Below are 288358 nucleotides of genomic sequence, written 5' to 3'. Positions count from 1 at the left end.
CTCTGTCAAAAAGTATTCTCACCAATGTGACTGTCGTCATGGGGCTGAGGGGGTGGTAATTGGTCAGATTGTAATTATTCTCCTCTTCGGGGACTGGACATAGTTGAGGAATTTTCCACGTTGTAAGGGAGATGTCAGAGTTGGAGCTGGAATGAAACACCTTCCCCAGGGACACGGCTTGTTGTGCAGCACAAGTCTTCAGTCCTGTTGCAGGGATGGTGTCAGGGCCGATTGCCTTTGTCGTATCTACTGTTTTCAGCTGTTTCCTCATGACTATACAGCAAATCGAATTGCTTGAAGACTGGTATCTGCGATTCTGTGGGAATCATGATGAGTGTGAGGTGGATCATCCAGTCAACACGCCTGGCTGAGGATAGTGCAGACACCACATCCTTGACTTTTTTCACTGACGTACAGAGCTGTTCCGATATTTAGGATGAGGATATTTGTGGAGTCCTCTCCTCCAGCAAATTGTTTCATATTCCATCGACATCTATGTTTGGATTTGGCAAGACGGACAGAACTTAGATCTGATCTGTTAGTCTTGGGATCATTTCCCCTCTCCATCAGACATTAGTTCTGCTGGTCGGAATTTAACCAGTTAAGTGTGGTAGCTTTAATGGGTTGTCAACAGGTTTAGGTCCACGTGATTCCGACCCTGCAATGTTCACCCACACTCATCACTGAACCATGGATCGGTTTGATGGTAATGGTAGACTGATGAATTATCCTCGGGATAATGTTACAGATTGTCGTTGAATACAGTTCTGCTTCTGCTGCTGCTGTGGTCTACAGCATCAAATGATAACCCAGTTTGAGTTGCAATATCTACAATTCAATTCTACTGTCTGTCCCCCAGTTCACACCGAGACCCATTCACCCATCAGCCCTGTATTCTGTACCTAACCTGGTTTCTGATGCGGTAACACTTGCATTTTAATATTCTCATTCTGCTGAGGGCCTCTCCCTAGTGTCACGCCTCTAATTTGTTACTTTAATTCAATCTATTTAAAGTAATGATCGAAATCATTTCTCTTCCACAATGTCAACTTCTGTATTTGAAGTGAATGTGTCTCCCTCTGTTTTTCTCCCTGACCGTGATTAAGAACTCTGTAGTGTCAGTGATGCCAGACTTATGTAGTTTCAGAGTCAAGGAACTTGTCACCATGCGTTATTGTTCAGTCCCCAGTGTATGGCTCTCCATGTTAGACAGGATGTTTGAACATCTTTGACATACTTCTTTGGAAATTGTTCAAAAACAGAAATTGCTGAAGAAATTGCTGAAGATGTTGCAGCATCTTCTGGAATGAATGCAGTGTTAAACTTTCAGGTCCAGTGACCCTCTACAAAGCTCTCAGTTTCTCAAGCAATTTTGTTATTTTTATTACAAGTATCCATAGTTATTTGTTTTGTGAAAATTTTTCTGTGCCTATTCATTTCTGGAGAAACTCAGCAGGTCTGTTAGCATCTGCAGAGACAGTGAAACAGCGTTAGCATTTCAAGCCCAGTGTGACACTTCTTCATAACTGAAAAGCATTGGAAACTTGGCTTTTTAATAGCTTTCCAGAGGTGGGAGATCGGTGACAGGGAAAAGAGGGCGTGGTAAAGATAAACCGGCTTTTAGCAGTGATGAATGATAAGATGATATAAAATGGGTTTAAATTAAGGTGTGAATCGGGAAAGGGGTTCTCTCTATTGAGTGTAAGATAAAGAAGACACAATCACGCAAGGTCATAGGGAGGCCAGGAGGGAGAATGTTGACTCTGTGGTATTATAAAGATCTGGCCATAAATATGTTTTCACTGTCGGAATCATCACCTCGTTTAGACAAAGGCTATCGAGTGCTTGGCTTCTTATTGGCACTAGTAAGAGTTTCATGCTGCCTTAATTTTGTAATAGGGAGGAAAAACAAATCACAGTGTGAAGTTTGATCGAAGTATTGTTTATCTCTCATGTTTACTATAGTTTCAAATTTGCAGTATTTATCTTTAAATGCTTGTTCTTAAAGTTAGTATTGGGTGGAGGGTTGAGGGATGACATTATAGAAGTTTCTAAAATCATGAGAGGTATGGATAGGGTGAGTAGCCAAGGTCTTTTCCACGGGATGGGGGAATTCAGCTGTAGAAGGCATAGGTTTAAGGTGAAAGAGGGAAAATTTACAAGGCACGCAGGAGCAGTGTTTTTACACAGAGGGTTGTGTGGGTATGGAATGGGGCCAAAGGAAAGCAGCTGGGATGAGCATAATTTGGAAAACCTTGCCAGCATGGACATTTAGAAAAGCTTCACGCAGGTTCAGAGTGGTTTGGTGAAAGGGAAATTATACGTTGCCCTGTAAAATCATGCAAAGTATTTCTGGAGATGTCTGAGAATGCAACAAGCGGACTTGATAAAGGAGATCTGGTAGAAACCAGACTTTCTAGAGATTTTCCTCAAGGTATTACAGAACAAAAGTTATTACACAAGACAGAAGCTCGTAGGATGATGGAAAATGTATTAACATGTGATGATGATTGTTAGAAACGAAAATCGCTTCTCAATAATCGCTCTAGACAAATTCAGGAAAACAAAGTTTTATTAGCAAGTCTGCAGAGTTGGGCACCCTTCTGAGAAAAGGCGCCCTGAGGTTTACAAAGTTTCTCATTATATACAGCACAACTCCCTCCCCTCTTTGGCTCTAAAGAGTCACGAGGTTCACATTCTAAACCGTCAGTATTTTTTTCATTCTGCACCCTTGTCACAAAGTCTGCAGCGCGAGTTGTTTTTTTATTACCCTGTAGACTTATCGGTCAAGGACTTATTCTTTTCTGTCTGTGTTAGTGGTCTTATCAATCTGTAGCAGATGTCTCTTGAGTTGTTTTTCTATCCTGCAGTCTTATCAGTCAAGGACTTATTCTTCACTGTCTGTGTTAGTGGTCTCATCAATCAAGGACTTGTTTTTTTACTCTGCTCACAAAATGTCAGCATTTGCAAAATTTAAATTATCCCACTTTTAAGTATACAAAATGTTCTTACAAAAGAAGCATGTCTTGTCCTTTATTATAGAGAGGCCTGTTTTACCCCAACCCCTATGGCTCTATTCCCCTTAGTTTTTAGGGTCATGCACATTTTAATTGTTTGAACCGAAATCGCCTCTCACAATGATTGGTTAGCACAAAGCAATCGGAGAGTCAGGATCAATGAATCTTCATGATAAAGGTGTATCTGCTGGAGGACCACAGCTATCAGTCCGATGGCATCAGTTATTTACACTCTATACTGATAATCTGAAGGAGGGAGCTGAGTGCAATATACATCTGAGTTTGAGGATGACACTGAGAATCAAAAGGCAGGCTGTTATTTAATGGAGTGCGCTTCCAGAAAAAGAACAGTACAAAGGGATTGGAGTGTTCCTGTGTATGAAACATAAAGTCAGCATGCTGGTGCAGCAAGTAACCAGGTTGGTACATTAGCTGGCTTCCAGGGATGAAAGGGCTGTGATATTGAGAATCTCTAAAATGGTGAGGCGATTATTCATTGGGGTTTAAATGAATGAAGAGTGATACTGCTGAAAATTACAAGACACAGAAGGGATTTGAGAATGTAGATGTTGAGAAGTTGTTACCAGTCCTGAGTGGAGTCTCGAACTCGAGGACATAGATACCGAATATGAAATATCAATTTCTATCTGAGATACAAAATGATGTCTTCTCTCAGAAGGTAGTGAATGCCTGGAATTCCCTAACCCAGAGAGGTGTGGAGGGATACAAGGAGTCGGCAAGAAAATGGAGTTAGACCTGGAGTAAATCAGCCATGTTCGTATTAAATGACAGGGAAATCTTGAGGGGTCGAATAGCCTACTGTTGTTCCTATAAATTGATTTCACATGATATGCTTTTGCAAAGTAACTGGTTATTTTCCCCGAAGTTGTGTTGTGTAATGCTACATTTGGGTGAGCAGAGGATTTGTTTGAGTTAACGCTGGGTGGGGTATGGGGTCTGTATTCACAGTAAATCTGGGTCTGTAACACGACCCACATCTGAAGCAGACGTTGCGGAGAGGGGAAGCCTGGGAACAGGGTATAGGGGTGTGTGTCTCTTCCTGACCCAGCCTGGATTTTCCAAGTACATTTCCAAAACTGCACCTAACCATCGGAGTGGCCTCGATCTGCCACTGTGTAGCAGTTCCAAAGGGCTGAATGGAACTTTAGAAGACAGTGGTGAGGCACAAGAGCGGGCCTTTCGGTCCTTTGACACTACTCCACCAGTAAATAAGGTCGTGGCTCATCTCATTGTGGTCGCAGCTACACGTTTCTCTCCATGCACCATTATCCCTGATTCACCTGTCTATGGAAAGTCAGACGAAGCTAGCCTCGATATAATATAAAGATTCTGCCATCCCAAACTTCGGGGAAAGAGAATTCCCACTTGAATGAATTCCCACTTTGTGATTTTATTCTCACTCCAGATGTGACTGAGGATGGAGGGTGTCACTCTTTCCTTTTCCATTCCCACTCTTCCACTGTTCACAACAAATTTTAAATGTAACCAGGTTGGTGACGTCGCCGATGATAAAGGTCTCAGACTGGGTCAGGTTCAGTGATAAGAACAAGTCAGGCAGATTTCTTTAGTCCGCCACAAGTTACTAACAGAACTAACGGAGGAGTATGATGGATCTGTGGGTAGCACTGCTGCCTCACATCACCAAGGAGCTGGGTCCAATTCCAACCTCGGGTGAACCTCTATGTGGAGTTTGAACATTCTCCCCCTGCCTGTGTGGGTTTTCTCCCAGTGCTCCAGTTTCCTGCCACAGTCCAAAGATGTGCAGTTTATAGTGGAATTTCAATAGTGCCCAGGGATGCGTAGGTTAGGAGGGTTAGTTATGGGAAATGACGGCTTACATGGATAAGATTGGGGGGGCACGTCCAGTTGGGATGTCGCTTGGTGGGTCAGTGTGGACTTAATGGACGGAGTGTCCTGCCTCCACACTGTAGAGGTTCTATGACAATGACAGCAAATTTAGGCTATGCAAACATCCAGTGGGTATATACCTGATCCATTCTTCTCAAGGTCTTGTATGCAGTTTTCTCTCATTCCAAGAGTAACCTGTTAAAGCCTTCATAATATAAGCCTTTCACCCCAGAAACCGTGAAATGAAATATCTCTGAACTGCTTCCAATGTAATTATATCCTTTCTCAGATAAGGAGACACAAAAAACTAATCTCACACTCAGATCATAATGTTTATAATGTCTTTATAATGTCTTAGGAACACTCTTTCCCACGGAGCAATGGAGGCAGAAATGTTGAATATTTTTTTGAGGCACAGATGGAAGGTTCATGAATAACAGAGTCAAGGATTATCGAGGAATGGGCAGCAATGTGCAGAGTGGGGGAAAATGTAGACAATGGTATCTAATGACACAGCTTCAGAACCTCCAGGAATATCATGTAAAATGAAATGATAATATCGATAAAATTTTAAGGGTGAATACAAAATGGCAATGATCCAGTAGGTCTGCTTTGCTGTGCTCTGTATCAACACACGGGCAAAGTGTTTCTCTAACCCACCCCATCCCTGGCATTTAATTAAAATTCAACACTAAAAGAGCGATAGAATCTTTACCAATCCCGTTTTGTCGAATGGAAATGACAAAACACGGGAAAGGATCGAGTAAGTCCCAACAAGCGGTGAACCCGTCAGAAGCCTCCCGCCTCAGGCGACTGACTGTGTGGAGTTTGCACGTTCTCTCCGTGTCTGCGTGGGTTTCCTCCGGGTGCTCCGGTTTCCTCCCACAGTCCAAAGATGTGCAGGTGAGGTGAATTGGCCATGCTAAATTGCCCCTAGTGTTAGGTAAGGGGTAGATGTAGATGTAGGGGTATGGGTGGGTTACGCTTCGGCTGGGTGGTGTGGACTTGTTGGGCCGAAGGGCCTGTTTCCACACTGTAAGTAATCTAATCTAAGTAATCTAATCTAATCTAAAACATCGAGCATACCTGAGGCTGTAGCTACAACCCACTCTGCTCGTTGAATAGACCCAGTTCCTCACCAGGCCTTGGTCACTGTGTTCATCAAGTTACGTGAAATGATTGAAGCCATGATTGAAGAACCGTTCAGCCGTGGCTACAGCCGCTCTCAGCCGTGCTCCAAAAACGTGAGCAGCAACTTGCCAGCCTTGGAAACAGAACAGACGATGTCAAGGGCCGAACTGCAGTGACAGAGACCGTGATCGATTCCTCTCGGGAGAGGTTCCACGCCCATGAAAACAGGTCTGCATCTTAACTGAAGAAGATGACGACCTCGAGAACAAGGGTAAGATGAAGAATATTCACATCGTCGGTTTGCTGGAGTGGACAGAAGGTGGTCAGCTGGTGAGTTTTTTCAAGAACTGGCTGCAGCGATTCCTTCACTTCAAAACTGAGGAGAGACGGGTGAAGAGTGAGAAAGTTCATCGGGTTGTGGCACGGAAGTCAGACTCAGACCAACGCCTTCATCCTGTCCTTGCACGATTGCACAGTTAGGGAGACAAACAAAGACTGATGGAATCTTTCAGAACCCAGGGGTTCTGAAATCCACTGGGGTTAATTGACAAGAGCTCCAGGATTATGTTCTTTCAGGACTTTTCAGCGGCGGTGATTCAGGAAAGAAAATCTTTTGATGATATCAAGAGAAGAGTAAGGGAACTTGAGATTCAGTATTCCTTACAGTTCTCCGCTGTGTTCCATATTGTTTTGAATGGATCCTTGAACCCGTCTGACTCTCCAGAGAAAGCGAAAACTTTTAAAGTAAGCTGGATATTTAGATAATCATGTTTCAATCTTAAGGAAATTTTCTTTGATTTTTCTGCTATTAACCAGTGTTAAATTATAGCTGGGAATGGGTTGAGTACCCATTTTTAACTTCCTCATTAGTATTACTTCTTTTTTTCTTTCTTTGCTTGTGTCTGGGTTGCAGCTCAAGCTGGAGGGTGTTACAAAGGTAGTTGTGATGACTAAGTGCCGACCGATTTTTGTTGTTAATTGCCATGGATTCCATATTGGTAGTGGGCACAAGATAAAGTTTTGAGATATGTAAGCATGCCCAGTGGGCGGTGGGGGGTAAATTCTCCAATCGAGTGTCATTAGCATTTTGGATTTTATTTCGTTTTTTGGTTTTTTATGTTTAGCTTTGGAAAGTTTTGAGAGCTTGTTAGTTGTAGTAGTTTTAGTTTGTACAGTTTTTAGGCTCAATGAGTCTTTTTTTCATTCATTCTCAGCGATGTGTAATTCGATGTGAAACTCAAGGGTTGAAATGTTGCTACAGTGTGTTATGGATAATGATGGGCTTAAATGTTGTACCTGGAACATTAAGGGGAGCCATCTGCCAGTCAAGAGGAAAAATGTACTTTCTAATCTTCAAAACGAGAGAGTGGATGTTGTCCTATTGCAGGAGATGCACCTTGATGACAAGGAACATTTGACGTTACAGCAGGGCGGGTTTGATCGGATTTATTTCTCGTATTTTAATGCTAGGAGTAGGGGAGAAGCCATACTAGTGAAGAAGAATATTCCATTTAAATTACTAGATTGTATTAGACACTCACGGAAGGATCATCATTCCCAAAGTCTTGAGCTATGGGAAATAATACAGTATTTTGAATGTTTATTGCCACCCAGCGCACCCTCTTAAAATCCTGGTAGATGCATTTTCCAAATTAAGTTATGTTGCATCGTGGCACATGATTGTAGAAGGAGATTTCAACTGTCTTATGGATGCACGGTGGACAGAATGTCCAAATGTCCCCCAATACCCTTGTTATAATGTAAGCAATTAATGGATTTGTGCGCAGAACTAGAGCTGGTGGATGTCTGGAGGCAGATCCCCATCACAAGGAGGGATTTTATTTTCTCCTTTAACCCGCACAAATGGCACATGAGGGTTGATCTCTTCCCCATCCCTGCAACAATCTTAGATTCGGTGGCATCCTACACAACTGGGAATATTACCCTAACATTCCTGCCCCAGAAGTAAGATAGAAGTCACATAAGATTATATTGTATGCAGATGAGGGTCTTATGTTTTTGTCAAATCCCACAGTTTCGGCAGCTCACGTGATGCAATGCATTAATTCGCTTATCACCTTTTCGGGCTATAAGATTAATTTTACACATTTGTGGCCTTCTCTGTGGGAGGTCTCAGGGAAATACCTTATGTTGAAGGCAAATTCTGGTTTCCTTTCAAATGGTCACGGGGGTGGTTTCCCTATTTCATATATTCATTACATCCGTCTTTGATCATTTTTTTAACGTGAACTATGTCCATTTGTTTGACAAAATTAAACAAGACCGTCAAAGATGGGAGGCACTTCCAACATCCTGGCGAGGTCGGCGAGCTGTTCTGAAAATGAATGCCTCTCCTCATTTACTATACCCCGTGTGAATGCTTGAACTATGGGAAATAATACAGTATTTTGAATGTTTATTGCCAACTTGTGCACCCTCTTAAAATCCTGGTAGATGCATTTTCCAAAGTAAGTTATCTTGCATCGTGGCAGATTATTGTAGAAGGAGATTTCAACTGTCTTATGGACCCACACAGATATTTCCCAGACAGATATTTTGGAGACTCAATGGCTGATTTATCTCTTTTATTTGACACTATAGGCGACTCTTTATCAAGCTAACCAAATTGAAACTACCCCACAGAGTATGGGGAGTAGATCTTCCAGATTAAAAGCTATCAATTAAGCACTTTATTATCCTATGTTAGTGTGTGGACCACTGAGGACTTGGTGTCAATACGGTTAGATATTGAACCCTCTCAGACAAAGTGAAACCTTACTAGTCTGTTGTTCTTAGACAAAATGACAACATTTATGGAGTATTATCATAACCCAATGATTATCAATAAAGTTAAAGCATGAATGCCAATGCGTCAGGTCAAGGGCAATATAGCCAAAATCATGTTTCTTACCCCTATAATTGGTATACCGAATTGTCAACCGGGGATAATGGATTCCATGTTTAAACTGTGGGAAGCCATGGGTGTAACTTGCTTGAGTGATTTAGAATTAGTAGAATCCCTACAGTGTGGAAACAAGCCCTTGGGACCAACAAGTCGACTTCGACCCATCCAGACCCATTCCCCTACCATCCTATATTTAGCCTGACTAATGCTCCAACCTACACATCCCTGAACACTATGTGTGATTTATCAATAGCCAATTCATCTAACCTGCACATCTTTGGACCCTGGTGCTGTGAGGACGCAGTGCTATCTACTGAACCACCACGTATTATTTTAAAGAGAAAGAATGACATCATTTGATCAAATAACTTGTAAGTATGGACGACCTAGTAGAGGCCTCTTCTGTTTTTTTGTCCAGATCCGAGATTTGATTTTTAAAAAACATACCTTTAACAGACTCTTACAGATCCGATAGAGAGAAGTGGGTGCTTATTGCTTAGAATACACTCTCTGTGAGTACCCTTTTTCATTAGTTGGAGTTTGTCCCCTCAGACAAGACTGTGCAGCTTTGGGATGGCTGCGAGAGAGAGTTGGGGATTCCGAACAACTCGGAGAGATTGAGAGGACATTTGTGAAAATGCTCGAATGATTTTGATCTGTAATAGGACCCATTCCATGCAGTTGAAAATTCTTCATTGGGTCTATCTGACCCCAGATTGTCTCTCAAAATGCACAGTGGGATTATCTTCAGCATGTGGTAAATGCAGAATGACTACAGGCACTCTTACCCTTGATTGTTGTCCTGCTGCAGTCTTCATATATATTGGAGCACTGTGTTATGTGTGATAGAGTAGGTATTGGGGACTGAATTGGAGATGGACCCGGTTTTTCTTTTCCTGGGCCTGCTCAGGGAACCTGACGCAGATGCACACGAGGAAAAGCATTATATCCTTACTTTCTGTGCTAGGAAACATGTTCTGTTGTGTTGGATGTCTAAAAACCCTGGGTCTGTTAGGTCGTCGTAAGTTCTTCATGGAGAATATCCCTTTGGACTTTCTCACTAGTATGGTACATCAAAAAAAAACAGATTTTCATAAGACATGGCAGCCCTTTTTGGATTACCACGATGCAGGTTTATCTGTCACATTAAGAAGGGCTTTTATATATTGTCTTATGAATCTAATATCCAATGAGAAACAATTATGAACATAAAGATGCGTATCAGTTAATGCTCTTGAAGAACGAGAGCTATCGTTTTGTTATGCTGAGCTGTACTATGTATTCATTATTTATTTTTTATTTTTGTTTTTCTTCCGTCCATTTAACGTTTTTAACTTGTTTTGTATGTACATGCACATGAGTGTAATTCTGTTCAGTTATTTGAGTTGTGTTGTTATTGAGTTATTATAATATTAAAAATCTCTTTTCAATAAAATTATTTTTAAAAATTAAAATGCTAACATTGATGGAATAGAGTCCCAAAGAACTCTCATTAGAGAGACCACTTATGCTGGTTTACCCTGAGGGTCACCACATCTCGGGTGATGGGGTGAGGTTGAGGTTGAGACAGCTTCCCCTTCATGGTAACCTCTGTCAGTGTGAGGAACTGAACCGGCGCTGCTGGCCTCCCTCTGCAACACAAACCGGCCGTCCAACGAACTGACAGAACTGTTACAGACAGAAACAGTCACATGCAAAGGGCAAGAGAAACTTTCATAAAAATGAAAATGGCAAATTCTGATAACGGTCAAGATAACGGCTGAGGGCAAGATCGTTCTCTGCTCGAAATTGTATTTTATAACAAGACATGTTTAGAAGCTGTCTTTGATTTAATATCATTAAGGTGAGTCAAGTGAAATAACCAGAATTACTAAGTGTGATTGGAATCTATAACCATAAAATAAGTGTAGATTTCTTGCTTGGTCTGTGTAAAGCATGCTGACCATCGTATGAAAGTATAAAGGAAATGGAATATATTGTTAGTGCGTTCCATGGGAAATGCCCTTGAACAGGTACTTGAAGAGAAATGGGGTAAAAGTGCCGGAGTGCCGTCTGGTCAATCATGATGGGTGGGAGAATCGGGCTGGTATTGAATGAGAGGGACACCATGGGGTGGGGTAGGTAGCTAATGAGGTGAGTTCGATAAGAGAGCACCAGGAAACCAGCTCAGCTTCGTCCAGACAGTCCCTCTGTCACACTCAACGAAAATGAAACTGAGACAAATTACTGTTTTATACAGCTCAATGTAATGAAGATTCTGCAGTCCTTCCTCCCTCCCAGTTACAAAGTTGCAGGACAAACGCTCATTCAAAACTCTCCATCGCCTGAACTCACACTAATATACCATTCACTGATAATTCTTCATAATACTGACCCGTGTTGCATGATACTGTCGAAATGTCTTCACTTCAGCATTCTGAAACTAGTGAACATATCTTTCCATGACATTTTTTCTCGCTCTCCCCCTCCCTGTCTCTTTCCCAAAACACACGGATTTACAGTCACACGGTTCTACAGACGGAAACAGGCCCCTTCGGCCCAGATGGTCCATGACGAACAAAATGTCCATCCACACTCATCCAATTTCTCTGCCCTTGCTCTGTATCCCGCTAATCCTTTCCTATCTGTGTATTTGTCCAAATGCCTTTTCAATGTTGTTATTGTACCCATCTCAACCACTTCCACTGGCAGCTCACCCCATTAGTATACCATACTCTGTGTAAAAAAGTTGCCCCTACGGGTTAATTTTCATTTTATTCCTCTCGAAACATTAACGGATGTCCTCTAGTCCTCGATTCCCCAACCTTGCGAAAAAAATTCAAGTGTTTAACCCTATGCACGTCTCTCATAATTTGATAAGATCTACACTTCTTGTTGTGGTTCTGTTCGCCGAGCTGGGAATTGTTGTTGCAGACGTTTCATCCCCTGTCTAGGTGATATCCTCAGTGCTTGGGGGCCTCCTGTGAAGCGCCTCTGTGATGCTTCCTCCGGCATTTATAGTGGTTTGTATCTGCTGCTTCCTGTTGTCAGTTCCAGCTGTCCGCTGAAAATTCTGCAACACAATTTCCCAGCTCGGCGAACAGAACTACAACAATGAACACCCGAGCTACAAATCTTCTCACAGACTATCTACACTTCTTTAAGAACCCCCTTCAGTTTCCTAGGCTGTAAAGAAATAAGTTCTAACCTGTCCAACTTCTCCCTATAACTTAAACCCTTTAGCCCAGGAAACATCTCTGAAATTTCTTCTGCACTCTTTCTAATTCAATAATATATGTTCTATAGCAAGGTGAACAAAACTGAACCCAATACTCCAACTGCAGCCTTACCAACTTCCTGTATAATTGCAACATAACGTCCCAACTTCTATACTGAATGCCTGTGTGCCAACCGCCTTCTTCACTGTCCTGTGTATCTGTGACCCAAATTTCAGACAACCGTGCACCTAATCTCTAATGTCCTTTGTTCCACTACACTCCTTAAGGCACTCTCGTTCATCATTAAACACCTACCTGGATTTCACTTTGCAAAATGCAAGACATCACCCTTGCCTATGTTAAACTTCACATGATATTTCCCAGCCACTTCCACTGCCGATTAAGGTACTGCTGCAATTTCTGGTAATGTTCCTCATTGGATCCCTTCTGTTTTAGTGTCATCTGCAAACTTACTAACCTTGCGTTGTGCACTCTCGTCCAAATCATTGATATAGATAACAAACAGCAATGGGCCCAGGACCGACCCCTGAGACACTCCGCTAGTCACAGGCCTCCAGTCCGACAAGCATACCTCCACCATAGCCATTTGCTTCCTAACGCCAAGCCAATTGTGTTGCCAATTTGCCAGATCACCTTGGAGCCCATGCGATCTAACCTTCTCGATCTGCCTACCATGTGGAACCTTATCAAAGGCCTCACTGAAATCCATATACACTATGTCCATCACCCTGCCCTCGTCAACCTTCCCGGTCACTTCCTCAAAAAACTACGAACAAAATTTGTAGGGCATGATCTGCCATGCACAAAGCTATGCTGACTTCTCCAAATCAAACTCTTTCTTTCCAAATGCATACACATCTTATCTCTCAGAACCTTCTCAAGTGGATTACCGAAAACAGATGTGAAGCTTACTGGTGCATACTTCCCAGGCATTTTTTGCAGCCCTTCTTGAAGAAGGGCACTCCATTTGCTACTGCCCAGTCGTCCGGGACCTTGCCCCTGAACTGTCTTCTCTCGCCTCTTTCAGTGTTCTTGGATATACCTGGTCAGGACCAAGAGATTTATCTGACTTTATGCATTCTAATATGTCCAACAGCACTCTACTGTGATATTAACAGTACCAAGATATGACAACTAACCCCACCAAAGGTCACAGATCTTCACGAAATTCTTCATGGTAAACACAGAGGGGAAATTGGGGACCTTGCCCATCTGTTGTGGTTTTACACATGAATGCCCACTTTGCATTTTAAGGCACCCTATTTTCTCTCTAGTCGCTCTTTTTCTTTACTATACTGACAGCACATCTTTGGATTCCCTACTTTTCTCAGCCAAGGCAAGTCGTACCCCGTTTTCGCTTTGCTGATTTCCTTCTTCAGTAAACTCCTGCATCCCTTGGGTCTCTCCAGAGATTCCATTGATCCCAGCTGCTGAACCTGAGCCACGCCTCCTTTTTGCTGGTCAGAGCCTGATTATCTCTTGTCATCCAGGGTTCTCTCTTCCTACCTCACTTTCCCTTCACCCTCACAGGAACATATAGACTTTGAACTTGAAATATCTCACTTTTAAAAGCCTCCCACTTACCAGAGATCCTTTTGCCTGGAAACAAGCTACTCCAATCAACGTTTGCAAGTCCCTGTCTAATTCCAACAAAATTCGCCTTGCCCCAAATTAGAACTTGAATCTGTGGACCAATTCTGTCCCTGCCATAACTGTTTTAAAATTAATACAATCCAATCACCAATCCCAAAATGCTCCCCACTTTACCTCCGTCCCCTATCCTGCCCTATGTCCCAACAGTAGGTCGAGTTTGTCCCTTCACGAGTAGGACCCTCCACATGCTGCTTGTGGAAGCTTTCCTGAACACACTTAACTAATTTCTTTCCATCTTAGTCCTTAAACCTCTGGAAGTCCCAGTCGATGTTAGTATAATTAAAATCACCTATTATGACAACCCTATTGCTCCTGCAAGTCTCGCCAGTCTCCTTGCATATTTGTTTCTCTAATTCCCATTAATTATTTGGAGGCTTATAGTGCAACCACCATAACATCACCAACCCCCTTTTACTTCTTTGCACCATCCACAAAACCTCACTGGACATTATCTCAGTTATTTCATCTTTAAATACTGGAGTGGTATGCGCCTGAGTTGGAACTATTGGTATTTAAACTGTTTCAATTTACATCTCTCCTTCCCAGTGATTTTCACACCCACAGCACCCTTGTCAAGGCGCAATGGAGATACAGAGCTGTAAATGGATGGGAGCTGCACATCCTGTCACTTCCAGCATCGACTGCAAGCTTCCCCACACTGGGCAGTGATCTAACACAGTGCTGAACAATGCAAAAACCTGGGGTTATATATGGATGAACCAGTGCAGACTGCACAGTTCCTCCCGCTGGACATTTAGCCCAGTATTATAGATCAATTATTGGTGTGGGCTGAACAGAGTTCAACTCTGGATATTGCTGGGTTGCATTCAGCAGTTCGCTAGCTGGATCTACACTGTGCTCCATCCTGAATATATAATGGATGGGCCGGTTAGGTGAGTTGGATTGCGAATGTGAGAGAACTAAACTTCTGGCAATGCCTTTATTTTGTGTTTTCATTCTTGTGATTGGACCCTTCAAATCCTGACTCCTCAGATGAGACCCGACCCTCTGGATGAGTGATGGTGACTGTTGTTACAGCATCCGAGTCGGCAACATGGCCAACAAATGGAGCAGAGGCTGCAGAGAAGGGGGTCTTCGTAAAATGGGATGAGGAAATCACCATCAGATGAGCCATGGTCTTAGTGAATGGTGGGGCAGGATTGTGTGGACTACGAATGCAATTTATTCATATATTTCTGTTTGTTAGAGGCAAACTCCCCTTCTCTCCCAGTGCCCAAAGCTGGTGGGGAGTGAGTCACCTCCTGCTATCCCTGAGTAACAGGATCCTGGGGACTCACAAGCCTCTAGATTTCCCAGTGATGGTCTCGAGCAGTTGAGTGACTGCCTCCTGTTCCTGTGTCCCAGTCTCGAGCAGTTGAATGACACCCTCCTGTTCCGCTGTCCCAGTCTCGAGCGGTTGAGTGACTCCCTCCTGTTCCTGTGTCCCAGTCTGGAGCAGATGAATGGCTGTCTCCTTTTCCTGTGTCCCAATCTCAAGCAGTTGAATGACACCCTCCTGTTCCTGTGTCCCAGTCTCGAGCGGTTGAGTGACTCCCTCCTGTTCCTAGGTCCCAATCTCAAGCAGTTGAGTGACTTCTTCCTGTTCCTATATCCCAGTCTATAGCAGTTGAGTGAGTGCCTCCTTTTTCTGTGTCTCAGTCTCGAGCAGTTGAGTGACTGCCTCCTGTTCCTATGTTCCAGTCTCGAGCAGTTGAGTGACTGCCTCCTGTCCCTGTGTCCCAGTCTCGAGCAGTTGAGTGACTGCCTCCTGTCCCTGTGTCCCAATCTCGAGCAGTTGAGTGACTGCCTCCTGTTCCTATGTTCCAGTCTCGAGCAGTTGAAGGACTGACCAAACAAACTGACTGACAGAATTCAGAACCTGAATAGCCTCTTCCTGTTCCTGTGTTATACACTCAAGAGTCAACAGAGTCTCAGTGATGTACAGCACAGAAAAAGACCTTTCGATCCAGTCGTCCATTCTGACCAAATGTCCTAAATTAATCTCGTCCCCCTTGCCAGCACTCGGCCCATATCCCTCTAAACCCTTCCCATGCATGTACCTATTCAAATGCCTTTTAAATGGTGTAACTGGACCTGCCTCCACCCACCTCTTTTGGGTGCACAGTCCATAAACACAGCAGTCTCTCTTTGAAAGTGTTGTATCTCCTTTTCCTTTATAAATCTTTCTCCTCTCACCTTAAACCTTTGTCCTCTAATTTTCGACTCGCCGATGCTGGGGTAAAGAAGTTGACTGTTTACCTTATCTATGCCCCTCATGACTTTATAAACCGCTATAAGGTCACCCCTCAGCTTCAACACTTGAAAATAGTCCCAGCCGATTCAAACTCTCCCTGTAGCTCAAACACTGCAACACCTGCAACATTTAAAAAAATCTCTTCTGCACTCTTTCTAGTTTGACAACATCTTTCCGACAGCAGGGAGACCAGAATTAAAGGCAATATTACCAAAGTGGCCAAATCAATGTCCTGTACATATTTAACATGTCACGCAAATACTTCGACTCAAAGCATGCACCAATAAAGGGAAGATCACCAAGTGCCTTCTTCACTGCGCTGTCTACCTGTGATGGCACTTTCAAGGAACAGAGAACCTTCACCACAAGGTGACACAGTACCTCAGTGGCTAGCATTGCTACCTCACAGCACAGTGATCTGGGTTTAATTCTATCCTTGAATGAGTGCCTGTCTGGTGTTTGCACATTCTGTCCGTGTCTGCGTGAGTTTCTTCCGGGTGTTACATTTTCCCTCCACAGTACAAAGATACACAGGTAAGGGGTAGATTGGCCATGCTAAATTGCCCCAGGTACCCTGGGATGTGTAGGCTAGGTCAATTAGCCATGGGAAATGCAGGCTCGGGGGATAGGGTAGGGGTGTATCCAGTGGGATACGGTTCCGAGGGTCGATGTGGCCTCGATGGGCCGAATAGCCTCTTTCCTCCCTGTAGGGATTCGATAATTTCAATGGAGTTTTCTTTGATTAGCCACTTTTGACAGGACTTGACCTACATGTCTTGCCCTGATTTATCTTGCAAAATGCAACACCTCACATTTATCAAATTAAACTCCATCTGCCACCGCTCGGTTCACCTAACCAAGTTTCCACTGTGTTCTGAGATATCATTCTTCACTGTCGACTACACCACCTAATTTGGTATTATCTACAACCTTACTGATCATACTTCATATACTCAAATGTAAATGATTTGTATCAGTGACAAAAGGCAGTGGACCCACTATTGATCTTTTTGGCACGCCACTGGTCACAGGTCTCCAAGTTTAATGAACAAATGTCCACTGTCACGCCCTGTCTCCAATATTCAAGAAAAAATTGGATCTAAATGGCGAGCTCTCCCGGGATCCCAGGCAGTCTAACCTTGTTAACCAGGCTACCATGTAGAACATTTGATGAGAAAGTGAGGACTGTAGATGCTGGAGATCAGAGCTGAAAATGTGTTGCTGGAAAAGCGCAGCATGTCAGGCAGCATCCAAGGAACAGGAGAATCAACGTTTCGGGCATAGCCCACAGTTTGGTTTTCTAACTGAATTCCATAAAGACAACATCCACTATCCCGCCTCATCAATCATCTTCATCACTTCCTCAAAAATTCCACCGAGTCAGTGTGACATGATCTCCAATGTACAAAGCCCTCTTCAGTCCTTATCGTTCCAAATGCATATACTTCCTTTCCCTCAAAATCCCCTCCAACAATTTAGCCACCATTGACGTCAGGCTCACCAGTCTATAGTTACATGGTTTTTCCTTCCTTTCTTAAATGATGACACTACGTTAGGAGCCCTCCAGTATTTTGGCACCTCACCTGTGGAAATCAATGATACAAATATATCAGCAAAATGCAGAGCAATCTCTTTCGTAGCTTCCCACAAACTTGTGCGATATAACTGATCAGGTCCCAGGGATTTGTTCACCTTTATGTGTTTTAAAATAGAACATAGAACATAGAACATAGAACAATACAGCACAGAACAGGCCCTTCGGCCCACGATGTTGTGCCGAACTTCTATCCTAGATTAAGCACCCATCCATGTACCTATCCAAATGCCGCTTAAAGGTCACCAATGAATCTGACTCTACCACTCCCTCGGGCAGCGCATTCCATGCCCCCACCACTCTCTGGGTAAAGAACCCACCCCTGACATCTCCCCTATACCTTCCACCCTTCACCTTAAATTTATGTCCCCTTGTAACACTCTGTTGTACCCGGGGAAAAAGTTTCTGACTGTCTACCCTATCTATTCCTCTGATCATCTTATGAACTTCTATCAAGTCACCCCTCATCCTTCGCCGTTCCAACGAGAAAAGGCCGAGAACTCTCAACCTATCCTCGTACGACCTACTCTCCATTCCAGGCAACATCCTGGTAAATCTTCTCTGCACCCTCTCCAAAGCTTCCACATCTTTCCTAAAGTGAGGCGACCAGAACTGCATACAGTACTCCAAATGTGGCCTAACCAAAGTCCTGTACAGCTGCAACATCACCTCACGACTCTTGAATTCAATCCCTCTGCTAATGAACGATAATACTCCATAGGCCTTCTTACAAACTCTATCTACCTGAGTGGCAACCTTCAAAGATCTATGTACATAGACCCCAAGATCCCTCTGTTCCTCCACCTGACCAAGAACCCTACCATTAACCCTACCAAATGACCAACACCTCCTTGTATACAGATACTTTTCAAGCTATCACTATACATTTCTTCATTCTCTTGCTCTTGTAACTCCCTCCACATTAAATACTGAGGAGAAATACTCGTTTCATATCCCTCCCATCTCTTGTGGTTCCACACATAGGTAGCCTTCCTGATCTTTAAGGTGCCCTATTCTCTCCCTAGGTAATCTTTTGCCATGAAAAGATTTGTAGAATTTCTTCAATACCTCGTTAACCCTATTTCTAATTTTTGTGGCCCGATTTCCGAGTTGACTATATACTTACTGCCCTTATACTCCTCTGGGGATCCACTTGATCTCAGCTCTGTTTACCTGACATATGCCTCCTTCCTTACCTTGACCAGAGCATCAATATATCTAACCATCCAGCACTCCCTGCACCCACCAGCCTTGCCCCGCTCACTAATAGGAACACGTTGGTCCTGGACTCTCTGAAACCAGGTTTTGATGGCCTTGCATTTCCCAACCATCCCTTTACCTGTGAATAGGGTATTCCAATCAGCCTTTCACAGGGCTCGCCTAACACTTTCAAAATTGACCTTGTTCAAAGTTAGAACTTTAATGTTTGCATCAGGTCTTTCCTATTCCATAATAAAAGTAATATTTATGTGTAACAGACTTGAATGTTAAATAAATACTTCCTGCCCCTCTGTAATAGGCTCGAGAGGCGGAATGGGATTCTCCTCTCCCTGTATAAAAGCCACGAGACTTTAAATGATACATCAACCCCTGGATTACGAGCAGCCAATAAACTTTATCTGATGGAGGTCCATCCCTTCTCGGTTACAGAAACAAATGTACTCCAGGTGTCATCTCAGTGACACCTCATACAGCTGCAGCGACAAATCCTTTCATTTTGAATGATTTTGTTGGCAAAATGTACTAATATTCCAGCGTTCCACCTTTTCAAGTAGCAACAGGCTAATATGGACTGAATGGCCTTCTCCTATCCTTCTGTAAGAGGCCCATAGGGACAGAATTGCTTCGGCCTGTTCCTGAGCAGTAGTCTCAGTGCTCTGTCTAAAGGTTATGAAAGGATTTGAAAACAGGGCATTTAAAACCCGGAGTAGCCTCACACTGGTCAATAAGTACCATACTGAAGGTTGAGGCATCTAGAAACATGCCCATCCGTCGTTATTTTTTATGCAGCCGATCTGTTATTTTATTTCTGCCTCCTTTCATAAACAGAGTGAAACATATATAGAGCCCTGCAGTGTCCTGTTAATGCTCTCATATACAAGGCCAAAAAGATTTAAAAGATTTAAATGTTTATGGTCCATCCCTCAGCAACCCTCATCCATTCCATCCAAACACAATAAATGTTCCCTTTTATAGTGATATGAAAAGTGATGTATGGAACTGGTGAACTGATCCTACTTGTTCAGTGACTGTGATGAATGCCAGTCTCCATGGATTCTAATCATCCCAGTGGAGGGTTTCCCTCTTTCAATCATAAATGGGCGCCGTTCAATGTGTTACCCCATAACATGAGCAGAGCATCACCGACAGCACTGACAGGGATCAGCAGCTCCAGAGAAAAGGGGAGGAGAGATCAGAATCTGAGAACATTAGACTGGAATGTTACAACAATGGATCAGAATCTGAGAACATTAGACTGGAACATTTCAACAATGGAACAGAATTTGAGAACATTAGACTGGAATGTTCCAACAATGGATCAGAATCTGAGAACATTAAACTGGAATATTCCAACAATAAAAAGGAGTTTGTGCGATTATGTTTGTTATCTTTCTGCATTTGATTGGTTGCCATTATCATTGCAGATCTATTACATTCTTCGCATTATTCAATATTTATATTATCCCTTCCTGGCTATCGTTGGTGTTCCTGGTAAGTGTCACTGTCCTTTTTTTTCTATAAACTTGTTATGACTGATTTTCTGTTCTTTCATATATTCTACACTTCTACCCACTATTATTGTTCCTGTTGAAATTCTGAATCCAGATATTCACCATCCAGACCACTACTAACTACATCAATGAAGGTGTTCAATTCCTGTCTCCCTCTGCTCTGGCAATGTTACTCATGGGTCTCTATGTTGAACTACTCAGTTTCAGCGGAGAACGACAATTTATTGTATCATGGCCTTCGTTATTTAAATATTACGAGCATGGAGGTCAATCTCCACTGTTCTGTTTACAAACTCCACTTCCTTCCACTGTTTCCATCCCATTCCTGGCCAATATCTGCTGCTGAAGCTGACGAGTCACAACTGTGGGTGATCCCTTTGACCATGAGCTGATTCCTGACACCATTCCCTGACCATTTCTAACTTGAAATACTCCCCACTCCAGAATATATCTAAATGGTTTATTCCATCTGCTGTTTGAACCTTGAGCTATGAAATACAGTCTTAATGAAGCTAATAATCTGCTGCTGATGCTCCCGGCTTCAAACCTGCCAAAGCAAATCTGATTCGACCTCACACCAAAATCCCATCCATCTGTCATTCATGTACACGCCGATATATATTGCTGTTTTTTCTGGCAATACCTTTATTTTGACATTTTCAAACACTTTATCTCATCTGTCCATGAAACTTCTCTCATTCTCTCTCTGTCGATTATCCAAAAGCCTGCCAGTTGTTCATGTTTAAAATAGTTTCCTCCATGTGCGCTTCTTCTCAAACAATGAGTTTCGCATTCAACCACGCCAATCGCGCACACACACGGACTCTCTCTCTCTCACTCTGATGACCACACACACACATACACACAAACATACACACACACACACACACACACACACACACACACACACACGCAGAGAGAGCAAACCTTCCCGCTGGAGACGGTAATCTGATGCGAGTATAGTTAGCATGATAGTAAAGTTTGCAATACTCTCTATGCTGGGAAGATAGTGCCGTTTACTGAGCAACACACTAGCATGGTGTGCACAGCTCTCCATGTTGGGCTGTCATCTTGTCCCAGTTTATGTTGTTTGTGGTGTTCTGTGAAGCAGATTCAGAATTTGATATAACAAACCATTTCAGCCGATCTGACAATGCCTTTATTCAATGTTCTCATTCTTGTAATTATATTCTCGAAGATCTCACTTCTCCAGTTAGTCCCAATGCCCTGTCTTTTTCCGCATATTCCACAATCTCCTCCCAGTTAATTAACTGTCTTTTTTCTGTCTTTAATGTGAATCTCTCTGTCCCTCTGTATCATTCCCGGGCCTTGGGTTTTGTCTCCCTAGTGTATCGAGTGCTGGCATTGTGTAGCTCAGAAATAATGAAATGGCGTGTGTCAGGCTGTTTTTCACTTCCCAGTATGTCCCATGTGATTGCCCATGGAGAGGCGTGTTTCAGAAGTTATGAGACACATCCTTGTAACTTGGACTGTACCTGTATTTGCCAACTCAGGTGACCTTGCGATCAGTAACACGGGGAAGCTCATTGAGTAAAGTACCAGGCATCTAAATTGTGTGACAGTGCTGTCACGGTTTTTTAAAAAAGGTTATTTCCTCTTTTCTTAACAAGAGATCTTAAAGTCCAAACTGCCTACTGTAAACGGCTCAAGTAAATAACTTTTAGGGTTTTAGGGTTTTTAATAAATAGTAGTAACAATGGCCAGCTCGCACAGACCAGGCTTTCTCGTTCTTTTTCCTTACCAGGTGCTTGTGTCCCAGAAGGGTTGGAAGTTTTAGTAAATTATCCCTAGCTGCTGTTCTCTCTGAAGCTTCACTTGATGCTGTTTCCTCCTGGATTGGAGAACTGTATGTCTGAATGCTCCTTTTTACCATGGAGTGTGTTTAGGTGATGTTAGTATATTGGAACAGTTCATTTGTAGAAGGTATTGTTTCCATTATTCAGTTAAGGTTTCCAATAGTTAAGTTATTCTAAAATCCTCTTCATTTTGTATGGATTATGATTAGAGTGTTTAAATTATTATGTTTTAATTAATGGTGAGTGGTTCGGCGAGTAGCATCATATCTGGAAATTCCACTTCGCATCTGCCTTTAAAATAAGAAAATGTTGGCATCCAAGCTACGTTCTTGAAATAGTTTGAGGCAGTCTGGTTGGTCTATAACAAACTGGGGACTCTTGTCTGGTTCTAAATCGATAATACCATATTGGGTGTAGAATTCCAATCCCTACAGTGTGCAAACAGGCCATTCGACCCAACAAGTCCACACCGACCCTCCGAGGAGTAACCTACCCAGACCCATTCCTCTACCCTATTATTACACATTTACCCCGACTAAGGTACCTAACCTACACATCCCTGAGAACTATGAACAATTTACCATGACCAATTCACCTGACATGCACATCTTTGGATTGTGGGAGGAAACCAGAGAATCCAGAATAAGGTCATGCAGACACTGGAGAGTATGCACCGGGAGACTATTGGGTTCAAAGGTCGCGTATGGTAATTGTTCCGGATGTTGAATTCGTTTGGTTTAAAATGCGTTTTGTGTATAAAGATTCTTTCAGTCACTGAGAGTTCTCTGGGTGTGGAAAAGTGAAGTTGGGGGGTTTACAAAAGGTAATGAAGGCAAATATGTAGGAATTGGCAGACAAGCTGGAGTTGGGGTTGTGTTTGTCTGTGAGAAAATGAGAGATAATTACAGCTATAGCTCAGCAATTACATTTGGTGAAACTGCCATCAGACTCTTTGGAAATGGTTCGAATTCAATTTCAAATGAGGCACCTTGAACATGAGAAGGAATTGAAACCATTTAAATTAAAATGAGAAGTAGAAATAAAAGAAAAGAAAATGAAGAAGAAAGAGAGAAAAAAGAGAGAAGAAAATAGAGTTTCAACTTCAATATTTAGCAATTAGAGAGGAAAGTTGACATAAAAGGCGGAGATGAAGGTAGACGGCAGGCTGGATGAGGAGGATAGTCAGGATGAGCCACCCTTTAGGAGCCAAAGGCTTGATGGGGATCTGTTTAAGTATGCCCCAGGCATTATCTAAATTTGATTAGAAGGATGGGGAAGCCTTTTTAATTTCATTTGAGAAAGTGGCTAAACAAATGCAGTGATCAGTTACCGTGTGGACTTAGTTGAACCACACAGAGCTGATAGGTATTTGCATCCCGAGTAGTAGAGGTATCTGGCCATTGTGGGGTGGTGAACAAAGCCATCTGAAATGCATATAAGCTTGGGCCAGAAGCCTACAGACAGCGTTTCTGGAATGCAAATCAAGCTGCCTCATTAAACGCACATTGAGTTTGAAAGAATCAAACAAAGTAATTTTGAAAGGTGCGGAAGGGCATTAAAAACAGAGCAAAACTATGGCACACGTAGAGAGATTCTTCTTTTGGAGAAGTTCAACAATTCACTTCCTGCAGTCGTGAGAACTCGTGTGGAAGAGCAGAGAGTTACAATGGCAAGATTAGAAGCTGAAATGTCTGATGATAATAATTTGGTTCAGAAATCAAAGTTTGGTTTCTGTGAGAGATTGAGAAGAATGTGCGAGATCTTCTTAAAACATATCCCTGTGAGAGTAAGGCTTACTTGCCAAGGCCAGGAGTAGCAGGTAAAGGGTTTTCAGCATTAAGAGACACAGAAGCATATAATTCTTTAATGCTGAGACATGAGGAGCTATGTCATTCAGAAGGACTATTGGAGAGATGAGAAGTGCTCCATTATGTAATCAGTGGTTGGAGTGTCCAGTAGAAACATCAACAAATTAATTCCACAATGGGGAAGGAGGCCTTGAGCTCAGTGTTGGCATTACAACATTTCAGCATTTAAATTGCCACTAACATACCTGAGACAAATCTTTATCACTGATCGTGACCCCTTAACATTTTTGGAGACGTTCAGGCCAAAAAATACCAGTCTGTTGCGATTAAAACATTTACCTGTGAAAGTAAGGTTTATGAGTATAGGCCAGGAGTAGCAGGTAAAGAGGTTAGAGCATTAAGAGGTACAGAAACATGTAATTATTTTATGCTGAGAAATAAGTAGCTATGTCATTCAGAGGGACTATTAGAGAGATGAGAAGTGCTCCATTATGTAACGTGTGCTTGGAGCGTCCAGTGGAAACATCAACAGATTTATTCCACAATGGGGAAGAAGGCATTGAGAAGGTGTTGGTGGTACAACATTTCAGCATTTAAATTGCGAATAACATACATGAGACAAAACTTTATCACTGATCGTGGAACCTTAACGTCTTTTGGAGAAGTTTAGGGAGAAGAATACCAGTCTGTTTCAATTGAGCTTATTATTGCTGCCATTCAATTTGAAATTATACAGGTGACAGGGCGAGAAAACCTAAGTTTTGACACATTCTGGAGACTTGGATGAAGAAAGACAAAGGCATTCTATGGCAGGAGTAAAATGTCTGAAATCTAATCTCGTTGAGAACATTTATATACTCAGAGTCAATATAATATATATGCATTGCAGTCATAGAATCACAGAGTCAGAGAGATGTACAGCATGGAAGCAGACACTTCAGTCCATCCCGTCCATGCAGACCAGATATCCCAACCCAATTTAGTCCCACCTGCCAGCACCCGGCCCATATCCCTCCAAACCCTTCCTATTCATATCCCCATCCAAATGCCTCTTAAATGTTGCAATTGTTCCAGCCTCCACCACATCCTCTGGCAGCTCATTCCATACACGTACCACCCTCTGGATGAAAAAGTTGCCCCTTAGGTCTCTTTTATATCTTTCCCCTCTCACCCTAAACCTATTCCCTCTAGTTTTGGACTTCCCGACCCCAGAGAAAAGACTTTGCCTATTTATCCTATCCATGCCCCGCATAATTTTGTGAATATCTATAAGGTCACCCATCAGCCTCCGACGCTCCAGGTAAAACAGCCCCAGCCTGTTCAGCCTCTCCCTATAGCTCAAATCCTCCAGCCCTTGCAACATCCTTGTAAATCTTTTCTGAACCTTTTCAAGTTTCACAACATCTTTCCGATAGGAAGGAGACGAGAATTGCACGCCATATTCCAACAGTGGCCTAACCAATGTCCTGTCCAGCCGCAACATGACATCCCAACTCCTGTACTCAATACTATGACCAATAAGGGAAAGCATACCAAGCGCCTTCTTCACTATCCTATCTACCTGCTACTAATAAAGGAAGATTAGGAGGTCTAAAATGAATCCATCTTTGTATAATGATAGATCATTTTATTAAAGGTGGAGTTGTGAGGATGCTATCACTATAAAAAGGTTATTTTCTCTTGTTTTTTTAAGAGACATTTTAAAGGCGGAGGTGCCGAACTGCTGTCTGAACACAGTTTAAGGAAATAACTGAGGAGGCCTTTAGGTTTCATTAAATGGTGGTAACAATGGAAGGGCAGTGCCCAGCTCTCCCAGACCAGGTTTTCTCGTTTTGTTTTTAGCTGCAGCATTCAGAAGCTGCTGGAGATCCCAGCAGGGTTAGAAGTTCCAATACATGATCCCTAGCTGCTTTTCTCTCTGAGATGGTTGTTGATGTTGATTTCTCCTGGATCAAAAAACTGCATGTAAGAATCTGTATTTGAATATATCTTTGTGCCGAGTCGTGTATACCAAGAAGGTACGGTATCTACTGTTTGTGTAATTGTTCGACATATAAGCTATCCCAAAATGTTATTTTCTTTGATTGTATTTTTACTAAAGCATTTGAATAGATTATGTTCGGCTAAATGTCGAGTGCTTTGACCAGTCAGAACATATCTGGGAAGCACACTTCACATCTATATTCAAAATAAGGAAAGGTTTGGGTCTAAGTGGCCTTCTTAACATATTTTACGGGGATCTGGTCTGGTCCACAACACTTGTAGCCGAGGGGTTTCTGACTGACTCCTGTTATTCAAAAGTTAGTGGAAGTGCTGGGGATGGTGTGCTGGAGCTTGTGCTGTGAGCTGCCTCGGACATTCAGAGATTTGGTGGCCCAACTTTGGTTGGAGCCTGGGGACTATGGTAACACCATCTGGATGTGTAACATGAACACCAAATGGAACAGAGGCTGCAGACAGGGAAGCTCTGAAACCACAGAGTGAGTGTGTGTGGGGAAAGGGATCTGCTGTATCCACCCCGGATTTTCCAGGAACAGCTTCCCAAGCTCCACTTAACCCAGGAGCAGAGTGTGAGGGGACCCTGACTGAACAAGGACCTGGTCACAGAGCGGTGTCACCTCCTTAAACACGACCCACAGCTTCACGCCAGGGTGAAGACGGTGCTGCCAGTGGCTGTTAGGGTCACAGTTTCATTCAGCTTCTGTGATCCGAAACTTTCCAGGCAGGACGAGGTGACAGCTCCATCATCTCCCAATATCTCAACATCAATGTCACCATTCGGTGACAGAGGATGTATATGGTGGATGAGGTCAATACATTGCTTCTCCCTCAGCGGGAAGCTGCCAGGTGTATCCTTATTTTCCCAGTATAGTGGGATTCCCAAGATGTACATGGTATCCGCAGAGTAGCCATTACATGGGGAGAGGTAGAGGAACTGAAGGAGCTCTCACTCTATTAATGTTAAAGTGTGTACATGTACATTACATCATGTTGGTGAATACCCCTATCCTGAAAGCAGCCACAGTTCCTTCATTCAGAAGCAGGCAGCCATTCCCATCGTCTATGGGTTTCCATGTCGAAAGGAATAATTGTGTCTTGGATAAAAGCCGTCCCCTTGATACACGTTTCAAAACACCATCCCCACCACCAACCAACTACAACAAAATATTCCATGTGTACGGAGAGCAATGGGGTCACTTGCAGTGTCAAGGAGCAGACGATCAGGGATGGAGCAAAACCTCCCATGTCTGAACGGGTCTGAGTGAACCCCCCAGTATACAGTATCATTAAGTCCTGTAATCCCTCTCCATTTCAGTAACATACTGCCTTCTATTACTCCTGTAAATGAAATTACAGGTTATATTTTGTTGTATTGCACCTGCCAAATGATTATCCATTGCCTTTAACTTTCTGTATCTATTTGCAGACACTCCACCCTCTCTTGATAATTTAATCTCTTGCTTATCCAAGCGACATCACGAAACTCAGTATCTGTATATCTGTTCCAACCTCCTGATCATTGATATAGATTGTAAATAGTGGAGGACCCAGCACTGGTCACTGTGTGACTCCACTGGTGACGTTCTGTCAAACTGATTAAGACTGACTTATCCGGAGTGCCTCCTTCCTGTTTGATACACCGTCCTCCCCCTTTACAGTGTCACACGGTCGAAATGCTGAGTATGGACGAGGAGCATCAGTCAGGAATACAACCCCTCGAATCTGCTCCGCCATTGAATATAATCATGGCTAATGTCATCGCGGCCTCTGTTCCACTTTCCTGCTATCTCCCCATCCTAAGATACCTTCTTTGCAGGAATCAGTTGAAGGAACCATCTCTGCACTCCGTCCAATGTAACAATACACCTTCTTCATTGAGTAGAAAAAATCTTTACACACTACTCCAATGTGATCTCACTATGATCCTGTACAAGAGGTAGCAAAATATTTACCAGGCTGCTGAAAGGTTCCCACCCAGTTTAGAGTAGTCTCAGCTCTCTAGGGTAATACACAGCATTGTTGAAAATCATTGTCCTTCTCTACTCCACATGCATAACGGGAGATCTGGAGAAAATCTCACAATGATGCTTGAGAAGAGCATAAATAAAGTGGCGAGATGACCTCTAACATTAATTTTAATTAGAATCTGACCTTCGGGGAGGTGTCAGAGTACTGGAGAACAATTAATACCATTCCACTTCACAGTAATCATGATTTGGAAATGCCGGTGTTGGACTGGAGTGTCCAAAGTTAAAAATCACGCAACACCAGGTTATAGTTCAACAGGTTTAATTGGAAGCACACTAGCTTTCGGAGAGCTGCAACTTCATCAGGTGATTGTGAAGGATAAAATTGCAAGGCACCGCATTTATAGCAAAAAATTACAGTATCATGTAACTGAAATTAGACATTGAAAAAGACCTTGATTATCTGTTGAGTATTTCATCTGTTCGAATACCATGATAGTTTAGCTTCTTCTGTGTGTAAATCAAAAAAAAACTTTTTAAAAAAGTTGCATTCTAAGGTTAACTGTAACAATTGGGTTAGCTAGACAATATGTCGAAGGTGTTAGCACCCTGTGTTCTCTGTCTACGCCATGATGTTAAGATCAATTCTAATCTAAAAAGTCAGATAACAGAGTTTTACTGTATTCATGCAGTTTTTGAGCAAAGTACAAAAGTAACTCTGCAAGTATAAATTCACCCCCCAAAATGTATGTGTGCCCCCCTGTGGGTCTTTGTGTCTGTCTGTGCGTATGTCTGTCTGGCTTGGGGGTTGTGAGTGTGAGGGAGTTTGTATATGTGTGTGTAGTGAGTGCAGTGTGCCTTAATTATGTGAGGGGGTGCACGTGTGAGTGTGAGAGTGTGTGTGTGTGTGGGGTGGGGATTTGAGAGTGTCTGTCAGAAAGGATATATGTGCCTGCATGAGTGTAGAGTGGTCTAAATCTCTGAGAGGATGCATGTATGAGTATGGGAGCATGTGTGTCTGTAAGGGTGTGTGCGAGTGTCTGTGTGCGTGTCTGTGTATATGTGTGTCCGTGTGTGTGTATGTGTGTATAGGAGTGCCTGTGTGTGTGTGTGTGTGTGTGTGTGTGTAGGTGTGCCTGTGTGTGTATATAGTGCAATGGTGATCACCTGTAATGTGACATGAACTCAAGGTCCAGGTTGAGGCCCTCCCTATGGGTACCGAACTTAGCTATCAGCCCCTGCTCGACCACTTTTCGCTGTTGCCTGTCCCGAAGTCCACCTTGGAGGATGGTCACCCGAAGGTCCGAGGCTGAATGTCCTGGACCACTGAAGTGTTCCCAACTGGGAGGCAACACTTCTGGTCTGTTGAGTGTTATGCGGTGCCCAATCATCCATTGCTGTAGTCTTTGCTTGGTTTTCCCAATGTACCATGCCTCAGGGCATCCTTGCCTGCAACGTATAAGATAGACAACGTTGGCTGAGTCACATGAGTACATGCCACGTACATGGTGGGAAGTGTCCTCACATATAATTTTGATACCCATGTCTACATTCTGACACGTCTTGCAGCGCCTACCGTGACAGGGTTGTATGGAGTTGTCCTGAAAGCTGAGCAGCTTGTTATGAACAATGATCTGTTGGAGGTTTGGCGGTTATTTAAAGGCAAGCAGTGGAGGTGTGGGGAAGGTCTTGGTGAGGTGCTCATTCTCATTGATAATGTGTTGCAGGTCACGAAGAACATGGCGTAGTTTTTCAGCTCCTGGGAAATACTTAACAACGAATGGTACCCTGTCGGTTGCCACAGCAAGGAACCATAATGACCTCCTCAGGAGACAGACACGTGCTGCAACCGACAGGGTACCCTTCATTGTTCAGTAATTCCCAGGAGTTGAAAAACTTCACCATGTACTTCTTGACCTGCAACACATTATCAATGAGAATGAGCACCTCACCACGACCTTCCCACACCTCCAAAGTTTTCCTTTAAACAACCGCCAAACCTCAAACAGATCATTATTCATAGCACATTGCGGGGCTTTCAGGACAACTCCATACAACCCTGTCACGGTAGGCGCTGCAAGACGTGTCCGATTGTGGACATGGATACCACCATTACACGTGGGGAAACCTCCCACCATGTACGTGGCAGGTACTCATGTAACTCAGCCAACGTTGTCTATCTTATACTTTGCAGGCAACGATGCCCTGAGTCATGGTACATTGGGGAAACCGAGCACAGGCTATGGCAATGGATGAATGGGCACCGCACAACAGTCAACAGACAGGAGGGTTCCCTCCCAGTTGGGGAACACTTCAGTGGTCCAGGACATTTGACCTCGGACCTTCGGGTGACCATCCTCCAAGGCGGAATTCGGGAGAGGCAACAGCGAAAAGTGGCCGAGCAGGGGCTGATAGCTAAGTTCCATACTCATAGCGAGGGCCTCAACCGAGACCTTAGGTTCATGTCACACTACAGGTGACTACCATTTCACTATACACACACACACACACTCACACCAACATAGAGCCACTCCTGTACACACATATACACATGGAACACACACACTCCCACACTCAGACATGCATCCTCTCAGAGACTTAGACCACTTCACACTCATGCACACACATATATCCTCTCTCTCATAGACACTCACAACCCACACCCCAGACACACACACATGCCCACACTCAAACATGCACCCCCTCACAGATTTAAGACATTCTACACTCACTACACATATATATACACTTTCTCTCACACTCACAACCCCCAACCCAAATAGACACACACACACACAGACAGACACAAATATCCACACACACACCAATTGTTACATTTAACCTGAGAAAGCAACTTTTAATTTTTTTTTTATTTACAAATGAATGAATTGAAACTATCATGGTATTCGAACAGATGAAAGACTCAATAGACAATCAAGGTATTTTTCAATGTGTAATTTCAGTTACATCACACTGTAAATTTTTGATATAAATTCTGTGCCTTGCAATTGTGTCCTCCACAATCACCCGATGAAGAAGCGACGGTCCGAAAGCTAGTTTGCTTCCAGTTAAACCTGTTTGACGAGAACCTGGTGTTGTGTGATTTTTAACTTCACAGTATGGGTAGTAGAGATAGACCAGGGAACTATAGGCGAACGAGTATTAAATCACTGTTAAGGAAACTACTGGAGAAAATACAGAAGGAGAAAATTGAGCTCCAGTCAGAGTAGCAAGGTTTGATCAGGGATAATCATCATGATTTTATCAGAAGAAAGTCACATCTAATGAATTTGATTGAATTAGTTTGAGGAGGTCGTTTATTTAGTTTTGCAGCAAGGTCTTTGAGAAAGCCCAATATGGGAAAATTTAAAATAAAATAAAGTCTCATGCAATCAAGGCTAACATGACAAGTAACAACGAAAAGTTTCTTAGTGTCAGGAGACAGAGGGTGGTGGGATAAGGCTGTTTGTGTGACTGGTGACCAGTGTCTCCTGGTGTACCACGGGGATCAGTGCTGTGTCCCTTATTATTTGTGGTATTTATAAATGGTGTAGATGTGAATGAAGGGGGTGGGTGAAGGGGGTGGGGTTTGTGATAAGTAAGTTTGTGTTTGCCCGGTTGGTTGGCAGTGAGGAGAAAGGTCTTATGTTACAGGAAGATACAGATGGAATGGTCAGGTAGTCAGATCAAGGGCAGATGGAACGTAACCCTGATAAATATGAGGTGATACACTGTGGAAGAAGGAACCAGACAGGGGAGTGCTCAATGAATGGCAGCATATTGGGAAGCTCAGAGGGTGCTTCTTCACTCATCACTGAATGGGACTGAGCAGGACTAGTTAAGAACTGGACCTTAGGTGTAGCGTTTATCAATCGGGGCATAGATTATAAGAGCTATACAGGGCTTTGGTTAGGCCAAGATGTAGTACTGCATGTAGCTCTAGAAGCCACTTAAAAGGAAGAATATGGTTGTACTGGATGGTATGCAGAGAAGATTCACCAGGATGTTCCCTGTGATGGAGCATATCAGCTATGGAGAGAAGCTGGCTAAGCTCGGGTTGTTCACATTGGATCAGAGAAGGCTGAGGGAGATGTGATTCAGAAGGAAAAGATTATGAGAAGCATGGACATGGATGGGTAGACAGCAGCTGTTCCTTTTAGTCAGAGAGTCGAGAACAAGTGGGCACACTTCTAAAGTGAAGTGTTTGAGAATTAGAAGGAATTTGAGGATTCTCGTTCGCCCAGAGGCTGTTGGGGTCTGGAATGCACTTCCTGAGAGCGGAGTTATCACAGGTAACCTCACAACCATCAAAAAGTCCTTGAACGTGCACGTGGACGTGTCATAACATTCCCTGCTATGGGCCTGGCGTTGGAAAGTGGGACTAATATAGATCGTGCTGTAGTTCTGTTGGTCTATGCTCTTGTGAGTGTATGGTGTGGAAGGTCAATTATGGAGTAGCTAAAGGCAGAAATTGTTGGGTTTCTGAAGAGTATATTCACAAGGGTTATAAGAGTGAACTGTAATAGCTTGTCAAATCATATCAATGTGAGAAGTATGAGAAAACAAGTGCGGATTCCTTACAATCTGAAACCAGAGAATGGGCAAAGGAGAACAGGGAAATGGCAGTACTATGAAACTTCAGTTCTGTCTTCACAGAACTTTCTAACAATACGAGAAAAACCAAATCGGGTGTGGAAAAGGGTTCTAGAACATGGAACATAGAACATAGTAAATCAAAGATTTCGGAGAAATTATTGGGACTGAAAGTAATGATCAGAAACAACAGTAACACGGAGTTAGGAAATGGGGATTATGTTTGAGAAACGGTCTGGGAGACAAGTATTTTGTTTTTCAGGAAAATTTTGGGAAAGCTAATTTGCAAAAGTGGATTGGGGCGAATATATGGCCATGTTTCTAGAATGGGACAGCTGGGAGGAAACAGTGAATCGAAATAAACAGACTCATCAAGCAACAGCCTGACATTGTCTGTAAGGTACGATTCAGTGAGTATGACTATATCCCAGACACACCATCACCTTCCCCGGATATTTCCTGTCTCACCAGCAGAAGAGACAGAGAACAGCCAGGGAATTCCTAGAGGAATGGCACTCATCCTCAGATTCAAACATTAAGCACATCGACATGGACCCAATATACCAACCACTGCAGCGGACAGCTGGAACTGACAACCGGAAGCGGCAGATACAAATCACTATAAATGCCGGAGGAATGATCACAGAAGCGCATCACAGGAGGTCCCCAAGCACTGAGGATGTCACCTCGATAGGGGACGAAACATCTGCAACACAAATCCCCAGCTCGGCGAACAGAACCAAAACAACGAGCACCCGAGCTACAAATCTTCTCACAAACTTAGAACAGACACAGCAGAAGTGGCAGCGCAATCGGATACAATTGGAAAGGAATTGCTCTGGGAGTCCTCAACAGTGAATCCGTATCCCATGAAGTCTTATGGTGTTAGTTTACCTTTGTGAAAGAAAACCTCCTGCTGATTACGATGTACCAACCTCCCTTAACTGATGAATCAGCACTCCTCCATGCTGAACAACACTTGGAGGAAGCCCTGAGCGTAGCAAGGACACAAATTTGTACTCTGGGTGGGGGATTTCAATGTCCACGACAACGTGGGGCTCAGCTGCAGCATTACTGATCGAGCTGGTGGGGTTCTAAAGGATATAACTGCTAGACTGGGTCTGCCACAGTTGGTGAAGGAACTAACAAGAGGGAAGAGACATATTTGACCTCATCCGTACTAATCTGCCAGTTGCAGAAGTATTTCTCCATGACAGTATCTGTAAAAGTGACCACCGCATAGTCATTATGGAGACAAAGTCACACCTTCACATTGAGAATAGCCTCCATCATATTGGGTGGCACTGTCTCCGGACTAAATAGGACAGACTTCGAAGAGATCTAACAGTTCAATTCTGGGTTTCCATAAGGTGTTGTGAGTCATCAATTGTACAACCCCATGGCCTGGCATATCTCCCTTGCAACAATTACCATCAAGCCAGAGGATCAACCCTGGTTCAATGGAGTGTGCAGGATGGCAGGAGCAGCACTGGGAATACCTGAAAATGAGGTGTCAGCCTGACGAAACCACCACACAGGACAACTTGTGCGCCAAACAGCATAAGCAATCAGTAATAGAGAGAGCTATGTGATCCCAAAAGCAACGGATCAGATCTAAGATCTGCAGTTCTTTCACATCTCGTCGAGGAATGGTAGGGACAATCAAACAAGTCATTGGAGGAGGAGATTCCACAAATATCCCCATCCTTAATGATGCAATAGCCCAGCACATCAGTGCAAAAGATAAGGTTGATGCATTCACAACAATCTTCAGTCAGAAATGCTGAGTGGATGATCCATCTTGGCCTCCTTCAGTGTTCCTCAGTAATTCAGTTACCAGTCATCAGCAATTCCATTTAGTCGACGCAATGTCCAGAAACGGTTGTAGACACTGGATACTTCAAAGGGTACATACGCTGACTACATTCTGGCTATAGTACTGAAAACCTGCGCTCGAGAACTTGCCACGTCCCTAGCCAAGCAGTTCCCATACACTTGCAACAACAACATTTACCTGATTGTGTGGAAAAGTACCCAAGAATCTCCTATACATAAAAAGCAGAACAAATCCAATCCAGCCAATTACCAACCCATCAGTCTACTCACAATCATTAGTAAAGTGATGGAAGGTGTCAGTCCTTTCAAGCAGCACCTGCTCAGCAATAACCTGGTCAATGACGGACAGTTTGGACTCTACCAGAGCCACTCAGCTCCTGACCTCATTACCTCAAACATGGACAAAAGAGCTGAATTCCAGAAGTGGGGTGAGAGACACAGGGCTTTAAATCAAGGCTGCCTTCGACCAAGTGTGGCATCAAGTGGCCTTAGCAAAACTGCAATCAATGGGTATCCGGGTCAAACTCCTCGCTGGTACGAATCATACCTGACACGTAGGAAGATGGTCATGGCTGATGAAGGTCAGTCAACTCATTTCCAGGACAAGTCTGTCGGAATCCCTTGGGCAGTGGCTTAGGCCCAAGCGTCTTCAGGTCTGCTTCATCAATGGCTTGCCTCGATTATAATGTCAGAAGCGGGGATGCTCGCCAATGATTGCACAATGTTCAGCAACATTTGTGGCTCCACAGATACTGAAATAATCCATGTCCAAATGCGACAAGATCTGGACAGTATCCAGGCTGACATGTGGCAAGTAATATTGAAACCACACAAATGCCAGACTCTGACCATCACCACTAAAATACAATCTAAAAACTGCCCCTTGGCATTCAATGGTGCTACTATCACTGAATCCCCCAGTATCAAAATCCTGGGGGGTAATCATTGCTCAGAAACTCACTGGACTCGCCCACAGTAACTACAAGAGCAGGTCAGAAGCTATGGATACTGCGGTGAGTAACTCACATCCTGACTTCCAAAAGTCTGTCCATCATCTACAATGCATTAGTCAGAGGTGTTATAGAGTACTCCCCATTTTCCTGGATGATTGCAGCCCCAGCAACATGAAGAAGCTTGATACCATCCAGGACAAAGCAACGAGTTTGAGTGTCGTTTCATCCACAATGCTCCACCATCAACGCCCAGCAGCAGCAGCAGTGTTTTACTAACTACAAGTTGCACTGAAATGATTCACCAAAGATCCTCAGACACCATCTTCCCAACTCATGACCACGTCTATCCAGAAGGACAAGAGCAGCAGCTGTATGGGAACACCACCATCTTCAAGTTCCCCTCCAAGCCAATCACCACCCTGACTTGGAAATCTATCAGCGTTCCTTCACTGTCCTCCTCCTTTACCGGTGTTTCTGTGTAGTCTGTGGGAAAATTGTCACAAACTCTCAGATGTTAGGAAGGAGGTCTCTGCAGGGGCGACAGGATTGTGTTTACCGTCCCTTTTCCAATACCGAGGCTGCTGCCGGGTGTTCTGTCTAGTTTTATCCTTTAAGACCTCGGATTAGTTTGATACAATAGAGTGTTTTGCTTGGCCGTTTCAGAGACCATTGAAGAGTTTATCACATCTCTGTGTATCTGGAGTCACTTTTAGGCCAGATCAGGAAAGCACGGGAGATTCACTTCCTGAAAGTCCATGGGAGAAGCAAATTCGTGTTTACAATCGACATTGGCTTCAAGGTCACTGTTACTGACACCAGATTTTGCATCTTAATATTTTATTAATTATTTTTAATTTCCAGAATCTGCCAGAGCATTTGTCTGGTCTGGATTAGTAATCCAGCGACATCTCCACATTAGCACCATCTCCGCATGGGGACCTATCAGAAACCACACTGTGCAGGTTATTTCTGTGCTGCTTGACTACTCTGTCAAAAATAACTCCCACCAATTTGTCTATCGTGACTACTGAGGCAGTAGTAATTTGTCAGATTGTAATTATTCTCCTCTTAGGGGACTGGACATAGCTGAGTAATTTTCCTCATTGCCAGTGAGATATTCGAGTTGGAGCTGGAATGAAACAGCTTCCCCAGGGACACGACTTATTGTGCAGCACAGGTCTTCAGTCCCATTGCAGGAATGGGGTCAGGGCCCATTACCTTTGTCGTATCTACTGTGTTCAGCTGTTTCTTCATCTCACGTGCATCGAATAGAATTGATGAAAGACTGGCATCTGTGATTCTGCGGGCATCATGGCGATGATGAAGTTGATCGTCGACTCAACACTTCTGGCTGAGGATCGGGCAGATATTACATTTTTGACTTTTACACTGATGCGTTGGTCTGTTCCATTATCTACAATGGGGATGTTTGTGGAGTCCTTTCCTCCAGTCATTTGTTTAATGATCCATTACCACTTATGACTGAATGTGGCAGGACTGCAAAGCTTCGATCAGATCTGTTGCTCAGGTGTGATAACATTAATGGGTTAGCATCAGGTTTAGGTTCACATGGTTCTGACCCTGACATGTTCACCCACAGTCATTACTGAAACATAGATCGTGTTGATTGTAATGGCAGACTAAGGAGCTTATCCCTGGGCAAAATGTTACAGGTGGTGGTTGAATAGTGTTCTGCTTCTCCTGCTATTGTGGTTTACAGCATTCCGTGAATACGCAGTTTTGAGCTGCAATATCTGAAATGCAATTCTAATGTCTGTCCCCTAGTTCACATCGAGACTCTTTCACCCATCAACCCTGTACTCAGTGACCGACTCTGGTTTCTGATGTGGTAACACTTTCATTTTCATATTCTCACTCTGCTGAGGTCTTGCTTCTAATCTGACACAATCCATCAAAAAAAACTAATTTTAATTTAATTGTTTAATTCATCTGAATCTTTTTCCTTGAGTAATACCATCGTCTGTGTTTAAATTGAATGTGGTTCCATCTGTTTCTCTCCCTGACCATGATTAAGAGCGCTGTCGTGTCACTGATACCGGCCTTATGTATTTTCAGAGCCAAGGAACTCTTTGGATTCCCAATCATCTTCACCACATTGTATGTTTTTCTCATTTGTTTTGATGCCTTATCACTCATGGCTGGCTTGTCCTCCCATGAGTACATTTCACCCTTTTTGGGAGAGTTTCATATATCCTCTGAATTATCCAGCATAAATTCCTGCCATTGCTGCTCCATGGTCATCCCTACTCGGCTCCCCTTCGAATTTACTCTGGCCAGTTCCTTCCTCATGTCTTTGTTGTGACATTGCTCAGTTATAATCACATTACATCAAAAAGAGAGCAATAGATATAAACTGAAAGAAGAATTTTTGAGAGATGGGACATAAAGAATAATTGGCAAATTTCTTAACTAGATACAAAGAGAGAACGAGAGAGAGGATATAGACAGGAAATGTGAAAAATTAGAAAACTAGATTATTGAAAGAAGTAGATGTACATCCCTCAATGTTTTGGTAATTCCAGTGTGCTGTAGTCCTTTGTACAGTACATGTACAACATAGGAATCTGTTCAAATGCTGGGTCTGATGCCAGAATTTTAATCTCCAATAATACGACAGACACTAGCTTTGGAAAGAACCCAGCAGGCCAATATACTGAATTCCCTGTTGAAAATGGATTAACTGAAGTACGTTGCGATACCACAAGCAAGAATTTAAAACACACTTCCTGATAAGAATGAGAGTATAGTGTAGAGAATTCCAGAAAAAGGAGGGAACATTGAGAGAAGGGGAACATATCACATTAGCTGAGCATGAAGTAATGTTTCATCAATTTTATACATCATGTGCATCATTTTTTGATAACTGTGTCTCTGTTATTCATTTAGAATGTGTTGTGCACACATGAAAAATATCTGCACACACACTGATTAAACAATGTATACAAAATCATTTTTTCGACATTGAAATGGTCCTGTTGTCATGCTACGAGGATGCATGAACACCAACTGGTCACCAAAAGACACGACCCACTATCACTATGTTCCATAATACAGAAAAGGAAGGGCACCATTTTGACTGTAACAACACACACATACGAAGACACGCCAGGACGTTCTTAGAGGAATGGCATTGTAACCAGAAGTCCATCAGTAAAAACATCAATTTATATCCTATCGACCTTATCTTGTAATAAAGAAAACTGGAAATAACATCACCCACCTTAAGAAACTAAGGCCTTTTAATAGAGAGGCAGGACATACCACCAGCATTTCAGCGGAGATGCTCACTGATGATGTCACCTAGTCATGGTGACGAAACGTCCGAAAGCAAACCTTCAAGTTCAGCGAGCTAACATGCATACATAAAAATTGTTATTTGTAATTAATTAGTGGAATTTAGGAGTTCTCTGTCACCCACGTTTCAAAAGATTATGATGTGAGATTAGCGTTTCTGGGTGTGTGGTTTTAATTAACAGAGGGGTTCGACATTGATGTCATAACAGTTTGGGGCCTTGCCATATGGGATTTGGACCGACTTGAACAGATTTGGGGTACAAAAGGTCCCAGCAGATTCCAACACGTGGCAATTATTGAACTAGATCTTCAAATAAAACCGGTGAGAAAATTCATTTAACTCTGTTAACTTGTGGTCGGTTCAATTAAAACTGAGAGAAATGGCTTTTAACATTACTAAAGAGGTTCCCAAGTTTGCCAAAGAAGTTTAGAAAGGCAGAAGACGGAATATATTTAGAATTAGCAAATAAATTAGAATTGGGTTTAACCAGGGACAAAAGGAAAGCTTTAATTGTAATGGAGATGGTCAAGTACTTTGGTGTGTGAGAGAAACAGGCAACTGCAGTAGAGTTAGAAAAGACTTAAATAACAAATGCACGGTTTGTGAAAATTTGTAGCTCAGGTTGAGTTTTAGGGTGTAGGTTTGCTCGCTGAGCTGTAGGATTGATATCCAGACATTTCATTACCTGGCTAGGTAACATCATCAGTGGCGACCTCCAAGTGAAGCGAAGCTGTTGTCTCCTGCTTTCTATTTATATGTTTGTCCTGGATGGGGTTCCTGGGGTTTATGGTGATGTCATTTCCTGTTCGTTTTCTGAGAGGTTGATAGATGGTATCTAGATCTATGTGTTTGTTTAGGGCGTTGTGGTTGGATCTATCCTGGGACAGGCTAAGCAAAGACATGCCAGAGAATTCCTAGAGGCCTGGCACTCCAACCATTTGTATTTTCACTCTTTCTGACATGTTACTCAAGAGCGAGATAATTTGTGGAATTAGGACAGAAATTAAGGTTGGGGACAGAAACATCAAGATTGGAGAACTAACAGTAAGAGTGAGTGACAGAGTGTCAGTCCCAGGAATACAGTGTGTTCTTGTGAATGATTTAATAGGATCCAATGTGGGAGAGTCACCCCTTGTGGTGGAGAAGTCAAATAAAAACTAGGGAACTGAGGAGTTAAAGGAAATATACCCAGGAATTTTCCAGACTGTGTAGTAACAAGATCCCACTGTCATAAGCAGAATGGACAAACGAAAGAAAAAGACAAAAGAGTTGATGTTCAGTTAACTGACCCCCTGTTTGATGTAACGGTGCAGGATAAACCTGAACGTGGAGAAAAACGGTAGGTTAGTGCAGAAGGGAAATGGGCCGAAGTGCACCAGATTGTGTTATTGGTCGCATACCGTGTTACGGGTAGCACATCAACTAACTGCAGGTGGTCACCTAAGTTTACGGAAGACTGAAGATAAACTACATAAGCAATTCTAGTGGCCTGGAATGCACAAGGACGTGGTTATTTTTTGTTGTACATGTAACACATGCCAAATGGTAGATAAGTCACAGGCAGTAATAAAACCAGCACCTTTGTTGCAAATTCCTGCATTCGAAGAAGCTTTCACGTGGGTTGTGATTAATTGTGTAGCTTCCCTTTCTAAAATAAAAATAAAAGAAACCAATATTTGCTGAGCATAATGGATGTGTCTATCAGATTTAAAGAGGCAATTCCATTATGGAGTGTTAAGGCAAAAAGTGAAGTGCAGGAGTTGGAAGCTTCTTTTACTCGCTGTGGGCTCCGCAGAGAGATTCAGTCAGACCAAGGGTCTCATTTTACCGCTCAGCTGTTTTAGGAAGTCATGGATAGCTTAGACATACAGCACTTTAAATCAAGGGCGTCCCATCCTGAATCCCATTGAGTATTGGAAAGTTAGCGTCATACGCTGAAGACCATGTTAACATCGTACTGTCAGTATTGGCCAAATGATTGGGACAAAGGTGTCACATTAAATTGCTTATCATCAAAGATACCCGAAATAAATCTACTCAGTTTACTTCCTTTGAATTAATTTTCGTACATGAAGTGAAGTCTTTTGAATTGAATTAAATCTAAATTGACAGGACCAAAGTCGGAGATCTCACACTTGGACTATGTATGTGAGGTGAGGGAGAGATTAGATGGAGTAGGTGAGTTAGCGCAACAGCACCTGAAGAGGGCACAGCATTGAATAAAGCAGATATAAAACTCTGAAACAGCGGAGAGTGAAGCAGGTAGGGATGACGTATTAGTAGTTTAAATAATGCTCAGGATACCAGAAGCCAACTGAATTTGAATATTATTGTTCCGACACCTGGAAAGCAATCAAATTATGAGAATTATTGTACCATGGGGAGGATATAAACCCAGCATTTTGAACACTAGGGGAAGAGCCACTGCCATCCAACAGCAGAGTAACTGCTGCAGAGCAGGAGTGCGAACTGTCCCTCTCAAAAGCACTCTCTATCAAAGATACATGTTCATGTGAAACCGACTTGCAGTAAAACAAAACGTGATTTGGGGATCAGCGGCTGGAAGAATGAACACAACGGGGAAGATAGAGACTGTGTGGTCTTGAGATTGCAAGGTTTAATATGTGGGTTGGTAGAATAGCATATTTTTATGGAGTTGGAAACAGATAGTAAGTTGCTAAGAAAAGAGGGTCTTGTATTTTTGAACAGCTGTTGTTTAGTGTTCACTCTTGACGTTAGCAAACTAATTTGTGAATGTTTGTTTAAATAGTGGAAGTAGGAGATATGTGTCACTCATATTTTAACAGATTACGAGGTGAGGCGAGCTTTTCTGGGTGTTTGGTTTGAATTAACAGAGAGGTTCGATTCCACCTTGTAAATGTCCATCCAAGCTAACCCCATTTCCCTGCAGTTGGCCCATATCCTTCTCGTCCTTTCCCATCCACATATTTACCCAAATGCTTTTTAAATGTTGTTAATGTACCACCCTCAACCTCATCTGCTGGTAGCTCATCCACGTACCAGCCTTCTGTGTAAAGAAGTGGCTCCTCAGATTCCCTTTTATTCCTTCCCCTCTCAACGTAAACTGATCCCCTCTAATCCTTGATTCTCTAAAGTTTGGAAAAAGACTGAGAGCATTCGCCCTATCCATGCCCCTAATGATCCTGTGCAGCTCTATAAGGTCCCCCCTCAGTCTCCTACACTCTATTGGAAAGGTCCTAGCTTGTCCAACGTCTCCCTATAACTCAGACCATGGGGTCCTGGCAACATCCATGTTAATTTCTTCTGCACGCTTTCTAATTTCATTAAATGCTCCCTAATACAAAGTGACAAAAACTGAACAGAATGCTCCAAGTGCGGCCTTACCAAAGTTCTGTATAACTGCAGCATAACTTCCCTACTTCCATATTCAATGTACGGCCTGTTGAAAGTCAGTGTGTCAAATGCCTTCGTCACTGCCTTGCCTACCTGTGACTCCACTCTCAGAGAACCTTGCATCTGAACGCCAAGGTCTCTCTGCCCACTACACCCCTTAAGGTCGTCCCATTCACCATGAAACTGCTACCTTGAGTTCAGTTTCCAAAATACAAGACACCATGCATCTATATTAAATTCCATTTGCCATTTCTCGGCCCATTTCCCACCTGATTAAATTCCTGCTGCAATTTCTGATAAACTTCCTCACTGATCACACTACCAATTATATTAGTGTCATCTGCAAACTGACTAATCATGCCTTGTACATTCTCAACCAATTCATAGATAATAAACAGCAATGGACCCAGCTCCGGTCTGACAAGCATTCTTCCATTAAACCCCCTGCTTCCTACCATCAAGCCAACTGTGTATTCAATTGGCCAGTTCCCCCAGAATTCCACGTGATAGAACCTTCCAGAACATGTGGAAACATATCAAAGGTCTTACTGAAACCCATAGAGACTACGTTTACCGTTCGGCCCTCATCAACCTTCTTGGTCACTTCATCACCAAACTCTAACAAATTTGGGAAGCGTGATCTCCAACTCACAAGTCTATGCTGACTGCTCCAAATATAAGTAATGGGTGTAAGTAATGGGTGCAGTCAATGGTATGCTGTCCTTCATTGTAAGATGATTCAAGTTCGTAAGTAATGCCATCTTCCTGCTGTTGTAGAGCCTTGCTGAGAGAGTGGTTGGGACACTCTCTACAGATTTGATCTCCTTTGTACCGAATGATCTCCTTACCACAGACACGCATGATGGTATCACGAGGATAGAGTGAAGAAGCTGAGTGTTTAATCAGTAGAGCTTTGAAAGAAGAAGAAATGGTGATGCTAAACACGAGAAGTGGCAGCGATCACTTATTTCCAAAAGTCACATTGATCGGGTGAGAAATTCCATACTTTACCCAGGATTGATTGGTTTGATTTATTGTCACATGTACCTCAGTACAGGGAAACACTTTATTTTTGAGCAGTGGAAGCAGGTCATAGTAAGCATGGCCAGACAGATCATAGGGTGGAAATAGACTTGGACAGAGTAAGGCACACAGGTTACACTGAATAGGACGTGCACTAGACAAGATCAACACGAACAAGATCTGCATTATTTGAACTTAGAGAGTCCATTCATCAGTCTAACGTGACTTTCCTAATAGTTTATATGCCTAAATTAACTCGCCCCTCGTTATTGGGCAGTCGGCGTGTAAACCCTGTACTCAACGTCATGTTGCTCACAATCCCCAACAGCAGCCACAATACCTTCCATCTGAAACAGGTAGCCATTCCCACCAGCTTCCGCCCTACATAGAGAACACCAGGCTGTCTTTTCAGAGATGATTATTGCCTTCTTGTGACTTCAAACAAGATGTATGGCTTCCCTCCTCACCACTGAAAAACTACGTTAAAGTCCCACGTGTGTATCATGACTGACGGAGCTACGAGGAACAACGTGGAGCAGTCTGTCTGTGCAGCCTCTGCTCCACTTGGTCATCATGTTAGAGCATCAATTAGGAGACAGCGAGGACTGCGGTTGCTGGAGATCAGAGTAGACAGTGGTTTGCTGGAAAAGCACAGCAGGTGAATCGACGTTTCCGGCATAAGGTATTCATCAGGAATCAGTATCAATTACCTCATTCTGCCCCTTTGTAAGTGCATTGAGGTGGGAATGTCCTCCTACCGTTCCTGTGTAAGTGAGTCAAGGGACTGAATGGCTTCTTCCTAGTCTGATTGGACAGGGCCAAAGGCCTGACTGGGTTATCCCTGGTTCCTGTTTAACGGCTCGATGTGCCGACAAGTGTGATGATGCTGCAGCTTTAAGAGGTTATTTTGTTCTGGTTTCTTTTAAGCGAGAGATTGAACGATCGTTACAAAGCTGGTTAGTTAAGACCACTTGAGTAACAGCTAGGGAGGCCTTGGGTTTATTTTAATGCAGCCTGAATGAGTGTGATAAGCTCTCACATAATAGGATCTCCGGGTTTTGCTTTGTCAGTAACATCAGAAACTATTGGGGTCTCCACAGAGTTGGAAGCTTCAGTGACTATCTCCTGGCAGCTAACCTTGCTGACATTTCTCTTGATGCAGTTTTTAATTTCTGGACTGGAGAGATATTTGTGACATTCTGTGTCTGAATTTTCCTTTTTGCCAAGGGCTGTGTTTAAAGGATTTTCCTATATTGGAACAGTTCATTAGTAATAGTTGATGTGGTTCTTTTCGCCCAGATGGGAACTTGTGTTGCAGACGTTTCGTCCCCTGTCTAGTTGACATCGTCACATTCAATCAATAAGCACATCGATCTGGACCCAATATACCGGCCAGTGCAGCGGACAGCTGGAACTGACAACCGGAAGCAGAAGATACAAACCACTATATCTGCCGGAGGAAAGATCACAGAATTGCTTCACAGGAGTCCCCCAAGCCCTGAGGATGTCACCGAGACAGGGACGAAACGTCTGCAACACAAATTCCCAGTTCGGCAAACAGAACCGCAACAACAAGCACCCAATCTACAAATCTTCTCCCAAACTTGAATTAGTAATAGTTCCTAGATCTGTTATTCTGTTAACTTGTCCAATAGAATTACGTTATTCTGAATTCCTCTTTCTTTGGTTTTATTTCATCTTTCGTGTTAAAGTAAATGGCATTTTGCATCACACCGAGTAGTTTGACCAGTCACTCTCTATCTGGAACCAACAGTTTACATTTTCTTTAAAATAAGAAAACGTAAGAGCCTCGGCTACGCCTTCAAATATTGTTGAGGAGCTTTTGTGCGGTCAATCACACTAGACTCCTTCTCTTCATGAGTAATAGGCTGGAGGCACTGAATGGGCTGTCCCTGTCCTTCTCCAATAGTGTGAATGGGCCGAATAACTTACTCATATTCCTGTGAAACCAGCGTGAGGTGCGGAATGAACTCTTATTTTACTGGGGCAATGTGCAGTGACAGGCAATCTTTTTACATGAATGTTATTGACTCTTTAAAAGCACAAGCCTCAATAGAGTTTGGGTCCTGCTGCACATGGACACAGACCAGTTCAGGACCTGACGGGGGCGTCAGATTATTCTAAACATTGTGGAATCTTCAGTGACCATCCCCACTTCTGATCTTATGGTGGGAAGGGTGAGGGTGGGGAGACATTGATGAAGCAGCTGAAGATGTTTTTGAAGAGGAAGCTACCCTGAGGATTTCCCACAGAGGTTAACCGTGGACTGAGATGATGAACACCTTCCTTTGTGCCATGTTTGACCCCAAACACTGGAGAGTTTACTCTGATTCCCATTAAGTCCAGTTTTGTTAAGCTCCTTGATGTCAACAGAAGGCAACCACTGCCTTGATATCAGGGCCAGTCATTTTTACCGAAACCCTTGTGTCAATCTCTTTTGTTCGTATCAATAGGCCATGATAAAGGAGCATGAAGTGTTTTCTTCAAACAGGTGGTATTGAATGTTAGGATTTCTCTCCTCAAGGGTGTTCGGGGAGTTAGATGACTAAACGTATTTGAAGAGGAGGTAGATGGATATTGACCTGTCAGAGAGTTGAGGGCTATGAAAAATTGAGTATGAAAGAGGATTTGCGAGCAAGAGCAGATCAACCACGATCTTAGTGAAGGACAAGACAGGCTTGGGGACTGAACGCCCTGCTACTGTTTCTGATGTTCTCACGTTCTGTAATTGGAAAGTTAGTGGGTGTAATTTTCATGCATGTGCAATTACTGCATATTGCAGTCAGGAGGCCAGAGGATTCTATGATCCATCACTGGGTGAGGTATGGGGGCTGCATTCACAATGAATCTGGGTCTACAACATGATCAACAAATGAAACACAAGTTTCAGAGACGGGAAGCTCTGTAAAGAGAGATGACGGGCCTCTTTCATACCCAACCTGGGTTTTCCAATTACATTTCCAAAATCACTTCAAAGCGTGGTGACAGCTCTGAAGGGCTGAATGGTCTCCTCTGTTTCTATGCACCAGGTTATAGTTGTAAGTAGCCTCCAACTGCCCCTGCCTAGCAAGTTTGAGGGGCTGAATGGAACATAGGAACATGGGACTGAGGAGCAGGAGTGGGTCATTAGATACTTTGAGCCTTCTCCACCAGACACTAAAATTGTGGTTGATCAAGTTATGGTCTCAGCATCACTTTCCTCTCTGTGTTCAATTATCTGTGCCTCACTTCCCTGTCAAATAATTAACTAACGCAGCTTTGAGTCCATGAGAACATAGAAGCACGATTAAAACTTCCAGTGAAGAGAATTCCGTCGTGAAAGGTCCTTTCAGAATTTTTCATCTTCCCTCTTATAGAATCAGAGAGTCATGCAGAACGGAAACAGACCCGTTAGTCCAATCTGTTCACTCCGATCAGTTATCAAATCTGATTTAGTCCCATTTGCCAGAATTTGGCCAATATTCCTCCTTTATCAGAGACTTTTTAAATGTGTTATTGAACCCCCTTTGACCACTTCCTCTGACAGCAATTTCTGTACACACAATACTCTCTGTTTGAAACGTTTATCTTCAGGTACCTTCTAAATCATTCGCCCTCTCGCCTTCAACCTATGCCCTCTTGTTGTGGACTCCCCTATCCTGGGATCAGAACATGGCTATTCAGAATATCCATACCCCTGATGATTTTATAATCCTCTATTATGTCACCCCTCAGCCTCTGAGGAGAAAGCACCTCAACCTAATCGACTTCTCCCTGAAGCTCAAACCTTCAGTTCTGGAACGTCTGTGTAAATCTTTTCTACAGACAATCGAATTGTACACAGTATTCTTAAAATGGCCTCACCAACATCCGGTACAGATGCAACATGCCACCACAACCCCTATAGTTAGTGCTCTGACTGATTAAGGCAAATGTGCCAAATGTGTTCTGCACCAGTTTGTCTACCTGCGACTCCACTTTCAAGGAACAATGTACCTGCAGCCCTATGTCCCTTTGTTTCACAACACTCCCCAGGACGTTACCATTAAGTGCATAACTTCTGCCCTGAAATGCCTTCCCAAAATGCAATTTATCTAAATTAAACTTCATCTGTCAGTCCTTGCCCCTTTGTCCCATCTAATTGTGGCCTCGTTGTACTCTGAGGTAATCTACGACACCACCTTTCTGATGTAATCTGTAAACTTACTAACTTTCGTCCCGATATTCACATCCAATGATGAAATGCAGTGAACTCAGTACTGATTCTTACAGCACACTGCTGCTCACAAGCCTCAAGTCTGAAAAATACCCCTCTTCCTTCAAGCCAATGTGACTAGCTTCCCCTGTATCCCATGTAACTGAAACTTACTAATCTGTCTGCCAATCGGAATGTTATGAACACCTTGCTGAGGTCCATATAGACAATGTCTACCAAACTGCCTTCATCAATCTTCTTTGTCATCTCTTCATAAAACTCAATCAAATTAATGAGACATGATTCCCCATGCAGGAAGCCACGTTGACTACCCTGATCAGCCCTTGCCTTCCCAAACGTATGTCAATCCCATTCCTCAGAATCCCCACCAACAACCTATCCACCACTGACATCGGGCTCAGTGGTCAATAGTTCCCCAGCTTTTTGGGTCACTGTTTCCTTTTCTAGTCCCACTCCTCCACTGCTCGCAACAAATGTTAAATGTAACCAGTTTGGTGATATCAGTCTCAGACTGGGTCAGTGTCAGTTTTAGGGACACGTCAGGCTAGTTTCTTTAATCTGCTAAAATAGCACGTTTATGATCCAGAGCAATGTTACTCAAACTACGGGGGAAAGATCCTCGATGTTGAGCCGACCGAAGCCTACCTACCCTACACTAGCTCAATAACCTCCATATGCTTGTCCAATGCCCGCTTAAATGACCACAAAGAGGGAGAGTCCACCACTGCTACTGGCAGGGCATTCCATGAACTCACAACCCACTGAGTAAAAAATCTACCCCTAACATCTGTCCTATACGTACCACCCCTTAATTTAAAGCTGTGTCCCATAGTAACAGCTGACTTCATACGCGGAAAACGGTTCTCACTGTCAACCCTATCTCAACCCCTAATCATCTTGTGCACCTCTATCAAATCTCCCCTAAACCTTCTTTTCTCCAATGAGAAAAGCCCCAAGTGCCTCAGCCTTTCCTCATACGATCATCCTACCATACCAGGCAACATCCTGGTGAACCTCCTCTGCACTCGTTCCAATGCCTCCACGTCCTTCCTATAGTATGGCGACCCAAACTGCACACAATACTCCAGACGAGGCCGCACCAGAGTCTTATATAACTGCAACATGACCTCAGGAATCCAGAACTCAATTCCTTTCCCAATAAGAGCCAGTACACCATATGCCTTCTTCATAGCACTATTTACGTGGGTGGCAACTTTCAAAGATCTGTGTACATGGACACCAAGTTCCCTCTGCTCATCCACACTACCAAGTAGTCTACCATTAGCCCAGTAATCCATCTCTTTGTTACTTCTACCAAAGTGAATGACTTCACACTTAGCTACATTGAATTCCATTTGCCACCTTACTGCCCAGCTCTGCAACTTATCTATATCCCGCTGTAACCTGCCACATCCTTCTTCACTGTCCACAACTCCACCGAGATTCGTGTCATCCGCAAACTTGCTCACCCAGCCTTCAAGCCCCTCCTCCAGGTCATTTATAAAAATGACAAACAGCAGTGGTCCCAAAACAGATCCTTGTGGAACACCGCTAGTAACTGCGCTCCAAGATGAACCTATACCATCAACTACTACCCTCTGTCTCCTTCCAGCCAGCCAATTCCTAATCCAAACCTCTAATGCACCCACAATGCCATACCTCCGTAGTTTTTGCATTAGCTTGCCATGGGGTACCTTATCGAACGCCTTGCTAAAATCCATATACACCACATCTACTGCTTTACCCTCGTCCACTTCCTTGGTCACATTCTCAAAGAATCAATAAGCTTTGTGAGGCACGACCTGCCCTTCACAAAACCATGCTGACTATCCTTGATCACATTATTCCTATCCAGATGTTCATAAATCCTATCCCTTACAATTCTTTCTAAGACTTTGCCCACAACAGAAGTGAGACTCACTGGCCTATAGTTACTCGGGCTATCCCTGCTCCCCTTCTTGAACAAGGGGACCACATTCGCTATCCTCCAGTCTTCTGCCACTATTCCCGTAGACAAGGACAACATAAAAATCAAGGCCAATGGCTCCGCTATCTCCTCCCTAGCTTCCCAGAGGATCCTAGGATAAATGCCATCAGGCCCAGGGGACTTATCTATTTTCATCCTTTCCAGTATTCCCCAGACCTCTTCCCTACGTACCTCAAGGCCATCCATTCTAATCACTTGTGACTCAATATTCACATCAGCAACAGTGTCCTGTTCCTGAATGAATACTGACGAAAAGTATTGATTTAGTGTCTCACCAATCTCCTCCGCCTCCACACACAACTTCCCACTACTATCCTTGACTGGACCGATACCTACCCTAGTCATCCTTTTATTCCTGACATACCTATAGAAAGCCTTTGGGTTTTCCCTAATACTACCAACTAAGGACTTTTCATGTCCCCTTCTCGCTGCTCTTAGCTCTCTCTTTAGATCCTTCCTGGCTACCTTATAACTCTCAATCGCCCCAACTGAATCTTCACGCCTCATCTTTACATAGGCCGCCCTCTTCCCTTTCACAAGGAATTCCAATTCCTTATTAAATCACGGCTCCCTCACAAGACCCTTTACTCCCTGCCTGAATGGTACATTATTATCAAGGACACCCATTAGCTGTTCCTTGAACAATCTCCACATATCATTTGTGTTCTTCCCTTGAAGCCTATTTTTCCAATCCACGCATCCTAAGTCATGCCTCACCGCATCATAATTTCCCTGCCCCCAGCTATAACTGTTGCCCTGCAGTGCACACTTATCCCTCTCCATCACTAGAGTAAAAGTCACCGAGTTGTGGTCACTGTTCCCGAAGTGCTCACCTACCTCCAAGTCTAACACCTGGCCTGGTTCATTACCTAGAACCAAATCAAGTATAGCCTCACCTCTTGTTGGCCTGTCTACATATTGTGTCAGGAAACCCTCCTGCACACATTGGACAAACACCGACCCATCTAATGAACTCGAGCTATAGCTTTCCCAGTCAATATCTGGGACTCTTTTGACTCCGTCAAAATATTTTAAGAAGGCAGCCTGGACACTAACGTTTCCTTTTTTACGACATAGATGCAAACTGTTTGTTCCAGATGTTGCAACTGGTCAACCCACTCAATGTTAAGCAAAATGCAATCCATTCAAATGCTCCAATTAAAACACAATCAAAGAGAAGAACAATTGGGGAGAGCTTCTCTACTGGAACAACTATGCAAACAATAGATACAGTGCCTTCTACTAATTAACTGCGCTAATACGGAACATCCCATAAACATACCCCCGGCATAAAGATAAATTCAAACACAGAATCTTATGTGCAGTCCTCCAATCCAGGAAGATGCAACTTTCAGAGAGTTTTCAGAGAGAATAGCAACTGGGATCATATAGTGAAACTTCCACCCCTTCTGGAAACCCAAGCAGCCTCTGAATGCTGCAGCAAAAACAAAACGAGAAGACCTGGTCTGGGGAGTTGGCCACTGCCCTACCATAGTTACCAACGTTTTAGTCCAGCCTAAAGGCCTTCTCAGTTATTTACTTAAGCTATTTTCAGATGGCAGTTCGGCATCTCTGTCTCTAAGACGTCTCCTAAAAAAAAAGAGAAAATAACCTTTTTAACGTGACAGCACCGTCACAACGTTCCGTTTGAAAAAAAAACACCGATATACAAAGATGGCCTCCTTTTCAACTCTTTATTCTTCCTGATTTTGTAGACTACAATACATATATGTTGCATTGACACTAAGCATGCAAACATTTACAACCCGATTCTATTTCAATCCGTTTACTTCTGCTACAGAACGTCTCAGTTTTTCTTCATCCTATTCTCGACAACTTGGCAGCAAGTACGGTTTCTTGTCCTGTCATCTGTGTAAGTTGGAATTGAATGTAAGTTGGAAGGCTTTGTAGACTGGAAGATTTTTTTCCCTAAATTCCTCTAAAAATGTTCAGACGTTGTCATCAGTACAGAGATTTGTCTCAGACACGTTATAGGCAATGTAAATGCTGAAATGTTGTAACGCCAACACCAATCTCAAGGCCTCCTTCCCAGTTGTGAAATATTTCTTCTGAACCCTCTCCAGCTTAATAATATCAAGGTCAATAATATGAAAGTGAATAGTCGAGGTATTTTCGAAGGGTACGGGAGTCCAAAACTAGTGGACATATTTTTAAGGTTAGAGGGGAAAAATTTAAAAGTGACCTAAGGGGCAGCTTTTTCACCCAGAGGGTGGTGTGCCTATGGAATGAGCGGGCAGGGTGACCAGACTGGACACAGTATTCCAGAAGAGGTTTCACCAATATCCTGTATAACCTCAACATGACGTCTGAATTCTGATACTCAAAGGTCTGACAAGTGTGCTGAACATACTTTTGACCACACTATCTATATGAGATGCAAATTTTAAAGAATTATACCGGACGGCCTAGGTCACTGTCCTACAACACTGCCAAATACCCTACTTTGAATTGTATAGGCGCCGCTCTTGTTTGATTTACCAAATCCAATTCCTCGAATGAATCAAATCTAAACACCAACTGCCATTCCTCAGCCCAGTGTGTGATATTACTACCTCCTCACCTTCCCTGTTTAATTTTAAAATTCCCCCCCCATCTCCAGGAGGCCTGCACACTCCGGCCTTGATTTTCACAAAGACCCTGAGCTTGGTTTACCTTGTGTGGTTAGGGGGATGAGGGATTGATTGCAGAAAAGGTCAGTGGGGCGGAGAGGCTGGACAGTAATCAGCGGCCTGGTATCATTTCATGGTTTTAGGAAGAGAGCAGTCACACACGTTTTTGGTGGTAATACTGGTCAGTGCTTTGGGGCCAGAAATTATGCTCTTTCTCCGTCTCTGGTGTTCAGTAATAAATATCTATTTGAGACCCTTCATTGTGCAGAGTGTATCTGCAGGAATCCTTTCCCTAATATTGTAGATTACAGATAAAGCAATTAAAGGTGTCATGGTTAATTTCGGTAGCATAGCACGTGCACTCAACATCCTACAGTTGAGACAAATGTCTTGCACTTGTTTAACAATACGAAGAGTTTTGTGTAGTTCATAATGGTAACCTGATTATAATAAATCCATACCGAGCTGAAAGCTGGCACTTAACATATGACCCAAAATCTGGGTATGGTAGTGTAGTGCGTAGTGTCCCTGCCTCTGAGCCAGAGCTCTCGATTTGAGTCCAATTCCTGAACTTGTGTGGTAATGTTCCTATCTCTCGACTAAATGGTCTGAATTCAAGTTCTGCCTGTTGCAGACGTATGTCACAGCGTGTCAGAACAGACTGATGAACAAACACACAGGAGAATAATGTTACAGCTTTATGGGTATTGCCGAGTGGTGCTAGTGTCCTGCCTCCGGGCACAAAGGCCTTGGTGTAAAGCCGCAGAAGGGTCTCAGGATGCATCTGAACAAAATGATTAAAATTGTTTTAGAATTCTGACCTGATGGAGACAGATGAGGTGTCAGTGTTGAATTTGAGAATTTAGGCCCAGGATGACTGAAAACACAGCCATTCGTGTTGATTGGAGTCACATTTCGTAGCATAAGATGTTTATAAAATCGGAACGTTCATGGATAGGGTGAGTAGTCAGGGTTTTCCCCCAGGTTAGGAGTGTCCACAACCAGAGGGCATTGGTTGAAAGTGAGAGGGGAAAGATTTTGAAGAGGCCTAAGGGGCATCTTTTCACGCAGAGGGTGGTGTGCATATTAAATGAGCGGCCACAGGAATGACGGAGGCTGGAAAAAACTACAGCATGTAAAAGGCATCTGGATGCTGACAGGCCTGCCGAGCTTTTCCAACAATTTCTATCTTTGTTACAAAATGCATTCATTTTGACACAGGTATTCTGAATACATTAAACATTTTATTTTTTAATGATGCAGAGATATCTAAACCTATCTTCAAATCGACCGAGACCATTTTCTGCTCAGTGTATGGCTCTGTGTATGATAACGGCAATGATGCACCTACAAACATCCAAACATCCAAACACCCAACTCTGGACGGAGCCTGGGGACTTAGTTACAGCATCTGGGTCTGTAACATGAACAACAAATGGAGCAGAGGCTGTAGAGAGGGGACGCTCTGAAACCATGGAGTGAGTGTGTGTGGGGAAAGGGGTCTGCTGGATCCACACCGGGTTTTCCAGGAACAACTTCCCAAGCTCCACTTAACCCAGGAGCAGAGTGTGAGGGGTCCCTGACTGAATAAGGAGCTGGTCACAAAGTGGTGTCGGATCCTTCAACACGACTGCAGCTTCATACCTGGGGGAGGATGGCGCTGCCAGTGGCTGTTAGGGTCACTGTTTCATTCAGCTTCTATGATCCAGAACTTTCCATGCTGGAGTGTTTGAAATATTCTTCATCTCCCAATATCTCAACATCAATGTCACCATTCGGTGACAGAGAATATATATTGAGGATGAGATGAATGCTTTCTCTCTCAGCAGAGAGGTGACGTATGTATCCATTTTTTCTCAATATAGCAGGATTTCCAGTGATGTACATGCCTGTGTGGGGTCCCCATGTCAATGAGGAGAGCTAGAGGAACTGAAGGAGCTCTCACTACATTAATGTTACAGTGTGCCCATGCACAGGACATCACGTTGGTGAATGCTCACTGTCCTGGCATTATCCAGCTGTGATGCCAAAGGGCAAGTGCTGAAAAACGGGATCAGAATAGTTGGGTGGTTGATTTTGACTGGCTCGGTGGTAATGGGTCCTAGCTATTCGTAAACATCTCAAACATTTGGTTAAATGAATCAATAGACAATAGACAATCGATGCAGGAGTAGGCCATTCAGCCCTTCGAGCCTGCACCGCCATTCAATATGATCATGGCTGATCATTCCCAATCAGTATCCTGTTCCAGCCTTATCTCCATAACCCTTGACTCCACTATCTTTAAGAGTTCTATCCAATTCTTTCTTAAATGAATCCAGAGACTGGGCCTCCACTGCCCTCTGGGGCAGAGCATTCCACACAGCCACAACTCTCTGGGTGAAGTAGTTTCTCCTCATTTCTGTCCTAAATTGTCTACCCCGTATTTTTAAGTTTTGTCCTCTGTTTCGGCACTCCCCCATCAGCGGAAATATGTTTCCTCCTGCCAGAGTGTCCAATCCTTTCATAATCCTATACGTTTCAATCAGATCCCCTCTCAGTCTTCTAAACTCAAGGGTATACAAGCCCAGTCGCTTCAGTCTTTCCGTGTAAGGCAATCCTGCCATTCCAGGAATTGACCTCGTGAACCTACGCTGCACTCCCTCAATTGCCAGAATGTCTTTCCTCAAATTTGGAGACGAGAATTGTACACTGTACTCCAGGTGTGGTCTCACCAGGGCCCTGTACAGCTGCAGAAGCACCTCTTTGCTTCGATACTCAATTCCTCTTGTTATGAAGGCCAGCATGCTATTAGCCTTCTTCACGACCTGCTGTACCTGCATGCTTGCCTTCATTGACTGGTGGACAAGAACACCCAGATCTCTCTGAACAGCCCCTTTACCTAATTTGATACCATTGAGGTAGTAACCTGCCTTCCTGTTCTTGCCACCAAAGTGGATAACCAGACATTTATCCACATTAAACTGCATCTGCCATGCATCTGCCCACTCACCTAACTTGTCGAGGTCACCCTGTAATCTCCTAACATCCTCATCACATTTCACCCTACCAACCAGCTTTGTATCATCAGCAAATTTGCTAATGTTATTGCTGATACCATCTTCTATATCATTTACATATATTGTAAAAAGCTGCGGTCCCAGCACGGATCCCTGCGGTACCCCACTGGTCACTGCCTGCCATTCCGAAATGGAGCCGTTAATCACTACCCTTTGTTCCCTATTAGCCAACCAATTCTCTATCCAATCTAGTACTTTGCCCCCAATCCCGTGCGCCCTAATTTTACTAACTAACCTCTTGTGTGGGACTTTATCAAAAGCTTTCTGAAAGTCCAGGTACACTACATCCACTGGATCTCCCTCGTCCATCTTCCGAGTTACATCCTCAAAAAATTCAAGAAGATTAGTCAAGCATGATTTCCCCTTCATAAATCCATGCTGACTCTGTCCTATCCTGTTACTATTATCCAGATGTGCCGTAATTTCATCCTTTTTAATAGACTCCAGCATCTTTCCCACCACTGAGGTCAGAGTAACTGGTATATAATTTGCTGTTTTCTCCCGCCCACCCTTCTGAAAAAGTGGTCAACATTTGCCGCACTCCAATCCTCAGGAACCGACCCCGATTCTATTGAACTCTGGAAAATAATCATCAGCACATCCACGATTTCCCGAGCCACCTCCTTCAGTACCCTGGGATGCAGGCCATCAGGTCCCGGAGACTTATCAACCTTCAGACCTAACAGTCTCTCCAACACCAAATCCTTGCAAATATAAATTCCCTTAAGTTCAGGTCCTTCAGCCACTGTTACCTCAGGGAGATTGCTTGTGTCTTCCCCAGTGAACACAGATCTGAAGTACCCATTTAATTCCTCTGCTATTTCTTTGTTCCCTGTTTCTGTCTTCAAGGGCCCAATTTTTGTCCTAACCATTTTTTTGCCTTGGACATACCTAAAGAAGCTTTTACTATCCTCCTTTATATTCTTGGCCAGTTTACCTTCGTACCTCATTTTTTCTCTGCGTATTTCCTTCTTATTAATCCTCTGTTGTTCTTTAAAAGCTTCCCAGTCCTCAGTTTTCCCACTTATCTTCGCTAAGTTATACTTTTTCTCTTTTAACTTTATATGTTTCTTTACTTCCCTCGTCATCCACGGCCGCCCATGTCTCCTCCTGGGATCCTTCTTCCTTTTAGGAATGACCTGATCCTGCAACTTCTGCATTATACACAGAAATATCCGCCATTGTTCCTCCACGGTCTTCCCTGTTAAGGTATTGCACCTTTGAACTTTGGCCAGTTGCTCCCTCATAGCTCCATATTTCCCTTTATTAAACAGAAATATTGTCACTTCCGATTGTACCCACTCCCTCTCAAATTGCAGATTGAAGCTTATTGTATTATGGTCACTACTTCCCAATGGCTCCTTCACTTCGAGGTCACTGACCAATTCTGGTTCGTTACACAATACCAGATCTAGAATCGCCTTATCCCTGGTCGGCTCCAGCACCAGCTGCTCTAAAAATCCATCTCTGAGGCACTCTACAAAGTCTCTTTCTTGAGGCCCGATACCATCCTGATTCTCCCAGTCTACCTGCATGTTAAAATCCCCCATAACAACTGTAGTAACATCTTTGCGACAAGCCAATTTCAGCTCCTGATTCAACTTACATCTGACATCCAGACTACTGTTTGGGGGCCTGTAGATGACTCCCATGAGGGTCTTTTCCCCCTTAGTGTTTCGAAGCTCTATCCACACTGACTCTACATGCCCTGACTCTAGGTCCCCCCGCGCAAGGGACTGAATATCTCCCTTACCAACAAGGCCACCCCACCCCCTCTGCCCATCAGCCTGTCCTTACGATAGCACGTGTAGCCTTGAATATTCATTTCCCAGGCCCTGTCCCCATGAAGCCACGTCTCAGTTATCCCCACAATATCTTATCTGCCAATTTCCAAAAGAGCCTCAAGCTCATCCACCTTGTGTCTAATGCTTCGTGCATTCATATATAGAATTTTTAATTTGTTACTGCTCTCACCCTTCCCCTCAACCCTTATTTCACTCAACTTTACAGCATGATGCCTTTTCCAGTTTTCTGCCTCCTTGATACAGTTGTCTTTCTTGACTTCTCTTGTTCTAACTACCCCTTCAATTTCCTTTTTAAACATCCAGCTTGTCCCCTCCCCCCCGCTACTTAGTTTAAATGTAGCGGTGTTGCAGCAGAAAACCTGCCTGCCAGAATGCTGATCCCTGATCTATTAAGGTGCAAGCCGTCTCTCTTGTAGAATTTATGGTTACCATAAAATATACCCCAGTGATCCAAGAACTTGAAACCTTGCATCCTGCTCCAGTCCCCCAACCACACGTTCAAGTCCATTATCTCCCGGTTTCTGGCCACACTAGCCCGAGAAACTGGAAGCAAACTGCAGATAACCACCTTGGACGTCCTGCTTTTTAGCCTTCTTCCTAGTTCTCCGAAGTCTCGCTGTAGTATGTTCCTCCCCTTCTTCCCGACATCATTTGAGCCGACGTGTACCACCACCTCGGGCTCTTCACCCTCGTCGTTGAGGATGTCCTGCACTCTGTCCGCGATGTCTTTCACTCTAGCACCAGGAAGGCAACACACCATCCTTAAATCCCGTCTGCTGTCACAAAAACCTCGGTCAGTTCCTCTCACGATGGAGTCCCCTATTACCACGGCTCTGTGCGATGTCCGACTCTTCCGCTCTGCTTCTGCGGCAACTTTTGATTGACAAACATGGCTGCCTTGCGAACTGTTCCCCAGTTCACACCGAGATTCATTCACCCATCAGCCATGCACTCAGTGACCTACTCTGGTTTCTGACGTGGTACACGTCCAATTTTATATTCTCATTCCACTAAGGGTCTCTCCATGGTGTCACACTTGCAGTTTGTCTCATTCCCGCTTTAATATATTCATCTGAATCCTTTCCCTTCCAGTATGTGCTACCTTCTGTGTTTAGAGTGAATACATCTCCCGCCAGTTCTCCCCCTAAGAGTAAGAGGTCTGTAGTGTCAGTGATGCCAGCCTTACATAGTTTCAGAACCAATGAATTTGTGCATCTTTTTTTATCTTGCACTTCCTGGTATATGGCGCTCCAGGTTGGACAGAGGGTTTGAGCAATGTTGACGCTCATCTTTGAAAAACATAAATTGCTGGGGACGTTAAGCAGGTCTGGCAGCACCTGTGGAGTGAAAGCAGAGTTAATCATTGGTTCCAGTGATCGTTCTTCAAGGCTCACAGATTCTTTTTTTGTTCTGGTTTCAGATTTCCGGTATCAACAATCATTTGTTTAATTGAAAATGTGTTTTGTTCATTTCTGGAGAAACACAAGCAGATCCGCAGCATCTACAGAGACAGAGAAACAGAGTTAGCGTTTCAAGTCCAGTGTGACACTTCTTCAGAACGGAAAAGGATTGGAAAAAGGGCTTTTTAATCCCTTGTCAGAGGTAGTGGAAGTGTGATGGGAAACAGTGTGGAAGCGCAATGCCACTGACGAATGGACTTTTGTTTGTTGTAAAAGAGAATCAAATGTAAAATAAGTATACATTAGGTTGTAAAGGGGGGCATTGGGTTCCTTAATTGAGTGCAAGACAAACGATTCATAAACAGGGCAAGTTCAGTGGGAGACCAAGTGAAGGAATGTATGAAGACTTGAGAACAGCTATAAAGGCGTCATGCTGTGAAGTTATGGAATTGAATACCTACTCCTACAGGCTGTAACGTACCAAAGTGAAATGTGAGGTGTTACTCGAGCTGGGTTGTGCTTCATTTGAACATTGCAGCTGCCCAGGACTGAAATGTTAGTATGAGAGCAAGGTAGGTTATTGAAATGGGAAACAATGAGACGGTCAGGGCTCTTCCTACAGACAGAATGGGAATGTTCCTCAGTGCAGTCTCTGTTTGCTCTCCCCAATTTAAAGGAGACTGAATTGTGAGCAGCAATGACAGGAGATTGAATTGAAAGATTACAAGTGAAATGCTGCTTCTTCTGGAAGGTATGTGTTAGATTGTTAAGAAATGAGGAAAAAGTTTACGATCTTTTCAAATGTCCAACTGTATTTCCTATTATATATAGACTACATAGTTTCGCAACTTGGAGGGAGTAAGCACTACAGATGCGAGAGGACAGAGTTAATAAACTTGGAGCTTGAGAAACACAGAAGACCAGACAGAATCAGAGGAGCAAAAAGGCAATATTTTGATATTGGACCTTTCGTCAGGACTGGTGAGGGGGAGGGGAGCACAGAAATGGAGTGATGGGATATGGCAGGGCGAATGGTTGGCATGATGGTGGCGTATTCATGCAGGTATGAGGTTACTGTGCTTGGTCAGTGAAAAGGGTGGAGCGGATATATGAGTGAGAAGATGGGCAGGTGGGTCTGGTCAGGGAGAAGGGACGTGGGATAAGGCTGCGTGTGGAGGGATTTTGAAGCTTCTGCAGTCAATATTGTGGCCATTGGGCTATCAGCTTCAAAGGTAAACTCTCAGGTGGTGTTCCTCTGACAGTGGACAGGCTAAGGATGAGCATGTGCTGAAAATGTGTTGCTGGAAAAGCGCAACAGGTCAGGCAGCATTCAAGGAACAGGAGAATCGACGTTTCGGGCATAAGCCCTTCTTCAGGAATTCCTGAAGGAGGGCTGATGCCCGAAATGTCGACTCTCCTGTCCCTTGGATGCTGCCTGACCTGCTGCGCCTTTCCAGCAACACATTTTTCAGCTCTGATCTCCAGCATCTGCAGTCCTCACTTTCTCCTTAAGGATGACCATGTCCCCAGATGAGTTGGAGGGCGAATTAAAATGGAAGGTAACTGGAAAGTCGGGTTGGTTGTTGTGTTCAGAGCACTGGTGCTCCATACAGAGCCTGATCCTGCCCCACCAAGCACGTCTCCAACTCCCAATGTTGTCTCTTCTCTATCAGGGAGACCAAAGGGAGTTTCGGGGACATAGCCATGGAGCATATGCTCTCTGCACGCTTTAACCAACCCTACATTCCAGTTGCCATTCATTTCAATTACTTGCTCACACCGCCCCCGCCCGCTCATCCAGCGACAGGTCCATCCTTGGCCTCCTGCACTGTCAGAGTGAGGCCAAATGGAAACTAGGGATCACAACCTGATCTTTCAGCTTGAGAGCTTACAGTTCACTGGTCTCAATATTGACTCACTGGCTTCAAAATCTCTCCACCCACAGCCTTATTTCATGTTCCCCTTCCGTGACCTGACCTAAGCTGTCCCTCTTCCTATTCGCATATCCACTGTACTCTTCCCACTGACCAATCACAATATCCCCTTACTTGCATCCCTTTTCGTCATCCCATCTACGCTTCCTTCAGCCCCACGCCCCTCTCTCTATTTACTTCCCAGCTCCCCTTCCCCGGCCCAGTCCTGATGAAGGCTTTCAGCCTGAAAAGTTGACTTTCCTGTTCCTAGTATGGTGTCTGACCTGCTCTGCTTTTTCAGCTTCATATGTATTGCTATATCCGCAGCAACATATTTTGTTGTGCATTTTATACATTTTATTTTATTTTAGCTGTTTACTGACAAGCGTATCTCAACATTCTCACTACAGGGTCAAGGAAACAGTCTCTTTGTCACGAATGTTCCTGTTTGCTTCGAAATGATTTCCTTTGTTTTCACCGTACTTTCAAGTCTGCTGTTCGCAATAGCATTGTAAATGTAACTCTTGTTATGCTGAAGCTTAATCACACCATGTCTAATGTACTTCAGAACTTCCTTGTTCTTATACTCCACACATCTATTCATAAACGTAAGGATCCATTAAGTCCTTCTATACAACAGTTTCAACTTGCCTGGCCATTTGTAATTTCCTGTCTTCTGTGTCCCTCTCTCCTTACATTTACCAGTCCTCCCACTCTCCAAAATTTCCAGAAAGCTCACCAGCAATGCCTCCACAATCACCTTTGGCATTTCTTTAGAACTACGGGGTGTTCTCCAACTAGTCTCACTGATTGATCCAACTTCACCTTCCCAAGCTCCTTCTCCTTACTGGTGGTCGCTATACTCACCTCTACCCTCTGACTGTCTTGAAGTTCTAACATTTTGCTGGTGTCTTCCACCGTGAAGATTGTTACAATGTATTCAATTCCTCTGCCATTCCATTGCTTCTCATAACTATTCAAGCTTTATTTTTCAACATTGCTTTGTTTGTTCTTTACTCCCTGTATTCCTTGTTATCTGTCTAAAAATTTGTTTCAACGTTCTTTTCCATTATTAAAAAGCATAATATCATATTTCACCCTCTGCTGCCATTTGCTGTTGTTAGTTATCCCTGCTGGAATTTATAGGCTTCGTAATCGTCTAGATTCCCATAAATCTTCAGCACATTGTACGCATTTTCTTTTACTTTTGTCCTGTCCCTGTTTCGTTATCACGCACGGCTGCCTTGTCTTCCGCTGAATATCTTTATTCTTACTTTGGGATGAATTTCTGACGTGCTGCTGAATTATCTCCAGAAACTCCTGTCATTGCTGCTTCACCATATTTCCGTGTTCAGCTCCCCTTTCAACTAACTCTGGCCAACGCCACCCTCCTGTCTTTTTATTTACATTACTCAATTATAAGCCATCTCATCCAAAAGTGAGCAATAGATGTAAACTGAAAGAGGGACGTTTGAGACTTGTGACACGAAGAACGATTGGAGGATTTATTAACTGGATGGAAAGACAAAGACAGAGAGAATGAATATAGACGTGAAGATGTAAAAATAGAGACGTCTACATGATTGATAGAATTAGATGTGCTTCCCTATTTGGTTTAACAATTCCTGTGTGCAGTGGTCCTTTATGCAGTATATGTGCAACAGATTAATCTGTTGAAATCCTGGATTTGATGCCAGAACATTTATCTCCTTCAATATGAGAGGCACCAACTGTTGACAGAACCCAGCATATGTTTCCTGGTAGAAAATGGATTAGATTAGATTAAATTACTTACAGTGTGGAAACAGGCCCTTCGGCCCAACAAGTCCACACCGACCCGCCACCCACCCATACCCCTACATCTACCCCTTGCCTAACACTACGGGCAATTTAGCATGGCCAATTCACCTGACCTGCACATCTTTGGACAGTGGGAGGAAACCCGCGCAGACACGGGGAGAATGTGCAAACTCCACACAGTCAGTCGCCTGAGGCAGGAATTGAACCCGGGTCTCTGGCGCTGTGAGGCAGCAGTGCTAACCACTGTGCCACCGTGCCGCCCACAAACAAGTTGGAACACCAGAAGCACGAATTTATAACAGCCATCCGATAAGAATGAAACATTAGTTCAGGGAATGCCAGAAAGGGGCAGGAGGCAGACGGTACATTGAGAGAAGGGGAACAAAACCTCTCAGCTGAAGAGTAAATAACATATTAATATTTTATAAATTTTGTATATCACATGCATCATGTTTGTTAAGTATGTCTCTCTTGTTCATTCTGAATATGTTGCACACATATGAACAATCTTATCTATCTGCACACACGCACAGACACAGACACACACACACACACATACGCACGCACACACCAATGACTGTTCAGCCATTCTATTTGAAATGATTCTGTTTTGTTTACACTTTCATTTGCCATTCCTTCTTCCGAATAAATTATGTTTCTTTCACTGCATTTTATTTTATTCTGTTTGTCAAGAAGACATTGGGGAATGGTGGGGATGTCACTTTACTCCTCATCAGTCTCCACAGCCACTGTCTTCTATTCCTTTCTGTTTATTAACCCATGAAAAATACGTACTGTATCTGACCCCTGAATCCCAATAATCAGGTCAATTTTAAACAGGACACTTACTTTTGCGCTAAGGCTACAAAACATCTCAAAAGGATAATGCATACAAATTGTGCAATAAGATGTTTGCATCTTTACAAACAGATTATAGAATTGCCTTATGTAAACGATAAACAATTAACTGGTAAGAGCGGTGAGAGTAAAATCCAGGGAAATCCGTATTTCTTGTGTATGTTCGGGGCAGTTGTGCCCAGAAGCAGTTTTAATGTTGGAAGTTGTTGTGGTGGAGGACACTTCAGTGTAGTAACAACATCTCGATTGATGCTGTGTAATGATGACTATTCAGGCAGGTTACTATCCCATCCTCGCTATTGTTGGTATTCCTGGTGAGTCGATCTCTGCCCATTTACTAATTCTCTAACCCGTTGTGAATGTCATCATTTTCTCTGTAGTGTATATTTGGCAAAGATCCAAAATATTGTCTTCGCTTTCAATCACAATTTCCATTTCTATACCATGAATTTCATATCCCTCGCTTACAAGCATCTGAGGAGAAACTAAAGTATTCATAACCACCATTACCCCATTTTATCCTGAACTGATTTATATCTCAATATTCCATCTACCACAAAACCTGCCCAATCCCACTCCCACCTTCACAATATCCCCAGTCTTCACTTCTGCCTCAACACTGTTTCTGAATAAACCATCATCCACATCTTTCCAGTTACAATTCTCTTCGGGCACCTCTTCTCGTTACATATATTTTGATCACAAACTTTTTCTTGCCTCGACTTGGATCTATGTGAGGTGCAAAGATTGAAGACAGTTTGATTCTAAAATGACTATCAGTATAACCTGTAACCTCAAACGAGGGAGAGGACTATGCTATCAGTGACCAGGAAGTGACCGTTTCATTGAACTGTCTTGATTCTAGAACTTTCTGACCAGGAGTTGGTGTCACGTCCATCATCTCCCAATTGCAGTGTTCTAATGTATTCACACAGTGACGGAATCAATCTCTGCCTGCTGCTGAGGGTAATACCTTCGTCCTGTCTCCATAATGGAAGGTCCGGAAAATCTTCTAGAAATAATATGGGACAGATTGACTGGTAAAAATAAGAACATGATTAGAATTAATAAAGTGAACTTTCTCAAAAACTAATTGAATTGAAGGTTGGCAAGTTACTGCACCAAATGAGTTCCATCCGAGTTTTCAGAGAAGTGGCATTGCAGCTAGTGAATGAGTTATAGAGACATACAGGACAGAAACAGACGCTTCGGTCCAACCAATCCATGCTCACTATTCCAATTCCAAACTAACTTAATCCCACCTGACCGCGCTTGGCCCATATCCGTACAAACCTTTCCTATTCATGTACATATCCAAATGTCTTTTAAACGTTGTAACGACAAGAAAGAAGTATTGATTACCCTCCAAATTTCTTTAGAATCTGCAATTTATCGTTCCTGCAGACTGGAAAGTAATTATTGTAATTCTAAATATTTAAAACCAGCGCGGGAGGGAAACGAAAAAAAAATGGGTACCATGATGTTAGGTCTGAGGAAAATATTAGAACTTTTTATGAGAAATTTTACAACTCGACGTTTGGGAAATCATGATGTGACTTAGTACAGTCAGCTTAGACTTAGAAACCGGAAATCATCGTTGAGAAACCTGTGGAGTTTGTATTAGTTGATACATCCACAAGAGAGAAAGAGTGCGAGTGGTGTATTTGAATTTGCAGAATACATTTTTTACATTGTTGTTAACAAGTGAGCAAAGGAAGTTGGAGAACATTGGTAAGTTGCAGACGGGGTGATCTGGATATACCACATGGATTGAGAATTGGTCAGTGGAAGCAATACAGTGCTTCTTGCACTTTTATGGATTGAAGGCAGTTACTCATGGGATATCACAAGTTTCAGTGTTTGAACCACAACAATTTGCAAGGCATAGAAATGATTTGGCTATGAGAAATAAACAGAATGCATCTCATTTTGTATTGATTAAATCGTACAAGTTTGAGAAATGTTGTTTTTCAAAAGGACCTGAATGTCCTTGATCATGAGTCACCAAAAATAGCACATCCAAGGCCGTAAGTATTGGCATCTTATATTGTATGCTGCCCTTCATTGTCATATGATTTATGTGCAAAACTAAAGCCGTCTTCCCGTATTTGTAGGGCCTTGATTAGAGATTATTTGGAGCACTGTGTAGAGGTGTGATCTTCTTTATAAGGCACGATGTCATTAACACAGACACTACTGAAGTAAGTATTAGCAGTCTAATCCATGAGATGATGACTCCATGAGGAGACAGTGATGGAACTGAGTATTTAATCTGTCGTGCTAGGAGACAAAGAGGGATGATTGCGCTGAAACGTGAGGATTAGCGACGATCACATATTTCTGAAAGAGACACTGTTAGGGTGAGAAATGATTAATTTATTAGATTTATTGTCACATGTGCCTAAGTCCAGTGAAAGCTTTATTTATGAGCAGTACAGGCAGATGACAGTAAGCAAGGACGCACAGATCATAGGGTGAAAAATAAATGTGGACATAGTAAGGCGTGCAGGTTACAATGCGCAGAACATTGAAAAAACATGATCAACATGAACAAGATCTTTATTATTTGGAGTTACAGAGTCCATTCATCAGTCTAATATAGCATCCCTGATACTTTATGTGCCTGAATGATCTTTCCCCACATTAATGTGCCATCGGCATGAGGTCCTACAAGAAAAAGCTAGGGAGTTAGGAACCAACTTAACAAAGTAGGACCTCGGAGGATTGCTACATTGTCAAGTACTAGTCAGTGTAGGAATGATTAAATAATCAGGAAGAATGTGTGGCTTGAGAGATGGTGCAGGAGGGAGGGGTTCCGATTTTTGGGATATTGGGACCGGTTCTGGGGGAGGTGAGACTATTACAAATTGGACGGTCTACATCTGGATAGGACTGGAGCCAATGTTCGATGGAGTGCATTTGCAAACGCTGTTGGGAAGGGTTTAAACTAATGTGGCAGGGGATCGGGTAAAAAATCTGTTTAGTGAAATGAAAGGAGGTAGTAACTAAAGCCTAAGTAACTCGATAATGAATTCAACATGACTGAGGGGAAGAGGAGGCAGGAAGCGGAGGATGAACACAGAGGGACTTGTCGTTTTAATGCAAGAACGTAAGGCAGGTGAACGTAGGGCTTGGAATAGTACCTGGGAATATAATGTTATTGTTGTTACTGAACTTGGTTGAGGGAATGGCGTGATTGACAACTAAATATCCCAGGACATTAATGCTTCAGGCGGGGTAGAGAAGAAGGTAAAAGGGGTGGATGACAAGCATCACTGGTCAAAGAAGATATCACAGCAGTGCTGACGCAGTGCCCCATGGAAGATTCGAGCAGTGATGCAATATGGGCAGAGCTCAGAAAGAGAAAGGGCGCAGTAACAATGCTGGGATTGTACTACAGGCCTCCCAACACCGATCAAAGTACAAATGTGTAGATAGATCACAGAAAGATGTGGGAGCAACAGGATGGTGGTGATAGGAGATTTTAAGTTTCCTAAAATTGACTGGGATTCACTTAGTGTTAGAGGTCTAGATGGAGCAGAATTTGTAGGACCATCCAGGAGCGTTTTCTAGAGCAGTGTAGAAACAGTTCAACTCTGGAATCGGCCATGCCAGACCTGGTGTTGGGAAATGAGCCCGTCCAGGCAGTGGAAGTTACAGTGGGGGATTACTTTGGGAATAATGATCACAATTCTTTTAGTTTTACAATATTCATGGAGAAAGATAAGAGTGGTCCTAAATGAAGAGTGCTAAACTGGTGGAAGGCCAACTATAGCAAAATTCGGCAAGAGCTGGGGAACGAGGATTAGGACCAGCTGTTTGAAGGGAAATCCGCAAATGATAGGTGGAAGGTTTTTGAGGAGAGGTTAATTAGTGTTCAGGAGAGATATGTTCCTGTGAAAATTATGGATAGAAATGGCAAGGATAGGAAACCATAGATGACAAGTGATATTGTGACACTAACTAAAAGGAAAAAGAATGAGTACATAATATCTAGGTGAACGAAGATATACGAGGCCTAGGAAGAATATTGTGAATGTAGGACCAATCTGAAGTGAGGAATTAAGAGGTCGAAAAGGGGTCATGAGATATCCTTAGCCAGCAGGATTAAGGAAAACCTTAAAGCATTTTGGTCACATAAAACGCGAAAGAGGGTAGCTAGAGAAAGGGCCCACTCATGGACAAAACAGGAAAGATATGCTTGGAGGCAGAGAAATCGGGAGAGATTCTTAATGAGTACTTTGCATCGATATTCACCAAGGAGAGGGGCTGGGTGGATGTTGAGGTTAGGGATAGATCTTTGATTACTCTTTGTCAAGTCTGCATAAGGAGGGAGGAAGTGGTGTGTTTTCCAAAAGACATCAAGAAAGACAAGTCCCCAGGTCTGGATGGGATCTTCCCAAGGTTACTGAGGGAAGCGAGAGAGGAAATAGCTGAGGCTTTCACGGATATTGTTGCAGCGTCCTTGAACACGGGGGAGGTCCCTGGGGAATGGACAATTTCTAATGGTGTCTCCTTGTTTAAGGAAAAATCCAGGAAATTACAGACCTGTGATCCTGACGTCAGTGGTAGGGATGCTACTGGAGAAGATACTGAGGGATAGGATATATACCCATTCAGAATACAATGACTTCTCCGTGCGAGGTAGCATGGTTTTCTGCAGGTATGGTAATGGCTTACAAACTTAATAGAATTGTTTGAAGAGGTGACAATGTTGATTGATGAGGGAAGGGATATAGATGTCATACAGATGGACTTTAGTAAGGCATTCGATAAATTTCCCCATGGTAAATTGAAGAAGAAGGTGAAGTTGCATGCGTGTTCTAGCTAGATGGATAGAAAACTGGTTAGGAAACAGGAGACAGAGAGTAACAATGGAAGGGAGGTTATCAAAATGGAGATCTGTGACCAGTAGTGTCCCACAGGGGCCCTTGCTGCGACATTGGTTTTTGTGGTAGACATAAATGATTTGGAGGAAGGTGTAGCTTGTTTCATTAGCAAGTTTTCAGATGACACTAAGATTGGTGGAGGAGCAGACAGTGAAGGGGACTGTCCGAGAATACAGCAGAATATAGATAGATTGGGGAGATGGGCAGAGAAATGACAGATGGAGTTCAATTTGGACAAATGTGAGGCGATGCATTTTGTCCGATCCAATCCAAGAGCAAACTATACAGTAAATAGTAAAGTATTGGGGAAAATTGATGTACAGAGACATCTAGGTGTTCAGGTCCATTGTTCCCATTGAAGGTGGCAAGGCAGATCAGTAGAGTGGTGAAGAAGGTGTTCGGCATGGTTTCCTTCATTGGATCGGGTACTGAATATAAGAGTTTGCAGGTCGTGTTACAGTTGTATAAGACTATAGTTCAGCCACATTTGGAATACTGCATACAGTCTGGTCGCCACACTAGCAAAACGATGTGGATGCTTTGGAGAGAGTGCAGAGGAGGTTCACCAGTATGTTGCCTGGTATGTAGGGTGCCAGCCATGAAGAAAGATTGAACAAATAAGGATTATTTTCATTAGATAGACGGTGGTTGAGGGGGATCCTGATCCTTGGATGGCGAGGCATATTGAGGATCTGGTAAGGACATTAAAGAAGGCATACATTGGGTTTAAGATATTGGGCTTAAGTGAATCCTTAGATGACTACACAAAGTGTAGAAGCACCCTTAAGAGGGGAATCTGAAGCCTGAAAAAAGGACATGACATGGATCGCTCAGAAAAGGTGAAAGATAATCCCAAGAGGTTCTCTAGTCATATTAAGAGTAGAAGCATGATTCAGGATAGAATAGGTCCCCTTACTGATGAGCATGGCTGTCCTTGTGTGTGTGTGTTTGTGGGGGGTATTGTTTAATGAATATTTCTCCTCCATGTTTAATCAGGAGCAAATGATGCATACTAAGGAAATAAGGAAAACAAGTGGGAATGTTTTGCTCTGCATGCATATTACTAGAGTGGAGGCATTTTCTACCTTAAAGCACAATAGGGTGAATAAATCCCCTGGGCAAGAATATGTCCATCGTCGGATGTTATGGGAGGCTAGGAAAGAAATTGCACAGGCCCTTGCACAGATTTTTGCTTCATCGTTTGCCACTGGAGTGGTTCCATTGTTTAAGAAAGGTAGCAAAGACAAACCAGGGAGCTCTTAGTCAGTGAGTGGAACATCAGTGTTAGGCAAGTTGTTGGAGATGATAATGAGAGACAGGATGAACTAACATTTGGAAATTCAAGGTCTGATTAGAAATAGTCAGCATGGATTAGTGTGCAGGAAATCATGTCTGAAAAATCTTTTAAATTGTTTCAAAGAGATAACCGTGAGAATACATATGGGAAGGACAATGGATTATCTATATATGGACTTTAGTAAGACGATTGACAAGGTCCCATACGGCAGGTTAGTCAGTGAGTTTAGGTGATTTGCGATCCAGAGAGAGCTAGCTAATTGGATTCAAAATTGGCTCAATGGTAAGAAGCAGAGGGTGATGGTTGAAGATTGTTTCTCTGACTGGAGGTCTATAATTAGTGCCACTGGTGTCAGTGCTGAGAACTTTGTTATTTGTTATTTACATAAATGTTCTGCATGTGAATATACAATGCATGATGAGGGCCATAAGACATTGGAACAGAAATTGAAATATTCAGCCCATCGAGTCTGCTCCACTATTCAGTCATGGTTCATAATTTTCTTAACACCATTCTTCTGCTTTCTCGCCATAATCCTTGATCCCCTTGACAATCAAAAACCTGTCCATCTCAGTCTTATATATACTCAGTAAGCTGGCCTCCACAGCCTTCTGTGGCACTGAATTCCATGGATTCCCCACTCTCTGGCTGAAGAAGTTTCTCTTTATCTCCGTTCTAAAAGCTGTTCCATTTACTTTGAGGCTGTGCCCTCGGGTACTAGTCTATTTTACCAATGGAAATATCTTCACAACATCTATTCTGTCCAGACTATTCAGTATATTTCAATTAGATCTCCTCTCATCCTTTTAAAATCCATTAAGTAAAGATCCAGAGTCCTCAAAGTTTCCTCATGTGTCAAGCTTTTCATTCCTGGGATCATTCTCGTGAAACTCCTCTGAGCACATTCCAAGGCCAGTATAAATCTTCTGAGATAAGGGGCCCAAAACTGCACAACATACTCCAAGTACTCCCAAGAAGGTTACTAGATTTATGGATGATACCATTAGGAGGTATCGTTGATAGCGATGAACATTATCAGAAATAATAGAGGGATTTTAATCTGATGGGGAAGTGAGCTGAGGATTGGCAACTGCGATTAAATACAGATAAGTCGGAGGCGTTACACTTTGGAAAGTAAAACAAAGATAGGGGTTATACAGTAAATGGTTAGATTCTGAGGAATGTTGTGGAACAGAGGGACCTCGGATCACAAGTCCATATTTCACGGGAAGAGGCGTCACGGGTAGAAAGGGCGGTAAAGAGGGCGTTTAGCATGCCGGCCTTCAACTATCAAAGCATTGAATATAGGAGTTGGGACATTATGCTATCTTTCTGTAAGTCGTTGGTGAGGCCACACTTCGAGCATTGTGTACAGGTTTGGTCATCCTGTTAACCTGAAACGAGTGCAAAGAAGTTTGACAAGAATGTTGTCAGGACTAATAGGCCAGCGTTATAAGGAGGGGTGGGCCAGGTTCGGATATCATTCCTTGGAATGTAGGAGAATGAGGGGGTGTTTTTATGGAGATGCATAATATTACGCGGACCATAGATAGGGTGAATGCATCGAGTCATTTTCCCAGAGATTACAGACTGAAAACTACAGGGCATTCTTTTATGTGAGGGGGTAAGATTTAAGAAGGACCGGAGGGCCAGTTTCATTATGCAGAGAATGGTTTTGAAATGTAATGGGCTGCCAGAAAAAGTGGTTTAGGCAGGTACAATAGCAACATGTAAAACAAATGAATTGATACATAGATGGGAAGGGTTGAGAGTGATATGGTTCAAATGTGGGTACTTTGAATTAGTTGAGTGGGCAGCATGGTCAGCACAGACCAGTTTGGGCCGAAGGGTCAGTTCCCATGCTCGATCACTCTATGATTCAATGACACGCCAATCAAGTCAGTGACACAGTGTCACTCCGGCTTATACCAGCCCACACCATGTCACTGTCAGGGGGACACTCCGGGCTACACCAGCCCACACCATGTCACTGTCAGGGGGACACTCCGGGCTACACCAGCCCACACCATGTCACTGTCAGGGGGACACTCCGGGCTACACCAGCCCACACCATGTCACTGTCAAGGGAACACTCTGGGCTATACCATCCCACACAATATTACTCTCGTGGATAGAGCAGCCCACATCATCTCGCCATGCAGTGGCTTCTATCATTTGATTGTCAAAGTTGCAGATCTTATCCACCTGCTTGGTAATGTTCTCGAGGACGTCAGTAATCCCCATCATACACTTGCCCTTTACTATGTAGCAAGCCCGAACCTCTTTGCCGTTTAGGTAGTCGAGGATATACCGGTTTTGCTGAGGGGATAGACGTAATTCTAAGAGCATATCCTTACTTCCTGCTAAGTCCAAACGGTCTCCTTGCCCAAGCGGGTTAGACCATAAATAAGATAGTTTCAATTTGGATGGCTAATAATTCCTGCAGATCCTCCTCAGGAAAACGTGCTGAGAAATGTGTAAGCCAGAAACGGGACTTTACTGTTACCCAAAGAAATACCACCCCTCCAATGCGTGCAGAATACAGGTCAAACTGAACGTTTAGTAGGGAAACCCCAGCCCCATTCCCACGTAGTTGGGCAGGGAACAGAAGTTATGAAAACTGCCCTATCAGCTACAGCACAGAAATTACCTATTTCATTAAGAACAATGAAGTTAGTCACTTTGCCTTGGCTGACAAAAATAATATCCAGGTTTAGTTTAGATAATGGAGGGGCTTCCCAATATGAAGCAGGCCTGTCATTGTGACAACCCTGAAAGTATAGTTAGTCCATAGCTGCAAAATATGGTCGCACTGGGCTCTTAGGGTGAAAGCGATTCAATAAAAAAGTGATGGGTCTTTCAGTAAGAGATGTGATTACTGTCCCAGATTGGTTCATTCCACCCCACAATTGAGAAGATGGAGGTGCTGTTAGGGGTCTCATAGTAAGGTGTGTGCCATTAAATACCACAAAGAGCCTGAATATCCACAATAATAGAGACACACTCCTCCAGTAGGCATATGCATGAGATGTGAGGCGCCACAGGGAAGCAGTAGTAGTTCGTACATTGGACAAAGGCACATGGAATAAACAGTCACATTCACTTAAATGCTTCCCCATCCTGTACAGTTGTAACAAATTCGATAGGCTTCCCCGGATTTATTATAGGAATTCTACAAGTTATCAGGTGGGGATAAGTAATAATCAAAGGGAAGATTATATCCGATAAATGCCTAACAGGTATTCCATACTCTGTATTTGGGATTCAGGAGGGGGAAAGGGGTCAAAGAGTCCTTTGCTGATGTGAGGACGTAATGCACCACTTCATGCTGGCTGAATATTTGATGATGACTTTACAAAAGCAAATTGTTAGTGAAGGACAACATCTCCCCCTTTCTCTTTTGCGACGGGCCGATTTAGGCCTCTTGGAGTAGAGGCAACGCTTACCAGAAACACCGAAAGCACAACTGAAATCAAACTGGCTCAAAACACCTTGACAGGGTAAAGCCCAATGAACTTTTCGATCTTCTTGGTGCAGTTGACCATTGCGGCAGTCATTCTTGGTAACATTCCCTACATCAAAGGAATCAGTTTCTCGGGCACGTAAGGACATATTTTCAGCTTAAACGGTACACAGTTTCTGGTTGTTCAGGATCACACAGGTAAACAGCCCCCTCTTCAGCACTAATGCAGGCGACAACGAGTCCACATAACAGGGTAAGTTCGATCTTCATCTTAATGGTCGTTCTGCATTAATGTAAAACATTAGAAGAATTACGATTCGAAACATGCAGCTATATCATAGTAGTCTGGTTTGTTATCGACTGATTCCGGTTCGTTTTCCAGTTCCCCATCGTCAACATCTCCATCATCACCACCACCACAACCACCCCACCATCCCCACCCCGGAATGGCCTCATCTATTGACCTTGGAATGATGAAGGTGAACCCAGGCGGAATGCACGGCGACCTTTACAGCAGACAGGCTGGTGTGGAGACCCTGGAAGGGCCCTTGCCATTGAGGTTGGTGGCTGCAGCTTGTCCAAATCATGATGAGAATAAAAGAGTTGGAAATTTAATAATTGGGATATTGTTGAGGGAGGGGAGCAGCACCGACCTTAGACTGAAGATCTCCCAAAACTTTGGTCAAAGAAAGAACACAGGAGGACATATCCTCAGTCATGTGTTTGAAATGAATACGGGAGGAGGCATCATTCCAATGTGAGAGGACAGCTCGACTTCGGATGATTTCGGCTGGGGACAAGCGAGGTTTCCCCACAGGAGTTTACTGTAGGTGGAACAACACCAGAGGCACCAACCTCACCCAGGAAAGACCTGTATCAGAAGTCCATTTGGTAAGTTTAGTTTTCAGAATCTGGTCACCAGGCTCCACGAGCCCTGCAGCCTGTCGGCAATAAGCACAATGAAGTTGGTGGTGGATCCCAAAATGAGAGCATAATTCCTCATTAATATCTACAATAAAATGGGGGGCATTGTCAGAATGTAGACAAAAGCAAATACCAAGGCAGGTAATAATCTCCTTGAGTAAAATATTTTCAACAATTTTAGCAGTAACGTTGGAAGTGAGGTAAGCTTCAACCCACCAAGGAAAAAAAAATAACAATGACCAAAACATACTTATAGTGCTGACAACTTTGCAACTCAATGAAGTCTTTAAACATCTTTTGCAGTTGGCATTAGTTTGTCAGAGGTCGACTCACACTTGTCAGAGAGCATAGAACATAGAACGTACAGCACAGAACAGTCCCTTTGACCCACGATGTTGTGCCGAGATTTAATCCTAATGTAGAATATAGTAACAACCTATGCACCCCTCAACTCACTGCTATGCATGTGCATGTCCAGCAGTCGCTTAAATGTCCCCAGTGACTCTGCTTCAACCACTACCACTGGTAACGCATTCCATGCATTCACAACTGTGTAAAAAAAAACCCTCTGACATCTCCTTATACCTTCCTCCTAATATTTTCAAACTATGAGTGCTAATACCAGTCATTCCTACCGTGGGGAAAGTTCTCTGGCTATTGACTATCAGTTCCTCTCATTATTTTGTACACCTCTGTCTGGTCACCTCTCTTCCTCCTTCTCTCCAGAGAGAAACGTTCGAGCCTATTCAACCATTCTTTATAAAGCAAGCCCTCCAGTTACCATCCTGGTAAACTTCTTTGCACCCTTTTCCAAGCACCTGTATCTTTCCTATAGTAGGACGACCAGAACTGGACACAACATTCCAAGTATTGCCTCACCAGGGACTTGTAGAGCTGCAGCAAAACCTCATGGCTCTTAAGCTCTATCTCGCTGTTAATGAACGCCAAAATACCATATTCTTTCTTAACAACCCTATCCACTTGTGTGGCAACTTTGAGGTATATATGTACTTGCACACCAAGATCCCTCTGTTGCTCCATACTGCCAAGAATCCTGTCTTTAATCCTATATTCAACATTCGAGTTCCAATTATTCAAAATGCATCACCTCGCATTTATCCAGGTTGAACTCAATCTGCCATTTCTCAGCCCAGCTCTGCATTCTGTCAGGCTGCAGCCTGCATTGTCCTCTATATTATCAACGACACCTCCAAACTTTGTGTCATCTGCAAATTTACAAACTCACCCCTCAACCTCCTCATCCAAGTCAGTTATAAATACTACAAGGAGCAGAGGCCCAAGTACAGAGCCCTGCGAGACCCCACTGAACACTGTCGTCCAGGAAGAATACATTCCATCTACAGCCACTCTCTGCTTTCTGTCAGCTAGCCAATTCTGTATATACCTGTTTAATGCCTGGAAACAGAGTGTTGATGGAGGGTTGTCTGTGTATGTCTGATTAATGGTTGGTGATCGGGTGGTGGTGCAGGGTTAGTGTGTGTTTTCTGTACATATCTGTTTAATGACTGGAGACTGACTGGTGGTGGTCGAAGGTTGTGTGTGTATTTCTGTGCATATCTGCTCAATGGAAAGAGAATAGGGTGGTGGTGGAGGGTTGTGTGTGTGTGTGTTTCTGTGTATCTCTGTTTAATGAAAGCAGATAGGGTTATCGTGGAGGGGTGTGTGAGATTCTGTGTTTATCTATTTAAGGGCTGGAGACAGGGTGGTGGTAGAGGGTTGTGCGTGTATATTTCTGTGTATATCTGCTCAATGGCAGGACAACAGGGTGGTGGTAGAGGGTTGTGTGTGTGTTTCTGTGTATATGTGCCTAACGCCAGGAGAAGGGTGGTGGTGTGTGTTTCTGTGTATATCTGTTAAATGGCAGGAGACAGGGTGGTAATGGACGGTTGTCTGTGTCTTCCTGCATATATCTGCTTAATGTCAGCAGGCACGTTGTTCATGGAATATTGTGTGTGTTTCTGCATGTATCTATTTAATGGCAGGAGACAGGGTGGTGGTGGAGGGTTGTGCCTGTATGTGCGTTTTTGTGTATATCTGTTTAAGGGCAGTAGGCAGGGTGTTCGTGGAAGGTTGTGTGTGTGTGTTTCCGTGTATAACTATTTGATGACAGGAGACAGGGTGGTGAAGGAGGTTTTAGTGAGTGTGCGTGTGCGTTTCTGTGCATATGTGCTTAATGGCACGAGACAGTTTGGTGTGTGTGTGTGTCATTGTCTGTGTGTTTTTTTGTTGTGTGTATGTTTCTGCATATATCTATTTAATGGCAGGAGACAGGGTGTTGTTGGAGGGTAGAGTGCCTGTGTCTGTGTGCTTACTGGCAGGAGACAGGGTGGTGGTGGAGGGTTGTGTATGTATGTGTGTTTCTGTGTATATCTGTTTAAGGTCAGTAGGCAGGGTGTTTGTTGAAGGCTGTATGTGTGTTTCTGTGTATATCTGTTCACTGGCAGGAGAGAGAGTGTGGTGGTCGAGGGTGGTATATGTGTTTCTGTGTATATCTGTTTAATTGCAGGAGACAGGCTGGTGGTGGAGGGTGGTATGTGTTTGTTTCTGATTATATCTGTTTCATGGCAGGAGGCATGGTGGCGGTTGAAGGTTGTGCGTGTGTTTCTGTGTATATCTGCTTAATGGCAGGCAACAAGATGTTCTTCGGGGGTTTGGTGTCTGTGTGTGCGTTTCTGTGTATATCTGTTTAATGGCAGAAAACAATGTGGTGGCTAACAGTTGTGTGTTTGTGTATTTCTACGTTTAGCTGTTTAATGGCAAGAGACAGGGTTGTGGTGGAAGTTTGTGTGTGTGTTTTTCTGTGCATGTCTGTTTAAAGGCAGTAGACAGGGTGATGGTGTTGAGATGTGTTTGTGGCTCTGTTTATATCTGCTTAATCGCCAGAGAGTGTGTGATGGTGGAGGGTTGTGTGTGTGTGTTTGTATGTGTCTCTGATTAATGGCAGCAAACAGGGTGGTGGTGGAGGGTTCTGTATATGTGTGTGTGTTTATATGTATATCTGTTTAGTGGCAGGAGACAGGGCGGTGGTTGAGTGTAGTGTGCGTGTATGTGCGTATATCTACTTAATGGCATGAAATAAGATGGTGGTGCAGGGTTGTGTGTGTGCTTCTGCATACATCAGTTTAATGTCGGGTGACAGGGTGGTAGTGGAGGGTTGAGTGTGTGTGTTTCTGTAGATATCTATTGAATTTCAGGATACAGGGATGTGGTAGAGGTTTGTGTGTGTTTCTGTGTATATGTGATCAATGGTAGAAAACAACTTGTTGGTGTAGTGTCGGGTGTGTGTTTCTGTGTATCGCTGTTTAATGGCAGGAGACAGGATGGTAGTGAAAGGTCGTGTGTGTTTCTGTGTATAATTGATTTATGGAGGCAAGCAGGGTAGTGGTGGAGGGTTCACTATGTGTATGTTTCTGTATATACCTCTTTAATTGCAGGAGACCGGCTGTTGGTGGAGGATGGTATGTGTTTGTTTCTGAGTACGTCTGTTTCATGGCAGGAGACATGGTGGCGGTTGATGGTTGTGCGTGTGTATCTGTGTATATCTGCTTAATGGCAGAAAACAAAGTGGTGGTGTACGGTGGTGTGTGTATTTCTATGTATATCTGTTTAATGGCAGGAGACAGGGTTGTGGTGGAGGGTGGTGTGTGTGTGTGTTTGTGGATATCTGTTTAATGATAGGAGACAGTGTGGTGGTGGAGGCTTGTCTGGATATTTCTGTAAATATCTGTTTAATTGCAGCAGACAGGGTGGTTTTGGAGGTTAGTGAGTGTGTGTTTCTGAATGTTACTGTTTAATGAATGTAGATAGGGTGGTCGTGGAGGGTTGTGTGTGTTTCTGTGTGTATTTGTTTTATGGCAGAAAACAATGTGGTAGTGAAGTGTTGTGTGTGTGTTTCTGTGTATCTCTGTTTAATTGCAGCAGACAGGGTGGTGTTGGAGGAATGGGTGTGCGTGTTTTTGTGTATATCTGTTAGACAGGAAACCGGGTGGTGATGGAGAGTTGTCTGTATGTTTCTGTAAATATATGTTTAATTGCTAAATGACAGTAAACAAATTGCTGTTCAAGGGGTGTGTGCGTGTGTAATGGCAGGAGACAGGGTGTTGGTGTCGAGCTGGGTGAGTTTCTGTTTAATCACCGGAGAGTGTGTGAGAGGGGAGGTGTGTGTGTGTGTGTGATTGGGGAGGTGTGAGGTGTGAGTGTGATTGGGGAAGTGTGAGGTGTGAGTGTGATTGGGGAGGTGTGAGTGAGTGAGAATGTGTGAGTGTGTGAGTGTGTATCTGATTAATGGCAGCAAACGGGTTGGTGGTGGAGGGTTCTGTATGTGTGTGTGTTTCTGTGTATATCTGTTTCAGGGCAGGAGACAGGCTGGTGGTCGATGGTTTTCTGTGCGTATTTCTGTGTATATCGGCTCATTGGCAGGAGAACAGCGTGGTGGTGGAGGGCTGTGTGTGTGTTTCTGTGCATATCTGTTTATTGCCAGGAGACAGGGTGGTGATGTAGGGTTGTATGTGCGTGTTTCTGTGTCTATTTGTTTAATAGTAGGAGACAGGGTGGTGATGGAGGGTTGTGGGTGTATTTCTGTGTCTATTTGTTTAATAGTAGGAGACAGGGTGGTGATGGAGGGTTGTGGGTGTATTTCTGTGTGTACCTGTTTAATGGCAGGAGGCAGGGTGTTCGTGGAGTGTTGTGTGCGTGTTTCTGTATACATCTATTTAATGGCTGTGCACAGAGTGGTGGTGGAGGGTAGTGTGTGTGCGTGTTTCCGTGTATAACTGTTTAATAGAGAAAGTGAGGACTGCAGATGCTGGAGATCAGAGCTGAAATGTGTTGCTGGAGAAGCGCAGCAGGTCAGGCAGCATCCAAGGAGCAGGAGAATCGACGTTTCGAGCATGAGCAGCAATCAATTTATTGAAGAAGGGCTCATGCCCGAAACATCGATTCTCCTGCTCCTTGGATGCTGCCTGACCTGCTGCGCTTTTCCAGCAACACATTTTCAGCTACAACTGTTTAATGACAAGAGACAGGGTGGTGCTGGAAATTAGTGTGTATGTTTCTGTATGTATCTGTTTAATTGCAGGACACAGTGGTGGAGGAGGGTGGTATCTGTGTGTGTTTCTGTGTATATCTATTTAATGGCAAGAGACAGTGTGGTGGTAGAATGTAGAGTGTCTGTGTTTCTGTGTCTATGTGGTTACTGGCAGGAGACAGGATGGTGGCGGAGGGTTGTTATGTATGAGTGTTTCTGTGAATATCTGTTTAAAGGCAGTAGGCAGGGTCTTCGTGGAAGGTTGTGTGTGTGTTTCTGTGTATATCTGTGTAATGGCAGGAGTCAGGGTGGTGGTCAAGAGTTTGTGTTTGTTTGTTTCTGTGTATATCTATTTAATGATAGGAGACAGGGTGATGGTTCGAGGATTGTGGGTGCATTTCTGTGTATATCTACTCAATGGCACAGTTCAGGGTGATGGAGTCGAGATGTGTGTGTCTGTTTATACCTGCGTATTAATCCCCTTCTTCAGCTCCCTCCTGGCTATCCTGTATTCCTCCAACGCTCTGTCTGAACCTTGTTTCCTCAGCCTTATGTAAGCCTCCTTCTTCCTCTTTACAAGACATTCAACCTCCCTCATCAACCAAAGTTCCCTCACACGACCATCTCTTTCCTGCCTGACAAGTACATACAAATCAAGGACACGTCGTATCTGTTCCTTGAAAAAGTTCCACATTTCAATGACATCCTTCCCTGACATCTATGCACCCAACTTATGCTCCTCAGATCCTATCTTGCAGCATCGTATTTACCCTTCCCCCAATTGAAAAACCTACCCTGTTGCATGCACCTATCTCTCTCCATAACCAATGCGAAAGTCACAGAATTGTGGTCACCATCACCAAAATGCTCACCCACTAACAAGCCCATCACTTGCCCTGGTTCATTACCGAGTACCAAATCCAATATGGCCTCCCCTCTGGTTGGACAATCTACATACTGAGTTAGAAAAGCTTCCTGGACGCACTGCACAAACACCGCCCCGTCCAATCTACTTGATCTAAAGAGCTTCCAATCAATATTTGGGAAGTTGAAATCGCCCATGACTACTATCCTGTGGCTTCTGAAACTTCCCAAAATCTGTTTCCTAATCTGTTTCTCCCCATCTCTGCTGCTATTGGGGGGCCTATAGTAAACACGCAACAAGGTGAATGCTCCTTTCCTATTTCTGACTTCAGCCCATACTACCTCCAAAGGCAGATCCCCCTCGAACTGCCTTTCTGCAGCCATTATACCATTTCTAATTAGCAACGCCACACCCCCTCTTTTTTACCACCCTCCCTAATCTTACTGAAACATCTGTATCCAGGAACCTCCAACAACCATTCTTGTCCCTCTTCTATCCATGTTTCCGTCATGGCCACAACATCGTAGTCCCAAATACCAATCCACGCCTTAAGATCACCCACCTTTTTTCTGATACACCTTGTGTTGAAGTATACACACTTGAACCCAACTCTGTGTCCGCAAGTATTCCCTGTCAGTGCTACCTTCTCCACAGCCTCCCTACATTCTTGGACATCCTGAAAAACAGCTAACCTACTTGCTGGACTACAAGGATGGATCCCATCCCCCTGCCAAATTCGGTTAAACCCCCCCCCCCCCCCGAAGAGTTCTAGCATAACTACCTCCTAGGATATTGGTGCCCTTCTGGTTCAGGTACAATCCGTTTTGCTTGTACAGGTCCCACCTTACCCAGAATGCGGTCCAAATACCTGAAGCCCTCCCTCCTACAGCATCTTTGCAGCCACGTGTTCAATTGCACTCTCTTCCTATTCCTTGCCTCACTGTCATGTGGCACTGGCAACAACCCAGAGATGACGACTCTGTCCGTCCTAGCTTTTAGCTTCCAGTCTAACTCCCTGAGCTCTTGAATGACCACCCAACCTCTATTCCTACCTATGTCGTTGGTGCAAAAATGCACCATAACTTCTGGCTGCACACCCTCTCCCTTAAGGATTCTGAAGACACGGTCCGAGACGTCTCGGACCCTGGCACCCGGGAGGCAACAAACCATCCGAGAGTCTCGCCCATGTCCACAGAACCGCCTGTCTGTCCCTCTAACTATAGAGTCTCCTATAACTAGCGCTCTCCTCCTCTCCCCCTTTCCCTTCTGAGCCTCAGAGCCGGACCTCGTGCCAGAGACCTGGTCACTGCAGCTTACCCCTGCTAGGCCGTCCCCCCAACATTATCCAAAGTGGTATACTGATTGTTGGGGGGGACGGCCACAAGGGATCCCTGCACTGCCTGCTTCATCCCCCTCCCACTTCTAACTGTTACCCAGCTACCTCTGTTCTCTGGCGTAATTATGTCCCTGTAGGTTCCATCTATCACCCGCTCAGCCTCTCGAAGAAGGCTCAGTTCAACCAACCCCAGCTCCAGTTCCCTAACGCCTTCTGTGAGGAGCTGGAGCTGGAGCTGGCTGCACTTCCTGCAGATGAAGTCGGCAGGAGCATCGGTGGTCACCCCTACCTCAACCATCCTACACGAGGAACATTCTACTGCCTGCACTGCCATAACTCTACACTTAGTCCCCCAAACAAGAACACCAAGTAGCTTACCTTTTTTTTAGGTTAGAGGTGGAGGGAGGGTGGGAGACACTACACGTGTATTGTCTCGGGTTCCTTCTCCACTCAAATAACAAGTACTTACCTTCCTGACCGGCTTTGTGCTCCGACTTCTCTTCCGCCTACCTGCCGCCCTCTCTGCTGCAAAAAGCTGTTTAATGGAAGGTGACAGCGTGATGGTAGAGGGTTCTGTGTGTGTGTTTCTGCATATATTTGTTTAATGGCAGGAGACAGGGTGGTGGTGGTGGACGTTTGTGTGCATGTGTTTCTGCCTATATCTGTTTAATAACTGGAAACAGGTTTTCGTGCTGGTTGGTGTGTATGTGTTTCTGCATATCCCAGTTTAATGGCGGGATGCAGGGCGACGGTGGAAGGTTGTGTGTGTGTTTTTCTGTGTATATCTGATTATTTGCAGGAGACAGGGTGGTCGTGGAGGGTTGTGTGTGCGTTTCTATGTATATCTGTTTAATGACAGGAAACAAATTGGGTGTCAAGGATTGTGTGCGCGTGTGTGTTTATGTGTATATCTGTTTAATTGCAGCAGACAGGATGTTCGTGGAGGTTTGTGTGTGTGTGTTTCTGTATAGATCTGTTTAATCATAGGAGACAAGGTGGTCATGGAGTGTTTTGTGTGTGTGTTTCTGTTATATTTGTTTCATGGCAGGAGACAGAAAGGTGGTTTAGAGTTTTGTGTGTGTTTCTGCGTATATCTGTTTATTGACCGTAGGCAGGGTTTTAGTGGAGGGTTGTGTGTGTTTCTGTCTATAGCTGCTTAATAGCGGGAGACAACGTGGTGGTGCAGGGTTGTGTTGTGCGTTTGAGGGTATATCTGATTAATGGCAGGAAACATGGTTTTGGTGGAGGGTTGTGTGTGTGTGTTTCCATGTATATCTATTTAATTGAAGGAGACAGCGTGTTGATGGAGGGTTGTGAGTGTGTGTTTCTGCATATATTTGTTTAATGGCAGGAGACGGGATAGTGGTGGAAGGTTGTGTGCTTGTGTTTCTGTCTATAACTATTTAATAACAGGAGACAGGTATTGGTGCAGGTTGGTGTGTATGTGTTTCAGCATATTCCTGTTTAGTAGCGGGAGACAGGGCGGCGGTGGAGGGTTGTGTGTGTGTGTGTGTTTGCATATATCTGTTTAATGGCAGGAGACAGTGAGTTGTTAGAGGGTTGTGTGTGTCCATTGCTATGTATTTCTGTTTAATGGCAGGAGACAGAGTAGTAGAGGGGGATTGTGTGTGTATTTCTGTGTATATCTGATCAATAGTAGGAAACAACTTAGTGGTGTAGGATTGTGTGTGTGTGTGTGTGTTTCGGTGTACAACTGTTTACTGGCAGGAGACAAGTGGTGGTGGAGGGTGGCTTGTCTGTGCTCTGTGTATACTTGTTGTGGTTCTGTTCGCCGAGCTGTGAATTTCTGTTGCAGATGTTTCGTCCCTGTCAAGGTGACATCCTCAGTGCTTCGGGGCCTCTTGTGAAGCGCTTCTGTGATGTTTTCTCCGCCATTTATAGTGGTTTGTCTCTGCCGCTTCTGTTATTGGGTCAAGCTGTCCGCTTCTGTGGCCGGTATATTGGGTCCAAGTCGATCTGTTTGTTGATAGAATCTGTGGATGAGTGCCATGCATCTAGGAATTCCCTGGCTGTTCTCTGTTTGGCTTGTCCTATAATAGCAGTGTTGTCCCAGTCGAACTCATATTGCTTGTCATCTGCGTGTGTGGCTACTAAGGATAGCTGGTCATGTCGTTTCATGGTTAGTTGGTGTTCATGGATGCGGATCGTTAGCTGTCTCCCTGTTTGTCCTATGAAGTGTTTTGTGCAGTCGTTTCATGGACTCCATCAAGTCACATTTCAAAAATCATTTTAACCCACGTGCTCAGACATATAATGAAACATCTCTGTTGGATGTGAACCTTTAGGCTCAGATGTCGGGGCACTACCACTACTCAACAATAGCCCCTAAAGCTGCAACATGATTCTCCTGTGTTTGTTCATCAGCTTTCTTTGAACGTACTCTGACACCTCCCCCCCCCCACAACAGAATCGAGATCATCTGTTCCAGAGAAGGTGACACTGCCACAAGTTCATGGAAGGGAATCGAATTCAGAGCTATGACCCAGGGGCAGGTGTGTGACCCACGACACAAGACTTAAACCATGCCCAGAATTTGAGTCATATTTTAAGTGTCAGTTTTCAGCTCTACATGGATATATTACATTCTGATTAACATTACTGAAAAACACAGGCAACAGTTCTCATTGTTAAACAACTAAAAGATATTAGCCTCAACTATAGGATGACGAGTGCATGTGCTCTGCCATCGAGATTAACAATGAACTTCTTTAATTGCTTGGCTATGATTTCCAGCTTACATGGCTATTATCTGTAATATTCAATATTAGGGCAAGCAATCGTGCAGAAACACTCTGCACTATGACGGAACTCGAATAGATATCAATACTGAACACCAAAGATGAGGAAAGAGCACAATTTCTGGCCAAAAAACACTAGCCACTATTTCCAATTCTCACATGTGGCTTCCCTCTTGCTGAAATTATTAAGTGATACAAGGCATCGGTTTACTTTTCAGCCTCATCTTACCCTCTCCTCCCTCTGCTTGCTCAAAGCAAATCAAGCTCTTGGTCTTTGGGAAACTCAAGGCCTGTGTTTGTAGGCCTTCTGGAGAGGGGAGGGTCTTTTAAACCTGAAGCAGGAGGGTGAAGGGGCAGTAATATCACTCATTGGGCTGAGGTGTGGCAATTCAGTTTAACTTGGATAAATGCGAGGTATTGCATTTTGGTAAAATTAAAAGAAGGGGGGGGGCTCATGCAATTAATAGTAGTGCGTTGGTAGCGTTGTAGAAAAGAGGGACCCACAGGTGCAGATCGAATTCACAGAAGTTTGTGACACTTATAGACAAAGTGTTTAAGGTTACTTCTTTGCTCAGACTTTTGTGGTTAGCAATTGAGAAGTCATGCTGAGATAGTGCAGGACATTGATGAAGCCTCTTTTGCAGTACTGTGTTCAGTTCTGTTATTGGAAGGAGATTATTAAGCTGAAGAGAGTTCAGAAGGGATATACCAGGATGTCGCCAGGAACACCTCATCTTCTGCCTCGGGAGCCGACAAACACATGGCATGAACATTGAACTGACTAATTTGCAAATCTCCCCTCGACGACCCAGATCCCAGATCCGACCTTTCGACTGAGATCCACCCTCTCGTGGCAACCTACCTGTCCATCTTCCTTTCCACTGATCCGCTCCAACTCCCCACCGACCTCTCACTATCACCTTCTAGCTTCGCCCACCTATCACCAAACTTTCCCCCAGCCTCACCCTCACCACCGATTTATTTGTCAGCCCCTTTACTCCTTCGCAGTTCTGAAGAAGGGCCCTGCCTGAAACGTTGACTCTCTTGCTCCTCGGATGCTGCCTGACCTACTGTGTCTTCTCTACTATCATGCTTTATCTACACTTAATTCTCTAACATCTGGAGTCCCCATTGTCTCTTAGTTACAATTCTCTGTTAACCCCACATGTCTGTTATAACCCCATGCTGTCTTCGATATATATTCTCTCCAGACCATGACTTATAAATGTTCTTTCAATCTCTTACTGACATTGTCATGCCTCAGCAGTAGTTACAGGGTCTCTGTTTCCATTTATAAGCAGAGAAACATGTTGGTGGTCCGATAAACCTCTGGCATTACTTTCATATCCAATGCAGACTGAATGGTTGCACACAATTAATCTACCAGACTCAAAATTCATTCCCTCAGTCACTCTCGCATATCCAATCCAGACTGTGTAAATGTTAATCATTAATTTGAATTTTAATAAAACAGTATTGAATTGAAAGGCGTTGGTTGCAGCTATTTGTTCAGTGACTGTGATTAATGTCGGTCTCCGTGGATCCTGAATGTGTCACTTGAGGGCTTGCCTCTTTTATTAATTAAGGATTCCGTTTAATGTGTTATCCCATAGAATGAGTGGGAGCATCGCCGACAGTACTAACAGGGATCAGCAGCTCCAGAGAGACAGGGAGGAGAGATCAGAATCTGAGAACATTAGACTGGAATGATCCAACATGGACAGGAGTTTATCCAGTAGTCTTTACTGGCTTTCCCAACCTTGGATATCATTAGTATGGCGGATCTATGATGTGCTGATGGTTATTCAAGCTGGTTACTATCCCATCCTCGCTATAGTTGGTGTTCCTGGTAAGGTATTCTGTCTTTTAAAGCAGGTTACAATGAATTGTTGTTCATGTTATTAAAATTAGGAAAGGTGGAAGTCATTGTTTTCAGCTCCAATGAAAAATTCCTTTCCTTAGAAATTATAATGAGCAAATCCCTACTTTCAAATGACTCACCAGTATGCGAGGAGAAACTCTAAAACTCCATAATCCTTCTAGCCCTGAACAGATCTATTTCTCCATATCCCCCCCACTCGCTAAATCTGTCCAATACCACCATCATGATACCCCTACTCCTCCTCAGCCACAGTGCACCTTCTGAGTAAACCATCATTTGGGCCTCTGTTAAATCCGGAATCACCTGTTTCAAGCCCCTTCTAACCACATGTCAATCACAAAATAATTGCCTTTGAAATGTTTAACTTGTTCTCTGCACAGAAACTGTCTGACGTCAAGATAATGCATCGTCCTCAAGTCATTGACTCATGATCAAGAGCCACAGAATAATAATCTGTTAATATGAAGGAAATTTGTGGCTTTGAAGTGAAACCATCTTCATTAAGTATAAAAAGCCAATCAGCTTGCCTCATGTCCTTTAGTGAGTGCAATGGGTCATCCTTCCCTGATCAGGTCTCTGTGTGACTGCAAACCCACAGCAATGTGTTTTACTCTTTACTGTCCAGTGGAACAGCAGAACCAGCCTCTCATTTCAAGATAGGGATAACAGGCTGGCCTGACCTGTGAGGGAAGAACAAAAGGAAAGATAACTCCCTCCCTCTGCCTGTTTCCCATATTCCTACAGCTCATTTCCATTCAGGTGGTGACCATTCCTTATTTCAAGTGCATTCTTTCTTAGTCTTTCCCTGAGTGTGATGTTCATCTCCCGCAGCACCTCTGCTGTTGGCTTTGTTGTTGCACACATATAGATGTAAGGAGCTTTTAAATGCCACGTCAGGCGCAGTGTAGCGAGAAGGAAAGGCTTTTTACGCCACAGGAAAGAAACGGAGATGTCTCAATGAGGAAAATAAATTATTGTGATCAAACCTAAGAGTGTTGTTGAGGCAGTCTTTGGGACATTGTGGACAGATTGTCTTTCCTTTTTAAGAAATAATCGCCCTGCCAAAGAGAGAGTGCACACGTTTTTCACCCGACCAATCCCTGGGATGGTGGGAAAATGAGGTGTGAATGAAGAATATTCTTTAGCGCTGTGAGAGAATAAAAGATGATTTCATTGAAACTTAAGAGGAATGGACAGCCTCTCATGATGTTCAAACAGATATTGATACGGTGATAAAATCCATGCCTTGTTTTTCTCGAGTTACAAGACCCTCTGAGGACGTTCCCCTCACCCCACCCCCACTCCCTATATCGATCAGGGAGAGAGAGAGAGAGAGAGAGAGAGAGTCAGACTTTGAATATTGTGCATTTGGTTTGTTATCCTACACTGAACATCACGTGATTCAAACTCCAGCTTGAGATGTTGAATGAGCTCCTCTTTTAACTGTGTCTGACAGCACTGTTACATGAATGTTACCGACATTTTAAATACAAAGCTTGAATGCTGCCCGGGTCTTACTGAACACGGACACAGGCTGCATCAGGAGCTGATGCGAGACAAAATGTTCTGAACATTGTGTAACCCTCAGTGACCATCCCGACCTCCGGTCTTATGATGGGGAAAGACATTGATGAAGCAGCTGAAGATGTTTGTGCTGAGGAAGCTACCTTGAGGATCTTCTGAAGAGACTTCCCGGAACTAAGAAGATTTTCGGCCCCCACCCACATGTATCTTCCTTTGTGCTCTGAAAGACCCCAGCCAGTAGGGAGGGGACACCTGATTCCCATTAAGCTCAAATAAGATGGCACTTCCAGTCAAATTCTCAGTCAAATTCTCAGACATTCTCAGTCAAATACTGCCTAGATATCAAGGCTATCCACTCTTTGCTGAGCCCCTGTGTTCACCTCTTGTTCATATCAATAGGTTATAGTGTCTGTATGGGGAGTGTTTTCCTCTCACAGAGAGTAGTGTATGTCAGGAATTATCTTGTCTCGAGAGCTAGGGGAGCTACATCACTGAAAGTATTTTAAGAAGGTGATAGATGGATTTTTGATCTGCCAGAGATCTGAGAGGATGTGAAGGATTTGGACATGAAAGATGAGTTAATACGAACAGCAGATCGGCCATGATCGTATATAATGTCTTGATTATCCGAACGACCTGATCCTGTTCCTTATGTTCTCATATTCTGTCATTACAAAGTTAATGATTGTAATTTTCCTGCAAGTTCTGTTCTTGAACGTTCCAATCAGAGAGAGCAAAGTACTTTATGAGTCATCACTTAGTGAGGTCTGGGGGCTGAATTCGCAGTGAATCTGGGTCTATACCATGACCAACAAATGAAGCACAAGTTTCAGAGAGGAGACACTCTGTAAAGAGACCAGAGTTGTCTTGCGAACCCAGCCTGGATTTTGAAGTGACATTTTCCAACCCACACCAAACGATGTGTGACAGCTTGGAGAGACAGAATGAGATCCTGTGTTACTGTGGACCATGTATGTGGAACAAGATGCCCCCGTCAGCACCAGTGTAGGAGGTTTGAGGGGCTGAATTGAACATAGGAACCTAGGACTGAGGAGCAGGAGTGGGTCATTAGACAAGTTGTCACTGCCTCACAAGGCACTAAGTTCGTAGCTACTCTGATTGTAGTTTCAGCAGCACTTTTCAATCTGCATACAATTTTCTCACATGCGGTTGTCTGTCAAATGTTTGAGTACAGTACAATTTTGAATAAATGCAAACATCCAGGCACCACAAACGTTTGATAAAGGGAATTCCCACAAAAACAGTCTAATAAGAATTTCTCATTCATATTGCGACAAATGTTAGAGGGTCACTGTGTCCTTTTCCAGTCCCACTCCACCGATTACAACAAATTTTAAATGTAGCCAGTTTAGTGTTATGGCCAATTGTTTAGGACTCAGACTGGGCCATTTTGGAGAAAAATGTGAAATGCAGGAAGTTGAACTCACAACAAACGGTAAAAGATAAAGTCTCCCAAATGTTCTACTGACTTTGAAATTATTCTGCTCACACAAACTGCTGGTAATGGGATTTATTTGTGGAATAGTTGGATTTGGCTGAACGCCCTTTGCTTCCAGCAGTGGAGAGATTCCAATGAGTCCTCACTAGGAATCCTTCACAAGTGGTGAAGATAACTCAGGGATTTTATTGTCTCACATTTTGCTATCAGGTGGACAAAGTAAGAGAGAGAGATCAATCAGCTGCTGCTTCTCAGGCAGGGCACATTTTTCTCCCTCTCTGTGTTGAACCATACAATAATGTCAACTGAACATCAAGCTGGGCCATGTGTGCTCTCCTGGAGCATTCTCTGGAAGAGATGATAATGGACGATATGAAGGTGCATCATCGCTGTTGTTGTACACAGTGTCTTTCATTAGGAAGAAAAGTCCCTGTTTTATCATCTGATGACATGTTTATATGCGTCTGTGTAATTTGTAAATATCGGTCAATGTCTATATAATAGGTGTGTTGATATCAAAACATCTTATTCATAAAATTGTTCTCCAGCTTTAAACTCCTTAACAAGAGGAAACACGCATCCAGCTAAAACACCTTTCAGAAAGTCATGTATGGTTCAAGAAGATTTCTCATCTCAGATCAAAACTGATAACCCCCATAACAAAAGGCCTTCCTTCCAGGAATGTGTGAAGGGAAACATCCATGAAAATCTTCTGAAAGAATTATAATTTTTTTTACGTTGAGGCGATCAAAACTGCACACAGTGTGTCCGATGTGGTCTCAACAATGCCCCGTTCAGATGTAGTAAAACATTCCTCATTAAACGTGATAACTTTTGCCAGAAACAGTATCATTCCACTTACCTTCCAAATCACTTGCTGCATCTGCAGACTGACTTCATATGATTCACCTCCCAGGAACATGGAAACGGCCAGTATCACAGAGTTCTGCAATCTCTCTCCATTTAAATTGTTCACCATTGTTTTATCCTTCCTGCCACAGTAGACAACTCACCTTATGTTCTTTCTGCTGAAGGTTTGCTCACTAACCTTCCCCGTCTGTATCACATTGCAGACTCAGTACCTCCATTTGACGACAGCTTGAACGATCATCTTGGTGATGCGCTAATTGAGCTTTGCGCCATTCAGTTCCCTTCCACCAGATCTTTGATACGGATTATTTGTCATTGATGATCCCACAGTGATCTCTAGAGAACTACACTAGTTACAGCTTTGCAACCTGAAAATAAATATTTACCTCTACTCTCTATTTCCTGTTAGCGACAGCTTCCCTGTTCCTGTGTAGCACCTAAGGTGGGTTGAATCGTCTCCTCCTGGCCTGTGTAATGTACTCAACGAGCTGAATTACTTCATTCTGTATTCCTGTGTAACTCCTTCGAGGGGCAGAATGGTCTTCTCCCGTCTCATTGTAACGATCCTGCCTGACTGTAAGGGTGGTCCCCTATCCTGTAACACCATCGAGAGGTGGATTGAACAAAAACACATGGGATCGGTGCAATAGTATATTTCTGCAACAGCCGTGAGGGGTGGATTGAGGGAACAACACAAAGGGTAGGGGCAGCAGGATATCTCTGTGATAACCTTGAGGGGTGTATAGAGGGAAAAACACATAGGGTAGGGGCCGAAGTACATCTCTGTAATAGACTCAAGCGTGGATTGAGGGCACAGCGCATGGGGTAGGGGCAGCAGTTGGCCTTATGGCTGCACCATTCAGAATGCTCATAAAAAATTCAATTGTGTCTGACTATCTGTACATGGTCTGTTCCCAAGAAACATTGACTGTCCTATCCAGCAAAGATCAGTCAAGCTCAGCGTTGAACACCTTCAATAACCGAGTATTCACTGTTCCCTAAGGATGAGTACACCACAGATGGCACAACACTAAAGCGAAAGGAATGTCCTTACTTCATTCTGGGACCTGTTATTTTAAACCGTGTTAACCTAACATCAAATCACCACTTCTTTTCAGACATAAGGACACAATAATTGGGAATAAACATAAAGCATTCTTGACTTCAAACCTGTTCCACATTCCCGCTGACCCTTTCCAATCAAATATGTATCAAACCCAGCCTCTGTTGCTGTCTCAGGTAGAGAATCCCTGATAGCATTACACCACAAGAACATTAAAGCAAGGAGCATAATGAGGCCATTCGACCCATCGAGTCTAAAATTCCGTTAAATTATTTTCATATGTACCTCAATCTTATTCTTCTGCCTTCTCCCTAGATGTCTTGATATTCTTACAAATCCAAAGCATATCGATTTGCATCTTAATGACACTAGTTTCTGTTCCTATGGGACTGCGTGTGTTTGTGTGTTTGCCTCTGCGTGTGTGTGTGTGTGTGTGTGTGTGTGTGTGTGTATACGTGTGCGTATGTGTGTGCATGTCTATGTGTGTGTGTGTATATATATACGTGCATGTCCATGTGCTTGTTATCTGTGTGTTTGTGTGTCTATATCTGTCAGCCTGTGTGATTCTTAACTGTCTTTGTGTCTATTTGTATGTGACTGTATATGTCTCTGTGTGTTTCTACCTGTGTGTATGCCTATCTCCTTGTACGTATTGTGCGTGTTCGCATATTGGGGTGTTTACCAATAGTTCTGTGTATTTGTGTGTCTGCGTCTCTGTGCACTGAGGTATCTGTGTCCTTTTTTTGGAAGTGAAAGGACTGTCGTTGGAACTGTCAGTGGATTTAAAGTGAGAATTGTCTTTCACTGAACATTGCTCCTTCATCGGTCGGTGGCACATGGATGTTTCAAAATCTCCACACAAGGCTTCCCTGTCCTCTCTGGCTCGTACCAGTGTCCTACCCACTTGGCAAGGGGAGGGGGTGAGGGAATGGATATCGGGCACTTCATCAACCGGCTTTGCCTTTCTGTCGTATTCCAGGCTTTACCTCCTGGAATGGGAAAATGGGAAGGTTGGAGGGTGAGTGGGAATGGGTGACCCTGCTGTTAGTGCTGGTGTAGTTGGGCGGAATTGTGAGGTGTCTGGAATTAGCCAGTCGACAGTTTTGAATCCTAATAGTATTATTAGTGTGGGGGGTACTGCGTAGGTGACAGAGAAAGTGAGGAAGAAAGTTACTGAATTCAATATTGAGAGTGGTCGTGCCTGACCCTTGTTTGGAGATAGAGTGTGAACCTTCCTCGGGGATAGGTGCTATAACAGACATACAGTGAGTGTGAGCGAGCAGAGAGTTTATGGTAACTCTTATCCTGACAGAGAGGGGAGGATATCAATGCTTATCCTGTATTGCAGGACATTTCTTCAGATCATCTCAGCTTCCAGGTCAGGCTCTCCGAATGTCTTGTCCAAGTCCGTCACTAAAAACAACACAGACCTGTCCCTCAGCTTCCACAGAATCAGTTTAGGTAGAGCTTACAGATAGAAAGGAGAAGCAAATATTGGTGTGTTATATATCAAACCAAAACGCTAGCAGAAAATCTGAACATCATATAGATATGCAAGTGTTGTGGATACTGCAATCTTATTGGATGGTCTCAAATTGCATTTGGACTGCGTTAATTAAGCGACTGCTCATGTTTGAAAAATAAATTCCGTAAGTTCAAGAGTATGTTGTGAAGAAAACTAGAGAGCAGGTTACTTTGGATTTGGTATTATCTGGTCCAAATGACGAATTAATAACCTTGTAATGAAGCAGCTTTTAAGGAATAATGACATTAATAAAGTGCATTTTACACGGCGTCTACGCACAATAGAGAATGCTTGAACTTACTAGTTAAACATCGTGGAAGACTGGAGGCTAGAGGGTCAAGATAGCTCCAGTGAATTTGTAAAGTACAATATAACATTCAGTGGGAGACAAGCAATGGTTGTTAGAGTCATAGAGTGCGAAAGCACGGAGACAGGTTCTTCAGCCCAAACTGTCTGAACAAAATGTCCATCCACGCTCACCCCATTTCCCTGCCATTGCCCCGTATCCTTCTAATCCTTTCCTATCCTTGTATTTGTCCAAATGCCTTTTAAATGTTGTTAACCAATCACTTCCTCTGACAGCTCATCTCATATGCGTACCAGCCCCTGTGTGTAAAAAGGTTGTTCCTCAGATTCCCTTTTATTCTTTCTCCTCTGACTTTAAACTGATCTGTGATTGCCCAAAAATGGGGAAAACAAAGACAGGGTACATTCACTCTATCCAGGCCTGTCATGATCTTACAGACTTCAATATGATCCTCCCTCAGTTTCACACACACACAAAATTAAGATGGCCTAGCTTGTCCAACCTCTCCCTATAACTCAGTCCATTGAGTCCTTGGCAACATCCTTATAATCTTTTTCTGCATTCTTTCCAGTTTAATAACATCCGGCCTATAGCAAAGTGAACAAAACTGAACATAACGCTACCAATATGGCCTCAGTAGCGTCCTGTATAACTGCAACATAACTCCCTAATTTTGATACTCAGTGAAATACACTGAATAAGACCAATGTACCAAAAGCTTTCTTCACTGCACTGTCTACCTCTGAATCAACTTCCAGAGAACCATCCACCTGAATTCCGAGGTCCCTCTGTTCCACTACACTCCTAAGGACCCAACCATTCACCATGAAACTCCAACCTTGATTTGAATTTCTAAAATGCAAGAACTTACACTTTATTAAAATCCATTTGCCATTTCTCAGCCCACTTCCCCAAGTGATCAAGATACTGCTGCAATTTCTAAAATTTATGATAACCTTCCTCACTCGCCATGAGACTGCTTACTTTCATGTCGTCTTCAAACTTACAAATCAATCCTGTACATTCTCATCTAAATCATAGACATATGTAATATGCAGTGGTCCCAGCACCAACCCCTGAGGCATTCCACTAGTCACAGCCCTCTAGTCTGACCAGCATTCTTCCTGTATCACACTCTGCTTCCTACCACCAAGCCAATTTTGTACCTAATTTGCCACCTCCCCCTCAATTCCATGTGATCTCGCCTTTCAGAGCAGCGGAACATGTAGAACCTTATTGAGGCCTGACTGGAATCCATATAGACTATGTATACCATCCTGCCCTCCTCAACGTTGCTGGTCACTTCATCAAAGAACTCCAAGCAATTTATGAGTCATGATCTCCCATGCACAAAGACGTGCTGAATTTCATGAAGGGCTTTTGCCCAAAACATCGATTTTCTTGCTCCTTGGGTGCTGCCTAACCTCCTCTGCTTTTCCAGCACAATTCTAATCATACACCGAATCACATCCTGTCTTTCCAAATGCATGTATATCCAATCTCTCTGAATCTTCTCAAGTAACTTACCCACTAGAATTTTAGGTTTGCTGTTCCTTAGTTCCCAGATTTACCTTTGTAGCCTTTCTTGAATAAGGGCACAGTATTCACTACCCTCCAGTCGTCTGGGACCTGACCAGCGATGATGGAAAAGAACCAACCAGGGCTCCCGCAATTTCTTATCTATCCTTCTCAAGTGTTCCTGAATATATCTGGTCAGGACCAGGAGGTTTTAGAAATCCTGCAAAGTCTGAAAAATACGCCTATTTATTTCAGGTACAAACACCAAAAAGTGAGAAAGTGACTCAATGATGGTTAACATCACAAATTAGAAAATGTATTAATCATAGGAAGTGACTTCAGACGAATTCCAGATATTGTGGAAACCTGTGAATTCTCAGAAGTTTACAATCCAGAAAAGGAAGGCCATGAAACTGATAAGGAAATCAAAAAGAGAGCGTGCCTGCTAACAAACAGGAGCACAAAGACTGCATAAACCAACAATCTATATTTCAAAGGAAACAAGATAAAAGCAAGGTCAAATGTGGAAATTTGTAATTGGGAGAGGAGAGGTTATTGTGGAGAACAGGGAAATGGCCAAGAAAATAACCAGTTCCTTTGCATCTGTCTTCATGGAGTAATATCCAGGAAATCACCCAGTAATTCCAAGTATCATATTGGCCTTCTGGAGTTAAAGACATAAAGTCAATTCATATCAGTAACAAGGTAGTACTTGAACATGGAGCTGGATTGAGCATTGTTAAGTCTAACGAAACAGATGTACTTCCCATCAAAACGTCAGAAATAAATCACCAGCAGTAGTAATAATTGCACTGTCGATGACTGTGTTTTGTTTTCCTGTACATTCTGCAGAGGGCAGAAACTATTGTGGATAAACGTGAACCAAGCACTATAGATGAATGGAAGGGATCCAAACAGCTACAAAGGGAAGAGGACCTAGTGTAGAGAACTGCAGACCAATTAATCGACATCTGTAGGGAAACTGTTGGAATGTATTAAACAGGATGACATTTTTGATTTATAGAAATTAACAGCAACAATGGAGAGAATCCGTATGCGTTTCTGGTAGAGAGATCATACTTGATAAACTTCGGAATTGTTTGCAGTTGTTTCTTACAACATAGATAATGGGGAACGAGTAGAAGTTATAGATATTGGATTCTCGGAAGGGTTTCTATAAGATCTCAGTGAGTCCGTAAATGCAATGAATATGAAGGGTGTTCGGAGGAACATTTGTAAGTGGAAAGTTACAGTTTGGTTCGCCTTCATTTAAGAGAGTCAGAACATTGATGTAAAGACAAGTTGAAGCAGTGTCACAGCGTGTTGGTGGGACTATACGTGGAGTATTGTGCACAGTTTTGGTGACCAAATCTCAGAAAGAATATACTGACCACAGAGGAAGTGCAATGGACATTCTCCAGATTAATCCCTCAGATGGTGAGATTGCCTGATGACGAAACTTGGCCAGTGTTCTCTAGAGTTTCAAAAATGAGAGGTGGGTTGCAGTGAAATTTCAATAATTCACAAAACATATCACAAGTTGGAAATGAACAGAACTCTTCCTCACTTTCTATTCCGCATTAAAGGCAAATAATGGCAGGATCTGGGACAGGCCAGTTAAATCTGCAAAAAGGAAGAAATTCATCACTTGGAGGGAACTAATTAACACAGGAGCAGGGAAGCCTACTAGCAGGCAAGATTAGTGAGAATCTCCAGATATTCTACAAGAGTGTCCAGCGGAACAGAAAAACCAGGGAACAGATAGGACAAGTTGCCAAGTTGCAATCAAATCAACTTTAGGGGTAGGAGACAGAGGGTGGCGGTAGATGGCTGTTTGTGTTTGGAGGCTAGTGTCCAGTCGTGTACGACAAGGATCAGTGTTGTGTCTCTTAATATTTGTGATTCGGATGTGTTAGTGTTGGACTGGGGTGGACAAAGTTAAAAATTGCATAACACCAGGTTATTCTCCAAAAGGTGTATTCAGTGGCACTAGCTTTTGAAGCGTTTCATCAAAGCGCACAACCACCTGATGAATAATTAACGCTTCGAAAGCTCATGCCTCCAAATAAACCTTTTTGGAGAATAGAGACGAAAATGTGTTGCTGGAAAAGCGCAGCAGGTCAGTCAGCATCGAAGGAAGAGGAGAATCGACGTTTCGGGCAAAAGCCCTTCTTCAGGAATGAGGAAAGTGTGTTCAGCAAGCTAAGACAAAAGGTAGAGAGGAGGGACTTGGGGGATGGGCGTTGGGAATGCGAAAGGTAGAAGGAGATCTGGTGAGGGTGATAGGCCAGAGTGGGAGTGGGGGCGGAGAGGTCAGGAAGAAGATTGCAGGTTAGGAAGGCGATGCTGAGTTCGAGGGATTTGGCTGAGTCACAGTGGGGGGAGGGAAAATGACGAAACCGGAGAAATCTGAGTTCATCCCTTGTGCTTGGAGGGTTCCTAGGTGGAAGATGAGGCTCTCCTACTCCAACCGTCGTGTTGCCATGGTCTGGCGATGGAGAAGTCCAAGGACCTGCATGTCCTTGGTGGAGTGGGAGAGGGAGTTGAAGTGTTGAGCTACGGGGTGGTTGGGTTGGTTGGTCCGGGTGTCCCAGAAGTGTTCCATGAAACATTCCACAAGTAGGCAGCCTGCCTCCCCAATATAGAGGAGGCCACATCGGGTGCAGCGGATGCAGTAAATGATGTGTTTGGAGGTGCAGGTGAACTTGTGGCCGATCTGAAAGTATCCCTTGGGGCCTTGGAGGGATGTAAGGGGGGAGATGTGGGCGCATGTTTTACATTTCTTGCGGTTGCAGGAGAAGGTTCCGGGAGTGGAGGTTGGGTTGATGGGGGATGTGGACCTGACGAGGGAGTCATGGAGGGAGTGGTCTTTTCGGAACGCTGATAGGGGAGGGGAGGGAAATATATCCCTGGTGGTGGGATCCGTTTGGAAGTGGCGGAAATGACGGCGGATGATACGCTGTGTATGGAGGTTGGTGGGGTGGTAGGTGAGGACCAGTGGGGTTCTGTCGTGGTGGCGGTTGGAGGGGCGGGGCTCAAGGGCGGAGGAGCGGGAAGTGGAGGAGATGCGGTGGAGGGCATCGTCGACCACGTTTGGGGGTATATTGCTGTCCTTGAAGAAGGAGGCCATCTGGGTTGTACGGTATTGGAACTGGTCCTCCTGGTAGCAGATGCGGCGGAAACAAAGGAATTGGGAATATGGGATGGCGTTTCTACAGGGGGCAGGGTGGGAGGAGGTGTAGTCTAGGTAGCTGTGGGAGTCAGTCGGTTTATAGTAAATGTCCGTGTTGATTCGGTCGCCCGAGATAGAAATGGAAAGGTCCAGGAAGCGGAGGGAGGAGTCTGAGACGGTCCAGGTGAATTTGAGGTCGGGGTGGATGGTGTTGGCAAAGTGGATGAACTGTTCCACCTCTTCGTGGGAGCACCACGCAGCGCCGATAGTCATTGATGTAGCGGAAGAAAAGTTGGGGGATGTTGCAAATGTCGCTGCGGAAGATGGACTGTTCCACATATTCTATGAAGAGGCAGGTATAGCTGGGGCCTATGCACGTCCCCATGGCTACTCCTTTGGATTGGAGGAAGTGGGAGGATTGGAAAGAGAAGTTGTTCAGGGTGAGGACCAGTTCAGTCAGTCGAAGGAGGATATCAGTGGAAGGGTACTGGTTGGTACGGCGGGAAAGGAAGAAGCGGAGGGATTCGAGGCCTTCGTGATGGGGGATGGAGGTGTACAGGGACTGGATGTCCATAGTGAAGATAAGGGGACCGGGGAAGCGAAAATCATGGAGGAGGTGGAGGGCGTAGGTGGTGTCCCGAACGTAGGTGGGGAGTTGTTGGACTAAGGGGGACAGGACCGTGTCGAGGTATGCAGAGATGAGTTCAGTGGGGCAGGAGCAGGCTGAGACAATGGGTCGGCCGGGGCAGTCAGGTTTGTGGATTTTGGGCAGGAGGTAGAAACGGGCGGTGCGGGGTTGTGGGACTATGAGGTTGGAGGCGGTGGATGGGACGTCCCCTGAGGTGATGAGGTTATGGATATTCTGGGAGATGATGGTTTGGTGGTTGGAGGTGGGGTGATGGTCAAGGGGCCGGTAGGAGGAGGTGTCCGTGAGCTGGCGTTTAGCCTCAGCGGTGTAATGGTCGGTGCGCAAAACTACTACCGCGCCTCCCTTGTCTGCCGGTTTGATAGTGAATTTGGGGTTGGAGAATAACCTGGTGTTATGCAATTTTTTACTTTGTCCACCCCAGTCCAACACCAACACCTCTGAATCACAAATATTAAGAGACACAGCATTGATTCCCGTGGTACACCATTGGACGCTAGCCTCCAAATAAATAAGCTGATGTTTTGTGATTTTAAACATTAACATAAAGGATGCAGCTGTGAATATGGATGAGGCGTGGGGGTGTCATAAGTAAGTTTGTGTTTGATACAAAGATTGGCCGGTTAGTTGGCAGTGAGGAGGAAGGCCTTATGTTACAGAAAGATGCAGATGGAATGGTCAGATGGTCACATCAATGGCAGATGAAATGTAAACCTGATAAATATGAGGTGATGCACTTTGGAAGAAGGAACCAGGCAGGTGAGGACTCAATGAATGGCAGCAGACTAGGAAGCTCAGACGGTGCTTTTCCACACTTACCTGAATGTGGCTGGACAGGGTAACACACAATTTGAGAAAGCATATGGGAGCGTAAAAACAGCCTTCTCACATCGAAGCATAGATTATAAGAGCTATGCGGAAATTTCATTAGCCAAGATGGAATACTGTGTGTAATTCTGGGAGCTACATTCCAGGAAGGATGTGATTGCACTTGAGGGTGTGCAGAGGAGATTCACCAGGATGTTCCCTGTGATGGAGCATATCAGCTATGGAGAGAGGCTGGGTAAGCTCGGGTTGTATAGTTTGGAGCTGAGAAGGCTGAGGGGGACGTGAATCAGGAGGATAAGATTACGAGGGACATGAACGAAGCGGATAGACAGCAGCTGGTCCTTTTAATCAAAGGGACACACTTTTAAAGTGAAGGGTTTGAGGCTCAGTGAGGATTTGAGGACTGTTTTTCATCCAAATTGTGGTGGGGTCTGGGATGCACTTCGTGGGAGGGGAATTGTCATGGTAACCTCAAAAACATTAGAAAATACATGGTTATGCCATAAGATTCACAGATACGGGTTTTGTGTTGGAAAGTGGGGCTAATGTAGACGTGCTGTATTTCTGATAGTACAGAGTCTGTGCTTCTGTGATTGTATGGCTGTGGAGGATCAATCATTCAATAGCTTAAGATAGGAATTGATGGGTGTCTGAAGAATATCTTATCACAGTGTATATGAGTGAACTTGTAATATCTTCTGAAAATACATTAATGGCAAAATTAAGAGAAAAAGGTGCAGCTTTCTTACAGCCTGATACCAGATAATTGAGTAGAGGAAAATAGAAGATCAATGGAGCAAATACTTCAGTTATGCCTTCACAGAATAAAAACTAAATAAATAAAGTTTCCTCGCAATACTAGGGAATTTTAGTCCGGTGAGAAAAGGGGAATAGAATGAAATTAGCAACTAAAAAGTTTTAGAGAAAATATTGGAAAATATTGAAAATATTAATAGGCATAAACAAAGTCAACAGAGGTTTATGAAATAGGAATCATATTTGAGCAAAATTACGGAGAAGGTATCAACGCAATACGATTGGAATCTCAGAAAGAATTTTTGATAAAGCCCCAAGCCTATTGTGCAAATTCGAATCCTATGGGACTGGGGCTAATATATGGTCATGGTTTTAGAATGGGAGAGTTGGCAGGAAACAGTGAGTAGGAACAAAACCATTTTTTTTGAATGGAAGGCTTGAAGGATATAACAAGGATCGAGATTTGGCATCCAGCAATTCCTAATACACATCATATTTTTGGTTGAGGGGCTCAATTGCAATACTCCCAAGTCTGCTGACAGCACTAAATGAAGTCAGCTTGTGAGTGGATGAGGAGGATGTAAAAATGGTTCCAAAGTGATTGAGACAAGTGGAGTGACTGGGCAAATACCTGGCAGATGGAGAGAAATGGCAGAAATGAGAGGTTGTGTACTTTGATGGGATCAGTTGAATGACAGCCTATCATTTGAAAAGTGATTGGTTGAAAAAATTAGATAAATAAATGAACTTAAGCTGCATTTTTGTTTATTTCTGCGCAGCCTTCCAAGTCCATGTAGGGCTGTGTGTTCTGAACATGGAAGTCAAGACTGGGAATGGCATTGGCACGCTGTATACAGTGTACATAGACTCAGCAAGTAGGGAGCTGTAACATTGAAAAGAATCTGGATTTCCCTGTATACCAGTCACTGAAAGCAATATTGCAGGAGCAGATGATATATTCAACTTCATTTCAGGGGGATTTAGAATTCAAGAGTAAGGGTCATTTACGGCAACTGTACAGGGCCTTGGTAGGACCCCAACTCGAACATTGTGCTGAGTTGTGTGCAGTTTTGGTGTCCTTACCTTATAAAGGGCAAACCTGACATTGAGGGAGTGCAGTGAAGGATGACCAGACTAATCTCTGGGATGACAGGTTAGTTGTGGGAGCAGAGTTTGGGGTGACTCGGCCTGTATTCCATGGGCTTTAGGAAGATGGGTGGAGATCTCAGTGAGATATATAAAACTCTGACAGGGTGTGACAGATTGTAAGTAGGGATGATATTTCACTTTATAGAAAATGGTTCACGAATCGCAATGCAGTCAAATCATACTTAATAAACAAGCGTTCTCAGAGAACTCCCTGTTTATTGATGGGCCAAAGGCACTATATTTCATAATGTTTAAACATATTTTGGGATATGAACATTGTGTGGGGAAACTGCATTGAGGAAATGTTCGGCAATGAACTAGCATGGGGAAAGATCAATGTGTTGAATGACCTCCTCCTCTCCCGATGATTCTGTGCAGTCTGTGGAAAAACTCTGTAAACGTTGTCACAAACTTTCATATGTTAGGAAGGATGTCTATGTAGTGTCAACAGAACTGTGTTTCCCGCTCCCGTTTCTGATAACGAGGTTGATGCCGGATGTTCCGTCAGGTTTTATCCTTTAAGACCTCAGAATAGTTTGCTACAATTGAGTGTCTCGCTTGGCCGATTCAGAGACCATGCCTGTGTGTCTGGAGTCACTTTTTGGCCAAGAAAGCACGGGAGATTCACTTCCTGAAAGTACATTGGGGAAGGATATCAATGTGAACAATCAACATTGGACAGTATTACTGACACCAGATTTTAGGTATCGATGTTTTATTAATTATTTTTAACTTCCACCAGCTGCCAGAGCATTGACCTGGTCTGGATTCATAATCCAATGATATGTCCACTACTGCACGATCTCCACATGGGAATCTATTGGAAACCATACTGACCTGATTATTTCGGTGCTACTTGACCGCTCTATCGAAACGTATCCCCACCAATGTGACAGTCGTGATGGGACTGAGGGTGTGGTAATTGGTCAGATTGTAATTATTCTCCTATTCAGGGACTGTATATAGTTGAGTAATTTTCCTCATTGCGAGGAAGATGTCAGAGTTGGAGCTGGAATGAAACGTGGGATGGCGTTTTTTACAGTGGGCAGGGTGGGAAGTGGTGTAATCTAGAGAGATGTGGGAGTCAGTCGGTTTATAGTATACGTCCGTGCTGAGTCGGTCGTCCGAGAGAGAGATGGAGGGGTCTAGGAAGGGGAGGGAGGAGTCTGAGACTGTCCAGGTAAATTTGAGGTTGGGGTGGAAGATGTTCGTAAAGTGGATGAACTGTTTAACCTCCTCGTGGGAGCACGAGTTAGCTCCGATACAGTCATCAATGTAGTGGAGGAAAAGGTGGGGGTATATTCCCAATTCCTTCACCTTCACCGCATCTGCTCCCAGGAGGACCAATTCCAATACCGAATAACCCAGATGGCCTCCTTCTTCAAACACTGCAATTTCCCCTCAGACGTGATTGACGATGCTCTCCACCGCATCTCCTCCACTTCCTGCTCCTCCGCCCTTGAACCCCACCACTCCAATCGCCACCAGGACAGAACCCCACTAGTCCTCCCCAACCACCCCACCAACCTCCAGTAACATCGGATCATCCTTCGTCATTTCCACCACCTCCAAACGGACCGCACCACCAAGGATATATTTCCCTCCCCACCCCAATCAGCGTACCAGAAAAAAACACTCCCTCCACGAATCCCTTGTCAGATCCACACCCCCCACCAACCCAACCTCCACTCCTGGCACCTTCCCCTGCAACTGCAAAAAATGCAAAACTTACACCCACACCTCCCGCTTCCCTTCCCTCCAAGGCCCCAATGGATCCTTCAATATCCATCAGAAATTCACCTGCACCTCCACACACATCATTTACTGCATCCGCTGCACCCGATGTGGTCTCCTATACATTGGGGAGACAGGCAGCCTACTTGCAGAACGTTTCAGTCAACACCTCTGGGACACCAGCACCAACCAACACAACCACCCTGTGGCTCAACATTTTATCTCCCTCTCCCACTCCACCAAGGATGTGCAGGTCCTTGGCCTCCTCCATTGCCAGACCATGGCAACACGACGCCTGGAGGAAGAGCGACTCATCTTTCGCCTAGGAAACCTCCAACCACAAGGGATGAATGCACATTTCTCCTTCTTCCACATTTCCCCTCCCCCACCTTTTCTCAGTCCCAACCCTCAGACTCAGCACCGCCTTCTTGACCTGCAATCTTCTTCTCGAACTCTCCGCCCCCACCCCCCTCCAGCCTATCACCCTCACCTTAACTTCCTTCCACCTATCGCATTCCCAATGCCCCACTCCCAAGTCCCTCCTACCTACCTTTTATCTTAGCCTGCTTGGCACACCCTCCTCATTCCTGAACAAGGGTTTATGCCCGGAACGTCGATCCTCCTTCTCCTTTGATGCTGCCTGACCTGCTGCGCTTTTCTCGCAACACATTTTTAAACAACTACCTCATTGTCCACTTTAATTTGAGGAATGTCCGAATCAGAATCCTCTGAAGTTGTTTTTTCCTTCTGTGCCGTAATCATTAACACCTTGTTCTCTGGCTGTCCTTACCTGTCAAAGTACATTTTGAGCATATTCACATGACATACGCTGTGAGATTTCTTTCTGTCTGGAGTCCCTATCAAGTAGTTACTTTCACTCAATATCCGTTGTATTTCATAAGGCCTACTAAACCTTGCTTTTCTAGGTTCACCTATAACTGGAAGTAACAGTAATATCTTATCCCCGATCGCAAAATTGCATTTTTTTTATTCCCTGTCCGCTTCCTGTTTTATTATATGTTGCATTTCTTTTAAATGATGTCGAACCAACTCCCCAGCGCTATTAATCGTTCGTTAAATTTTGAGACCTAATCCCAATGTGTGGCCTTTGAACTCTAATTTACTATTTTCTCCTTAATCGATTTTAATGGTCCCCTCACTTAATGCCCCAAAAATAATTCCAATGGAATGAATTTGCTCTGTTAATTGGGGGTATCCCTGATCACAAAAAGTACAACTGGAATTCCCTAACCCTAATCATCTGGATAATCCTGATTATAAGCCCTCAACATGGTCTTTAATGTTTAATGTCACCTTTCTAGCGCTCCCTGCAATTGTGGATAGTTTGCAGTAGATTTGAATTGCTTCATTCCTAAGACATTATAGTGATTAATTCGATGTGTAGCTTGAACTTTGATTTCACTGTGTCTTCATTGGTAGTCCGTATCTATTTTTTTAAATTTAAAAATTCCTTTGCAATTCTTCTGGCTGTGATACTGAACCTTGGGATGGCCTCTGGAAATCTAGTCGATGCATCCATTATTGTTTAAAAAATACTGATGCCCAATCTTTTGATTGTGGTCTGGGACCTAGCCAATCAATTAAGACTCCTATAAAAGGTTCCTCAAATGCCAGAAAATTTAAGAAAGGTGCAGGTTGTATTATCGCATGTGCTTTTCCAATTACCTGACATGTGTGATTCATCTGGCAAAATTCAACTACATCCTGTTGCAGTCCAAGCCAGTAAAATGTCTCCGTAGTCAGTCTGGTTTTTTTTTTTTCCCTCACTCCTAACTGACTTCTAGCTGGTAACTCAAGCACCATTCGCATCACCTCATTTCTGTACCCCATTGGCAATGTGATTTGATGAATCTCTTCCCATTTCTCATCTCCTTGAATATATGATAGTCTCTATTTCCTCATTTAGTCATCAATTTTGAGGTAATAAAGCTCAGGGATACATTCAAAATTCCTAACGTTTGTGCTTTTTGATACAACTGCTTTAAACATTTATCTTTCTGCTGTGACTCAATTAGTTTAGCTGAGCAAAAAATATTCACATGATCACCTACTTGCTCCTGTTTTGTCTCAAATGTCTGATGGAACAAAGTATCTGCTCATGCCACTTAAACTTCCTTATCTTTACATTTTTGATATTTTCTGTTTCAACTGGTGTCATTGGGAATTTATTACCCACAATCAGGAAAGTTTCCAGGATGAGATTCCTACATTGATTCAGTTGTCTGCATATCCACTTTTCAACGAGAGTGGCAGTAATCCTACCACTGAATCAGCTATTTTTTCCGCAAGGACAAATTGTATTCCTGGAGCAGAGAGTTTGTCCAATACCTCTACCACAATTTCCCCACACTTTTCTGGACATGCTCACTTTACATAATTTTGCACCTTATGTCTCATGGTGAATTGCCTTTCGCAGTAATTTTTCTGGGAATATTCCTTCAGGAGTATATATCTCCTTGTCTATTCACAGAGGATCCTGTGTCTCTTAATATTGCATCCTCTTTACCTGCCGTATGTGAATAAACTTTCCCTTTACAGGTATATTTTCTAAGCAGATCTGGCACTCTCTCCGTAACAAACCTCCAATCAGATTATACACTCTGATGCAGCTTTCTAGTTTCCACTGTGCATTCTGTTACCGCTCCATCAAAACTCCCATATTTATTCCTTTTTCCTGCGTCTGTGTTTTTTTTCTGAACCCACCAAAACAGTGATTTCATGTGCCCTAATTTGTTGCAATGAAAACACCGGAGTTTTTTTTAAATCTTCTTTGCCTCGTTCAGGTATTGCCTTCACGGAGATCTACGTCTCCCTTTCTACGTCGGGATTTCTCTTTGCCCCAATTTCTATCCATCATGGACTGAAATTGACTCTGGAAGCCAAAACAAGTTTTGTAACAATAATCACTAGTCATAATCATCAGCCTCTTCAGCTGCCAGTCTTGTCTTTATATCTCTAGTATCTTCCAAATGAGGTTGCACTTTGTGAATGCTTAAACTCCTCCAAAGTAATTGTCTCTCTCAGAGCATTGTAGATTTGCTCTCTTTTTAAAACTCTTATCCATTTATCAAAATTACATCGTTTGATTCTTTCAAACTCAATATTTGTTTGGACCAGGATCCCTCCTTAAATTCCTGAAACGTTGTCTGTAGACTTTTGGCACATACTCATATGTACATTTTCCCCTTCTCATACTCCCCAGATCCCTCCTCTGATAGTGTTGTACATACCTCACTAGCTCTACCTACAAGTTTTGTCTGGGTCAACAAAACCTACATGGTCCCTGCCCACTGAAATTCTTTAGCCACTTCCCTCCTCATTAATCTAGGCAAGCTGTGAATATACTGAAACACATTTCTCACCAGGCTTTGGACTCACCACGGGTTTGCCCATCTTCAGTCTGTTCCTCAGTAAGCTGACCATCAGACTTCATCCTCATCCTTTAAAGCTGACTTTCCATTCTAAGTGTCCACCTCTGAAGCTCAAATGCTCCCTCTTTTGCTTTCTCTCCTGCTGAAGCTATCTATTATATTTTTCTCTTTCCTCTGTTAAACCTAATCGTTATCTTTCTTCCTCTTCTGGTTTTAGTCGTAGCTCAAATTGCTTCATCTCTGCATCTAACTCAAGCTGCTTCTTTTGCGATTGAAGTTTAGTCATCCCCACAGATCCTGATGGTGTTTCCAGCAAATTAGAATGCTGAGCTACTGCTGCAATCCTCTCATCTTTCCTCACATTAAACGGTAGCTTTAACTCCCTTTGTATTCGAATTCCTGCGGCTTGGACTTATGTGCATTTTGTAAAACTCCCCAAGGTCACTTTCTCCACCTTCAACACACGAAATAAGAGACTACATCCCCTGCCAATCGCTGCCTAAATTCTGCAAAGGCCCCCTAATCTGTTATGGACCAGACCCGACCCCTCAAAACATTTTAAGCAGGTAGCCGGATGGTAAAGTTGCTAGTTGTTGAAGATTAGTGTATAGCTGATATTCCCAGAGAGAATCAGCTGGTCAGACTGCCGAGTTTTAAACATATGACATTTATTTGCCAAATTACCAAATTAAACATAAGGAACAAAAAATAGAATACCAGAATAACGTATTGTATCCGAACCTGACAGGCTATCCCGATTTAAGGATGCTGTTCCAATATACTTGCAACAATTCCAAGAAACAAAACCCCTTAGCACCAAGAATAAAACTGACACAACTGCTTAAAGGTTATAATGTCAGAAGGGCAGAAGGAGGCAGAGAGCGTCCAGTGACTCTGACTCAACTAGCCCCTGAACTGATCCAACCTGTCCAGTTGTGGGAGCAGGACAGGTCCTCCTGATTATACAGGGTACTTTTTATAGGCTTGAAAGGCTTCTGGATGAGGCATTATCTGTTAGGTATAAACAAAAGGACCCCAACGAACCTTTCAAAATTCTGACATATTGGAATCTTGGGTCCTTTAGACCCTCTTTCAAAAAAACCAAGGACAACATAACCCTGTAAAAGGACTGGCTTTGTGAGAACATGCCACATTTGGCTTTGGACTGAATTCCAAAAATGTAAGTCTTACCGCTTTGAAGCCAATCTAATGTATTAAGGTGTTTGTTAATTTACATAAAACAGTGTTCAACCATATTGTGTGTTGAAGCTTCTGCATTGTCACGAGTGGAATGTCCCGACAGATCCACACTTCCTGTGTATGGTCAGGGTAAATATATCCACTGAGAATCAGTTGCTTGGCGCCTGTTCTAGTCAAGGAGAGACCAGCATGGAAACCACATCTGGATTGTGATTTGTTTTTTGGATGGTCATGTTGGAGCGTTCAGGTGGTTACAGCATTACAAATGAATTACACAGCAGAATCATCTAGTCCGCGATAAGAAAACGTCCATAATTCTCCCTCACAATTAACTTCACGAGAGCAATTGGTGATGGGAGATGTGACCATTAGCCAGCGATGTCAACATTCAATTCAATCCAGTTGTTATTTTGAACTGAAGGCCACATTCTGAAAGGAGTAATCTGGATCTGTTTGTTCAGTGACTGTGATTGATGTCACTCTCCATGGATCCTAATTATGTCACTGGATGGTTTTCCTCTTCTATTTGTACGGGGCTTCTTCCAATGCTTTATCCCATTATTGCTGCAGATGTATCAGCAGCAACACTGACAAGAATCAGCAGTTGCAGCGACAGGGAAAGGAGACATCAGAATCTGAGAACCATAGACTGGAATGTTCCAACAATGGGCCAGAATCTGAGAACAGTAAATGGAATGTTTCAACAGTGGATCAGAATGTGAGAGCATTAGACTGGAATGACGCACCAATGGTTCAGAGTCTAAGAAAAATAGACTGGAATGCTGCAACAATGGACAGGAGTTTATCTTGGTGTCATTTGTATTTTTCCTGGTCTTGGCACATATTACCAGATCGGATATTAGGTGTACTGCTGATTATTCAGGCTGGTTACTATCCCATGCTCACTATTGTTGGTGTTTCTGGTAAGTCTCCCCATCTCTATCTACTTATTAATCCCACAGTGAACTTCAGTGCTATTTCTGTTATCTATATTTAGTAAATACTGAAAATATTGTCTTCAGTTTCAAATGCAAATCCATTCATTACCCACAAATTTCAGAACTGCCCACACCCCTGCCCTCACAAACATCAGAAAACAAGACTGTTCACAATCACAAAGTACCTATTTTCCCCGAATTGATTTATGTCTTGGTACTCTCTCCATCACCAAAGATATCTACTCTCAGCTCCATTGTATCGCCAGACCCCATCTTGACGTCAGTGCGTGTGCTAAATAAACCATTATCTATACCTTGGTAAAAGTGAGAGTTTATGGTTCCTGTTCTCTTCCAATCACTCTTTCCGTTCCAAATGTTTCCATCAAAATCTTGTTCTTGTCAGTAAAGTATGACAGGGACACGGTGTCAGAGTCATAATGTCGCTGGCCACGTAATTCAGTGGCCAAGGTAACTACACTATGGACACTGTTTCAAATCCTATCACAGACGATGACTGAACTTAAATTCAACTGACAGGAACTGGAAATAAAAGTGAATTTTACTAATATAATCCCAGCAGCACTTTGTCAATAAGTTTATCTATTTCACTGTTGTACTTTGGTGATTAAATCTCACATTATTGCCTGATCTGCATTAAGACTGACGTCAGACCCAATACCTTAAGGAATGGCCTCACAGTAAAACGCATTTAGTGAGGTCCACAAATGCTGCCCTGTCAGTGATGCAGACATCCCATGAAAGGTAGAGGAAAAAAATTGCCTCGAGAGATCAGAAACAAAAGGAACGAATAAGTGCCAGAGAAACTGAACAGATTTGGCAGCCTCAGGTCGAGAGAAAAATAGAAGTGACATTTTGCGTCCAATCACCATACGTCAGAACTGAATGTAGCTGGGAAATAGTGCGTTTGATGTTGATGACATGGATGGCAGTTGTGAAAGGGAGAAGGAGTGAGTTGAATAGATAGAGAAAGAGAGAGGTAGAGAGAAAGAAACAAACAGAGGGATTGTTGATGATCAGCTGGAGTGGAAATAAAAGTCCAGACTAATCTTATTTATTTTTCTCCTGTTCCCATATTACAGAAGTTCATGCCCATGTAAAACGTACATCAAAGTCTCGGTTTGAAGTCAGCTATGTCCCTTTGTCTCTCTTCCTTGAGTGTGATCATCTTCTTTTATTCAGTAATGGGATGCTAGGCCAGTATATAATTCCCTTTCCGCATTGTCCTTGAGAAGGTGCTGGTGAGCCACCTTCCTGACCCACTGCAGTCTGTGAGCTGTTAGTAGTCAGTGCTGAGGTCCGCCCGGTTTAATTTATTTGAGAATTTGTAGTGAGTGATATAACCGAGCGGCTGGCTTGGACATTTCAAACGACAACTCTGTGTAAACCACAGTGCGGTGGGTCTGGACTCACATGTAAGTCTGACAGGGTGAAGACAGTAGATTTCCTTCCCTGAAGTGCATTAATGTGCCAGGTAGGATAAACGCAATGGTTTCATTAGATTCTCAATTCCTGATATTTTATTGAATGCACATTCCAACATTTGCCATGGTGGGATTCGAAACCGGGGTCTCCGTTATCACCTGGGTCCCTGGGTTAATATTCCAGAGATAATACAGCTAGGCCATCACCTCCGCAGAATCTCCAGCCATCTCCAATGGCAATAGTGATGTTGTTGTTGGCGTGGCTGTGCTTAAAGCATAGCGTTTTTCAATGCAACAAAATGATTTGGCAAAACATACCATCCTTCTCAGTTTGTATTTATGCGAAGGTGAGATGATGGCAAGTGTTCTTGGTGAAAAGGAGGTGGACGTCCTTGGTCATGAGCCACTGATAGAATTCATACGGAGCAGTAGGTAATCAGCACAGTAAATGTACAGTGTCCTTCATTGCAAAATGATGGAAGTATAAGTATGAGGACACCTTACTGAATTTGTAAAGTGTTATTGAAACAGTACTTGGGACGCTGTGAACAGATTTTCTCTCCTTTATGAGGAATGATCTCCTTGCCACAATGAGACAGAATAAAGGCAATACACCAGAGTAATCCCTGCGTTGACGGAACCACGAGGAGAGTGTGAAGGAAATGAGTGCTCAATCTGTAATGCGACAAAAGAATAAAAAGTGATTGCAATAAAACCTGAGCATTATGGACCGATATTCATTATTTTCAAAACTAAACATTGATACCGTGAAATACTATGTGTTTCCCGCAATATATGTTTTCACATTTGGTCAAATATATGATAGGGAATGTTAAGAAGGACATGGGCCAATTACCAGAAAAATGGAGTTAGCATGGATGGACATTTTAGTCTGAATGGTCCAGTTTGGGCTAAAGGGCACGTTGAACTCTATGACTCTGTGATAGTTTACATGTCTCCGTGGAGCCCCCATGTTGGGTGAGAGACAGCTCCAGGCTCTGAACAAACTCTCTCCGTCTCAATGCACGGTTGGAGTGAGACCCTGCACTGAGCATCATGTTGTTCACAAACTTGTCAGCAGCCACATTCTGACAGGGTTGGTCATTCTCAAAAGCTTCTGACCACCATGCAGAAGACTAGCCCTGTCTTCTCGGAGATGGATGATGCCTCCTTGAGATGTGTCACAAACCATCCGCTGTGCCTTCTTACCATCAGCAAACCACGTTATTATAACACACGTGAAACATTAGCAATGGAGCCAGGAGGCACAACATGGAGCAGTCTGTCTGTCCAGTCTCTGCTTCATTAGTTTGTAGTGTTGCAGCATCAATGACATCCGCTTATTTCAGTGTAACAGTTTGGAGGGGCTGAATGGCCTCATCTGTTCGTGTGTCAATATTTTGGGTGGCTGAATGTCCTCTTCCTCGTTCCAGGAAAGAGGTCCATTATTGGGTGACCCGTGGTCGCTGCTTACCTGCGTGTTGTGCTGACTAGATTCCTTACCTTCCTGTGTAATAATAGACAAACAGGAGGCTGGAAGAAACAGCAAGTCAAGCAGCATCAGGAGGTGAAGAAGTCAACATTTCAAGTATAGCCGTTCTTCAGGACTGCGAGTGGGGGTAGGGGGAACTGCAGATAAAGAGGGGAAGGAGTGGTTCGGGTGGGGAGAGCAGCAGGTTGGTGAGGTAGGAGTTAGGTGGACACAAGTGGTGGGTGCAACCTGGTTGGTCGATGAGAGGGATGAATCCGGTTGGGAGCTAGAAGGCGGGGTCATTTGGTTGAATGGAAGGGAGAAGGCGGGGCTGGAAAGCGAGTAGGGCTATCTTTGGGAAGGATATTTCAAATTGGAGAACTCAATGTTGAGTCCTCGGGGTTGTAGGCTAACCAGGCAGAAGGTAAGATGTTGTTCGTCCAATTTGCGGTCTGACTCACTGTGGCAACAGAGGAGGCCAAGGAGGTCATGTTGGAAAGGAATTGGGAAGGGGAATTGAAATGGGTGGTGACTGGCAGTTCAGGTCAGCCGCTGTGAGCCCGGCTGTGATGCTCGGTGAAATGAGTCCTTAGTTTACGTTGCTCTCCCCGATGTAGAGAAGCCCACATCAGGTGCACCTGATGCAGTAAACTAGGTTGAAGGAGAGGCAGGTGACCTATGTTTCATGTCGAAGGACTGTTTGGGGCCTTGGATGAGCTGAGGGAGGTGGTGTGCCAGCAGATGATGCATTTTATTCATCTGCAGGGTCAGTTGCCAGTGGGGCTTGGCGGATTTGGTGGGGAGTGTGGCACGAACCAAAATTAGTGAAGTGATTGGTCCTTATGGAAGATGTGACAGGTTGATGGGATCCAACCAAGTTTAGTGTATCTGGCACTCCTAATGTAGTCTTCTCTATATCAGGGAGACCAAATGTAAACTAAGGGGAATGCTTTGGTGAGCATCTCATCTGGGCCTGTAAGGGCTGATCTGACTTCCCAATCATCTCCAATTGCAATTCCCCCTCCCACTCCATTTCCGACATGGTCATCCTTGACCTCCTCCATTGCCTCAACGAACCAAAGCACAAACTGGAGCAACAACACTTCATATTCTACCGATGTAGCCTACAGCACGGGGGACTCAACATTGAGTTCTCCAATTTCTAGTAACCTCCCTTCCAATACCCCGACTCCCTGCCCAGCCTCTCGCCCTTCCATTCCTCTGATCAACTCATCTTCCAGCTCTCAACTGGATTCATTTCTCCCATTGACCAACCCGGTGGCAACCCTCGACCTGTGTTCCCCACTTCACCACACCGCCTCCTCCGACTCTTGCACCTCGACTCTTTATCTGTACATACCGTTACCCCCACCCCAAGGGCTGGACTTCTTCTCTTGATGCTGCCTGGCCTGTTGTGTTCTTCCAGCCTCCTGCATTCCAACATTTGTAGTTTTTTTTTAAAACAAACTCTTCTTGTGCAATAGGTAAGAGATAGTAAATGGGCTGTGCCTCTTCTTATCCAATAGCTTCAATGGGCTGAATGGCGTTCTCACATTTCTGTGATACCAGCTTGGGATACAGAATGAGCTGCTCTTTTTTAGTTCTTTGGAAATGTTCAGGGTCCAGTAGTACTGTTACACTAATGTTACCTAGACGTTAACAGCATGAGCTTGAATGTTGACCAGGTTTTGATGCTTTATGCGATATTTTCTGAGCATTCTCACTTCTGATCTAATGACGGAGGGGAAGACGCTGATGAACCAGCTGAAGATGTTTGTGTCGAGGAAGCTACACGGAGGATCGCTAACATAGATATCTAGGGACTGAGAGGATTGATCTGCACCAGCCACATGGTGTCCTGAATGGCCCAACCACTTAGGAGTCTACAACTGTTTCCCATTAGATTCAATGTTATTTAGTCTCCTTGACACCTTCCTCAGTTACGCCCTGCAGTGATGTCAGGGTCAGTCACTCTGATACTGTGCTCATATATTTTGTTCATGTCAAAGGTCAAGGTAAATCCGTGGGGACTGTTTCCTTCTCTCAGAGGGTAGTGACTGTTCGGGCCTCTCTAATCCAGACAGCTACATCTCTGAAATGTTTGAGGGAGCAGAATGGTGGTAAAGGATCTTGACACATCAGGGAGTTGAGGGCTACAAAGAATTGGGCAGAGAAGAGAAATTAATGCCGGGAAAGATCAGCCCTGTCCTTATTGACGGGAGGGGCAGGCTTTACAGGCTACATAGCCTGGTGTTATTCCCGTGTACCCCATAGTCCAGTCACTTTGTTGCCTTTTCCATTTCCTGTGTTATTGACTTCAAGTAGCTGAATAGCCTGATCGTGTTGCTGCATGATCTGGAATGGGTCTAGTTCTATGGCCATGAGGATTGATTGGCCTCCTCCTGTAACTGTATATCATACTCCAAGGGCTGAAAAGCCTTATCCTGTTCTGGTGTAACTGAAAACCATTTGGACCAGATCTATCACCCTTGGAGAAAGTGAGCACGACAGATGCTGGAGATCAGAGTTGCAAAGTGTGGCACTGGAAATGCCTAGCCGGTCAGGCAGCATTCAAGAAGCAGGAGTATCGAAATCTTGGACATTCCTAATGATAGGCTTATGCCCAAAACGTCGATTTTCCTTCCCCTCCAATGCTGCCTGACCTGCTGTTCTTGTCCAGCACCACACATTTGGACGTCTACTGGCCCGCCCTAGTCAATCTTCCTGGTCACGTCATCAAAGAAATTTAACAAATTCTTCAGGCATGAACTTCCACTCAAAAAGCCATGCTCACTATTCCTAATCAAACCCTGTTTTCCGAATGCATGTACATCTTATCCTTCAGAATCTTCTCAAGAAATTTACCTATCACGGATGTTACGCTGACTGGTCTGTATTTCCCAGGCTTTATTTTTTCAGTCCTTCTTGATTAAGTGCACAACATTTGCTATCCTTCAGTCTTCTGGGATCTCACCTGTGGTAACTGATGATCAAAATTATCAGCCAGGGCCCCCGCAAATTCTTCTCTAGCCCCTTGCAGTGGTCTTGGATATATCTGGTAAGGACCATGAGATTTCTTCAACTTCAAAGATTCTAGTACATCAATTACTCCTCTACTGTGATACAGACTGTCCCGAAGATATCACCACTAATTTCCCCAAATTCCCATATATTCATGTCTTTCTCCACTGTAAATATAGAGGAGAAATATTTGTTTAGAACATTGCCTATCTCTTATGGTACTGCACATGCATGTCCACTTTGGTCTTTGAGGGGTCTTATTCTCTCTTTAGTTAATGATTTTTCTTTAATATACTTAAAGTGCCTCTTTGGATTCACTCTGATCTTCTCAGTCAAGGTTATCTCATCCCCCCTTTCGCCCTTCTGATTTCCTTCTTCAATATACTCCTATATCCCCTGTACACCTACAGGGATTTCCGTGATCCAAGCTGCCTCTACCTGAGCCACGCCTCCACATTTTGTTTGGTCAAAGCTTAAACATTTCTTGTTATCCAGGTTTCCTCATTTCTGTCAACGTTCCTTTCATCCTCACAGGAATATATAGATATTAAACTCCCACTTGCTGGAGGTCCCTTTGCTTGCAAACAGACAACTCCGATCAACCCCTGCAAACTCCTGTCTGAGACCATCAAAATTAACCTTGCCCCAATTTTGAACTTGAATCTGTGGATCAACTTCTTCCCTCACCATAACTATTTTGAAATTAACAGACCTATGGTTACTAGTCCCAAAGTGTCATCTACTGTCACCTCACTCACCTATCCTGATATATTTAGTGAGTAGGTCAAATATTGCCCCTTCCTGATTAGCACCCTCTATATACTGCTGGAGGACACTTTCCTGACGCACTTAATTGATTACATCCCATCAAATCCCTTCATGCTCCGGCAGTTCCAGTCTGTGTTATAAAGATTAAAACCCCTATTATGACAACCCGAATGTTCCCTGCAAGTCTCCCCAAACTCTCTAGATATTTTTGTTTCTGAAATTCCTGTTGACAGTTTGGGGGTCTACATTACAACCCCAATAAAGACACCATCCGCTTCTTATTTCTTAGTCCAACCCACAAAGCCTCACTGGATGATTCGTCAGTTATTTGACCTCTGATCACTGCTTTATACTCCCCTTGATTAGAAATGCAACTCCCCTCTCTCTGTCCCTCCTAATGCATTTATCCTGGTACATTAAGCTGTCAGTCCTACCCATCCCTCAGCCATGTTTCTGTAATAGCTAGACTATCCAGCGCCGATTATCTAACCACACCCTGAATTCATTGGCCTTGTCTGTCAGCCCTTTCACATTGAAATAAATGCAATTTAATCAAAGGCATTCCTTGCTCCCTATCATGTTCCAGCCTGATCTGTCTCTTCAACGTAGTATTTCTGAATACTGTATCTCCTTCCAGCCTCACACTTGCCTCCCTGCTCTTGAGGATACCACCTCCTGCCAAACTCGTTTAAACACTCCCTTGTAGCACGAGCAAAACTGGCTGCGAAGATATTGGTCCCCCGTCCAGTGCATGTGCATGTGCCACCAGTCCCTCTTGAACAGGTCAACTCTGTCACAGAAAAGCTCCGAATGATCTAAAAATATGAATCCCTCCCCCTGCACCAATTCTTTAGTCACATACTCATCTGCCATATCCTCCTGTTCTTACCTACACTCGCTCATGACACTGGAAGATATCAGGTGACTGTCAAGGTCTTGTTTTTTAACTTTTCTGCGAGCTCTCAGTAATCACTCTGTAGGACCACATTCCTATGTCTACCTGTGTCATTTGTGCCAACGTGCACAATGACTCCTTACAGCTCACCAACACCCCCACCCCCCAACTCCGAGTACGTTCAGCAGACACTCAGAGACATCCCGGACATTGACAACTGAGAGGCAACACACCATCCTGGTTTGCCGTTTGAGGCCACAGAATCTCTTATATCTAAGACCCTGTTTACCTTTATCCTTTCCCATTGCTCCCCAGAACCAGTCGTAATGCAACTAAGCTGGCTATTGCTGGTTTCCCCTAAATGGTCATTTCCTGACATCCATCTCCCAACACTACAAAATCAGTATCAAAAATGGTATACTTGTTTTCGAGAGGAATGCCACAGGGGATTCTTGCACTCTCTGCTACTCCCTTCCCCATTCCTGGTTGTCGCCCAGCTACTCTCTGCCTGGAACACGACAGGAAGCAAGGAACGCCAGTTGGATTAAATTGCGTCTATTTTAATGCAACACGGCTGACAGGTAAGGCTGACGAACTCAGGACGTGGATCTTTACATGGGACTGGGTTATGACAGTCTTTAAAGAAACAAGGGATGGACTTGGGTGTGACCACCTCACTAAAGCTCTTACCTCTGAATTGCTCTGTATATGGATGATCCGAAGAGCAGTCAACTCCAGATCCCGAACACGGTCTCCCAGGAGCTGCAGCTGGCTGCACTGCCCACACGTGTCGTCATCAGGGACAGTGAAAATCTCCCTCAGCTCCCACATCCCGCAGGAGGAACGTGCAACTGCCCTAACTGCCAGCTCAACTGTCAAAGTTGTATTAAAAAGACTTTACTTGAGCTTACCTGTACCTTTTGCTGAGCCGCTGCTCACCGAAGCCTCTGGAACCAAAGCTTGACTACCTACTCTGCCACTATCAGCAAGTCAATAGACCACTCCACATATAGTTTTGGTTAGGGCAGGAGGGAAACACTGCAGCGATGTATTGTTTGGGCCTTAAGCACTCTTCACACCAGGCCCATACTTGGACTTGGAGAGTGTCTTGCTGAGGTTTTCCTCCTAGTAGTGGTGACTGCGCTGATGCAAATATTCACCCTCACATCCAATCCACGTTGTCGCAGTCATCTTGTCTTTTCTGTCTATTAGTACTGCATTTATGAATTCCTTGAATCTATTGATTGCTTTCCAAACTGTGTCTCATTCTGGAGGGAGAGATGCTGGTGTTCCAGTGAACACAGGCTATTTGAAAAGGTTTACCATTAGACATATGAGCGATATAATGCCCATCCGCTCGCTGACTCTTTTTTTCCTTTCAATTAGGGTACATTTATTCTGATAACCTTCAATTCTATTTTTAAGCATTTTCCCTGTAACGCTTGTTTAAAACTCTGTCCATCTCAGCCTTGAACATATTTAGTGATCATTCCTCAACAGCTATCTCAATTTTCTACAATTGTTTCCCTCTCACTGAGGTGAGACTTGGTGGTCTTTCATCCTATGACTTTTTGTCTAGCACTCTGTGTGGAAGTTGAACCTACATTAGATGTTGTCATGTTCGATCATACCACCTCTGTGGCAAGAGGCAAAACAAAAAAAAGCAACACAAAGTTTAAGAGCCAGTAATCTCCTCCCTCATCTTCCACATCAGTCAAAGATACAGTTCATCCGGATCAAGGGATTTGCCCATTTTTTGCCATGCACCAACTTCCAATTCTTCCTCAGCTTTTGTGTTAATTTGCTCAATGCCAAACTGTCAGGAACAGACATTGAATACAGTAACCGCTTCTCCAAAGTGAAGACAAATATGTAGTACGTTTTTGACATATCTTCTGGCTCTATGCACAGGTTGCCTCCTCGATCCATAATACTTTCTCTTGTTACCATCTTACCCTTAATAAACCGATAAAATGTCTTTGGAGACTTAAAAATATTGCCCACTAATGTTTTTTTTATCACCATCCCCCACCCCCTTTTTGCTCTTTTACTTACTTTTAGAGTTTAGCTCTATGCATTCTCTCCTCTTCTGGGACATCCATTGACCTGTTCACTTTATGCCTGTTTTAAGCTTCTCTTTCATTTTTAATTCCATTCTGAATATTTGTAGATATCCCAGTCTCTCCGGGCTTGTTTTGCTACATTTCATCTTTGGAGTAACATGTTGTTGTGACACTCTCATCAATTCCATTGTGAGCATGTGATCCCCACCAACACCCACCTACACGCTGTTCTGTTACAGTTTCACCCAGAAATAACTGTACTGTGGCCAGATCCTGCCTTTGTTATGATACATTCTGCCTCCCTCATTCAAAGAATTTTTATTTTTCAAACCTTTTTCTTTTGATCTTTTCCTTAACAAGCTAAAAATGCTTGAGTCACGGTCACTGGTCCTGCAATGCTCTCCCAATCCTGCCTGCAGCACCTGACTGGCTTCGTTCCCCACAGTGAGACCCAGCACTGCCCAACTCTTTGTTGTATCTTCTCCATGTTGGTATAAGAGTCTCTCTGGAATAAATGTCAAGTCATCTTCCCCTCTTTAAAAAAAATCACTGCCCTAATGAATATTTGGAATTTAAATGTATCAATATAATAATCCTATTATTGTTTTTACACACCTCAGTGAATTGTTTATATATCTGCTGCTGTATTTTCTTTTATCTGAGAGTCGATAATATATCCCCAGCAGTGCATCTGTCATCGTTTGGATCCTAACCTCAACCCACAAAGCGTCATTTGAATACCCTTCCAAGATATGATCCTAGCTAAATGCAGTCATTGACTCCATAATTAATAAGGCAACACCACCTTCTCTTTTACCCCTCTCGTGTGCTGCCCATAGTTCTTGTACCACAGAATATTGCGTTGTCAGCCCTGATTTCCCTCAAACACATCTCTGTGATGGCGAAAATGTCACACTCCAAAAATGTCATCTCAATCCCTTATCACATCTATCGGTTCGATAATATTCCCAGCATTAAGGTAAAGGACATCCAGCCTGGAATATAAGAACCTTGGAGTTCTTCAGTCATTTACTATTTGTTATCAAGCTGCCTTTCCATGAACTAAAACTGTTACTCTGGGAATGAATGAATAATTGTTGAGTTGTAATTTCTTTTTTAATTAATGTGTTAATCAAATGCAACGTTCCAGAACTGAACAGTCAGCTCCAAATATTTTACTGTGCTCAGTGTGCAGAGGGGTCAGCTCTCAGTAATGGAAAAAGTAAGGACTCCAGATCAGAGTCGAAAAGTGTGGTGCTGGTAAAGCACAACAAGTCAGGCAGCATCCGAGGAGCAGGAGAGTGAAAACTTTGGGCACAGTCCCTTCATCAGGAAGACATTGGTGTGTTCACATTTTTTCCATTCCATGATTCATGGGACATTTGGAACGGTACTTGCTCAGGAGGGCAGCGCTGTATATAGCCCTGAAATGGAAAGCAGTCAATCAGTTGTTTGGACAGGGAGTAGACAAAGTAAGCTGAAATACAGACTGATTGAAATACAAACATAAGGGTAGATAAGTCACCTGGACCAGACAGGAAGCACCAGAGGTTAACAGAGGAAGTGAGGGAAGAGATTGCTGCGCCTTTGGAGATGATCCTTGCGTCCCCACTGTCCACTGAAGTATTGCCTGATGATTGGAGGTTGGCAAGTTATTCCCTTGTTCAGGAAAGGCAATAGGGATAATCCTGCGAAATACTGGCCAGTCAGTCTTACTTCTGTATTGGGAAAAGTATTGGAGAGGATTCTGAGAAACAGAATTTATGATTACTTGGAAAGTGATAGATTGATTAGATATAGTCAGCATGACGTTATTAGGGGCAATCATGCTTCACAGAACTTATTGAATTCTTTAAAGATTTGATCAAACAAATTGATAAAGGTAGAGCAGTGGATGTGATTCACATGGATTTTAGCAAGGTGGTTGATAAGTTACCAAAAGATCAGCTCAGTCAGAAAGTAAGGAGGCATGGGGTACAGGGAAACAGCGAAATCTGTGTGTGTGGATACAAAATTGTCTGACCTGTAGGAGACTGATGGTGGTAGAACATGGAAAGTTTTCAGCCTGGAGCTTGGTGAGCAGTGGCATTCTTCAGGAATCGGTTCTGGGACTGCTGTTCTTTGTGATTTTTACAAATGACTTGGATGATAAAGTGAAAGGGTGCTTTAGTAAGTTTTACAATGTAATAAAGATGTTGGAGTTATGGATAGTGTGAAGGGTTGTCTTAGGTTGTAATTGGACATTGACAGGATGCAGAATTGACTGGTAAATGGAAGATGGAGTTCAACATGGATAAGTGTAAAGCGATTCATTTTTGAAGGTCGAATTCGAATGAAGAATACAGGTTTAAAGGCAGGATTATTGGCAGACTAGAGGACCATAGGGATCGTGTGGTCTATATCACAGGACGCTCAATGTTGTCACCCAAGCTGATAAGGTTATTAAGATTATGGTGTTTTCATTAGCCAGGGATTGAGTTTAAGAGCCGCAAGGTTATGCTACAGCGCCAAAAATCTCTGGTTGGACTACACTTAGAATATTGTGTTCAGTTCTAGTCGCCTCAGTACTGCAAAGATGTTGAGGCTTCGAAGAGGGTGCCGGGGAGATTTACCAGGATGCTGCCTAGACTGGATAGCATGTCTTACAAAGAAGCGTTGAGGGAGCTAGGTCTTTTCTCCTTGGAGCAATAAAGAATGGGAATTGACTTCATACAGATGTATAAGATGTTGAGAGACAGGCAGAATTGGTAGCCAAAGACTTTCTCGCAGGGTGGAAATGGCTATCGCGAGCGGGCATAAGTTTAGTATGATTAGAAGAAGGTTTGAGGAGATGTCAGAGGTAGGTTCTTTAAATAGAGAGTGGTGGGTGCTTGGAATGCACTGCCAGCAGCGTTAGTAGAGTCAGCTACATTACAGATATTTACATGACTATTGGATAGGCACATGAATGATAGTACAATGAAGGGTATGTCAGTTAGTCTGAACTTCGAGTAGGATAAATGTTCGACAGGACGTCAAGGCTTGAAGGGTCTGCACGAAGTTTCACTGTTCTGTGTTTTATGTTTCACCCAGCCTGTAGATTCTTATCAATTATTGAATGTGTGAGGGAGTGATGTATGTGAGATTAGGAAGCTGGGGAGGGGCGTTAGCCCAAAACTTCCAGTTATGTTGTTCATTGTTACATTCACCTGAATGTCAGTACAATATGTGTGGTGTCCTACATCAGGCAGGCTCCGCCAAGTTCAGTTATTAACGCAATTCTTAACTTGTCATTTGCTGCTGTTTTCTTCAGATTAAAACTGTTGGGTGACCCATGTATTAATCAAATGCTTGCTATGTTTCGTGAATTGCGCAAAACTAAGATGTCAACTATGATTACTCGACTGAACTATAATCTCTGAAAAGAATTAGGTTGATTCGATATTTATGGAACAAAAATATAAACTCCTGTCAAGATTTTCTAACACATAAATAAAGAATGCTCATTTTATTTTCTATCGAACAAAGAACATGGATGTAATTCTTTTGGTGATCAGAATTAAACACACAATATCAGGATTCAAAACAATGCATTGTCACTCCAACATTTTGAAAGTGGTTGGCTTCTGAATGATTACATGGTCAGGGTGAGCAAACGATTGAACAATCAAATAGAATTGGAGTTCTTATATATTTATATATAATCAATCAGTTTAATTTCTCACTGAAATGTACAAGCTTCAACTATTTGTCAGCGAAGTAGAAATGTCTATAGTTCAACATGCTCTGTGAATATTAAACGAAATAAATGATTTGTGCTATCAAATTTTAGTGAACAATAATTTGAAAACATTTAACTTTTAGAAACAATGTTATTTAATTTGAAGTGCAGACAGTGAACAAAAACGATGAACATATTATCGTGTGAGTGAAAAGTCAAACCTTTTCAAAGAGATTTGTGCCAAAGCAATGACAGATTTGTTTGAGTAGTTGGAACACAACATTTAAAATATTCATAATCTGAACAATAATTAGACTATATAATGAAGGTGGTCTTGCAATAGTTGCATTTTAAATGCTTATGCTGCACTAAATAATCAGATATTCGTGAGCATTTAGACTGGGAAATAATCGGATACTGACTTTTATTCGCATCAGACACATGATAGAGTGCAAAACTTTAAAGTACAGGAGGAGGCCATTGGCCACGGTGTGTGCATCAGCTCCAGGAATGTCTCCTAAGTGCCTCCCATTTGCCAGCCCTATCTCTGCAACCTGTTAAATTCATATTTCCAAATACATATCCAGTTCTATTTTTTAATGTTCATCCACAACTCTCCCAGGCAGTTCCATTCCAAATCTTAACAACTCTCTCAATAAAGAAGTGTTTCCTCATCTCATTCCTGGCTCTTTTGCTGACAATCTTGGAATTAGAACTCCTTGATGATGTAATGCCAACTAACGGAAACAGAGTATTCCTGTTTTACTCTACAACTTTTTTTCATATGTTTGAGCACCGCAATTAGTTCACATATTTTTCTGTTCTGCTGAAGGAAGAATAAGCCTTACAAGAAATGTTACAAGCACTACATCGGAAAAACAGTCAGAAAACTAGCCACCTGGATACATAAACAACAACTGGCCAGAAAAAAAAGACATGACCCACTAACAGTAGTATCCTTACATACAGATGAGGAAGGGAACGATTTTGACTGGGTCTGCATATCCATCTAGGAAAAGCCAAACAGGGATACACACGAGAATTCCGAGAAAAATACCATTCCAACCGGAACTCTATCAACATACATATCAATTTTGATTCCATCGAACACTCTCTGACAAAAGAACCGGACATAAAATCACCAATACTGGAAATTACATCACTGACTCAAAGAAACCTAAACACATAAATAGCAACCATGACATGACACCAGCACTTCACCAGTCTCACTGATAATGTTCCCTAGTATAGTGATGAACCGTCTGAAAATGAACTCTCCACCTCAGTGAGCAAACTGACTTCCAGAAGAAGCACAATTTCTCTCATCCTCCCTATAACTAAATACTTCATTCCACTTGTCATTCCGATTATTTTAAGTTTATTTGTATTCTGCAAAGTAATATAGTGTCTTTCTGTGTGTGTTTGAATGTGTGTGTATGTGTGAGAGAGAGCGAGAGAGAGAGAAAGAATAATCCTCTGTAATCTCTGGATTACTCCCCGTGCCATGTGGAAAAGAGGGAAGGATGAGGAAGACAGTAGAGCTTAACATGTTGTTAAAAATCTAGTTCAGGTGTGAGAGTTCCAGATTATTGGATCATTGGGATCTCTTCCAGGACAGGTGGGGACCTGTACAAAAAAGACAGGTTGAATCTTAACTGTAAAAGCACCAACATCCTTGTGGGGAGGTTTTCTAGTGCAAGTCAGATGGATTTGTATAAACCAGGAGAGTGAGAACCAAAGCAGAAGATCAGGAACTGAGCAGAAGGTAGAGGTGAATAGGATATCAGGCACGGCCAATCTAATGACTATGCCGAGAGATGGAATCAAAACAGTGAGTTGGGAGTTGGAATAAATTATAGAGAGGAGGTGCAGATTTTTCAGAGATTATCAAGTAAGGATGGAGAGTGTGGGGGATGTCAGGGAGTGAGTTGTGTGGGATCAGGGAGACAGTGCACAAGAAAATGTTAAAGGGGAAAGAGGTTGAGCTGGGGAATTCTGTGATAAACAACTGGCAGCAAAACACGGGAAAACTTGCTGCTTGTCAAAGTGAATACCTGGGAAAGAATTTATTATGCTTCAGATAAACAACACCCTTATTGCTCGAGGTCTGTATTGTAATGGAGGAAAAGCTGTCGTCATATTATGGATGTAGCTTTAATAATGGTTGCATTCAGCTAGAATGGTGTCAGTGTTGTTATTGGACAATGCGTGCACTGAGCATTTGAATTACACTAGATGGTCACAGAGATGGCTGGGCTACCTTTGGTTGAGTGAGTGCTGAAGATGCACTAGATGATGCTGGCTTGTAATATAGCCACTTACTAAGTACAGTCAAAGGAACAAAGCAGCAATTGCCATTGTTAATTGTTTCAGAATATACCAGAGTGTTCATAGCTGCCACTGCAAAGAATCATGCAATGAAAAAACAGGCCAATCACGTCTGTGCCCGCAAGTGCATATCCGAAGACATTTTAAACGTTTGTGAGGTTACCTGCCTCAATCACCCTCCTCGACAACGCATTCCAGATTCATACCATCCTCTCAGTTCGAAAATGCACAAATTCCACATTCCACAAATCCTCTCTCAATCCCCTGATGTTCACTTTAAAAGTCTGTCCCTTTGTTTTTGATCCTTTGACTAAGGAAAACAGCTGCTGTCTGTTCATCCTCTCCATACCCCTTATGTTCTTGTACAGCTGTACTATATTCCCTCCTCAAGCTTCCCCGCTGCAAAGAAAAAACGAGCAAATTTATCCCTCCTCTTTCATACTCACTTTTGAGTACTCACTTGTCTTGTTACTTCTGAATTGCATCTTCCCAAATTATCGGTGTTAAATTAAACAGACCATTGATCTAGCTATCTGAATAATCTGTTTCTATCCTCCTGTAGCCTAACAATTTCCTCCTGACTGTGATCCACCCCGCCCATCTTTGTGTCATGCACAACATTGTCATCATTCCACTGCTCCCCACCTTCCACATTCTCACAACCGTTATTTCTGAATATGGCAAATAAACCGTGATTTCCTTCCTGTTCTCCAGATGTTATTCAGACGATGATTTGACAATTCCAGTCTCTTGCTTTTCCTATTTTGGTGAATTTATGAGTGATGTAGTTAACACATTTTATGAGGGATCCACAAACAGCATTTTCGACACAGAGTTGAATTCACCTTTTACACTCTGCCCCTCTGCATGTTTTGTTTATAAACATTGTAAATAATTTAGGATAAATTAGGGTTTGGCATCTTGCGGTGGAACATTAGCATTTTACGTGGCACTGTTCTATGTAACATTCCCTGCAACAGCCAGAGCTGAAGAAATTTTTCATCTGCAGGATGGACATGCACTCATTCATTGTTTGTTTTAATCAGCGAGTGTGATGAGAATAAATATTAAAATAAATTCTATATTATGGGCAAACTGCAGAAGATTAAATCATATTCTCATATCCACCTTGAATTGGAAGCAAATATATACTGTAAAAAAATTAAAAACATTGAAACACCACATAGGGGAGAAAGAAACATGTCGTCTGCACTTGATGGAGATTTAGAAATATATGTACAACCTGAACAAAAATCAAGTGAGAGAAGAGAAAGTACAAGAAATCCTTTCTTAATTTAGAATGGAATCCAGATCCTGATTTTCTTGTACAGAGATGTTTTCTCATCCAATCTCACTACCGCAAAAACAAGCTTTTCCCTGTCACTAAAATCTGCCTTTCTTCCTCCTCCGTCCTACTCTTTTCTTACATTCCTACTTCCCTTGCACTACCCCCCTGCAGCTATATACCCTTCCACTGATGATCTCCCTTCACACTTTTCTTCTGCCACTCCCCTGTAAGTTACACCAATTCCCCAGTTCCTCCCACTTTCTCTGGCCATCCCTTCCCCTTTTTGCTTTCCAACTGGGATGCTGGGAGCCGCTGGCTTCTGGGCTGCTATTGAGCATCAGTGAATGATGAGATTGAGATGATCAATGTCCAATAGGAACAGACAATAGTGTGTTTCTGTCACTGACTGATCCATCGTGAACAGGGTGGTTTTATTCCTCATGGTACAGAGTGGAGTGTCTTTCTGTCTCTCTGTCACAGCGCTTAACCAAACAGCCTCATCACAAATCGAACAAACCTCTCCTCAGAATCAGAAATCCATGCATCAGTTTTACTTTAAACATTGTGAGTAGAGTGAGCACATTGTTCAAACAGGCTGTGTACTGGCCTTTTGTTCTTTATTCATTTAACTGATCTTCCAATGTCAGTTGAGGTGAGATCAGACTAACTTGCGTTGTATTAAAGTAGTATTTGACTCATGTGACATCAGGGATCCTAGGTAAACTGTGGTCAATGAGAATCGCAGGAAATTCTGTGCTGGTAATTTCCTCACTAAACAATGACACTTTCCCCAGAGCTATTGGGAATGACAAATAAACTCTGCCCTTGCTAGTGCCTTCCAAAACCATGGATAAATTTTTCTTGTTAATAACATCAAGACATATTGTATTTTCACAGTTTGGTCTAACGTCTCTGAAAATTAGAACCTTGCTGCTTGAGTGTCACTCCAGTGAAATCAGGACGTTACAATAAGGTTACATTCCCAATTATTTTCAATCAGTTACTCTCTGAGGTCTGATCGTGTGATATCAGTACCACTGAGATCAACGTTTTCTCTGTCCAGCAGAATCGCATTATATTGTCTCAAAGCTGCGCCACTCCACAATTCTAATTTATTCACCGGCTCATTCGTCGTGCTAAACAGATGTACTGGGCACACAATTTGCAACAAGGTAGAGATGTCCTTGACCCTCTGGAACCTTCCTCCCCTCCCATACCTGCCCACTGACTCCATGCCCTCCCCCAACTCCACCTCCTGTCGTTGATTCACTATCCCTCCTTAACCTCCACTCTCTGACGCTGAATGGTCTGTACTAATCAAATGTCTGAACTTTACCTCTTTGTGCCCCCACTTTAATGAATTTTAGGCATGATATTTAGTTGAGTTCTTCCACTGTCTTCGCCTCAGAGCCCATTTCTTTCGGCAAGATTCCTCTCCCTGTCTCATATACACTCTCCCTCCACCTTGACCCCTCCCTCTGGCCTTCACCTGAACTAAATCGGTTCATTGAGAAATCTCAACATGACATTGGTTGTCTTAATTTCTCTGCACTCCCCTCACCAAATCCATACTTTCAATGTCCGAACAGCCTACACTCCATGTACTTAAGTCCAACCCTGACTGTGTTATTCAGCCTGTTCCGAACAGGGTCGTGCTGCTATCGTCTGGTGGACTGACCTCGACATTGCAAAGGTTGAACGCCCACTCTCAGGTACCTCCTCTAATCTCCCCCTGGACCATGACCCTACCATGGCACATCAGGCCATTGTATCAACTACAATAACTGACCACATTTCATCTGGAGGTTTATGCCCCACTCGCCCCCACCCCCCCCCCCCCCCCAAATGCCCTCGAGCTGATGGTCCTCTGATAGCAGAGCTCACTTCTGTCTCCTCTCAAAAATTCACAAACAGAACTGCCCGGGCAGACCCATTGCTTCAGCCTGGTCCTGCCACACAGATGAAGTGCATGGATAAACACTTGGGCCCCAGTTATGCCTGTTTCTTCTTGGGGACGTTGACCATTCGCTGATCCAGTTCTACTCCAGCACCCATCCACAAATCTTTGTCTGATACACAGATGATATCATCGCTGCTGCATCTCTCTCTTGTCCAGAATTGGAAAAGTTCACCAATTTCGCTTGGAATTTGAAACTCTCCATCACTTTCACCTGGCCGATCTCTGGCTCCTTACTTCCTTTCCTCAACATTTTTGCTTCCATTTCTGGGGATAGACAAGCCACTGATATCCAGTATTATCCCACCGACTCCCACAGCTTCCTGGAGTATACATCCTCACACCTGGTTTCCTGCATAGACTCAATTCCATTCCCCCACTTCCTCCGACTACACTGCATTGCTTCTGCTGATCCTAAATTCAATAAGGAAGTCTTTGAAATGTCCACCTTGTTCCTCCATCAAGGGATTACCCATCATTGTTGTCAATAGGGTCCTCAACCGTGTCTGACCCATCTCCTGCACTTCTAGCCTACCCCTCCCCTTCCCTCTAGCAACGGATTTTACTTTGCCCTTACCTACTATCCCAGCCGCATTCACATGCAGAGGATCATCAGCCCACATTTCTCCCACCTCCAGCGAGATGTCCCCATCTGCACATATTCACCTCTCCTCCCCTGTCCACCTTCTAGAGGGATTATTCCCTCCAGGACACACTGGTCTACTCTTTATTTACTCCCACTCCAGGTCCACTTCACTTTCCCCTGCCGGAGGTGTCACACATTCCCATTTTCCTCCCTCTTCATCAGTATCAAAGGGCACAACTATACCTTCCAGGTGAAGCAGCACCTTACCAACAATTCCCATAATGCGGTCTACTACATGCGTTGTTCACAATGTGGTCTCCTCCAAATAGGGAAATGAAGGATAGACTGGGTGACCGCTTCACAGAACATCCAAGTTGGACCACTGCAAATGACTCTGAGTTTTCAGTTGCCTGCCAGTTTAACAGCCCATCCTATTCCTTGACCAATATCTCTGTGTCAGGCTTGCTGCAGTGTTCCAGGCAAATTCAGCGCAAGCTGAAAGAACTACACCTCATTTTCCATGTGCGGACTCTGCAGCCCTTTAGATTCAAAATCAAGTCCAATAATTTTCTGGCCTGAACTCCCCAATGTCCTAGCCACCTACCCATACACCAGGCCGAGTTGTCACATAGCCTTCCATTTCTCACACCCTATTATTAGCTGCTAACAGTCTCCATTAAGAGCTATCCAGTCTCTTCTGCATATTATTGAACATTTTCCGTGTTACCGTCAGTTCTGAGGAAGGGGCACTGGAATGAAACGTTAACTCTGATTTCTTTGCACAGATGATGCCAGACCTGCTGAGCGATTACAGCACCTTCTGTTTTGTTTCAACATTGTCATGGCAAGGTCTCACAATGCAATACGTCATCGATATTTAGAGCCTGTCAAATATAGGAACTTTGTAATTTCTCATTTAAAATCAATAACAAATTACTCGAGATTCAACTAAGATAACAGCTTTGCTGCTATCATTCAGATCAGACACTTTGTCACAGTTCAGAAAGAAGAAAGAAATCAAAAGAGCTGGAGCGAAACTCAGTCGATCTGGCAACATCTGAGCAGAGGTGCAAAAAGTTAACCTTTGATTCTAATAGGACTTTTCAGAACAGTGTCACATCATATTACATATGTTAATTCTGTTGCTCTCGGCAGACACTCCTCACCTTTTTCGTTTCTCCAGCATTTTCTTTTTGCATTTCATGTTTCCATTATTTTTATTTTTCCATGTTTCTTGACATGTCTACATATTGACCTTGGTAATATTTGGAACAATGTGGTCCTTTCATGTTTCTATTGCAGTTGGTGTGTCTGTGACACCTGAATTACAGCCGAAATCTGTTTCTTTTTTAAGATTAGAAAGTAAAAAAAATCTGAACATGTTGTAAATCTCAGGAAATCTATTTTTTTTGAAAATACATTTTAGAGACAGCTGAACTTCATGAATTAATAGGGATAGGTTTTTGATGATGGAACACTATGTGTCCTTCATTGAACTAGCTTGTCTCCCCAATCTCCAAAAGCTTTCAATGCATAACATTGAATTATTACAGCAAAGGTGGTGAAAACTCAGCCCATTGTCTCTTCCAGTTTTGGAATTAGCGATATTTCGACTATCATTCTCCTGAATTGTCCCCATAGCCTTGTACATTTTGTTATTAGCATCTGCTTTTAATTGTAAGCATTCTGCCTGATATGAACAACATGATCAATCTCAATCAAAAACAGACGTTGGAGGGAAAGCTCAGCAGGTCTGGCTGTATCTGTGAAGAGACATCAAAGTCAATGCTTCAGATTCGGTGACACTAGTAAATCTGTATTCCCAATGATTAAATGGTGTGTATATAAAATATAGTTCACTTTATCACATTTACAATTATCCGGTTCAGTTCACATTGTCATTGAGCATTACATATCCCAAACGTTGGCTCGTTCCTTGTTGTGAACTATATTTAATTCTATCTGACGTTAAGAGAGATAATAACTGGGGAATATCATTGTACTCCCCATGCAGTCTCCTCAGCCACTACCCCCATTCTGCCCTATCTACTAGCTAAATCTGACTTAGTAATTCATAAGTCTTAATGAATAAGTTCACTTTTGATTTCGGACTGAGGGATAAAAAAGTGAAAAATTATTGCTTTACAGCAAATGAAACTGCATTAAAATGTTTATCAATTTGTATAAATTAATTACTGAAGCATATTCTATATGGAAAGTCCAAAGTTTCATTATTAGAGCAGTGAGAGGACCATTCAGAGAAGTCCAATCTTCCTGTCTATGTTCAGGGTAATTTTGCCCAGTGACTGTCGGCTGGGGTTTGGTCCCGTGAAGGAGAGATCAGCATAGTAACAACATCCTGATTGTGTTTCTTTTTATTTGGTGGAGGGGCAGGGATTCGGGGTACGATGGTGACAGCATTGCAAGCGTACAACAGGGCAGAGTCATCTAGCCTGCGATAAGAAAACGTCCATCATTCTCTCTCACAACTGACTTCACTCGAGGAATTGGCGATGGGAGATGCGACCAATAGCCAGCGATGACAGCATGAAGTCCAGTCCAGTCCAGTTATATTGTGAACTGAATGTGCTGTATTGAAAGCTAGACCTGTTTGCTCAGTGACTGTGATTGATGTCAGTCTCCATGCATTGTCACTGTGTCCTATTGGTGAGGGGCTTCACTCAGTGCGCTATCCCAGCCTAGGAGCCGATGCATCAGCTCCAACAGTAACAGAGATCAGCAGCTGTACAGACGTGGAGAGGATAGGTCTGAATCTGCGAATAATGGACTGGATAATTACACAAATGGAGAGGAGGCTTTCCTTGGGTCTTTTCAACATTTCCCTCTGCTGTAAATTTCTACCTTATCGGATATTAGTGGTGCTGATTGGGCGGGGTGGAGAGTGTGTGACTAACCTATGGTGGAGGAGCGACACTCCGAAATCTAGTGTGCTTCCAATTAAATCTGTTGGACTATAACCTGGTGTTGTGTACTTTTTAACTTTGTACACCCCGGTCCAACACCAGCATCTCCAAATCATAACCTATTCTCGCTATTGTTGGAGTTCTCTACTTCTGTCCATTCATTAATCCCATAAACAAGTTTGAACTTCATTGCAATTTCTGTTATCTATATTTGCCCATGAAAGAAACTTTTATCTTCAATTTCAATTGCAGTTTCCATGCATCTGAATTGCAGACCACTCCCTTACAAACATCTGAGAACAAAACTGTGGACAACCTCGAGATCCCTTTTTGCCCTGAACTGATTTATGTCTCGTGTTCTCTCTGTCACGAACCCTGTCCACTACCAGCTCATAATATCCCCAGTCTCCATCTCTGCATCAGTGCTGAACAAACCATTGTCTGCACGTTGATAAAATTCAGACTTTATGTTTCAAGCTCTCTTCTGGCCACTTTTCCAGTTACAAGTATTTCAATCACAAAATTGTTCTTGTCTCGGACGTTACTTCATGATTAGGACAATGTATCAGAGTAGGAATGTCGCTGGATGTGATTCAGGAGCAAAGCTTATTAAACGAAAGACACTGTTTCAAGCGATTTGTTTCAAGTCTTACCACAGCTGATGGCAGAATTTAAATAAAAATGATACGATTTGGAATAAAAGTGAATTTCACGAAAAACAACTATAAAACCCACATTTTGTCTGAAAATTTTCCTGTTCCACTGACGACCGTCGGTAAAGAAATCTAACGTTACTACCCAGTCTGGGTTAAGTGTGACTTCAGACCCATATCAATGTGCTTGACTTCATATTGGCTTGAGGAATGGCGTCAGAGTCAGGGCAATTAGTGATGATTAACAATTGCTGCCCTTGGCAGAGATGCCGACATCCCTCGGAATAACACATTTGAAGGTAAAACCAAATAAAGAAAGATGCTGGAGATCTGAAATTGCATAAATAATGCAAAGAACAGATCAGAAAGTGCTGGGAAGCTTTTCTGAACTGAAAGCAGCTGGAAAATAGTGTGAACAATGCTGGTGACAGGGAAGTCAGCTTTGAAGGGCAGGAGGAGTGAGTTGAATCGATAGAGAAAGAGAGAGATAGAAGACAAAGAGCAAACAAAGGGAATGATGATCAGCTGGGGTGGAAATAAAATGTGAGAATCACCTCATTTATTTTTAACTTTTCAAATCTTCCTGAATATCATGCCCATGGTGGTACATGTATACCCCGCTTTTCAAAAATTCTCTTTTTTCCACTTCCCTTTCCGGAAAACCTCCATTACGTCCTGTTTTCACTAACCAAAAGAAATCCGAAGAGGATTTTCACTTTTAACAAGAAAAGTAAATTTTTCACCCGTAAATTAATGCTACTTCACTTTATGCCTTTTCAGCTTATGAAAGGCTTTGTAGGAACACTCTACTTTCAGATACCGAGGGAAATCTCTATGTATCTAAGATCATGTTTAAAGCGATTTGATCCGACCTGTCTGTGTTCCCTGAGTGTCGGCATGTTCTTATATTTATTAATGGGATATAGGTATCGCTGGCTGGGCCAGCATTAGTTCACTTTGTTGATTGCCCTTGAGAAGACCTTGAGCCTCACAGGGCACTCAGACAGAGTGAGGCGGACAAGGTGACAGCAACACAGGAGCAGTGCGATTCAAGATCGAATTTAGCAAGATTAATATTATTTGAAAAGTTAGAGATGTCAATTCGCCAGTGTAATTAGGGTGGGGAAGAAGGTGTTCCTGAGCATACTGGTCCATGTTTTCAAATCTCTGTATCTCCTCCCTTTTGGAAGAGGTTGTAGGAGATCATTACCATTTTGGGAGAGATACTTGATGTTGCCAGACTTTCACTGACAACGAGAAGCATAAATGGATGGAAGGTTGTCCTCCATGATAGTCTGGGCTGTGCATAAATCCGTCTGTAGTTTCTTATGGTCCTGGGAAGAGCTGTTACCGTCACACTATTATGCACATGAATAGAATGCTTTCCGTTGCCAGTATGCAGAGCACTGGGAGAAGGCAGTTCCAAAATATTTAGATGTAACAAGTGACCGTTAAATGGATATCTAGATTCTGATTGCTGTTTTGACAACAATTGAAATTTAACCAATAAATTTAAATTATGTCTAAGATACCAAATTGAGTTTATTGTATTGCCAACATCCAACCAAAGAGCCATCACATGCTTCAAAAGAATAGAGAAGCCATCACCATGACAATGAGGGAGAAAGAGACGGACGCATATAAGGAGAGAGAGAGAAAACACAGCGAGGAAAACAGAAGGACAGTCAGTAAAACAGAGAAAGGAAACAAAACAAGAAACAAACAGTCACAAGAACAGCGAGAAGGGAAGTTTGTAATCTGGGAAAGAAGCAGAAGACAGAGAAAAGGAAAACACGGAAACAGACAGTGTGAGAGAAATAGTGAGATACAAAGCACACAGGGAGTGGGGATGGGGTCACAGTGTGCTGGGGGTGTGCATCAGAGACAGCTGGGAGTGAGCACTGGAAGAACTGGGGGAAAGGAGGTGAGGATTTACTTTGACCTGTACCAAGATATACAGGCAAAGCATAGTAAACAATGATGTACAGAACAATGGCTATAAAATGTGTTTTAGAGCCATGCAGGTTATGCTGCACAGGGGGTGGACGAGGCGAGATCAACAGGAACAAGATCAGCATTATCTGAGATTAGAGAGTACACTCATCAGTCTAATAACAGTCAAGAAGAAACTGTTCTTGAACCAGCTACTCAGTGTTTTGAAGCTTCTGTACCTTTTAGCCTGATGGAAGCGGTTATAGGAGAATATTACTGGGGTTCTGATGGGTCATTGATAATGTTATAACAAAGAACATTCCAGCACAGTAACAGGCCATTCGATGGTCCAAGCCTGCGCCAATCCAAATCCTTTACCTAAGCCTGTCGCCAATTTTCTAAGAATCTGTATCTCTTTGTTCCCTGCCCATTCATGTAAGTTTCCAGAAACATCTTAAAATAAACCACTGGTCACAGTTCTCCATTTTGAGAAACTCCCTCCCCTTACTATTCTCTGCCTCCTGTTGCCCAGCCAGTTCTTTATTCACCAGCTCACGCACCATGTGACTTCACTTTCGACATACCCCGACCATGGGGAAACATACCAAACGCCTTCCTGAAGTCCACGTACATGACATCTACAGACCCTCCCTCATCAATCAACTTTGTCACTTCCTCAAAGAATTCCATTGATTTGGTAAGACATGACCTTCTCTGCACAAAACCATATTGCCTATCACTGGTGAGACTATTTTCATTCAAATAAGAATTATTCCAATCTCTGGACCCTGTCTTTGTGGAGTTTTTTTACAATCTCCCCGTGTCTGCATTGGGAGAATTAACTCTTTTCTCTCTCCATGGTATGTTTCTATGTTTGTTTCAGGCTTCTGCCATCTGCAGTATATTTACTTGTATTTGATGGAGAATTGCTGCAAATATGATGGGTTTGTTGTAAAAGTGGCACTGGTGCTCAGGCTCCCCGAGTACAGGGGAATCTTGCCCAGCTACTTATGTGAGTGCATGTCTCTGATTACCTGCTCTGTCGCTCTCAATCCCTGAGTCCATCCGTCACTGCATGCAGCCTTTCATCGAGCCACACCAGGATTCCCCACACCCCATCACCTGGCACTGGATGCTCCCTACGCAAGGAGCGCACAAATAGTAAGTTCTGGGCACTTTCCGACCCACCAGGGATGCGGGGCAAAGACTCTGCTATTAAAAGGAACAGAATAGCTAAAATCCAATTGCACAACAATGCAAACAGGCTGAATGGCAGCCATCTGTTCTGACATTTTCTGGTCTTTTGGACTAATTCTGTTTATCCTCGTCCATCTACAAATAGATGCTCCATATGTATACCTTGTCATACAGTTTTGGTGAAGGTGATAGATATCAGATTCTATGATCATTGCGACAGATTGATTGGGCTCCACTTTCCTGGTTAATGAGATCACATTAAGTTTTTATTGTCTAGTCTATCCATTTCAAAGTGAAGATCTTGCCAGAGTTGTGCTGAAAGGATTTTTGAATATTGGAGAGACGAGATAATGCCACGTGTCAGTGAGGTTAGGAATAGGAAGGCAGTACAGTTAAAAACGTGGCCAAAGAGCTGGTAGGATAGGCAGCAATTCCAATATGTGGATCATTTGGATTCCCGGGTTGGTAGGATATACACAAGAAGGACGGGATGCATCGGAACTGGCAGCAATCTCCGATATGTGGTCATTGGGATTCCTGGGTCAGTATGAAATACACAAGAAGGACGGGATGGACGTGAACCGGCAGCAATCTCCTGGCAGGCAGGTTTTGTTATTGTCACTCAGGAGGGTTTAAACCAGTGTGGTGGGGGGGGGGGGGGGGGGAGGGAGGGTGGAGCCAGAGCAGAACATCCACAAGCACAGTGACTGAAGAGCAGTTGGAGACCAATCCCAGTACAGCTAAGACCAACAACAAACTGGCAGAGGGGAGTGAACACAATGGGTCTGGCAGTCTGAAGTGTGCTGATTTTAATGTGAGCAGTATGACAGGCAAGACAGATGAGCTTGGAGCTTGGAGTTTGAATGAGTGTATATAACTATGATAAAAATATTACAGAGATTTGGTTGAGAGAGGGATCAGAAAACAGTTAATGCAATAGGTGCAGACAGAGTTGAAGAATGTGCATTGAGAGGCTGGAGACTGTTGTTTGAAGCATAATAATTATCCAGCAGCTTATTGGAATTGGGCAGTGTGTGATGCAATGTACAGATAGAAGGGACGAGGGAGGAAACAGAAATTGTCTGTTTGCAATATGTTCTGCTTTACTGACAGTCTTTTCTAATCTCCTATTACCAGAGAATAGACGAGGAGAATTTACATCAGGGAAACTCAAACCAAATATCAGGTCAGGATCTGATGGAGTTGGGCTGAAGTGTATTCATTTCAATGGAAGAATTATTATGGTTAAGACCGATGAAGTGACAGCCTGAATCCGTGCATGGGACTATGATGTTGCAGCTTTACAGAGACTTGGTTGAGAGAGGGAAAGGACTGGCCGTTCAACATTCCAGGGTTTCATTGTTTTATGCGAGATGGAGAGGAAGGTAAAAGAGGTGGACGAGGTGTTTTACTAATAAGGGAGAATGCTACATCTGTACTTCAAGAGGACATACAGGAGGGATCATCCACTGCAGCAATATGGGTAAAGCTCAAAAATTAGATGGCTGCAAGCATTGAGTTACTATAATCCCTCCAACAACCACGGAGAGATTGAGGAACAGATATGTACGTCGATTAAGGAAAGGTGTATTAAAAACAGAGTGGTCATAGTGAGTGACTTTAATATCTCCAGTAATGACTAGGAGTCCCTTGGAGCAAGAGGCTTATATGGGGCAGAATTTATTAACTGGCACAGTATGTTGATAGACTAACGAGAGGAAGAGCCATACTGGACCTCATATTGGCTAATGAGCCTGGCCAGGTGACTGACCTTTCAGTGGGACATAATTTTAGAAAGAGTCTATGACCTCTTACACATCCTTGAAATACCCGAGACTCATTCTCTAATGAAAAGTGTAAGTGTTTTGGAGGTGGTTCAAAGGAGGTTTACTAGACTGATAGCTGAAATGACTGAGTTGTCTCATGGATAATGTGTGGAAAGGCTGTTCTTACAAACAGTTTTACTGCAAATTGAACCCAAACTCTGGGTCAGATATGTGGATAACACCTTTGTAATCATTAAAAACACAGAAATAGAGTACACACACCGAATCATCAACGCCACACTCACAGGAATCCGATTCACTAGAGAGGAAGAAAAGGACAAACAACTCACATTCCGAGACGTGATGGAATAGAGAACACCGAACGGAGAATTCACCACAAAGGTATACAGGAAAGCCACACACACAGACCAAGTCCTGAACTACGAAAGCAACCACCCCAACAGACACAAAAGAAGTTGCATCAAGACATTATTCAAAAGGGCCACAACACACTGCAGTACACCAGAACTGCAAAAAGAGGAAGAAGAACACCTATGCAATGTATTCGCCAAAACGGATACCCGCACAATTTCATCAATGCCGATGGAATGATCACAGAAGCACTTCACAGGAGGCTCCCAAGCACTGAGGATGTCACCTAGACAGGGGAAGAAACATCTGCAACACAAATTCCCAGCTCGGCGAACAGAACCACAACAACGAGCACCCGAGCTACAAATCTTCTCACAAACATTAAACACATTTTATTACTGAGGAAGAAAGGACATGTTCCGATTGGACTTTCTTCGTCTGTGTCCGCGTGAATCCTAACCAAGGAGGTAGACAGAGCTTTAAACTGATTACGAGTGTGTGTGTGTGCGTGGGGTGGGGGTTCGTTTATAGGGTTTACTTAGAAAAGAGCATGAAAGAGTACAGAGCTCAGGAGAGGTTATTAAAATCACCAGCATAGACGCAAATAGGACAGAGGGTATGGAAAGAGTAAGCAATCAAACTTCAATCACACTGGAAAAACAAATGGCAATGAGAAGAGGGACCGTTAATACAAGATTGAAGGGTTATATCTGAATGCGTGCAGTATAAGGAATAGGGTAAATGAGCTTGTGGCATAGACTGAAATTGGTAGGTATGATGTGATGGGCATCACAGAGAAGTGGCTGCAAGGGGATCAGGATATGCAAGGACATATACCCAATGGAAAAGACAGAGGGAGTGGGTTTACATTATTAATAAGAAATGAAATTAAATCAACAATAAGAAAGGAAGTAAGGTCAGATGGTGTGGAATCTGCATGGTAGAATTGAGGAACCACAAAGGTATGACAACCACAGTTGGAGACTTGCACAGGCCTCCAAAGAGTAGTCAGGAGCTGGGGCACAAGATACACCAGGATATAGAAAAGATCTGTAGGAAAGGCAAAGTTACAGTGATCATGGGGGATTTCAATATGCAAGTGCAATGGGAAACCAGGTTGGTAGTGAATCGCAAGAAAAGGAATTTGAAGAATGTCTATGGGATGGCTTTTTGGAGCATCATGTGGTGGAGCCCGGTCGGGAATAGATGACACTAAGTTTAATGACGCAGGCTAGACAAGGGAGCTTAAGGTGAAGGAAAACTTCAGAAGCAGTAATCAGAACATGGTAGAATCTATTCTGCAATTTGAGAGAGAAGATAGAATCAGAGTTAACAGTATTTCATCTGAATAAAGGCAACTGGAGAGGCATAAGGGAGAAGCTGGGTAGAATTGACCGGGGAGAATGTGAGGACTGCAGATGCTGGAGATCAGAGCTGAAAATGTGTTGCTGGAAAAGCGCATCAGGTCAGGCAGCATCCAAGGAGCAGGAGAATCGACGTTTCGGCCATGAGCCCTTCTTCATGATTGAGGAAAGTGTGTCCAGCAGTGTCAGATAAAAGGTAGGGAGGAGGGACTTGGGGGAGGGGCGTTGGAAATGCGATAGGTGGAAGGAGGTCAAGGTGAGGGTGATAGGCCGGAGTGAGGGTGGGGGTGGAGTGGTGAGGAAGAAGATTGCAGATTAGGAAGGTGGTGCTGAGTTTGAGGGATTTGACTGAGACAAGTTGGTGGGAGGGGAAATGAGGAAACTGGAGAAATCGGAGTTCATCCCTTGTGGTTAGAGGGTTCCTAGGCAGAAGATGAGGCGCTCTTTCTCCAACCGTCGTGTTGCTATGGTCTGGCGATGGAAAAGTCCAATGACCTGCATGTCCTTGGTGGAGTGGGAGGAGGAGTTGAAGTGTTTAGCCACGGTGTGGTTGGGTTGGTTGGTCTGGGTTTCCCACAGGTGTTCTCTGAAACGTTCTGCAAGTAGCCGGCCAGTCTCCCCAATATAGAGAAGGCCACATTGGGTGCAGCGGATGCAATAAATGATGTGTGTGGAAGTGCAGGTGAATTTGTGGCGGATATGGAAGTATCCCTTGGGGCCTTGGAAGGAAGTAAGGGGGGAGTAGTGGGTGCAAGTTTTGCATTTCTTGGGGTTGCAGGGGAGGGTGTCTGGAGTGGAGGTTGGGTTGGTCGGGGATGTGGATCTGACGAGGGAGTCGCGGAGGGAGTGGTCTTTTCGGAACGCTGATAGGGGAGGGGAGGGAAATATATCCCTGATGGTGGGGTCCGTTTGGAGGTGGCTGAAATGACGACGGATGATACGATGTATATGGAGGTTGGTAGGGTGGGAGGTGAGGACAAGTGGGGTTCTGTCCTGGTGGCGATTGGAGGGGCGGGGCTCAAGGGCGGAGGAGCGAGAAGTGGAGGAGATGTGGTGGAGGGCATCGTCGATCATGACTGGGGGGAAATTCTGGTCTTTGAAGAAGGAGGCCATCTGTGTGGTACGGTATTGGAACTGGTCCTCCTGGGAGCAGATGCAGCGGAGAGGAAGGAATTGGGAATATGGGATGGCGTTTTTACAGGGGGCAGGGTGGGAGGAGGTGTAGTCTAGGTAGCTGTGGGAGTCGGTTGGTTTATAGTAAATGTCCGCGTTGATTCAATCTCCTGAGATAGAAATGGAAAGGTCTAGGAAGGGGAGGGAGGAGTTTGAGACGGTCCAGGTGAATTTGAGGTCGGTGTGGAAGGTGTTTTTAAAGTGGATGAATTGTTCAACCTCCTCGTGGGAGCACGAGGCAGCGTGGATACAGTCATCGATGTAGCAGAGGAAAAGGTGGGGAATGGTGCCAGTGTCGCTGCGGAAGATGGACTGTTCCACATATCCTACGAAGAGGCAGGCATAGCTGGGGCCCATGCGGGTACCCATGGCTGCTCCTTTGGTTTGGAAGAAGTGGGAGGTTTGGAAAGAGAAGTTGTTCAGGGTGAGGACCAGTTCAGTCAGTCGAAAGAGGTTGTCAGTGGAAGGGTACTGGTTGGTTCAGCGGGAAAGGAAGAAGCGGAGGGCTTTGAGTCCTTCGTGATTGTGAATTGACCTGGACATGCGTTTAGCAGGAAAGACAGGGGAACAGCAATGGCTGGAGATTCCACGATAATTTAAATGACACTGCAGAGATTCATGCTGAGTAATCGAGGCATGGTACAGGGGGGATGAGGCAACCAGGGCTGACAAGGGAAGTCAGGGATTGCATAGAAGCAAAAAGCAAGCAGATTGAAGGGCAGTGCGGAACTGGAGAACTGGGGCCAACAGAAGGCATGAAAAAATAAATAAGAAGGGAGAAGATTAAGTATGGGGGTAAGCTAACCAGTAATATAAAGGAAACTGTAAGAGATTCTTTAGATATATAAAGTGCAAAAGAGACATAAATGTGAATATGGACCACTGGGAAATGATGGTGGAGAGACAGTAGTGGGAATCAAAGAAATGGCTGAGGAATTTTGCATCAGTCTTCACGGTGGCATACACGAGTAATTTCCCAAGGTTTGAAGAGAGTGAGAGGGCAGTCCTAAATACAGTGGCCATTACCAAGAAGAACATGTTAGGAAACAGAATGGCCTGAATGTGGATAACTCACCTGGACCAGATGGATTACACCCCAGCCTTGTAAGGGAGATCGCTGAAGAGTAAATGCAAGTGTAAGTGGTAATCTTTCAGGAATGACTAAAATCAGGAAAGGGCCAAGTGGCTGTATAATTGCTAACATGACACCCGGTTTAATAAGGGAGTTAGGCAGAAGATGGAAAACTGCAGACTGATTAGCCTAACCTTGGTTGTGGGTAACATCATGGAATTCATCGTGAAGAATGGGATTTCTGAATGTTTGAAGGCCTTTGGTAAAATAGGACAGAGACAGCATGGTTTCATCAAGGGGAGGTCGTGCCTGACAAACCAGCTAGAATGCATTGAGGGCGTAATGTGCAGATTTGATCAAGGAGAACCGATAGATGTCATCCATCTGCACCTCAAGAATCCTTTGACAAGGTGCCATGCATGAGACTATTGAGAAAGATATGGGTCCATGGTGTTAGAGGCACGGTGGAAGTTGAAGTTTGGCTGTCTGAAAGAAAGCGGAGAGTGTGGATTAAAGTGTCCTTCTCAGGATGGCAGCCAGTGACAAGTGGTGTTCCACAAGACTGAGTTTTGGGACCACAACTTTTCACTTTGTCCATTCATTATTGATATGACGGAACTGAGGGCATTTGGGCTAAGCTTTCAAACAGTGCAAAGATAGATAGAGGGACAGGTAGCATTGAAGAGGAGGTTCAGCTGCAGGAGGGTGCTCTAGCGCATCTCCTCACCTGCCCAAAACTCCGCCCTTGGACTCCACTCTTCCAACGACAACCAGTTAGAACCTCTCTGGTGCTGGTCTTCCATCCCACCAACCTCAGGATACAATGCATCATCCTCCACCATTTCTGCCACCAACAGTCAGACTCCACCACCAGAGATATACGTCCCTCCCTACCCCTATCATCATACTGCTGAGACCATTCCCTCACAGCTCCCTCGTCATGTCCACGCAATCCCAACAAGCCACCTTCCACTCCCGACACTTTCCCTTTGCCACTACAACAGGTATGAAACCTGTGCCAACACCTCCCTCCTCACCTCCACCCAAGGCCCCAAACGACCCTTCCACATCAGGCAGATAACATCCTGTGCATCCAAACACCTCTTCTAGTCTGTCCATTGCTCCTGGTCTCCACTACATTGGCGAGACAGGACGTCAACTTGCAGAACGGTTTAGGGAACACTCTCGGACACACATACCCAACAACCCACTGCCCTGTGGCTGAATACTTCAACTCCCCCTCCGACTCTGCCAAGGCTTTGCAGGATTGTGACCTCATCCACAGCCAAATTCTAGCTACCTGACGTGTGAAGGAAGAACGCATCATCTTCTGTCTTTGGACCCTCCAAACACACGGTATCAAGGACAATTTTACCAGTTTCCTCATTTCCCCTCCCTCCACCTTATGCCAGATCAAACCCTCCAACTCAGAACCGCCATCTTGAACTGTCCTACCTGTCCTCTTCCTTCCCATCTATCCACTCCACCTTCCACTCAGACCTATCACTTCCACCACCCACCTTCATCTCGCTGTCGCCTTCCAAGCTACCTTCCTCCCAGCACCAGCCCTTCTCATTTTTCTCTCTGGCTCCTTCCGCCCACCCCACATTCCTGATGAAGGTTTTATGCCTGAAACGTCGAATCTCCTGCTCCTCAGATGCTGCCTGACAGACTTTACTTTTCTATAACCACACTTTTTGACTCTGATCTCCATCATCTACGGTCCTCACTTTCACCTGCTGAAGGATTTTTACAGGTTTAGAGAGTGAGCAAAGAAGTGGCAGATGTAGTACAACGTTGAAAAGTGTGGAAAAGCATTTTACCAGGATGAATAGAGGCATGGACTATTTTATAAATCGCAAGCACATTCAGAAATCTGAAGTGCAAAAAGACTAGGGCGTTCTCATCCAGGCGTCTTGAAAGGTAAAGTTGCAGGTTGTCAGTAGTTAGGAAGGCAAATACAATGGTGGCATTTATTTCAAGAAGGCTTCAATATAAAACCAGGGATGTACTTCTAAGGCTCTACAAGGCTTTGGTCAGGCTACATTTGGATTATTGTGCGCAGTTTTGGGTCCCATATCTCAGGAAGGATGTACTGGTCTTGGAGCGTTTTCAGACGAGATCCACGAGAATGGTGACAGGAATGAAAAGCTTAACATATGAAGAATATTTGAGGGCTCTGGGTCTGTATTTGATAGAGTTCAGAAAGATGTTAGGAGGTCTAATTGAAACGTACAGAATACTAAATGTCCTGGGTCAGAGTGGACTTTGGGAAGATATATCCAATGATAGGAAAGACTAGTACCGGAAGGGACAGAGTAAAGAGAAGACCTTTACAAACAGAGATAAAGAGAGACCTCCTCAGCCAGAGAGCGGTGAATCTATGGAATTCACTGCCACAGAAGTCTGTCGAGTCCAGATCATTGAGTATATTTAAGAGTGAGACAGATAGGTTCTTGACTGTAAAGGGGATCAAGGGTTACAGGTAGAAAGCGGGAGAATGGGGTTGAGAAGCTTAACAGCCATCATTGAATGGCAAAGCAGGCTCAATTTGCTGAATGGCCAAATTTCTGCTCCAATGTCTTATGGTCGTATGGTTAATATTGGCTCTCCTCATTCCTCATTGTAGTTGTATCCTTGAATTTGATCTTCAAGTGATTTACAAAGAGTAATGTTTCACTACTGATGAATGGGAAATATCATGTACCCTCCCTCCAGTCTCAGCACCGTGTCCCCAACAACATAATCACACTGCAATTGAAATCCAATGGTACTTAATCACAGTTGATTGACATCGATAACATTAACAGCATGACCCTCACCTGCTCTCTCTGATTCTCGAATAATCATCTGAATTGTCTGTCACGTCATATTCTCTGTTACCATATCCATGTCAGTTGTCCGTTATCACTCATGTTGTCGTAGGCACATTTTCCTGTCAGATTCTGGACGAGAAAAGTTCTCGCTATATTTTACTGACATTATAATCTCTGATCAGTAGTTACAGACTGTATGTTTCCATTTATAAACGGAGAAACTTGTTTATGTTCGGACAATCCTTTGACGTTACTCCCATATCCAAGGCAGATTGAATGAGTGCACGCATTCAATCTCCCATCTCCAATATTCCGTCCCTCAGTCACTCCCACATATCCCATGCCAAGTTTTAAACGTTCTTTTGAATTTTAATAAAATCAATATTAAATTGAAAAGGGTTAATTGGAGCTATTTGTTCAGTGACTGTGATTAATTTCAATCTCCTTGGATCCTAATTATCCCAGTGGAGCGTTTCCATCAGTGAATGATAAATGGGCTCTTTTCAGCGTGTTATCCCATAGTATGAGTAGAAGCATCACTGACAGTACTAACACGGATCATCAACTCGAGAGAGAGGGGCAGTAGAGATCATAATCTGAGAACATTAGACTGGAACGTTACAATAATGGTTCAGAATGTGAGGACCTCCGATTTGAATGTTCCAATACTGGATCAGAATCTAAGATCAGTAAACTGGAATGGTACAATAATGGATCAGAATCTGAGATCATTAGACTGGAATGGTTCAACAATCGATCAGAATCTGGGAATATTAGACTGGAATATTACAATAGCAGACAGGAGTTTATTCTGGGGTCTTTACTTTCTTTCTCGGCCTTGGATATCATTAGCATCACGGATCCAGGATATCCTTTGGATTATTCAAGGTGGTTACTATCCCATCCTCGCGTTAGTTGGTGTTCCTGGTAAGTCATTATATTTGACTACTAAACCGGGTTGAACTGAATTTCTGCTCATGATATATAAAATTTGGAAAGTGCAAGACAATGTTTTCAGTTACAAATAAAAACACCTTTTCTTATATTAATCAGTATCAAACTACTATTTCTCAATTACTCACTGATATGCAAGAAAGAACCAGACTGTTCTCAAACTCCATAATCCATTTTGTCCTTCACAGATTTACATCTCTATCTCGTCCCCACTCACCAATCCTGTCCAATACCACCGTCATGATATCCCAGTCACGTCCTCAGTCTCATTGCAACTTCTGAATAAATCATAATTTGTGCCTTTGTTTAATCCGGATGCAACAGTTTCAAGTTCCTTCTAACTATATGTCCGTCACTAAAAAATTGCTCTGGAGGATGTTAAACTTGTTCTCTGTACAAATGGGACGACAGTTTATTGTGTTCAAGACTCATACTCTAGAGCCACAGAATAATAGTCTGTTGATATCTAATGAGGGAAATTAAAAGCAACTCTTTTGATTTGCCATAAAAGCCCATCTGCTTGCCCCAAGTCCTTAAGCGAAGACAATGTGACATTCGTCCCTGCTCAGGTTTCAGTGTGACTTCTGTGATGAACATGTGGGTGTTCTGCACCTTTAACAGAATTAAGAGCCAGCAATAACTACCTGACGGCACCAAGTCTTCTGAAAAATAGATTTAATGTAACATTTGGTTGAACGTCTCGATTAGCTTATTTTCTCAAGACATAAACAAATTCAGCCAAATAGTTTAAATTATAACCCAAAATGCCCACCTCCAATCAAGTGTGAATTTAAAACATTAATAATCATAAAAGCCAATGACACAGTCCAATGGTTTGGGGGTACAAGACCGCGGGAAATTGACAGTTGAGAGGAGAATTGCCAAGTTACCAGCAGGCAAAGACTGCCTGAAAATTAGCTCTCCTCTCGGTAACTTTATTGATTAGTAACTGGTAAAAGCAGAATCTCAAAGAAGAAAAGAAGACAGGAATATGGAGAAGAACCGAAAGCTTCTTGGTTTTGAGATAAGAAGTTTTGTTTTGTAAATCTTAATTTGGAGTCTAATCGGACTAGTATAGTCGGGGGTTGGGGTGGGGGGTGGGGGGGAGATAAAATATAGCTTAGAGGAAAAAGCTGTAAATATTCGTTCGTCTATTATTCCCTATTATACTTTAAGAAATAAAGTTGTTAATTTTTACTTCAAATAGTTTGGACTCTAGAATTATCATGGATTACTACAGTGGATAAATCTTTTCCCTGTTGCTGGTTTTATATTAAGCAGGACAATGTATCCTGTGTTGTAACACTACAATCCCACAGGAATGTGTTTTACTCTGTACTGTCCTGTGGAACAGCTGAACCAAACACTCAGTTCAAGATCGGCATAACATGCTGCCCTGACCAGGGCTGAAGACATCCTGTGAGAGAAGAACAGAAGTAAAGATAGCTCCCTTCCTCTGCCTGTTTCCCATATTCCTATAGCTCAGTTCTATTCAGGGAGGTGATCATCCCCTATTTTAGGTGTATTCAATCTCTTTGAAATTCTCCCCAAGAGTGATGCACATCTTCTACGCATCTCTGGTGTTGGCTTTATTGATGCTGACGTACAGATGTAAGGAACTTATACATTCCATGTCAGTCATAGTCCAGAGAGAAGGAATGGCTTTTTGTGGCATAGGAAAGAAATGGCGATGTCTAAGTGAGAGAAAAGGATTTTTGCAATCATCCCCGAGAGTGTTGTAGAGGCAGTATTTGGGGTACTCTAGATAAACTTTCTCTCAAGTTTCACCAGACTAATCCCTGGGATGATGGCACCATGAGCAGAGAGTGAAGCTCAGTGAGAGAATAAGAGATGATTGTATTGAACCTGAAGGGGGATGGACAGTCACTCATGATGTTCTAAACAGGCACTGATACGATGATAAATTCCATGGGTTTTATTAACTCGGGTTAAATGATTGTCAATAGGTTAAGAGCATCAGAGGACGTCCCCCTCAGCCCATCCCCACTCCATATGTTGATTGAGAGAGACAGAGGGTCAGTCTTTGATTAAATTCTCCCCACATTAGTGTATTTAGTGTGTGGTCCTGCATTAAACTTCATGTTATCCACAATCCCGACAACAGCCACAATACCAAAATTCTAAAACAGTTAACTATTCCCTCCAGCTTCTGATGTCCATGGAGAACATGGGTCTGTGTCTCAGAGATGGAAGATGCCTCTCTGAGACTTGAGACAAAGCATCTGGCTACCTTCCTCACTACCAGAAAAACACGTCAAAGTGTCACGTGTCCCACAGGTAATGGAGCCATGAGGAACATCGTGGATCCGTCTCAGAGTGCATTCTCTGCTCCATTGATTTGTCAGGTTGGAGCATCAGTGACACCCTCCTGTTCCTGTATAAGTGTCTCGAGGGGCTGAATGGCCTCCTCCAGGTCCCATGGAACAGGTTCATGGGTCTGACGTGGCTCTGCCTGTTCCTGTTGAACAACTTGATGTGATAATCAGACCCCTTCTCTTCCTGTGGAACAGGCAGGAGGATTGAATCGGCTATTCCTCTCTTCGTTCAGTAGTTTCGATGGGCTGAATGGCTTCGACATATCCGTTTCTAATGTGCCTGAGATGCTGAATGAGCTGTTCATTTAACTGTGGAAATGTAGAGTGTCTGGCCTTGCTGTTACATGAATGTTACCGGCATTTTAACAGCACAAGCCTGAATGCTGTCTGGGACTTACTGCACATGGACACAGACTAGTCCAGGAGCTGAGGTGCGACACATTGTGCTGACCATTGGGTGATATTCAGTGACCATCCCCGTTTCTGATCTTATGATGAGGAAAGACAGTGATGAACCAGCTGAAATTGTTTGTTTTGAGGCAGCTACCCTGAGGATCTCTTGCAGAGATGTCACAGGACTGAGAAGATTTTCGGTCACCGACCACAAACATCTTCCTTTGTGCTGTAAAAGACCCCAACCAGTGGGGAGAGTACATCTGATTCCCATTAAGCTCAAATAAGATGGTCCTGATGCCATCCTCAGTCAAATGCTACCTTGATATCAAGGCCATTCACTCTTTCCTGAGCCCCTGTGTTCACCTCTTGTTCATATCAATAGATGATGGTGTCTGTGTTGGGAGTGTTTTCCTCTCATACAGGGTAATCAATGCCAGGAATTATCTGGGCTAGATAGTGAGGGAAGTTACATCACTGAAAGTATTCAAAGAGGTGGTACATGAATTTTTGACCTGTCAAAGAGCTAAAGGGTGTGAAGAATTGGACATTAAAGACCAGTTATTGCTAACAGGAGGTCAGCCATGATGGTATACAATGGGTTGATCGTCCGAGTCACCTAATCTTGCTTCTTATGTTCTCATATTCTGTAATTACAAAATAAATAATTGTACTTTTCCTGAACGTTCTGTTATTGAATATTGCAGTAACAGAGAATAAAGTATTTTGTGAGTCATCTCAGGGTGAGGTATGGGGGCTGTATTCATAGTGAATCTGGGTCTCCAACATGACCAACAAATGAAGCACAAGTTGCAGAGCGGAGACACTCTGTAAAGAGACCAGAGGTGTATATTGAAACCAGCCTGGTTTTCCAAATAACATTTTCCAACCCACACCAAACCGTGTGTGACAGTCTTGAGGGATTGAATGATATCCTGTGTTCCGGTGGACCAGGTATTTGGCCTCCATCTGCTAATATCAGGAGCTGTGAGGAGCTGAATAGAACATAGGGACATAGGACTGAGCAGCAGGAGTGGGCTATTAGACACTTTGTCATCGCTCCAGCACTCACAAATTCCATGGGTGATGTGAATGTGGTCGCAGCAGCATTTTTCTCTATATATACCATTTTCCTACATTCACTTGTCTGTCAAATGTCACCAAATATAACTTTGAATAAATGCAAGCATCCAGGCACCACAAACTGCTGGGGAAGGGAATTTCCACTTGAACAGCCCTTTGAACATTTCTCATTTGTGTTTCAACCAACGTTGGAAGTTCACTCCGTCCTTTTCCAGTCCCACTCCTCCACTGGTTACACCAATCTTAAATGGAACCAGTTTTGGGATCTGACCAATGATCTAGGTCTCAGAGTAGGTCATTTTCTAGAAAAGTGTGAGACACAGAAAGTTGGACTAATAACAAATGGTAAAATGATAGAGTGCCCCAAACGTTATACTGCCTTTGAAGTCATTCTGCTCATACAAGCTCCTGGTAGTGGGATTTCACTCTGGAACAGTTGAATTTGTCTGAATTCATTTTGTTTCAGGCAGTGGAGAGATTCCAGTGAATTCTCACCAGAATTCCTTCACAAATGGTAAAGATAACACAGGGATTTTATGGTCTCACACTTTGCTATCGGATGGAACAACGTAAGAGAGAGAGATCAATAGGCTGCTGCTTCTCAGGCAGGGGACATTTTTCTCCTTCTCTGTGTTGAAACATACAATAATGAACACCAAACTGGACCATGTATGCTCTTCTGGAAGATTCTCTGGAAAACCCGATTATAGATTATATGCATTTGCATTCATTTCAATCGCAAAAATGTCCCCACTTTATAATTTGATAACATGCTTACAGGTGTCTGTGTAAGTTGTAAATATTGGTAGGTGTCTTCATAGTATGTCTGTTAATATAAATGCATCTTTTTCTTAAAATTTATTCTCTAGCTTTAGTCTTCCTGACAAGAGATAATATGCATCCAGTTGATACACTTTTCAGAAAGTCATGGATGGTTCAATACTATTTCTCAGCTAAGATCAAAACTGATAATCCCCCATAACATAAGGCCGGCATTCTAGGAACGAGTAAAGGTAAACCTCTTTGAAAATCTTCGAAAAGAATTACATCCTTTCATTTTAGTTTCGGGGATCAAAACAGCACACAGTGCATCAAATGTGGTCTCAGCAACGCCCTGTACCGATGCAGTTAAACATTCCTGCCTTAAATCTGATACCTTTTGCCAAAAGCAACATCATTCCGCTTACCTTCCAAATCACTTGCTGCATCTGCAGACTGACTTCATATGATTCATGTCCCAAGAGCATGGAAACCGCCTGAATCACAGAGTTCTGCAATCTCTCTGCATTTACATTGTTTACCATTGTTTTATTCTTCATGATAAAATAGACAACCTACCCTCTGTTATTTCTGCTGAAGGTTTGCTCACTAACCTTCCCTGTCTGTATCACATTGCAGACTCACTACCTTCATTTGATGACACATTAAATGACCATCTTGGTGTACGAGCTAATTGAGCTCCAAGCAATTCCCTCCCCTTCTTTCAGATCTTTGATCCAAATTGTTGATCATTGATGACCCCACAGTGATCTCTGAGGCACTCCATCAATTACAGCTTTGCAGCCTAAAAATAAACATTTGACTCTATTCTCTATTTCTTGTTAGCGACTGATCTTTGCTGGACAGGAGAGTCAATGTTTCCTGCTCCTGGGTAGCCGTTCCGGCGTGTTGAATGGCCTCCTGCTGGGCTGTGTGATGTACTCAACGAGCTGAATTACTTCATTCTATATTGCTGTGCAATTCCTTAGAGAGACAGAATGGTCTCCTCCTGTCTCATTGTATCGAACCTGTCTGATTGAATGGGGTGGTCCCCTACCATGTAATAGCCTCGAGGGTGGATTGAGGGAACAACACACGGGGTAGGGGCAACAGTTGATCATTTGGCGGCACCATTCAGAATGCTTATGGCTGATCCGAGTGTGTCCATCCATCTCCTGTCTGTTCCCAATAAACATTGACTCTCCTTTCCAACAAAGATCAGTCAAGCTCAGACTTATACACTTAATGGCAAGGTCCGAGGGAGTGTAGCTGAACAAAGAAACCTTGTAGGTGTAGGTTCATAGCTCTTGAAAGTGAAGTAGCAGGTAGATAGGATAGTGAAGAAGGGGCTTGGTATGCTTTCCTTTATTGGTCAGAGTATTGAGTACATGAGTTGGGAGGTCATGTTGCTGCTGCACAGGACATTGGTTAGGCCACTGTTGGAATATTGCGTGCAATTCTGATCTCGCTCCTATCAGAAAGATGTTGTGAAGCTTGAACGAGTTCAGAAAAGATTTACAAAGATTTTACCAGGGTTAGAGGATTTGAGATACAGGAAGAGGCTGAACAGGCTGGGGCTGTTTTAACTAGAGCATCGGAGGCTGAGGGGTGACTTTATAGAGGTTTCCAAAATTATGAGGGGCATGGATAGTGTAAATAGGCAAAGTCTTTTCCCTGGTGTCGGGGAGTCCAGAACTATAGGGCACAGGTTTAGGATGAGAGGGGAAAGATACAAAAGAGGCCTAAGGGGCAACGTTTTTCACCCAGAGGGTGTACTTGTATGGAATGAGCTGCCAAAGGAAGTGGTGGAGGCTGGTACAATTGCAACATTTGAGAGGCATTTGGGATGTGTATATGAATTTGGGTCCTCTGCTGTTTGTAATTTTTATTAATGACTTAGATGAGGGAGTCGAAGGGTGGGTCAGTAAATTTGCAGATGATACGAAGATAGGTGGAGTTGTGGACAGTGAGGAGGGCTGTTGTCAGCTGCAGAGGGACTTAGATATGATGCAGAGCTGGGCTGAGGAGTGGCAGATGGAGTTCAACCCTGCCAAGTGTGAGGTTGTCCATTTTGGAAGAACAAATAAGAATGCGAAATACAGGGTTAATGGTAGGGTTCTTGGTCAGGTGGAGGAACAGAGGGATCTTGGGGTCTATGTACATAGATCTTTGAAGGTTGCCACTCAGGTGGATAGAGTTTGTAAGAAGGCCTATGGCGTATTATCGTTCATTAGCAGAGGGATTGAATTCAAGAGTTGTGAAGTGATGTTGCAGCTGTACAGGACTTTGGTTAGGCCACAGTTGGAGTACTGTGTGCAGTTCTGGTCGCCTCACTTTAGGAAAGATGTGGAAGCTTTGGAGAGGGTACAGAGAAGATTTACCAGGATGTTGCCTGGAATGGAGAGTAGGTCGTACGAGGATAGGTTGAGAGTTCTCAGCCTTTTCTCGTTGGAACGGCGAAGGATGAGGGGTGACTTGATAGAGGTTTATAAGATGATCAGAGGAATAGATAGAGTAGACAGTCAGAAACTTTTTCCCCGGGTACAACAGAGTGTTACAAGTGGACATAAATTTAAGGTGAAGGGTGGAAGGTATAGGGGAGATGTCAGGGGTGGGTTCTTTACCCAGAGAGTGGTGGGGGCATGGAATGCGCTGCCCGTGGGAGTGGTAGAGGCAGAATCATTGGCGACCTTTAAGCGGCATTTGGATAGGTACATGGATGGGTGCTTAATCGAGGTTAGAAGTTCGGCACAACATCGTGGGCCGAAGGGCCTGCTCTGTGCTGTATTGTTCTATGTTCTAATTGGAAGGGTTTGGAGGTATATGGGCCAGTTGCCGGCAGGGGGACTAGATTGGGTTGAGATATCTGGTCGGCATGGATGGGTTGGACTGAAAGGTCTGTTTCCATGCAGTACATCTCTATGACTCTAGAAACGAGTCTTCACTGCTCCCTGAGGATGAGGATACCACAGGTAGCACATGACTAAAGTGAAAGGTACGTCCTTATTTCTTTGTGGGACCTGTTATTTTAAAACTTTGTTAACTGAACATCAAATCGCCATCTCTTTGTAGATATAAGGGCAGAATAATTAGGAATGAACATAAACCATTCCAGACTCCAAACCTGTCCCACATTCCCACTGAACCTTTCCAATCGAATATGTATCAAACCCTGCCTCTGCTGCTGTCTCAGGAAGAGAATACCTGTTAGCAAAGCACCACATGAAAAAAGGAGCAGAATGAGGCCATTCGGCCCATCGAGTGTGATATGCCATTCAATAATTTTTTATATGTTCCTCAACCTCATTCTCCTGCCTTCCCCCAAGAATCCTTGATCCTGTTATAAAACAAAAAAAATTACCAATTTGTATCTGTGTCTACGTGTGCGTATGTTTGTCCATCTGCTTGTCATCTGTGTATCTGTGCATGTACGTTTGTCTTTCTGTGTATCAGCCTGTGTGTTTCTATCTATGTTTATGTCTATTTGTGTGTGACTCAATATGTCTGTGTGTGTTTCTACGTGCATGTATGCCTATTCCCTTGTATGCATTGTGTTTGTTCGTATATTGGGGTATTACCAATAATTCTTTGTATTTCTGTGTCTGCATCTCTGTGCAGTGAGGTGACTGCATTTGGGGGTGGTCTGGGGGGGGGGGGGTGCGGGTGGGTGGGAGTTAAAGGACTGTCGTTTGAAATGCCAGTGTTTTTACAGTGAGAATTGTCTTTCACTGAGCAATGTTCCTTAATCAGTCAGTGGGACATGGATGTTTCAGAAATTTCACGCGAGGCATCCCAGTCCACTTCATCTTGTACTAGCTTCCTCCCCACATGGCGGGTGTGGGGGAGGGGTGAGGGAATGGATATTGGGCACTCCACCACCCGGCTTGGCCATTTCTGTCCTATTCCAGGCTGTTTCTCTTGGAATAGAAGGAAGTGATTGAAGGAGTGAGGGCAGGACTGTTAGTGTTGGTGGAGGTGGATCTGGGAGGAATTGTGAGGCGCCTGGAATGAGGCAGTCGACAGTTTTAAATCCATATAGTATTATTAATGTGGGGGCTATTGCGTAGGTGATAGAGAAAGTGTGGGATGGAAGTTGCTGAATTCAATAGTGAGATCAGTAGTGCCTGAGCCTTATTTGGAGATAGAGCATGAAGATTTTCTGGGGGTAAGTGCTATAACAGACATACAGAGAGGGTGATGGAGCAGAGAGAATTCGGTGACCATTATCCTGACAGAGCAAGGAGGATATTGATGCTTGTCCTATATTGATGGAGATATCTTCAGATCATCTCAGCGTCGAGGTGAGCCTCCCCGAATGTCCTGTCCAAGTTTATTACTAATAATGACACAGACCTGTCCCTCAGATTCCACAGAATCAGTTTATGTAGAACTTACAAATAATAAGGCGCAGCAAATATTGGTGTGTTATATATCGGTTGTAGAAAATCTGAGCATCATATGCTCTGGAAATTAGATATGCAAGTATCATGGATACTGCAGTTTTATTGGATGTTCTCAAGCTGCATCTAAACTGTATTTACTAAGTGACTGCTTATGCTGTGCAAAATAAATTCTGTACGTGTATGTGAGGTGGGTTGAAGAGTATGTTGTGAAACAAACTATAGAGCAGTTTATTTTGGGTTTGGTGATGTGTGATCAGAAGGAAGAATTAATAATCTTGCTTTGAATCAGCTTTGAAGGAATAGAGACGTTAATAAGGTGCATTTTACACGGTGTCTGCATGAATATAGAATGCTTGAACGTTCTGGTTAAACATCATGGTAGCCTGGAGGCTAGAGGGTCAAGTTCCCTCCAGTGAATTGGGAAAGTACAATATAACATACAGTGGGATGCAAGCAATGTTTTTTGGAGTCATAGAGTCAGACAACACGGAGACAGGCCCTTCGGCCCAAACACGTCCATTCCAAACAAAATGTCCATCCGCACTAACTCCATTTCCCTGACATTGCCCTGTATCTTTCTTATCCTTTCCTGTCTATGTATTTGTACAAATGCCTTTTAAATGTTGCGAATATTCCCGCCTCAACCTCTTCCGCGGGCACCTTCCAGAGCAACGTACCATGTGGAACCTTATTGAAGTCTTTACTTGAATCCATAAAGACTACATACACCATCCTGCCCTCCTCAACGTTGCTAGTCACTTAATCAAAGAATTCAAACAAATTTGTGAGCCATGATCTCCCATGCACAAAGCCGTGCTGAGTTTGATGATGGACTTTTCCCAAAACGTTGATTTTCCTGTTCCTTGGATGCTGATTGGCCTGCTGTGCTTTTCTAGCACCACCCTAATCTTGCTCCTAATCACACCCTGTCTTTCCAAATGCATGTATATCTTATCTCTCAGAACCTGTTCAAGTAAGTTACCTACAACAGATTTTACGTTTACTGGTCTATAGTTCCCATGTTTTTCTTTGTAGCACTTCTTGAGTAAAGACACAGCATTCGCTGTCCTCCAGTCCTTCGTGACTTCACCCGTTGGCCAGCGATGATGCAAAAATATCAGCCAGGGCTCCGGCAATTCCTTCTATGTCCTCCTGCAGTGTTCCTGAATATATCTGATCAGGACCAGGACATTTATAGAAATATTGCAAAGTCTTTTTATTTTAGATACAAGCATCAAAGAAAGGGAAAGTGACACAATGATGTTGAACATAACAAATTCGAAAATGTATTAATGATAGGAAATGGCTTCAGAAAAATTTCAGTCATTGTGGAAACCTGAGAATTCTCAGAAATTCACGATCCAGAAACTAGGGCCATGAAACTGATAAGGAAATCAAAAATAGAACATGAATGCTAACAAACAGGAACAAAAACACTGCATAAATCTACAATCTGTATTTCAAAGGAAACAAAGTGAAAGCAAGGTCAAATATGGAAATTGGTAATTGGGAGAGGAGAGTTTATTGTGAAGAACAAGGAAATGGCCAAGAAAATAATCAATTGCTTTGTATCTCTCTTCAAGGAGGAAGAACCATAAAATCAGCCAGTAATACCAAGTGATCATGTAGCACTTGTGCAACTGAAGACGAAAAGTCAATTTATATCAGTAACAAGGTAGTATTTGAAAGTGTAACTGGATTGACCATTGCTCAGCCTGACAAACCTGACGTACTTCATATTAAAATGTCAGACATAAATCAGCAACAGAAGTATTAATTGCACTGTCGATGACTGTGTTTTATTTTCCTGTGTACTCTGCAGAGGCCGGAAGCCATTTCGGATAAATGGAAGTTAGAAAACGTGTTCCAAGCACTATAGATTAATGGAAGGGATCCAAACATCTATAAAGGGAAAAAGGCATAGTTTGGAGAACTGGCGACCAATTAACTTGACATCTGCCGGGAAACTGTTGGAATCTATTATGTAGCATGTGACATTGGATATTTAGAAATTAATAGGATCAATGGAGAGAATCCACATGTATTTCTGGCAGATGTCTACCTCGATGTGCTATTAGTTGTTAGACCCCATCTACCACCCCCTGAGAAAAGGAACAGAAAGTGACTTCGCCACAGGAAATGACATCAACAACCCAAAGAAAACCTTTAAAAGCAAGCAGGAATGTGCAGCATCGCTTCGCTAGAGATCCACTGAAGATGTTACCTTGTAAGGTAAGGAAACGTCGGGAAATAAACCTGCCAGCTCAGCGAGCAAACCTGCATCCATTGTGAACAGTGTTGGTGACCCAATCTGAGAAAGAATATACTGACCACAATAAAACTGCAATGGACGTTCTCCAGATTAATCCCACAGATAGTGAGAATGTCTGATGAGGAAACCCGGCCTATGTTCTCTAGTGTTTCAAAGAATGAGACGTGGGTCACAGAGAAATTTACAAAATTCACAAAACATATGACAAATTGAAAATTAACAGGACGCTTCCCTGGCTGCCCAATCCAAATTCAAGGCAAATAATGGCAAGATAAGGGATTGGCCACTTAAGACCGTAATTTTGAGGAAATTCATCACACGGTCAGAACTGCCTAAAACAGGGTCATAGAAACCTGCTGGAAGGGTAAGATTAAGGAAAATCTCCAGATAGTCTGCAAGTGTGTTTTAGCAGAAATGTATAACAAGGGAACAGGTACGAGTCATTAATGACTTGCAAAGTTGCATCCAAATCAACTTAGTGTTAGGAGACAGAGGGTAGTGGTTGAAGGCTGTTATTGTGACTAGAAACCGATGTCCAATGGTGTATCACAGGGATCAGTGCTGTGATTCAGAGGTGCTGGTGTTGGACTGGGGTGAACAAACCTAAAAATCACATAACACCAAACAATAGTCCAGCAGGTTTATTTAGAGGCACGAGCTTTCAAGCACACAACCACCTAATGAAGAAGCAGCGCTTCGATGTTAGTGCCTCCTAATAAACTGGTTGGACTGTAACCTGGTGTTGTGTGATCGTTAACCTTATTACTTGTGGTATTCATAAATGATGCAGCTGTGACTATAGACGGGGGTGGTGGAAGTGTGACAACTAAGTTTGTGTTTGATACAAAGATTGGCTGGGTGGTTGGCAGTGAGGAGGAAGGTCTTATGTTACAGGAAGATAGAGATGGAATGGTCAGATGGGCAGAACAATGGCAGATGTAATGTAACCTTGATAAATATGATGTGATACACTTTGGGTGAAGGAACTGGACAGGGAGTACTCAATGAATGGCAGCACACGAGGAAGCTCAGAGGGGGTTTCTCCACACTTCCCTGAATGTAACTAAATACGTTAATGCACAATTTTGAGAAAGCATAAGGGACCGTAAACATAATCTTTATTCATCAAGGCATAGATTATAAGAGCTATGCGGAACTTTGGTTTGGCCAAGATGGAATACTGTGTGTAGTTCTGGGAACCACATTACGGGAAGGATGTGATTGTAGTGCAGGGGGCTCAGAGGAGATTCACCAGGATGCTCCCTGGGATGGAGTATATCAACTATGGAGAGAGGTGGCACAGTGGCACAGGGCGGCACGGTGGCACAGTGGTTAGCACTGCTGCCTCACAGTGCCAGAGACCCGGGTTCAATTCCCGCCTCAGGCAACTCTCTGTGTGGAGTTTGCACATTCTCCCTGTGTCTGCGTGGGTTTCCTCCGGGTGCTCCGGTTTCCTCCCACACTCCAAAGATGTGCAGGTTAGGTGAATTGGCCATGCTAAATTGCCCGTAGTGTTAGGTAAGGGGTAGATGTAGGGGTATGGGTGGGTTGCGCTTCGGCAGGGCGGTGTGGACTTGTTGGGCCGAAGGGCCTGTTTCCACACTGTAAGTAATCTAATCTAATCTAATCAATTTCTAAGGTGGATAAGCTTGGGTTGTTTAGTTTGGAGCAGAGAAGGCTGAGTGGGCCGTGATTCAGAAGGATAGGATTCCGAGGGACATGGACAGGATGGATAGACAGCAGCTGTTCCTTTTAGTCAAAGGGCCAAGAACAATGCAGCACATTTTAAAGTGACGGGTTTGATATTTGGAGGGAATTGAGGTTTGTTTTTTACCCGGGGGTGTTGGGGTCAAGAACGCCCTTCCTGAGAGAGGAGTTGTCATGGTAACTTCGAAATTATTAGAAAATATACTTGAAACGCCATAAGATTCACGGCTACGGGTCTTGTGTCGGAAAGTGGGGCTAATGTAGACCGGGTTGTATTGTTGATTGGACAAAGTCTGTGCTTCTGTGTTTGTATGGCTGTGGAAGGTCAATCAATGAGTAACTTAAGATAGGAATTGATGGGTTTCTGAAGAGTATATTAACGAAGGTTTTAAGATTGAACTGGTAATATCTTCTGAAAATATGTCAATGGCAAAATTAAGTGGAAAAAGGTGCAGCTTTCTTACAGTCTGGTACCAGAGAATTGAGGACAGGGAAAAGGCAGAACTATGGAGCAAATACTTTAATTATGTCTTCAAAAAAAAAACAAAACAAAAAAGAAAACTTCCCAACATTACTAGTGAAGTAGTCTGTTGAGAAAAAGGGAATAGAATGAAATTAGCAACCAAACAGTTTTAGAGGAAGTAGATTAGATTAGATTACTTACAGTGTGGAAACAAGCCCTCAGCCCAACAAGTCCACACCGACCCACCGAAGCAAACCACCCAGACCCATTTCCCTGCATTTACCCCTTCACCTAACACTACGGGCAATTTAGCATGGCCAATTCACCTGACCTGCATATTTTTGGACTGTGGGAGGAAACCGGAGCACCTGGAGGAAACCCACGCAGACACGGGGAGAATGTGCAAACTGCACACAGTCTGTCACCTCAGGCGGGAATTGAACCCGGGTTTCTGGCACTGTGAGTTCAGCAGTGCTAACCACTGTGCCAGCGTGCCGCCCACGAGTATTGGAACTGAAAGTAATGAGCACAGACAAAGTCAACAGAGATCGATCAAATGGGAATCATATTTGTGAAAGTGACGTTTAGCGTAATTATGGAGAAGCAATCAATGCAATATGATTGTATTTTCAGAAAGATTTTTGATACAGCCCCAAGCCTATTATGCAAATTCAAATCCTCTGGGACTTGGACAAATATGGTTTTCGAATGGGAGAGCGGGCAGGAAGCAGTGAGTAGGAATAAAACAATATGGTTTTTTGAAAGGATGGCTTGGAGGATATAGCGAGGATCGGGGTTTGGGCTCCAGCTATTCCCAATGCACATCATATATTTTATTTAGTGGATCAAATTCAATATTTCCCAGTTTGTTGATGGCACTAAACAATATCGGATTGTGAGGGGGTGAGCAGGGTGTCAAAAAACTGCAAGGTGAATGCGACAAGTGGAGTGTCTGGCTAAATACATGGCAGATGGAGAGCAATGAGGGGTGGGGGGTATGGTCTATGGGGGATATGTGATATTGTGACCTTTGATGGTAAAACCAGAACGGGAGCCTATCATTTGAAAAGGGATTGTTTGATAAATGTTGATCTATAAAGCAACTTAAGCTGCATTTTTGTTTCCTTCTGTGCAGCCCTCCGAGGTCAGTGTAGGGCAGTGAGATCTGAATCCAGAAGTCAGTACTGGGAATGGCATTAGGACGCTGACCAGTGTAAACAGACCCCACAAGTGGGGAGGTGTAGCATTGAAAAGGATCTGGATCTCTCTGTGCACCGGTCACTGAAAGCAATTTTGCAGGAGCAGAAAACAGATAGGCAGATAAATCGTGTATTCACCTTCATTTCAGGGGGATTTGAATCCAGGAGTAAGGGTGCTTTACTGCAGGTGAGCAGGGCCTTGGTGAGACCTCATCTCGAACATTGTGCAGTATTGTGTGCAGTTTTGGTCTCCTTACCTAATAAAGGAGAAACCTGACATTGAGGGAGATTAGTAAAGGATAACCAGACTGATCTCTGGGATGACAGGCTTGTGTGGGAGCAGAGTTTGGGGCGGCTATGTCTGTATTCCATGGGCTTTAGGAAAATGAGTGGAGATCTCAGTGAAATATATAAAACTCTGTTAGGACCAGACAGATTGGAAACAGGGGTGACAATTCCCCTGGCTGGGTCATCAAAATAAGGGGCCACAGTATTAGGTAAAGACAGGCCACTCTGCATTGAGATGAGAATAAATGTCTGCACTCAGAGAATGGTGAACCTGAGGAATTATCTCCCAGATCAGACTGTGGAAACCAAGGCACTGAATATAAAAATGGATTTCTGGAAACTAAAGGGATAGGGAGAGAGCAGGGTATGGTATGAAGATAGAGGATCAGATACCATTAAAGGTTGTTCTCCAGTAACGTGGTAGTTGCGTTCCTGTGCATCACTGTGTTGCAGAAAATCATGCCATGTTCATGATGTGGTCTATGGGGAAAGGAGGATAATGGGCGAACTGCAAAATATCAGTAAAAAACAAAAACTGAAGTTAGTCTGACACACACTAGCACAGTCTAATTAAACCTTTAAATCTTATATTGTAATGAAATAGTGCTAATAATGACAATGCAGTCACTGGCTACATCCCTGTACCTTTCACCAAACTCTTCACCAGAAAGTACGCAGGACTGACTGACCACGTGATGCCAACATAGAATTCCAGTTCTCCTGAAGATTCTACCCTGGTTTGAAATAAAGTTCCTTCTAATTGGAGAGAGAAATTCCCCGTTTCAAGCTCAGGTTCAAAGCTTTCAGAGCGGATTGCATTCCTGTTTTAGCTGAACACTCAGAGGGTGCATTTGGCAGACAGAGGATCCTGAAGCTGGGTTTTGTTGTTCACCTGGTGCCTGGTAAGGATTCGCGTCACAGTGAACGGGTGTTCACTTTATAGAAAAAAGGTGCGCAATTCACGAATTGCATTGCAGTCAAATCACTTTTAATAAACACACGTTATCAGAGAACTGCCTGTATATTGAATCGAGGAGCAAGATTGATCGACTGAAGGTCTACAACAGTTCTTGTTTTATATTTCACAATGTTTAAACGTATTAGTAGATATGAACACTGTGTCGGGAAAACTGCATTGAGGAGATTTTCTCCATGAACTAGAATGGGGAAAGCTCAATGTGTTGTATGACCTTTCCTGATGATTCTGTGCAGTCTGTGGGAAAGCTCTGTAAATGTTGTCACAAGCTCTCAGATGTTAGGAAGGGGGTATCTGCAAGATCAACAGGACTGTGATTCCCGCTCTCTTTTCTGATATCAAGACTGGTGCCGGGTATTCTGTCTGTTTTTTTTTTCCTTTAAGACCACGGAGCAGTGTGATGCAATAGAGTGTCTTGCTTGGCTGTTTCAGGGACCATTGAAGAGTGTATCACATGTCTGTGTGTCTGGAGTCACTTTTAGGCCATACAAGAAAAGCACAGGAGATTCACTTCCTGACAGTACGTTGGGGAAGGAGATCAAAGTTTACAATAAACATTGGATGCAAGGTCACTGTTACAATCACCAGATTCTAGATCTTGATATTTTATTAATTGTTTTTAACTTCCACCAGCTGCCAGAGCATTATCCTGTATTGGATTAGTAATCCAGTGACATTTCCACAACTGCACCATCTCCACATAGGAACCTATCGGAAACCACAAAGAGCGGGATATTTCTGGATTGCTTGTCAGCTCTGTCAAAAAGAACCCCCACCAATTTGATTATCGTGAAGGGACTGGGGGGGTGGGGGGGGGATGGGGGGTGTTAAATGGTCAGAATGTAATTATTCAGCTATTAGGGGACCTCACATAGTTGAGTACTTTTCCACATTGCCAGGGGGTTGTCAGAGTTGGAGCTGGAATGAAACAGCTTCCCCAGGGACACGGCTTGTTGTGCAGCACAAGTCTTCAGTCCTATTACAGGAATGGTCTCAGGGCCCATTGTCTTAGTCGTATCTACTGTGTTCAGCGGTTTCTTCATATCACATGCAGCGAATCGAATTGATTGAACACTGCCATCCGGGATTCTGTGGATATCATGGCGAGGATGAGGTGGATCATCGATTCAACACCTCTGGCTGAGGATGGTGCAGATACTACATCCTTATCTTTTTCACTAATGTGCACGGCTGTTCTATTATTTAGGATGGGGATATTTCTGGAGTCCTCTCCTCCAGTAAGTTGTTTAATAGTACAACGACATTTATGTCTGGATGTGGCAGGACTGTAGAGCTGAGATCTGATCTGTTGGTCTTGGGATCATTTCGTCCTCTCTATCAGATGTTAGTTCTGCTGTTTGGAATGAAAGCACTCAAGCGCCGTAACTGTAATGGTTTGTCATCAGCTTTAGGTACACATGGTTCTGACCTTGGCAGGGTCACCCACACTCGTCACTGAACCATCACTCGGTTTGATGGTAATGGTAGACTGATGGAATATCCTGGGGAAAATGTTACAGATTATGTTTGAATACAATCCTGCTTCTGTTGCTGCTGTTGTCTACAGCATCACACGAAAGCCCAGTTTGAGCTGCAATATCTGCAATTCAATTCTACTGTCTGTCCCCCAGTTAACATCGAGACCAATCCACCGATCAGCTGTGTACTCAGTGACATCACCTGGTTTTTAATGCAGTAATATTTCCATTTTCATATTCTCATTCTGCTGATGGTTCTCCTTGGTGCCATGCTTCCAATTTGTTACATTACTCAAACCCTTTAACATATTCATCTGAATGTTTTCCTTGCTCGTCATGCCATCTGCGTTTGAATTAAATGTGTTTCCCTCTGGTTTTCTCCCTGACCATGAGTAAGAGCTCTGTGGTGTCAGTGATGCCAGCCTTATGCAGTTTCTGAGCGAATGAATGTGTGGACTTCAGTTCCCAGTGTAGGGCGCTCCGTGTTGGACAGGGCGTTTGAGCAGCTTTCAAACACGTCATTGGAACTTGTTCAAAAACAGAAATTGTTGAAGAAACAACGCAGCTCTGGCAGCATCTTTTGTAGTGAATGTAGAGTTAATCTTTCGAGTCCAGTGGCCCTCTACAAAGCCCACAGTTTCTTCAGCAATTTCTGTATTCACTTTGTATTTATTTCCAGTATCCATAGTTATTTGTTTCATTGAAACTTTGTGCTGTGCCTATTCGTTTCTGAAGAACCTCAGCAAGTCTGGCAGCATCTGCAGAGACAGAGAGACAGAGTTAGCGTAACAAGTCCAATGTGACTTGTTCTGAACTGAAAAGGGTTGGCTTTTTAATACCTTGCCGGAGATGGGGGATGGGTGACTTGGAAAAGAGGGCGTGGCAAAAGATAAATGGGCTATTTTCAGTGGTGAACGAGAATATGATGCAAAATGGGTTTATATTAAGGTGTGAATGGGGGAAAGGGGTTCTCTCTCGTTGAGTGTAAGATAAAGAGACACAACCACACAAGGTCAGAGGGAGAACAAGAGAGAGAATGTCGACAATGTGGTATTATATAGATCTAGATCTATATGTTTTCACAGTATACATCATCACTGCCTTCATACTATGGAATTCAGGTGCTTGACCTCTTATTACCACGAGTAAAAGTTTCATGCTGCCTTAGTTTTGTAACATAGAGCAAAGCTAACAGTATGAAGTTTGGGCTGTTTTCTACATCTGTCATTTTTAATATTCTGTCAAATTTGCAGTGTTTATCGTTAAACGTTTGATCTTGAAGTTAGTATCAGATGGAGTGTATGAGTATGAAGGGTGGCATTCTAGAAGTTTATAATATCATGGGAGGTATGGATAGAGTGAATAGCGAAGGTCTTTTCTGTAGGATCGGGGAGTTCAAACACAGATGCATAGCTTTAAGGTGGAAGGGGAGAAACTTGAAAGGGACAAAGGGACAAAGTTTTTTATACAGAGTGTGATGTATGTATGGAATGAGCTGCCAGAGAAACAGTGAGAGATGCAAGTACAGCTGCAATATTTCAAAGACATTTGGACCAACATATGAATGGGAAACGTTTAGAGGCATATGGGCCAAGTGCAAGCAGATGGGATTAGTATAATTTAGAAAACCTGGTCAGCATGGACAAGTTGGACCAAAGGGTCTGTTTGTGCACGATATGACTGTATGGATGTAGAAACTGAGGAAAATGTACGAAAAGATATGATGTAATAAATTGGTAAGAAATATTAAAACAAGCATCATGAGCTTTTCTGTCAACATAAAAAAAAAGCTTGAAGAAGTGTGTGTGAGCTGAGAGGGAAGTGAAGTGAGGAAAGTACATTGAAGCCATTCGGAGGGTGTTACTGGAGAACTACCACAGGGAACAGGCAGATAATTTACACTAGTATTTTAAATCACTCCTCATGAGGAAAGTAGTGTAAGCATGCCGATGGTATAAACAAAGTGGTAACAGGAGGGAAGTTATTGAACTGTCTCTAACAAAAGGAACAAGGTATTTACCTACCAGATAAGAATAAGGTAAGGCAGATCAGCAGTAATTCGTAGTTAATGTTAAAAGAAGTGGTCACAGAGTGACTTGCAGCATTGTGTGCAATATTCCATAGCTCTTTGGATTACAGGTGTGTTCCAGTGAAACTGGAGAACCTCCAATGTGGTGCCTGTCTTCACAAAAGGAATGAGACAGAACGCAGGAACAATTTAGCCTAACCATTATTGGTGCGAATCTGCTGGAGCCTGTTATTAAGGAAGGCATTGCAGGGCACTTAGAAAAGCTTAATGCAGAGTTGGCATGGTTTTATGAAGGGGAAACTATTTTTGCTCTGTAAAATCATACAAATTCTTTTTTGGTGATGCCTGAGAATGTCAAGATTAGAGTCATGCTGGAAAAGCACAGCATATCAGGCAGCATCCAAGGAGCAGGAAAATCAATGTTTCAGGCAGGAGCCATTCATCAGGAATCCCTGAGATAGTGACAAGCAGATTTGATAAAGGGAACTGGTCAACATGAGGCTTTCCAGAAAGTTTTCGCAAGGTATCACAAAATAATCGTTCTGACACAAGACAGAGGCTTGTCGTATGATGAATAATAAATTAGCATGGGATAATGGTTGCTTAACACATAGAAATCAGAGAGTCATGATTAATGGATCTTTATGATAAAGATGTATCTACTGGATTACCACAAATATCAGGCCGCTGGCATCAGTTATGTACAAACTATACTGATAACCTGACCGCGGGAGCTGAGTGCAATATCCATTGGAGTTAGTGGATCACTTTGAGAACCAAAATGCAGGCTGCTTCTTAATGAAGAGGACTGCCATAAAGGAGTAGTACAAAGGGATTGGAGTGTTCCTGAGTATGAAACGTAACGTCAGCATGCTGATGCAGCAAGTAACTGGGTTGGTTCATGTGGCAGCTTCCTGAGATGGAAGGGTTGAATTATTGAATACATTTAAAATGGTGAGGAGATTATTCATTGTGGTTGAAATGAATGAGGGGCTTATTACTGAAATGTACAAGATACAGAGGGGGCTTGACAAGGTAGATGCTGAGAAGGTGTTTCCCCTGAGTCTCGAACTCGAGGTGGTAGATACTGAATAAGGAACATCGATTTTAATCTGTGGTGAAAAATGATGCATTCTCTCAGAAGTTAGTGATTGTCTGGAATTCCCTAACACAGGGAGTTGTGGAGGGAAGCAAGAAATTGAATAGGAATGTGGAGTTGAGCCCGGAAGTAGATCAGCCATGTTCTTATTGAATGAGAGTTCAGACTTGAGGGGCCGAATAGCCGTCTCATGTTCCTACTTCTTAGTTTTTTATGTTATGCTTATGGAAAGTAATTGTTTATTTTCATGGAAGTCGTGTTGTACAATGTTGCATTCGGGAGAGGAGAAACTTTTCCTGAGTTAACCCTGGATGGGATATGGGAACTGCATTCAAAGCAATTCCAGAGCAGAAGTTACAGAGTGGGGAAGCATGGAAAAAAGGATTGCTGCTGGGGGCCACTTCCTGACCAAGCCTGGAATTTCCAAGTGCATTTCCGAAACTACACCCAACCATCGGCGTGGTTTCGATCTGCCTGTTTGCAGCAGGTCCGAAGGGCTGAATGGAACATCAGAACAGAGCTGATGGACACGAGTGCACCAAACGGCCCTTTGACACAACTCTACCAGTAAATATGGTCGTGGCTCATCTCATTGTGGTCCCCGCCGCACTTTTCTCTCCATGTACCATTATCCCTGATTCACCTGTCTATAGAAAATCAGACAAAGCCAGCCTCGATATAATATAAAGATTCAGCCATCTCAAACTTCTGGGGAAGGGAATTTCACTTGAGTGAAATCCGACATTGTGAATTTTTCCTCACTCCGGTTCTGACTGAGGATGAAGGGTGTCACTGTTTCCTTTTCTAGTCCCACTCCTCCACTGCTCACAACAAATTTTAAATGTAACCAGGTCGGTGATATGGCCGATGATAAAGGTCTCAGACGGGGTCAGGTTCAGTGATAGGAACAAGTCAGGCAAATTTCTTTCATCAGCCGCAGGTAACTAATAGGGCTAACGGAGCAGCGTGATAGATTTGTGGTTAGCACTGCTGCCTCATATCAGCAAGGAGCTGACTTCAATTCCAACCTCATCCGACACTCTATGTGGAGTTTGAACATTCTTCCCGTGTCTGTGTGGGTTTCTTCCCAGTTCTCCAGTTTCCTCCCACAGTTCAAAGATGTGCAGCTTAGTTTGATTGGCCATGCTAAATTATCCAGAGTGACCAGGGATGTGAATGTTAAGTGGGTTAGTCATGGGAAATGCAGGGTTACATAGACAGGTAGGGGGACAGGTTTGGTGGGATACTGTTCAGCGGGTTGGTATGGACTCGATGGGTCGAATTTCCTGCTTCCACACTGTAGGGGTTCAATGACAACAGCATCAAGTTTGGGCTCTACAAACTCTCAGTCAGTAGATACCTGGTTCACTCGCCTTAAGGCTTTGTATATTTCAATAAGATCAGCTCTCACTCCAAGGGTAACCTGTTAAAGTCCCCATAATATCAGCCCTTCATGCATGGAATGAATTAAGTGAAACACCTCTGAATTGTTTCCAATGTTACTATATCCTTTCCCAGATAAGAATGCAAAAATAAAACTAATCTCACACACCGATGAGTCTGTTTAGTTTTGTTTTCTCAGGGTGTAGTGAGTCTTTGGAACACTCTTCCCTGCAGACCATTCGAGGCAGAGATATTGAATATTTTTGAGGCAAGGTTCACGAATCACAGATGAGTCAAGAATTATCGAGGAATGGGCAGCAATGTGCAGTGTTGGGGAAAATGTAGTCAGTGGTACTGAATGACACGGCTCCAGAATATCCAGGAATTAAACGAAATGATAACATCGATAAAGTTTGAAAGGCGAAACAAGATGGCAGCGATCTGAAAGGTCAGCTTTGCTGATCTCTGTACCACAATAATGCTCTACCCCACCCCACCACAGTCATTTACTTACAATTGAACACTAAAAGAGCTACAGAATCCTCACTAATCCCGTTTTGTCAAGTGGAAATGACAAAACATTGGAAAGGATCGAGTAAGTCCCAACACACAGCGCACCCGTCAGAAGCTTTCAGCATGTCTGTGGCCGCACCTGTAACACCCTCTGCTCGTTCAATGGACCGAGTTACTCATCAGGACTTGGTCACCGAGTTCACCAAGTTACGGGAAATGATTGAAACCATGATTGAAGAAAGATTCAGCGGGAGGATAGAACCACTCTCAGCAGTGCTCCAAAAACATGAACAGCAACTTGAAAGCCTTGGAAACAGAACGGATGAGGTCGAGAGACAAACTGCAGGGGCAGAGACTGTGATCAATTCCTGTAAGGAGCGGATCTTCACCCTTGAAAAATAGATTCGTACCTTAACTGAACAAGGTGACGACCGAGAGAACAGGGGCAGGATGAAGAATGTTCATATAATCGGTCTGCTGGACCGGACATAAGGTGATCAGCCAGTGAGATTTTCTGCGAGAACTGGCTGCAGAGATTCCTTCACTTCGAAGCTGAAGAGGGACGGGTGAAGAGTGAGACAGTTCATCGGGTTACGGTGCTCAGGTCAGGCTCAGACCAACGCCCTCACCCTGTCCTTGGGCGATTACATTGTTGCAAGGACAAACAAAGACTTAGGGAAGCTTCCAGAACACAGGGAAGAGACCCGAAGAGGCCTCCAGGATTATGTTCTTCCAGGTCTTTTCAGCGGTATTGATTCAGAAAAGAAAATCTTTTGATGATATCAAGAGAAGATTAAGGGAACTTGAGATTCAGTATTCCTTAATGGACTCAGCGGTGCTCCGTATGCACTAGTGGGTCTTTCAATAGATCCACTAGCTCTCCAGAGGATGAGAAAACTTTGTGGACACTTGAACGTAGGCTGGATGCGTTAATGGAAAGCGATAACCTTGGTTCTCTTTTTTAAAAGAAAGTTTGTTGACCGTTTCTGGTATTAAGCAGTGTTAAATTATAGTCGGGGATGGGTAGAGTGCACACTTTTAACTTCTTCATTAGTATTACTACTCGTTTTTCTCTTGCTAAGTTTGTGTGTCGGGTTCAGCTCAAGCTGGAGGGAGTTATGAAGGTGATCGTGATGACTGATTGCCTACCTAAGTGCAGTTCTGTCCCGATGTTTGTGATTAATTGCCCTGGATGCAGTATTGATAATGGGGCAGAAGATAGAGATTTGTGACGTGCAAATGCCCCCAGTCGGCGGGGGGTAAATACCCCTCCTGAGAGCCATTGGCACTTTGCATCTTTTTTTGTATTTGTATGTATTTAGTTTTGGAACATTTTGAGAGCTTGTTAGTTGTAGTAGCTTTAGTTTGTATTTTTTAAGCTCTATGATTCTTTTATCATTGGTGTTCAGCGATTTGTAATTCGAGTTCTTCCTCTCTGGATTTCAAATATTGTTTCAGTGTGTAATGGCTAATGTCGTGCTTAAATGGTGTATCTGGAACATTTAGGGGAGCCATTCGCCAGTTAAGAAAAATGAGACAGTGGATATTGTCGTATTGCAGAAATGCACTTTGATGACAAGGAACATTTGACATTACAGCAAGGTGGGTTTGATCGGGTTTATGTCTCGTCTTTTAACACTAGGAATAGGAGATAAACCATACTGGTGACGAAGAATCTTTCATTTAAATTAGTAGACTGTATTAGACACCCACGGGAGGATCATAATCCTCAAAGATATATGGGGAAGAAAGCAGTAGTTTTAATGTTTATTGCCCCCGGCTCACTGCCTTAAATTCCTGATAGATGCATTTTCCAAATTAAATAATCTTTCTTCGTAGCACACTATCGTAGGAGGAGATTTTTTCTGTCTTTTGCACCCACGGTGGACAGTATGCCGAAAGGCTCCCAGCACCATCTTTCCAATTGTAAGCAATTAGTGGATTTTTGTGTGGAACTGGGGCTGGTGGATGTATGGAGGCAGAGACACCTCATAAACAGGGATTTTACTTTCTTCTTTATCCGGCAGAAATGCAACACCAGTGTTGATCTCTTCCTCACTGTGCAGCAATCTTCGATTCAGGGGTTTTCTGTACAATTAGGAATATTACCATTTGTGACCATGCAGCAGCATCCTTACTGGTTAAGATTAAGGGCAATAAAGCAGGTTCAAGACACTGGTGAATCCCTTTATTCTAAAGGATAGTAAGTACATTGAGTATTTCTGGAATGAATTCAGATCTTTCTTAGCCATTAATTCAGATTCAACCAGTAACACATCCATTCTATGGAAAATTGCTAAGGCTTATGCCAAAGGAATAATTCCTTAGGATGCGGCAGAAACAGGAGCAGGAACGCTTGCTCCAGGCACGGTTGAAGGCAGCCGAGAAGGCACACTGTGATAGACTCTCGGTGGATGGGCTGCAGAGGATCACAACACTTCGGTCTGCTGTGAATTTCATGCTCACACAGACAGCCAAGGAGGAACTTACTTTTGCAAAACAAAGGCTGTTTGAGCATGGTGATAAACCAGGCAAGTAGTTAGCCTATCTTGCAATGACAAAGAGAGCCCCAAAGCCATTACTTCAATTAGGGAAGGTACTGGGACCCTTTCATGCGATCTCATAAAGATTAAAGAAGCATTTCGGAGATTTTATTCTGAATTATATCAGACTGAGCATTATGAGGATAGATGGATTAAGATCGATTCTTTCTTCAAGAACTTGGACCTTCCAGGGGCAACCCCCAAATAAGTGTCTTGCATTAATGCACCGTTGTCAGTGCTGGAGGGTGTAAAACAGCTTCCAGGCAGAAGGGCAGCCGGTCCTGATGGATGTCCACGTGAGTTTTATAAGGAATTTATAAACCTGTTGTCAGAGCCGATGTTTACTATGTTCGTCACTCTCACAGTCACGACTGCGTCCCACTATCCTTAAGAGAGGCTCATATCTCTCTTATTCTTAAGAAAAGGAAGACACCGAAAGATTGTGCTTCCTATAGGACCATCTCACTTCTAAATGTTGATTTCAAAATTCTGTTTGGGTCCCTTACATTGAGGATGGAAACGATTTATCCTTCCATTGTCAAAGTATACTATACCGGCTTATAAAAGGCTGCAGACATTTCAACAATGTTAGGAGATTACTCAATATGATCCAAGCGTGTCAACAGCAAATTAATCAGGTATTAATGATTCTTTAGATGCAGAGAAGGCATTTGCTTGGGTTGAGTAGCTGTATCTCTTGTATACGTTAGAATTGTTTGGTCTCAGCAATGTTTTTATCAAGTGGGTGAGGGTCCTTGAAAATGACCCTCTGTGTACGATCCTGTAAAATTAATATTTCTAGAGGCAGTTGTTAATGCCAGTGTTATTTACGATGGTGATTGAGCCACTGGCAGGGACCCCAACATATCTGCCCCAGAACTGGGATAGAAGTCACGTAAGATTACATTGTCTGCAGATGATGGTCTTAAATTTTTGTTAAATCCCACCGTTTTGGTACCTCACCTCATGCAATGCATCAGTTCGTTTGGTGCCTTTTCCGGCTATACCATTGATTTTATAAAGTCGGAGGCCATGTTTATGGGCGAACTCAGGGAAAGAACTGATGCCGTGGGAGAATCCTGATTTCCTTTTCAATGGTCCCAGGGGGAAATGGAGCTGTTCCCTATTTAAGTATATTAATTAATCCTATCTTTGAACTTATATTTAACGTGGGATTTGTCCATTTGTTTGACAAAATTAAACAAGACCTTCGAAGATGGGAGACACTTCCAATATCCTGGCTGGGTCAGATAACTCTTAGTAACATTAATTCCCTTCCTTGTTTGCTATACCCCGTGTGAATGCTTTATTTGATGTTTCCCAGACAGACATTTAGGAGACTAAATGCATGATGTAGCTCTGATTTGTCACCATAAGCGACCCCTTATTAATTTAACCAAATTACAACGACCCCACAGTTTGTGGGGAGTAGATCTCCCGGATATTAAAAGCTAACAATTAAGCTCTTCTTTACCCGATGGTAGTGAGGCCTCGGCGTCAATACAATTAGATATTGAAGCTTCTCAGGCAAAGTGCTCCCTTATTAGTCTGCTACTCATAGACAAAATGAGGACAGTTATGAATTATTACCATTTCCCAATAAATATCAATAATTTTAAAGTAGGGAGGGCAATGTGTCCGATCGGTGACAACATAGCCAAACCTCATTTCTTACCCCAAAACGTGGTGTACCATGTTTCCGACGGGGAATACTGGATTCCATGTTTAAACTGGGGACAACTCGTGGGTGTATCTTGCTTTGATGGTTTATCTGAGGGAGAAACAAGGATGTTCTTTGATCAAATAAGTCGTAACTATAGACTACCGAGTAGAGATCTCTTCTGTTTTCTTTTTATCAGATAAGAGATGTTATTCAGAAAAGAGCCACACTTTTAACAGACCCGTACAGATCCGATACAGAGAAGAGGGTGCTTATTGCTAAGAACACACTCTCTGTCAGTACCCTTTATCATTTGTTGGAGAGTGGACCCTTAGACGAGACTTTATGCCTTTCTGAGGTCTGCACAGAGTTTTGGGGGTTCAGATCTCTTCGGCCACAGGGGAGGATATTTGTGAAAATACAAGAAGTATTTCGATCTGTAAGAAGACTCTTGCCCTGAAGTTGAAGATTCTTCATAGATTCTGTCTGGCCCCAAATACTCTCTCAAAATTCAAGGTGAGAGTATGTCTTAAATACAAAATGACTATGGACATTCTTACTCATTGTTTGTTGAACTTCCACCGGCGCTATAGGAGCGGTGTGTTCGCTGGGATGGAGAGGACCTTGCGGACAGAATTGGAGATGGGTCAGTATTCCCATTTCCTGGGCCTGCCCAGTCTATCTTACTCAGATGTGCATAGGAAAAAATACTTCAATACCCTCACTCTCTGAGTTCAGGAAAAAGAGTTCTGTTGTGTTGGGTGTCGGAAAACACCCGGGGTCTATTGGGTTGTCGTAACCTCGTCATGGCGCATAGCCCTTTGGAGTTTTTAAAAGGTATTTTGCACCATAAAATAGAGGATTTTTTTTTTTTTTTTTTACAGTCACAAAATGGTCCAATCTCTCCAGCAGGGAAGGAAACACCCAAGTGGCCAGTCACAACTCCAGGGTGTCAGTGGACACCCACGTGCTCCTTCTCCAAAGACACCCGGGAACTCCTGTCTATACTTTTTTTTTTTTTTTTTTAGGGAAGGAAACACTCAAGTGGCCAGTCACAACTCCAGGGTGTCGGTGGACATCGCGTGCTCCTTCTCCAAGGACACCCGGGCCAAATAGAGGATTTTTATTAGACATGGCAGCCCTTTTTGAATTACCAAGGGACAGGCTGTCTGTCACTCTAAAAAGGACTTTTATATAGCTATGACGAACTTGACTAATGAATCTAATGTCCAGAGAGGAAGAATTACAAACAAATGAACGTGTATTAGTTCATGATCTTGAAGTTTGACAGCTGTAGTTTTGTTACACTGAGTTCTAGTATTCGTTTTTTATTTTTATTCATTTTTCTTCGGTCCGTTGATTTACCTTTTCTTATGTACATGCACATGGGTGTAATTGTGTTCAATTTGCGTTGTTGGTTCAGTTGGGTACATATTGGTTCATTGAAGCATTAAAAAGATTTTCTCTGAATAAAAATATTTTTGAAAAAATTAAAATGTTAACATGGATAGAATAGAGTCCCAAAGGACCACTTTCTCATTAGTGATACCACAAATTATGGTTTACCTTAAGAGTCATCACACCTCGGGTGACAGGAAGATGTTGAGAAGGTTTGCCCTTCATGGCAACCTCTGTCTGTGTGGGGAATTGAACCTGCGCTGTTGGCCTTCCTCTGCATCACAAGCCAGCCATCCAGCCAACAGATTGCGAGATTGTGTAACTGCTATAGATAGAAATAACCAAAGTCAAAGTAAAATATAAACTTTGATGAGTAGGAAAAAAAAGGTACAATTCAGATAACGGCTGAGAAAAAAAATATATCCGCTGGAAATTGTACTTTATAACGAGAGAGTTGATTGGATGCTATCTTTGGTTGAATAAGTTGAACCAAGCGAAATAACCAGAATTACTAATTGTAATTAGATGTCGATAACTATACAATATGAGTACATTTTTGGTTGGTCTGTGTGAAGCATGATAACCATTGTATGAAAGTAAAAAGCTGATGGAACATATTTTTTGGAGGGTTGGTCCCCATGGGAAATGCCTCCCAAACACAAGCTTGAAGAAACCCAGGGTAGAAAGTGCGTGAGTATCGTCTGGTTTGTGACAGGAATCCAGGGGGCTGAATGATTGAAAGTTCCTGCAACGTGAAGCTCAGGAGACAGTCAGATCACCCCCGATCTTATTAAATGCTACAGCACATTTGAAGGTCGAAATGGACTCATGATGGATTTTAATTGCATATGATTAAAAAAAAACACTCTGTTCCTTCACCCAATGTTTTACACACTGGAGCACTGGGAAGTATTTGGAATATTATCTGGAACATTCCATAATCAACGTTCTCAGGAGCATTCTACAATCTGTGGAGATATTACAAAGGAAAGAGACACAGAGAGAGGGGGGAGCATGCTGTATGCAAGAATGAGAGTGGTGGAGCATGAGCCTTGTTCGGGTGTCGGTGCTGGAACAGACATACATTGAGTGTGAGGGACCAACAGCATACGGTGACCCTTATCCTCACAGAGTTGGGAATGTTATCGATGTTTGGCCTCTATTGCTGGACATTGCTACAGATTACAGATACTGCACTGAGCTGGGTGGTGAGCTCAGATCATGCTCGGTGGGTCTGGTGGTGTGGCCCACTCTGGGAAGAGATGTACTAACCCATCCGCCAAGATATCTGTGACCGTGTTGACAAACCGTGGTGTAATTGACCCTTATCTGCTGTGCTCTGTGTAAAACGTACATGGAAGCTCCAAACTGAGGAAAGCTCAATTGAGTGCCCATTGTCCTTTTAAAGATGGCACCAACGCCAGGGATAATGGAATATCCAGTGGCATCTGGGCGATGGTGGGTACCTCCAGCCAAAGTGGGTGGGAGAATCGGGTTAACATTGAATGAGAGGGACACCATGAGTTAGTGTGGGTAGTTGATGAGGTGAGTTCGATAAGATAGCACCAGGAAACTAGCTCGGCATCGAGCAGAGAATCCCCCTGTCACACTCAGTGAAAATCACTCAAAGATAAATTATTATTAGATTCAGACGGATGAGTTGAAGATTCTGCTGATCCCATTCACTGTTACAGAGCTGCAGAACAAATCCTCATCCACAACTCTCCATCATCTGAACTCACACCTATATTCTGTTCACCATCATTCCTGGTAATACTGGCTTATTTTGCCTGATGCTATCGAAATGTCTAAATCTCAGCATTCTGAAACCTGTGAGCACATCCTTCCATGATATTGTTGCTCAATCTCACCCTCTCTGTCTATACCCAAAACCACTTTCATTTACAGTCATGCACGGAGACAGGGCCTTCAGCCAAAACTGGTCCATACCAACCAAAATGTCCATCCACATTAACCCCAATTCCCTGCACTTGGCCCATATCCTTCTCTGCCTTTCCAATTCATATATTGTTCGAACAAAGTGCAGCGAGGTTTTGTGACATCAAGGAAGGCCTCAGGAAAGATCTCATTGAATCTACCATTCATCTTACCCTAGCAATCAGATTACAAAGAAACAATTTGGCTGGAGGTTATAAACAAGAAGTACAAGTAAACACTGGTGGGAGATGTGTATGGAAGTCAACACAGCAGGGAAAAAAAGTGTACGTTCTAAACAGGACATTAGATATACAAGCGTTTGCAGGCAAAACCAGATGGGTCTGGGACCATTTGAAGGGAAAAGTCGAAAGTGTAGCCGTCAAATAGCACAGCAGGTTAGGGCACATCCAAGGAGTAGGAAAGTCAATGTTTCGGTCAGAAGCCCTTCATCAGGAATTCACTTCAGAATTCACTTTTTCCTAATCCTCTGTAGGAAGAGAGTGAGTCAACATTTTTAATTTGGGAATTCTTCATCAGAACAGCTTTTGTTTTTGATCTCCAGTATATGTAGCTCTTTGTTTTATTTTAGATCAGCAATTATCTTGCATGCTGCAGTATTAATGGACAACTTGATCTGAGAAGAAGGGGAAGGGGTGAGGGCAAAGAGCAGACAATGTGTCAGTCACAGCTTCAGTTCCTGTGGAGGTAAAGGAAGGCTTGTTGGAAGCACCACACTGGAATTCGGCATCATTTGAACAGATGTGACAGATCCAGAGGAAGTAGGAGGATGCAGTTTCTCGCGCAGCTGGTCATTGAGTGTCACAGTGGCTAGCAATACTGCCTTACAGCATCAGTTACCTGGGTTCGATCCCACCCTTTGGTGACATTCTGTGCGGTGTTTTCACACTCTCCGTGTGTGTGTGAGTTTCCTCTAGGTGTTTGGTTTTCCTCTCACAGCCAAAAATGTCCAGTTTAGGTTCAGTGACCTTACTAAATTTTTCCACAATATCCAGGGATGTGCAGGCTCATTGGATTGTCTATGGAAAATGTAGAATTAGCGGGGTAACGTTTGGGTTTGTTGTTCGGGATGTTATCTGGAGAGTCAGTGTGGACTTGGTGGGCCAAATGGCCTGGTTCCACACTTCAGGGCTTCTATAATTTCTATGTAGCTGTCTGTGTTTGAAAACACTTCCCAGGATCCTACCTATAAGCGCTAACACAATTTGCCTCAACAAAATGTTACACCTTCCGTTTGTCTAACATGAACTCCATCAGCCACTCCTCAGCCCTTTAGCCTGTCTGATCAGGGTCCCGTTTTACTCTGATTAAACTATCTTCACTCTCCACTACCTCAATAATTTTGGTTTTATCTGCAAACTCACTAACCATTCCTATTGTATTCTCATCCAAATCATTTATATAAAATGACAAAATCCATTCGATCCTTGTGGTACACTGCGGGTCACAGGCCTCCAGTCCAAAAAACATATACCAGTTCACAAACATTTCCTTCGTCTATTACCTTCGAGCCAATTACATCCAACTCTCCCTGTATTCCATGTGATCTCACCATGCTAACCAGTTTACCATGCGGAACCTTTTTGAATGCTATACTAAAGTCTATATTCTATTCTACAGTTCTATTTCTGTGCCTTCGTCAATCTTATTTGTCACTTCTTCAAAACGCTAAATCAAATTATTGGGACACGATTTCCCACAGACAAAGTCATGTTGAATATCGCTAATCGGAATTTACATTTCTAAACACAAATAAATGCCGTCTGGCAGAATCCCCTCCAACAACTTACCCACCAATGACATCTACGAGGTAAGGGCTTTTGCACGAAACGTCGATTTTGAAGCTACTTGGATGCTGCCTGAACTGCTGTGCTCTTCCAGCACCACTAATCCAGCAGTCCCATTTGTCTACAGTTTCCTGGCTTTTCCTTACCAACTGTTCTTAAACAATGACACAACCTTACCTGTGGCTGTCCATGATACAAATATCTCATCCAGAGACCGAACAATTACTTCTCTAGCTTCCCAACAGATCTGGGGTACATCTGATTAGTTCATGGATCATGAACACAGAACGGGCCCTTGAGCTGCTGATGTTGTGCTGGCAGTTTATCCTACTCAAGGGTCAGACTATGCTTCATGCCCTTCATTGTACTAAAATCCATGTGCCTAACCAAGGGTCACTTAAAAGGTCGGGGGGGTTATCCACCTTAATGTATTTTAACATATCCAGCTCCTCATCTTCTGTAATATGGACAAATTTCAAGATATCACTATTCATTTCCCCAAGTTCTCTACCTTCCATATCCTACTCCACAGTAAATACTGATGCAAAATATTTAGTATCTCACCGATCTACTATAGTTCCACACATAGGTCACTTTGCTGATCTTTAAGGGGTCCTGTTCTCTCTCGAGTTACTCTTTTGACCTTAATGTATTTGTAGAATCACTTTGGAATGTCCCTTACCCTACTTTCGAAAGATATCTTATGTCCCCATTTTGCCCTCCTGATTTCCCTCTTGAGTATTAGCCTACATCCCTGGTACTCCACAATGGATTCACTCGATCCCTACTGTCTGTACCTATCGTATGCTTCCGCCTTTTCTTGAACAAAGCCTCAATTCTGCTCACCATTCAGCATTCCCTACACCTACCAGCCTTACCCTGCTCATACACAGGAACATGCTGTCACTAGTCTCTGTCAATCATTTGTGAAGGTCTTCCACCTTCCTGCCAATAGATTCTCCAAAGCAGCTTTTCAAAGTGTCAACATAAAACAATCAAATTTGGCCTGAGACAACTTACAACTTTAAAATTTATATTAGGAGTATTCTTCTCCATAAGTATTTTATACCTGATAGTTACTGCATAACAGACTCAAGAAACAGAATGATCTCCTCCTGTCCCTCTGTAAGAGACTTGAGAGGCTCAATGGCCTCCCCCTGTCCCTTTGTAACAGGGACAGGGGACAGAATTACTTCCTCCTGTCCCTGCGCAGCAGTCCCGATGCTCTGAATGATGTCCCAAGGTTATGGAAGAATTTGACAACAGTGCACATAAAACCAGAAGCGACATTACACAAGGTAAATGGACATTAAATATATACACTGGTTTATTGGCTCTGCAAATTACCCCACCAGTCACCTTATGCAGTTGGTCTGTTACTTTTTCACTGTCGCCGTTTACAAACAGTATGTAATATATACAGTCCTGCAGTGTTCTGGCACATACAAAGGAAGCAATAAGAATATTGACAGATTTATGGTCCATCCCTAAGCAACGCCCATCCATTCCGACCACACCGAGTAAATTTTCACTTTTATTGGGATATGAAAAGTGATGTCAGGAAGGGGTTAACTGGACCTGTTTGTTCAGTGACTGTAATTAATGTTAGTCTCCATGGGTTGCAATTACCCCAGTGGACGGTTTCCATCTTTGAATGATAGTTGGGCTCCATTCAATGTGTTATCCCACAGTATGGTGGGAGCATCACCAACAGTATTAACAGGAATCAGCAGTCCCACAGAGACCGGGGGAGAGATCAGAGTCTGAGCACAAGAGTCTGGAATGTTTCAACAATTAATCAGAATCTGAGAACATTAAACTGGAATGTCCCAAGAATGGGCAAGAGTTTATATTTGGATGTTTGGTTTCTTTCTACGTATTATGATCGAAGGTCATTATCGTGGCGGATCAAATACGTACTTTACATTATGCAATATTTTTATTATCCAATCCTGGCTTTTGTTGGTGTACCTGGTAAGTCGCACTGTTCAGTCATTAATTCTATAAATCATATTTGACAATAATACTGTTCCTTCATTCACTCACCCCTCTTTGCCACTGTTATTGTTCCTGCTGAGACTCTAAATCCACATATTAACTTGACAAACCACTACTAAATTGTTAAATCACTCTCTCCCTCCTTGCTTCTGGCAGTGTTACTCATGGGTTAGTATGGTGACTTGCTCAGTTTCAGCTGTGAACCATGATTCGCTGTATCACTGCACTTGCTATCTAAATATCTTCTGTTCTGGTTACAAACTGCATTTCCTTCCTCTGACTCCAGCTCATCCTGGCCAATATCTGAGGCTGAATTAGACAAATAACAACGGTGGTGATCCCTTTGGACATGAACCAATTCCTGACACTATACCCTGACCATTCCTAATTATAACTACTGGTAAATCCGGTATACACTCCACTGGCACATCCCATCTGTTGTTTGAACCATGAGCTGTGAAATACAGTCTTAAAGATGGCCATCGTCTGTTGCTGACACCCACAGCTGCAAACCTGCAGAAACAACTCTGAGTCAATACTCCATAGCTCATATCTGATATCACACTGAACTCCCCATCCATCCATCATTCCTGTGCGTACTGATCTATAATGCTATTGGGTCCGGCAATGCCTTTATTTAATATTCTCAAGCACGTGATTAACAGCTGCCCATGAACTATCTCTCTCTGTCCATTATACCAAGCCCTAACAGTTGTTCACATTTAAACTGTTTTCCTCCAGGTGTGCTCTCTTTTAGACAATGATTTTCTCATCTAACACTGCCCCATAACCATGCACACATAAAACCCCTTGTCTTGAACCGATGCATGAAGATACAGAGACATTAATTTGTGGGCGCCCATTTACTGTCACTCGCAGTATGGGCAGCAAATTGTCCCGTGTTAGGCAGTTACGCAGTGCAAATGTAGCAGCAATATACCGGCAATGCTTTACAATACTGCTATGCTGGGTAGCTGGTCGAGCTGACTGAGCAATACACTGGCATAGTCATCACAGCTCCCCATGCTGGCGAGATAGTCCATCTTACCGAGCAATACACCAGCATAGTCTTCACAGCTCCCACTGCTGGGCAGATAGTCCACCTTACTGAGCAATACACTAGCATAGTCTGTATAGTTCCCCATGCTGGGCGGATATTCCACCTTACCGAGCAATACACCAGCACAGTTTACACAGCTCCCCATGCTGGGCAGATAGACCAGTTTACTGAGCAATACACTGGCAAAGTCTGCATAGCACTCCACGCTGAGTTGTCTACTTGTCCCAGTGTATAGTTTCTGCGTTTGTTCTGAGAAGCAAATTAAGAATTTAGTGAACAAATTTGGTCAGCTGCTCTGGCAATGCCTTTATTCAATGTTCTCAGTTTTGTGACCTGACCCACCAAGGTCTCACTCCTCCAGATAGACCCACTCCCTTGTCTTTTTTTAATTTCATATTTCAACAACATGCTCTGGTTTTGTCTTAATTGTCCGTTTCTATCTTTAATGTGAATGTCTCTGTCCATCTGTATCTTTCTCTGGCCTTGGTTTTTTGGTTGTGTATTGTATCGAATGCTGGCAGCATGAAGTTCTGAAATAATGTAATGGTGTGTGTCAGGCTATTGTTCACTTCCCACTGTGTCCTATATGTTACTCCATGGACAGGGGAGTGTGTGCTGGGCTGTTGTTCACTTCCTGGTGTATCCCTTGAGGTGCTTCATGAAGAGGTGTGTGTGTGCAGGGCAGCCATTCACTTCCCGGTGTGTCCCACGTCGTCCTCCATGTTGGACAGCAGTGTGTGTGCTGGGCTGTTGTTCACTTGCTGGTGTGTCCCATGTGGTGCTCCATGGACAGGGGGTTGTGTTTTGGGTTATTGCTCATTTCCCGGTGTGTCCCAAGTTGTGCTCCATGTTGGAGAGGGAGTTTCAGCATCTTTGACTCATGTATTTAAAATTTGGTCTGTGCTTGTCTACTGAACGCCAGTGTTTGTCCCTCTCAGCTGATCACGTGGTCAGAAACACGAGGAGGATCCTGAAGTATAATTATAAAGGAGTAGATATCTCACTTTTAGTGGAGGGAAGTCTGATTGTCTCCTGTTATTGAAAAGTTAGTGGATGGGCTGGGGATGAGGATGGTTTGCTAGAGGTTGTGCTGTGAGCTACCTCAGACATTGAGGGAGACCAGAGGATTTGGTGACCCAACTCTGGATGGAGCATGGAGACTGTAGTTACATCATCAGTGTCTGTAACATGAACAACAAATGGAGCAGAGGCTGCAGAGCATGGACGCTATGAAACCACGGACTAGGTGTGTGTGGGGAAAGGGATCTGCCAAATCTGTCTGTGTCTTAATGTGAGCACAGACTCTCACTCTCATCCTTAAACATACACACACACACACACACACACACCCTCTTTCGCGCACACACATGGAAACAAACATACACATCATCTCTCTCTCACTCGCACGGCACCCCCACCGCCCCACCACACACACACACACACACACACACACACAAACACACACACACCTATAAATCGGGGGGGGGGGGGGCTAATTTGCGTTTGCAGATTTATATTTGGGGATAGATTGTATTTTGTTCAAAACAACATTCAATTTGTACGCAGCCAATCATTGTGGCATTTTATAAAGTCCTGCTTTGGAAATAAAACCAGTATGACTCCAGGGTAAAACAAGTCGGACTCCACACAAGACCTTCCCTGGTTTGTGCAGGGAAGGTCACATCTTAGCAAACGTTATAGAATTCTTTGAGGAATGACAAAGTTGATAGTGGAGAAAGGACTGTAGATATCAAATACAACGTCTTCAGTAAGGCGTTTGATGAGATAGACTGATGGAGAAGGTGAAGTCGCAGGGGTCCATAGTGTACTAGTTAGATGGATTAGAGAACTGGCTGGGTAACAGGAGACAGAGAGTAGTAATGGAAGGAAGTTTCTCAAAATGGAAAACTCTTCTGTGTGGTGTTTGACAGGGATCCGTGCTGGGACCACTGTTTGTTGTGATATATTTACATGATCTGAAGAAAGGTATAGGTGGTCTGATTAGCAAGTTTGCAGATGACACTAAGATTGATAGAGTAGCAGAAAGTTGAGGGGACTGTCAGAGAACACAGCTGAATGTAGATAGATTGGAGAGATGGGTGGAGAAATGGCAGATGTGAGGTGATGCATTTTGGAAGTGCAATTCGAGAACGAATTATTCAGTATCTGGAAAAAGTCCTGGGGAAAATTGATGTACAGAGAGATCTGGGTGTTCAGGTCCATTGTTCGCTGAAAGTGGCAGGTCGATAGAATGATCAAGAAGGCATACAGCATAGTTCCTTCCTGCATTCTAACAATTTAAGAAGTGGAGAACCACAGTGGTTAACTCGTCACCAACAGGAGGGAATCTGTTGGAATCTATTGCGCACAAGATTAGGCAGGCCGTATTACAGTTGTATAGGACTTTGGTTCGGTCACATTCGGAATACTGTGGACAGTTCTGGTTGCCATATTACTGAAAGGATCTGGATGCTTTGGAATGAGGGCAGAGGATTTTCACCAGAATTTTGCCTAGTATGGAGAGAACGACATATAACGAGAGGTTTGGTAGATTTGGATTATTTTCATTAGAAAGACGGAGGTTGAGGGAGGACTTGATTGAGGTCTACAAAATATTGAGAGATGTAAACAGGGTGGATAGCAAGAAGCTTATTCCCAGAGTGGGGGATTCAGTTACTAGGGGTCAAGAATTCAAGATGAAAGGGGAAAACTTTATTGGAGATATGCTCGAAAAGTTCTTTTTACAGAGGGTGGTGGGTGGCTGGAATGCGTTGCCAGCTGAGGTAGTAGAGGCGGGGATGATAGCATCATTTAATATGAGAAAGCAGAGGTGCGCAGATCCTTAGAAAATAGGCGACAGATTTCGATAGAGGATCTGGATAGACACAGGCTTGGAGGGCTGAAGGGCCTGTTCCTGTTCTGTGATTTTCTTTGTTAATTGTAGATACTGGCCAAAAGCGTCTGTTGATACTTGAAAGGAAAATGAAATCAAGATCAAATGTGGCACAGGGAATATGTGGATACGAGAATTTATTGTAGAGAACAGAAAAATGACAAGGAGACGAAACAGTTACATTGCATCTGTCTTCAAAGAGGAAGATCCAGAAAATCTCCCAGAAATACCAATTCATCACGGGACCTTTGTAACTAAAGACTAAAATAATTCATACACAGTTACGAGGTAGTATTTGGAAACAGAAGTGGGATGAGTATTGATAAGTCTGACAGACCGGATATAATTCAAACTGAAATTTCTGAGAAAACAGCAGTACACATGTTAATTGGAAAAAGGACCACTGTACTTTTCTGTATTCACTTCGGAAGGTTATAAATACATTCAAATGATTTAGGAAGGGAAGAAGTGGGAGAGTGGAGGATTACAGGCCAGTTAGTTGTCATCCACAGTAGGGAATCTGTTGCAACCTATTGTAACAAAGGTCTTATTGGACACTGAGAAACTAATAGCAAATTTCAAGTGAATTGTTCTGCATTTATGAAAGGGAAGTTATAATTTACAAAATTTTTCTTGAATATATCTCTTGTATTTGTAAACAATGGCGAATCAGTGAATATTGTACAGTCAGATATTCAAGAGGAGTTTTAATCAGCACACACAGTAAGTTAGCAGAAAACATTACAGCAAAGTGTATTGGGAGGAACATATGCAATCGGTGGAAGGTAAGCATTAGAGAAACTATTGGAGAACATAGATGGTGGTAGAAGGCTGTTTGTGTGACTGCAAACCGATGTACGCTGGTGTGCCACAGGATTCAGTGCTGTGCCCCTTTAAACGCCTTCATTTAAACGGAATCCGAATACAGACGATGAAGAATCAACTAGACTCAAAGTGTTAGCTTGGTCTCTCTTTACGGATGCTGTCTGACTAACTGTGATCTTTAGCATGTGTTGGTTTCAGTAGAGATTCTGCTTCTGCAGTGATTTGCTCCTACGAGAAGTAAAGACATTCTGCAGAGTAACACAGAGAGTTGGGGAGACTGTGCCTGTCCAATTTTGACGTCGTGATCTAAGTAAAATATACTGATCACATATACTGAATGGGCTTTCTCCAGATTAATCCCTCAGATGGCACGATGGTCTGCTGAGGAGACTTGGTCTAGGATCAAGGGGGAAATTTGTGCGTGAAACTGGAGACGCTGATTGATTGTTATATGAGACCTTCACGTCTGTTTTACTTGGGAAAAGGAGGAGGCAGGTACAGAATTCAAGAAGATGGACTGGCAAGCTCTTGAATAGATTGATGTAAGATGTATTGGCTGGTATAAAATTGGACCAATGCACATGTCCAGATCAGTTACATCTCAGGCTGCTGTTGGAGACAAGGGATGAAAGGCGCTGATACAAATGTTACAATAGAACCTGGTCACAGGTGAGGTGTCCAAGGACTAGAGAACATGCTTTATAGGAAGGGTTGTAGTGATAGAGCAGGGAACTATACACCAGTGTGCTTCAGATCAGTGTTAAAGAAAATTTTGCACAAAATAGGTGGTGTTAGAAGACTTTTTGTGTGACTGGAGACCGGTGTCCCCTGATATACCACAGTGATCAGTGCTGTGTCCCTTATTACTTGTGGTATTCATAAATGGTGCAGGTGTGAATGTAGAGGGGGAGTGGGAGTGTGATACGTAAGTCTGCGTTTGATACAAAGATTGACAGGGTGGTTGGCAGTGAGGAGGAAGTTCTTATGTTACAGTAAGATACAGATGGAATGGTCAGATGGGTGGATCAATGGCAGATGGAATGTAACTCTGATTACTATGAGGTGATGCACTTTGGAAGAAGGAACTAAATGGGGAATACGCAATGAATTGTTGCACACAAGAAAGCTCATAGGGAGCTTTTCCACACATTCTTGAATGTGACGCGGGAGAATAAAAGGTTACATAAGAAGTCAATGGAAGCAGTGGGCATAGCCTTTACTCATCGAGGCATAGATTACAAGATCTACGTAGCACTTCGGCGAGGCCAATATGGAATACTGTGTTGAGTTCTGGGAGCAACATTACAGGAAGTATGTGATTATTCTGGAGGGGGTGCAGAGATTCACCTGGATGTTTCATTGATGGAGCATATCAGTTATGAAGAGAGGCTGGATAAGCTCGGGTTGTTTAGTTTGCATGAGAGAAGGCTGAGGGGGACGTGATTCAGAAGTATAAGATTACGACGGACATGGAGAGGGTAGATAGACAGCAGCTGTTCCTTTTAGTCAAATGGTCAAGAACAGGGGAGCACACTTTTAAATGGAAGGATTTGAGGTTTAGAGATTATTCAGAGATTGTTTTTCACCAAGAGGGTTATGGGATCTGGAATGCAGTTCCTAAGGTGGGGGGAGGGGGGGCAGTTATCATGGGTCATCTCACAACCATTAAAAAGTATTTGGACGAGCACTTGAAGTGTCATACCTTTCATGGCTACGGGACAGATGTAGGAAATTTGGAATAATATAGATCGTGCTGTATTTTTGATGGTACAGAGTCTATGCTTCTGTGATTGTATGGCTGTGGAAGGTCAATCATTGAACAGCTTACGACAGGAACTAATGGGATTTGGAAGAGTACATTAACAAGCGTGAAATGTAAAATCTTCTCAACGTACAATATACCAAGGTGAAATGTTGGAGAAGATAATTGTAGCTTCCTTACAGTCCAAAACCAACGAATGGAGAAGAGGAAAATGACAGACTATGAAGCATTTACTTCAGTTCTGCCAACATGATAGGATTTTTAAAAAATGCTTCCAAACAATTCGAGGTCTACTGAGAAAGAAAGGAAATGCAATCAATCACTAAGTAAGCAGTTTTGGAGAAATTATTTGTACTGAAATCTGATAAATCCCCATGGAATGATAATCTATATCTCTGATTCCTAAAGGAGGTGGCCATGGGAATAATGGATACTCTGCTTGCCGTGTTCCAAATTCCAGGTGATTGAATTGACAGATTTGAGAGCAGCAAATGTAATCCCAATATTTCTAAAGGAGGCAGGGAGACCGCAGGAAATTACCGTCTGCTAGCACCAGAGAAGCAGTCAGGACAATACAAGAATCTATTAGAAAGAATGCTTTGCCAGTGAACTTTGAGAATTATGTTAATTTGAAAGTAATGAATATGGATCAAGTCAATACCAAATTATTCATGGAGAATCATATTGAAGATTCCGACTGCGAAATAAATTATGGCGAAGCAATAGATGCAGTGAATTTGAATTTTCAGAAACATTTTTGATGATGTCCCAAGTGTAGTGTTGTGACAATGCTACTCCTTTAACAAGGTTATGCTGTCTTTGTTTTTCTTTCATAGCAGTCTGAAAAGCAGCGAATCCAAAGAGTCTGGGTTTGACAACTTGGGAATGCTTTCAAGTTGAAAATTAAAACACGTACAATGAGGAGCGAGTTATGCTAGATCCGGTCCTGTGTAATGAGACAGGAATAATTAATGACCTCTTAGTTAGGAATCAATTTGGAAGGAATGATGACAGTATGGTTGAATTTAAAACACAGATGGAGAGTGAAGATAAAATTTAATACCAGGGTCCTGTGCTTAAACGAAGTAGACTACAACAAAATGGAGGGAGGACTTGGCAAAATTCGACTGGAAACAAATACTTTATGGTGAGAGTTGACGAGCAGTGGAGGATTTTCAAAGTAGTTTTTCAAAGTCCTAAGCAAAAGTATATTCAGTGAAAAGGAAAGACTCTCAGAAAAGGGGCAGTCTGTCGTGGGTGTCTAAGCAAATACGCAAGGCTATGAAATTGATAGAGATGGAATGCAAAGTGGCCAAGAACAGCAGGAACCTAGAAGATTGGGAAAAGATTAAAGGTCAACAGAAAGCCACGAAAAAAGCTATAAAAAAAAGTAAGATAGAACACGAGAGAAAAAAAAACTAGGACGGAATATGAAGACAGATAGCAGATGATTCCCTCAATATGAAAATGAGTGGCTAACTTAAATGTTGGTACTTGAGAGGATAAGAAGGAGCATTTAGTTACAGGATATGATGAAATGGCTGAGGCATTGAACAGGTGTTTTGTGTCAGTCTTCATAATGAATGACACTAATAACATGCCAGTGATCGACGAAGAGATGAAGATTCTAGATTAGAGTGGTGTTGGTAAAGCACAGCAATTCAGGTAGCATCTGAGGAAGAGAAAAATCAACGTTTCATCAGGAATGCTCTGAACTGTTGTGCTTTACCAGCACCACTCTAGAATCTGGTTCCCAGCATCTGCAGTCCTTGATTCTACCAAAGAGATGAAGGTAGGTGAGGACTTGTGAACAATCATTATTACAGAGGAGGTAGCATTAGGCAAGCTAATGGAGTAATGGAGCTAAGGTTAGACGAATCCCCTGGCCATGATGTAATGTATCCCAGGGTACTAAAAAGATAGCAGGAGAAATAACAAGTGCACTTGTGGTAATTTTCTACAATTTGCTGAACTCTGGGGCAGTCCCAGCAGATTGAAAAACAGCAAATGGGACGCCATTGTTTAAAAAGGCAGGTAGATAAAAGTTGGGGAATTATAAACCAGTTAGCTTCATCTGAGTAGTGGGGAAGATGCCTTGACTATATTCTCAAGGAAGAAAGAGCAAGGCATTTTGATAGAAAACGGCCCATTGCACAGATGCAGCGAGGATGCATGAAGGGCAGATCATGCTTACCAAGTCTTTTGGAAATCTACGAAAACATTACGAGCAAGATAGACAACGAGGCCGCAGTGGATGTGGTGTATCTAGGTTTCAAAAAGGCTTTGACAGTGTGCCACATAGTAGGCAGCTGCATAAGATAAAGATGGATGGTGTTACGGCTGAAGTATTAACATGGATAAAAGATTGGTTGACTAACGGGAAGCAAAGAGTGGGTATAAATGAGTGCTATCCTGGCTGGAAATCAGTGCTGAGTGTTGTGCCTCAGGGATCAGTGTTGGGGTTGCAATTATTCACAATTTATATCGATGATGTGGAGGTGGGAGCATGCGTAGTTGGCCAATGTTTGCAGATGGCACGAAGATGAGTGGCAGAGCAAAGTTTGCAGAGTCCTGTGAAACTTTGCAAAGGAAAATAGTTACATTGCATGAATGGGTATAGGTTTGGCAGATGGAATACAATATTAATAAATATGAAGTAATCTATTTTGTTTGGAGTACCAGTAAAAGGGATTATTACTTGAATTGTAAAATGATGCAGCATGCTGCTGTGCAGAGGGAGCTGGGTGTCCTTGTGCATGAATCACAGAAGGGTGATCTGCAGGTGCATCAAGTAATTAGGAAGGTAAATGGTATTTTGTTCTTCATTGCAAAAGGGGTTGAATTTAAAAGCAGGGAGGTTATGTTACAGCTGTACAGGGTGCTGGTGAGGTCATACCTGGAGTATTGTGAGCAGTTTCGGCCTCCTTACTTGCAAAGCGATGTACTGGCAGTGGAGGTTATGCAGAGGAGATTCACACTGGTGAATCTGAAGTTGAGGGGGTTGTCTTATGAGGAGAGACAGAGTAGATCAGCATTATATTGATTGGAATTTAGAAGAATGAGGGGAGGATCTTATAGAAACATAAAAAATATTATGTAGGGAAGAGGTAAGAAAAAAGTAGAGAGGATGGTTCCACTGGCAGGTGAAGCTAGGACAAGATGGAATAACCTCAATATTAGAGGGAGCAGATATAGGATTGAATTGAGAAAGAGCCTTTTCACCCAAAGGCTTGTAATTCTATGGAACTCCCTGCCGAGTGAAGTAGTTGACGCTACTTTAGTAAATGTTTTTCAAGCTGAGATAGATATGTTTTGAACAATGAAGTATATAACGGATATGGTGAGAGCGCGGGTAAGTGGATATGAGTCCATGAGTAGATTAGCCTTGATGTTACAGATTGGCTGAGGAGGTTAGAAGGACCAGATGGCCTACTCCTGCTCCTCGTCCTTCTGTTCTTATGAAAGGGGCGTGGCCAGTTCTCCCAGCGCAGTCCCTCTGCTTTGATTTGTTTGGACTGGTTTTTCACAGACTGGCTGTTTAATGAAAGCAGGCAGCCAATTGTGAAGCTATCAGGCCAAAGAAGAAAGTCCATGCTGATCCGCCCCCCCCTCTCTCTGATATCTCTCCTGGAAGAACCTGGGTTTGATGTTTCCTTTCGAATTTTCCATGGGGTGTTTATGGAGATTGTTTCAAGTACTTCGAACAACACCTTAGATTATTTAGATACAGATTACTTACAGTGTGGAAACAGGCCCTTTGGCCCAACACGTCCACACCACCCCCCAAAGAGCAACCCATCCAGATCCGTTTGTCTACATTTACCCCTTCGCTCTGCGCAATTGAGCATGGCCAATTCAGCTAACCGGCGCATTTTTGGACTGTGCGAGGAAACCCGTGGAGAATTTGCAAACTCCACACAAACAGTTGCCTGAGGCAGGAATTGAACCCGGGTCCCTTGCGCTGTGAGGCAGCAGTGCTAACCACCGTGCCACGGTACTACGCCATGGCTTTCAACCATTTTCAGATTCTCAGTTGAGAAGTGGAGTGCTACTGAAGACCAGAAAGCTTCACCTGGAAGATTAGTTGAGTAGCCAACTTTTAATGTTTTTTAATATTTATTTATAGAACTTTAAAATGACAAAAGCTGGGTAAAGTCACTTTACTTCTACTTACTGTGGAACTAGTAGCATGGATATGGCTTTTAATTGGCTGCCTCTTGGTATTGTCATCCCTAATCATGTCACACAGTAATGCCCCACATCTATGTAGGCTGAATTGAAAGTCAGTTCTTGGTCTTCCCATGTACCCACTCCTTATGAATTTCATTTGCTAACATCATTAAGTTAGGATAATCTGTTGGGTTTTCGGATAGGTTGTCATTCTGCATGCTATTCTCTTCTGTTTGTGTTTCATTCCGTAACCTTGAAAATAAATTCTGTTTTATTTAAATCTAAGTGGCTTGACCAGCTGCGTCACTCCTGGAATATCTGCCTTACAACTGCTTAAGGCAACAAGCAAAGTTTGAGTCTGTACTACTTCCTTGAAATGACTCGAGGTGGTCTGTCCTGGCCCATAACAGTGTGCAACAGTGAGATCTAATATACTGGCATGGGTTGAGAATGGGAGAGAGTTGAAAGAAAAAGTGAGTCAGAATAAGCAGTTCCTTTTTTTTGGAATGGAAAGCAATTATGAGCAGGATGATCCTGGAATTGATGTTTGGCACCAATCTATTCATGAAATAGATTATACATCTGCTCGATGGTACTAAATGTAATGTTTCAAAATCTGCTGATGGCACCAAACTGAGAATTGATTGGGTGAGGCGGATGTAAAGAAGTTCAAGGTAATTGAGACACGTGGAGGGAATGGGCAAATACGTGGCAGATGAACAGCAATGTGGATGGACGTAACATTGAACATTTTGGTTGGAAAAATAGAATATCAGGCTAGCATTTCAAAAGGAATTGATGCGAAAATGTTGATCTGTGAAGATACTAACATGCATACTTTTGTTGACTTCTTCACCGAACTCTGAAGTCCATTCACGGCAGTGAATTCTGAAACCAGGCGTCAATACTGGGACTGGCACTGGCACATATGCCAGTGGGTATATGTAACATTGAAAAGGACCTGGATCTCCCTGTACACCAGTCACTGAAAGCATTATTGGAGCAACTGAAAGCCGTTAGGAAGGTAAATGATGTGTTGACCTTCATTTCCGGGGAATTTGAGTCCAGGAATAAGGGTACCTTATTACAGCTGTACATGACCTTAGTGAGACCCCATCTCGAACATTGTGCAGTATTGTGTGCAGTTTTGGTCTCCTTACCTAATAAAGGACAAACCCGACATTGAGGGAGAGCAGCAAAGAATGACCAGACTGATCTCTAGGATGACAAACTTGTTGTGGGAACAGAGTTTGGTGCGACTGAGTCTGTATTCCATGTGGTTTAGGAAAATGAGTGCAGATCTCAGTGAGATATATAATACTCTGACAGGGCGAGATATATTGGAAATAGGGATGATAATTCACCTGGCTGGGACGTCTAAAACAAGCAGCCACAGTATTAGGTACAGTCAGGACACTCTGCATTGAGATGAGAGTAAATGTCTGCACTCACAGACTGGTGAATCTGGGAATTCTATGCTACACAAGCCTGTGGAAGGCAAGGCACTGAATTTCATTAAGTATTTCTTGACACTAAAGGGACGAGGTTGCAGCAGAGGTTTGGTGTGGGGAGAAAGGATCAACCATCAATATATTGAATGGGAAAGCAAAATTGATGGACCGATGTTCCTAATTCATATTGTTCCAATAATTAATCACTTCAAAGGATATCCTTTATGAAGTGTTTGGGAAAAAAAGTTGAAGAGATGTTAGACCAAAAACTAGAATGGGGGAGGGTCAATGTGTTGAATGACCTACTCCTTCCCTAATGTTTCTGTGCAGTCTGTGGGAAAACTCTGTAAATGTGTCACAGGCTCTCAGCTGTTAGGAAGGAGGCATCTGCTGGATCAACAGGGCTGTGTTTCCCATTACCTTTTCTGATACCGAGACTGGTGCTGGGTGTTCTGTCCAATTTTATCCATTAAGGGCTCGGAACAGTTTGATACAATAGAATGATGCCTTGCTTGGCATTTTAGAGACCGTTGAAGTGTTTGCCACATGTCTGTCGTCTGGAGGCACTTTTAGGCCAGAACAGGAAAGCAGGGGAGATTCACTCCCTGAAAGTAAATTGGGAAGGCAATTGGTGTTTACAAGTGACATTGGCTTCAAGGTCACTGTTACTGACAGCAGATTTTAGATTTCGATATCTTATTAATTGTTTTTAACTTCCACCAGCTGCCAGAGCATTAGCCTGGTCGAGATTAGTAATCCACTGACATTTCCACAACAGCACCATCTCCACATGGGGACCAATCGGAAACCACACTGAGCAGATTATTTTTTGCTGCTTGATAGCTCTATCAAAAATAACTCACACAATTTTGTCTATTGTGATGGGACTGAGGGGGTGGTAAATGGTCAGCTTGTAATTATTCTTCTCTTAAGGGACAGGAAATAGTTGAGGAATTTTCCACGTTGCCAGGGAGATGTCAGAGTTGGAGCTGGAATGAAACAGTTTCCCTAGGGACACGGTTTGTTATGCAGCACAAGTCTTCAGTCCTATTGCAGGAATAGTGTCAGGGCCCATTGCCTTTTTCGTACCTACTATATTCGGCTGTTTCTTCATGTCAGGTGCAGCGAATCGAATTGGTTGGAGACTGACATCTGTGATTCTGTGGGCATCATCTAAGGAACACTTCTGGCTGAGGATGGTGCAGACATTGCATACTGTCTTTTACACTGATATGCAGCAAAGTTCCATTCTTTCGGGGAATGGCAAAGCAATAACCAAGTGGTATTGAGCTGTTAGTCTAGCGACCCAGGCAATGCTCATGTGACCTGAGTTCGAGTACTGCCACAGCAAATGGTGGAATTCAAATCCAATAAATGTTTGGAATTAAGAGTCTAATGATGATCATGGAACAGTTGCTGATTGTGTGGGAAACCCATCTTGTTCGCAGATGCTCTTTCGGGAAGGAAACTGCCATTCATTCTTGCTCTGGCCTACTTGTACCTCCAGACGCACAGCAATGTGTTTGACTCTTAACTACCCTCCTGTCAATAAATGGTGACACACTAATCCCATTGAACAGTTTTTTAAAAAAATATTTGTGGAGTCCTCTTCTTTCATCAGTTGTTTCATAGTTCAACTCCATTTCTAACTGGCTGTGGCAGGACTGCAGAGCTTCGATCTGATCAGTTTGCTTTGTCATCATCTCGTCCTCTCTATCAGATGTTAGTCCTACTGTTTGCAAAGTAAGTGAGTAGTCAAGTGTGGTAGCTTTAAATGGGTTGTCATCAGTTTTAGGTCCACACGGTTCTGACCCTGGTATGTTCATCTACACTCGTGACTGAAACATTTTTCAGCTTAATGGGAATAATGGACTGAGGAATTATCCTGGGCAAAAAGTTACAGATTGTGACTCAGTACAATATTCGTTCTGTCCAACTATGATCTACACTATGACATGAATTCCCGGGTTTGAGCTGCAATTTCTGCAATGCAATTCTGCTGTCTGTCGCCCAATTCATACCGAGACCCAATGACCCGTACCCCGTGAGCTACTCTGGTTTCAGATGAGGTAGCACTTCCAATTTCATATTCTCATTCCTCTGAGCGTTTGTTTATTGTGTCACATCTCTTATTGTCTTGTTTTTCAAAATCCAAAACGCATTCCGTGAGGTAGCAACACGGCTCAGTGTTTAGTGCCGCTTCCTCACAGCGCTATGGACCCAGGTTTGATTCCATCCTCCAGCGACCATCTTTGTGGAACATGCGCATTCTCCTTGTTGGATTCTTCCCTCCCACAAACCAAAAATTTCCAGGTTAGGTGCATTAGTCAGGGGTAAATATAGGATAAGAAAATGGGTGTGCTTGGTTTACTCTTCAGAGGATCGGTGTGGACTTGTTGGGCTGAAGGGCCTGTTTCCATACTGTAGCGATTCTAATTGCAACATTCATCTGAACGTTTTCCCTTGCAGTTATGCCATTTTCAGTGTTTAAATTGAATGTGCTTCACTCTGTTCTCTCAATGGCTTCTGATAAGAGCTCTGTAGTGTCAATGATTCCAGTCTTATGTAGTTTCAGAACCAAGATATTTGTGCATTTTTTATTATTTTTCACTTCCCAGTGTACGGCAATCCAAGTGGGTCAGGACATTTGAGCAGCTTTGACATATACCTTTGAACATGTTCAAAACCAGAAATTTCTGGAGAAACTCAGCAGGTCTGTCAGCATCTGTGGAGACAGAGAAACAGAGATAGTGTTTCAAGTCCAGCGTGGCGCTTGTTCAGAACTGAAAAGGGCTGCTTAATGCCTTAGCAAAAGTGGACGACAGATGATAGGAAACAGAGCATGTGGAGACGCAATGGCACAGAGGGATGGGCTTTTAATTATGGTGAAAGAGAAACAGATATAAAATTGGTGTAAATTAAAGTGTGGATGGCAGAAATGGGTTGTCTCTATTGAGTGCAGGATAAAATAAGACACAGACGAGATCATTGGGAGGTCAGGAAGTAGAATATATGAAAAATGGAGAACAGCCATAATGGAATCAGGCTGTGAATTTGGAAGTGTGTATTAACTGCTGCAGGCTGTGACACATCAAAGTGTAAAGTCAGGTGTTACTCTAGCTTGGGTAGTGTTTCACTGGAACGTTGCAGCAGCTCAGGACCGAAATGTTAGGATGAGCGCAAGGTCGGTTATTGAAATGAGAAGCAATGAGAGGCTCAGGGTTATTCCTACAGACAGAGTGAAAGTGGTCCTCAAACCAGTCTCTGTTTGGTCTCCCCAGTGTAAAGGAGACAGCATTGTGAGCAGCAATGACAGGAGACCGGATTGAAAGTGTAAAAGTGAAATGCTACTTCACCAGGCAGGTATGTTTGGGGTCTTGGACAGTGAGAAGGGAAAGGTGAATGGGCAAGTGTTGAAGCTTCTGTTATTGCATGGGAAGGTGTCATGGGGGAGTTGTGAAGTGTTCGGGATCATGGAGGGTGTCACAAAAGAAATGGTCCCTATGAAATGCTGTCAATGGTCGCGAGGGAAAGATGTGTTTGATGGTGCTATCCCATTGGAAATGGTGGAAGTGGCGGAAGATGATTCTGTGAATGTGGATTCTAGTACAGTAGAAGTGAGGACGAGGGGAGATCTATCATTGTTCTGGGAAGGAGAGGACGGAGTGAGGGCAGAAGCACGTGAGATGGGATAGTCACAGCTGAAGGCCCTGTCCACCGGAATTAGCGGATTTCTGATTTGAAGGCAAAGGAGGTCACGTCACAAGCAGTTCACTGGAATGTGGCGTCATCAAAGAGAAACAACAGAGACGGAGAAACTGAGAGAATGGAGTCAGCCTCCGCTGATCATGTGTTCAGCTACATCTAGAAGACACCCCTGAATGATTGAAAATAACCAGACATCTAAATTGAGGCTTTCTGTCTCACATCTGATCTGAAGCAGGATGTGGAAGTAGACCCAGAGGAAGGTCAGTGGGTATACCTGGGCAGACATTCAAGCAGATATCCAATAACGCTGAAAAATTATTGATTCTGTTCAAAAAGAAGGACTCGATTAGAAGATGTACCACCCATGGTCGACAAGGATACTATGATGAGCATTTGTGTAGGGCCAGATTTAGGATGTTTATTTCTTGGGATCATAAGCATATGCTGGGCATGACTTTCAGCTGTGCTTCCTGAATTCCCCCCAGAAACCCCTGCCATTGCTGTTCCATCCTCTTCCCTGCTCCTCTCCCCTTCCTGATTCAAGTTCTCCATCTCCAATTACAGAGCACATTCTCTCACATTATGGTCCCTCCCCACTTCATTGAGGATGACACTGAGAACTAAAAGGCGGGCTGTTACTTAATGGAGAGGACACCCACAAAAGGAACAGTGCAAAGGGATGGAATTGTCTTTGTGTCTGAAACATAACGTCAGCATGCTGATGCAGCAAGTAACTAATGTTGGTTCATTAGGCGGATTCCTGGAATGAAAGGGTTGAATTATTTAGTACATCTAAAATGGTGAGGCGTTTATTCATTGTTGTTGAAATGAATGTGGATGATATTACTGAAATGGACATGATGCAGAGGGGGCTTGACAAGGTAGATTTCGAGAATGTGGATCCGTTCCAGGGCAGAGAGTCGAACTCAGGGTTGTAGATACAGAATAACGGATATCGATTTCAAACTGAGATACAAAGAAACATCTTCTTTCAGAAGGTAGTGAATGTCTGGAATTCCCTAACCCAGAGGTTGTGGAAACTGGTTTTTTTTTAATACATTTACAGACTGGCTGGATTGGGTTTTGATAGATTAATGATTTGAGGGATACAAAAGGTTAGCAGGAAAGTGGAGTTGAGCCCTGAAGTAGATCATCCATGTTCTTATTAAATGACAGTACAGGTTTGAGGGGCCGAATAGCCTGCTCCTGTTTCTATTTCTTACATTCTTATGTTATTTTCCTGAAAATGGTTTTGTACAATGTTGCATTCAGGGAGAGCAGAGGATTTCTGTGAGCTCACACTGGTAGAGGGCTGTATTCACAGCGATTCTGGGTATGTAACATGACCCAAATCTGGAGCAGAAGTTACAGAGACGGGAAGCCTGAAAAGAGAGATTGGGGTGCGGAACAATTCCTGACTCAGCCTGGATTTTCAATTACATTTCACGAACTACACCTAACCATCGGGGTGGCCTCAATCTGCCCCTGTGTAGCAGGTCCGAAGGGCTGAATGGAACATCAGAACATAAGGCTGAGGAACACGAGTGGAACATTCGGCCCTTTGACACTACTCCGACAGTTAATAAGGTCGTGGCTCATCTCATTGTGGTCCCAGCTGCACTCTTCTCTCCAAGCACCATTATCCCTGATTCACCTGTCGATGGAAAATCAGATGAAGCCAGCCTCGATATAATATAAAGCTTCAGCCATCCCATACTTCTGGGAAGGAGAATTCCTACGTCAATAAATTCCCACTTTGTGAATTTCTCCTCATCCCAGTTCTGACTGAGGTTGGAGGGTGTCACTGATTCCTTTTCTAGTCCCACTCCTTCACTACTCACATCACATTTTAAATGTGACCAGATTGGTGATATAGCTGATGATAAAAGTCTTAGACTAGGTCTGGTTCAGTAAACAAGTCACGCAGATTTCTTTAGTCAGACACAAGTAACTTATAAAACTAATCGAGGAGCATGGAGGATCTGTGTTTCACACTGCTGCCTCACATCACCAAGGAGCTGGGTTCAATTCCAACCTCGGGCGTCCTGTATGTGGAGTTTGAACATTCTCCTTGTGTCTGTGTTTCCTCCCAGTGTTCCAGTTTCCTTCCACAGCCCAAACATGTGCAGCCTAGAGTGGATTGGCCATGCTAATTTGCCCATAGTGCCCAAGGATGTGTATGTTAGTTGCGTTAGTCATGTGAAATGCAGGGTTAGATGGATAGGGTGGGGGGCAGGTCTGGCTGGGATGCTGTTCACTGGGTCAGTGTGGATTTGATGGGCAGAATGCCTTGCCGCCACACGGTTGAAGTTCTAGAACAATGGCAAGAAGTTTGGACTATACGAATACCCAGTGGATATCTACCTGATACACTCTGTTGAAGGTTTTGTATGTTTCAGTAAGATCACCTCTCTTTCTATGAGTAACCATAATATAAGGCCTTCATTCCTGGAATACATGAAGTGAAACATTGCTGAACTGCTTCCAATGTAATTATATCCAATCTCAGGGAGGTAGACAAAAAATAACCTCACACCCCAGGTAAGGCTTTTTCTTTGTTTTCTCAGTGCTATGAGTTTTTGGAACTCTCTTCCCCGCAGACCATTGGAGGCAGAGTTATTGAATATTTTTGAGGCACAGACGGAAGATTCATAAGTAACAACAGAGTCAAGGATTATCAGGGGATGGACTGGAATGTGCAGCATGGGAAAATGTTGACAGTGGTACAAAATGACACTGCTTCAGAACATCCGTGAAAACGAAATGGTAATCTAGAAAACATTTTAAAATGGCAACAGTGATAGAACAGAGTTCCAATGACCATAGAGCTGCTCTGTCATTAAAGAGAGACCACTTGTGGTCATTTAACCTGAGGGTCACCACACCTCGGGTGATGGGTTGAGGGTGAGACAGCGTCCCTATCATGGTAACCTCTGTCAGTGTGGTGAATCGAACCAGCACTGTTGGCCTCCATCTTCATCACAAACCAGCTGTCCAGCCAACTGAGTGGGAGACTGTATAACTGTTACAGACAGAAACAGTCACAGGCAAAGGGTAAGGGAAACTTTCATAACAAGGAAAAAGGTACAATTCAGATAACGGTCAAAATAACGACTGAGGGTTCAAACGTTCTCTGCTAGAAATTGTATTTTATAATGAGACAAGTATTTCAAAGCCATGTTTGGCTGAATACGGTAAGGTGAGACATATGAAATAACCAGAATTACTAATTGTGATTGGATATCGATAACCATAAAATGAGTGTAGATTTTTGATTGGTCTGTGTAAAATGTGCTTACCATTATATAGATGGAGAAAGCTGATGGAATATATTATTGGGACAGTGCATCCCCTTGGGAAATGTCCTCGAGCAGGCGCTTGAAGAAAACCCGGGTAAAAGTGCCTGAGTGTTGTCTGCTCAGTGACAGGAACCCAGGGGGTTGAATGACTGAAAGTTCATGTAACATGGAACTGAGAAACGCATCAGATCAACCACAATCTTCTTAAATGCTAGAATGCGTTTGAAGGGCTGAATGGCCCCATAGTGGATTGCATGTGATTTGAAAACTGTACAATTTTGTTCCTTCCCCTTTTGTGTTACATACTGGGGCATTAAAATTTTCTTGAAAATGGGAATTATTTGGAACACGAACTTGAACATTCCACAATCAACATTCTTCAGAATATTCTATCAACATGTGAGAGTATTGCGAAGGCGAGCGTGTGTGTGTGTGTGTGTGTGTGTGTGTGCGTGTGTGTGTGACAAAGAGAGAAGGCTTTGCATGCAATAGTGAGAGTAGTGGACCATGAATCGTGTTCGGGTGTCGGTGATATAACAGATATACAGTGAGTGTGAGGGAGCAGGGAGAACACAGTGACCCTTATCCTGACAGTGTGGGGAAGGTTATTGAAGCTTTTCCTGCATTGCTGAACATTTCTTCAGACCGCAGATACTGCACTGAGCTGGTTGGTGAGCTCAGGCCCTGCTCGTTGGGTCTGGTGGTGTGGTTCCGCTGGGAAGAGTATGGTCCCCTCTGTACTAGCCCATCCACCAGGAGCTCCGTGTCCCTGTCGACAAACCGTGGTATAATTGCCCCTTATCTGCCATGCTCGGGGTAAACTGTGCACCAATGCCAGGGATCACGGAATATCAGGGCATCCGGCCGATCGTGAATAACTCCAGCCATGATGGGTGGGATCGGACTGGCATTGAATGACAGGGACACCATGGGGTGGCTGGGTAGTTAATGAGGTGAGTTCGATATGATAGTACCAGGAAAATAGCTCAGCCTCGTGCAGACAACCCATCTGTCACACTCAGTGAAAATCACACAAAGATAAATTATGGTTATATTCAGCCCAATGAGTCATAGACTCTGCTGTGCCCACTTTCAGTTCCAGAGCTGCAGAACAAATGCTCATTCAAAACTGTCCATCATCTGAACTCACACCAATATCAGGTTCCCTTTGCAAGCTCGAATATGAATGCACAATACATGGTTAAAGACAGGATTCTTGGCAGTATGGAGGAACAGAGCGACCTTGAGGTCTGTGTCCACAGATTACTCAAATTTGCTCCCAAAGTTGATGGTGTGGTTAAGAAGGCACATGGTGTGTTGGCTTTCATATGCAGGGAGATTGAGATTAAGAGCCGTGAGGTTCTGCTGAAGCTCTATAGAGTCCTGGTTAGACCACACTTGGACTATTGTGCTCAGTTCTACTCAGTCCATTATAGGAAAGATGTGGAAGCTTTAGACAGAGTGCAGAGGAAATTTACAAAGATGCTCACCAGACTGGACGGAAGGTTCTATGAAATAAGCTTGAGGGAGCAAGGGCTTTTCTCATTGGAGGAAAGAAAGATGACAGGTGATATGATAGAGGTGTGCAAGATGATGAGAGGCATAGACAGAGTGAATAGCAAGCGACTGTTTCCTAGGGCAGAAATATCTATCACAAGGGGTCATAATTTTAAGGTAATTGGAGGAAGGTTTGGGGAGATATCAGAGGTAGGTTCTTTAGACAGAGAGTGGTGGGGGTTTGGAATGCACTGCCAGCAGTGGAAGTAGAATCAAATACGTGAGGGAAACTCAAGAGATTCTTGGATAGGCATATGGAAGAAAGTGAACGGAAGCACGGACGATAGTCTGATCATAGAGTAGGATAAACGGGTGGCACAACATCGAGGGCCAAAGGTCCTGTACTGTGCTCTAATGTTCTTTGTTTTGTGTTCTATGGAAGTGCTCATAGAGGTTGGAGAGGGATTTTGATGTATCAGAGAGGTGAGGGCTATGAAGCCATGATCTTAGTGAAAGGCAAGACAGGCTTGGGAGGCGAACGACCTGCCTTTGTTTCTGATATTCTCACATTCTGTTATTGGAAAATTTGATTAGATTAGATTAGATTAGATTACTTACAGGAAGGTACCTGGAAGGTCTGTTATGGAATGTTGCAGTCACGGAGCCCAGGTGACGTTGTGAGCCATCTCTGGGTGAGGTATGGGGGCTGTATTCACAGTAAATCTGCATCTACCAACAAACGGAGTACAAGTTGCAGAGAGGGGAACCTCTGTAAAGAGAAATGAGGGACCGCTTTCATATCCAGCCTGGGTTTTCCAAGTACATTTTCCAAATCTCCCAAACCGTGTGTGACAGTCATGAGGGAGTGAATGTTCTCCTCTGTTTCTATGCACCAGGTGATAGCAGTAAGTGGCCTCCAACTGCTCAGATCCAGCAGGTTTGAGGCTCTAAATGGAACACAGAAACAGGGGGACTGAGGAGTAGGAGTTGGTCATGAGATACTTTGAGCCTTCTCCACCAGGCACTAAGATTGTGGCTGATCAGGTTGGGGTCTCAGCCCCACTTTCCTGTCTGTATCCCATTATCCATGACGCAGTCTCTGTCAAATCTTTAACTAACTCAGCTGTGAATACTTGCAATCAGAGAAACACCACAAACTTCTGGGGAAGAGAATTCCCATTCAAAAGCCCTTTTTGCATTTTTCCTCATCACTGTGATAGAATAGCAGAGTCTTACAGCATGGAAACACATCCTTTTTTTCCAAATTCTGAATGCCGATCAGGCATCCTAACGTGACCTAGTCTCACTGGCCAGCATTTGGCCCATATCCCTCTGAACCATTCCTATTTATGTATCTATCCAGATATATTTTAAACATGTAATTGTACCCGCTTTCACCACTTCCTCTGACAGCACTTTCCGTACCCCCAGGGCCTCTGCATGTGAAGGTTTCCCCTCAGGTCCCATCTAAATCTTTCCCCTGTCATCATCAACCTCTGCCATATAGTTCTGGAAGTTCGAACACTGGGAAAAAATGTTGACCATTGAGACTATAAATAGCCCACAGGATTTTATAAACCTCTGTCGTGTCACTATTCAGCTTCCAACAGTCCAGGGACAAAAACCCCAACCTGCTCATCCACTCCTGCAGTTCAATTTCTCAGGTTTCAGAAAATCCTTTTCTGCACCCTCTCAAGCTGAGCAACATCCATCCTTTAGCAGTGCCTACCGAATTGTACGCAGTATTCTTAAAGTGGCCTCAGCAATGTCGTGTAGAAATGTAATATGCTACCCCATCTCCTATAATCAATGTTCTGACTGAACATTAATACTCTGTCTACCTGCTACTCCACTTTCAAGGAACTATGAACCTGCATCCGTAGGTCTCCTTGTTCAGCAACATTCCCTAGGGTACCACCCTGCTTTAACTTACCAAAATGCAAAACCTCACAAATGTCTGCATTAAATTCTATCTGCCAGTCCTTGACCCTTTGTTTGTCAAGGGTGCCGTTGTACTCTGAAATAACCATCACTGTCCACCGCCCCACTATTTTTTGATGTTACCTGTAAACCTACTAACTATGCCCTCCCCTGTCTGTATCCCATTGTAGACGCTCTGCCCTCCCCCCATCTGTATCCCATTGCAGAAGCTCTGCCCTCCCCCTGTTGTATCACATTGTAGACGGTATGCCCTTCCCCTGTCTGTATTCCACTGTCGACGCTATGCCTTCCCCATCTGTATCCCATTGCCGACGTGCTGCCCTCCCCCTGTCTGTATCTCATTGGAGACACTCTGTCTCCCTTTGACATCTTATTGATTGACTATCCTGATGTATGAGCAAACTGAGCTCCATCCTCTCCATCCAGTTCATTGGTGTGGATTGTCATTTGTTGATGACCTCACACAGATCCCTGAAGAATTCCACTGGTTACAGCTTACCAAACACAAAATGAGTAATGATCTCTTGTCTGTATTTCCTGAGGCAGCCTGGGATGGTTAAATGGCATCCTCCTGTGCTGTGTAATTTACTGAAATGATTTGAATACTTCATTCTATTCCTGTCTAACCCCATGGAAGTGCATTATGGCCTCCCCCTGCTGTATTGTCACGATGCTGACTGCCTCAATGGGATCTTTATCTCCCTCTGGAACAGCCTCAGGTGTGAACTGACAGAACAACGAGTGAAGTAGGAGCAGCAGTTGGCCATTCGTTCCCTCCAACTTGATGCTCAGTTTAGAAACATTATGGCTGATCTGATTGTAGCTGAATACCCCTTTCCTGTCTGTTCCCAATAAACATTGACTCCTCTGTCCATCAAACGTCAGTCAAGGTCAGCCTTGAATATCCTCAATGACCCAGTCTTCACTGTTCCCGGGGGATGAGAACGCCACAGATCACACAATCCAAAGAAGAAAGGAGCAATCTTATCTCAAATGGAAAGGGAAGAACCCTTTCATTTTAAAGTGTGTTAACCTCACAGCAAGTCACCTACACTTTTCAGAAACAAGGGCACAGCAAATACGAACAAACATATACCATTCAGCCCCTCAAACGTATCCACAGTCCCATTGACTGTTCAGTCAAGTATTTATCAAACTCAGCTTCTACTGCACCCTTGGAAAATAATCCTGCCACCTTAATGCCACAGAGCATAGGAAATTGGAATCAGGCCATTTGGCTCATAAGGTCTACTTTGCAGTTTGATCCTGTCTGGTGTGTATCTCAATATAATTTCCCCGCCTTCTCACCGTAACCCTTGATCGTGGTTTTAATCTAACCTTTGTCTAAAAGACATGGTTGCGTCGGTGTCTCTGTATGTGTGTGTGATTGCATGTGTGTTTCTGTGTATATCTGTTTACTGGCAGGAGACAGGGTGATGGTGGATGGTTGTTTTTTGAACTGGAATCCGGTGGGCAGCAATGATCCAGAGGCAAAATTGTTGGGTTCACTTTTGTTTGTCATTTATATAAATGATTGAGATGAGAATTATAGAAGGCATATTTCGCAAATTTGAGGATGACGTCAAGTTTGGGTTTACTGTGGACAGTGTTTGTAAAATGGTGAACAGCTGAAGATTACAAAGAGACCTTCATTAATTGAATCAATCATTCGTCGAGATGTACAACAGGGAAACAAACTCTTCAACTCGCTCATGCCATCCTAATGTTCTAAATTAATCCACTCCCATTTCCCAGCATTTGGCCCATATCCCACTAATCATAAAGCCATCCAGTTGCCTTTTAAATGCTGTAATTGTTCCAGCCTCCACCAGTTTCTCTGGCAGCTTATTCCATAGAAGCACCACCCTCTGCAGGGAAAAAAAGTTGCTCTTCATTGTCTTTCAAATATCTCTCTTCCCACCTTAAACCTATGCCTTCTAGTTTTAGACTCTCCTACCTTGCGGGGATGGAACCTTGACCACTCACCCTATCCATGCCCGTCATAATTTTATAAACCTCTAGAAAGTGTAAATATGACTCCAATCAAGACGGTTGGCTGTGCTTTCAGTCATCCTGGGTCTATAGTCCCAAATTCAATAGTCGTACCTCTTCCTTCTCCATCAAGGCATGATTCCAAAAAGTTTAATCAACTTGTTCAGACATATTATGAAACTGCTTTGTGGGAGTTGAAACGAGAATTTTCGGCGCAGTGATAGATACACTACCATCATTCAGCATTAGCCCCTAAAGCTGCAACATGATGCTCCTATATGTTGTTCATCAGCTTGTTGTAACACGCTGTGACACACTTCCATCGGACATGACTCCACTCCACCTTCTCCAGAGATAGGGGCACTATCAGACATTCCTGGACTGGAATCAAATCCAGAGCTCCGGTTCAGAAACTTGGGCACCATCCATTAAACAAGGCCGAAACTATGCCCAGATTTTGGGTCATGTTTGAAGTGTATGGATTTATTAAATTCTGGTTAACAATACTGTTGGACAGTTAACAAACACTGTTGGAGTTCAATGTAGCTAAGTGTGAAGTGATTCACTTTGGTAAGAGTAATAAAAAGATGGATTACTGGGCTAATGGTAGACTACTTGGTAGTGTGGAAGAGCAGAGGGATTTTGGTGTCCATGTACACAGATCTCTGAAAGTTGCCACCCAGGTAAATAGTGCAGTGAAGAAGGCATATGGCGTACTGGCTTTTATTGGTAGAGGAATTGAGTTCCGGAGTCCTGAGGTCATGCTGCAGTTGTATAAGACTCTGGTGCGGCCACATCTGGAATATTGTGTGCAGTTTTGGTCGCCATACTATAGGAAGGATGTGGAGGCACTGGAACGGGTGCAGAGGAAGTTTACCAGGATGTTGCCTGGTATGGTAGGAAGATCCTATGAGGAAAGGCTGAGGCACTTGGGGTTGTTTTCTTTGGAGAAAAGAAGGTTTAGGGGTGATTTGATAGAGGTGTACAAGATGATTAGGGGGTTTGATAGGGTTGACAGTGAGAACCTTTTTCCACGTATGGAGTCAGCTATGACAAGGGGGCATAGCTTTAAATTAAGGGGGGGTAGATATAGGACTGATGTTAGGGGTAGGTTCTTCACTCAGCGAGTCGTAAGTTCATGGAATGCCCTGCCAGTAACAGTAGTGGACTCTCCCTCTTTATGGGTATTTAAGCGGGCATTGGATAGGTATATGGAGGATAGTGGGTTAGTGTAGGTTAGGTGGGCTTTGATCGGCGCAACATCGAGGGCCGAAGGGCCTGTACTGCGCTGTATTGTTCTATGTTCTATGTTCTAATACCAAATTATACAGGGGACAAATCTCATTGAAAATTTGTACAAATTATTAGCCTTAACTATAGGATGTTGAGTGTATTCGCTGTACTATTGAGATAAACTCTGAACATCTGTAATTGCTTGGCTATGATTTCCGGTTTAAATGTCTATTACCAGTAGTCTGCTATATTAGGGAAAGAAATCCTGCAACACACTGCACTATGAGGGATCTCGAGTAGATATCAATACTGAAGACCAGAGACGAGGAAAGAACACAATTCTGTGCCCAAAACACCGGTCACTATTTCAAATCTCGAGCATGTGGCTTCCCTCTTACGAAAACCATTAATTGAGATGAGACAGCTATTTCCTATCCAGCTTTTGCTTACCGACTCCTCCTTCTGCCTGCACAAGGCAAACCAAGCTCTGGGTCTTTGGGAAACTCAAGGCTGGTGTCTGTAGGCATTATGGAGAGTGGATTGTGGTTTTAATCCGAAGGGGGAGTGTGAGGGGGTAGTAATATCATTCACTGGGCTGAGGTGTTGCAGATGGGGTTTAACCTGGATACATGTGAAGTATTGCTTTTTGGTAAAACAAACAAGGGGAGGGCTTACACAATGAATGCTGGGATTTGGTAGTTATATAGAAAAGAGGGACCCGGGGGTGCAGGTATAATTCTTTGAAGTTTGTGGCGCAGGGTATTTCAGATTACGTCAGTGCTCAGACCTTTGAGTTTAGAAGTTGAGCAGGCATGCTGAGATTGTTCAGGACATTGATAAAGCCTGTTCTGTAGTTCTGTGTGCAGTTCTGTTATGGGAAGGAGATTGTTAAGCTGAAGAGGGTTCAGAAGAGATGTACCAGGATGTCACCAGTAACACACCATCTTCTGCCTCAGGAGCCAACAAACATGCGGCACGAACATTAGATCCACTGATTTACAAATTTCCCCTGGGTAACCCAGATCCCAGATCCAACTCCCAGACTCACATCTGCCCTCCTGAGGAGACCTAATGCCCATCTTAATTCCCACCGCTCTATCCCACACTCCCCATCGATCTATCATGATCACCTCCTACCTTTGTTCACCTATTACTTACCTTTCCGCTGAAAGTTCTGCCTGAAACTTCGACTCTCTTGCTTCTCGGATGTTGCCTGGCCTGCTGTGCCTTTTCCACCGCCATGCTTTACATACTCTAAATTATCAAACATCTGCAGTCTCCATTATCTCTCAGGTACAATTCCCTGTCAAAAAAACCATGCCGTTGTCTGTTACAACCGCACGTAGTCTTAGGGACATTTTCTTCTCAGATCATGGACGATAAAAGTTCTTTTAACGTTTTACTGATATTGTAATTCCTGATCAGTAGTTAAAGAACGTACGTTTCAATTTATAAACAGAGAAGCATACTCATGTTCTAATAAACCTCTGGCATTGCTCCCATATCCAAGGCAGATTGAATGCTTACACATGATTGATCGACCAGCCCTAACATTTGTTCCCTCTATCATCCCCACATATCCCACCCAGAATGCGTAAATTTTAATCATACGGTTTTTTAAAATAAATAATAAAAAGTATTGAATTGAAATGGGTTAACTGGAGATATTTGTTCAGCGATTGAGATTGATCTCAATCTCCGTGGAACCTAAATATGTCACTGGAGAGCTTTCCTCTTCTATTAATGAGGGAATCGGTTCAATGTGTTATCCCATAGTATCAGCGGGAGTATCACCAACAGCACTAACAGGGATCAGCAGATCTAGAGAGGGGGGAAGGAGAAATCTGAATCTGAGAACATTATACTGGAATGTTCCAACAATGGATCAGAATCTGAGAACATTAGACTGGAATGTTACAGCAATGGGCAGGAGTTTATCCGAGGGTAGTTCCTTGCTTTCTCAACCTTGGATCTCATTAGCATTACGGTTCTATGGTGTACTGATGGTTATTCAAAATGGTTACTATCCCATCCTCATTATCGTTGGTGTTCCTGGTAATTCATTCTATCTGTTCATAAAGCCAGGTAAGACTGAATTACTGCTCATATTATTTAAAATTTAGAAAGGTGGACGTCAATATTTTCAATTCCAATGAAATATTCCATTCCTCACAAATTATAACGAGCAGATTATTATTGACAAATTACTCACCAATACGCGATGAGGAACCAGACTGTTCTCAAACTCCGTAATACTTCTATACCTGCACAGATCAACATTTCTATATCTTCCCCACTCACTAATTCTGTCCAATATCACCATTATGATATACCCATCTCCTCCTCAGCCTCAGTACATCTTCTGAATAAACCATCAATTGTGCCTTTGTTCAATCTGGATATACCTTAACAAGTCCCTTGTAACCACATGTAAGTTGCAGAATAATTGCTCTTGAGTATGTTGAATTGTTCACTGCACAGAACCTGTCAGACAGGCAGACACTGCGTGCTGCTTAAATCATTGACGCATAATCTAGAGCCACAGAATAATAATCTGTTGATAACTCAAGAAGGAAATTGATGTTATTGAAGTGGAACCATCACCATTTGTAATTTTAAAAAGGCTCATCTGCATGCTTCCTGTCCTTCAGAGAAGTCAATGGTTATTCTTCCCCAGTCATAGCTGTGCAAACCCACATCAAAGTGTTTTACTCTTTACTGTGCTGTGGAACCAGACACTCAGTTCAAGATCCGTATAACATGCTAGCTTGACCATGGCTGCACACATCCCGTGAGGGAAGAACAAAAGTAAAGTTAGCTCCCTTCCTCTGCCTGTTTTCCTTATTTCTACACCACATTTCCATTCGGGTAGGTGACCATTCCCTATTTCAAGTGCAATCTTTCTGACTGAGTCTCTACCCAAGAGTGATGTTCATCTCCACAGGCACCTTTGGTTCTGGATTTACTGATGCTGACATACAGATCTAAGGAACTTTTAAATTCCACATCGATGGCAGTACATAGAGAAGGAATGGGTTTTTATGTCATAATAACGATATGGAGACCGTAAGTGTGGGAAAGAAATTATTGTGATCATCACTGAGAGTGTGGTTGAGACAGTACTTGGGGTATTATGGACAGATTTTCTTATCCTTAGAACGAATGATCTCATTGCTATAGAGACTAATTTCACCCGACTAATCCCTGCGCCGATGGTAAAAGAGGAGTGAGTGAAGGTTAATCTGTAGCACTGTCAGAGATAAGAGGTCATTGCATTGAAACTTGATGGTGACGGACAATCACTCGTTATGTTCTACACACACTGAGAAGGTGATAAATTCCATGGCTTGTAGTTTTTATTTTACACAGGATGCATGATTCTGGATATTTAAGTGCCTCTGAGGTTAAAACCTTCAGTCAAATCCTGCCTTGATATCGTGGTCAATCCCTCTTACCTAAGCAGGTCAGTTAAACACTTTTGTTAATGTTAATACGTGATGGTGTCTGTGTGGAGAGTGTTTTCTTCTCACAGAGGGTAGTGAATGTCAGGAATTCTCAGGTCTAGAAAGTTAGGGGAGCGATATCACTGCAAGTATTTAAAGAGGAGGTAGATGGAGTTTTAATCCGTCAGAGAGCTGAGTGGAGGGAAGAATTGGGCATTAAAGATGAGTTAATGCCAACAGTAGGTCAGACATGATCGCATACAATGGCATGAGCATCGGAATTATCTACTCCTGTTTCTTATGCTCTCATATTCTGTCATTGGAAAGTGAATGGTTGTAATTTACCTAGAAGTGCTGTTATTGAATGTTGAGGACAGTGAGAGAAAAGTATCTGGTGAGCCATCTCTGGGCGAGATATGGACCTGATATTCACAGTGAATCTGGGTCTACAACATGACCAACAAATGAAGCACCATTTGCAGCGAGGAGACACTCTGTAAAGAGGTGAGAGGCCTCTTTTGTATCAAGCCTGGATTTCCCATCACATTTTCCAACCCACACCAAATCACCCAGTGTTGAGGGACTCAATAATATCCTGTCTCCATCTGCTCCTGTTCAGGTGGTGTTAAGGACGGAATGGAACATAGGAACATAGGACTGAGGAGCAGGAGTGGGTCATTAGACAAATTGTCATTGCTCGACCAGACAATAAGATCATGGCTGATCTGAGTGTGGTCTGCGCAGCACTTTTCTGTCTGTCCACAATTTTACGCCATTCACATGTCTGTTAAATGTTGAATAAACTCAACTTTGAATAAATGCAAGCACCCAGGCACAATATTAGGGAACTGCACAAAGTCAAACTACACAGGCAGCACAATTCTGGAAGGCGCCAGGCATTTGTCTAACAGTCTTGTTCCCATACAATTAATTCTGCTGCAGTTCATCATTTTTTATTTATTCATGGAATGTGGGTGTTATTGATAGGCCAACATTTATGGACCATGTCTAATTACGCTGGAAGTAGTGATGTTGAGCTGCATCTTGGGAATAAACTTCTAGGGAAGAGAATTCCCATTTGAACAGCCCCGTGAGAATTTCTCATTCCTGCTCTGACCAATGTTGGAGGGTGACTGTTTCATTTTCCAGCCCAACACTTCTCCACTGATTACAACAAATTTGAAGTGTAACCTAGGCCATTTTCCCGAAAAATGTGAGACACAGAGTCACACACATACAGACACATACACCAACGCACATGTCTGAAGACGATAAAGAATAAGAAATGGTTTCCAAAGTTTCATAGTATTTTTAATCATATCAAATGGAAAAGAGATAATGTGTCCCAACTGCTATTCTGTCTCCGACGTTATTCTACTCAAACAAGCTGCTGGTATGAGACTTCTTCCTGGAACAGTTGGATTTGGCAGAATTTCCTTTCCTTCAAGCAGTGGAGCGATTCCCATGAATCCTCAATAGGAATCCTCCACGTTTGTTAAAGATGATTCAGGGACTTTTTAATCTCACACTTTGCTGACAGGAGGGTCAAGGTAAGAGAACGGGAGCATCAGACTGCAGCTTACGACCATAAGATAATCGAAAATAGGAACAGAAATGAGGCCATTGAGCCCATCAAGTCTGATCCACCATTCAATTATGCTGACAAGTTTCTCAACCCCATTGTCCTGCTTTCTCCCTGTAACCCTTGATCCCTTTGATACTCCAGAAGCAAACTATCTCTATCTTAAATATACTCAATGATCTGACCTCCACTGCCTTTTGTGAAAATGAATTCCATAGGTTCCCCACGCTCTGGCTGAAGACATTTCCCCTTACCTCCATTCTAAACGGATTTCCCTTTACTCTAAGTTTGTGTCCTTGGATCCTAGAGTCTCCTATCAATGAAAGTCTTCTCACCATCCGTACTGTCCAGGACATTCAATATTCTGTATGTTTCAATTAGATTCACCCACATCCTTCTGAACTCCATCAAGAACAGACCCAGAGTCTTCAAACGTTCCCAAATGTTAAGCTTTTCATTCCTGGGACCATTCTCATGTACCTGCTGTGAACCCATTCCAAGGTCAGCACATCCTTCCTGAGGCATGGGGCTCAATACAGCGCATAATACTCGACATGTGGTCTGACCAGAGCCTTATAGAGCCTTAGAAGTACATCCCTTTTTTTACATTCAAATCCTTTCAAAATAAATTCCATCACTGCATTTGCCTTCCTAACTACTGACTCAATCTGCACGTTTACATTGAGAGAAGCCTGGAGTAGAACTCCCAAGTCCCTTTGCACTTCAGACATCTGAATTTTCTCGGTAGTCCTTGTTTTTATTCTTCCTACCAAAGTGTATGTTCCCACAATTTCCCAGTTTGTACTCCATCTGCCACTTCTTTACCCATTATCCTAACTTACCCACATCCTTCTTAAGCCTCCATGCCTCTTCGACGTTACCTGTCCCTATACCTATCTTTGTATCACCTTCAAACTTAACCAGAATGCCTTCAGCTCCTTCATCTGGATGGTTAATGTATAAAATGAAACGTTGTGGTCCCGACACCGAGCCTTATGGAACACCACTTGTCACTGGCTGTCATCCTGAGAAGGACACTATTATCGACGCTCTCTGCTTCCAGCCAGATAGCCAAATTTCTATCCATGCTAGCACCTTGCTCTAGTACCATGGGCCCTTGGCTTACTCAGTAGTCATTGTCAAAGACCTTCTGGAAGTCCAGGTGATGACATCCATTGGCTCTCCTTGTTCTAAGCTGCTCGTTACGTCCTCAAGGTTTTCTAGCAGCTTTTCCAGGCATGACCTCCCCTCGAAGAAACCATGGTAACTTTACCATCCACATCCAACTATTCAGAAATCTCATCCTTCACAATGGATTCCAGGATCTGACCCAGAGCTCAAGTTTTGATTAGACAGTCTGTGATGTTCCGTTTTTTGCTTTACTCCCTTTTTTCAATAGGGGTATGACGTTAGCGATTTTCCAGTCCACTGGGAATCTCCCTGATTTGAGAGATTCCTGAATGATCACCACCAACGCCTCCACTGTCTCATCAGCTATCTGCCTTAGAAATCTGGAATGGAGTCCATCTGGTCCAGGTGATTTACTTACCTTCAGGCCATTCAGTTTTCCCAGCACCTTCTCTGAGGTGATGGCCACCTTACTCAGGTCTGTCCACGAAGTCTTTTAAATGTTTGGGATATTGCTCGTGTTTTCAACCGTGAAGACTGACACCAAGTAATTTTTCAGCTCCTCAGCCATTTCCTTGTTCCACATTACGATCTCTCCTGTGTCAATTTCTTGCGATCAGATGCCCATTTTTGCCTCTAATTTGCCCTTTCCATGTCGAAAGAAGCTCTTACAGTCTTTCTTTTTATTTAATCTTCTCACTCCTTACTTCTGTTTTTTTTTGCTCTCTGTTGGTCTTTACAAGTGTTACGACATGGTGGCGAATGCCTCTATTAATTAAACCAAACATCCAGGAAAGCTCAACTCACCTCGTAATCTATTAGAATATGAGTGACAGAGAACTCCCAAATTCCATTATTTAAAGAAAATAACGCCAATTTATTTTTAACTGTAAAAGTGAACATTACACCACAACTATTTACAACTTTATCCAGCTCCCACCCCCACCCCAACCACACAACTGCACCCACCTCTATAACAATATGCTGTTTCAATTAGACACTTATGAAGATTGCATCAACTTGATTTAAAAACCACACAGCCACTGCCGTCCTCTGTGATGTTACTCTCCTGGCTGCTGAATTCCCTGGGTCATCGTATTTCTGTTTCCTGTGAATATGTTTCATATGAAAAAATATCTATGATAGTGAGTATTTCCTAATTTCTTGCAGAGCAAGATGGTTGATCCCAGGCTTCTCCGTCTCGATTGCATCTGCTGCCTCCCCAATTTTCAAAATGTTCGCATTTTTATATACTCAGCATCAAATTGTCTCACTGGTTCAATGTTGGCAAAACAATAAATTCAATCTCGATTTGCTTTCAGTGACAGAGAGAGTGAAGGAAAGAGAGTGTTGCATGCAACAGGGTGACTGGTGGAGCAAGAGCCTTGTTTGGGCGTAGGTGCTGTAACAGATGTACAGAGAGTGTGAGGGAGTAGAGAGAATAGGGAGACATTTGTCCTGGCCGAGCGGGGAAGGTTATTGATGTTTGTCCTGTATTGATGGGCATTTCTTCAGATCATCTCAGCATCGGGGTGAGCCTCCCCAATGTCTTGTCCACGTCTATCACTAATAACAGCACAGAGCACATCCCACAGCTTCTTCAGAATATGTTTGCGTGGATCTTGCAAACAACAAGGAGGAACAAACATTGGTGCCTTACATATCTAAACCAAAACTGTTGTGCATCCGATTCTCTGGAAATTAGAGATGCAAATATCGTGGGTGCTGCAGTAATATTGAATGATCTAAAATTGCAACTTAACTGCGTTAACGAAATGATTGCTAATGCTGTGAAAAATACATTTCATAAGTGTGTATGAGGTAGGCTGAAGAGTATGTTATGAACCAAAGTAGAGAGCAGATTATTTCGGGCGTGGTGTTGTGTGGTCAGAAGGACTAATTACTTACCGTGCTCTGAGGAACCTATTGGGCAATCGTGACATTATATGTTGCATTTTACAAGGCGCCTGCAAGCAATATAGAATGTTTGAACATTACACTCAAATATCATGGAAACCCGAAGGCTAGAGGCTCAAGTGAATTGGAAAAATACAATATTACATTTAGTGTGAGACAGACTTTGCCTATTAGTGATAGAAATACTGTAAAGTCTGAAAAATACGTATATAACACTAAGTTACAAACACCAATTTAAGGAAAGGTGACTCATTGATGGTTTACGTAAGAAATTAATGATTGCATTAAATCTAAGGAAGCAGCTTCAGAAGAATTCCAGATATTGTGCAAACCTGAACATTCTGAGAGATTTACTTTGCTGAAAATAAGGCCGAAGAAAGTGTTAAGTAAATCAAAAAGAACATGAATACAAACAAACAGGAAACACACAGACTGCTCAAATAAAAACAAACAGGAAACACAAAGACTGCTCAAATCTAGGATCCATGTACCAAAGAAAACAAAAGTAAGGCCAAATGTGGAAATGTATAAGGGTTAGGACAATTCATTGTGGGGAACTAGGAAATGGCAGAGAAACTAACCATCTAGTTTGCATCTGTCTTCATGGAGAAAGCGACAAGCAATCTCTGTGTAAAGCAAGTAATCACCTGGGATTTGTGGAACTAAAGACATAAAGTCAATTCATATCAGCAACAAGGTAGTACTTGAAAATGGAGCTAGATTGATCATTGCTAAGTCTGATGGGCCAGATATACTTCATATCAAAATGTCAGAAATAAAACAACATATTAATTGAACTGTCAGTGACTGTGTTTTATTTTCCTGTAGATCCTGCAAAGACCATAAGCCCTTGTAGATCACTGGAAGGTAGTGAACGTGATCCATCTGTGTACACAGGGAAGAAGAGATAATGTGGAGAAGTGCAGAACAATTAATTTGACATATGTAGGGAAACAATTAGAATCCATTATATAAGAAGTCTTACTGGGTACTAAGAAATGAACAGCAATGTTGCAGAGAATCACAATGCATTTCTGAAAGAGAAATCATGCCTGACAAACTTATTTGAATTTATTTCTTGCAGCATAGACCACGGACAACTAGTGGAAGTAGTGTATTTGGATTTTCAGAAGTCTGGGCGGGAAAACATTTCTGGCTGTAACAGCTGCTCCTTTTTTGAGGTATTTTAGGTGTCGAAGCTGATTTCCCCAAATTCCAGGAGCAGCAATTTCTGCTTTGTATGCTGTTGCATTGGTTTGGAACTTTGGGGAAAAAAGTCAAAGCAACAGCAGTTTTAAAAGGGAAAAGAACATACAAAGGAAGCACACGGTGAGGGGAAGCAACTGACAGGATAGCGTACCTGCACAGTTACTGCCTTTGCTGTTTGAATTCATGTATTGCTGGATATCAGAGTGCGTCTAGAAAAATTAACAAACAGTGAAATTTAAAACTGGTTTGGAGGAACTGTTTGGGCAAAGTCCCCAGCCAGATAAGTGAATTGTTTTAACTGTGTCCTACAGAAAGTCTTCAGAATTTAGTAGAATGGATTCTTCCTTAATTATATGTTTTTTGAGATATGTCCCTTGATTAATCATAAAATATAAGCCATAAATATTAATTTAACCTGGGGCAGTGTTTTGTAGAGGAACAAGACAGTTTTGTTTTTCTGGGTCTGTAGATTGTGAAGGAGCACAAATGGCCTTGGTAGAATCATATGCACTTCTTGTCAGATGTAGGAGTTTAAAAAGGATTTGAGGGTTACTGCGGACTATATCTGCAATAAATGCTTCTAGTTGCGAATCCTATCAGATCGAATGGATCGGTTGGAGAGACAGTTAGAGACAACGAAAAATTTGTAACAGCAACAGTATGTGATGGATGACAGTTATAGGAAGGGGGGAAAGTCTCAGATGCAGTCACATAGATGGGTTAACTCCAAGAAACGTAAGAGAGGTAAGCAATTAGTGCAGGAGTCTTCTGGGGCTGTCCCCATTTCAAACAAATATGCTGTTTTGGAAAATGTGGGGTGTGATGGATTCACAGGGGAACATAGCACGAATAGGCAAGTTTCTGGTATTGAGACAGGCTCTAATGCAACAAGGAGTATGTCGGATTCCATGAGGTCAATTGTGTTAGGGGACTCCCTAGTCTGAGGAACAGACAGACGTTTCTGTGGACAGCAGAGAAAAAAACAGAATGATGTGTTGCTTCCCTGGTGCCAAGATCAAGGATGTCTCAGAAAGGGTGCAGAATATTCTCACGGGGGAGAGGGGCCAGCAAGAGGTCATTGTCCACATTGGAACCAACGATATAGGAAGGGAAATTTTGAGAATCTTGACGGAGATTGCAGTGTGTTAGGCAAAAATTTAAAAAGGAGGTTCTCGAGAGTTGTAATATCTGAATTACTCCCGGCGCTGCGAGCTAGTGAGAGCAGGAATAGGAGGATAGAGCAGATGAATGCATGGCTATGGAGCTGGTGTATGGGAGAAGGATTTGCATTTTTAGATCGTTGGAAACTCTTTTGGGGTAGAAGGGACCTATACCAGAAGGACAGATTGCACCTAAATTGGAAGGGGACGAATATACTAGCAGGGATATTTGCTTGAGCTGCTCGGGAGGGTTTAATCGAGTAAGGGGGGGGGGGGTGGAGGGGGGCAGGGAGATAGTGAGGAAATAGATCAATCTGAGATTGGTACAACTGCGAACAGAAACAAGTCCAACAGTCAGGGCAGGGAAATACAAGGTAGTACTAATAAAGTAAACTGCAGGAAATATTTAAATGCAAGGTCCTAACAGGGAAAGCAGATGAACTCAGGGCATGGTTAGGAACATGGGACTGGGATATCATAGCAATTACAGAAACATGGCTGAGGAATTTGCAGGACTGTCAGCTAAATGTTCCAGGATACAAATGCGACAGGAAAGATAGAAAGAGAGGCAGGAGAGGAGGGGGAGTGGCATTTTTGATTAGGGTTAGCATTACAGCTGTACTGAGGGAGGATATTCCTGGAAATATATCCAGGGAAGTTATTTGGGTAGAACTGAGAAATGAGAACGGGATGATCACCTTATTGGGATTGTATTGTAGACCCCCTAATAGTGAGAGGGAAATTGAGAAACAAACTTGTAAGGTGATCTCAGCTATCTGTAAGAAAGTAGGGTGATTATGGTAGGAGATTTTACCTTTCCAAATATAGACTGGGTCTGCCATAGCCTTAAGGGTCGAGATGGAGAGCAATTTGTTAAGTGTGTACAAGAAAATTTTCTGATTCAGTATGTGGACGAACGTACTAGAGAAGGTGCAAAACTTGACCCACCCGAGGGAAAAAAAGGCAGGGCAGGTGACTGAGGTGTCAGTGGACGTGCACTTTGGGGCCAGCTGCCATAATTCTGTTAGATTTAAAGCAATTATGGAAAAGGGTAGGCCAGATCTAAAAGTTGAAGTAGAAAATTGGAGAAGGGCCAATTTTGACAGTTTTAGGCAAGAACTTTCAAAATTTGATTGGGGGCAGATATTCACAGGTAAACGGACGGCTGGAAAATGGGAAGTCTTCAGAAATGAGATAACAAGAATCCAGAGAAAATATGTTCCTGTTAGGATGAGTGGAAAGGCTGGTAGGTATAAGGAATGCAGGATGACTAAAGGGTTTGGTTAATAAAGAGAAGGAAGCATGTGTAAGGTATAGACAGGTTAAATCGAGCGAATCCTTAGAAGAATATAAAGGCAGTAGGAGTATACTTAAGAGGGAAATCAGGAGGGCAAAAGGAGGACATGAGATAGCTGTAGCAAGTAGAAGCTGTAGCAAAGGGTTTTTACAAATATATTAATGACAAAATCATAACTAGGGAGAGAATAGGGCCCCTCAAAGATCAGCAAGGCGAGAAAATGCGGGAGATACTAAACGAGTATTTTGCATAAGTATTTACTGTGGAAACGGGTATGGACGATATAGAATATCAGAAAATAGATGGTTACGCGTTGAAAAATGTCCATATGAGGAGGAAGTGCTGGATGTCTTGAAATGGGTAAACGTGGATAATTCCCCATGACCTGAACAGGTGTACCATAGAACTCTGTCGTAAACCAGAGAAGTGATTGCTGGGCTTCTTGCTGAGACATTTGGACCGTTGATAGTCACAGGAGAGGTGGTAGAAGACTGGAGTTTGGCAAACGTGGTGCCACTTTTTAAGAAGGGTGGTACGGACAAGCCAGGGAACTATAGACCAGTGAGCCTGACGTCAGTGGTGGGCAAGTTGTTGGAGGGAATCCTGAAGGACAGGATGTACATGTATTTGGAAAGACAAAGACTGATTAGGGATAGTCAACATGGCTTTGTGCGTGGGAAATCATATCTCGCAATCTTGATTGAGTTTTTTGAAGAAGTAACGAAGAGGATTGATGAGGGAAGAGCAGTAGATGTGATCTATATGGACTTCAGTAACGCGTTCGACAAGATTCTCCATGGGAGACTGATTAGTAAGATTAGATCTCATGGAATACAGGGACAACTAGCCAATTGGATACAAAACTGGCTCAAAGTTTGAAGACTGAGTGTGAAGGTGGAGGGTTGATTTTCAGACTGGAAGCCTGTGACCAGTGGAGTACCACAAGGATCAGTGCTGGGTTCTCTTTTTTGTCATTTACATAAATGATTTGGCTGCGAGCATAGGAGGTATTGTTAGTAAGTTTGCAGATGACACCAAAATTGGAGGTGTAGTGGACAGCGAAAAATGTTACCTCAGATTACAACAGGATCTTCAGATGGGCCAATGTGCCTAGAAGTGGCAGATGGAGTTTAATTCAGACAAATGCGAGATGCTGCATTTTGAGAAAGCAAATTTTAGCAGGACTTATGCACTTAATGGTAAGGTCCTGGGGAGTGTTGCTGAACAAAAAGACCTTGGAGTGTAGGTTCATAGCTACTTGAAAGTGGAGTCGCAGGTAGATAGGATAGTGAAGAAGGCGTTTTGTATGCTTTCCTTTATTGGTTAGAGTATTGGAGTTGGGAGGTCATGTTGCGGCTGTATAGCACACGAGTTAGGCCACTGGTGGAATATTGCCTGTAATTCTGGTCTCCTTCCTATCGGAAAGATGTTGTGAAACTTGAAAGGGTTCAGGAAAGTTTTACAAGAATGTTGCCAGGGTGGGAGGATTTGAGCTAAAGGGAGAGGCTGTACAAGCTGGGACTGGTTTCCCTTGAGCGTCGGAGACTGAGGGGTGCCCTTCTTGAGATGTACAAAATTATGAGGGGCATGGACAGGGTAAAGAGACAAAGTTTTTTTCCCTGGGTTGGGAGACTCCAGAACTAAAGGGCATAGGTTCAGGGTGAGAGGAGAAAGATGTTGGGTGGCACGGTGGCACAGTGGTTCGCACTGCTGCCTCACAATTCCCGCCACAGGCGACTCTCTGTGTGGAGTTTGCACATTTTCTCCGTGTCTTCGTGGGTTTCCTCCCACAATCCAAAAATGTGCAGGTTATGTAAATTGGCTATGCTAATTTGCCCATAGCGTTAGGTGAAGGGGAATGAGTCTGGGTGGGTTGCGTTTCAGCGGGTCCGTGTGGATTTGGTTCCACACTGTAAGAAATCTGATCTAAATGTAAAAGAGACCTAAGGGGCAACATTTTCACACAGACAGTGGTACGTGTATGGAATGAGCTGCCAGAGGATGTGGTGGAGGCTGGTACAATTGCAGCATTTTAAGGCATTTGGATGGTTACATGAATAGGAAGAGTTTGGAGGGATATAGGCCGGGTGCGGGCAGGTGGGACGAGATTGGGTTGGGATATCTGGGACAGCATGGACGGATTGAACTAAAGGGTCTGTTTCCATACTGTACATCTCTACGACTCTATAACTCACACAGTGAGTTCTTAAATGCAATTACTTTGATTGGTAATTGGAGGAATACGTGTAATTGGAAAGTTAAACTTAGGTTGGATTTTGTTTAAGGGAATAGGAATATAGAGGGAAAGACATCATGTCGCAGTTGCATAGAGTGTTGGTGAGAATGGACCTGAGTTATTGAGTGCAGTGTTGGTGACCTAATCTAAGAAAGATTACACTGATCAATGTACATCCTCCAGATTAATTCCACAGATGACAAGATTTTCTGATGGAGAGAGTTGTCTTGCAACCTCTCCAGTTTCAAAGTATGAGAGGTGATCGCAGTGAAATTTCAAAAATCTATGATGCATGTGATGAGGTGGAAATAAACAGGATGTTTCTCTAGCTGTCTACTCTATATTAAAGGCAAATAATGACAGGATAAGGGATATGCCATTTAAGGCCGTAATAAGGCAGAAATTCTTCCCTCGGAGGGGACTGACTAATACAGGGGCATGGAAGCCTGTTGGCAGGGCAAGATAAAGGAGAATCCCCAGATATTCTTCACGTATATCGAGTAAAACAGAACAGCCAGGGAACATGTAGGGCCTATTAGTGACTTGCAAAGTTGCATCCAAACTCAACTTCATGGTAGAAGGGTGTTTTTGTGACTGGAACCCAATTTCCCCTGGTGTACCGCAGAGATCAATGCTGTGCCCCTTATTATTTGTGGTATTCATAAGTGATGTGAATGTGAAGTGGGTAGGGGGAGTGTGTGAAGTAAGTTTGTGTTTGACACAAAGATTGGCTGGGTGGTTGGCAGTGAGGAGGAAGGTCTTATGATACAGGAATATACAGATGGAATGGTCAGATGGTCAGATCAATGGCAGATGGAATGTAACCCTGATAAATATGAGGTGATACACTTCGGAAGAAGGAACCAGACAGGGGAGTACTCAAAGAATGGCACCTCACTAGGAAGCTCAGAGGGTGCCTCTCCACACATTTCTGAATGTGACTGGAAGTGATAATTGATGAGTTCAGCATTATTGTAGACAAAGCATTTATTCATTGACCCAAAGGTTATACGAATTTTATATGGCACTTTGGTTAGGACAAATGAAATATTGTGTGCAGTTCTGGGAGCCACATTACAGGAAGGATGTGATTGCTCTGGATGAGGTGCAGAGGAGATTCACCAGGATGTTCCCTGGGATGGAGCATATGAACTGTGGAGAGAGGCTGGGTAAGCTCGAGTTATTTATTTGGAGCAGAGGAAGTTGAGTTGGTAAGTAATTCAGGTATAATATTACAAGGGGCATGGACAGGGTGAATAGACAACAGCTGTTCTTTTTAGTCAAAGTTTCAGCTTCCTTACAGTCTGAAAACAGGAAATGGAGAATGGAGAACAGAGAAACATGACACAACTACTTCACTTCTGTCTTCACAGAAAAATACATAAACAAAGCCTTCCCAGCAATAGGAGTCTGAGGAGGAAATTATGTTGAATGAAATTAGTAAATAAAATAATTTGGTGAAATTATTGGAACCGAAAATAACGGGCATAGAAAAAAAATCAACACAGATTGATGAAATGGGAAAGATATTTGAGAAACTGACTGGTGGATTAATTACAGAAAAAAAATAATAGAGGCATTGAACTTGGATTTTCAGCAAGAATTGTAATAGAGTCCCAAGCCTCGTGTGCAAAGTAAAAGCAATTGGGATGGGGGTAATATATGAACATGGTGTTAAAATGGGAGTGTTGACAGGAAACAATGAGGAGGAATAAATGGATGGTTTACAGTTTGGAAGGCTCATGAGGCATCGCAATGATTGATGCTGGGCGCCAGATATTCACAATACATCACAAACATCTCGTTGAGGGAATCAAATGCAAAGTTTCCAAGTCTGCTGACGGAACTAGGATTTTGAAAATTGAGGATGATGTGAAAAAATCTTCAAGGCGATTGAAACAAATGGAGTGAATGATTAAATTTGTGGCAGATGAAGAGCAGTGTGTATAGATGTGATGTTGTCTACTTTGTTGGGGAACACTAAAATGCCAGCCAACCATTTAAAAAGGGAGTGGTTGAGAAATGTCGATCTATGAAGACACTTTTCCTCTATTATTGTTTGGACAGACCTCTGATATCCATGCAGGGCAGCGAGTTCTGAAGACAGAAGCCAATACTGGAAATACATTGACGCAGAGACCAGTTTACGCAGACCCATCATGTGGGGAGCTGTAACATTGAAAAGGATCTGGGATCTCCGTTGTACACCAGTCACTGAAGCAATATTGCAGGAGCAGAAAGCAGTCAGGAAGATAAATGTACAGGACTTTGGTTAGGCCACATTTGGAGTACTGTGTGCAGTTCTGGTCGCCTCACTTTAGGAAAGATGTGGAAGCTTTGGAGAGGGTGCAGAGAAGATTTACCAGGATGTTGCCTGGAATGGAGAGTAGGTCGTACGAGGATAGGTTGAGAGTTCTCGGCCTTTTCTCGTTGGAACGGCGAAGGATGAGGGGTGACTTGATAGAGGTTTATAAGATGATCAGAGGAATAGATAGAGTAGACAGTCAGAAACTTTTTCCCCGGGTACAACAGAGTGTTACAAGGGGACATAAATTTAAGGTGAAGGGTGGAAGGTATAGGGGAGATGTCAGGGGTGGGTTCTTTACCCAGAGAGTGGTGGGGGCATGGAATGCGCTGCCCGAGGGAGTGGTAGAGTCAGATTCATTGGCGACCTTTAAGTGGCATTTGGATAGGTACATGGATGGGTGCTTAATCTAGGATAGAAGTGCGGCACAACATCGTGGGCCGAAGGGCCTGTTCTGTGCTGTATTGTTCTATGTTCTATGTTCTATGTTCTATAAATGGGGTGTTGACCCTCATTCAGGTGGACTTGACTCCAGGAATAAGGGTGTCTCAGTGCAGCTGTACAGGCCTTGGTGAGACCGCAACTCGAACATTGTGCAGTATTGTGTGCAGTTTTGGCCTCCGTACCAAATAACGTACAAACCTGAAATTGAGGGAGTGCAGCAAAGGATTACCAGACTGATCTCTGGGATGACAGACTTTTTGTGAGAGCAGAGTTTGGGGTGACTGACCCTGTATCCCATGGGGTTGAGGAAAATGAGTGGAGATCTCAGAGGAATATATAAAACACTGACAGAGTTAGGTAGATTGGAAACAATGATGATAATTCCCCTGGCTGGGACGTCTAAAACAAGGAGCCACAGTATTAGGTACAGACAGGTCACATTGCATTTAGATAAGAATAATTATCTGCACTCAGAGACTGGTGAACCTGGGAATTCTCTCTCACATAAGGCTGTGGAAGACAAGGCATTAAAGACTATAAAGGATGTCGAGACACCGAAGGGGTGGTGGAGAGAGCAGGAGTATGGTGTAGAAATAAATGTTCAGTCATCATTATATTGAACTGGACAGCAAATTCGACAGATCAAAGGGACTACCGCAGTTCCTATTTTATAGCTTCACAAGGTTAATTACAATAAGGGATGTGAACAGTGAGTGGGGCAAGTGCATTGAGGAGATGTTCAGACATTAACTCGAATGGGGCAGGCTCAATGTGCTCTATGGCCTATTCCATTTCCGATGTTTCTGTACGGTCTGTGGGAAAACTCTGTAAATGTTGTCACAAGTTCGCAGATGTTAAGAAGGGGGTCTCTGCCGGCTCAACATGACTGTGTTTCCAGTTCCCTTTTCCATACTGAGGCTGGGTGTTCTGTCCGGTTTTATCCTTGAAGACCTCGGAGCAGTTTGATACAATAGAGTGTCTTTCTTGGCCTTTTCAGAGACCATTCAAGTGTTTATCACATGTCTGTGTGTTTGGTGTCACATTTAGGCCAGACCAGGAAAGCACAGGAGATTCACTTCCTGAAAGTACATTGGAAAAGAAAATTGTTGTTTACAATCGACATTGACTTCAAGGTCACTTCAAGGTCTCGATATTTTATTAATTGCTTTTAACTTCCACCAGCTGCCAGGGCATTAGCCTGGTCTTGATTATTAATCCAGTGACTTTTCCAAGACAGCATCATCTCCACATGGGGACCTATTTGAAGCCACACTGAGCAAGTTATGTCTGTGCTGCTTGACAGCTCTGTCAAAATGAACTCCAAATTTGACTATCGTGATGAGACTGAGGGGGTTGGAATTGGTCAGATTGTAATTATTCCCCGCTTAGGAACTGGACATAGCTGAGTCATTTTCCATATTGCCAGGGAGATGTCAGAGTTAGAGCTGGAAGGAAACAGCTTCCCCAGGGACAGGGATAGTGAGAGTTGGAGCTGCCTTTTCTTAGAGACATGAAATGGCCAAAATTTAAAAGTCTACTTCAGTTGTCTGTTTTTGAAAAGCCACAAAATAGCCAGACATTAAAATAGATTGCTTCAGCATTCGCGAAAAAAGTGACTTTGAGAAGGAAATAATTCCAAGGCCAAAGAATGGATAATCTGATTCGCAAGATTCTGAAACATGCTAACATAGTGATAAAGAAGGTTCTTGTTGCGAAAAATTGATGATTTGTAACAGAACACAGATGAAATAATGAAATTGTAGCACAAAAACTCTGAAGAATCACTACAAAAGGTAACTTATTCTGATCTCAGTAAGGATTCTTTTCATCCTCAAAAACAGCAACTCAAGTTATCTTTCAGAAGCCAGCTTGGCCTTTGAAACTGTTTACAATCGTAAAAAGTTCTAGTTAAATATTTGGTGAATAATCATGGACACAGATTTCAACGTAATTATAAAACCTTAAACAGATGCCTGGCATGTCTTGTCCAATTCGCTAAGAAAAAGATTAACAGTAGAAATAATAATAATATTACGAATTTTGTATCAGAATCAACTTTTTAATGTAAAATGTGAGAAGTGGTAGCCTGCCCAATGGAGAATAGAACTTATGCAATCCTTCAAAATAAACAATGAGTCACTGGAGGGTTTGCCTCTTCTATTAATTAAGGACTCGGTTCATTGTGTTATCCCAGTATTGGCGGGAGCATCAATGACTGGACTAACAGGGATCAGTAGCTCGAGAGACAGGGGGAGGAGAGATCAGAATCTGAGGACATTAGACTGGAATGTTCCATTAATGGATCAGAATCTGAGAACCTTAGACTGGAATATTACAACAGACAGGAGTTTATCCTGTGGTTTTTTCTACCTTTCTCAGCCTTGGATGTCATTAGCATCACGGATCGAAGATATCCTTTGGATTATTCAAGGTGGTTACTATCCCATCCTCGCTATAGTTGGTGTTCCTGGAACAGAATTATTGTGATCAACCCTGAGAGTGTTGTTGTGATAGTATTTGGGGTATTGTGCACAGATTTTCTCTCCTTTATAAGGAACAATCCTCTTGGCAGAAAGTGTATAAAGGAGTTTCGCCTGACTAATTGTTGGAATGATTGTACCATCGGGAGTGCATGAGGATTAATCTGTGGCGCTTTGAAGAATAAGAGGTGATTGCATTGAACTCAAGGTGATGGACAGTCACTCATTATATTCCAAACAGAACTAAAACGGTGATAAATTCCATGTTTTTTTTAACTTGGTTTACATGATTCTCGATGGCTTAAAAGACTCTGAGAACGTTCCTCTCACTCCACACCACTCCCCATTTCGATTGAGAGAGAGAGAGAGCCAGTCTTTAACTGAACTCTTCCAACATTAATACAGTGCATTTGGTGTGTGATCATATATATAACTTCACGTTATCCACCATCGCAACAGGAGCCACAATACCTTCATTCTATAACAATTTAACAATCCCCACCAGCTTCTGACCCCCATGGAGAACATGGATCTGTCTTCTTGGAGATGGAAGATGCCTCCTTGAGGCTTGGCACAAAACATTTGGCTTCCTCCCTCACTGTCCGCAAAATACGTTAAAGTATCATTTGTTCCACAGGCAATGGAGCCACGAGGAACATTGTGAGCAGTCTATGAGTGCAGTCTCTGCTCCATTCGTTTTCCAGGTTGGAGCATCAATAACACCCTCCTATTCCTGTGTAAGTGTCTCGAGAGGTGAATGGTCTCCTACTGGTTCCATAGAACAGGTTTAGGGGTCTTACTGGACTCTGGCTGTTCCTGTTTAACAGCTCAATGTAGTGATCAGACGCCTCCTCTTCTGTGGAACACGCAGGAGGATTGAATGGGCTGTCCCTCTTCTTGTTCAGTCATTTCGATGGGCTGAATAGTTTCTACATATCCGGGTGTAACCAGCTTGAGGTGCTGATTGAGCTCCTCTTTTAACTGTGGAAATGTGCAGTGCCTGGCCGTTCTGTTACATGAATGTTACCGACACTTTAACAGCACAAATGTGAATGTTGTTCGGGTCTTGCTGAATATGGACACAGACCCGTTCAGGAGCTGAGTGCGGACAAAATATTCCGAATATTGTGTGATCTTCAGTGATCACTCCGCTTCTGATCTTGAGATAAATGGGGGGCGTCGGAATGGGGGCACATAGACGTTGACGAAGGAACTGAAGATGTTTGTGCTGAGGAAAGTTAATCTGAGGATCTCGTGAAGCGATGTCCCGGGATTGAGAGGATTGTCGGCCACCGACCACAAACATCTTCCTTTGTGCTCTGACAGACCCCAACCAGTGAGGAGGTTAGACCTGATTCTCAATAAGCTCAAATAAGTAGGTGGTCCCGATAACACCCGCAGTCATCTACTGCCTTGATATCAAGGCCATTCAGTCTTTCCTGAGCCCCTGTGTTCACCTCTTGTTCATATCAATAGGTGACAGTGTACGTGTAGAGAGTGTTTTCCTCTCACAGAGGGTAATCAATGTCAGGAATTATCTGAACTAGAGAGTTAGGGGAGCTACATCACTGAAAGTATTTAAAGAGGTGGTACATGAATCTTTGACCTGTCAGTGAGCTGAGGAGTGTGAAAAACTGGGCATTAAGGAGGAGTTAATGCTAACAGTAGATCAGCCATTATCAAATACAATGGCTTGACCGTCCAAATTACATATTCCTGTTCCTTATGTTTTCATTTTCTGTAATTTCAAAGTAAATGGCTGTAATTTCCCTGGATGTACTGTTATTGTATGCTGTAATCAGAGAGAACAAAGCATTTTTGCATCATCTCTGAGTGAGGTATGGAGCTTTATTCATAACGAATCCTGGTCTAGACCAAGACCAACAAATGAAGCACAAGTTGCAGAGAGGGGACACTCTGTAAACAGACCAGTGGCATCTTTCAAAACCAGCCTGGATTTCCAAATAACATTTTCCAATCCGTACCAATCTGAGTGTGACAGTTGTGAGTGATTTAATGAAATCCTGTGTTACTGTGGACCAGGTATTTGGAGCAAGTGGCCCCCATCTGCACCTTGCAGGAGCTGTATGAGGCTGAATGCACCATAGTAACACGGGACTGAGGAGCAAGAGTGGGTCATCAGACACTTTGTCACTGCTCTTCCATGAACTATCATCTGATTAAGGTCTCAGCAGCACTTTTCTGTCAGTACCATTTCCCTACATTCATTTTTCTTTCAAATGTCTTACATAGACAACTTTGAACAAATGGAAATATCCAAGCATCACAATCGTCTGTGGAAGGGAATTCACACCTTAACAACCCTTTGAGAATCTCTTGTTTGTGTTCTGACCAATGTTGGAGGGTCACTCATGTCTTTTCCCACTCCTCTATTGGTGAAAGCAAATTTTAAATGTAACCAGTTGAGTGCTGTGCCCAATGATATAGGTATCCGACTGGGTAATTTTCTGGAAAAATCTGAGACACAGAAAGTTGAACTGTGAAAAAATGGTAAAATCATAGAGTGTCCCAAATATGTTTCTGACTTTGAACTTATTCTGCTCACACAAATGTCTGGGAATGCGGATTTCTTCCCGGAACAGTTGGATTTGGCTGAATTCCCTTTGTTTCGAGCTGTGCAGAGATTCCTATGAATCCTCATCAGGAATCCTCCACGAATGGTAAAGATGACTCAGGATTTTTCTGCTCTTACACCTTGTTTTCAGGCAGAACAAAGTAAGGTAGAGACACCAATTGGCTGCTGCTTCTGAAGCAAGTAATATTTTTCTCCGTCTCTGTGTGGAAAAATACAAGAATGTCAACTGAACACCAAACTGGACCATGTGCGCTCTCCATGTACATTCTCTGGAATGGATGATATTAGACTGTATGCCGTATGCAGCATCATTGCTGTTGTTGTGCACAGTGCCTTTCATTAGCAAAAGAAAATAATGTGCCCGTTTTATGATTTGATGAGATCCTTATATGCATCAGCGTAATTTTTAAAAATAGGTTGATATCTTCATAAGATTTGTGTTAATACCAATGCATCTCATTCAAAAAATTATTATCTAGCTTTAGACTTCTTAACAAGAGAAAATATGTATCCAGCTGAAAGACTTCTCTGAAAATCGTTGTTCAGTAAGATTTCTCATCTCAGATCTAAACAGATAATCCCCGATAACAAAAGGCCTTCATTTCAGGAATGAGTAAAGGGAAGCATCTTTGAACATCTTTGAAAGGAATTGACTCCTTTTTTTTAGTTTAGAGGATCAGAACTGCACCCAGTGTATCTGATGTGGTCTCAGCAATCCTTGCACAGATACAGTGAAATATTCCTAATTAAACCCAATACCCGTTGCCACAAACAGCATCATTCTACTTACCTTCTGAATCACTTGCTGCATCTGCAGACAGACTTCATATGATTCATGTACCAAGAATATGAAAAACATCTGCATCACAGAGTTCTGCAATCTCTCTCCATTTAAATTGTTCCCGACTGCAATAGACAACTCACATTATATTATTCCTGCTGAGGGTATGCTCACTAACCTACCCTGTCTACATCATAATGCAGATTCGCTACCTCCATTTGAAGATCAATTGAATGATCATTTTGGTGTCCGAGGTAGTTCAGCTTTGATCCATTCAGTCCCTTCATCGAGATATTTTACATAGATTATTGATCAGTGATGACCCTACAGTGATCTCTGAGTCAAAATTAGTTACAGTTTTGTTTAAAAAAGTCATATATCACTACTGTCTATTTCCTGTTAGCGACAGCTTCCCTGTTCCTGTGCAGCAGTTCAGGCGGGTTGAATGGCCTCATCCTGGGCTGTGTAATGTACTCAACGAGCTGAATTACTTCATCATATATTTCTGTGTAATTCTTTTTGAGGGGCAGAATGGTCTCCTCCCGTGTCATTGTAACGATCTAGTCAGGCTGAATGGGATAGTCCTCTACCCTGTAATCGCACTCAGTGGTGGATTGAGGGAACAACACATGGGGTAGGGACAGCAGTATATCTCTGTAACGGCCGGGAGTGTGGATTGAGGGAACAACACATTGGATAGGGGCAGCAGTTGGCCATTTGGTGGCACCATTCAGAATGCTCATGGCTGATCCGAGTGTGTCTGACCATCTGTCTCCTGTCTGTTCCCAATAAACATTGACTCTCCTGTCCGGCAAAGATCAGTCAAACTCAAACTAAAATACCTAAATTAACCGAGTCTCCACTGCTCCCTGAGGATGAGGACACCACAGATAGCACAACATTAAAGGGAAAGGGACATCCTTCTTTCATTGTGGGACACATTTTTTAAAAACTGTGTTAACCTCATATCAAATCACTGCCCCTTTTCGAATATAGTGGTACAATAACTAGGAATAGACATTAACCATTCTGCCCTCCAATCTTTTCCCACATTACCACTGACAGTTTCCATTCAAATATGTTGCTGCTGCTGTCTCAGGAAGAGAATACCTGATAGCATAACACCACACAAACATTAAAAAAGGATCAGAATTAGGCCATTTAGCCTATCGAGTCTGATATACTTTAAAGCCATTTCTATAATGTTCCTCAACATCATTCTCTTCCCTTCTCCCAGAATCCTTGATCTCCTTATAAATCAGAAACTTATTTATTTGTGTCCTAATGGCACTGACGTCTGTGTCTTAATGTGTACTTAAGTGTGTGTTTGTCCATGTACTTGTTACTTTTGTATTTGTGTGACTATATCTGTCTGTCTTTGTATCAGCCTGTGTGTTTCTATCTGTGTTTGTGTCTATTTGTGTGTGACTGTTTATGTCTTTGTGTGCTTCTCCGTGTGTGAATGCTAATCTCCTTGTATGCATTGTGCATGTTAGTATATTGGGGTGTTTACCAATACGTCTGTGTATTTCAATGCATGCATCTCTGTGCAATGGGATATCTGTTCATCTGCGAGTGAGAGAGATGAGGTTGGAACTGACAGTAGGTTTGAATTGAGAATTGCTCTTTCCTAAACACTGCTCCTTATTTGGTTGGTGGGACGTGGATGTTTCCGAATCTCCACACAAGGCCTCCTGGTCCTCTCCGGCTCACTCCAGGATCCTCCCCACATATCAGGGTAGGGGTATGAGGGAACGGATATCTGGCACTCCACCACCCGGCTTGGCCCGTTCTGACCTATTCCAGGCTGTTTCTCCTGGAAAGGGAAGGAAGGAGTGTGGGTGGAAGTGGATGGTCCTGCTGTTCGTGCTGGACTCGGTGAGGTGTGATATGGAGAGGTGGCCGGAGGGAGTCTGTCCATAGTGTTGTATCCATGTCGTGCTATTAGTGTGTGGGACTATTGCATCAGGGACAGAAAATGTGAGGGAGGGAAGGTGCTGAATTCAACAGTGAGAGTGGTCGTGCTTGAACCTTATTGGAGTTAGAGTGTGAGCCTTGGTCGAGGGGAGGTGCTATAAGAGACATACAGTGAGTGTGAGGGAGCAGTGAGAATATACGGTGACACTTATCCTGACAGAGCGGAATGGATATTGATGCTTGTCCTGTATTGCTGGACATGTCTTCAGATTATCTCAACATCGATGTGAGCCTCCCCGAATGTCTTATCCAAGTCTATCACTAATAACGACACAGGCTCTGTCCCTCAGATTCTATAGAATTGGTTTGGGTGGGTCTTACAAATAGCAAGGAGAAACAAATTTGTTGTGTTATATATCTGAACCAAAACTGTCGCGCAAATATTTTGCATCATATGCTCTGGAAATTATATATGCAACTATACTCAAAGGGAAGCTATGACATAGTGATATTATCGCTGGGCTCTTAACCCAGAGACCCAGGTAATGTTCTGGGGGCATGGTTTAAAATCCTACCATGGCAGATTGTGTAATTTGAATTCAATATGTATCTGGAATCAAGGGTTTATGATGATCAGGAATCCATTCCTGATTGCTGGAAAAACTCATCTGGTTCACTCATGTCCTTTAGGGAAGGAAACGGCTGTTCTTATCTGGTCTGGCCTGCATGTCACTCTAGATCCAAGGCAACGCTGTTGACTCTTAACTGCCGTCTGGCATGGCCGTAAATGCTGGTTATCCAGCTAAGCCCCCCATCCTGTGAATAAGTAACAAATAATCGTGGGTTCTGCAGTAATAATGAATGGTGTCAAGTTGCATTGAAACTGAATTAACTAAGTGACTGCTAATGTTGTGAAAAATAAATTCCTTAAGTGTATATCAGGTAGGTTGGAGAGTATGTTGTGAACCAAACTAGAGAGCAGATTATTTCTGATTTCGTGTTGTGTGATATTGATTAAGGATGATCAGCCATGATCATATTGATTGGTGGTGCAGGCTCAAAGGGCAGAATGGCCTACTCCTGCACCTATTGTTTATTATCTATTGTGTGATCAGAAGGACTAATTACTAACCTTCCTCTGAAGCAGCTTTGGAGGAATAGTGACATTAATATGTTGTATTTTACACGGCGTCTGTATTCAATGTGGAATGGTTGAACATTCTGGTCAAACATCATGGAAGCCCAGAGGTTAGAGGGTCAAGTTCGCTCCAGTGAATTGGGAAAGTACAATATAACTTTCAGTAGGAGAACAATGGTTGTTAGACCCATATAGTATTACCGCACGGAGACAGGCCATTCGGCCCAAACTGGTCCATCCCGGAAAAAGCATCCATTCACACTAACCCCATTTCCCCGCCATTTCCCTGTATCCTTCTAATCCTTTCCTAACTCTGTATTTGTCCAAATGTATTTTAAATTTTGTGAATGTACCCGCCTCAACTACAGCTGTCAGCTCATCCCATATGCATACCACCCTGTGTGTAAAAGAAATTGCCCCTCAAGTTCCCTTTTACTCTTTCCCCTCTGACCTTAAATTGATGCCCTCTAGACCGTGATTGCCCAATCCTGGGGAAAAAAAGACTGAGTGCATTGACTCTATCCATGTCTCCCATGATCTTACACACTACTATCAGATCCCCCTCAGCCTCATACATTCTAAAGTACAAACTCCTAGCTTGTTCAACCTCTCACTATAACTCAGACCATTGAGTCTTGGCAACATCCTTGTAAATTTCTTCTGCACTCTTTCCAGTTTAATAACATCCTTCCTCGAGCAAAGTGAACAAAATTGAACATGGCGCGACAAGTATGGACTCACCAACATCTTGTATAACTGCAACATAACTCCCTAATTTCGATACTCAGTGCTCTAACTGATGAAGGGCAGTGAGTCAAAAGCCTGGGACTCCACTTACAGAAAATCGTGCACCTGAATTCCAAGGTCACTCTGTTCCACTGCACTCCTTAAGGCCCTGCCAGTCACCATGAAACTCCTGCCTTCTAAAATGCAAGAACTTACACTTATCTGAATTAAACTCAATTTGTCTTTTCTCTGCCCAATTCCCCACCTGATCAAGGTACTGCTGTAATTTCTGAGATTTCTGATAACCTTCCTCACTGTCCACGATACCACCTATTTTAGTGTCACCTTCAAACTTACAAATCATACCTGTACATTCTCATCTAAATCATAGATATGTGTAATATATGAATATATAGTCCCAGCACCTATCCCTAAGGCATTCCACTCATCACAGGCCTCCGGTCCAACCAGCATCCTTTCACGATTGCCCTCTTGTTCCTATCATCAAGCTAATTTTGGACCTAATTTGCCTACTCCCCCTCAATTCCATGTGATCTAACCTTCCAGAGCAGCGTACCATGTGGAACCTTATTGAAGGCCTTACTGAAATCTATATATACAGCCATGTCCTTGCCAAAGTTACTGGTCACTTCATCAATGCAGTCTAACCAACTTGTGAGCCATAATCCTCCATTCACAAGGCCCTGTCTTTCCAAATGCATGTATATCTTCTCCCTCAGAATCTTGTCAAATAACTTACCTGCTACAGATTTTAGGTTTACTGGTCTATAGTTCCCCGGTTTTTATTTGTAGCCCTTTTTGAATAACAGCACAGCATTCACTACCCTCCAGTCCTCCAGGACCTGACCCATTGACGACCGATGATGCAAGAGTACCAACCAGGGCCCCCGCTATTTCTATCCTGTCCTCCTGCAGTGTTCCTGAATATATATGGTCAGGACCAGGAGATTGATAGAAATACTACAAAGTCTGAAAAATATGTCTATTTATTTCATGTAAAACACCCAAGCGTGAGAAAGTGAGTTAACAATGATTAGCATAATAAATTAAAGATCACACGAATCACAGGAAGTAACTTCAGAAGAATTCCAGACATTGTGGAATCCTGAGAATTCTCAGAAAATTACGATCCAGAAAAGCAGGGCCATGAAACGGGTAAGGAAATCAAAAAGGGAACATGCATACAAACAAAAAGGAACACAAGGACTGCATAAATCTATGATCTATATTTCAAAGGAAAGAGAAAAGCATAGTCAAATGTGGAAATCTGCAATCAGGAGAGACGAGTTTATTATGGATAACAGAGAAATGGCCAAGCAAATAACCAGTTACCTCACATCTGTCTTCATGGAGGAAGATCCAGAAAATCACCCAGAAATACGAAGTGATCGTACAGGACTTGTGGATCGAAAGACAGAAAGTCAATTTATATCAGTAACAAGGCTCTACTTGAACATGCAGCTGGATTGAGCTTTGCTAACCTTGACAAACTAGTTGTACTTCATACCAAAATCTTCAGAAATAAACCACTAATTGAAGTATTAGTTGCACTGTCGATGACTGTGCACCATTACCCAGTGCATTCTGCATAGTCTGGAACCAAGCACTACAGATGAACGGGAGTGATCCAAGCATCTACAAAGGGAAGAAGAGATAGTGTGGAGAACTGCAGACTAATTAACTTGACATTTGTGGGGAAACTGTTGGAATCTATTATGTAGGATGTGATATTCGTTATTGAGAAATTAACAGCAACATTGGAGAGAATCAGTATGTATTTCTGAAAGGGAAATCATACTTGACAAGCTTTGGAATTGTTTGAAGTTGATTCTTACAGCACAGATAATGGGGAACCAGTAGAAATGGCATACTTCAGATTATCAGAAAGTTTTCTATAAGAACTCACACAATGAGTTTGTAAATGCAATGAATGTGAAGGGTATTTGGAGGAATATATGCAAGTGGTAAGTTAAAGTTTGGATTGCATTGCTTTACGGGAGTCAGAATAAAGATGTAAAGACATGTTGAAGACATGTTAACAGCGTGTTGGTGAGACTGTACCTGGAATATTGAGGACAGTTTTGGTCACCAAATCTGAGAAAGAATATACTGAACACAGAGGAAGTACAATGGACATTCTCCAGATTAATCCCTCAATTGGTGAGATTGCGCGATGAGGAAACTCGGCCTGTGTTCTCTAGAGTTTCAAAGAATTACAGATGGGTCACTGTGAAATGCATAAAATTCACAAAACATGTGACAAGTTGGAAATTAACAGGATGTTTCTCCGGCTGCCTAATACACAATCAAGGGAAATAATGGCAGGATAAAGGACAGACCATTTAAGACTGCAATAAGGAGGAAATTCTGCATGCGTTGGGGACTAACTAACACAGGGACATGGAAACCTGCTGGCAGGGCAAGATTATGGATTCCCAATTATTCTACAAGTGTATCCAGCGGAACAGAATAACCAAGAAACAGGTAGGTCTCATTAGGCCAAATTGCATCAAAATAAAGTTTAGTGGTGGGAGACACAATGTGGTGTTTGACTCCTTTTGTGACTGGAGGCCAGTATCCAATGGTATACGACAGGGATCAGTGCTGTATCCCTTATTATTTGTGATTCGGAGATGCTGGTGTTGCACTGGGTGGACAATGCTAAAAATCGCATAACAACAGATTATAGTCCAATAGGTTTATTCGGCGGCACTAGCTTTCTAAATGCTGCTTCTTCATCAAAGCGCACAATCACCTGATGAAGAAGTAGCGCTTTGAAAGCTGGTGCCTCCGAAAAAACCTGTTGGACTCTATTCTGATGTTGTGTGATTTTCAACTTTAATATTTGTGGTACTCATAAATGATGTCGCTGTGAATATGGACGAGAGGTGGGGAGTGTGATAAGTAAGTTTGTGTTTGATACACAGATTGGCCATTGGCTGGCAGTGAGGAGGAAGGTCTTAAGTAACGGGAAGATACAGATGAAATGGTTAGATGGACAGATCAATGGCAGATGGAATGTAACCCTGATAAATATGAGGTGATACACTTTGGAAGAAGGAGAGGACTCAATGAATGGCAGCACACTGGGAAGGTCATAGGGTGTTTCTCCACACATCCCTGAATGTGATGGACAGGTTCATACACAATTTGGGAAAGCACAGAGGACTGTAAACATAACCTTAATTCATTGAGTCACGGATTATAAGAGCTATGCGGAACTTTGGTGACGCCAAGATGGAATACTGTGTGTAGTTCTGAGAACCATATTACAGGAAGGATGTGAAAGCACGGGAGGGTTTGAAGAGGAGATTCACCAGGATGTTCCCTAAAATTGAGCATATCAGCTATAGAGAGAGGCTGGATAAACTTGAGTTGTTTAGTTTGGAGGAAAGGAGGCTGAGGGGGACGTATTCAAAAGCATAGGATTACGAGGAGCATGGACAGGGTGGATGGACAGCAGCTGTTCCTTTTAGTCAAATGGGCACACTTTTAAAGTGAAGAGTTTGCGGTTTAGTGAGGATTTGAGGATTGCTTTTCAGCCAATGTGTATTGGGGTCTGAAGTGCACTTCTTGAGAGGGGAGATGTCATGACAAACTCAAAATCATTCGAAAATACACGGTTGTGCACTTGAAGTGCCTTAAGATACACGGCTAGGCGTATTGTGTCGGAAAGTGGGCCTTATGTAGACCATGCTGTATTTCTGATAGTACAGAGTCTTTGCTTCTGTGATTGTATGGCTGTAGAAGGCCAATCAGTGAGTACCTTAAAATAGGAATTGATAGGTTTCTGAAGAATGTCTTAACAAAGTCTATAAGACAGAACTTACGATATTTTCTGAAAATATGTTAATGGCAAAATTAAGAGAAAGAAATGTGCAGCTTTCTTACAGTTTGATGTCAGATAATTGAGGACCAGGAAATGGTAGAACTATGTAACAAAAGTTTCAGTCATGCCTTCACAGAGGAAAACAAAATAAAAAAGAAAACTTCCTAGCAATACTAGGGATCTTTAGTCTGGTGAGAAAATGGGAATAGAATGAAATTAGCAACTAAACAGTTTAGAGAAAGTATCGGAATGAAATTAATGGACGTAGACAAAGTCAACAGAGATTTATGAAATGGGAATCATATTTGAGAAAGTGGCTTTTAGCAACATTATGGAGAAGGTATCAATGTAATACGAGTGGAATCTCAGAAAGATTTTTGATAAAGCCCCAAGCCTATTGTGCAAATTCGAATCCTGTGGGACTGGGTCTAACGTATAGTCATGGTTTTAGAATGGGAGAGCTGGCAGGAATAAAACAACATTTTTTTTAAAATGGAAGGCTAGGAGGATATAGCAAGGTTCGTGTCTTGGGCCCCAGCTATTCCCAATACAAATCATATATTTGGTTGACGGGCTCAAATGCAATATTCCCAAGTCTGCTGACAGCACTAAACATTGTCAGCCTGTGAGTTGGCGAGAAAGATGTACAAATGCTCCAAAGTGACTGAGACAAGTGAAATTACTTGGATAATATGTGGCAGATGGAGAGCAATTGGGAGAGATGTGATGTTGTGTACTTTGATGGGAACAATAGAATGGCAGCCTCTCATTTGAAAAGGGAGTGGTTGAAAAATGTTGTTCTACAAAGGAATTTAAGCTGCATTTTCGTTTATTTCTGCACAGCCCTCTGAGTACATGCAGGACAGTGAGTCTGAAGCTCGAAGTCAATACTGGGAATGGCATTGATACGTTGACCAGTGTATATAGACCCAGCAAGTGGGGAGCTGTAACATTGAAAGATGACATTGTACCAGTCACTAAAGCAATATTGCAGGAGCAGAAAGCAGGTGGACAGATCAATGATGTATTTCACCTTCATTACAGGGGAATTGAGTGCAGGAGTAAGAGTATCCTACTGCAGCTGTACAGGACCTTGGGGAGACCCCATCTCTAACATTGTACAGTATTGTGTGCAGTTTTGGGCACCTTACCCAATAAAGGACAAAGCTGACATTGAGGGAGAACAGGGAAGAATGACCAGACTGATCTCTGGAATGACAGACTTGTTGTGGGAGCACAGTTTTGGGCGACTGGACCTGTATTCCATGGGATTTAGGAAAATGAGTGGTGATCACAGTGAAATATATAAAACTCTGACAGGGCGCGACAGATTGGAAGCTGGCTTGGATGCCTCAGACAAGGGGCCACAGCATTCAGTACAGACAGGCCATTTTGCATTGAGATGAGAATAAATGTCTTCACTCTGAGACTGGTGAACTAGAGTGTTCTCTCCCAGCTCAGGCTGTGGAAACCTAGGCACTGAATATAAATAAGGATTTCTGGAAATTAAAAGGATAGCGGAGTATCGTGTGAAGATAGAAGATCAGCTATCAATCCAGGTTGTTCTCCAATAACTCAGTAGCTGTGTTCCTGTGCAACACCGTGTTGTGCAAAATCGTGCAATATTAATCATGGGGTCTATGGGAAAAAGGGAGTAAGGGGCGAACCCCCAAAATTATTAGTAAAGCCAAAAATTTAATTTAGTCTAACACACATACTAGCAAAGTCTAAATAAAACTTTAAGTCACATATTGTAATAAAACAGTGCTGTAAATGTAACACTTTCAAAATACAGGTCACTGACTACAGCAGTGTACCTTTCACCACACTCTTCACCAGAAAGCGCGTGAGGCTGACTGACCACGTCATGTCGATGGGGAGATTCCAGTTCTCCTCAAGAATCTCCCCACAGTTTGAAATAAAGTTCTTTCTAAGTGGATAATACAATTCCCCGTTTCAGGCTCAGTTTCAAGGCTTCCAGAGCGGATTACATTCCTGTTTTAGCTGAACACATTGTTGTACATTTTGCAGACAGAGGATCCTGAGGCTGGGTTTAGCTGTTCAGTTGGTTCCCGGCAAGGAATTGCGTCACAATGAACGGGAATTCACTTTATGGAAAAAGGTTCATAAATCATATTGCAGCCAAATTTTATTTAATCAACACGCGTTATCTGAGAACTGCCTGTATATTGAATGGAGGAGCAAAATTGATGGGCTGAAGGGACTACAGCAGTTCTAATTTTATATTTCCCAATGTTTAAACATATTAAGGGATATGAATATTGTATGGGTAAAACTGCATGAAGGAGATGTTCGAACATTAACTAGAATAGAGAAAGCTCAATGTGTTGTGTGACGTACTCATTTCCCGAAGTTCCTGTACAGTTTGTGGGAAAGCTCAGTAAGTGTTGTCACAAACCGTCAGACGTTAGGAAGGAGGTCTCTGCAGGGTCAACAGGACTATGTTTCCCGTTCCCTTTTCTGAGACCAAGGTTGTAGCCAGGTGTTCTCTCCGGGTATATCCTTTAAGAGCTCGGAGCAGTTGATACAATTGAGTCTCTTGCTTGGCCGTTTTAGAGACTATTGAAGAGTTTATCACATGGCTGTATGTCTGGAGTCACTGTTAGGACAGACCAGGAAAACATGGAGATTCACTTCCTGAACGTACATTGGGGAAGGAGATCGATGGACTCAAGATCATTGTTACTGAACCAGATTTTAGATCTTGATATGTTACTAATTGTTTTTATCTTCCACCAGCTGCGCAAGCATGAGCCTGGTCTTTATTAGTAATCCAATGACAATTCCACGACCGCACCATCTCCACATGGAGACCTATCTGAAACCACACGGAGCTGGTTATTTCTGTGCTACTTGACAGCTCTGTCAAATAGAACTCCCACCAATGAGACTGTCGTGATGGGACTGATGGGGTGGTAAATGGTCAGATTGTATTTATTCCCCTCTTAGGAAACTGGACATAGCTGAGTAATTTTCCACATTGCCAGGGAGATGTCAGAGTTGGAGCTGGAATGAAACAGCTTCCCCAGTGACACGGCGTATTGTGCAGCACAAGTCTTCAGTCCCATTGCAGGAATGGTGTCAGGGCCCATTGCCTTTGTCGTATCTCCTGTGTTCAGCGGTTTCTTCATGTCACGTGCAGCGGATCGAATTGGTTGAAGACTGCCATCTGTGATTCTGTGGGCATCATGATAGGGTAAGTTGGATCATCCACTCAACACGTCTGGCTGAGGATAGTGCAGACACCACATACTTGACTTTTACACTAATGTACAGGACTGTTCCATTATTTAGGATGAGGATATTTGTGGAGTCCTCTCCCCCAGTCAGTTGTTTAATGGTCCGTCGACATTCATGCTTGGATATGGCAGGATGACAGTGCTTAGATCTGATTTGTTACTCGTGGTATAATTTCTGCCTCTGTACCAGATGTTAGTTCTGCTGTTTCGAGAGAAACCAGCCAATTGCGGTAGCTTTAATGGGTTTTCATCATATAAAGGTACACATAGTACTGACCCTGGCATGTTCACCCACACTCGTCACTGAACTATAGATCGGCTTGAGGGTAATGGTGGACTGAGACATTATCCTGAGGGAAAGGTTACAGATTGTCATTGAATACAATTCTGCTTCTGCTGTTGCTGCTGTGACCTACAGCATCAGATGATAACCCAGTTTTAGCTGCAATATCTACAATTCAATCCTACTGACTGTCCCCCAGTTCACACCGAGACCCATTCACCCATTAACCCTGTACTCAGTGACCTACTCTGGTTTCTGATGCGGTAACCCTTCCATTTTCATATTCTCATTCTGCTGAAATTCTTTCCATGGTGTCACGCCTCCAATTTGTTACTTTAACTCAATCAATTTAAGGTACGAATCTGAATCTTTTCCTTTCAGTAATACCATCTTCTGTATTTGAAGTGAATGTGTTTCCTTCTGTTTTTCTCCCTGACCATAATTCAGAGCTCTGCAGTGTCAGCGATGCCAGCCTTATGCAGTTTCAGAGTCAAGGAACTTGTCACCATGCGTTATCGTTCAGTTCCCAGTGTATGGCACTCCATGTTGGACAGGATGTTTGGGCATCTTTGACATTCGTCGTTGGAAATTGTTCAAAAACAGAAATTGCTGAAGAAATTGCTGAAGATGTTGCAGCATTTTATGGAGTGAATGCAGATATAAACTTTCAGGTCCAGTGAACCTTCTACAAAGCTGCCGGTTTCTCTAGCAATTTTTGGTATATTTATTTCCAGTATCGATCGTTATTTTGTAATTGAAAATATGTTCAATGCCGCTATTCATTTCTGGAGAAACTCAGCAGGTCTGTCAGCATCTGCAGAGACAGAGAAACAGGATTAGTGTTTCAAGTCTAGTGTGACATTTCTTCAGAACTCGAAATGATTGGAAAATGTGCTTCAAATCCCTAACCAGAGTTGGGGAATGGGTGACAGGGGAAAGAGGGTGTGGCAAAAGATAAAAGAAGATTCTGTGAAATGAGTTTAAATTAAGATGCGATGGGGAAAGGGGTTCTCTCTATTGAGTGCAAGATAAGGAAGATACAAGCACAGAAGTTCAATGGGAGGCCAGGTGGGGGAATGTTGACTATATGGTATTATATAGATCTGGCCATAGATACGTTTTCATTGTTGAGATCATCACCCCCGTTAGACAAATAAATTCAGGTGCGTGACTTGTTATTGGCACTAAATAAGCGTTTCATGCTGCCTCAGTATTGGAATATGGAGAAAAACAAATAATAGTATGAAGTTTTGGTTGTGTATTGTTTTATTGTCATGTTTAATACAGTTTCAAATTTGCAGCACTTATCTTTACATGTTTGTTCTTGAAGTTAGTATCAGATGGAGTGGAGAAGGTTGTGGGCTGACATTATAGAAGTTTATGAAATCATGAGAGGTATGGATCGGGTGAATAACCAAGGACTTTTCCACAGGACGGGAGAGTTCAACCATAGGAGGCATAGGTTTAAGGTGAAAGGGGGAAGATTTAAAAGGGACGCAGTGGCAGTGTTTTTATACAGAGTGGTACGGGTATGGAATGAGCTTTCAGAGGAAGAGTGGTAGATGCCAATATAGCTATAACATTTAAAACTCATTTGGACAAACATACGAATGGGAAACATTTCGAGGCCTATGGGCCAAATGAAAGCAGATGGGGCTAGTTTAGATTGGAAAACCTGGCCAGCATGGACATTAAGAAAAGCTTCACGCAGTGTCAGTGAGGGTTTGTGAAAGGAAATTATATTTTGCCCTGTAAGATCATGCAAAGATTTATGGAGATGCCTGGAAATATAACAAGCGAACTTGATAAAGGGGATCTGGTAGACAAGAGGCTTTTCAGAGATTTTCCGCAGGGTATTACAAAATAAAAGATCTTACTCAAGCCGGAAGCTCGTAGGATGACGGATAATGTATTAACATGCGATGATGACTGGTTAACACATAGAAATCGGTGAGTCAGGATTAATGGATCTTTATGATAAAGGTGTATCTGCTGGATCACCACACATATCAGTCCGATGGCATCAGTTATTGCAATCTATACTGACAGCCTGAAGGAGGGAGCTGAGTGCAATATACATCCGAGTTTGTGGAAGACACTGAGAACCAAAAGGCTGGCTGTTATTTAATGGAGAGGACTTCCAGAAAAGGAGGAGTTCAAAGTGATTGGAGTCTTCCTGAGTATGAAGCATCACGTCAGCATGCTGATGCAGCAAGTAATGCGGTTGGATCATTAACTGGCTTCCAGAGATGAAAGGGTTGAGTTATTCAGAATCTCTATAATGGTGAGGTGATTATTCATTGGAGTTTAAATGAATGAAGAGGGATACTGTTGAAATATATAAGATACAGAGCGGGCTTGAGAAGGTAGATGTTGAGAAGTTGCTCCCAATCGTGGGCAGAATGTCGAACTCGAGGATAAAGATACCGAATAAGGAACATCGATTTCAATCTGAGATGCAAATGATGCCTTCTCTCAGAAGGTAGTGAATATCTGGAATTCCCTAACCCAGAGAAATGTGGAGAGATACAGGAGTCAGCATGAAAGTGGAGTTGAGCCCTGGAGTAGATCATCCATGTTCTTATTTTATGACAGGGCTAGCTTGAGGTGGCGAATGACCTACTTCCATTCCTATTTATTAATTTCACATGGTACGCTATTGGAAACTAACAGGTTATTTTCCTGGAAGTCGTGTTGCACAATGTTGCATTCAAGGACAGCAGATGAATTGTTTAGGTTAACCGTAGGTGGGGTATGGGGGCTTTATACCCAGCGTATCTAAGTCTGGAACATGACCCACATCTGGAGCAGATGTTACAGAGAGGGGAAGCCTGGAAAGAGAGCTTGGGGGTGGGGGTCAGTTCCTGACCCAGCCTGAATTTTCCAAGTAGTTTTCCGAAACTACACCTCACCATCGGAGTGGCCTCGATGTGCCTCTGTGAGCAGGTCTGAAGGGTTGAACATAACATCAGAACATGGGGCTGAGGCACATGAGTGGGCCATTCAGCCCATTGACACTACTCCACCAGTAAATAAGGTTGTGGTTCATCTCATTGTGTTCCCAGCTGCACTTTGCTCCCGATGCACTATTATCCTTGATTCACCTGTTTATGGAAAATCATTTTATATTATATCGAAGCCAGCCTCGATATAATGTAAAGATTCCGACATCCCAAACTTCCGGGAAAGAGAATTCCCACTGGAATAAATTCCCACTTGGTGAATTTCTCCAAATTCCTGCTCTGACTGAGGTTAGAGGGTGTCACTGTTTCATTTTTATCCCACTCTTCCACTGCTCTGAACAAATTTAAAATGTAGCTTTAAAATGTATTGCTGGAAAAGCGCAGCAGGTCAGGCAGCATCAAAGGAGCAGGAGAATCGACGTTTTGGGCATGAGCCCTTCTTCAGCAATGAGGAGGGTGTGCCAAGCAGGCTAAGATAAAAGGTAGGGAGAAGGGACTTGGGGAAGGGGCGTTGGGAATACGATAGTTGGAAGGAGATTAAAGTGAAGGTGATAGGCCGGAGAGGGGTGGGGCGGAGAGGTCGGGAAGAAGATTGCAGCTCAAGAAGGCGGTGCTGAGTATGAGGGACTGAGAAAAGTTGGGGAGAGGGGAAATGAAGAAGCTGGAGGAATCTGCATTCATCCCTTGTGGTTGGAAAGTTCCGAGGTGGCGCTCTTCCTCCAGGTGTCGTGTTGCTCCGGTCTTGCGATGGAGGACGCCAAGGACCTGCGTGTATTTGGCGGAGTGCGAGGGGGAGTTAAAGTGTTCAGCAACGGGGCGGTTGGTTTGGTTGGTGCGGGTGTCAAAACGGTGTTCTCTGAAACATTCTGCAAGTAGGCGGCCTGTCTCCCCAATGTACAGGAGGCCACATCGGATGCAGCGGATGCAGTAAATGATGAGTGTGGAAGTGCAGGTGAATTTCTGACGGATATGGAAGGATCCCTTGGGGCCTTGGAGGGAAGTGAGGGGGGAGGTGTGGGCGCATGTTTTGCATTTCTTGCGGTTGCAGGGGAAGGTGCCAGGAGTGGAGGTTGGGTTGGTGGGCCGTGTGGATCTGACGAGGGAGTTGTGGAGGGACTGGTCGTTCTGGAACGATGATAGGGGTGGGGAAGGAAATATATCCTTGGTGGTGGGGACCGTTTGGAGGTGGCGGAAATGATGAAGGATGATACGATGTATCTGGATGCTGGTGGGGTGGTAGGTGAGGATCAGTGGGGTTCTGTCCTTCTGGCAATTGGAGGGGTGGGGTTCATGGGCGGAGGATTGGGAAGTGGAGGAGATGCGGTGGAGAGCATCGTCAACCATGTCTGAGGGGAAATAGTGGTCTTTGAAGAAGGAGGCTATCTGGGTTGTTCTGTATTGGAAATGGTCTCCCTGGGAGCAGATGCGGCGGAGACGAAGCAATTAGGAACATGCGATGGCGTTTTTACAGGGGGAAGGGTGGGAGGAGGTTTAATCTAGGTGTAATCTAGGTAGCTGTGGGAGTCGGTCCGTTTATAGTAAATGTCCGTGTTGAGTCGGTCGTCTGAGATAGAAATGGAGAGGTCTAGGAAGGGTAGGGAGGGGTCTGAGACGGTCCAGGTACATTTGAGGTCGGGGTGGAAGGTGTTAGTAAAGTAGATGAACTATTCTCCTAGTAAACTTTAAATGTAACCAGGTTGGTGATGTGGCCAATCATAAAGTTCTCAGACTGCGTCAGGTTCAGTGACAGGAACAAGTCAGGCAGATTTCTTTAGTCAGCCACAAATAACTAATAGAACTGTCGGATGTGCATGGTGGATATCTGGTTAGCACTGCTACCTCCCATCATTAAGGATCTGCTTTCCATATAACCTCAGGCGACGCTATGTGTGGAGTTTGAGCATTCTCTCTGCAGTTTTCTGTGTGGGTTTCCTCCCAATCCTCCAATTTCCTCCAACAGTCCAAAGATCCGCAGCTTAGAGTGGATTGGTTTTACTAAATTGCCCATCATTCCCAGGGATATGTAAGTTAGGTAGGTTAGTCATGGGAAATGCAGGGTTACTTGGATAGGGTAGGGGGGCAGGTCCGGTGGATGCTGTTTGGCGGGTCAGTGTGGAGTTGATGGATGGGATGTCTTACTTACACACTGTAGAGATTATGTGAAAATGACAAGAAATTTAGACTATACCCAGTGGGTATCTATCTGATCCACTCTCATCTAGGTCTTGGATGTTTCAATAAGATCATCTCTCTTTCCAAGGGTGACCTGTTAAATTCTTCATAATATAAGGTACTCATTCCTGGAATGCGTGAAGTAAAACATCACCGAACTGCTTCTAACGTAATTATATTCTTTCTCAGAGAAGGAGACAAAGAAAAAATAATCTCACACTCAGATCTTGAGGTTTTTTTTCTCAGTGTTGTGGTTCTTTGTAACTCTCTTCCCCACAGAACATTGGAGGCAGAGATATTGAATAATTTTGAGGAACAGACAGAAGGTTCATAAATAACAACGGTGTCGAGGATTATCAGGGATTGGCAGTAATATGCGGTATGGGGGTAAATGTAGACAGTGGTACCAAATGACATTGCTCCAGAACATCCAGGAATATAATTCAAAACGAAATGGTAATGTCGATAAAATGTTAAGGCGGAAGCCCAGATGGTGGCGATCTGGAAGGTCTGTTTTAATGGGGTCTGCATCAGAGCACAGGCAAAGTGGTTCTCTAACCCACCCCATCCCTGCCAGTTACTTAACATTCAACACTAAAAAGAGCGATAGAATCTTTACTAATCCCGTTTCGTCAAGTGGAAATGACAAAACATGGGAAAGGATCGATCAAGTCACAACATGCAGTGCACCCGTCAGAAGCATCGAGCATGCCTGAGGCTGTAGCTGCAACCCACTCTGCTCGTTCAATAGACCCAGTTACTCACCAGGCCTTGGTCACTGAGTTCACCAACTTAAGTGAAATGATTGAAGGCATGACTGAACAGAAGTCTAGCTGTGGCTAGAACCGCTCTCAGACGTGCTCCAAAAACATGAGCAGCAACTAGATAGCCTTGGAAACAGAACATACAATGTCAAGTGCCGAACTGCATTGACAGAGACTGCGATCAATTCCTCTCGGGAGAGGATCCTCCCCCTTGAAATACAGGTTCATACCTTAACTGAACAAGATGACCTCCTCGAGAACAGGGACAGGACGAAGAGTGTTCACATCGTCGATCTGCTGGGCCCGACGCCAGGTGGTCAGCTTTGATTTGGCTGCTGTGATTCCTTCACTTCGAAGCTGAAGTTCATTGGGTTATGGCACGGTGGTAAGACTCAGACCAACGCCTTTGCCCTGGTCTTGTACGGTTACATAGTTACAGGGATAAAGAAAGACTGATGGAAGCTCAGTGTGGTTTCCGATGGCTTTAATTCACGAGAGCTCCAGGATTATGTTCTTTTATGACTTTTCAACATCGGTGATTCAGGAAAGAAAATCTTTTGATGATATCAAGAGAAGAGTAAGTGAACTCGGGATTCAGTATTCCTTATGCTCTGAATTGCTTTGAATGGGTCAATGATCTCGTCTGATTCTCCAGAGAAAGCGAAAACTTTGTGGATATTTTAAAGAAAGCTGGATGTTGAGATAATCATGTTTCTCCCTTAAAGAAATTTTGTTGGATTTTTCTGGTATTAACCAGTGTTGAATTATAGTCGGGGATGGGTAGAGTGCACACTTTTAACTTCTTCATTAGTATTACTACTTGTTTTCTCTTTCTTTGCTTGTGTCGGAGGTGTGGCTCAAGCTGGAGGGAGTTACAAAAGTAGTTGTGATGACAAACTGCTGACCTCAGGACAGTTGAAGCCTGGTTTTTGTTATGAATTGCCCTGAATGCCATATTGGTCGGGGGGAGAAGATAAAGTTTTGGGATATGTAAGCGCCTCCAAGGGGCGGGGTAAATTTCCATATAACGTGTCATTGGCACTTGGGATTTTGTTTCGTTCGTTGTTTTTTTTTATGTGTTTAGCTTTGGAAAGTTTTGCGAGCTTGTTAGTTGTAGTAGTAATAGTTTGTATCGTTTTAAGGGTCGCTGAGTGTTTTATCATTAATGTTCAGCGATGTGTAATTCGATGTGAAACTCTCTCGAATTCAAATGTTGCTGCAATGTGTTATGGATTATAATGTGGTTAAATAGTGTACCTGAAACATTAAGGGCAGTGATCTGCCAGTCAAGAGGAAAAATGTAATTTCTCGTCTTAAAATCAAAGAGGGTGGTTGTTGCCTATTGCAGGAGATGCACCGTGATGACAAGGAACATTTGATGTTACAGCAGGGCGGCTTTGATCGGGTTTATTTTGCGTCTTTTAATACTACGAGTAGGGGAAAAGTCAGAATGGATTGTAAGAATCTTCCATTTAAATCACTAGATTGTATTAAACACTCATGGAAGGATCATAATCCTCAAAACCTTGAACTATAGGAATTAATACAGTGTTTTGAATTGCCACCCAGTGCACCCGCTGAAAATCCTGGTGGATGCATTTCCCAAATTAAGTTATCTTGCATCGTGGCACATTGTTGTAGAGGATATTTCAACTGTCTTATGCACCCCACTGTGGACAGAATGACCAAAGGTCCCCAATACCCTCGTTATAATGTACGTAATTAGTGGATTTGTGTGCAGAATCAGAGCTGGTGGATGTCTGGAGGCAGTTCGACTTCACAAGAAGAGATTTTATTTTCTTCTTGAACCCGCATAAATAGCACACAAGGGTTGATCTCTTCCCCATCCCTGAAACAATCTTAGGTTCGCTGGCATCCTGCACAATTGGGAATATTACCCCAACATACTTGCCCCAGTAATGGGATAGAAGTCACATAAGATTATGTTGTTTGTAGATGAAGGTCTTATGTTTTTGTCAAATCCCGCAATTTCGGCAGCTCACGTGATGCAATGCATTAATTCGCTCGTCACCTTTTTGGGCTTTAAGATTAATTTTACAAAGTTGGAGGCCATGCCTATGGGAGGCCTTAGGGAAATACCAGATTTTGAGGGTAAATCCTGTTTTTCTTTTAAATGGACGGGGGTGGGTGGGGGGAGGGAGGCTTCTCTATTTCAGTATATTCATTACATCCGTTTTTGATCATTTATTTAACGTGAACTATGTCCATTTGTTTGAAAAATTAAACAAGACCTTCAAAGAAGGGAGGCACCTCCAATATCCTGGATAGGTCGGATAGCTGTTCTTAAAATGAATGTCCTTCCTCATTTACTATAACCCGTTTGAAAGCTTCTTTTGATGTTTCCCAGACAGACATTTAGGAAATTTTATGGCTGGTTAACTCTTTCATTTGGCACCATAAGCGACTCTCTATCAAGCTAACCAAATTTTAACTGCCCCACATTGTGGGGAGTAGATCTCCCAGATTAAAAGCTATGAATTCAGGTCTTTTTTATCCTATGTTAGTGCCTGGGCCGCTGAGGACTCGGCGTCAATAGGATTAGATATTGAACCCTCTCAGACAAAGTGAACCCTTATTGGTCTGCTGGTCTTAGACAAAATGAGAACATTTATGGAGTATTGTCATAACCCAATAATTATCAATACTGTTAAAGCATGAATGACAATGCTTCAGATTGAGGGCAATACCATAGATTCTTACTCCTATAATTGGTATACCGGGTTGTCATCCTGGGATAATGGATTCCAGGTTTAAACTGTGGGCAGCAAGGGGTGTGTCTTACTTGAGTGATTTAGAATTAGTAGAATCCTTACAGTGTCATTAAAAGCCCTTGGGCCCAGCAAGTCCACTTTGACCCTTTGAAGAGTAGCCCACCCAGACCCATTACCGTACCATCCTATATTTCCCCTGACTAATGACCCAACCTTCTCATCACTGAACACTATGGGTGATTAATCAATAATCAATTCATCTAATCAACACATCTTTGGACTGTGGGAGGAAACCCACACAGACAGGCCTCAAATATGTTAACTCCACACAGCCAGGCACCCAATGCCGGAACCAAATTCGGAACCCTGGTGCTGTGAGGCAGCAATGCTCACTACTGAGGCACCTCGTGCTATTTGAGGGAGAAACAATGATGTCATTTGATCAAATAACTTGTATGTATGGACTGGCTAGTAGAGACCTCTTCTCTTTCTTTTCCAGATCAGAGATTTGATTTAAAAAAACATTTCTACCAGACTCTTACAGATCCGATAGAGAGAAGAGGCTGCTTATTGCTTAGAATACACTCTCCCACAGTACCCTTTATCATTAGTTGGAGAGTGTCCTCTTAGACAAGACTGTGCAGCTTTGTGATGTCTGCGAGAGAGAGTTGGGGGTTCAGAACACTTCGGAGCCATGGGAGGATATTTGTGAAAATGCTCGAAGAATTTCATCTGTAATAGGACCCTTTCCATGCAGTTGGAAATTCTTCATATGGCCTATCTGACACTAGATTATCTCCCAACATTCAAAATGGGATTATCTTCAGCATGTCCGAAATGCAGAATGACTACAGGCACTCTTACTCATTGCATGTGGTCCTGCTACAGGCTTCATATATATTGGAGCACTGTATCGGGTGTGATAGAGTGGGTCGAGGGGACTGAATTGGAGATGGACCTGGTTTCTCTTTTCCTGGGCCTGCCCAGGGTACTTTACACAGATGCACAAGTGAAAAAATATCCTTAGTTTCTGTGCTAGGAAAAGCATTCTGTTGTGTCTGAATCACCACCCCCCCCCAAAAAAAAACCCAACACCCTCCCCCACCCCCCGCCCGGGTCTGTTGGGTTGTCGTAAGCTCTTCATGGAGAATATCCATTTGGCCATTCTCACCAGCATGTTGCACCAAAAACAGAGATTTATATAAGACCATGGCAGACCTTTTTGAATTACCGTGATACACGCTTATCTGTCACTCTCGGAATGGCTTTTATACAGCCATGACGATATTATCTAATGAATCTTATATCCAAAGAGGAAGAATAATGAACATAAAAAGGGATATCAGCTAATGCTCTTGAAGAACGAGAGCTATCATTTTGTTACAATGAGCAGTATTATTTATTAATTATTTACTCTTAATTTTTGTTTTTCTTCTGTCCGTTTCGTGTTTTTAACTTGTTTTGTATTTACATGCACATGGGTGCAATTTTGATCAGTTAATTGAGTTGTGTTGTTATTGGTTTATTATAATATTAAAATTCTCTTTTTCAATAAAGATATTTTTAAAAGTATTAAAATGCTAGCATTGATAGAATAGAGTCCCAAAGAAGTCTCATTAGACAGTCCACTCATGGTGGTTTATCCTGAGGGTCACCACATCTCGGGTGATGGGGTGAGGTTGAGACAGCGTCCCCTTCTTGGTAACTTCTGTCAGTGTGAGGAACTGAACCTGCGCTGTTGAACTCCCTCTACATCACAAACATGCCGTCCAGGCAACTGAGTGGGAGACTGTGTAACTGTTACACACAGAAACAGTCACAGACAAAGGGCAAGAGAAACACTCATAACAAAGAAAGTGGTACAGTTCAGATAACGGATATAACATTTATGGAGTATTGTCATAACCCAATAATTATCAATACTGTTAAAGCATGAATGACAATGCGTCACATTGAGGGCAATACAGTCAAAACCATGTTTCTTACCCGTATAATTGGCATACTGGGTTGTCATCCTGGGATAATGGATTCCAGGTTTAAACTGTGGGCAGCAAGGGGTGTGTCTTACTTGAGTGATTTAGAATTAGTAGAATCCTTACAGTGTGGAAAAAAGCCCTTGGGCCCAGCAAGGGTAAAAACATTCTCTGCTCGAAATTGTATTTTATAACAAGACGTATTTAGAAGTTGTTTTTGGTTTAATATCATTATGGTGAGTCAACTGAAATAACCAGAATTACACAGTATGATTGGATATCTATAACCATAAAATGAAAGTATATTTTTGTTTGGTCTGTGTAAAGCATGCTGACTGTTGCATGAAAGTATACAGTTGATGGAATATACTGTTAGGAGAGTGCGTTCCATCGGAAATGCCCTCAAACAGGCGCTTGAAGAAAATTGGGGTAAAAGTGCCTGAGTGCCGTCTGGACAGTGACAGGAACGCAGAGGGTTGAATGACTGAAAGCTCCAGTATCTGAGAAAAGCACCAGATCAGCTGGGAACTTATTAAATGCTAGAGCACATTTGAAGGGCTGAATGGCCTCAACATGGTTTGAAATATGTGTGATTTGGAAAAGTGCATCTCTACTCCTTCCTCTTATGTGGTTACACACTGGGGCACTGCCATTTTCCTGAAAGTGGGCATTATTTGGAACACTATCTGGAACATTCCATATTCGGTGCTCTCCAGAATATTCTCTAACTGTGTTGGGGGGTATTGCAAAGGCGAGAGAGAGAGAGAGCGAAGCTGTTGCATGCGGCAGTGAGAGTGGTGGAGCATGAGCCTTGGTCGTGCTATAACAGATATACAGTGAGTGTGAGGGAGCAGAGAGAATACAGTGACCAATTACCCTGACAGACCGGGGAAGGTTATTGATGCTTGTCCTGTTTTGCTGGACATTTCTTCAGGCCGCAGATGCTACACTGAATTTGGTGGTGAGCACAGACCATGCTCGGTGGGTCTGGTGGTATGGCCCCCTCTGGGAAGGCAATGGCCCCTCTCTGCACTAGCCCATCCACTATGCACACCATGCACCGTCAACAAACTATCTGCCATGCTCGGGGTAAACTGTACAGGGCAGCTCCAAACTGAGAAAGCTCAGCCGTATGCCCCTTGGCCTTTTAAAGATGGCACCAGTGACAAGGAACACGGAATATCTCGGGAAACCCTGGCGACTATGAGTACCTCCAATCATGATGGATGGGAGAATCGAGCTGGCATTCAATGAGAGCTGGGTGGGGTGGGTGGTATTTAATGAGGTGAGTTCGATAAGATAGCACCAGGAAACTAGCTCAGCTTCGCACAGACAATCCCTCTGTCACACTCAATGAAAATGACACTGAGACAAATTCCTGTTTTATACAGTTCAATGAGCCGAAGACTCTGCTGTCCTCACTCCCAATTACAAAGTTGCAGAACAAATGCTCATTCAAAACTCCCCATCGCCTGAACTCACAGCATTATTCCATTCACTCATAATTCTTCATAAGACTGACCCGTGTTGCATGATACTATCGAAATGTCTTCATATCAGCATTCTAAAACCTGTGAACATATCTTTCCATGACACTTTTTCTCAGTCTGTCCCTCTCTGTCTCTATCCTGAAACACACGTAATTACAGTCATACATTTCTACTGCATTGAAACAGGCCCTTCGGCCCAGCTGGTAGATGCCGACCAAAATGTGCATCCACACTCACCCCATTTCCCTGCCCTTGCTCCTTTCCTATCCATGTATTTATCCAAATACCTTTTTAATGTTGTTATTGTACCCATCTCAAACACTTCCACTGGCAGCTCATACCAAAGGCTAAACACAGTCTATGTAAAAACGTTGACCCTCAGGTTCCTTTTTATTTTTGTCCTATCCAAACATTAACAGATGTCCTCTAGTCCTTGGTTTCCAACCTTGCAAAAAAAAATTGAAATATTCACCCTATGCATGGTTCTCATGATTTGATAAGAGGTACACTTCTATATAATCCCCCTCAGTTTTCTACGCTGTAAAGAAATATGTTCTAACCTGTCCAACTTCTCCCTATAACGCAGACCCTTTAGCCCAGGAAGCATCTTTGTAAATTTCTTGTACATTCTTTCTCGTTAATAATATCCTTTCTAGGTCAAGGAGAACAAACCTGAACACAATACTCCAACTGCAGCCTCACCAACATCCTGTACAACTGCAATATAACGTCCCAACTTCTATATTAAATGCCCTGATGTAGCCAGTGTGCCAACAGCCTTCTTCACTGTCCTGTATATCTGCGACTCAAATTCAGACAACCATGCACCTGATTTCCAACATCCTTTTGTTCCACTACACTCCTTAAGGCCCTCTCATTCACCATTAAACTCCCACCTGAATTTGACTTTCCAAGATGAAACATGTTGCATTTATCTATATTAAACTCCATTTGCTATTTCTCAGCCCACTTCCCCAGCTGATCAAGGTAGTGCTGCAATTTCTGATAATGTTCCTCACTGTAAACAATACCTCCTATTTTAGTGCCATCTGCAAACTTACTAACCTGCATTGTGCACTCTCGTCTAAATCATTGATCTAGATAACACACAGCAATGGAGACAGTACCGACCCCTGAGGCACTCCACTTGTCACAGGCCTCCAATCCGACAAGCATACCTCCACCATAGCCATTTGCTTTATAATGTCAAACCAACTGCGTCACCAAATTGCCAGCTTACCTGAGAGTCTGTGCAATCTAACCTTCTGGAGCGGCCTTTCATGTGGAATCTTACGAAAGGCCTTACTGAAATCCATATAGATTATGTTGACCGCCCTGCCCTCGACAATTTTCCTGGTCACTTCCTCAAAAAACCCTAATAAAATTTGTAAGGCATGATCTTCCACGCACAAACCTATGCTGACTGCTCCAAGTCAAATTCTGTCTTTCCAAATGCATGCATATCTTGTACCTCAGAACCTTCTCAAGTAGTTTACTGCAAACAGATGTGAAGCTTACTGGTCTGTATTTCCCAGGCAATTATTTGCAGCCCTTCTTGAAGAAGGGCACTATATTTGTTACCGCCCAGTCTTCCCGGACCTTGGCCCCTGTCTTCTCTCACCTCTTGCAGTGCTCTTGGATATATCTGTTCAGGACCGAGAGATTTATCTGACTTTGTGCATTCTAATATGTCCAGCAGCACCTCTACTGTGATTTCGACAGTACCAAGATATGACAATTAACCTCCCAAAGGTCACAGGACTTCATGTCTTTCTTCATGGTAAACACAGAGGGGAAATTGAGGACCTCAACCATCTCTTGTAGTTTTACACATGCGTGCCTATTTTGGTTTTTAAGGCGTCCTATTCTGTCTCTAGTTGTTCTTTTTCTTTACTATAGTGAATTTGGGTTCACTCTAATCGTCTCAGCCAAGGCTATCTCATACTCCCTTTTCGCCTTCCTGATTTCCTTCTTCAGTAAACTCCTGTATCCCCTGTGTACCTCCAGGGATGCCCTTGATCTCAGCTGCCTGTACCTGAACCACGCCTCCTTTTTGCTGGCTAGAGCCTGAATATCTCTTGTCATCCAGGGTTTTCTCTTCAAGCCTCACTTTCTCTTCACCCTCACAGGAATATATAAACCTTGAACTCGAGCTATCTCACTTTTACAGCCCTCCCTCGTGCCCGACGTCCTTTTACCTGAAAACAAACTACTCCAATTAACACTGCAATCCTCTGTCTAATTCCAACAAAATATGCCTTGCCCCAATTTAGAACTTGAATCTGTGGACCAATTTTGTCCCTCCCATAACTATTTTAAAATTAATACAACGCCAGTCACTTTTCCCAAAATACTCCCCCACTTTACCACCGTCACCTATTTCCCAACAGTAGGTAGAGTGTGTCCCTTCCCTTGTCGGACCCTTTATATACTGTTTGGGAAACTTTCTTGAACAAACTTAAGAAATTACGTTCCATCGAAGTTCTTAACTATCTGGATGTCCCAGTCTATGTTAGGAAAATTTAAATCACCTATTATGACAATCCTAATACTCCTGCTACTCTCACCAGTTTCCCTGCATATTTGTTCCTCTAATTCCCATTGATGATTTGGAGGCAACTAACCCCCTCTTCCTTCCTTGTACCATTCACAGAACCTCATCGGATAATATCTCAGTTATTTCATCTTTAAATACTTGTGGGATACTCGCCTTAATCAGAACTATTGGTGTTTCAACTGTTTTCATTTACATCTCTCCCTTGCAATGATTTTCACATCAAAACTTGTCAAGGTACAGTGGCGATCTGGCGCTGTAACTGGATGGGAGCTGCACATCCTGTCACTTCCAGCAAGTTTCCCCACACTGGGCAGTGATCTAACACAGTGTTACCGAAAACTAGAACAACCTGTGTTTATATTTGAATAAACCAGTGGGGTCTGCACATCTCCCCACGCTGGACATTTATCCCAGGAATATAGATCAAGTATTGGTGTGGGCTGCACAGAGTTCCATTCTGGATATTGTTGGGTTGCATTCAGCAGTACCCTAGCCATATCTACACAGTGCTCCATCCCTAATGTATTATGGATGGGCTGTTTATGTGAGTTTGATTGCGAATGTGAGAGAACTAAACATCTGACTATACCTTTATTTTATGTTTTCATTCTTGTTATTGGACCCTTCAAATCCTGACTCATCCTTAGACCCGACCATCTGGATGAGTGATGGTAACTATTGTTAAAGCATCTGGGTCTGCAACATGACCAACAAATAGAGCAGAGGCTGCAGAGAGTACAGTCTCCGTAAAATGGAATGAGGAAATCACAGTCTGATCAGCCGTGGTCTTAGTGAATGGTGGGGCAGGATTAAATGGACCACTAATCCAACTTGTTCATGTATTTATGTTTGTTCCAAGCAAACTCCTCTTCTCTCCAAATGTCCCATACTGGTGGGAAGTGAGGCACCTCCTTCTGTTCCTGTGTAACAGGATCCTGGGGCCTCACTAGCCTACAGATTTCCCTGTGGCCCAGTTTCGAACAGTTGAGTGACGGCCTCCTGTTCCTTTTCCTGTTCCCCTGTCCCAGTCTCAAGCAGTTGAGTGACTCCCTCCTGTTCCCATGTCCCAGTCTCGAGCAGTTGAGTGACTCCCTCCTGTTCCTGTGTCCCAGCCTCGAGCAGTTGAATGACTGCCTCCTGTTCCTGTGTCCCAGTCTCAAGCAGTTGAATGACTGCTTCCTGATCCCAAGTCTGTGAAAATGGATGTCCTCCTCCTGTTCCTGTGTAACATGCTCCAATAGCTCTGTGCTCACCTCCTGCTCTTGTGGAATGGAACTGAGGGACTGAATAGCCTCTTCACATTCCTTACAGCTTCTGTTGACTAAAAGCAATTCTCCTGATTCTGTAAATCACCATCAAAATCTGAATGATGTATTTTTGTATTTTGCTCTCAGTAATTTTAGCAAACAATCTGACTGACAGAATTCAGAAGCTGAGTAGCCTCCTCCTGTTCCTGTGTTATACACTCAAAAGGCAATAGAGTCTCAGAGATGTACAGTACAGAAAACAATCCTTCAGTCCGGTCGTCTATGCCAAACCAAATATCCTAAATAAATCTCGTTCCCCTTGCCAGCATTTGGCCCATTTCCGTCTGAACATCTCTCATGCATGTATCCATCCAAATGCCTTTTAAATGGTGTAACTGTACCTGCCTCCACCACTTCTTTTGGCTGTTCAATCCATACACGCAGCAGTCTCTGTGTGAAAATGTTGCCCCTCATGTCCCTACTTAAATCTTTCCCCTCTCACCTTAAACCTTTGTCTTCTAATTTTGGACTCGCCTATCTGGGAAAAGACATTGACTGTTTACCTTATCTTTGCCCCTCATGATTTTATAAACCCCTTTAAGGATCCCCCCCAGCCTCAACACTTGAAAATAGCCCCAGCCTATCCAAACGCTCCCTGTAACTCTAACCCTCCAACACCTGCAACATTCTTTTAAATCTCTTCTGTACCCTTTCGAGTTTGACAACATCTTTCTGACGGCAGGGAAACTGGAATTAAAGGCAATATTACAAAAGTGGCCAAACCGATGTCCTGTACAGATGCAACGCGTCGTGAAAATGTTTAGACACAAAGCACGGACCAATAAAGGGAAGATCACCAAGTGCCTTCTTCACTACACTGTTTACCTGTGACAGCACTTTCAAGGAACGGAGAACCTGAACCACAAGGTGACACAGTAGCTCAGTGACTAGCATTGCTGCTTCAGAGCGCAGCGATCTGGGTTTAACTCCATCCTTGAATGACTGCCAGTGTGGAGTTTGCACATTCTCCCCGTCTCTGAACGAGTTTCCTCCGGATGTTATGTTTTCCTCCGACAATATAAAGATATACAGATAACGGTAGATCGGCCATGCTAAATTGAGTAAAGTACCCAGGGATGTGCAGGCGAGGTGGAGTAGCCATGGGAAATGCAGGTTCAGAGGGATAGAGTAGGGGTTTGTCTAGAGGGATACTGTTTAGAGGGTCGGTGTGGCCTCGATGGGCCGAAAGGCCTGTTTCCTCACTGTAGGGATTCGATAACTTCTATGGAATTCTCCTTGATTGGCAGCTTTCGACAGGACCCTACCTATATGTCTTGCCTTGATATGTCTTGCCAAAATGCTACACCTCACATTTAACTAAAATAAACTCTATCTGCCACTCCTTGGTTCACCTAAACAAAGTCCCATTATAGTCTGAGAGATCGTTCATCACTGTCAACGACACCAACAAATTTGTTATTATCTACAACCTTACTGACCATACTTCATATACTCAAATGTAAATGATTTGTATCAGTGACAAAAAGCAGTGGACCCACTATTGATCTTTGCGGCACGCCACTGGTCACAGGTCTCCAAGTTTAATGAACAAATGTCACTGTCACGCCCTGTCTCCAATATTCAAGAAAAGTTTGGACCTAAATGGCGAGTTCTCCCTGGATCCCAGCCAGTCTAACCTTGCTAACCAGTCTACCATGTAGACCATTTTGGTTTTCTTACTGAATTCCATAAAGACAACATCCACTGTCCTGTCTTCATCAATCATCTTCATCACTTCCTCAAAAGATTACACCGAGTCAGTGAGACGTGATCGCCAATGTACAAAGCCCTCTTCAGTCCTTGTCTTTCCAAATACATATCGATCTTTTTCCTCGAAATCCCCTCCAACAATTTAATCACCATTGACGTCATGCTCACCGATCTATAGTTACCTGTTTTTTTCTTTACTTTCTTAAATAATTGCACTATGTTAGCAGCCCTCCAGTCTTTTGACACCTCACCTGTGAAAATCAATGTTACAAATATATCAGCAAAATGCATAAGCAATCTATTTCCTAGCTTCCCGCAAACATCTGGGATACAACTGATCAGGTCCCAGGGATTAGTTCACCTTTATGTGTTTTAAAATGTCTAACACCTCCTTGTAATATAGACACTTTTCAAGGTATCATTGCATATTTCTTCATTCTCTCGCTCTTGTAACCTCCTCCACATTAAATACTGAGGAGAAATACTTGTTTAGTATCCCTCAAATTTGTTGTGGTTCCATAAATAGGTAGCCTTACTGATCTTTAAGGGGCCCTATTGTCTCCCTAGTTAATCTTTTGCCATTGAAGGATTGTAGAATTTGTTCAATGCCTCATTAACCCAATTTCTAAAGCAATCTCTTGTCCACATTTTCCTGGCCCGATTTCCCGATTGATGATACACTTGCTGCCCTTATACACCTCTCGCGATTCACTTGATCTCAGCTCTGTTTACCTGACATATGCCTCCTTCCTTACCTTGACCATAACATCAATATATCTAGCCATCCAGCACTCCCTGCACCCACCAGCCTTGCCCCTCTCACTAATAGGAACACGTTTCCTCTGGACTCTCTGAAACCAAGTTTTGATGAACTTGCATTTTCCAACCATCCCTTAACCTGTGAATAGGATATCCCAATCTGCCTTTCACAGGGCTCACCTAACACTTTCAAAATTGGCCTTGTTCAAAGTTAGAACTTTAATGTTGACATCAGGTATTTCCGATTCCATAATTAATTTAAAACTAATATTTATGCATAACAAACTTGAAAGTTAAATAAACACTTCCTGTGCCTCTATAACGTGCTCGAGAGACTGAATAGGCTCCTCCTGTCCCTCTGTATTACAGTGGAAATGCTGTCCCTCTGTAATAGACCCAAGAGGCTTAATGGCCTCCTCCAGTTCTTCTAAACACACTCGAGAGGCTGCACGGCCTCCTCCTGTCCCTGTGTAACAGATCCGAGACACAGCAACCTGTGGATTACGAGCAGCCGGTAAACTGTATCTAATGGAGACCCATTCCTTTTCAGTTACAGAATCACAAATAACACAATGTACTCCAGGTGCCCTCTCAGTGACACCTCATACAGCTTCAGCGACAAATCTCTTTGTTTTGAATGATTCTGTTGGCAAAATGTGCCAATATTCCAACTTTCCACTTCTTCAAGTAGCAACAGGTTAATATGGGCTGAATGGCCTTCTCCTATCCCTCTGTAAGGGGCCCATAGGGACAGAATTGCTTTGGCCTGTTACTGAGCAGCAGTCTCAATGTTCTGTCTCAAGGTTATGAAAGAATTTGAAAACAGGGCATTAAAACCAGGAGTAGCCTCACACTGGTCAATAAGTACCGTACTTTGTTTCAGGTATCTAGAAACTTGCCCACCTGACATTTTTTTTTCTGCAGCAGATCTGTCATTTTATAACTGCCTATTTTCATAAACAGAGTGGAACATATATCGACCGCTGCAGTGTTCTGTTAATACTCTCATATACAAGGGGAAAAAACATTAAAAATATTGAAAGATTTATGGTCCATCCCTCAGCAACCTTATCCATTCCATCCAAAACCAGTAAATGAAAAGTGATGTCTTGAATTGGTTAACTGGGCCTGTTTGTTCAGTGACTGTGATTAATGCCAATCTCCATGGAGTCTAATTATCTCAGTGGAAGCTTTCCATCTTTTAATGATAAATGGGCTCCGTTCAATGTGTCAACCCATAACATGAGCGGGAGCATCACTGACAGCACTGACAGGGATCAGCAGATCCAGAGAGAGGGGAGGAGAGATCAGAATCTGAGAACATTAGACTGGAATGTTCCAACAATGGATCAGAATCAGAGAACATTAGACTGAAATATTCCAACAATGGATCAGAATCAGAGAACATTAGACTGAAATATTCCAACAATGGATCAGAATCTGAGAACATTAGACAGGAATATTCCAACAATATACAGGAGCTTCTCCGATTATGTTTGTTTTCTTTCTGAATTTGATTGGTGGTCATTATCATTGCGGATCTATTTCGCTCTTTTCATTATTCAATACTTTTATTATCCATTCCTGGCTATCGTTGGTGTTCCTGGTGAGTGTCACTATCCAGGTTTTGTTTTCTATCAACAAGTTATGAGTGCATTATTGTTATTTCATATTGTCTACACTTCCTGCCACTGTTATTGTTCCTGTTGAATCTCACAATCCAGATATTCACTCTACAGACTACTACTAACTGCATCAATGAAGGTGTTCAATTACTGTCTCGCTCTCTGCTCTGGCAGTGTTACTCACGGGTCTCTATGTTGAACTATTCAGTTTCAGGGGAGAACCACAATGCATTGTCTCATTGCCTTTACTGTTAAGAGCATGGAGGTCACTTTCTACTCTTCTGGTTACAAACTCCACTTCCTTCCACTGTCTCCATCCCATTCCTGGCCAATATCTGCAGGTCACAACTGTGGGAGATCCTTTTGACAATGAGCTGATTCTTGACACCATACCCTGAACATTTCGAACTTGAAATACTCACCACTCCAGAATATATCTCACTGGTTTATTCCATCTGCTGTTTGAAACTTGAGCTATGAAATACAATCTTAATGAAGCCAATAATCTGCTGCTGACGCTCCCGGCTTCAAACCTGCCGAAGCAAATCTGATTCGAACTCACACCAAACTCCCATCCATCTGTCATTCATGTGCACGCCGATGTATATTGCTGTTGTGTCTGGCAATGCCTTTATTTTAACATTCTCAAACACTTTATCTCATCTGTCCATGAAACTTCCCTCGTTCTCTCTATTGATAAACAAAAAGCCTGTTGTTCGTATTTAAAATTTTTTTCTCCATGTGCGTTCCTTCTCAAACAATGAGTTTCGCATTCAAACACGCCTATCGCGCACACTCTCTCAGTCTCTGATGAACACACAGAGAGAGCAAACCTTCCAATTATCGGCAGTTATCTGTTGCGAGGATCGTTAGCATATCTTAGTAAAGTTTGCAATACTCTCTATGCTGTGCAGATAGTGCAGTTTACTGAGCAACACACGAGCATGCTCTGCACAGCTCTCCATGCTGGGCTGTCATCTTGTCCCAGTTTATGTTGTTTGTGGTGTTCTGTGAAGCAGATTGAGAACTTGATGTAACAAACCATTTCAGCTGATCTGACAATGTCTTTATTCAATGTTCTCATTCTTGTAATTTTACTCTCGAAGATCTCACTTCGCCAGTTAGTCCCACTGCCCTGACGTTTTCCATATATTTGCACAACATCTTTTCAGTTAATTAACTGTCTGTTTCTGTCTTTAATGTGAATCTCTTGTCCCTTTCTTTCTTTCCCTGGCCTTGGGTTTTGGCCTCCCTATTGAATCGAGTGCTGGCATTGTGTAGCTCAGAAATAATTAAATGGGGTGTGTCAAGCTGTTTTTCACTTCCTGGTATGTCCCATGTGATGGTCCATTGACAGGCGTGTTTCAGAAGTTATGAGAAACAACCTTGTAACTTGGTCTGTACCTGTGGCTATCGCTCTCAGGTGACCATGCGATCAGTAACAAAAGGAAGCCCACTGAGTAAAGGACCACGCATATAAATTGCCTGACAATGCTGCCACTTTTTAAATAAAAGGTTATTTTCTCCTTTTTTTAGTAAGAGGGCTTAAAGGCAAAACTTCCTACTGAAAACGGCTCAAGTAAATAACTTTTGGGGCTTTTAGGGTTTTCAAATAAATAGCAGTAACAATGGCCAGCTGGCACAGACCAGGATTTCTAGTTTTTTTATATATTGTAGCTATAACAATCACCAGGTGCTTGGGGTCCCAGAAGGGTTGTAAGTTTCAGTAAATTATCCACAGCTGCTATTCTCTCTGGAACCTCACTTGATGGTGTTTCCTCCTGGATTGGAGAACTGTTTGCAAGAATGCATGTCTGAAAGTTCCTTTTTGCCAAGGGATGTGTTTATGGGATGTTGATATATTGGAACAGTTCATTAGTAGAAGGTACTGTATCCATTACTCGGTTAAGATTGCCAATAGAAAAATTATTCTAAATTCATCTTCATTTCTAATTGGATTTTCATTAGAGTGTTTACATATATTGTATTTTGCTTAATGGTGAGTGGTTTGAATAGTTTGACATCTGGAACACCCAACTCACATCTACCTTTAAAATAAGGAAAGGTTGGCATCCAACCTACCTTCTTTAAACAGTTTGAGACAGTCTGGTTCGACGATAGCAAACTGTGGACTCTTGTCCGGTTCTAAATCGATAATACCAAATTGGGTTTAGAATTTGCAAACAGGCCATTCTCCCCAACAAATCCATACCGATCCTCCGAGGAGTAACCTACCCAGACCCATTCCTCTATCCTATTATTACACATTTACCCCGACGAAGGCAACTAACCCACACATCCCTGAAAAATATGAACAATTTATCATGGCCAATGCACCTGACATGCGCATCTTTGGATTATGGGAGGAAACCAAATCATCCAGAATAAGCTCATGCAGACATTGGAGAGTATGCACCAGGAGGCTATTGGATTCAAAGGTCGCGTATGGTAGTTGATAGTCTCTTTTTTCTGGATGTTGATTTCGGTTGGTTTAAACAGTATTTTGTATCTAAAGATTCAGTCATTAAGAGTTCTCTGGGTGTTGAAAAGTGAAGTTGGCGGTTTTACAAAAGGGAATGACGGTAAAGCTTTAGGAATTGACCAACAACCTGGAGTTGGGGTTGCGATTGTCTGTGAGAAAATGAGAGATAATTACAGCTATAGATCGGCAATTACGTTTCGTGGAACCGCCATCAAACTCTTTGGAAATGATGGTCTTTGAACCTGAGAAGGAATTGAAAGAGGTTGAATTATGATGAAAAGTAGAAATAAAAGAAAAGGAAACGAAGAAGAAAGAAAGAAAAGGACAGAAGAAAAGCAGAGAGTTTCAACTTAAAGAGTTAGCAATTAGAGGGGAAAGTTGATACAGAAGGCGGAGATGAAGGTAGAATGTCGGTGGGATGAGGAGGATAGTGCGGTTGAGCAACCCTATTGTAACCAATGGCCTAAAGAGGTTCTGTTTAAATGCATCCAGGCATTCTCTAAATTTGATGAGAAGGATGGGGAAGCCTTTTGAATTTCATTTGAGAAAGTGGCTAAACAAATGCAGACACCAGTGACCATGTGGATTGATTTGATCCAAAGCTGATAGGTATTTGCATCCCTAATGGAGGAGGTATCTGGCCAGTATGGAGTGGTAAAGAAAGCCATCTGAAGTGCATATGAGCTTGGGCCAGACATTGACAGACAGCGTTACAGGAATCTAAAAGAGGGTCCCTGGTTAAACGCACATTGAGTTTGAAAAGATCAAACAAAGTAATTTTGAAAGGTGGTAAGGGTATTAAAAACAGAACAAACCTATGACACTCTTAGAAAGATTCTTATTTTGGAGAAGTTCAACAATTCACTTCCTGCAGCCGTGAAAACTCGTGTGGAAGAGCAGAGTTAAAACAGCAAGATTAGAAGCTGAAATGGCTGATGATGATTGAGTTCAGAAATCAAAGTTTGGTTTCCGTGAGAGATGGAGAAGAATGTGCGAGGACTTGTAAAGGTTTACTGGCATAGGCCAGGAGAAGCAGGTAAAGAGGTTAGAGCATTAAGAGATACAGAAGCATGTAATTCTTTTATGCTGAGACATTAGGAGCTGTGTCATTCAAAAGGACGATTGGAAAGATTAGAAGCACTCCATTATGTAACGTGTGATTGGCGTGTCCAGTGGAAACATCAACAGATTTATTCCACAATGGGGAAGGAGGCCTTGAGCTTGGAGTTGGCGTTGCAACATTTCAGATTTACATTGCCAATAACATACCTGAGACAAATCTTTATCACTGATCATAACCCCTTAAAATTTTTGGTGAAGTTTAGGGAGAAAAATACCAGTCTGTTTCGATTGAGCTTATTATTGCTGCCATTCAGTTTGAAACTATACAGGCGACAGGGCGATAAAACCTAAGTGTGGAGACTTGGATGAAGAAAGACAAAGGCATTCTGTGGCAGGAGTAAAATGACTGAAATCGAAATAGATGTGAATATTTGTATGCTCAGAGTCAATGTAATATAAATGCATTTCAGTCTACTAATAGAGGAATATTAGGAGGTCGAAAATGAATCCACCTTTGTGTATTGATGGATTATTTTATTAAAGATGGAGTTGTGAGGATACTATCACTGTAAAAAGGTTATTTCTCTTGGGTTTTATTTTGAAGAGAGGTGTTAAAGGCAGAGGTGCAGAACTGCTGTCTGAAAACAGTTTAAATAAATAACTGAGATTTTAGGTTTCATTAAAACTTTGGTAACAATGGAAGGACAGTGGCCAGCTCTCCCAGACTAGATTTCCTCATTTTACTTTTAGCTGCAGCATCCAGAAGCTGCTGGGGATCCCAGAAGGGTTGGAAGTTTCAATACATGATCCCCAGCTGCTTTTCTCTCTGAGAGCTCTGTTGATGTTGTTTCCCCCTGGATTGGAAAACTGCTGTTAGGATCTGTATTTGAATATATCTTTGTGCCAAGCGGTGTAAACCAAGAAGGTAAAGTATCTATTGTTTGTGTAAGTGTTCCAACATATAAGCTATCCCAAAACATTATTTCCTTTGATTGTATTTTAACTAAAGCATTTGAATAGATTATATTTTGCTCAATGTCGAGTGGTTTGACTAGTCACAACATAACTGGAACACGCACTTCACATCTATATTTAAAGTAAGGGAAGGTTTGGGTCTAAACGACCTTCTGGAAATATTTTGAGGGAATCTGGTCTTGTCCAAAACACTTGTAGCGAGGGGCTTCTGACTGGCTTCTGCAAATGAAAATTTAGTGGAAGGGCAGGGGGTGCTTTGCTGGAGGTTGTGCTGTAAGTTGCCTCAGACATTCAGTGAGATCTGAGGATTTGGTGACCCAACTCTGGATGGAGTATGGGGACTGTGGATACAGCATCTGAGCCTGCAAAATGAACAACAAATGGAGCAGAGGCTGCAGAGAGGGGAAGCTCTGAAACCACAGAGTGAGTGTGTGTGGGAAGAGGGTCTGCTGTATCCACCCCGGATTTTCCAGGAACAATTTCCCAAACTCCACTTAACCTAGGATCAAAGTGTGAGGGGACCATGACTGAACAAGGAGCTGGTCACAGAGCGGTGTCACCTCCTTCAACACGACCTGCAGCTTCACACTAGGGGGAGGACAGTGCTGCCAGGGGCTGTTAGGGTCACAGTTTCATTCAGTTTCTATGATCCAGAACTTTCCACGCAGGACTAGGTGACATATCCATCATTTCCCAGTATCTCAACAACAATGTCATCATTCGGTGATGGAGGATATATATGGTGGATGAGGTAAATAGATTGTTTCTCTCTCAGCAGGGAGCTGCCGGTTGTATCCAGTTTGGTAGGATTCCCGATGGTGTCCATGGCATCTGCAGAGTATCCATGTCAATGCGGAGAGGTAGAGGAACTGAAGGAGCTCTCTCTCTCTCCCTATTAATGTTACAGTATGCCCATGCACACTACATCATGTTGATGAATACCCACTGTCCTAGCAGAAGTCATGGTCTGTTCATTCAGAAGCAGTCAGCCATTCCCATCGTCATCGGGTCTCCACGTAGAAAGAAATGAATATATCTTGGATAAAGGCCGTCCCCTTGATGCACGTTTCAAAACACCATCCCCACCACCAATCAACCAGATCAAAGTATCCTATGTGTATGGAGAGCAAGCGGGTCACTTTGACTGTCTGGGAGTAGACGATCAGGGATGGAGCAAAACCTCCCATGTCTGAACGGGGCTGAGTGAACCCCCCAGTACACAGTATCATTAAGTCCTGTAATCCCTCTCCATTTCAGTAACATATTGCTTTCCGTTATTCCTGGAAATGAAATGACAGGTTAAATCATGTTAAATTCCACCTGCTAAACTATTATCTATTGCCTTTACATTTCTGAATCTATTTGCAGACTCTCCACCCTCTCTTGATAATTTAATCTCTTGCTTACCACAGCAACATCACCAAACTCAGCATCTGTATATCTGTTCCATCCTCCTGATCATTAATATAGACTGTAAATAGTTGAGAACCCAGCGCTGGTCACTGTGTGACCCTACTGGTTACGTTCTGTCTAACTGATTGAGACTGATTTATCCTGAGTGCCTGCTTCGTGTATGATACCCAGTCCTCCCCCATTCCAGTGAAACACTGTCGAAGGGTTGAAGAAGAACAAGGAGCATCTGTGAGGAATCCAACCCCTCGATGACGCTGATGTCAATACGATCTCTGTTCCACTTTCCTGCCATCCCTTCATCCTAAAACTCTAGTCTCTTGTTGTAGATTGCGCCACATGAAAAAACATCCACTCCATATCTACACATTCAATTACTTTTGGAATGTTACAGACCTCAATGAGATCTCCTTTCATTCTTATAAACTCGAGAGTATATGCCTAAACTGCTCAATTACTCTTCATAAGACAAACACTTCAAATATGGAATCAATCTAATGAAGCTCTTCTGAATTGCCTCCAATGGAAATACCTCATTCTGCAGGACACCCAAACTGTACTCCAGTTGCAACCTCACTAATGCCTTGCATAGCTACACGAACACTCCCTACATTTCTACTCTATCCTTTTACAAATAAACGCTGAAATTATGCTTGCATTTCTCATTACTTGAAGTACCCACAGGTAAGTTTTCTGTGATATGCAAGCAGACACCCAGATCCCTCTGCATCTAAATACTTTGAACTTGCTCTCCGCTTAGATAATAATTTGTCTTTCTATTATACTGGCCAACTTGAATAGCCCCATATTTATTCCCTTTAATTTTCCTTGCTAAATGTTGGCCTATTCACGCAACCTATCCATATAGTTTTAAAATCTCTTGCATCATCTTTCCGAAGTAATTTCCCACCGATGTGAGAGTCATCTGAAAATGTGGCATTGTATTTTCTCTCCCGTCAATCGAGTACAGTAATACCATCAATGCAACTGGTTGAAGCATGCGTACTGAAATCAATGGCACCCCACAAATTGCATTTGCCAAAATAAAATGACACATTTCATCCATCTGACTCCATTTTGTTGGTTAACCAATCCTCCATCCAAGCTAATAAATTACTCCTAAACCCATGTTGTCTGATCTTACCACTTACTCTTTGGAGAAGCGACATATCCAATGCCTTCAGGAAGACCAGATATGTTCCATCTCCCACGATCCAACTTTTTTGTGACATCTTCAAATAAGTCAAGCAAACACTTCAAACTTGATTGTCCTTTGTAAAACCATGTTGACTATGCTGGATTGTGGTTTAACTTTGCAAATGTCCTGAACAATGGACTCTAACAATTAGCCTTAAATTATAATGGTTTATTGTTACACTTTAGTCCCGAATGTATACCATTATTATAAGTTCCTCCCTTTCGACACCCTTTACGTTTTCTTTGAATTCCTATTTAATGGGCAAACGTTTTTAAGAGATCTGCTCCAGTTGCTGTATAAGAGTCATGTGTGGCTGAATGGACTCACCATCCTGCTGTTGTACAAACTCGATGGGCTGACGTCTTTCTGGTGTTCCCATGTTGTCGTCTCCAAGGCCAGAATGACCTCCTCCTATTGATGCTTTAGAGGATTGGGAGATTATGGAATCTTACTGTTGCTCTCGAACATTTTGATGGGCTGATCGGTCTTCTCATACTTCTCCATGGAAATATTGAACGGTCTCCTCATGTATCCGGGAGATGGTTCCGAGGGATTGATTGGTCTTATCTTGTTCCCATACAACAGACACGTGTCGAAATTACTTGAACTTTCTCATTAAGAAGTCTCAGATAGTTTTTATCCTTATCCAATTCCCTTGCAATAGGCTCGGTGGGTCTGAATGGCCTCCTGTTATCCCTGTGTAACAATCTCCAGTCACTGTGTGACCTCTTCCAGTTCCTATGTGACAGACTTGAGGAGGCTGAATGGACTGATCCTGTTGCTGTTTAACAGGATACTGGTGCAGCATGTCCTACTGTTATAGGCTCAAGTGGCTGATTGGCCTCCTTCTGTAAATGTATATCAGGCTCCAGGGGCTGAATAGCCTCATCCTGTTTTGGTGTAACAGGGTCGAAGGCTTGAATATCCTCCTGTTGTTCCTGTGTAACACACTGGAGAACGGAATGGTTCCTCCACCATCTGTGTAATTCGCTTCACTCGTTGAATACATCTGTCATCGATGTTGAAGTAAGTTCATCTTTATTTTTTGTAAACTCCAATGGCTACTGGGTCAACGTGATCATCCTTTGGTTATAAGCTAGCACCTTCATTGCAGGAATCAGTTGAGGGTACCATCTCTGAGCTGCTTCCAATATAACAACATCATTTCTTCACTGAAGAGATTAAATCTGTACACACTACTCCAGATCTCACTAAGACCCTGTACAGCAGCAGCAACATTTTACCAGCCTGTTGTAAGGATCCCACCCAGGTTAGAGTTGTCTCAGCTCTCTGGGGGAATATAGAGCATTGTTGGAAAATCATTGTCCTTCTCTCCTCCATCAGCATAACGGGAGATCTGGAGAAATTAAAGTTTGAGAAGTTCATAAATGATGTGGCGAAATGATCTCTACCATTAATCTCTCCAGAGCCCACATCGCTCAGAATCCACAGAATCTAGTAAGATGGAGCAAACATTGATGGGAGTTATATATCAAAGTGAAAGCTGCAATACAAATGCTGGACATGTTATAAAACAGGAAATGAGATATACACATTTGTGGGTACTGCGGTAATAATATACTGCTTACATTATATCTAAACTGTGTTAACCCAATTGAATGCTAATGCTGGGAAAATGGATCTCATGACCACGTGTGAGATGGTTTACATGAACATTATGTTGAGCACTGAGCTGGAGATCAGGTTATTTAGGAATTGGTGTTGAGTGATCAGAAGAGCTAATTGAAAATTTTGCTGGAAAGGACATTTTGGGAACAGTGACCACAATGTATTGGTTTTCTTTTATGCTGTTTGAGTACACGACAGTTTTTGTTGTATTTGAAGTAACCATTTGAAATCTGAGTCATGCAGACCATGAAGGTGTGAGGAGAAAGTGGAGATGACAGATGCTGAAGATCAGAGTCGAAGAGTGTGGTGCTGGAAAAGCACAGTCAGGCAGCATACTAAGAGTAGATAAATCGATGTTTCAGGCATAATCCTTTCATCAGGAATGAAGCTTATGGGCCTAGGGGGCTGAGAGATAAATGACAAGAGGGTGCGGCAGGGGGGAGGTAGCTGGGATTACGATAGGTAGATGAAGGTGGGGTTGAAACTGAAAGGTGATGAAGGGAGACAGAACGCCTCATCTACTGCATCCATTAAAGACAATGTGGTCTTCTCTACATTGGTGAGGCAGGAGGTCAACTTGTAGATCATTTCAGGGAACATCTCTGGGACAACCACATTGAACGACACCATCGCCTAGTGGCTGAGCACTTTAACTCCCCTCCCACTCTGCCAAGGACATGAGAGTCCTGGGCCTGCTCCATCGCCAAACCCGAGCCACCAGAAGCCTGGAGGAAGAAAACCTCATCTTCTGCCTTTGGACCCTCCAACCACAGGGGATCATAGTGGATTTCCCCATTTCCCCATTTCCACTAATCCCACCTTATCCTCCTCCAACCTTCTAAGTCAGCACCGCCCTTTTGAATGTTCCTATATGTCCATAGTCCTTCCTATCAATCTGGTCCACCCTCCTCTTCGACTATCACTTTTAACCCCACCTTCATCTACCTATTAGATGAAAGGAGGCAGCTTAGAAAAATGCCAAGTGTTGCAGTAAGCCAGTGGATTCAGAGAGATGTAGGACCCAGCAAAGGATGACCAAGAAACTGAGAAGAAAATCAAAAAGAGAAAAAGCGTGCAAACGAAAGAAAAACATAAAGACTGCTAAAAAGCGTCTATCAATGTATCAAAAAAATAAAAACAAGGCCAAATGTGGAACAGTTGGTGTGCAGACAGGGTAATTTATTGCAGAGAACAGAGAAATCGCAGGGAAAAGAAACAGTTTCTTTGTGTCTATCTTCATTGAAGAATGTCCAGAAATTCTCCCAGAAATACTAAGTGACCATGGGACTTGTGTAAGTAACGTCTAAGATCATTCTTATCAGTGTTGAGGTCATCTTTGAAAATAAAAGTGGATTGAGTATTGATAAATCTGACAGACTAGATGTACTTCATACAAAAATTTCAGAGGAAGCAGCAACAGACATGTTGATTGCATCGCGGATTTTCACTTTATTTTCCGACACATTCCCGAAAGGCATTTATCCAATCTGGATAAGGTAAAGGTTATAAATATTATCCAACAGTTTAAGAAAGGATGAATTTGGAGAATGGTAAACTACAGAACAGTTCACCTGTCATCCGCAGTCAGGTATCTCTTGGACTCGATTACAAAGAACATGCTACTAGATATTTAGAAGGTAAAAACATAACTGGGGAGTGTGAGAATGCACCGATGAATGGAAAACCAGAAGTGGCAAACATTTTTTTGGAATGGTTTGAAGATGATTCTTGTGGACATAGGCAATGAACAACAAATGGATAATGTATAGTTGGATATTCATGAGCTTTTTAAAAGAACTCACACACTGAGCTCATAAGAAAAGTTAAACTGAGAGGTATTAGGAAGAACATATGCAAATGGGAAAGAAAAATTAGGTTTACATTCATGTGAATGTAATTGGAAGATAGAGGATGTCGTACACCAGTTGCATCGAGTGTTAATGAGACTACACTTCGAATATTGTGTATCGCTCGGATTCCCAATCTAAGAAAGAATATACTGACTACAGAGGAACTGCAAAAGCTATTCTCCACATTAACCCCGAAGTTGGCAAGGTTGTCTGACGGGGTAACTCAGCCTGTAATCTGAAGTTTCGAAACATGAGAGGTGATCGTAGTGAATCTTAGAAACATCGAAAGGACTGAATAACAGAGGGACATGAGGAAGTACAAGTAGGCGAGATCTGGGAGAATCCCACGATATTCTACACGGACAAGTCAAACAGAATAATCAGCAAAGAGTCAGTGTCCATTAGAAACCAAAGGGGCAATCTGTGTGTCAAGCGGGAGAATATTGATGGATTGTAACATGAGACCTTCACATCTATTTTACTTGGGAGAAGGAGGATGCAGGTACAGAATTCAAGAAGATGGACTGGACAACTCTTGAACAGATTGATGTAAAATACGAGTAGGGATTTGAGGCTTTGTTCTGTACAAATTTGGACCAATCTCCATGTCTGAAAGAGTTGTATCACAGGCGGCTGTTGGGGTCAAGGGAGGAATGACCCTGATTGATTATTTTAATTAGAATCTGATCATAGGGGAGGTGCCAGAGAACTGGAGGACTGCGAATACGATTCCACTTCACAGTAAGGGTGGGAGAGATAGACCAGGGAACTATAGACGAGTGAGTATTAGATCACTGTTAAGGAAACTACAGGATAAAATAGGGAACGAGAAAATCGAACTCCAATCAGAGTCACAAGGTTTGATCAGAGATAATCATCGTGACTTTATCAGAAGGAAGTCGCATCTAATGGATTTGATTGAATTAGTTTGAGGAGGTCGATTGTTTAGTTTTGTAAGAAGGTCTCTGACAAATTTCCAGCCGGGATACTGAGAAATAATGTAAAATCTCACAATATGAAGGATACCTTGACAGGTTACAAGGAGAAATGTCTTAATGGCAGCAGGCAGAGGGTGGTGGGAGAAGGCTGTTTGTGTGACTGGAGACCAGTGTCCCCTGGTGTACCACAGAGATCAGTGCTATGTCCCTTATTGTTTGTGTTATTCATAAAAAAAGATGTGAATGTGGAGAGGGCTAGGTGGAGAGTGGGGGAGATGTGATAAGTAACTGTATGTTTGACATTAAGATTGACCGGATGGTTCGCAGTGAGGAGGAAGGCCTTAAGTTACAGGAAGATGCAGATGATTGGTCAGATGGGCAAATCAATGGCAGATGGAATGTAACCCTGATAAATATGAGGTGATGCACTTTGCGAGAAGGAACCAGGCAGGGGAGGACTCAATGAAAGGTAGCACACTGGGAAGGTCAGAGGGTGCTTCTCCACACATCCCTGAATGTGACTGGACAGGTTAATGGACTAGGTAAGAATTGGACCTTGGGTGTTGTGTTTCATAATCAGGGTGTAGATTATAAGAGCAATACAGGGTTTTGGAGTACTGTATGTAGCTTTGGGAGCCACATTCCAGGAAAGATGTGATTGTACTGGAGAGGGTGCAGAGGTGATTCACCAGGATGTTCCCTGGGATGGAGCATATCAGCTATGGAGATAGGCTGGATAAGCTCGGGTTGTTTTCTTTGGAGCAGAGAAAGCTGAGGGGTCAGTGATTCAGAAGGATAAGATTATGAGGGACATGGACAGGGTGGAAAGACAGCAGCTGTTCCTTTTAGTCAGAGGGTCAAGAACAAATTAGCACACATTTAAAGTGAAAAGTTTGAGGTTCAGAGAGGATTTAAATATTTTTTTCACCTTGAGGATGTGGGGTTCTGGGATTACTTCCTGAGAAGGGGGATTATCACGGGTAACCTCACAATCATTAAAAAGTATTTGGACGAGCACGTGGAAGTGTCATAACATTCCAGGCTATGGGCCTGGTGTAGGAAAGTGGGACTAATATAGATTGTGCTGTATTTCTGTTGGCACAGAGTCTGTGCTCCTGTGAGTGTATGGTGTGTAAGGTCAATTATTGAGCAGTCTAAGGCAGGAATTGATGGCTTTCTGAAGAGTATATTCACAAGGGTTAAAAGAGTGAACTGTAATAGCTGGTTAAATTATGTCAATGTGAGAAATATGAGAAAACAAGTGCAGTTTCCTTCCAGTTTGAAATCAGAGAATAGAGAATGGGAAACAGGGAAATGGCAGAACTATGAAGCCACTACTTCAGTTCTGTCTTCACAGAACTTTCAAACAATACAAGGAAAACCAAGTCTGGTGTGGGAAAATGATAGAGTACATTGAACATAGAACATAGTAAGTAACTGGTTGAGGAGAAATTATTGTGGCTGAAAGTGATGGTCATAGGCAACACTGACGTAGATTTATGAAATGGGAATTATGTTTCAGAAACAGAATGGGAGACAAATGAAAGAGAAACAATGGATGTAAAACATGTGGACTTTTAGAAAGATTTTGGTAAAGCTCCAAGCCCAATTTGCAAAATGAAATCTGAGTGGATTGGGTGCTAATATATGGCTATGTTTCTAGAATGGGACAGCTGGCAGGAAACGGTGAAAAGAAATAAATAGACTCGTCAAGCAACAGCCTGACATTGTCTGTAAGGTATGATTCTGTGAGTATGACCATATCGCAGACACCCCATTACCTACCCCGAATATCTCCTGTCTTATCAACAGGACGGACACAGCAGAAGTGGCGGCACAGTGGGATACAGTTAGAAGGGAATTGCTCTTGGAGTCCTCAACAGTGACTCCATATCCCATGAAGTCTCATGGCATTACTTTGCACATGGGAAAGGAAACCTCCTGCTGATTACCATGTACCAGCCTCTCTGAACTGATGAATCAGTACTCCTCCATGCTGACCAACACTTGGAGGAAGCACTGAGGGTAGCACGGACGCAAGATCTACTCTGGGTGGGGGATTTCAATGTTCACCAACAAGAGTATCTCAGCGACAGCATTACAGCGAGCTGGCCAGGCCCCAAAGGATATAACTGCTCGACTGGTTCTGCAGCAGGTGGGGAAAGAACCAACATGAGGAAAATACAAACTTGAACACAGCCTTACTAATCTGCCAGTTACAGAAGTATCTGTCCATGATATGATCGGTAAGAGAGACCACCACATAGTCATTGTGGAGACAAAATCACACCTTCACATTGAGAATAACCTCCACCATTTTGGGTGGTACTATCACGTTGCTAAACAGGGCAGACTTCGAACAGATCTAGCAGCTCAAATCTGGATGTCCATAAGGTGTCGTGAGTCATCAATAGCAGCCAAGTTGTACTCCCGCATAACCTCATGGCCTCCCGCATATCCCCCTCACAATTGCCATCAATCTAGAGAATCAATATTGGTTCAGTGGAGTGTGCAGGATGGCAGGAACTGCACCAGGCATACCTGATAATGGGGTGTCAGCCTGGTGAAGCCACCAATCAGGACTACTTGTGCACCAAACAGCATAAGCAGTAAGTAATAGACACAGCTAAGTGATCCCACAAGCAAAGGAACAGATCTAAGCTCTGCAGTTGTTCCACATCTAGCCGAGAAACGTTGGGGACAATGAAACAATTCACTGGAGGAAGAGATTCCACAAATAACCCTTTCCTCCATGATGGAAGAGCCCAGCCCTTCAGTTTATAAGATAAGGCTGATTCATTCGCAACAATCTTCAGTCAGAAATGCGGAGTGGATGATCCATCTCAGCCCCCTCCAGTGGTCCTCAGCAATTCAGTTACCAGTCATCAACCAATTTGGTTCAGTCCACACGATATCCAGAAACGATTGGAGATACTGGATACTCCATACGGTCCATAATCCGACAACATTCTGGCAATAGTACTGACAACTTGTGCTCATAACTTGCCACTCCCCTAGCCAAACTATTTCAATACTGTTACAACAATGGCTTTTCCTGATTACGTGGAAAATTTCCCCAAGTAATCATTGCTCCTGTATGTAAAACGCAGAACAAATCCAATCCGGCCAATTGCCACCCCATCAGTCTCCTCTCGATCATCAGTAAAGTGGTGGAAGGTCTCAGTGTTTTTAAGTAGCACTTGCTCAGTAATACCCTGGTCAATGACGCCCAGTTTGGGCTCCACCAGGGCCACTCAGCTCCTGATCTCATTACCGTGATTCAAACATGGACAAAAGAGCTGAATTCCAGAGGTGGGGTGAGAGCGATAGCCCTTTAAATCAAGGCTGCATTCGACTATGTGTGGTATCAAGGGGCCTTAGCAACACAGGAATCAATGGGCATCAGGGGCAAACTCCCCGCTGGTTAGAATCATACCTGACACGTAGGAAGGTGGTCATGGTTGATAAAGGTCAGTCAAGTCAGCTCCAAGTCTGTAGGAGTCCCTCGAGCAGTGACCGAAAACTTCTTCAGGGCTACTTCATCAATGACCTTCCCTCCATTTTAAGGTCAGCAGTGGGGATGTTCGCCAATGATTGTACAATGTTCTGCAACATTTGTGGCTCCTCAGATACTGAAGCAGTCTATGTTCAAACACGACAAGATCTGGAGAGTATCCAGGTTGACAAGTGGCAAGTAATATTCAGGCCACACGAATGCCAGGCCATGACCATCACCAGTAAAGTACAATCTAACCTGCACCTTGGCATTCAATGGTGTTACTATCACTGAATCACCCAGTGTCAAATTCCTGGTGGGTAATCATTGCTCAGAAACTCACTGGTCTCGCCACATGAACACAGTAACTATAAGGGCAGGTCCGAAGCTAGGAATACTGCGGCGAGTAACTCACATCCTGACTTCCAAACGTCTGTCCATCATCTACAATGCATAAGTCAGAGGTGTGATAGAAGACTCCCAATTTGCCTGGATGAGTGGAGTTCCAACAACACTCGAGAAGCTTTATACCATCCAGGACAAAGCAGCCAGTTTGACTGTCCCTTCATCCACAATGCTCCACCATCAACGCTCAGCAGCAGCAGCAGCAGCAGTGTTTTACTATCTACACGCTGCAATAAAATGATCCACCAAAGATCCTCAGAGACCATCTTCACAACTCCCATGTCTATCTAGAAGGACAAGGGCTACAGATGTATGGGAATACCATCATCTTCAGGTTCCCTCCAAGCCAGTCACCATCCTGACTTGGAATTTTATCACCGCTCCTTCACAGTCACTGGGTCAGAATCCTGGGATTCCCTCCCTAATGGCATTTGAGGTCAACCAAGCAGGTGGACTGCAGCGTTCAACAAGGCAGCTCACCACCACCTTCTCGAGGGCAACTAGGGACGGGCAATAAATGCTGGCCCAGACAGTGACACCCAGATTCACGAAATAAATAAATAGAAATTAACAGAGGACGGTTGCTGAGGTGTCGCAGGGATCGGTGCTTGGGGCCCAGCTGTTCACAATGCCCTTTAAACATTTGGTTACTGGAATCAGATACAATATATCCCAGCCTGCTGACAGCACTAACGGATGTGGGATTGTGGATGGGTGAGGAGGTTATAAAAAAGCACCGAGAAGACAATTGGAGTGAATGGGTAAATACGTGACAGATGGAGAAAAATGTGGATAGAGGAGACGGTGTGCTCTTTGGTGGAAACGATAAATTGGCAGCCTACCATTTGAAAGGCATTGGTTGAAACATGTTGATCTACAAAGGGACGTATGCTCCTGTTTGTTGTTTCCTTCTGCATAAACCTCTGAGGCCCCTGCAGTGCAGTGAGTTCTGTAACCAGAAGTCAAAACTGGGCATGGCATTGGCACGCTGCCCAGTGTACACAGACCCACCAAGTGAGGAGCTGTAACACTGAAAAGGATCTGCATCTCCCTGTACACCAGTCGCTGAAAGTAATATTGCCGAAACAGAAAGCAGTGAGGAAGATAAATGGTGTGTGGATCTTCATTTCAGGGGATGTGAGTCCAGGAGAAAAGGTGTCTTACTGCAGCTGTACAGGGCCTTGGTGAGATATCATCTTGAACATTGTGCACTATTGTGGGGAGTTTTGGTCTCCTTACCTAATAAAGGACAAACCTGACATTGAGGGAGAGCAGTGAAGGATGACCAGACTGGTCTCTGGGATGACGGGCTTGTTATGGGAGCAGAGTATGGGAGACTGGGCAAGTATTCCATGGGGTTTAGGAAAATGAGTGGAGATCTCAGTGAGATATATAAAACTCTGACAGGGTGAGACAGATTGGAAGCAGGGATGATAATTCCCCTGGCTGGGACTTGTAAAACAAGGGGCCACAGTATTAGATACAGGCAGTCACTCTGCATTGAGATGATAATAAATGTCTGCTCTCAATGACTCGGGAACCTGGGGAATTCTCTCGCACCTGGAAACCGAGACACTGATTATAAATAAGGATTTAGAGACAGTAAAGGGATAGTGGGAGAGCAGGAGTACGGTGTGGAAATGAAGGGCCAACCATCATTATATTGAATTGGTTCGCAAACTCGATGGACCAAAGGTACTACTGCACCGCCTATTTTATAGCTTCCCAAGGTTATTCACATGAATGGATATGTATATCGTGTGGGGTAAGTGCATTGAGGAGAGTTTTTCCATGAACTAGAATGGGGAGGCTCAATGTGTTTTCCATTCCCAATGTTTCTGTGAAGTCTGTGGGAAAGCTCTGTAAATGCTGTCACAAGCTCTCAGATGTTAGGAAGGAGGTTTCTGCAGGGTCGACAGGACTGTGTTCCCATTCCCTTTTCCGACATTGATGCTGAGGCTGGGTTTTCTGTCCGGTTTCATACTTTCAGACCTCGGAGTAGTTTGCTTCGAACAGATCTGTTGGTCAAGTCTGGTAGCTTTAATGAGTTAGCATCAGGTAAAGTTCACGTGATTCTGACCCTGACATCTTCACCCACCCTCGTCACTGAGCCATAGATGGTGTTGATGCCAATGACAGACTGAGGTGTTACCCTGGCAAAAAGTTACAGGTTGTGTTTGAATGCAGATCTGCTTCTCCTGCTTCTGTGATCTACAGCACTACGTGAATACACAGTTTCGAGCTGCAATATCTGCAATGCAATTTTGCCGACTGTTCCCCAATTCTCACTAAGACCCATTCACCCATCAGCCCTGCACTCAGTGACCTAACCTGGTTTCTGATGTGGAAATACTTCCATTTTCAAACTCTCATCCTGCTGAGGGTCTCTCTCCCCGGGTCTTGCTTCCAATCTGACACATTCCGCAAAAGCATTTAACTGATCTTAATTCAAATATTTAATTCACCTCAATATTTTTCATTGAGAAATACCAATCTGCTGTGTTTAAAGTGAATGTGTTTCCCCTGTTTCTTTACCTGACCATGATTAAGAGCTCTGTAGTGTCAGTAATGCCAGCCTTATGTAGTTTCAGAGCCAACGAATTCTCTGGAGTCCCAATCATCTTCAGCACATTGTATATTTTCTCTTTTGGTTTGATGCCTTATCACTCATGGCTGCCTTGTTCTCCCTTGAGTATGTTTCAAGTTCTTTGGGTTGCATTTCTGGTATTATCTTCCGAATTTCTCCCCAGAACCTCCTCCCATTGCTGCTCCATGGTCTTTCCTGCTCAGCTCCCCTTCCAATTAACTCTGGCCAGCTACGCCCGCATGTCTTTGTAGTTACATTGCTCAATTATAACCACATTACATCTTGAAAGAGCGTTACATATAAAGCGAAAGGAGGAGTTTTGGGAGACGGGACACGAAGAATAATTGGTGGATTTATTAACTAGTTACAAAGGGAGAAGGAGACAGAGGATAGAGATCTGGAGATCTGGAAAATGAGAAAGCTACATTATCGAAAGAAGTAGATGAACATCCCCCAATGTTTTGGCAATGACTGTGTGCTGTGGTCCTTGGTACAGTGCATGTACAACAGAGTAATATGTTCAAATGCTGAGTCTGATGCCAGAATATTTATCTCCAATAATATGACAGACACTAGCTTTGGAAAGAACCCACCAGGCCAACATATTGAAGTCCCGGTAGAAAGGGGATTAACTGAAATAAATTGGGACACCAGAATCAAGAATTTGGTGCACACATCCTGGTAAGAATGAGAGATTAGAGTTGGGAATCCCAGAAAAGGAGGGTTCGTTGAGAGGATCAAATCATGTTTTAATGTTTTATCAATTTTATACATCATATGCATCATTTTTCGTTAACTGTGTCTCTGTTGTTTATTTTCAATGTGTTGCGCACATATGAAAAATGCGACTTATCTGCACACACACATTGATTAAACAGTGTATATAAAATCATTGTTCCACCATTGAAACTGTCCTGTTGTTGTGTTACGAGGATAGATTAGATTAGATTAGATTACTTAGTGTGGAAACAGGCCCTTCGGCCCAACAAGTCCACACCGCCCCGCCTCAGGCAACTGAATGTGTGGAGTTTGCACGTTCTCCCCGTGTCTGCGTGGGTTTCCTCCGGGTGCTCCGGTTTCCTCCCACAGTCCAAAGATGTGCAGGTCAGGTGAATTGACCATCCTAAATTGCCCGTAGTGTAGGTAAGGGGTAGATGTTAGGGGTATGGGTGGGTTGCGTTTCGGCGGGGCGGTGTGGACTTGTTGGGCCGAAGGGCCTGTTTCCACACTAAGTAATCTAATCTAATCTAATCTATCCTCGTAACACAATAACAGGACAGTTTCAATGGTGGAAAAATGATTTTATATACACTGTTTAATCAATGTGTGTGTGCAGATAAGTCGCATTTTTCATATGTGCACAACACATTGTAAATAAACAACAGAACACCAACTAGCCACCAAAAGACATGATCCACTATCACTACGTTCCGTACATACAGACAAAGAAGGGCACCACTTTGACTGGGACAAAGCACACACACATACTAAGACACGCAAGGACCTTCTTAGAGGAATCGTATTATAACCAGAAGTCCATCAATAAACGCATCAATTTAGATCCTGTCTACATTCTCTTGTTAAAATAACCGGAAATGACATCACCCACTTTAAGAAACCAAGACCTATAAATAGAGAGGTGGGATATCCCACCAGCACTTCAGCAGATGCTCCCACTGATGATGTCACCTCGTCATGGTGACGAAACTTCTGAAAACATACCTTCAAGCTCAGCGAGCTTACTTGCACAGATATAAATTGTTGTTTGTTGTTTATTAGTGGAATTTAGGAGTTCTCTATCGCTCACGTTTTGACAGATTATGATGTGAGGTGAGCTTTTCTAGGTGTGTGATTTTAATTAACAGAGGGGTTCGACATTGATGTCATAACAGTTTGGGGCCTTGCCGTGTGGCACTTGGACCGATCTGAACAGATTTGAGATACAACAGGTCGCAGCAAATTCCAACTCATTGCAATTAGTGACTTTGATCTTCAAATAAAACCAGTGGGAAAATTCGTTTAATTTTGTTACTTGTGGTTGGTTAAATGAAAAGTGAGGGAAATGGCTGTTCACATTACTAAAGAGGTTCCCAAATTTTCCAAGGAAGTTTAGAAAGACAGAAGGAGGACATTTGTTAGAATTAGCAAATAGGTTGGAATTGGGTTCAACCAGGGAGAAAAGGGAAGCTGAAATTGTAATGGAGTTGGTTAAGCACTTTGATGTATCAGAGAAACAGGCAACTGCAGTAGAGTTATAAAAACTTAAATTGCAAATGTGGCAACTGGAGTTAGAAGATAAATAAAGGGATGGAAACAGAGAGAGACGAAAGAGAAAGAGAGGAAAAAGAAAGAGAGAGGGGATTTGAAATTCAGAAGTTGGGAATTAGACAAGAAATTTAAATTAACAGGATGGAGATGAAGGGAGAACGTAGGGATGTATACAACTAGGTTAGTAACTTGCCATATTTCGTTGAGAAAATTGTCAAACCCTTTTTCATTTCATTTGAAAAAATGGCTAGGCAGATGACGTGTCCAGTGAACTTGTGGGTAATGCTAGTTCAGACTAAGCTGGTGGGCACAGCTGGTGAGGTATGTGCAGCGCTGTCAGATGAGGGATCAAGAGATTATCAAGATGTTAAATTGGTTATTTTGATTGGTTATGAATTGGTACTAGAAGCATATAGACAGAAGTTCAGAAAAATAGAGACGGAACCAGGTCAGACTTATATTGAGTTTGAAAGAATTAACAACAGTCATTTTGACAAGTGGGTGCTGGCCTTAAAAATGGATAAGACCTGTGAGGCCTGAAGGGAGATTAATCTGCTGGAGAAGTTAAAAGACTCACTTCCAGAGATAGTAAAAATTCATGTGAATGAATAGAAAGTTCAAGAAGTGAGCAGCGCGGCAGAAATGGCAGGTAAATATGCATTGTGCAATGTGATGAAATTTAGCTTCTGGCAGGAATTTCATCCCGTGAGGGATAGTAATTGGGAGAAGGGACGATCACACATTACAAAGCGAACAGTAGTTCACAATATTTTACCACAGGTGAAGAAAGAAGCCCAAGGGGGTTGAAAGGTGGTGAAAGGCCTCAGGTGCTCTCACTATAAGGGAGTGGAACACATAAAATTGCAGTGCTGGTGGTTTAGGAAGGGCACAGTGGAAAAGTTGTTTTCACTGCAGTAAACTGGGACACACCGTGCTGGGCGTTAAAGGAAGACACTTTGGGGAAAGATGTGGTAGAAGAGGCTCAGCCCAGTGGCAGTAGTGAAACTGGTAAAGGAGACCCCAAGTGGAGCCGAGGAGCTGCAGGAAATTGCACAGCCTAGGCAAGGGCTGGGTATGGAGGTAGTGCCTGATCTCTCAAAAGAATTCACCTCTGTGGATAAAGTTTACTCAGAAAGAACAGGGGGAGAACGACAAGAAGTTATAATTTTGTGAGATATGGGATCTGCTCAGTCTCTAATAGTTGAGAAGTGAGGCGCTGGAAAAGCACAACAGATCAGGCAGCATCCAAACAGCAGGACAATCGAATATCAGGCAGAAACCCATCGTCAGGAATGTGGTTGGGGGACAATGGGACTGAAAGATAAATACGAGGGTAGTAGCTGAGCTGGTGGAAGGGTCACTGGGAAGGCAATAAGATGATGTAGGTGGGAGTGATAGTGATATGTCGGAGGATAGGGTGAAGTCGATAGGTGGAAAGGAAGAGGTCTAGTTAGGGCAGTCCAAGAGGGCAGTGCTAGGTTGTACGGTTGGATCTGGGAGAGGTTGGTGGAGGGGAGATTTGAAATTTGGTGAAGTCAACATTGATGCGGAACAGTTTGAGGGTTCCAGCTGTCCTACCACTGATAGGAGTCCTATCACCCTCCTCACCGACCTATCACCATCACACCCTCCCTGCATCTACCTATCGCCTTCCAAGCTCCCTTCCACCCAGCTCCATCCCCACCCTCCCATTTATTTCTCAACCTCCTTCCCCCTCCCTTACCTCCCATTTTCCTGATGAAGGATTTATGCCTGAAACGTCAACGCCCCTGCCCCTCGGATGCTGCCGACGTGCTGTGCTTTTCCAGCCCCACACTTTTCAACTCTCATCTCCAGCATCTGCAGCCCTCACTCTCTCACCCTCTAATAGGAAGAGATGAAAGGTTTTTTCACTCTTTCTGGCATGTTCATCAAGAGTGTGTTAATTTGTGGAATGGGGACATAAATTAAGCATTCCCTTGTGTAACATCAGGATGGAATGCCAAATCAAGATTAGGGAAGTAACAGTGACAGTGAGTAACAGAGTGTCAGGTCCAGGAATACAGTTTGTTCTTGGGAACGATTTAGCAGGAGGTGAGGAGGGATAGGCACTCCTTGTGGTGGAGAAGCCAAAGGAAGACTAGGGAATTGGTGAGTTAAAAGAAAATTACCCAGGAATTTTTCCAGACTGTGTAGTAACAAGATCCCACTGTCATAAGTTACAGCAGGAAGTAAAACCGAACGAAAAAGACAAATGGGTTGATGCTCAGTGAACTGACCCCCTGTTTGATGTAACGGTGCAGGATAAACCTGAACAGGCAGAGGATCAGGCAGAGGGGTTTAGTCCAGAAAGGCTAATGGACTTACAACAGATATATACACACACATTCACACACACATACACATGCACACACACAGAAAAGGAATCAGAATATATTGTTGAACGTTATTAACTTAAAGATAGAATCATAAAATTAAAATGGAGACCCCGATAGGTTACTGCAAAAGGGAAATGGTCCGACGTGCACCAGATTGTGTTAGCACTAACGTACAGTGTTATGGGTAGCTCATAAACTAACTGCAGGCGGTCACTTAGGTGTATAGAAGACTCAGGCTAAGGTACAGAAGCATTTCCACTGTCCTGGAATGCACAAGGACGCTGTTAATTTTTGTTGTACGTGACATACATCCCAAATGGTAGGTAAGTAACAGGCAGTAACAAAACCAGCACTTTTCTTGCCAATTCCTGCATTCGAAGAACTTGCATGTGTGTTATGATAAATTGTGTTGCTCCCCTTTCTAAAGTAAAAGTGGAAACCAATATTTGCTTACTTTCTTGGATGTGTCTACCAGATTTCCAGAGGCAAATCCATTATTGGAGTGCCAAGGCAAAAAGGGAGGTGGCGGAGTTGGTAGCTTTCTTTACTCGCTATGGACTGCCCAGAGAGATTCAGTCAGACCAAGGGTCTCATTTTACCGCTCAGCTGTTTAAGGAAGTCATGGATGGCTTAGGCATACAACACTTCAAATCAAGTGCGTCCCATCCTGAATCCCAGGGAGCCTTGTAAAGTTAGCATCAGATGCTGAAGACTATGTTAACAGCTACTGTCAGGGTTGGCCAAATGATTGTGATAAAGGTGTCCCATTGAAGTGTTTGCCATTAGTGATGTCCCAAATAAATCTACTCACTTTACTTCCTTTGAGTTAATATTCGTACATGAAGTGAGAGCTCCTCTGAAATTAATTAAATATAAATTGACAGGACCGAAGTCGGAAATCTCACACCTGGATTCTGTGTGTGAGGTGAAGGAGAGAGTAGATGGAGTAGGTGAGTTTGCTAAACAGTATCTGAAGAGCACAGCATAGAGTGAAGGAGGTGGCAAATACAAACTCTGAAACTTTGAAGATTTCCCGTGGGGATGACGTATTAGTATTGTCACCAGTGGTAAGAAATCCCTTCAAAGCCAGGTTTAGTGGCCCCTTTCAAATAAAAAAAAAATGTGGAGTCAGTTTAACTACCCAGTAAAGATACCAGAGATGACAAAATAACCTTTATCGAATATTTCATATGGATGAATAATGCACAAGCCACATTTAAGACTCAGAAACAGAGTTGTGGCCATATGAACAAATTTTGCAGCTTATCTTTATGATGTAGTGATCTTTAGCAAGTGATTGAAAGCTCACATGTTACAGTTGACCGATAATGTTGAATGATTACAAGAAGCAAACTCAGTAATAAACTTAAAGAAAACAGAATTCACGAAAGCAGTGGTAACATTCTTGGGATATTGCATTGGACATGGAAGGTTGACCCCATGGAACACAAATACGAAGGGCTTTGAGGAAATTCCATGACCATCCTCGAAGAAAGAGGTGCTTTGATTTTTGGAATTGAATGGATTCTATCGGAAGTTTGTCCCAAACTTCAGCAGCGTATTGGCACCTCTAATGGACTTATTAAAGAAGAACATTGAATTGTGGTGGATAGAACAATTCCAGGAGGCATTTGAGAATTTTAAAGCAGGATTAATCACCACATCAGTTTTAGCTACACCAAATATTCTGAAACCCTTTGAAAATTGTGTTTGATGCTTGGGATATAGGGGTCGGAGATGTATTGATACAGAAAGAGGATGACGGAATTGTATGGCTAATTGGCTACTTGTTGAAAAAACTCAATATCCACCAGAAAAAAAATACAAAATCTTCATTATTGAAAAAGAATGATTAATTTTCATACTGGCCTGACAATATTTTAATGTTTATATGACAAACAAATTGTCGGAGATGGTTGTGGACAACAACAAATCTCTCACATTTTTTGAAATATTTAAAGACCAGAATATGAGACTATTTAATTGGAGTCTTACCTTACCGACTTTAAACTCACAAACTGTACAGGCTGTGGCCCCTACAATGTGATAGCAGATGGGTTTTCGCGGATTTAAAGGAAAGCAGTGTAGATAAGATTAGACTTATTCCAGTGTTGTATTGGTGTGCAGAATTAATATGAATGATTTAACTGAGATTACTACTTTTGTATTTCATATAATTGGGATTAAGAATTAGAGGAAAACGAATGATGCCATCTTTTCATTCTGCTGGTTCATTTTATTTTCTGAAGCAGGAAGATGTTATGAAGCCAAAAGCATGTATGGGCACTTTAAGACAGATCGGGTTTTGTTGAATAGAAATTAAAGCCACAGATGCCAGCTAAAGGTCACACTGTTCCACATGTCACCATTAGCTGAGAAATGGATACCTGAGTTTTGGTTGCTGTTTTGACAGCCATCCAAATGCAACCAAAGAGTTTAAATAACGCTCAGGATACCAGAAATCAACAGAATTTGAATATTATTGTTTGGGCACCTGGACAGCAATCAAATTATGAGAATTATTATTTCATGGCGAGTATATAAATCCAGCATTTTGAACACTGGAGGGAGAGCTGCTGCCATCCAACAATAGAGCAACTGCTGTAGAGCAGGAGTGCTAAGTGACCATCTCAAACACTCTCTATCAAAGACACATTTTCATGTAAACCTACTTGCAATAAAAAAACATGACCCAGGGAGATCACCAGCTTAAAGAGTGAACACAGCGGGAAAGATAGAGACTGTATGGTCTTGAGATTTTAATGTTTCATATGTGGATTGTTGGAACAGCATATTTTTACAGAGTTGGAGTCAGATAGTAAGTAGCTAAGAAAAGAGGGGCTTGTATTTGCGAATAGTTGTTGTTTAGTGTTCACTATTAAAGTTAAGAAACTAATTTGATAATTTTTGTTTTAATAGTGGAATGTAGGAGATCTCTGTCGCTCATATTTTAACAGATTACAAGGTGAGGCGAGCTTTTCTGGGTGTTCGGGTTTAATTAACAGAGAGGTTCGAGTCCACCTTATAAATATCCATCCACGCTAACCCCATTTCCCTGCAGTTGGCCCATATGCTTCCAGTCCTTTCCTATCCACATATTTATCCAAATGTTTTTGAAATGGGTTGTTAATTGGTTGTTCGTGGGTGGCACGGTGGCATAGTGGTTAGCACTGCTGCCTCACAGCGCCAGAGACCCGAGTTCAATTCCTGCCTCAGGCGACTGACTGTGTGGAGTTTGCACGTTCTCCCCGTGTCTGCCTGGGTTTCCTCCGGGTGCTCCGGTTTCCTCCCACAGTCCAAAGATGTGCAGGTCAGGTGGATTGGCCATGCTAAATTGCCCGTAGTGTTAGGTATGGGGTAGATGTAGGGGTATGGGTCGGTTGCGCTTCGGCGGGGCGGTGTGGACTTGTTGGGCCGAAGGGCCTGTTTCCACACTGTAAGTAATCTAATCTAATCTAATGTACCCCCCCTTAACCATATCTGCTGGCAACTCATCCCTGTACCAGAAGTGGCCCCTCAGGTTCCCTTTTATTCCTTCCCCTTTAACCTTAAACTGATCCCCTCTAATCCTCGATTCTGTACACCTTGGAAAAAGACTGAGAGCATTAACCCTATCCATACTCCTCGTGATTTTACACAGCTCTATAAGGACTCCCTCAGTCTTTAAACGCTAAAGAAAAGGTCCTAGCTTGTCCAACCTCTCCCTATAATTCAGACCATTGGGTCCTGGCAACGTCTTTGTAAATTTCTTCTGCACTCTTTCTAATTTAATAACATCGTCCCCATAACAAGGTGACAAACTCTGAACACAATACTCCAAGTGCGGCCTTACCAAATTCCTGTGTAACTGTAACATTACTTCCCAACTTTTATACTCAATATCCTGCCTGATGAATGCCAATGTGCCAAAAGCCTTCTTCACTGCCCTGCCGACCTGTGACTCCACTCTTAGAGAACCGTGCACCTGAACACCAAGGTCCCTCTGCCCACTGCACCCCTTAAGACCATTTACAATGAAACTCCTCCCTTGATTTCAGTTTCCAAAATGCAAGACCTCACGCTTCTATATTAAATTCCATTTGTCATTGCTCGGCCCATTTCCCCACCTGGTTAAGGTCCTGCTGCAACTTTTGATAAACATTCTCACTGATCACGCTCCCAATTACTTTAGTGTCATCTGCAAACTTATTAATCATACCTTCCATATTCTCAACCAAATCATAGATAACAAACAGCAATGGACCAAGCCTCCGGTCTGACAAACATCCTTCTACTCAACCCTCTGCTTTCTACCATCAAGCCAACTGTGTATCCAGTTGGCCAGTTCCCCCCGCATTCTACGAGATGTAACCTTCCTGAGCAGCCTGCCATGTGGAACCTAATCAAAGGCCTTACTGAAATCCATAGAGACTACATCTATCACTCTGCCCTCATCAAACGTCCTGGTAACTTCATCAAAGGACTCTAAGAAATTTGGGAAGCATAATCTCCCACTCACAAGTCTATGCTGACTGCTCTGAATCAAACCCTGTGTAAGTAATGGGTGCAGTCAATGGTATGCTGTCCTTCATTGTAAGATGATCCGAGTACATAAGTAAAGCCGTCTTCCGGCTGTTGTAGAGCCTTGCTGAGAGAGCTTTTGGGGCACTCTCTACAGATTTGATGCTCTTTGTAAGGAATGATCTCCTTACCACAGACACGGGTGATGGTAACATGAGGATAGAGTGAATAAGCTGAGTGTTTAAACTGTAGAGCTGTGAGAGACGAAGAAATGGTGACACTGAAACACGAGGAGTGGCAGCGATCACTTATTTGCAAAAGAGACATTGACAGGGAGAGAAATTCCATACTTTACTCAGGATTGATTGGTTTGATTGATTGCCACGTGTACCTCAGTACAGGGAAACACTTTGTTTTTGAGCAGTGGAGGATGATCATAGTAAGCATGGCCAGACAGATCATAGGGTGGAAATAGCCTTGGACAGAGTAAGGCATACAGGTTACACTGAACAGGACATGCACTAGACAAGATCAACATGAACAAGATCACCATTAACTGAACTTAGAGAGTCCATTCATCAGTCTAACGTGACTTTCCGAATAGTTTATTTGCCTAAATTAACTCTCGCTCCGTTATTGTGCAGTCGGTGAGTGAACCCTACTGAACCGTCATGTTGCTCACAATCCCCAATAGCAGCCACAATACCTTCCATCTGAAACAGGTAGCCATTCCAACCAGCTTCCGCCCTACATAGAGAACACCAGGCTGTCTTCTTGGAGATGGAAGTTGCCTTCTTGAGACTTTACACAAGACATATGGCTTGCCTCCTCACCACTAGAAAACCATGTTAAAGTCTCACGTGTGTATCATAAACAACGGAGCCAAGAGGAACAACGTGGAACAGTCTGTCTGTGCAGCCTCTGCCCCACTTGTTCATCATGTTAGAGCATCAATTAGGAGACAGTAAGGACTGCCAATGCTGGAGATCAGATTAGAGCATCAATTGCTGGAAAAGCACAGTGAGTCAAGCAGCATCCGAGGACCAGGAGAATCGACGTTTTGGGCATAAGACATTCATCAGGATTCAGCAAATATTACCTCATTCTGCCCCCGTGTAAGTGCATTGAGGTGGGAATGGCCTCCTGCTGTTCCTGTGTAAGTGACTCAGGGGAGTGATTGGCTTCAATCTCGTCTGATTGGACAGGGCCAAGGGCCTGACTGGTTAACCCTGGTTCTGTTTGACAACTCATTGTACTGACAATGTTGCAGCTTTAAGATGTTATTTTGTCCTGGTTTATTTTATGATAGAGATTGAACGATTGTTCCCAAGCTTGCCAGTTAAGACCACTTGAGTAACAGCTAGGGAGGCCTTCGGTTAATTTTATTTCAGCCTGAATGGGTGTGGCCAACTCTCACAGATTAGGATCTCTGGGTTTTGGTTTCTCAGTAACATCAGAAACTATTGGGGTCTCCACAGAGTTGGAAGCTTCAGTGGATGTCTCCTGGCTGCTACTCTCTCTGAAATTTCTCTTGATACTGTTTTTAATTCTTGGATTGGAGAAATGTTTGTGACAATCTGGGTCTGAATATTCCTTTTTGCCAAGGGCTGTGTTTATTGGATTTCCCTATATTGGAACAGTTCATTAGTAATAGTTCCTAGATCTATTATTCTGTTAACTTGTCCAATAAAATTACGTTATTCTAAATTCCTCTTTCTTTGGTTTCATTTTATCTTTCATGTTTAAGAAGATGGTGTTTAGCTTCACACCGAGGAGTCTGACCAGTCACATTGCATCTGGAACAGACACTTTTCATTTCCTTTAAAATAAGAAAACATTAGAATCTAGGCTACCGCCTTCAAATATTTTCGAGGGGCTCTGGTGAGCTCCATCACACTAGACTCCTTCTCTTCCTGAGTAATAGGCTGGAGGCACTGAATGGGCTGTCCCTGTTCTTCTCCAATAGTGTCAATGGGCTGAATGACTTCCTCATATTCCTGTGAAACCAGCCTGAGGTGATGAATGAACTCTTGTTTTACTGTGGCAATGTGCAGTGTCAGGCAGTGCTGTTACATGAATGTTACGGACACTTTAACAGCACAAGTCTCAATGGAATCTGAATCCTGCTACACACGGACAAAGACCAGTTCAGGAGCTGACGGGGGACAAAATGTTCTGAACATTGTGGAACCTTCAGTGATCATCCCCACTTCTGATCTTATGGTGGGGAAGGTGAGGGTGGGGAGACATTGATGAAGCAGCTGAAGGTGTTTGTGAAGAGGAAGCTACTCTGAGGATCTCCCACAGAGGTGACCCAGGACTGAGATGGTGAACATCTTCCTTTGTGCCATGTTTGACCCCAAACACTGGAGAGGTTACTCTGATTCCCATTAAGTTCAGTTTTGTTAAGCTCCTTTATGTCAACAGAAGTCAACCACTGCCTTGATATCGGGGCCAGTCATTTTTATCTGAACGCTTGACGCAACCTCTTTTGTTCACGTCAATAGGCCATGATGTAGGAGCAGCAAGTGTTTTCTTCAAACAGGTGATATTGAATGTCAGGATCACTCTTCTCAAGAGTGTTCGGGAAGCTAGATGACGGAACGTATTTGAAGAGGAGATAGATGGAAATTGACCTGTCAGAGAGTTGAGGGCGATGAAGAATTGGATAGGAAAGAAGATTTGAGACCAGGAGCAGATCAGTCATGATCTTAAAGAAGGGCAAGGCAGGCTTCGGGAGTGAACAACATGCCCCTGTTTCTGATGTTCTCCGATTCTGTTATTGGAAAGTTAGTGGGTGTTATTTTCATGAATGTTCTGTTATTGAATGTTGCAGACAGGGACGACCAGAGGATTTTGTGAGCCATCCCTGAGTGAGGTATGGGGGCTGTATTCACATTGAATCTGAGTGTACAACATGACCAACAAATAAAGCACAAGTTGCAGAGAGGGGAAGCTCTGTGAAGAGAGATGAGGGGCCTCTTTCATACCAAGCCTGAGTTTTCCAATTACATTTCCCAATTCACTTCAAACCGTGTGGGACAGTACTGAGGGGCTGAAATGTCTCCTGTGTTTCTGTGCAACAGGTTATAGGAGTAAGTAACCTCCAACTGCTCCTGTCTAGCGGGTTTGAGGGGCTGAATGGAACACAGAAACATGGGAGTGAGGAGCAGGAGTGGGTCATTAGATACTTTGAGCCTTCTCCACCAGGCACTAAAATTGTAGCTGATCAGGTTGTGGTCTCAGCTCCACTTTCCTGTCTGCGTCCCATTGTGCACTTCTTTGTCAAATATTTAACTAACGCAGCTTTCAATCAATGTGAACATAGAGACACGATAACCTTCCACTGAAGAGAATTCCGACTTGAAAAGTCCTTTCAGAATTATTCATCATCCATCTTATAGAATCAGAGAGTCATGCAGAATGGAAACAGACCCATTAGTCCAATCTGTTCACTCCGATCAGATATCAAATCTGATTTAGTCCCATTTGCCAGCATTTGGCCAATATTCCTCCTGTGATTGTACCCGCCTTGACCACTTCCTCTGACTGCACTTTCTGTCCACACACCACTCTCTGTGTGAATATTTACCTTCTCGTCCCTTCTAAATCATTCGCCCTCTCCCCTCCAACCTCTGCTGTCTTGTTCTGGACTCCCCTATCCTTGGGAGTAGAACATGGCTGTTCAGAATATCCATGTCCCTGATGATTTTATAAACCTCTATAATGTTGCCTCTCAACCTCTGACACTCCAGGGGGAAGCACCTCAACGTAATTAGCCTCTCCCTAAAGCTCAAACCTCCAGTCCTGGAACATCCGTGTAAGTCATTTCTGCAGAAAACCGAGTTGTACGCAGTATTCTTAAAGCGGCCTCACCAACATCCTGTATAGATGCAATCTGCCACCACAACTCCTATACTCAATGCTCTGACTGATTAAGGAAAATGTGCCAAATGTGTTCAGCACCACCCTGTCTACCTGCGACTCACTGCTACAGGTGATCATGTACGTAAACATTAGAAAGTTAACATGATGGTAGTGCCAGCAGATAGGAGGACCAGTGATACATTAATCATTATTGAGATTAGATTGTGTTGGAAACATGAGCTTAACATGTCAGGAAGTGAAATCAAATCAATGGGTTCAGGGTGATTAATCTACAAAATAACAGATAGCCCGGAGTGAGTTACAGACTGGAATCGAATCGAGGGGTTCAGGGTGGTTAATATACAGAATACCAGATACCCCGGAGCGAGTTACAATCTGGAATCTAATCAAGGGGTTCAGGGTGGTTTATATACGAATAACAGATACCCCGGATTGAGTTACAATCTGGAATCTAATCAAGGGGTTCAGAGTGGTTTATATACGAATAACAGATACCCCGGATTGAGTTACAATCTGGAATCTAATCGAGGGATTCAGGGTGGTTTATATAGAGAATAACAGGTAGCCCGCAGTGAGTTACAGCCTGGAATCTAATTGCAGGGTTCAGGGTGGTTTATATACAGAATAACAGATAGCCCAGAGTGAGTTACAGCCTGGAATCCAATTGAGGGGTTCAGGGTTGTTCATAAACAGAATAACAGGTAGCCTGGAATGTGTTACAGGTTGGAACCTAATCGAGTGGTTTAGGATGGTTTATGTACAGAATAACAGATGCCATGGAGTGAGTTACAGTCTGGAATCTAATCGAGGAGTTCAGGGTGGTTTATATACGGAATAACAGATAGCCTGGAGTGTGTTACAGATTGGAAACTAATCGAGGGATTTAGGATGGTTTATGTACAGAATAACAGATAGCCCGGAGTGAGTTACAGCCTGGAAT

This window comes from Chiloscyllium punctatum, unplaced genomic scaffold (assembly GCF_047496795.1).
Source record: "Chiloscyllium punctatum isolate Juve2018m unplaced genomic scaffold, sChiPun1.3 scaffold_102, whole genome shotgun sequence".
NCBI lineage: Eukaryota > Metazoa > Chordata > Chondrichthyes > Orectolobiformes > Hemiscylliidae > Chiloscyllium > Chiloscyllium punctatum.
The sequence above is the reverse complement of the archived record's forward strand: the minus strand, read 5'-3'. Positions refer to the sequence as shown.